Genomic DNA, 288,358 nt, shown 5'->3' on the forward strand with positions numbered 1-288,358 from the left:
TCATAGGCTTGTTGATCATTTTTCGGCGATAGACGAAATGCTTAGCCTTGCGTCTGTTCATCAAAATGGTGCAGCTCAAAACAGTGTCTGTTCTCCATGTTACTTAGCGGATGGGTAACGTTTTGGTAAGAAAAAACGATACTGTCGCAGCTGTAGCAGCCATTAATAACGCAGCGGAAGGTGCTATTGGGTTCATTGAGAGAAATCGACGTAACGGCTGGTTCGACGGAGAGTGTCAAACAATTTTAGACTAGTAGAATGCAGCGCAGGTACTGATGCTACAACAAAGGACTCGTCGAAACGTGATGCAATGATTCGCGTACAGAAACGATAACAGTAGACCCATGTTTTCTGGGACAAAAAGCGACGCCGGAAAGAGCTGGAGTGTGAGAAAATCTGGGGGGTTGTGTTGAGCAAAAATTTCATACCTAGCATCAAAATCATCATGGCGTCAGAGTAGCATTTGTTTTGATTGTATCGGCACGGTCGTAGTAGTCGTGTAATTTGTGTAGGATTCTAAGTATTTGTGTTTTGGATTCTAAGTTAGGGTTGATAACCAAGATCAGTTGAACAAGCGAAATAAGCACACTGTTTTAAACTAAGTTGATAGCCCCCAAAGAATGTTGCACATAATACCATTGTGCCAAACCGATTTGAATACAGCCGACGCCAGGTTTTCCTCTTACAGGTAGGGTCGAGAATGGATTTTTGGATTTGTGTCTCCAATATGTGAAACTTCCTGGTTTACTTCAGATTTTCTAACGACAAAACTGGATTACGAAAATGGTTGCTCTCGGTACTCCCGATACGACGAACCACCGACGTTTCTACACAATTTATTTCAATTAAAAGTAAAAAAATAACTATAATTTTGCAAAAAAAAAATTTGGTCACTCTAATTTGGAGAAAATAGTAACCCTAAAAGCCAAAAATTCGGTGCATATCGGTAACGCGGCAAGTATATGGGTTTTGACAAGCTCACCACCTCCCTGGAGAAAATGGAGCACCTATATCATTCTCGATAAACCCGTAAGATCAACAAGAAACCCAACGCATCCCGCCTAGGTTTTGTATTGCGACTTTGTCAGTACAGTAAATTAGGGAGACATTCCGGTTCCCACGATAGGTGAAGTTAAGGATGCCATCAAGCAGCTCGAGCGCAACAAATCAGCTGGAAAGGCATCGTTGCGGAGCTTATCAAGCTCGGCCCGGATAGGTTGGCTAACCGAGTGTAGTGGCTGATAGTCTGATACAGTTACCGGTGGAGTGGAAGGAGGGAGTAATATGCCCAATATACAAGAAGGGTGGCAAGTTGAAAGTGAGAACTACCGAGTGATCAGGATTTTACAAAGTGCTCTTTCAGATTCCAGATCCAGATTCTCAACGCTGCCTACTGCTCTTTCAGATCATGTTTCGGCGTCTCTCGTCGCTAGCATGAAGGTCTGTGGGAAGTTATGAAGCCGGTCTTGTGAATGGGCGATTGACAATGGACAAAATCAAAACCTGTTCATATATTTCATGAACGAAAATGGTTTCCCCTGCAAAACTGACGACTGCTCAAGGCCAGTGTTATGTGAAAATTTTTGGAAGCCCGTTTGAAACACGCAAGGTACTACTACGGGGCGACAGTCTTTCCTACCTCCTATTCAACATTACTTCTGCAGGTGTTCAATATCTTCTATGAATCTAGCCAATTCATCTGCTACGCCGACGACGCACAGTGCAACGTTCCATAGACAAAAATCAAAAAAGTGGATTTCTTACTGAACCAATTCTCTATGCTGGTATGTTTTATACATGTTTGAGACATACTGTGATGATATTATTAATCTCCCAAGTTCACTCATACGATTATGGCACGCATCTACTGCGCACTGGTTTCAACTATTCAAGTGACACGTTATTTTCAAAAAAAAATCTTAGTTTTCAAATTTATTTTTTAATATACTCTATATCTTTCCATGTTACAACCAAAACGGCAACGGTAGAGGCATGTAACTACTCTATTTTTCATGTTACTATTGAGACATAACATAGCGCAGTTGGAAGTTAAAGGCTTCTTAGTCATGCTTATTTATGCTTAGAGAAAAAAGACACTTTCGAATTAAAATCGATTGTCAAATAAAGTACCCCAAAGTACCTCTCTGTATTTCACTTTTTCCTCTTATTTGGAATGTCCTTCAAACTTTGGAAGTGATTGCCATTGCGTTTGCTCTTTCAACCGAAATTCGCATTTTCGAATGATGCCTCTGGAATCAAGAGTGAGCGATTTGTCGTACATCTGTCCCCTATTTTTATGTATAACACGTAATTTATGTGCAAAACACATGAAAGATTCCTGGATTAACAATGTCTAGATGTTTTGCAACAGTAAACCGTAAATTTACACAACTAACAGAAAATTAACTAGAAATAATCATAAAAACTGAATGGTATGGCGTTTAGGTCACTTTTTCATCGCCTAGGAATTATTTTAATATTCTTTTCAAGCCTCTTATCTCGAAATGGATAATATTTTTGGAAAATTATCATTTTATGCTTCTGTACAAAAAATTGCCTTTGAGACATTTTTGCGATGACGTATTTGACATTCGTCAATTGTGCAAATAGTAGCTCTCATTGGTACTAAACATTTTTCGTGTCACACCAATTGAAAAAAAAAAAAATACTAGAATGGCTGTTTTGATTTTTGTCCCGCGTTCCCATACATTCAACGCACTGTGCGACGTGGACCTTGTCGGAAGAACGTTCCAGGCGGTCGCTGAACAGTATCATCAAGCTGAAACCTGAAGTAGAAAAAGTTGGATTGAAAGTGAATACATTGGAGAGTAAGTGTGTGCTAGCAGGTGGAAATGAACGCGATAGGGCTCGTATCGGCAAATGCGTAGCAATCGACGGAGATAAGTTCGAGGTAGGAGAGGGCGAAACGGCTCTTTTGCAAGAGCGACTCTGAACCGCTCACTCACCGTTTTGAACCGACTCATATGAACGGCTCATGGTTCACAATGATTTACGAGCGTTGACAGTTCGTGTTGTCTCGGTTAACTTGGGGTTCGAGCAAACCATTAGTTCTGGTGCGCTAAAAGAACTGGTTTCGTGAGCCGTTCGCACATCCCTAGTTCGAGGTGGTGGATACATTTGTACTTCGGATCATTGGTATCGTAGCTGGAAGTCGTGCCTACTACGGATTCCACAAGACCTGAGGGATGTTTAATCAGAAAAGTGAGTAAGTATATTCTTCAATGTCAGTATAATCAACGTGTACAACCCTCACGTAAGAAGTGAGGATGACGAAAAGGACGCATTTGATGTCCAACTGGAATGTAAATATGTGGATCAAAAGAGGAGATAATATATTTAATATACTGAAAGGGTGATAAGTCGGAATGTGGAACTACCGAATTTTCAACGCAGTCTACAAAGTGCTGTTTTAGATCAGTTTATGTTGTTTATCACGACTGGTTTTATGGACACTTTCCAAGCCCGTTTCGAGAAAGGAAACAATCGAGCGACTTTGGTGATGAAACCAAGTTGTTCCGAGGCTTTGGACATGACAGCAGTAGAATGTTGATTGAGAGCGAGCTTGTGATTTAACATAACTCCAAAATTGTGATCTGATCCACGCGTTTGAAGGACACATCCATTTATCTGGTAATTAAATATGATGGTTACATAACAACGAGGGAATGTTATGACCACACATTTAGCAATGCTTATTGTGAGCTTGTTTCTGTTACACCAGTCAGCAAACGTGTCCAACAGTGCTTGCAGGCGGTGGCAGTCCAGGACAGAATTCACAACAAGGTAAATCTTCAGATCGTCGGTATAAACAAATACGCACCCGGCGCCTAGCTGAATGGCAACGTCTCTGAAGTACAAAGCAAACAGCAGTGAACCCAGATTACTGCCCTGAGGGACTCCAGAAGTCTTTCTAAATGTTCGTGAAACTGTGGAATCCAGCTGAATACGCTAAGTGCGGCTTAAAATATAGCTAAAATATAGCTCAGCCATGAAATCAGTCGCTGAGGTATACCGAGTTTAGAAGGCTTATGTAAAAGTATTCGATCAACTGATATTTAGCTTCTGGTGCTGTTTAGAATCGCACTGTGAACGATGGGTTCGAAGAGCTTAGATCCGGCAAAAAGATTAGTTATTCATCTAAAGTTCCTTATGTAACGTTTTTCTCTGATAGATTTCGACATGTTCAATATTAACGCTACGATGATTGAAGCTGCGATCAGAAACTAAGGCAGCCCTATAAGCCAGGTCCCGATTAATAGATCGCTTCAACATCAATTCAACATATTTCCCTCGGAATGGAAAATTTCCCATATGCTGTCGGTGCACAAGAAAGAGTATAAGTTCGACATCTCCAATTATCGTGGCATAACTTCTTTATCAGCTGGATCAAAATGCTTCGAGATCTTCATGAAGGATATGCTGTTCAGCTCTTGTAGGAGTTATATTAGCATCGCCGAACATGGATTCTATCCCAAACGCTCGGTGGACACTAACCTGTGCGAGTTCACATCGTTTTATATCAGGAAACTTGACCCTCTTCTTGGGCGTGCCTCAAGGAAGCAATCTAGGTCCAGTACTGTTTGTGATATTTTTTAATGTCGAGACGATACTTCTTGCGAGTGGTGAAGTAATAATCTACGTTGACGATTTGAAAATCTACCTGATAATACTAAATGAAGCTGATTGTAATAAACTCCAGAAACTACTGGATGAATTTCTCATTGGTGCAAGTCAAACTTCCTGAGTGTGTCAAAGTGTTACGTGATCTCATATCGACGTCTCAGAACTTGAACGGGTTGACGAAGTCAAGGATCTTGGAGTATTTCTTTACTACTACTCACACCCAAGCTGCATCATAGCGCTCTATTCAACAAAGCCAATCGTCAACTAGGTTTTGTTCTGAAAATTGCAAACGACTTTATTGAACCCATCTGCTCACGTGCTCTCTATTGTTCCCTAGTTCGTTCGATACTCGAGTTCGCGTCGGTCGTTTGGTCACCATAGGAAGCATATGAGTGTGTTCAATCATTCCAAACACTGGGTCGTAATAATCAAGTAGACTTATATTGGGTCGAAAGAGCCGATGAACTGGCAAGACTTGTATCGTCTCATCAGTTCATAGGACCAGAACCCTTCTGTGGTATATCCTCTTGTTCCCTTAGAATGGAACTAAAAGCATGTGAAACTCTGAAAGTGGAATCCAACTGGACAAACACCCTCATCGGTAGGCAGTCGAAGCGTTTCATCACACCGAACATTTCTATGACTCGTAAAATACTAGATCTTTCAAAAGAAGATCTAAGTACGTATACTGTTTTAATACCAGGGCATTGTCCGAGCCGTTATCATTGGAAGGTTATGAAAAAACTTCAAGATGATACATGTCGAGTATGTGGCATAGAAAAAGAAGACTCGGAACATCTGTTATGCCGATGTCCGGCAATTTTTATCAAATGATATTAGTTCTTATTGGTCGCAGTGACGAAAATACCCAACACGGAAAAAAATATGAAGCTCTGTGAAAATCCAGAGTCAAATCTGTTCAGCAGAAATTTGTCCGTCGTGCGCTAAGAAGACTTCCATGGCCTCCTAACGACCTGCCCCCTTACGAACATCGACGTGCCCTATTGGGTATAGAGCCGCTGGAGTCCCGTCGAGATATAAACCAAGCTGTGTTTGGCGCTAAAATACTACGCGGAGAAATCGATAGTTCCAGCTTGCTGGAGTGCACGAGAATGTCCCAGAACGAGTACTGCGTCCAAGGCAACTTATTCTGCCAGAACCAAGGAAAACCGTTTACGGTAGTAACGATCCAGTTAACACCATACGCAGACGTTTCAAAGAAAGCTATCACGTCTTCGACTTTAATGTTTCTTGTGTCAGTTTCAGACAACGCTTGCGACCTGTCTTTTTATCTTTAGAAAAGCTTTCAAATCATATCATTAAGACCATGGTGTGAGAGGAAATTTAAATAAATAAATTAATAAATAAATAAATACATAAAACTTTACTTACACACGATTCTTTTTTAAACGACTTTTCAGCGCTAAAACGATTTTTTTCAGTATAAAAGTCTAATGCGTGACTTAACTGTTCGGTTTTGAAGTAGAATACTTCTCTCAGGAAGTTCGGCTACATAGGGATGTGAAATGAAAATCTAAAACCGAAAAAAGTGAAAAATATGTCCAATTTCAAATGCTAATAAATCGGTTAGTATTCGATGGATTTCCTTTGTTCTTGCAGCAATAGATTGGGAAATCTTCTAAGATTCTTCCCAAAATAAGATAATTGTAATTTTATTATTCACACTATTGTACTATTGAAAATAGTCAAGCCTTGTCAAAACGAAAAATTCGACCTCTGATTGGTCGTTATATGCTTGCTTCCCAAGCACGGTCGACAGAATCATATACCTTGCAATTGAAAACATGCTATTTGGCCTATATAAGAGCCTGTTTCAGCCGGAGCCGCTCATAATAGTTCTAGACAGCGACAACAGCAGTCGTCCTTCCTTAGCAGCAGCACTAGCCCTGTGGTTGGTCACCACGTCTCAGGAGCAGCGCGGTTTTTCTCAGCGTGTGTCGCCAGACAGCCATTATTCCCCCCGTGTTGGGGCAGCATGAAGACTGCCATCAGGAAATCCAATTTCGGAAATCAAAATGCCTTTTTTAAGGCAAATAAACCAGTCATTGAAAGTTAATAATTTTTGTCAACGCAAGCAAGTATTCTGTGTTGCATCCTAGCAATTTAAATTTGTCGCACCCGTCTTATTTACTGAATGTGAAATAGCTTCCACAGTGCATGTTGTCCGTGTATCTTAATTCCCCCAATGTTAGGGCAGCTCAAAGGTTGTAATTAGCAACCGATTTTGAACAGCAAAATGCTTTTTTGAAGGCAAATAAAAAAAATAATTGAAGGTTAATAATTTTCTGGCATCAACACAAGCAGACATTCTGTGCGGGATGCAATCAAATTCTGTTGTAGTTGTCTAATTTTTACTTTATTTAGTAAACTCCCCATTGTAGGGGCAGCGCAAAGGCTGCGATCAGCATAACCGACATTGAATAATAAACTGCCCTGTTAGAACGCATTCACAAAAGCAGTTAGTTCGACTATGCAGAGCTAATATGAAGTCGATTCAATCAATCAGCGTAAACAGAATTTCGTCGTCTCCCAGCTGCCAAGTTGCAACATGATGCAACACGCAACAGCGAGCAAACGAAATCGCTTGATGTTACAAACCGCAATAAGATACGGGTTAAAACCGTTGCGTGTGTGAGAGCACCATCGGTGTTTATTCGCTGGATACACTATCTACTGTCTACTGAACGCAATAGTCTGCTTACATGCGACATGGGGACAGGAACATTTTCTTCAACCAAGCTGCACAACACGACACAAAACATGTTATTTTGTTGCTTCAATGAGAGTGCTATCGGTCCGGCTCGACAAGAAATCATTTTTGTGCATCCGTGCTACGAGACTGAGGAAAAACTTTAGAAACTGAAAAAAGAGCTGGAGCTTATCAAATGATCGCTCTGAACCAGAATGAAGTCACACATATTTTTCAAGTTATATCATTCCACCACGTACGTAAAATAATTCATTCCTATTTTCATCCCTATATAGGAGCCTGTTTTAGTCGAAGCCGCTCATAGTAGTTCTGAACAGCGACGACAGCAGTCCTCCCTTAGCAGCAGCGGGAGTGAGCAGTGGGTACCATCGATAGCGGATAGCGCCCACAACTGTGGCATGGCTGCGAATAAGCGTAGCAGTTTCAGCGGATCTCACCATCGATAGCAGCAGGGCCAGCAGATGCAGGTACAGCGGATACCAATGGCGGCCACAACTGTGGCATGGCTACGGATAGCGTTGCAGTTGCTCAACAGTTGGGCCAGCGTAAAGCGGCCACAACTGTGGCATGGCTATGCATAGCGTAGCTGTTGCAGCGGGTATATCAGCAACGATAGTAGCAGGGTCAGCTGATGCAACGACACTCCCTTCACTAAAATGCTGTTTCAGCGTGGTAGCGGGAAGCATCAGCAGCAGGCTTGCATGAAGTGAATACATCAGCCAGCAACTTTCTCTAAGGCCTCTGCCATAGTAGACGCGAAAAGCGGCGCGAACCGTTTCGCTCGGCCGTAGGTTAATGCACAGCTCTACTGATGGCTGTACATTAACCTACAGTCGAGCGAAACGGTTCGCGTCGCTTTTCGCGTCTATTATGGCAGAGGCCTAATGGGAAAGTTGTATCATTTTTTTCAGAAGAATATTATTGTCGGTAATATTACAGAGATGCGATTGCGTAAATCCGATTTTGAATTGAACAATTGTTCTTTTGAGAACAAATAACACACTTATTTGAAGAGTTAATAGCTTTTGGTACCAATAGCAGTATAGTGACAGCCTCAGCGGTAGATGCAGATGCAGCCGGTACTTCCCTGAGGCCGATGTAAAGGGAAATGGGAGCAGCAAGGCGAAACAGTTCGGGTTATGCTTAGACGCGCGTCATTTTTCGTTGTTGACATTCCCCACATGAAACGACGCGCTTTCGTATAATAGCGGTGGTATTAGCGGTAGATGCATTTGCCAACACTTCCTCCAGTAAAGCCGTGTCTAGTTTTCAATGTGAAAACACCTTTCTCATTGTGTTGACCGTGCGCCTTAGTCCTCACTATCAAGGTAACACAGAGATGTAAGATAAACACTACATCCTATGATAATTTGAACAATTGTTCTTATAAGGACAACAAATGAATTATTGAAGATTTAATTTTGAATGAGAATACTTCTCTCAGGAAGTTCGGCTACATAGGGATGTAAAATGAAAATCTAAAACTGAAAAAAGTGAGAAAAATTTCAAATGCTAATAAATCCGTTAGTTTTCGATGGATTTCCTTCGTTTTTGCAGCAATCGATTAGAAAATCTTCTAAGATTCCTACCAGATGCATGAAATTGCAATTTTATCATTCGAACTATTGTACTATTGAAAACTTTTAAGCCTTGTCAAAACACAAAATTCGACCTCTGATTGGTCGTTATACCGAGCTTTCCCAAGCACGGTCGGCAGAGTTATGGACCTAGTAAATTGGGAATGCATCATTTGGCCTATATAAGAGCTTTATCAGATAATAAACAAACATTTCATCGGATATTAAATTGAACAACTGAATTTGAAGAACACAAATGATTATTTGAAGGGTTAATATTTTCTCGTTTTGCGCTATAATCCAAAGTTAATTATCTTCATCTACATGCATACTCTGACTATTATTACGTGTTTGCGTCGCTTAGTGTTTGGCTACGGTCATGCAGAACGCAAATAACGGCGCGATGCGATTCGGCAAGACGAAATCTGTTGAAATGTATAGCTCTACTTCGCCTTAAAAAGAGCTGTACATTTCACCACGGTAAGGCGAATCGCATCGCGCCGGCGTTCTGCATAACCGTAGCTTTTGTTCCGTTCCCGTTTAATGATGTCGTATTAAATGTGCATATTACATTTCGGCAGCACTTCAACTTCTCATTTGCACAAAATTTAAAAATATCCAATGAACTGCATTCAAAATATCAGACAAAAAGAAATTACAATACTGCCAATGAACGGTCAACGTTTATTTACTAGAAAAAATGACTGACACGCAAGCAGCCAGGTTATCTTTCTTGTAAAAGTATTCTACTTCAACCTTGCGGTCGTGGCTTTGCATACAACCTTCTTGTGATTTTTTAATCTGATCGACTACTTTTTTCATTGAGATATCGGTGTTCCGTTCATCTACGTTGATTTTTTTTTGTTCTGATTGCTGAAAAATATATTTCAGGGAAAATCGGGGAAATTATTTGTTGAAACTGTCGGCTATTCTATTGCTCACCCCTATCAAATACGCACACTACTAAGCAGGTGTAATTTTTGTGACTGAAAGGAAAATCTCACAGGAAGCCCCGTCAGAATGTGTTATATTTTTCCAAGTCTGTATCATATTTTCAGTTTGCTTTTTTTTCACCTCTCCAGCTGTACACATTGTCTGCCCGTAATGAACTGGATTTTTTATTTGTTGGAAATTTTCTTCACTACGACAATTTTTTTGATATTCTGTGACATATTCCATGCCTTAATCTTGCTGAGTCAAGACCTAGATTATAAAGAAGCCATATCGAAAAGTGTTGGTAAACTCGAGAAACCTGTGCTAAGTGGAAATTTTGCTTATTTTGGGTCAAAAACAACGACGTGACGATGTTTCCAGGGAACTTCACAGCAACGGAACCGACTTTTTGTGCCAATTCATGATTATGGATAAAACTTAAATCAGGCTGACCAGACGTACCGTTTTGAACGGGACAATACCGTTTTTTCGACTGTTTTTAACCGTCCCGTCTTTTTGCTTTTTTGTACCGTTTTCGGATACTCCTTGAAAAACTCTTACATAAAGCTTTGCATTGAAACTCTTCCTAAATGGAAAATAAGTTTTCAAGCACTTAGTACGTTTTGTGCCTTTCTGACAGCACCGCACCACTGGAAGGACATCCCCTATCGTGAGCTGACGAAAAAATCGCGATTGAAAGTTGAGACCATGATAATTGTTAGTCAAAATCTCGATCATCATGTGACAAATTTCAGGAACTCATTGCAAAAAATCACACAAATTCAGAATTGGGTAAGTGCATCAAAGCAATGTTTAATTGTTTGCATGCTTTGGTTGGCAAGAATTTTCAAAAATCAATTTTATCATGTGTCCCGTTTTTGAACCCATTTGTCCCGTTTTTATCCCGAGAAAATCTGGTCAGCCTAACTTAAATGCACGCGAAATTAAAGAAACAATGAACGGACATAGCCTCTGTATTCTGCCCAGTGATAAAACGGCGGAAAATACATTTTCAATTTTTTATTTTTTATTGACTTTTTAAATTCATTTTTAATTATTTAATCATACATCGTAATAATAGGTTATACTTTTGTTGTTCAATTAAATTGATTTGTTTTATATGGAATTTTCAGTTTTGTTTCTTTCTTTCTGTAGAATAATATTACGTGCTTTTATTTCTGTTTCTGATTTTTTTCTTTGCATCTGAGTTTGAAACATGGATGATCATACACACATGCTAGACATACATTGCAGAACGGTACGTGGTATTGACTTTATGTTTTTTTTCAACCTGATCGTTCCGGTGATGCTCTGTGGCCATGGAATTGTTTGCTGTCTTTCTTTTACTATTCTTGAGAAATATTGTTTCCGTGTGGTGCAGATATAAATGAATTTAGGTGTAACTTTTGCATTGGTTTGCTGTGTACGGTGAGTGTATCTGTGTGTGAGTGTGTGTGACTGGTGCAGTTTACGAGTTTTCAAGCGGTCGGTTTTGTCATCATCATCAGTACCGCTTGGAAATAAGTTAATTTCTTATTCATTTTCGCAGCCTTGCTGCACTAGTGTAGCAGAATATTCAATACCAACAAAGGGAATTTGCGCGGGGAATGCATTACATATTAGTTTATCAACTAGATGCCGGATTCATTTTTGGGGGATTTCTGAACAGACGAAACATTCAATCAACTGACTAGATGAAGCTAAAATAGTTATCATTTGTTTTTTTTTGTTCATTACTGCCATAATAATTATACAGTTTACATTTTTAGTAGGTTTCATTTCGATTTTTTTTGTAGTAGATGCAATTTATCTTTCTATGTGTATCTCCTGGAAAAAGTTGTATTTAACTTCGTTTATTCTAATATCATTTTTGTTTTAGTCTTTCTTGCTTGAACCTTTTCACGAACCAAAGCGTAAGTGAACTTATTGCAGTTACGTTGCATGCAAACTTAGTCAAACTGCTTTCTTTAACGTGCTACTATCTATGCTGCGTATTGGAAAAACGATTAATAAATAAGTATAAAACGACATTCAATAAGTCTTCCATATGCGTCGATTCCTAAGCCATTAGTATTACATTGTATAATTTGCGTTTCTTCTTCCTAATCATCACACGTGTCTTCCTGTTTTTTTTTATTTTGTTTCGGTTATCGTGACACATTTTGCCTTAGGTTTAGTCAATTGTTTCCTCCTAGGAAAGGCATTTCCGGCATTTTGCTAGCGTTTTGTTGTCCCCTATTGCTGGCGTCCTTCCACCGAGTCCACCGAGGTGGACTTTGGCTTATATTTTTTTTCGTTGATTTTAACAAGTCCTCTGCTCTCTTCGTGCTGCACGAGTAGCGGCCATTTTAATGCTGGCACAATAATAATCGATCTAAACAACAAAACACAACGGCGTCAAACGCTCCCCAGCCTGTGATGAGCTGGACTGATCATTCAACAGCAATCGGCATTGTGCTTTCGCCAAGCAAAAACAAATAACTGAAGGTCGTGGAAATAAAATTCTAGTTTTACGCGAAGTTTTGCAGAAAAGAAAATTTAGTTTACGTGCGCTATCTTTCGGTTTAAAGGGCACGGTTTCTGTTTCTTTTTTTTTTTCTGAATGAAGCTACGATTGACACTGCTTGGTTTGTTTTTGTTTTGTAGTTTTTGTTTTTCTTTTGTTCTTACTGTCGCTCAATAGTGGTTTTCACTACTATAAAAGCTTAAAATCGCATATAAAAAATCGTTAAATTTCTTGCAACAATCGCTTGTCCGTTCCAGCTCTCCGCTGATGTTTTGGTTGTTTTTAATATGTTACTTTGCTCTCTCATTTGCTGTTGAATTTGTCTTAATAATTAACATTTTTTGTTTAGTAATAGCTGGCGTAAACATCACTAAGTTGTTTAGTTTTCTTTTTTTTCTAAGATTCTTATTTTCTTTTAGTATCAATCAACTGCGTGTTTTGTTTGTAATATTTGATCGAGAATAATTTGATTTTTTAATTCTAAGAAACTTCTTATTTAAGGTTATTAGCAAGTCGAACTAATGCTAACATGAGAAGGGGATACATAAAGCGGCATAAACTAAGCATGATCGCTGGCCGGTCTGCTTCTAACTGATACGTGCGGGGTATGGTTTTTCATGATGCGGTAGAATTTTCCTGTACAAATAATTTGCTTGCTATTTTTTCTGTGCCGTTTTATTTATTTTTTTTTTTCATCAATTCGAATTGTGATGAACGAAAATGTTCGCGTGAATGGTGGTGTGAATTATTTCGACTGCAAGGAAGTTGCTTAATACACTTTGTTTGTGATTTTATTTTATTTTTAGTTTGTTAATTTCAAGCAATTAGTAAAGAAAAGTCCTTGCAATATGCTTCGGTTCAACTTTCAAGGTTTCATTCTTATCGGCACTGTACGCCTGCCTAGCAATGATGCTTCGGCAGGGCACTCGTATCTGGATCACTTCCAATGTAAGAATATTATCCTGTGTATATAAAAATATACGAGTTCGCATTTTCTATCGCGCGTTATGTCATACTTCGGGGCCAACGAGTCAATAGGTTCAACAATCGTAAATATTTGTGTATATATTTTTGTTTTGTTTACTTATTTTGTCGTGTAATAGTGTAAAGTATTTATTTCTTTTCATATTCCACTGATTCAAAATTTTCAACCAATCTGCAGTGGACCGACTCTCGCCGAGGAGCAGCAAAATCTGTGATTTTCATATCTTGAATAAGCATTTTATTACCATTTTTTTACTTTAGTTTTCTTCGCTAATAATCGCTATATTCTTATTTGTTGTAAAAATTCATCCAAAATGGCGTCGGTTTCGGTGTTCATACATGTCAAAATGTTAAAGTGCTTTCTAAAATATGGCGTCGGTTTCTGTATGTGTGTGTGTTTGTTTGTATGTCTGGTTGTGTGTATTTGAAAAATACTTTAGACGGAAGTTGCCTGAAATTCCGCTGCCCCTGGACGCCGGCGAGAATCGTTCCCGCAAAAGTGGGGGGGGGGGGGGGGGGGGGTGCTCCATTGTGCTGGTGATCCCCACCACCAGATGTCACATGTCGGTAAACACTTCATCGCTTGTCAAGACAACAGCTACGGCCGCGCGTGGATCAAAGAAGTTTGTCAGAGTGTTTGTTTTTCGCGTAAAGTTGAGTGAAGTGATTTGTGTTTACCGGCGCTGGATATTTTGTTTTCGTTTTTTCTGTTTTCGAATATTCTAATTATTTGTACGAAAGATTTTCGGAAATGTGTCAATTTGTGGTGCCGTAGCTTGCTTGAATGTTTCTCCTAACACAATATATCACAACGCTAACTACCTTTGCTCTAGCATCTGGCGTGAGAATTAAATTAATCAATTTGATCACTAAAACTCTGACATCGCATCTGTAGGTACTGGTATCAATTAGTTCCTAAAAGGTCTTCTCCTAGTAAAAGTAATAGTAGTAGTTGCAGTAGTATCAGTATTTTACTTCGGTCGACTATTTGGATGTTTTATTTTTGGCTTGGCTGTGTTTGCTCTCCTAGACTTGGGTTGGATTTTGCTTCCCCTTGAGGGTGATTTTTGGTTATGGTTTTTTGTCCTTTTTCAAAGGTTACCATTCTATCTGATCCCTATCGTGATCATTAAGCTCTTTTATCATTGTCTTCTCCTAAATGGGCTTTTGTTTAGGCTAGTTTTGAATTCTAAACTAACTATCAGTTATTAGAATACAGTGTACTAGTGGTAAACTAAGTTAGAAAACGAAAAACCTGATGAATATTCAAGTATCATTAATAGTAATAAAAAAACATTTCTCTCCTTCTAGCTACCAGAAGGATATATTCAGTCACTATCATTCAGAGATCCTAAGGATTCCTATCGAGTCAGAACGTAACGGCTATGATAAATACTAACTGTAGTTTCCAGTGTCCTGAATCGGAGCATTCTTAAAGCTGCGGGGAAAAACGGGGTTTAGAATTTAGGATTTTACAGTTTCGTCCGTCGCGGCGGTAGCAGCAGCAGCCGCAACAACATCAACGGGAGCCTCCGCGGAGGTTGCAACCGGCTCGTAGGCCACCGAAGAGCCGCACAGGGACGAAGCCGAATGGGACTGGGTATGAATCGTATGGATGTCACTCGAGAACGCTACAAAGATCCCCTGCGCCTAGAATTCGAGCCGGTAGGCGGAACAGGACGTTTCGTGATCTTGCAGGTTGATCGTACAGCGGGCGGCCGATGGTGACAGATCGATGTGGTACTTCGCCAGCAGGTCCTCGTTCTCCGAGACCCAGTAGCCGAGCACGTCGGTGTCGTAGGTTGGAATGATAGTCACCTCTGTGGATGGAAGGCAGTGGATAAGAAAATCGTAAGTAAGCAAAAATTTAAAAATACTTAAGATAACTTTCCGAGTTGAATTTTGTTTTGATAAATCTCACTGAGAACTTATGCCATAGCATTTTTCGAAAATTTTATTTCTTCTATTCTTTCTCTTCTACTCCTAATCCTCTACTGCCCACGGCAGATTAATTTCTAAATTCTACTCAAAGCAGACATTATTGAAAAAAGTAGTAATAGAGGTGATTTTTATTATCAAACTAACTATTACAGGGTGCGGCAAGAAAAATTGTGAAAATTTATGGTACCTATTCAATTTACTCGATGTGTCCTCAATTTTGATCAATGACCCGATATTGACAACAACATACGCTCAAATTAAAATGGGGTAAGGTCGGGTCTGTTAGGGAGCCACAAATGTGTCGCCCAAAACTTCATGTTTTCCCTCGGTCATCGTTAGGTCCGATTTGACGCGTGATATAGCACTCCATCTTTCCGTAGGACAACGTGGTAATCCTAGATGAAGTTGATTTTCAGGGCTTTGAAATAGCGATAAACATTCCGGTATTGAATTTAACACCAGCATCAATGAAAACATTTTTAAACCGTTGGACACCATGAAGTCAAACCTCATGGAACCAGCCGGATGCTTAATTTGTAACTTAAATATCACCTTCCCCGGAATATCCGCAAATTTCTACAGTGAAATGAACCGATCTGTGTGGCTTAAGACACAGCATCGATGATGAACAGCTTTGCGTCGGATAACAGAATCACCACTTGTACTTTCTTCAACAAAAAAAATGAAGTGGCGTTTCACTCTAGCTCTGGATGATGCGTGCAAGTCTTCTATGAAAAATCTTCGCATCAATGTTTCAGAAATGTTGGCTGACGGTTTTGTGCAAACCGATTTTATCATTTTTGGCGTACATGTAAACCGCGGACCTCCACTTCATGAGTTCCGCAGCTTAAAAATATCCTGCTTAGAGACTTTTTGATGCAACAAATTGTAACCAAATGACATCCTGCTACTCTGGAAATACCTTCTTAGGTGTGCATTTTCACAAAATTACAGTTAAATATTTCCATCGTTTTGATGCAGCACTTAAAGCTTAACGTATTTGGCAGTTTCATCGGAAAAAGTCATATAACCCAATAATAAAGTTCAAAAATTTTCGCTTTTCTCTGTGTACTTCGATTCTTGAAATTTTACAATTTTCAACTAGATACATTTATGGACTAATAAATGAAAATTTTAAAGTGAGTGAAAATTTTAAAGTGAAAGCACAATTACTTGGCGTGAGGATGAGAATCCTTTCAGGGTATTGAGGGAAAAAGGAAAAGTAAAAAACCACTTTAATCGTGCGGAAAAAACCCTTCCAAACTGATTCTAAATTGAAAAACCGTAGATATAGGAAAGTAGCGTTTGAACCCGTCGATCATAGTATCCTGCTCGCTTAGATAGAAAAAACTGGGAGCAGCTTCAGCTATATTCAGCTGTTTGATTGATCGAACGCTATACACTAGGATTAAATCACAGCAACCTGCATTTTTTTAATTGATTGGGCGTTCCGCAAGGCCATAATTAAGGCCCCCTGCTCCCTTCCGCCTACATCCAACCAAATGACAAGAACACTTTAAGACCCCGGATCCAGTAGCGGAACATATTACATATGCTGCTTACCTACGGCAATGGAAAACCATCAAACAACAAACCAGTGCTTTTAATGCAAAACATTCTAGCTTTATGTTAGATTTAGTTTCAGCTCGTGGTTGGCAGCGAGGATAAAAAATTTGCTTTTAGTTATTAAGATACTTTAGAAAGTAAGCTAGCAGATATAATTGGCGTCGTTCAACATTAAATTGTATTTGTGCCGTGTCAAATAAATTATAGATGAAGAAAAAAAGGCCCCCTGCTTTTTGCGTTGTATACAGGGTGTTAGGTAGCTCACTTAAAATCTTTTAAGGGGTGAGAGTGGACGTTATTTGATGAAAAAAATCCTTCTATGCATGTGGTCAAATTTCAACTACAGCAGAGTTACTCACTTTTTCCAGTTTATGGTTGCCTTCAACGAGATGTAGCACAAGACTTATGAAAATTTCGTAATCAATAGTGTCTTAAAAACGTCAAACTACAGAAAACAACAAGCACTTAGAAAGGAACAAATGTGAAATCGAATGTTTTTCGAGAACTGAAATGCAATTTTCTCTCAGAATTGTGTGATAAACATGGATTTTGTTGTTAACCAATTTAAACACTGAAGTCTACTCTACAAGTTGTTCTTTGACACCAAGCACCTAACTCTTTTAGTTTAGCTGCTATATTCATTAAACGACGCGTCTACGTAAACTCAGTGAAGCTGAAAATTGTGATCCTTACAACACTGAATGAAGGAGCGACTTATTGCTTTTAAAGTGAAATAGCAGCTAAACTAATAGTGCTAGATGCTTGATGTCAAAGAACAACTTGTGGAGTGGATTTCAACGTTCAATTTAGCTTACAACAAAATACATGTTTATCACACATTTCAGAGAGAAAATTGCAGTTTATTTCTCAAAAACCATTTGATATCTCGTTTGTTCCTCCCTAAGTGCTTCTTATTATCTCTAGTTGGACGTTTTTAAGATACTATTGATTACGAAATTTTCTCAGCTTTCCAACGAAATCAACAGAAATGAGCTAGCTATCACACTCCTTGTGATAGACCCCGTTAAAGGCAAACATACTCGAAAAATGAAAAAGTGAATAACTCTGCAGTAGTTGAATTTTGACCATATGCGTAGAAGGATTTTTTTCATCAAATAAGGTCCTCTATTACACCTTAAAGGATTTTAAGTGAGGTACCTAACACCCTGTATAAACGAAGCATCGTTAGTACTATGAGAAAATTAATGTATGTTTTTTTCTGCGGACGATGTTAAGCTTATAAGGAATACCGCAAACTGTGTTGAACTTCAGGGACTAGTCGACATATTCCACGAGTGGTGTTCTGACAACTTCCTAACAGTTAGTGTCCAGAAATGTGATTTCATTCAATGGTAAAAATGACCTGTTACCATTTGGTCCAACTTTGACTTAAAATTCTTTTAAAAGCGAAACGACAATTTCGATTTATCTTCAAAATAGCATCATAATTTCGTAACCCACTGTGTCTTCGTTCGCTGTACTACTTTCTGGTGCGATCCGTTCTCGAAACGAATTCTGTGGTGTGGTATCCTTACAACGCAAACTGGATTACAATAATAGCCCTACGTTTTCTTTCGTAGCGAGATCCGCAACAGCTACCGGCGTATTCTGATCGCTGCCAACTTCTAGGTATAGATTTTTATTTCAAAATTTTAACTGGCGAAAATGATGCTCCAAGAATTTTGCAGCAGTTAAATGTGTATGCTCCGGAAAAACAATTAAGACGAAGAAACTTTCTTTTTCTGCTACTTCGCAGTGCGTTATATGGGCAACATGACCTCATACGCTCTATGTCAGACAGGTTCAATGATGTAGCAGCGCGTTTTGCCTCTAACATGTCGATAATAATGTTCAAGCAACTTGTCCGTAGTAGTCTAGTTCAGGTTTCAGATACGCGTACCCCAAGTTGAGAACCGCTGCCGTAGATGACAATCTTAATTGTTTTGTAAAGACGATTTTAACAATACACAACACCAACAACCAGGCTCGGATTTGAGGGGGGGGCAAAGGGGACAAATACCCCGGGCCTTCCGATTCCCCCTAATCCTGGAGCGACCTTTTTTTGCTCGTCACCTTCCAGAACGTTACCTCTTCTGAATGTTTTTAAGAATTTGAGAAAAAAGGGCCTCACAAATAAATTTGCCCCGGGCCCCCCAGTGTTTAAATCCGGCCCTGCCAACAACAACACAAGCTCTAACAAATACCGTAAACAAAATTTTTCAAACTTTTTTAAAAGTCAAAAAAAAAATAGCGAGTTTTTTATACTCTGAAAGTAGTTAGGGAAAATCAATCTTTTTCGCCACGCCATGCAAGGTTATTTTTAGAAAAAAAAATCGAACGAATTTGCGATGAAAACAGGGCTGATTTGCGATTTTAATCAGTTATTTTTCTAATCTTTACGAATGCATATAATAAATAATTTTAATTTCAATTTTATAAGAGATAGAATAAATGCAATCTCTACGTCACACGCTAAATTTCCATGTGAGAGAATCGGAGAAAACAGAATAATTAGTGATGCATGCTTGTGAAAGAACAGGCGCTAGATTTTTCAATCGTTTAGAAATACCAACACTAACCGTTATGTACTCGGCAGGGTACCCGGGTACCTTTTCAGACTTTATTGCTTTAAAAAACAAGGATGACCTCAACTCAGCCAGCTGAAACTTATGGGGTACTCCCAGCTAGTAGAAATAAACCATTTTCCATCTTCAGACTGTTTATAGCAGCAGGAGGGGTCTGAGGGGATTGGCTTCAAATTTTTTTACCCCATAAGTACTCGGCAGGGTACCCACAAAATTAAATGCTTCTTGCTGTCAAAAGATTAGAAAATCTGCATATGTACTTTTAGAATCCGAGACCGACATGAACCGGTGACCACATCTGGTTCCTGTAAATCCTGATCTTCGGAAGCATGTTTCGATGAAACAAGTTAGTACAATAGTAGTACAACCACTCCAGGAGTTGATTTTCATTCATTTTGAGTTCATCTGATAAGTCGAAAATCAGTCAAGAATTGAAAAAGTAAGAAGGTTTTTATTTTGGTGGGTACTCGGGTACCCTGCCGAGTATTTACGTGTGTTAAAATTGCCGAGTACATAACGGTTAAAAGAGTATTGTCTATAGTGAGCGTTTACAGTGCATTTGAGCGACTATGCTAAAGAATTATTGTTTTTTATTTGAAAAAATTAGTTCCAATAAATTGGTTGATCATCGCGAGCTAGTAGGCATGCAAGATTTGAAACTTGGAAATGCAAAAACTGTGTGCGAGATGGCTGCTATGAGGATGATTTCATTCGCTTGAAAGGTTATGGCATCAGTTTTTTGGGATGCGCGTGCGATTACAAACCCAAAAACCCCGTGGTCAAACTCTCGTTTACGACAGCTTAAGCGACAACGATCCTTGGCTCTGCACAAATATTGCAGAATGCGTAACCCTCTAACGAAACGCTAGCAACTCCTACCGAATTTTAAATCGCTACCTGTACAAACGATATAAACTGCGGATACAGAGCTGTCTAAGACGGAACCCTAAGCTTTTTTGGACATTTGTCAACAGCAAGAGAAAAGGAGTGGGCCTGCCAAAAAATATGTATTTGGGTGATACACATGGTAACACGGTCCTAGAGAAGTGCGCACTATTCGCCCAACACTTCCAGCAGATTTTCCGTAGCTCTACTGCTACAACCGCAGAGATAAGCTCAGCTCTCGATTGTATTCCCAGAGACGTAATTGACTTTAGCTCATTCCTGATAACCAACCGTGAAGTAGAAGCTGCAATACAAAACATGAAGTCCTCATTCGTTCCTGGCCCTGATGCCATACCTTCCTGCGTTTTGAAAAAATGTACAGCTGTTTTTCTTCGTCCGCCTAATCTACTATTCAACTTGTCGCTTCAGCGATGTGCTTTTCCTACCAGTTGGAAATTGTCGGTTATGTTCCCTGTTCACAGAAAAGGTGACAAACGCGATATACAGAATTACAGAGGCATTACTTCTCTTTGCGCTTGTTCAAAAGTATTCGAAATTATAATTTACAACGCACTCTTTGCTAGTTGCAAGCATTACATCTCGATAAACCAACACGGCTTCTATCCAAATCGTTCTACCACTACCAATCTCGTACAATTTACTACTACATGCATACAGAACATGACTGAAGGTGCCCAAATCGACGTAGTTTATACTGATTTAAAAACTGCGTTTGATCGCGTTGACCTGGTATCCTGCTCGCCAAGGTGGAGAAATTAGGAGTTGCTCTGCTCTCGTGCAATGGCTGAGGTCATACTTGGTAAATCGAACGCTGTACGTGAAAATCGGATCAGAACATTCTACACACTTTTCGAATCTATCGGGCGTTCCACAGAGCAGTAATTTAGGACCATTGCTCTTTGCACTGTTTATAAATGACGCATCCTTATTACTGCCGTGGTCCCCGTGGTCCCCGTGGTTCTGTGGTTAGCGATGTCGGTCGGCTAGCTCTCCCACACGGTTGTGATATCGGGTTCGATTCCCGATCAGGACGAGGAACTTTTCAAGCTGGAAATTTTCTCGACTCAGCACTGGGGCACGGTGTATCGTTGTACTTATCCTACAACATGCAAAATGTGCCGAAAACAATATCGATAACGAATTCTCTTAACTAATCTAGTTGATCGAGACCGCATTAGCCCCCAGGCTAGCGTGCGATATTGTTTTATCCTTATTACTGCCAGAACCAAGCCGTATGTTTTTTGCGGACGATGTCAAGTTAATGCGGATTATACGAAGTATCGCAGACTGTCACGAACTCCAGCGGCTCATCGACACTTTTTATAAGTGCTGTACCAACAACCTGCTAACAATTAGTATCCTGAAATGTTGCGTAATCACTTTCCATAAAAAAAAAGATCCTATAACGTTCAGCTACACCATGTTTGACCAAACATTAACGAGAGTTAACCAGGTTCGAGACTTGGGTGATACTTTAGACGCATCGCTATCATTCCGGGCGCACTGCAACGAGATTATCGCAAAGGCGAATCGACAACTTGGATTTATTTTCAAGATAGCATCGGAATTCCGCGATTCACTGTGCCTTCGTTCACTGTTCATCTCCCTGGTCCGTTCTGTTCTTGAAACGAATTCCGCTGTGTGGTGTCCATTCAAAGCAAATTGGATAACAAAAATTGGAAGTTCGTACGTTACGCCCTACGTTTTCTGCCATGGCAAAATCCGCAGCAGCTACCGGAGTATTCGGATCGTTGCCGACTTTTAGGTATGGAAACACTGCATAAAAGACGTTTTGATGCAAAGGCTACCTTTGTATTCAAAATTCTGACCGGTGAGATTGACGCCCCAAGAATTTTAGAGCGATTAGATTTATATGCTCCGGAAAGATCACTAAGACGAAGGAATTTTCTTTTTCTGCCCCAGCGTAATGCATCTTATGGACAACATGATCCCATTCGCTTTATGTCAGCAAGCTTCAACACCGCTGCAGCCTCATTTGACTTTAACATGTCGGTCAATATGTTCAAGCAACTTCTCCGTTGTCGACAAGCATAAACTTTCTACAAAAGTGATTTTTTTTATGTGTACTGTACATACTAGATTTAGTTTATCATTAAGACCACCTATGTGTCAGATGATGTGATATCAAACAAATAAACAAATTACCACCACTGTTGTGCCAATCACTGACGTCCGAGGAGGTGACTTCATCCAGGACCCTAACTATCGACCCGTTGATTGACGAACCGGCAACAGCGATTTTACTTCCTCTTGCGTTGAAAGGCGTTATCTCAGAGTTTATTAGCTAAAATTGAATTGAGGCCAGTTGGGTTTGTTGTGTTTACTGAAGTTGATTCAATAGAACGTACTACTTCAGTCTTTTTGCTCTTGGTATTCTGCTCAATGTGTGAATATCCGCCGTCCACTTCTTGCCCAGCATGAACAATCTTTTGCACCTCGCTTTTGCTTCTGCTTTGCGTTGTATCTGCTGCTCGCAGAAAAATTCATACATCTCCTGCTTACACCACAGCTGAGCGTAACAAGAGTGATGAATCACTTCAGTGAGAATACAAAGGCAAGGCACACAGTGAAAGCACTGCAGTGAGCTCTTCTGTGTAGTTATTGAGCGTAATGTCCTTTCGTGTGGGAAAGCTTACACGACAACACCGATATTTAGCCGCTCTATCTACCGACACATAGCTCATATAGTGGGCCGACGCCAGATCCGGCCAGGACACCGCATCTTCGCCCTCATGGTACTAAGATGAATCTCTTCGTTCACGGTCAGTCTGGAGCAAAAGAAGGGCGGCTTTGACATCCCCTACTCCCTGACTGTCAGTTACAGCAGCAACTTCTTGGGGAACTAGGTGTGATATAGGAACTTCACCTCGGAGCTCACTTCTTTCGTAGGGGAAGTATTATAAGAAGTGCCCTGCCAGTCGTTACCATCAGCACCGCCATGCGCCGTTCGCCGGGAAAATCTGACTTTCTTACTCAGCCACTGCCTCTGCGTCATTGCCTGCAGCTTCGAGGCAAGCGGATGGGACTGCCGCTTACTGACATGTATGTCCATGTTTGCCAGGTACATTTTCACTGTTTGGCAGGTTCCACCGACTTTTCCCTCGGTCTTCCTCTTCAGCATTATTAAGAACTTTTTCCCGCTCAGAGTTGTCGGCCGTCCGGTATCGAGCTTCCTTTCGATGCTCCGATATTTGTCCAATAGTGCTAAGATCGTCTGAATGGAGTTGCTTCAGCTTTGCACAAATTAGAAAACACCGTCTTAGATCTCAAATTGCATCGGACACCGATTTTTTTTTCTGAGCATAGTGCCAGTTCTAGAAATATCAATACTGAAGAGTATTTGAACTTTTAGATTTACACAACTTAGCAGAAACCAGAAGTCACGAATTAGATTTCCATATGGTGTCAGACATCAGTTTGCTGTTGCTTGATGTCATCTAGGTTCCGAAAATATCATTTTTGGGAATATTTGAGCATTTTTCTTAATTCTACCCACTTTTCAAGAAAACGTGAGTCGCCATTCCGAATTCAAAAATTGTATTAGACATCGTTATTTTGACATATACTATCATACTGAGAAATATACGATCCACTTTTACGGATTTCCTAAAATCAAAAGTAGCCACATTGAATTTTAAAATGTCGTTTTACATCGATGTCTGGTTTCTAGATATCAACCTGTTCCCGGATCTACCAATATTAAAAAGTTTTTGAACAGTTTCCTCGATTTGACCTAGTGATCTCAGAACCGGAAGTCACCATCACCATCTTGGATCTTGGGCACGACCGCAGGAACCACACGCAACACGTGGTTCGACACGGAGTGTCGAGTGGTGACGGACGAGAAAAAACCGGCCCGTGCTCACAAGATGGTGGCAGCAAATAGAACAACTCGCCGAAAAAAGACTCCATCAACAATCCCTGCCATGTGCAACGGCAAGAAATGGAACTTGATAACTGATGAGACACTGATGGCCATACGATGGAAACAACATTGCTGAAGGACGGAGAGGATAGAGCCGTCTACAGAAACAGGAGAGAAACATAGGAGGATCGACAAGCTGTGCAAGGCCATTGCAAGATGGCTTTGTCGGGGAGTACCAGTGTGGTTCCCGGTAAGGGCGATCTTCAACGTACCAAATGTTCACCTTACGTCAAATCCTTGGAAAGTTCATTAAAGTAAACTTGTAAAAAGACTTGAACAGTTTCTCAACAAATTTTTTCGGTTTTTTATCATGCGTCAGAATAGCGGACGTAATTTCGTACCCGTCCGTGACGTTAGACGGTTTAAAACAGGGTGACGGGCTCTCGAACTTGTTGTTCAACATTGTCTTGGAAGGTGCATTACGGAGAGCTGGCGTGCAAAGAAGCGATACTAATATCTCAAAGTCTCATATGCTTTGGCTTTGCGGATGATATTGATATCGTCGGTATTAACTGCAGATCAGTGGAAGAGGAATTCATGCCTTTCAAGATGGAAGCAACATTATCATTGGCTGCCGCCTGCGGGTGCAGTTTGAAATAAAACCAAATTTAATGTTCGTAAACCTGGTAATAGTCTGGCCCTAGTCCACATAAGCACTGATGATGACTGTAAATCATTATATATATATCATAATATTTTCAATATATTCTTCTCAAATTTTTAGTAGAGTTTAATGGAAACTCATAATTATTTTTTCTGATTTCTCCAGCCAAAGTTTGAAATTCTTCCAGAAGCCACATTCTAATTTAATCCTAGATTCATAAATTGTTGAACAACTTTTTATTCTAGAACTTACCTAATTCTTTATCCTCCCAGGTTTGCTTGGCCTCCAGCAGGGCATTGTACACCTCTCGGCTCGGTTCCGTTCCGGAGAACACGTAGTAGCGGGCTCGTACCCGCTTGAAGAACTCCACATTGGCGTAGTACGAGTTACCGTGATGTGGTACGTAGGACAGGTCAACGTAAACCGGGGCTGGTTTTTTCGCCGGTTTGATCGGCGATTCCGACCGCTTGCGGAGATTTTTTTCGTTGTTCAGCCGGGTCTTGCTGATGATCATTCGCCGTTCCTTTTTGGGGGTTGTTTTCATGTCGGCATCATTCAGCGGAGCTGGTGACGGGAGTCCAAGTGGTTTTCCCCACGACGCCAGGATGTCTTTGTTTTTGTCCGGTTGCGATTGGTCAGTGGATGATGTAGTGGTAGTAGTGCTTGGCTGTGCTGTGGTTGTAACAGTAGTTTGTGCTTGTGTGGTTCCGGTCGAAGGTAATCCACTAGCAGTGAAGTCTAGCTCTTTCTTGCTGCTATCGGCAATGGTTGTTGGGGCGGATGGAGCAACGACGTTGGTAGCAGCCAAAAATTCGGTCTCACTGGAGAAGTGCATTGAAGTGGTCATCAAGTCTACCTGGTCTGATTTGGTGAAGGTTTTCTCGAAATCCAGATCGGCATCATCCAGGTATTTACTGTCTCTCATGGGTTTCTGGAGACTGGAGTCCACACTGCTGCTATCACCGCTAGAGGCGTACTCCATGTAGGCTTTCGTGCCTGCTTTCCCGGCGGTGATTGGAATCGGGACCGATTTGGTCGTAGCGGAAGTAGTTGTTGCGGTTGTATCGGAAACATCGGGAAGTTGGCCGTAGAAAGAGGTACTCATGGGATCCGGTTTGTAAGCGGAGGCGATAGTGATAGCAGACTTCACCTCTTCACTGTCGTACTGGGGAGGAATTTCATCCTGACTGTCGTCGATTTCGATGTCCGACTTTTTGCTTACTCCCGAGCTTGAATGCTGGAAGTCGTAGTCGTAGGTGTACTTCGTGCTCGGCGAGAGAGGAGCCTGCGATGTGACGCTCATCGGCGAACCGGGAACCTCCTCATCGTGCCAGCCGGCAACAATACGCGATGCCTGACCTGATGATATGTCCGATCGAGGTGACAGAGCATCTTTATCGTCGAACTCGTCCGTCAAGCTGCGACCCTCGGTTGATGTGAGTGTGAGTGCGCCTGGAGTTTTCACCGGTTCCTTCACTATCTTGGTTGCAGTAGTTGTGGTTACACTAGACGTTGACAAAGATTCACCAGCGCTGCTGGTGTCATCTTTCTTCGCATCACTGAATGTTTCCGTCTTCACTGAGCTTCCAACTTCGATTTTTTCTCCATCCTCTACGATGTACCGCGTAGTTTTGGTGGTGGTAGTTGTGACGGTTGATTTATCATCGGGGATTCGTTCGATTTGTGAATCTACCATATCCGGTGTGGATGTACGGGTCATATCCGGAGTGCTCATGCCGGAGCTAGTTTTGATGTCATCTGTCTTCAGCGTGTCGACCACTTTCGGGAAGGGTGACGTTGGTTTCGGAGATGAATCTGATGTTTCAATACCTGAACTGTGACCGAGGTTGATTGACTTGGACGCACTATCTGTACTACCTGTGTGAACGGACATTAAACCAGGGCTGCTCTTTCCAGATGGTACAGACTCTTTAGGTGTTGAAACACCAGACGCATCTTCTTTGTGCGACTTGGTCACCTGACCGGAAGCAGTGGTGGTGGTGGTGGTGGTTGGGGTACTGCTAGTGACAGTGCTTTCAATTTGCTGCCCCAAGCCGAAGTCTTCCTTAACCACACTGGGACTGATAGGTGCTGTTGGTGGAGTCTTGGATCCACCCAGCAATTCGGAACTCTCTACTTTACCACCGGCGCTTGTTGTGGCCTTCAGTGCTGATTCGTCGATAGTACTTGTTTTGATCGTAACCTGCTTAGTGGTGCTTTCTGAGAGACTATCCTTCTCGATGAAGGTGTTTAGAGAAACTGAGCTTTCCTCGAGGGAGTCCTTCTCATGGGGACTTGCCGACTTGATGCTGGATGCTTGTGATTTGTCCTTATCCACTGACACTGGGGTGGATTTTCCACTGTCGAGAATGGGGAAAGAAATGGCCAATCCCTTGTCGTCGGCTTTACTCGTTTCTTCCTTCTTCTCCGAGGTTTTGATCATGGAGATAACCGAGGTCGACATATTATCGATCTCTTTCATTGAGGAGCACGTATCTTTCAGCAGTTGATCGAGCCCTGGAGCGATACGAGCACTGTGATCGGGGCTTTCCTTTTCGGTTCCAGTGGTGGGGAAACCCTGTGCTACGGTCTTTTCCTCCACTGGAAAATGTTCGGCTCCGAAGAGCGGTTTATCCAACTTAGATTCACTCTTCGGTTGTTTTAGCTCCACGATTTTGGTGATGCTGTCGCGAGGAGTTTTCAGAACATGTAAATCATCTCGTGAAGTGGCTTCTTCCAGCACTCCGAGTGCTCCGCCATCGAAACCGCTTCTCTGAGGCGTTGACGACATCACGGCCGATAGCGATTTTGAGCGCGATTCCTTCAGAACTATTTTATCCTCCGCTTCGTCAGCGTGATCACTCAGAGCCGACGTTGGTCGGTCTGCTGATGCGCGTCGAGACTGGGAGTCTTTTGCTTCAGCAGGTTGTGATTTGTCGGAAACGTGACTAGCAGCTGATCCCGGACGTGAGTCTTGCTTGGGTTTATCGTCTCCAGCAGGTGACTTGGAGGCGTCGGTTTCGGTCGTGATGGGTGATTTGTCCTTTTCACTTTGATGACTGGCAGCCGATTCTGGCCGAGAAGCTTCCTTTCCGGTGGATTTATCGGAGGCGGCTTTCTCACTAACCACAGACTCAGGCCGGGATGTTGGTTTGGCGTCATCTTCGGCACAACTTGCTGGCGATTCGGGACGTGAGAATGTTTTCTCACCAGGGATTGCCTCACCGTGGTAGCTAGCGCTGGAGTCTTGTCTAGCGAGGTTTTTCTCCGGAACGGTTGACTCAGGGGCTGATGGCGTGGGTTGTTCCGATCCATCACCACAACTGGCGGGAGACTCCGGGCGAGAGAAGTCTTCGCCTTCTTGTTTGGGCTTCTCTTCCTGGACTTGAGCAGTGTCTTTCTCTGTGGTTGGTTTCACCGGTTCCTTGTTTTCTTTTTGATCTTCGCCGCAACTGGCTGGTGAATCCGGACGGGAGAAAGACTTTTCGTCTGGGATGGGTTCCCCGTGATAGCTAGCCGTAGAGTCTTGCCGGGCAAGATCTTTTTCAGCGATTTTAGACTCTGGTTCTTTCGACGGAATTACTTTATCGCTAGAGCAGCTGGCCGGTGACTCCGGCCGTGAGTAGTCACCATTGACTATCGCTTGAGCTGGTTCCGCTTCTGCTGAGGGGATTTTTTCGCTCGCGTGACTAGCAACGGAAACAGGTCGGGAAGCTTCCTCTTCGTCTTTGCCGCTAACGTGACTTGCTACCGATTCCGGTCTGGATGGCGCTTTGTCTGGGGCGGGTGCCACAGGACTCTTTTCGCTTTCAACACTAGCAGCGGATAATGGACGCGAGGCGTCTTTGGGTGCCTCGAGCTTCTCACTGACGTGACTGGCAGCGGATGTCGGTCGCGAAGCATCCTTCTCGCTTGCAGCTGTCGATGCTGGTCGATCTTTGTCCGCGTCTGATTTTTTCTCCTCAGCTTGCTTGCCTTTGGAAGATTTGTCACTGACGTGACTTGCAGCAGATTCCGGTCTGGAGGAAGCTTTTTCGTCTTTTTTACCAGAATCGCTTACATGACTAGCGGCTGATTCGGGTCTGGAAGTTTTGGCTTCAGCAGCTGGAGTGGAAGAATCCTTGGGTTGTTCTTTATCACTTACGTGACTGGCTGTAGATTCGGGACGAGATGTTTCTTTCACGTCTTGTTTGGAAAGTTCCTTGTCATCCGGCTTCTCGCTAATATGACTAGCCGCAGACTCCGGGCGAGATCCAAGCTTATCATCTGCATGAGCTGCAGGAGACTTACTGTCACTGAGCTGGCTAGCAACCGATTCCGGGCGATCAGTTTCCTTCTTCTCATCTTTAGGTGATGTTTGCTTTCCGTCCAAATCCATAGATTTTTCACTGGCTGCAGATGTCGGCCGGGAAGCATCTTTCGCAGGTTCGGATAGTTTTTCGTCGGCATCCGGTTTGGAAGAAGATTGGCTAGCCAGAGATTCACGTTTCTCACCGAGCGAAGTGGCCGACTCTGGTCGCGAAGTCTCCTGCTTATCATCAGACTTTTCCGTAGCAGCTTTTTCGCTCACCTGGGATGCAGCGGATTCTGGTCGAGAAACCCCTTTGACAACGGTTTTATCATCCGGTTTCTCAGAGGCGGCTGATTCCGGGTGGGAAGCTTCCTTGAGTGGAGATTTATCTTCCGACTTCTCTGAAGGAGCCTTCTCACTCACATGTGATGCTGCGGAAGCTGGGCGAGACGATTCCTTTGAAACAGTTGCAGTATTCGGTTTTTCCTTCGAATCCAACTTTGGTTCCGATTTTTCACTCACATGAGACGCAGCAGATGCTGGCGGGCGGGAAGCTGCCTTATCTTCAGCCGGAACTGATTCACTAACATGGGAAGCAGCCGATTCTGCTAAGGAAGCCGGCTTCTCGGCCTCTTTATCACTAACGTGTGAGGCGACAGATTCTGGTCGAGATGCCTCCTTGTCTTCCGCCTTAACATCAGCTTTCTCGGATGGAGACTTCTCGCTAACGTGCGATGCCACTGACTCCGGTCTAGAGGCCTCCTTTGCCTCTGGCTTCTCCGACGGTGCTTTCTCACTACTGACATGCGACGCAACGGATTCCGGTCGAGAACTATCTTTCGCCTCCGGCTTCTCGGAAGGCGCCTTCTCACTACTGACATGTGATGCAACGGACTCCGGTCGAGAAGTTTCTTTCTCATCTGATTTCACTGATGGTGCTTTCTCACTGACATGCGACACCACGGACTCCGGTCGGGAAGCTTCCTTTGCCTCTGGCTTATCCGAAGGTGGCTTTTCGCTAACATGCGATGCAGCAGACTCCGGACGAGAAGCTTCCTTGGTTTCCGCTGATGCTTTCTCACTGACATGCGACGCCGCGGACTCCGGTCTGGAAGCATCTTTAGTTTTCTCCTCTGGTTTGTCACTACCAGCTTGTGACACTGCTGATTCTGGTCGCGAAATTTCCTTCGACTCCTGTTTGCCATCCGATGGAGCCTTATCGCTTGCATGACTAGCGGCCGATTCTGGCCTTGATGGCTCCGCGGCTGACAGTTTGTCAGAAGGTGCTTTCTCGCTGGTGTGACTAGCTACCGATTCTGGTCTGGACGCTTCTGCTGGCTTGTCCGAGGCAGGCTTCTCACTGGAAGCGGATTCCGGTCTGGATGGTTTTTTGGTTTCGGTTTTCTCTTCCTTCACTGGCGGCTCAGCTTTTATCTCCTTTTCTGGAACCGATTTCTCCGACACTGTCTTCTGGCTTGTTATCGATTCTGGACTAGAAAGCTCATCAACTTTCTTGGAGTCCACTTTAGCCTTTTCGGGTTGAGCGACAGTGTCCGCTTTAGTGTCGGCTGCCTTAGTCTCTGTTTCATCTTCGTTCAGTTCGCTGATGTGGCTTGAAATCGAGTGAGCCCGCGAGGAATCTCTTTCGTCCACGAAGGAACTCTCGTCTTTGGTGTAATCACGCTCACTAAACGTACTGATTGCTGATTCACGTCTCGAGTCGTCAATTCGATCAAACTGTTCCGTAAGCGACTCTTTCCGTTCATCTGCGACTTTTTCAGGTGTCTTCTTCACATCTGCAACCACTTTTTCTGGCAGCTCATGCTTCTCCTTCTCCTCAATCGACGTTGGTGAAGTTTTTAGATCGGGAGATGACTTTCCAGAGGATGTTGGACTAGTCTTCTCGGCTGCTTTCACCTCCGGTAGCTGAGGTTCATCTACTTTCTCTTCAGTTTTCTTCTCCGCCTCACCTACTTCTTCGTCAACCCGAATTTCAGGTGTAGTTTTTCCGGAAATCACCGGCTCGGGTGTTGCCGACTTCGAGAAAGTTATAGTACCGGCTGGACAAATATCGATTTCTTCTCCGCCATCCTCACTGCTAGTCGTCACCAGCATCCGCTGAACAGTGCTAACATCTTCTTCGCGAGCGGCTCCTTGGCTAAGCTTACGCTCCAACTCCTGCGGATCGAATCCTGGAATGATCTCTTCTAAATCTTTATCGGACTTGAGCACCTCTGCGACATTGGCTACTATCTTTGCAACATCCTCAGGCGTCCGCGATCGTGGTGGTTGCTTCAACGGCTCCAGTCTAGGTGAGACAGGTTTCTTATCATCCTTTTGTGGGGGCGAAACACGATCCTCCTCCTCCTCTTCCTTAATGTCACGCAAATTGGCGTCTTCGAAGTTGGAATATTTCACCTCTTCAATCACGAAAGATCCGGCTGCCGCTTGCTTAGCATCCTCGATTTCCTCCAGTTCTTTGTCTTCGTCGATATGTTGTGGTATTTTAATCGCCGCCTTCATTTCCAGCGTTTTATCTGCATCTCCGATCGGAGAGTCCAGTGTTGTGATATGGGTCTCTCGAAGCTCTTGAGTAAAGCTTCTTCCGAAGGAAGCATCGAAAGCTGCACCGGCTTCCGGTACCTTAGCGTCTTCTTTCTTTTGACAAACTTTCTCCACAGCTTCCTTACCCTTCAATTCATCAATTTTATCACTTACTGCTTGCAACTTATCCTCAACTTGTTCGGTTTTTTCCTTAATCTCTGTTTCGACTTTATCGGCCATTTTTTCAATTCCAGACTTGATTCCGTCGGTGATTCCACCGGAAAATGAGCTGATTCCTGTTTTCGCTTGCTCCTGTAATTGTTCCACTGTTTTATTTACCTCAATATCAATTTGTTTCTTCGTTTCCTCCAGTTTTCCGGCCACCTCTTCCTTTATTTCCTTAGCCAGCTGCTCGAGTTCCTTTTTTTCGGCAGCAATCGTCTCCAAAATTTCCTCCGCCTTGGCGGCCGTTTGCTCCACTCCTGCTGCGAGTTTCTCATCTGCCTGCTGAGCCTTGGATTGCAATTCCTCACCGATGGTCTTCACTACCTCATCAGCTTCCTTACCCAGTTCGGCAACCGAGTCTTTGATATCTGCTGTCACGGTTTCCACAATCTGTTCTTTACGGTCCACCAACTCCTGAAACATTTCATCTTTCATGGCCCCCAGATCGGATGTGGTTTCTTTCGCTTTATCCTCAATTATGTTCTTCAATTCTTCCAACTTCTGCTCAGCTTTGGCTGATGATTGCCAGATCTCATCGAGCACCGACGACTCAGCAGAAACGGGTACTTTCGGCTCGACCTTAGTCGGAACGATAACATCCTCGTGAACGGATTTCTTATCCTCCTCGTCATCCGCTTCAGCTTCAACCGGTTCTGGTGTTTTTCCCACATCTTTAGCAACCGATGGTTCCACTTTTTCCTTCACTTCTACATCCTTCGAAATTATTTGCGACTCTATATCCTGGAGCACGGCTGCCTCATCCACCTTGTCCTTCGCTGGAGACGATTGCGTTTCCAGCTTGGGCGGTCTGTCTAGCTTGGTGTCAACCCTCATCTTTTCGACCACTTCCAGAACTTCCTCTTGCACATCCTTAACCGTATCACATTGTTTATCACTTTCTGCCGACTTATCTGCTACTACTTTGTCAGTCTTTTCTGGTTGCTTCGCTTCAGTCTGCTTCTTTTGTGGCGCTTCCGTAGCTGGTGCCTTGTCTTTGGTGTGGCGTTCCTTTTCCGCTTCCTTATCCTTATCCTCGCTGTATTCCTCAAAGTCCGCCTCTTCGTGTACTGGAAGATCTGCGACCTCATCGGGTGTTTTCACCACGTCACGTATATGGGCCTGCTGGGCACTGAAATGCATCTTAGCAGGCGTTGGTCTTTCGAGAGGCTCGTAAACAGTCGGCAGTGGAGGAGCAACTTCGACTTCTTTGGTTTCCTCCTTGACGTGCTTTTCCTCAATGACCAAGTCTTCTTTTATTTCATCCAACGGAATCCGTTCGTCTTCCGGCAGTGTCGGGGCTGTTGTGGTGGCGCCGGATTCTCCCGTCGCCGAAACCCGTTCCTCGTGATGGCTCTCTTGGGGTGCTCCGATTTGCTCCTTCGGAGCTGGCTCCGGTTCATTCTCGTCGCGAGTGTCACTGGTCTTTTTAGTGCTGCTGATTTTTTCATCCGGACTAAAGGAAGAAATTTCCTCCGTCTTCAATCCGTCCATGGATGTTTCCATTTTGGATTTGGCGATTTCCTTCGCGGAGGCAATAATATCCTGTACCTCTTCCTCCAGATCTTGCTTGTGCTTGGGAGACAACTTTTCCTCCTCTTCTGTTTCCTCCTTCACCTTTTCCATGGCCTCTTTCTCGATAATGGCTTCCTTCTCTTCAGGTTTCGGCTCTTCTTCCTCTTCCTCTGCCGCTTCTTCCTTGTCTCCTTCGACGATTTCGATAACTGTTGCTGTTTCTCCTTCCGCTTTCGTTAGATCCGTTTTTTCTTCATGCAAGCTGTCACGTTTTCGTTTTTCCGATTCTTCCGAATCGCGTTGGTGCTTCTGTATTTCTTCTTCTTTGGTAGCACTGCTTTCCGGCTCGTTGATTGAATCTTCCGTGTACTGTTCCTCTTTCTCAATGATGAGATACTCCTCCTCTTCTTCGGGTTCGGTTGCACTGTCCTGTATTTCACGATGCTCTGAAAGTAGTTCATGACGTTTTGCCTTTTCCGAATCTCGCTTAAACACTGCTTCGATTTCACGAACGGCGTCTTGTTCTTCCTTCAGCTCCGCCAAATGCTGAGGGTCCACGGTAGTACCTTCCACAGAACCGTTTGTTGAAGCCACCGGATCAACAATGCGTTTCTGAACTGCCACGCCAGCCTCGTCGGCACTGGGGGTGGACACCAGGCTGGAATCCGTAGTGCCATTCTTGTCCAGCTTAGCCTTACGGATGACTGCGTCTTTTTCAGATTTCAACACTTTCTTGGCTTTCACCGGGCTTCCACCAACAGCGTGACCAGGGGCAGCGGCTTTCGGCCGGCGAGATATGGGCTTACGTTCAATTTTAGGGGGAGAGTCCTTCTTTTCTGGAGCCGCTACCGGTTCCTTCTTGACCGGGGGCTTCGTAATTGGCCGTTGTCGGGCTTCGAGTACTTTACGATTGTTGGCGTCTTTAGCGCTCTTAGCCGGAGTGCTTCTCGGGCTGGTTTTCCCCGGTCTAGTAGCAACGGGTTTCGTTGTCTTGGGAGGCCCAATCGCTTTCTTCGATTCGGCGTCTTCCTTCTTCTCCGCTACCCCGTTGGTCAGCTTCGGTTCGACTGCTTTTTTCGGTGTTGTCGGAGAAGATTTGTTGGTTTCGTCCTTCTTTTTGATGGTTTTTGTCACTTTTGTGGGTGGTTTTGTGTCAATGCGCGAGCGGGCTGTGGCCGGTCGACTCACACGTTCACCGACTTTCTTGACGGTCTTGCTTTCGTCCTTCGCAGATGGTGATTCTTCTTTCTTCGCATCAACCGTTTCGTCTTCCTTCTTTTCCCTCTCTTCTTCAGGCTTCTTCTCTGTATCGTCCTTATCCGAGCCGCCATCGGATGTTGAATCTTTCTTCTCATCGAAATCGATCTTTTTGCTTGACTCGATCAGTTTGTTGTCTTGTTTTTTGGCTGACTCTGTTGATTTTACTTTGGCAGATTTAAGCTTGCCGGCATCTACTTTCGCTGCGGCGAAAGTAGCCATTGATGACTTGGTCACGTGTTTTTCCAGTTTGGCTTCATCGCCGGAACTGTCCATGATTTCCGAGGAACTTTTAGCGGCATCGGCCAACTTGTTGTCGATCATTTTCATCTTGTTGTCCATAAGCTTGTTATCCTTTTCCGACGGTTTCAGTACCTTGGACGGAAGGATTGGCTCGGGTATTATCTTGTCGATCGATGACGACTTGAGGGATTTTTTGGAGATCGTTTGCGTTGAGAGACTCGGTGCAATCGATTTGACGGTGCACAATGGATGGCGCATGAATTCTACGTTCTTCATTTTCTCCAACCCTTCCAGAATTTTATACTCCGGTGCGGAACCGGGGAACAGTATTCTGGTGATGTTGTCCTCGGGATTTGCGGGTGTCCAAACCAGAAGCGCACAGATGGAAATGATATTTTGGATGGGGAATGTAAATTCTTTGGAATCCTTTGGTGTGAAAAGTTTCGGATCAGCAGCGTGCCATTTGGCGAGGAATTCTTTAACTTCTTTGGAGTCCTTAGCCGGACTGATCACGTACATATCCAGTGTGCCGTGGCCAACCTTATGATACAGATTGATCGGTTCGGCATCTCGGTAGCAATTTTGTGCTTTTAGATTCAACGATTTTAGATTGGTCACAATCTTGTGACCCTCTTCGATCAGATCTACCAACAGCGGGTCACGATCCTTGTCTCCATCCGGACTTAGCAAACTTTTGCGCTCGGGAATATTGCAGAAGAAGTGCCCAATCTGAGGATAAACATGGGCTTCATTTTTGCGCTCGACAACCGCCGAAATACCCTTGATGTTGGTATTATTGATACGGGTCATCAGAACGGCATCCAGGCGATCCAAATGTCGTACAAAATCCCAAAAGCAGGACTTTCTACTGAAACCGCCATCAACTGCAAAGTGAAGAGGATTAATTTCAGTCTTAAGCGCTGATTAAATTCGTACACTTACCCAACATGTTGAATCCATTAATTCCAAACAGTGCCGCGTCTCCCTGCCCTCCCGGGAAGACATACAGTGTCGGATGGCTGAAGCGGATATTGCCGACCACGTCGGAGCTCTCCAGCAGTTCGGAGATTTCCGTAGGTACGATCATCGCCGCCAGATAGTCCACGAATGCGCTCAGTTTGTCACTGCCCGAGCTCAGCACATCGACCGGGTTTAGCCGGATGCGACAGAGCCGGGCAAAGCTCTTGTCCTGGATTGTGGTCCAGGTGCCGACCGGGGCGCAGTGGACATCCATCGTGATGGTGTCCGGGTAGGCGCGCAAAACCCGCTGCACTTCGTGCTCCTGGAAGGCTTCCATGAAGTCGACCACCGAAAAGGTGCCATCCTGGAGGTAAAAAAAGGTTGTTTGATTAGAGCGATTCGCTTTTCAGAGAATATTTATTGGCTTTAGTTGAAAATTGTTCGTAATATCAAGTATGGTTTTCGTCGCTTTTAAAGTAATAAGGGGATGGTGGAATAAACCATAAAAACTAGAGTAAAAATTCTAAACTTATTCAGGAATATAGAAAACTTAACGAGTGGTCCACCCTGTTAAGGAAAAGTGTTATCTGAAAAACTTCGATGATTTTTATCTTGAATAATTTCAGATGGGGAAATGATATAATATTTAGCAAAAAACTGTTTTCTAAATTTTATTCTTATTCTGTTAAGTGTGACTTCTAGAATGTCATATGTAGAAATGAGAATTTTTTTTTTGAAACTTTATGCTTTGACGAGAGAAAAATATTTGCTATTCACTAAAGTTGCTTTTATGTGTTTCAATTGCGGCTTTTTATGCCTGTTTTAGGAATAAAGTAGTACTTTTTCTCACAAAAAATGCGGAATTTACATGGCTGTTTATTTTCTGCGGATCTCAGACTTTACAAGGTTGTTACGGGGACATCTCAACCCTTGTTTACATGTTGCCAACTTTTAAGACAACTGAGATAATATTTACTTTTTCTAAATATTGAATGATTTTTTTTTATTAGGGGCCGTCCACATACCACGTGGACAGATTTTTAACGGCTTTAACCCCCCCCCCCCTCGTGGACGACAAATGCCAACACAAATTCTTTTTTTTTTGTAAGGACCGTGGACAATACACAACCCCCACCCCCCAAGCTGTCCACGTGGTATCAGGATGGCCCCTTATATAAATTTTTTATTATAACGAGGTAAAACGAGCATAATTATTTCAACTTTTGTCAGGTGAGGAAATCGAAAAAAAATTTGTTTTAAGTTTTTTGTCTATTTTTTCATTTTAAAATGTTTTTAAGGCGTCGTACACAAATTACGTGACGCTAAAAATCTTGATTTCAGACCGCCCCCCCCCCCCCCCCTATGTAACAATAAGTAACATTCGATATGACTCCCCCCCCTAAAAGTACGTAACGATGAACAACCTGACCCCCCTCCCTATGTAACAATAAGTAACGCTGACTTAACCCCCCCCCTCTTCATGCGTTACGTTACGACTTACATCGAGAAGACTAAAAATTAGAAAACGATACAAGAACGGGATAGTAAAACGGGATGGACAGAAACAAAACTTTCCACTGTTTCATTTTTTGAGGCATGATTATGTAATCCGCGTTATTATTATATTTTTTCTGATGGTCATATATTGGTAGTACAAAACATTAAATGTGAAGTATAATATATAAGAAAATAATAATATTAAAACCTAAATTAATCCACCTAGCGGTCAGACCCAGCCTTTCTCATTCAAACTTTTATTTGTAAAAATAGATTTACATGAACGCTTCAATCCAATAAATGTATGTCACTCTTTGAGTTCTAAAATATTGATGTTGTAATCTATACATATAAAAATGTAGTCCGGTCTGTCTGTCTGTTTGATCCATATAGGCTCGAAAACTACCGAACCGATCGGCGTGAAAATTTGTATGTAGGGGTTTTTGATCCTGATAAAGGTTCCTATGATAGTCTGAGACCCCTCCCTCTTCTGGAAAGAAGGGGTCCAATACAAATGAAACATACATTTCTGCACAACTCAAGAACAAACCAAGCAAATGAAACCGAATTTGGCATGTGGATGTTTTAAAGGGTAATAAATATGTCCATAACGGTTCGACGCCCCTCCCTCTTATGAAAGCACATGTTTCTGCACAAATTTCTGCACATCTCGCGAACTAATCAACTAAATGGAACCATATTTGGCAGGTGAATGTTTTTAGTGGTAACAAATATGTTCCATAATCGATCTCAGGCAACATTTTGGATATTGTTTTTGGCACATTTTGCATGTGTAGGATAAGTACAACGATACACCGTGCCCCAGTGCTGAGTCGAGAAAATTTCCAGCTCAAAAAGATCCTCGACATCGCTAACCACAGAGCCACGGTGACCACAAGAAAGATACACAGGAGCTGAATTCGACCACAGATACCATTTTGAATTCTAATATGGCGACTTCCGGCTACGGAAAACCAGCGGCAAACGACCAAATACTACCCAATATGGGTATTTTCGGAATCGTAATGATGCAGTGGAGCCACAAATCGACTTCAGACACCATTATGAATTGTAGGATGGCAACTTGTGGTTTCTGGAAAACAGCCAAAAATGGCCGATTTCCGTCTAACATGAGTATCTCCGGATCTAGAATGATACACAGCAGCTGAAATCGAAAATGATCAAATTACACCCAATATGGGTGTTTTTTTCAACCAGAATGACGCTCAGAGGCCAGAAATTATATTAAATACCATTTTGAAATCCAAGATGGCGACTTCCGGTTTGTGAAAAACAGCCTAAAAAAAACAAATACCATCCAATATGAGTATCTGTGGAACCAGAATGATGCAATGAGCTAACAATTGACCTCAGGCACCATTTTGAATCGCTAAATGGCAACTTATAGGAAACAGTCGAAAATGACCAAATAATACTCAACATGGATATTTCCGTAATCGAGATGATACATAGAAACCAAACATTGACCCTTGACACCATTTTGAATTTAAAGACGACCACTGTTAGTTTCTGGAAAACAACCAAAATAACTAAATACCTCCCAATATGGGTATTTCCGGTGCTAGATTGATGCCAGAAAATTTGCTGAAAATGACCGAATACCACCCAATATGAATATATTCAGAATTAGGGCGATGTACAGAAGCCAAAAGTCGAGGATGTTGTCATTTCGATAAAACCAATAAAACCGATAAACTAAACGATTTGTGACAAAACCACATTTAAATTATGTTGAGGCAACATAAATATGTCAATCAAAGCAGGTATAGTTTTGAATAGTCTTTGAATTTCTTTTCTTTCCATAACTTTTGAGCCACATATCAAATTGTTATGAAGTTTGTTATTTGTAAGTTTGAGAGATGACTCGTTAGTATGACACTAGTTATGTTCAAATAAGTCATGTGAAATAATAGACTTTCATTGTTTTATTAACATTTTGATACATAACGGTGGCTTAAGTTCAATTATAATCAAATGAAATGGGAACGTATAGGGCAGTCAAACTTTGAAACCACGTGTTCACCGCTCATCTGATAATAATATTGATCAAATCGGTTGTGTAGTTTCTGAGATAATGAAGTTTCGTGATTTTCACATTTTGGTACTTTACAGACGAAGTTACAGTCCGATTACAGTAAAATTCAATAGGGTGTTACGAGGCAGCTAAACTTATTAATTGACACTAATTTTGTGGAAATCGGGTCAGCCATCTCAGAGAAAAGTGAGTGAGTTCAAGTAGTTTTTGGAATATGTTCCTTTTCACAGCTGGATTTCACATTTTTAAACATAACAGGCAAAGTAATAGTCCGATTGCAAAACAAATCAATAAGGTCTTATGGGGCAATTAGACCTTCCATTTGACACTGATTTGATGAAAATCGGTACAGCCATCTCTGAGAAACATGAGTGAGATTAAGTAGTCTTCAAAACACGTTTCTTGTCATAACTTTTGAACCACATGTTCAATCTTTATGAAATTCAAAATTTAAGGGTTTTTCAGGTAGTCCGTTCATTTGAAATCAATTTTGTTCAAATCGGTTGAGTAGTTTTCGAGATAATGATGTTTCATGATTTTTACATTTTGAAACATAACCTCTAAACTAAAAATCCGATTACAATGAAATTGAATAGGGTCTTATGGGACAAAGAGACCTTTCATTTGCAGTTAATTTCATGACAATCGGTCCAGCCATCTCAGAGAAGTGGGTGAGAATAAAAATCTGCACATACACACACACACATACACACACACATACAGAAAATGCTCAGCTCGTCGAGCTGAGTCGAGTGATATATGTCATTCGGCCCTGTGGAGCACTTTTATACTTTCGGTTTTGCAAGTGATTGCTATACCTTTCTAGGAGAAAGGCAAAAAACAGAAAACACATAAAATGAAGAAAAAAAAAGAGCGTCCGAAAAAACTCAATCACAAAATGTAAACCATTTGTGAAGAAAAACGAAAATAACATTAATAATGAAGGATTACACTGACCCGACGCGACAGAAAAAAAAACCCTAGAGCTCAAACAGAAAAAAAGAAAGGTTATATCTTTTCAACCATTTCTGTGAATTTTGGAGCCCCTAGCAGTCTGGTAAGTGCGTCTAGACTTAAAACACCTCGATGGATTCGTAATCAAACGAAAAAACGACGAACCCGGCTTCAAATTACTCTGTGGTCTTTTGGCGCACTTTCGAAATGATTAGGGATACGAAAATTCATAAAAACTGGAAAATAGCTATAATTTTCATTTTTTTTTTTCAATTTGAGCTTTATGGCAATTTCTGTGTTGAAACAGAACAAAGTTCAAAGAAAAAAAAATGAAGAGAAAAAAGTAGAAAGGTTGTTAAAAAACAAACAAAAAAAAAAAATGAAGAGGAAAAAGTAGAAAGGTTGTTAAAAAACAAACAAAAAAAATGGAGGAAGTAAACATAAATCATCCAGAGTTGAAAATGAATTTCTGTCTGTCTGTCTGATCCATATAGACTTGGAAACTACCGATTGACAGGAAAATTCGTATGTAGTAGTTTCTGGGGCCGGGGAAGGTTCTTATGCTAGTTTGAGACCTAGTCTTAGTAAGAGGTTCTCTGGAGGGGAGAGCCCTCATACAATTGAAACACATTTTTTGACGTAGGACTACGTCTTGGTTTTCTATACTAGATTACACTTTGTGAAAATGAAAATGAAACTGGCAAATGTTGCGTCAGATTTCAAACGGTTATAGCAAGCGAACGGCTTAATGCATCATAGTCATTTAAATGTCGGTGGATAGATAAAATGTGTAACAATTTTTTGATATCATGTTCAACATTGTTGCTTTACTGCTTAATGGTGGAAAAAGGTGAAAAGTTCCAAGGTCAAGCTTTCTCATACATTTCCCTCGTTATTGCCTTGCTTCCCAAGCACAGATAACAATAACATGGACGAAATAAATTCCACTGCCCACATATTTTGACTCAACAAAGTGTTTTGGTTTTTTTTTTTGTCTAAGCTGCGTAGCCACGCCTTAATGGTAAAAATCTACGCTGAACTCGATACAAAAGACTGCGTGTGGAAAATTCAGCTTTAGTTTAGTTTGTTCCGCAATAGCGAGTGCGGTGCAGCTGTTAAAGGTTCGCGACATTGAGAAACGAGAGCTGCATACGAGTCAACTTCCAGGCACCGCGGAGCATGTTACCTTTTACCGGAGCATGCACACTGCAGCAACAATAACCATTGTACGCTGCAGGATATTTTGCTGGCACAGCTACTGGAGGGCACAGCGGAGAGCAAATTTTATACGCGGCCAACAAAATAATCGATGCTACCGGTGATGGTGTGATCATCAGCATTCTGTAGCTACATTTCGAGCTGAAGATTATGAAATCGGTTCTTTTCAGAACTATAAGATGATTCAGTAGTACGGTTCAATTTTTGGAACGCTCGGTTAGTTAAAAATCGTATTTCGTTTTGTGCGACAGTTCGTCGTTTTCATCGCTGTGTGAGATGTCAAAGAAGAAAAGAAAAGCAGGCTCCAGCCCTGCGAAGCAAAATCCCGCTGCTGAAGGAGGCAGTAAAAAAAAAACAAGGCGGAAGCAGTTGCACTTCGAAAAGTGTGGCTGATTGCGATACGGTGACAAACGTCAGCGACGTTAGAGATTTTGGCGGGCCGACTGATGTTCCGGATTCTGCCAGCCCCAATACGGTGAAAGTGAAGCTTTCCCCGCTGGTAGTGAAAAACGTCCCACTCAAGCTGATTAGCGACTTTGCATCGCTGGGCGTTACAGCCGAGTATAAACTGTGCGGTATTGGCACGAAGGTCATGCTCCACACGAAGGTGGACTTTGCGAAGGTCATGACGTTCATGAAAAAATCCAAAACTGAGTTCTTCACCCACGACATTCCCGGGGAAAAGCCATTCAAGGTGGCCATCAGAGGCTTGCCAGGTTTCGACCCCAAGCTGATAGGTGCCGAAATCAAGGATCGGTACAAATTGGCCCCAATTGCTGTCTATCCGATCAAACGCAGGAATGAAAATGAAAGGAACTACCCAGACTGCCTCTTCCTGGTTCATTTTCCGAAAGGGACAGTAACACTGAGCGCTTTGCGAGCCATCCGCTCTTTATTCTCCATCATAATTCGTTGGGAGCCCTATCGTGGTGGCCGTCGAGACGTTACGCAGTGTCAGAGGTGCCTCAACTTCGGTCACGGTACCCGGAACTGCAACATCAAACCGCGTTGCAACATTTGCGCCAAGGACCACTCTACATCGGATTGCCCTGTGGACGGTGCCAGTGCGGTACAGTTTAGGTGTGCTAACTGTGGCGGTGATCACGAGAGCTCTGATCGACAGTGCCCGAAAAGGGAAAGCTTCGAGCATATCCGCAAGCAGGCGTCGTCAAACAACCAGCCGGGCAGGAAGGAAGGCAAACCATCGGTCTTCAGGGCGGAAGATTTTCCTCCTCTGCGTTCCTCCCAGCAAGCAGGGCAACCAAGTACGCGTGCGCAACTTGACCTTCCACACTCATCATCTGGCGGGTTAGCCGGTCAACGGTCGCCTCCCCCCCTGGCTACTGGCGTCCACCCACAACAACACCACCGAGCGCCGAGTCTGAGAAGTACTCTGCGGTTGAGCTACTAGAAATTTTTAGCAGCATGACCAATGCCCTTCGTGCGTGTCGCAACAAGCCCGAGCAAATCCATGTGCTCGGTAAATTTATCATCCAGTATGGATCCTAAACCCATCTCCATCGTCACTAGGAACGCTTGCTCTGTTAGAGCAAAAAACATCGAGCTTGCTGACTTTCTCCGCAAGTACAACATCGACGTGGGTCTACTCACAGAGACTCACCTGAAATCCGGCGACAGTGTTTGGCTGCCGGATCACAACATCATCCGTCTCGATCGCACCAACTCCAGGGGGTGGAATCAGAAAGGGACTCAAGTATAACATCTTGCCGCACATCCGCCCCGCCATCATCGAAGCCCTTAGTGTGGAGGTCAAATCAGCTACCGGGTTCATCCGGTTCATCGTCGTCTACGTCCTCGTCCTCGCCAGTGTAGTATCAGCAACGGTACAGCAATGCAGTTCAAGAACGACCTGGCAACCATCACCAGGACCAGCTCCCGCTTCGTCGTTGGGGGGGGAAATAAATGCTCGGCACGAGGCCTGGCGAAATTATCGGCAGAATCAGAACGGTCGTCAACTCTTCGAACACTCGCAGCATGGCTTTTACACGGTGCAGTTTCCGGATGAGCCGACTTACATCTCCCCAGCGGGGAACCCTTCAACTCTGGACTTCTTCCTGGCCAACATCGAGCTCTCCAAACCAGTGGCCCACAACGATCTTAGCTCAGACCACCAACCTGTCGTTGCTGTGGTGGGGATCGGTGTTGCTCCTGCCAGCTGTCTGCGGAAAGACTACCACCATGTCGACTGGAAGCGCTTTGTTCGAATGGTGGACAACAACATCGACGAGGCGCCGCAGCTTGACAGCGTGGAACACATCGACCAGGCGTTGGAGGGTCTCCAACGAGCCATAAACGTAGCCGACGACGTGTGTGTGCGACGTGTTCCTGTGAGGGGTAAGTTCCTTGCTATTGATTCCCATACTCGGCTGCTTATTAGATTGCGGAATGTGCGTAGACGCCAGTTCCAGAGGACCAGGGATCTGGGCATTAAGCTCGAGGTGACCGATCTGAATAGGCGACCGCTCCAGACCATTCTGGAAAGTAGCCAAAGTGCTGAAATCGCACCCCAAACCGGTTCCTCCCCTCAGGGTCGGAGAGAGGCTTCTAGTTGCGCCGGTCGAGAGAGCAAATGCGGTAGGCGATCACATTGCCTCATCGCATTTGCTTGGCTCGACCATGGCTAGTCCAATGGAAAACCAGGTCGAGCAGTGCGTCCGCAACCTCAATAACTCCCCTTGTACCGTTCCTCAAGAACATAAAATCACAACAGAACAGGTTTGCTTAGCGCTGATGAGTACTAAGAACATGAAGGCTCCTGGGTTTGATGGGGTCTTCAATATGGTCTTAAAAAAGCTCAGCAACAGGGTTCACCTGTTGTTGAGCTCTATCTTCAACAGATGCTCGGAATTGCACTACTATCCAAGCATTTGGAAGATAGCCAAGATCATACCGATCCGCAAACCCGGGAAAGATCCGACGTTAGCATCAAGCTACCGTCCGATCAGCCTACTCTCATCGCTGGGTAAACTGTTTGAAAAGCTGATCCTCAACCGCATGATGAAGGTGGCTGAGGAAAACAACATCTTTCTCCCGGAACAGTTTGGTTTTAGGAAGGGTCACTCCACCACGCACCAGCTGGTGCGGGTAATGAACAACATCAGAAGGGACAGGGCTGTATCCAAGTCCACAGCCATGGCATTGTTGGACGTCGGAAAGGCGTTTGACAATGTCTGGCATGACGGACTGGTATACAAGCTCTGTGCCTTCAACTTTCCACCATATTTGACGAAAATCATCTGTAGCTACCTTCGGCAGAGGTCGTTCAGGGTATCGCTGAATGGTTGTTTGTCAAATACTTTTTCCATCCCAGCAGGGGTCCCGCAGGGCAGTCTGTTGGGCCCTTTGCTGTACAGCATTTACACCTCCGACATTTATTCCCTGGGAGTGGCTGCGTGCTCTTTCTGTTCGCAGATGACACTGCAATTGCCGTCAAGGGAAGAATGCCTCGTGAGATCACCAACAAACTTCAGCGATGCCTAGACGCCTTTGTCGAGTATGCTAACACCTGGAAAATTAAGATCAACGCTTCCAAAACCCAAACAATAATGTTCCTTCATCGACAATCCCCTAAACTGAAGCCCCCTTCATCATGCGTTGTGGTCATGAACGGTACCGGGGTTGAGTGGTCTTCCGAAGTTATCTATCTTGGACTGCTATTCGACGAGAAACTTCTTTTCCGATCGCATGTGGAGAGGACACTGGTTATGTGCTCAGCTTTGGTTCGGTAACTATACCCGCTTATTTGTCGCAGAACTCGCCTCTCAAGAACAAACAAACTGGCAGTCTACAAACAAATAATTGCCCCTGCAGTCTTTTACGCGGCTCCGGTGTGGGAGTCATGTGCTCAAACTCACAGGCACAAAATCCAGGTGGCACAAAACAGAATCTTGCGGATGATTCTCGATTGTCCCTATGACACCAGGCTCACAGATCTCCACCAAGAAGCAGTTACTCCAAAAGTAGATGCCAGAATAACAGATACCAAAACTAAATTTGTACATAAATGTCAGCATTCAGAATACGCTTTAATAAGCGGTTTGTACATAGTAGGTTAAGTTAGTTCTAAGTTGTAAATAGTAATTTTAAGCTGTAAATAGTAGTTTTAAGTAGTTTCCTTTCTTTTCTTTCAAAAAAGCGCCACCAAAGTGGACAGTCCAAAATTCAAAATACAATTAGAAAGCTTAGTAAAACAAAAATCAAAACTCGCACATCAAAGATGAAAACAGTAATGTAAATCACTTAAACTTGTAAAAACATGTATTATACCCTACAAAAGCATAAAAATACAGATAAACTTAAACAACAATTCAGCTACAGTTTAGTTTGTTCCACAATAGCGAGTGCGGTGCAGCTGTTAAAGCTTCGCGACATTGAGAACCGAGAGCTGCATACGAGTCAACTTCCAGGCACTGCGGAACATGTTACACCTTTATTTTGCATACGGCAGCAACAGTTACCATCGTTCGCTGCAGGATATTTTGCTGGCACAGCTACTGGAGGGCACAGCGGAGTAGGGGTGGGCGAAACGGCTCTTTTGCAAGAGCGGCTCTGAACCGCTCACTCACGGTTCTGAACCGACTCATATGAACGGCTCATGGTTCACAATGATTCACGAGCGTTAGCAGTTCGTGTTGTCTCGGTAAACTTCGGGTTCGCGTGAACCTAACAGTTTTGGTGCGTTCAAAGAACCGTGGTTCTTTTTCGTGAGCCGTTCGTTCTTTAGCTCTTTTTTAAGAACCGGTTCATATGAACGGCTCGTGAGCCGTTCGCCCATCCCTACAGCGGAGAGCAAATTTTATGCGCGGCCAACAAAATATTCATGGTGTGTTTATCAGCGTTCTGTAGCACGAATTTCTAACTCTATCAAAAATAAACGGTAGTGTTACCTATGAACAGTTTAGCGCAGCATATAATAATATTTAGTTTAGCATATATTATATATTTAGTCCTACGTCACCATTTCATACAACCCCTAGGGCTGTATACCTTGTAGTATTTGCATTCCTCGAGAAGTAATCAAGCAAATGAAACCAAACTTGGCACGTTAATGTATTAAGAAGCAACAATATTTCTATGGTAGTTTGACTACTCTCCCTACTCTGGAAGGGAAGGCTCTTATATAAACATAACACAAATATCTGTGTAACTTGAAATTTAATGAGGCAAATGGAACCAAATTTGACGTGTCGTTCACGAGAGCAAGAAATATTTTTGTGGTAGATTAACACTCGTCTCTATTCTGAAAGTGGTGGCCTCCCATACAAATGAAACACAAATTTCTGCGTAACTCATACACTAATCGAGTAAATGGAACCAAATTTGGCATGTTAAGATTTTTGAGAAGAAGTGTGGTTTGACACCCCTCCCTCTAGGAGGGCTTATATACCGATGGAACCAAGTTTGGCATGTAGAAATTTTTGGTGGCAAAAAATATTTTCAGGGTAGTTCGACACTCCTCTTTCATCTGGGAGTGAGGGGTCCAATACAAATAATACAAAAATCTCTGCACAACTGAATAACTAATCGAGCAAATGTAACAAAATTTGGCATGTGAAAGTTTTTGGGGGAGAAAAATATTTCTACGATGGTTTTACACCGCTCTCTATTTTGGTTGGAGGGGAGGCTGGAAACAGCCGAAAGTGATGATGCACAGAAGCCAAAAATCAACCTCAAATAATATTTTGAATCTTAAGATGGCTACTTCTGATTTCCAAAAAACAGCCAAAAATGGCCGAATATCACCCAATATGGGTATATCTGGAACCAGAATGACACTAAAAAACCAGAAATCAACTTTACATGTCATTCTCAAATTCAACAAGGCGACTTTCGGTGTCTGGAAAACAGCCGAAAGTAACTATTTTGAATTCTAGAATGGGAATTCTGGTTTCTGGAAAACAGCCAAAAATGAGTGTATACCACCCATATGGGTATTTCTGGTATCAGGCGCCATTTTGAAACTCAAGTTGACGACTTCCTTTTCTGGAAATCAGCTGAGAATGTCCGAATGTCATCTAATATGGGTATTTTAGAATTGGTGATGTACAAAAGCTGATAGGAAAGAATACTTTCATTTCGATAAAACCAATCATTTCAAACCATTTTTCTTTTGAGTTTGATGGTCAAATGTCCGGTTCGTTATGCATTTGCAGACTATAAACGAATCGGAAGGTAAATTTTTGGATGTAGGTAAATTTAATTTATAGCGTTTGGAATCATTTAGCTAAAGAAAAAAAAATGGGCGAAACGAAGTTTGCTGGGACTACTAGTTTCATTGATAAAAAAAATTAAAATCTAGAGTTAGTAAAAAGAATTTGAAAAACTTGACCAGATAGCGAGTGTAAGTGAAGCAAAGCCTTGGTGCATTCGGATTCGGAACTCGACCTTTTGTCTATTTAATAACAGACTTCACAGCCAACTGTTTAGTGTACAGGACAATTTCGGGGCTAGCGCTACGATCCTTCTGACACTAACAGTCTCTCCCGAGTCGAGACTCGAACCTACGACAACTGGCTGGTTAGGCCAGCATCGTACCTCGAGACCATCTGGGAGAGCGAGTATAAGTAGAATAAGAATAAAAAAAAACAAACTTAAGCAGCAAACAAGCTGAAAGAATATTGGGTGAAAGTGAATTGACAACTTTGAAATTCGACAAATGCTATCCAATTCGATATACGACATGAAAAAATGCTTCGAAACAGAAATAAACGATAATAAAACGGCTAAAAGCAGGGACAGCGAGAAAAAGAGTGAACGGAAGAAGTGGGGAACAGTAGGATGTAAAGGACAGCATTGAAAAGTTAGTAAGCAAATAAGGAAAAAACAAAACATAACCAGTAATTCAGTGAACATTCGAATACAGAAATCAATAATAAATTATAATTAAAATAGTTCTTACAGCTGAACGCTACAGACAACCCAAGTAACAATTTAAGTCGTATTGCATTCTTTTAGCGGTTTTCATGACCAATTTCGCAAGACTGCTGTTAAAACTAGAAATACTATCAGAACCTTCTGATAACCGTTATAAGTTTGCTTTACAGCCAGGTGGTCACCCTTGCCAAGCTTATTGAAGCAATTATAAGAATGGCAATAATACTGCTTTAAAACCACATGGAAAGAGTACCGCATACTATAAGCAGCTGGCATTACCTCTTTAAGAGCGCAATAAGTTCACAACAAGTCCAAATCAACTTTTCATTGCTTGACAGCAACCGTGTTAAGTTGATTTGTTGTGCTGTTCCTGCACACACACCAGAACATCACGCCACTTTTTTTAATAAGGAAATTACCTGTGCTTGGTGTTTACCTGTGTTGGTTATCATCGTGCAATCGATTTTATTTGATGGTGATATTGTAGAAAGATAAGGAATAAAGAGGGGTTTTTGGTAGGTTTTGTAGCTCTCAAGCATATGCGCATGAATTTTTGTCGTGCATTTTGAGAACATAGGCGCTTAATTTATGCGCCATCAAAATAGTACGGGCTTACAAAAATGATTTCATTGTTAGCAAAAATGAATTGGATTGTTTTAGCTCAGTTTTTCAGAAAAAAAAATCTAGCCGTGTTCTTTTTTACAGAGATGGATCAAAATCAACTTTGGATGTTCAATTTATTTGTTAGTTAGATAACGATTCGATTTTCGTTTCAAGATCATAAAAAGTTTCAAAAATATCAATATGGCGCGGTTGGTAATTAGTTGGTATCAATCGTAGCCGCAATAAGCCTAGTTCATTGATAAATATGTTGTAAGGTGCGGCAAAGGTTGGATGCCTTTATTATTAGAGAAAAATATGGTAAATCCCTGGGGCCTAGACCACTTTATTTTTATGAAAAATCTGACATCACACCGACAATAATGAGGAATCAACGAGCTTTGATATAAATAGAGAGGTGCACGAAAAATGCAACGATACATACTTAGTTTAATTGAATATTGAATATATTTCGAAATATATCAATAGTGTCTTGCCCCCACCTTATTTTTAAGGACGCATAATTTAACGACATAGGAAATTATTTTCAACCAAAACAAGACCAACTGGCGATAATATTTAATGAAAAAACTACCGAACAGTACTAAGTTTGCCGTGTTACTTTATTAAATTTTTGGAGTTCTACGTCATCAATGTTCACAAATGCGCTGCAAGATGCTCTAAAGCATTTTACACACATCTTACGGAGACTGCGACAGAATTCTGCATCACACTAAACCAACTAAGCCGCTTTTGTCTCACCTGTATGTATATCATTGCCTGCATATATTTGTTTACAAGTTTGACAGGTTAAAACTGGGCACTTATTACAATTTTATGAGATATTTTTCATAACCAACTAGTAGTTTTTTAGATTTTGCATGACCGCAATAAAACTGGTTTCTATGTTATATGACAGTAAGCTGGAGTGGTTTTATGGGGTAATAGATAGTAATAATAAAACCGATACTAAAGCGAAATCGCATTGACTCTTGCCGGTTTTATTGTAAGTTTTATTAGAGTTTTATTGACAGCTATCAGTGTTCATTACGACTTGCTATTTTTGGCAACGGGTTAAACTGCCATAAAACCGTTGGTAATATTCATTGCTGTGATAAAACCTTTAGAAAACCAAGTAGCTATAGAATTGTTACTTGGGAAGTGAGTCTTCGAGAATCTTTTCACTTAAGAATAATTACAAGTCAATGCACATTTTTTTTATCCCTCCACCAAAACAGCCTTGGTGTTAGAATAAGTGGCATTGAAATTCTCGACAGCAAGTGTTAAATTGTTAACACAACACCATCAAAATCCCATGAGTACCATTTTCTACAACAACAAAGAAAAAAATCAAGTGGTCAGTTTCAACTCATTGCACTGCTCCTCGCTCGGCTGTTGATATTTGGAAAGCATTTCCTTTTCAACGGACGTGGAACGTGGAAAGAAACTACTCTAGTGTTTGTCCTCTCTTTGCTAATTCAAAACCCCATTGTTCCCTCCTGCTGTCTAGAGAGAAAGAAGGAGTCCTCCATACCGGTGTCGATTTTCCCCGGTAGAGCTATCAGCTGTCGCCCATGTTCTCAACTGAATATTAGAGAAAGTCATGTTTCTTCATTCGCAGCGAAACGGTCTATTGTATTGCTGTGGGTCATAGATAGCAGCAGGAAAGTTCCAAGTCGTGCCCAATCAACCTGTTCGTATAGGGGAACCTTAGCACGGGAAAGCACATCGAAAAAAGGATTAGAGAACACTTTGTGATGGGTGCAATCGTGTTCGCCCTCTCATCATTGTCGTCCCCAACGTGGTCCTTTTGAATGTCACCGTCTAAGTGGCGTAATGCCCAGAAGCTGGCAGTGATCTTGTACCAGCGTTTCAGGGTGCCAGCTGGAGTGAGCTCTTCTCACCTTCCTGGCAGTGATTTACGATGTTTCGCTTGACACAACAGCCTTTCAGTGTAGTTCCATTCATTTTGCTCTGACATAATGGAAATAGAACTGTACTGTTTAAGAAACGGTAACGTGACCGTTTGAGATGAGTCAGTCACGTGCGAATATCTTGCGATCGATAGCGACATTAAAAGGGGTCACGTTGTTAGTTTCAATTTTCCACCTTTCTACATCAAGTTTAATTTCCTGTCAATAATCACATCATATCTTTTTTCTTCTTCCTCCCTACATGCAGCTAAACGGAAGCGACTTCCGTCGTTCAACGAGGGCAATTACTTATCGGTTCCACCCTCCGCAATATGTGGTCGTACGTGGCTTTGCTTGGTTGCCCGCATGCTTACCTGCAGTACCCAGGAACCGTTGGCGGCAAAGGTGTACCCGGTGTGAATGATGTGCCGATGCCGGGTGAAGCTGCTCAGCAGATTCCGTATGCACTGAATGAAGGTGTTAATCTGCGGATGGATGAGAATCTCCGTGACGAGATTTTCACTCGCGTACTGGATCAACCGTTCACCTGGGAGAAGAGAAGAGAAGAGAAGAGGGAGAACGTTAACCTTTTTTTTCGGTAAGATTTATTTTATATCATTTTTTTAATGTAATAAAATTTCGGAGCGTCAATTTGCGAACCGCCTAATGGTTTTAAACGTGCTGTTAGGAACTAAATAATGGTCGCAGGGGTTTTCCACAGATTTATTTTAACTTTGACATTTTTGACCTATGAATACTGTTTTGAACAAATAATAAGCCTAAACAATATCAGCCAAAAAAATATTCTTGCAAAAGTTGGCAGTGATCCACTATTCTCTCCTTCAATAGTTGTCGGCAATTCCGTGGAAAACGTGCTGCCAGTTGTACTATCCTCAGTGACAGTTGTCGATTGCGAAGAAGCTGCCGTCGTCATGGACTGGGTAGTCACCGTACTGCTGGGTGATGTAGAACTTCCATGCGGTTGCCATTCATTACACTCCTCGCTCGCATCACCAGTAGAACAAATCGCACACTCCAATGGCTTAGCGCCGTTTTGTGTCCAGCCTTCGCAAAAATTGAACTGCCTGTAGGTGCAGCCTTGAATGTAGACGAAATTCAATGCAACGTATAGCTCTAACTGCAAACGAAAGCACTGAAAATCCTTTTGGGCAGGATCGGTGGCCAAATTTGGGTTGTACTGCGTCAGCACTTTGTGTGTTGCATTCACAAGTGCATCGGAACAATCGGCCTGAACTGCTGCTTTTTCACAGTTATCCCAAGTTAAGCGATCACTACAGAAACTGCAGTGCAAGGCTTCCAGCGAACCAATTTTCACTGAAATTATTACAGCTGTTACTGTGAGAAATGTTATTCCGTAGAGGCAGGCCATTGTTGCTTAGAAATAGAAGATACCAAACTAATCGATGCGGTCTCTGTACAGTAGATATTTAAAGATGATAAAATCGTTGAATACAGAAGCTATCGCTGTGATTCATTGCTAATATTTGAGCAACGACTGATTAGGTATGATGTGCTGAAAAACATTCTTAGAATAGTATTTCAGTGACCGTCAGCGCAGACACGCGAAACAAAAGTGATTCAAACTATGATTCATCAGTCGAAACTAGTGTCGATTACATTAATTCTTTTGATTACACAAACTAGTCAATGTAAGTTTTGTTACTTTTTACGTCAACTTTCTCACACTAAAAATTTAAGATTTATCTTTGAGCTGCGACTTCTGTGACTCCCAAGTGAGCTGGCAGGACTGCGATAGCAGAGCCGAAGCGGCGGAATGCACCTCCGAGTTGGTATTGATTGAGCACAGCTTTCTGCAGCCATTTAATCCCAGCCTAGTGCAGCAAGTTCCTGTCGGTACGGTACAGTACAAATGCTACCGGGTGGGGTTACAGCTGGGGAACAGTAGCAGAAGCGGTTATGCGAAAGGATGCACCTTCCGTGGGGTGGAATTTTGCAGTGGTTGGATCGATCCGGTGCGAGTAATAGACTGCGAATCGGGTGCAGCGGGCGTCGCCGATCGGAAGGCGGCAGTCATCGTCTCTGTGCTGCTAGCTGCTGCAATTGTGATAGGTCAAAGGCTTAATAAATTTAACCTATTTTTGCCGGAATAATTTTTAGAGGTGGTCAACTCACATTCTTGAGCAGTAATGTTTTGCTTTGAATTATCATGATATTGAAGATAATTCAACTTCGTCGTCCAGTCACATTCATTGAAAATATAGAAACAAAATGGTGGTTGAATATTGTTCCCCTACGGGTATTTTTTTGGATTAAAAGTTCTTTTTTTAATGTTAGGTTTCCATTAATTGAATTTTGATGGATTTTTTATCGTTGGACCAACGTCTGTCAGGCAGTTAGGCGTCTGAATTCGAAAATCGAATAATTCAACCATGGAAAAAGTGGTCAGAGCTTGAGCGATCAGAAATTCTTTTATGGTTGAGTTTTTGTAACAAAAACAGCATATTAAGATATACTTTTGAAAAAATGGTAAATAACATGGATTGTCTAAATCATACCGAACAGCAAATCGCTAACTGTCTTTCCCAGCACGACCGACACTGAATTATACAACCGATTTGACTTTGTAAACGATTTCACCTGGAATTTGCCTCTCAGTAGTCACGTAAAAAAGCTCTTGCTTGCGGAAATTTAGTCTCTCTCTTTAGTCTGATTTTAGCGCAGCGTGGCGATTTGTTCGATCGGAATGTTCCATAGCAGACGGACCAACCGGCAAACTGCACAGCATTACTGAACATGTTTGGGCATGTTAGCAGTATTGTCTGGATCGGTCGCGTCGTTTTTACTTTCAGCTATTTGTCCACCGCATGCTATCAAAATTGTTGTAATTTGTAATTCAATTCCATGTCAAATAATTTCCATTGCGAGAATTTTCGCTTGAATCATTCTGGTATTCAATTTCAAATAGTTTCGATCAGTTAGCTAAATTAGCTAAATCAATTGTTTGTCTTGGCAATAAAGCTACGAACAAAAGTTTTTCTGATTCGAATTGGTATAAAGTCGAGGCATTAATATAAGAGGATTTCATCCGTTCATTTAGCATAAATCATTGTTCATATCGCTAAGACCAGTGGTCCAATCTTTTCGGCTCCGCGGCCCTTTTGCCATGTCCCCAAAAAGAATAATTGGTTCCACGTGTTAGTTCTAATACGCAAAAGAGTTGAAAATCCGCTTCCGCTGGCTTAGACGTCTCAGCACTGCTAGAGTTAAAATTCATGGTTTTTCTGGTCTAGGTGGTTTTTGGCTGAATTTGAAATTAATTTTCTGCTGTCGTTTCAAGTATTTTGTGAATTTGTAGTTAAATTTCTCTCTCTTCAGCTTTTGAGAATTATTGTTTACATTTTCTTTTTTGGTCTTTATTGGCTTTCGGTACGATTTTAACAGTTCATCATTCATCATTCTGAATGTCTGGATGTCCTGTTTTCTGGCCTTAGAAGAAAACATCCATTGCCTCAAATAAAATAAAATATTTTTTTTTTAAATTCTTACCTTTTTTGTTTCTCATTTTACCATCACCGAAATTTGACAAATTGTAGCGAACATTATCTTAAATGTGTGAAAAAGGCACTTTTTGAGATATTTAAAATTTTGTGACAATTTGGAAAATTTGGCGGAGAAAAAAATTTCTACGGAGTATATATTTTTTCTACAGCCACAATTTTATTATCTACAACTTTGCTGAAGATACAATTTCAATCAAACAAGCTGTTTTTCTGACATAAAATATTTGATCCAATAGTCACTGTTTTAGATATACCCTTTCGAAACAGCAGTCGAGAGTCGACATGAAGAACTGATCCTATAGAATGATCTCTTTATCTGAAACGGAACAACTGTGCACAGTTTCAGCGAAATCGGATAGGATCGATTTGTGAAGTAGCGTGAACTTGCTTTTCTAGTGCAGTGGTACCCAAGCGGGGTGAATTTGACAGTAATTATTTCTTTCTAGATATATCTGTGGAAGCGGAGACACGTGAAACCAACGTCTAAAATTTTGAAAATATCGTGTGACTGTCTCAGTAGAATGAAATCAAATATCGAAAGAATGAAAAATTTCCTATAATAAATACTAAATTTTCTTTCTACTGTGATAGTAGAATTTAATAGAAATTTTTCATTCTTTCAATATTCAACTTGCAAGACGATATGAGAATGAAAACGCAGCCTCATATTGCAAAACTTGTATCTAAAATTCTTTTAGGAGGCCGTAGAGCTCTTTGTGTTTGGCAAAAGGGGCCGCGGAGTGAAAAAGGTTGAGAACCACTGTTCTAGTTTCTTAAGTTAAGTATTGAACAAGCCTGTGTCTATTTGAAGTTGATAAAATTATGAGCAATTTGGAACATTTCGATCACTTTACATGCGATGTAAATTTTTTTTCCATTTTTTTTAATTTTTGTTATAATTCAAATTTTTGGGCAACTACATTTGCAATAAATTTCTTTGTTGACATCTGACAGCATTCTTCCTTCTTTCAACTAAAATTGGTACATATAGAGCAATTTCGAATTAATATGAGGTAAATTTCATTGTTTGGTGTTTTGTAACCTTCAAACTTTTTCTATATTCTCGAAGCTTTGAGCTACATTAGTTTTTGACGTAGAACAACGTCTTTCTTCGCTACACTAGGGTGCATTGTGTGAATATTGAAATATACATGTAATTTTTCTGGTTGGCGGAATGGAAGTTAAGGAAAAGTTTCAATGTCAAAAATCCATACATATATATATATATATATATATATATATATATATATATATATATATATATATATGATTATATATATATATATATATATATATAATCATATATATATATATATATATATATATATATATATATATATATATATATATATATATATATATATATATACATATATATATATATATATATATATATATATATATATATATATATATATATATATATATATATATATATATATGTATATCGTATGTATATGGGTCATTCCATACGAAGTGTACATGCCACTTGGACACGACCATCACAGATTTTGCTCAAAGCTGGGGGAATTATTCATCTACTGTCTCTTTGGAAAAATCCCAATTTTGGTGTCAATTGGAATACCCGCCATTCTGTAGGACCCCCCTTTTTATTGCAAAGTCACGGAATTTTTGTTCAAAATCTCTTTATTCTTTTTCTCACAATTCATATACGTAAGATGTCGGAAAAATACTGCTAGACAATTTTTGAAGAAAATCAACCAAAAAATCCAGTTTGACCACAAGTGTTGCCAGATAAATTATTTTTGTATTTGAAAAGTAAATTTACCTTTTTCGGCAAATGCAGCCATTTCTATTTTAAATTCGATAATTTCATCGTGTTCCTGGGAAAATTTCACATAAGAAACAACTATCATCCCGAGGTGATATGAGCCAATATCGAGATATAACATTTTGCCGAAAAATTTAAATTTAGTTCTCAAATACAAAAATAATTTACAGTCATCCCAGTATTATGGGCCAACCAGTTATATGGGCCAGTCTACACTTTGTATTGGTTTCTAACATATTTCAATAACTTTTAACAGTCAAATTTAATTTGTTCGTTGTCAAATTTAAGTTGAGTGATCGTGAACAACGTTCACCAAACTTAAATTTGACTATTACATGTTATTGACATACGTTAGAAACCAATACAAAGTCCATTGGCCCATAATACTGGGATGACTGTATTTGGCAACACTTCCGGTAAAAAGTTATATATTTTTGGATTCATGGTTTATTTTCTTCAAAAATCTTTTATCAGATTATCATTTATTTTCGGACATCTTACGTCTATGAATTGTAAGAAAAAGAAAAAAAAATTCAGCAAAAAATGAGTGACTTTGCAATAAAGAGGGACCCCCCCCCCCCAGAGTGGAGGGTATTCCAATCGACACCAAAATCAGGATTTTTTCCCAACTGACAGAAGATGAATAATTTTTTCAACTTTAAGCTGTGATGGTCGTGTCCAAGTTTTTGCTGTTTCGTGGTCACTTTGTATGGAATGACCCATATATGTACAAATACGATAGACTTATTCCCCTAACACAGACATCAAAAAGATAGGCGAAATGATTTCTCGTGTTCAGTCTAGCAATGCCAGCCAAATGTGGGTGTGTGGGGATAACTCGTGTGTGGGGATAACTTGTGTGTGTGATGTGTGTGTGTGATGTGTGTGTGTGATGTGCGTGTGTGATGTGTGTGTGTGATGTGTGTGTGATGTGTGTGTGTGTGTGTGTGATGTGAGTGTGTGTGTGATGGGTGTGTGTGTGTGATGTGTAAGTGTGTGTGATGTGTAAGTGTGTGTGATGTGTAAGTGTGTGTGTGATGTGTGTGTGTGATGTGTGTGTGTGATGTGTGTGTGTATGTGGTGTGTGTGATGTATGTGTAAGTGTGTGATGTGTGTGTGTGTGATGTATGTGTAAGTGTGTGTGTGATGTGTGTGTGATGTGTGTGTGTGATGTGTGTGTGTGTGATGTGTGTGTGATGGGTGTGTGTGTGATGGGTGTGTGTGTGATGTGTAAGTGTGTTTGATGTGTGAGTGTGTGTGATGTGTAAGTGTGTGTGATGTGTGTATGTGATGTGTGTGTGTGATGTGTGTATGTGATGTGTGTGTGATGTGTGTGTGTGATGTGTGTGTGTGATGTGCGTGTGTGATGTGTGTGTGATGTGTGTGTGATGTGTGTGTGTGTGATGTGAGTGTGTGTGTGTGATGTGTGCGCGCGATGTGGTGTGTGATGTGTGTGTGTGTGTGATGTGTAAGTGTGTGTGATGTGTAAGTGTGTGTGATGTGTGTGTGTGATGTGTGTGTGTGTATGTGGTGTGTGTGATGTATGTGTAAGTGTGTGTGATGTGTGTGTGTGATGTATGTGTAAGTGTGTGTGATGTGTGTGTGTGATGTGTGTGTATGATGTGTGTGTGATGTGTGTGTGATGTGTGTGTGATGTGTGTGTGTGATGTGTGTGTGTGATGTGTGTGTGTGTGTGAAGTGTGTGTGATGGGTGTGTGTGTGATGTGTAAGTGTGTGTGATGTGTGTATGTGATGTGTGTGTGTGATGTGTGTGTGTGTGATGTGTGTGTGTGTGATGTGTGTGTGTGATGTGTGTGTGTGATGTGTGCGCGCGATGTGGTGTGTGATGTGTGTGTGTGTGATGTGTGTGTGTGCGTGATGTGTGTGTGATGTGTGTGTGTGTGTAATGTGTGTGTGCGTGTGCGTGTGTGTGCGTGTGTGTGAGTGTATGTGTGCGTGTGTGTGCGTGTGTGTGTGCTTGTGTGTCCGTGTGTGTGTGTCTCAGTGTGTGTGGGTGCATGTGTGTCTGTGCGCATGTGTGTGTGCATGGGTGTGTGTGTATCTTTGTGTGTGTGTGGGGGGGGGGGGATAACGTGTGTGTATAGTGTATGTGGTGTGGGTATGGCAAAATCACGATAGTCCTTCTTGGAGCCTACATCTGTGCACTTAGTCATATACCTGTTCTAATTTTTATGTCTTCTGTCTAAAAGCATTACTATTTTTTACTTGCATTCAGACTAAATTTTCATTCGCCAGCTATGTTCTTGGAAGTAATTTTCAGTCAATTTAAGTTAACTTTGAAACCCCATTCAATTATTCGTTGCTTTTTGAAGCGTTTTTTTTTTTAATCTAAAAACTAATTTGAAATTATTTTCCTTCGGATTTCCTTAACCATTTGGGAGCATTTTGGGTTTTTGATGAATGTCTTATTTTGGTTTTGGATTTTGGTCTTTACTTCACTAATCTCCAGAACTCTACTTCATTTGTTTCTTTGTTCTTGGTTGTTATCGATTTAATAAATCGATTATCAACCTGAGAAGGAAGAAAAACTGTGTTTGTTTGCCTATTTTTTGAACAGTTCACATTCGAACACAAGATACGTGACGGTGTTTGTCATTTGCAAAATCAGCTTCGGCAGTCCGTGTTTTTCACATTGTGTCTATATCCGCTGAGGAACAAATTTAAATTCTTTACCTGCTTATTTTCATCATAAACCTTCATAAAAGTAGAAGGTTCTGACACACAATCGCATTATTGAAGTAGAACAACGAGGAGCAATCTTTCATCAACACTCAACACAGTGCTCAAGAGAATAGATAACTAAAATTATCACGTCCTTAGTTGATAGTTCATTAAGCAGACAGTATGTGAAGTAGGGAGAGCGAAAAATAAGCGAACTGGAAATATGATACAGATTTGAAAGAATATACCGCATCCCGACGGGACCCGTATAAAATCTAAAATCGGTTTTGCCATTTATTCAAGCCTTGATTTCGAAACAAATTACCCCGAAATCACCACTTCCAGACCATTTTTCGTCAGTTTTCCCCTTTGCAATGTCAAATAACGCATATGACGGCTATCTTATCTGTGAATAATGCACAGATGCGTGGCAGCCCGACAGGTGAGAGCAGATAAAAAATCGATACGCGGACGTAGAAATTTACCGTAAGGATTTGCTCTGTGATAACATTTCCTACGGTCAATATGTGTATAAATTGAGTGCAGCCTGCATGCGAAAACAAGTGGCTTGATAGGAGAAACGCAATGAGTAGTGTGCACCAGAAGCAGAACACATGCGTTGGCTCGTGGCTCGTCATTGCCCTGCTCGTATCACTCGGCGAAAGTGGTTAGTAATTATTGTACGGAAAACGAAAATCCGCACATGTCATGAAACATTTTTACTGATAACATCCTCGCAGCTAGTGGATTGCTCTGCCGTCAGTGCTTCAGCCTGTATGGATGGGACGAGTGCGAGGAAACGGCCAGGGACATTCGCTGTACGACGCAGGGTGTCACTTCGTCACACCTTAACCTGCTGCATCAGAATCCCTCGCTGGCGGTTGGCAACCATAGCGAGTTTAGCTGCTTCAAGTATCAGGCACGGATCAACCGGTACAACGATCGGGGACTGGTCACTGGGTATGGGCGTGGGTGCACTTTTGCCGTTACAGATTTTTGCACCGGTTGGAAGCAAGCGGTAGCAATTAAGCAGTGTGACGTTTGCAGTGACCGGGATCTGTGCAATAGTGGACGCCTCTCGGTGGGGTCAGTTTACCTGTTGGTGATAATAAGTCTGATGATTGTTGGGAAACATCACTCTATATTAGATTTGAATCGAAAATAAAATTGCTCCTAACAATTTATATCCTCTAGATTGAATAGCAAATCAAGAACGGCGGCAGCGCAATCGGCACCAGCCTGGATAGACTCACTGCTGGGTAGGTCTTCCAGTATAGACCGTTTACAAATTTCGAAATCAGACTTGGGGACAGAATCCCTTCTCGTTTGGATCTTCAACATCAAACAATCGCGAATTTTGTGGTCCGTGCTGTTGCACAGGAAACATCGTTTCTCCGGCTCTTCTCTGGTAGCAGTCAAAAGTCGCCAGTCCGCCGCCATTCGTTGCTCCTGTCTGGCGTTGTACTCCGCTAGCAATCTGGCTCTAACCGAACATAACGAGAACAGCTCCGGAGAGCGCTGAATTTCTCCTACGGTTGATGCATACGAGGGTGGTAGACTGGTCAGCAGAAAGATGGCCTTCATGGAATCGTTCATCGTTAAATTAGCATTCTCCATTTGTTCGCAGAGTTTGTCAAACTCCAGCAGATGATGCCACATGTCGCCACTTTCAGAGAGATGGACTTGGGTAATTTTTTTCACCAGCAGTATTTTAGCGGCGACTGAGTTGCTGTCGGTAGAAAATGGATTTCGGAAGCTCATTTTCTGTTTAATCTCGACTTGGTCTTATTGATAACTAGTAACAACCGGGGAGAAGCGATTGGTAGTAACTGTTGCGACTAGACTATATAATTCGAATGATAGATAACTTACGTTATTGATTCAACCAGGCACTTCAAAGTTGAACGCAATAACTCTCCAACTTTTTCAGCGAAGCCTGCACACAGATAAGCGTAAATTTGTAATCGATACCGGAACGAAAAGTTGAGTTGATCCCGATCCGCTGTCTCTCGAAATCCATCAGAACAAATTTTAATATTTTTTTTTAACTTATTGAAATTTTATTAAAAAATACAATAAATTTTTTCTGGTTAACAAGATAATCTCATAATAAAGACACGAAAAAAGAATATAGAAATGATTGTCGTCGACCATTTTTGACTTTCCAGAATAAGAAGTTTTTTTTTTAAATTATTCAGGAATTCAGTCCTAGATTATGCTTCTCATCGCCTATTAAAACGCTTATAAAGGCAAGAGAAGACGCAAAAAAATTCGATCCCAAACAGAGAACGCTGACCGTTTGATTAAAAAAGTTAGAAGGATTTATTCCTAATTCGGGTCAGAATCGCGTCAACACGCTCTGAAGGTCAGCAAAGACGAAAAAAGAATTAAGTCCCAAACTAAGCTCGACATCGCCAGATTCTAAAGGTTAGAGAAGCCGAAAACAGAATTTTATCCCAAATTTAGTTAAGCTGAAAAACGCTTCAAAAAGTTAGGAGAAACAGCAAAAAATTTCGATCTCAAATTAAGCTCAGAATCACTGAAAAACGCTTTCAATGGCCGGTGTGGCGAGAAAATAATCCTAACTTAATCTCAGAATCACTAAAAACAACACTTCAGAGCCTAGAAATGCAAAACAAAGTTTCGATCTCACTTTAAGCTCAAAATCACTAGAAACGCTCTTGCAATGAGAGGGTGTGTCTCTCACACTTACTCACAAGTATAGCGACTTACTATATCTACGGCCTGTGGACAGGCGAGACGCTCAGTTGGTGGCGTACTTCAACCGAACGCGTTTGACGGAAGAGCTCCGTTATGCTGAAATTAAGTTACGAACTAATTTTTTTGTCTTATGCAAAATTTTGAGTTAAGTAAAGCATGCAATATATGTAGTTTTACAAGGTATTTGATTCGAGTTAGGCTCAAAGTCACTGAAAAACTCTCATAAAGGTCAGAAAAGACGAAATGACCCCAAGTCAGGCTCAAAATTACAGGAAAAAGCTCTTGTAAATATTAGAAAATACACAAAAAGAATTTGATCCCAAATTTAACAAAGAATCACACTTCCAAAGACCAGGGAAAAGTCGAAAATTGTCGTTCGAAAATACTTGTCCCAAATTGGGTCCAGCGAAAAAAGAGTTTGATTTACCTGAAAATGAAAATTTGAAAATTAACCTGAAAAAAAGAATCTCATCCCAAAATGCTTCTCAAAATAAAAAAAAAATTGAAAAACTCGTTCCTTAGACACGACCGCAAGGTTTTGACAGCCCTTCGTATGTCAATGCATTTCCTACAATTCGGGAATACACTCGATTGGGGTTAATCAAATTTCAGTAATAATCTTCTTTCAAATTCTTTTTTATCAAATGATTGGTGACCTTGAAGAACAGCATTATTTAGTTGACTTGAAGTCGTTGGTAAATAATGTTGAAGGTTGAATGAAGGTTTGTTTCACTTTCAACAAAACCGGATTAAAATTCTGCTCTATTCCTCTTCATTGTGGATTGACAACGTTCCCTGCCAGTTCCAACATTTTTGCAAAAAGGTACGCCATTACAGCCACCAGATACTCCAGTACCAACATGCATAGTTTTCATTGGACAGCAGACGATGAATTCGACCTACTTGAGAGTATACCATTTCTTTGATTTTGCCTCCTTTGCCCCAATCAAACGTTTTAACTTGCAAATCCGATTGAGTGAAATAAAGTGTCAAACTTCGCTTATTTATCGCATATAATTCAAACTCGGAGGGTAGTTTGATTCATTAATAAACTTTAGTTTGCATGGTTCCATTTTATTATTTTTCCTCCATTTCCTTGGTCTTTCTGAGTTTCTGATTTATCATAGCCCACTACGTTTCGATAGGCCAAAGTTTCGGGCAGTTTGGTAGATTTATGTCTTCAGGAACAAACTTGACCGAGTTCGGCTTATACCATTCTAACACAGTTTTCGAATGCAAACGAGAGGCTAGGTCTTACCTAAATGATGGGCTTTTATATGCTGTCTCACAAGCAGTGATGGAAACGAAACGAATATGATGCAATCATCGTTTAATCTCCACTTGTACACATCATGAAGTGTTACAGACCGCGACTAAACTTGAATCCTCTCAACACATAATGAAATGATGATATGGTGCGTAGGTTTCTGGGAGAAAATAAACACATGACTAGACTACATCTGCTCTGCGAAGCGATTCGCTCCTTGCGTTTGTCTCTCCATATGCCGGTCGTTAGGGGAACAAAGAATAGCAGCAGAAGAATATCATGTCGCCTGAGCAGCAGCAGAGGTGTGGTACGGTGAGACGGAAAGTGTGGGGGAAGGGACTACTTCGGCCAGCGTTGCCAGGTATCCAGATTTAGCTGGATTATCCAGATTTTTGAACATGTATCCAGGTAGACAGCTTTGATGTCCAGTTATCCAAATTTTTCATGGATGATCCAGATTTTATCCAGATTTTATTTTCTCTGTTCCGCAAAAAGGTCATCACTTCAATTTTGGCGCGAAATTTTGCAGTTTTGTCACCTCAAATTTTGCGTACCCCAAGACTTTTATCCGAAAAATTAATCTTTCACCCCACGAAATGACTGCCAGATTTTTTCCAGATTTTTATTTCACCTTTTCCAGATTTTTAAAAAAATGACCTGGCAACGCTGACTTCGGCAGCGGTTGACTTGAGCGAGAGTAGGAGAGCATACATTGTCATTTTCTTTCGTTTTCTGACAAAAAATCTTATTCATGGGTAATAACATAACAAGATCTGATCGCTCTGTGTAACAGAGACGAATAACTTCATATACCGAGTTGTGCACATTGAGAACAGGGTTGCCACATTAAAATCTGTGTTTTCCCTTGAAAAAATCTGAGCATCTGTATCTGGAACAAAAATATCTGTAAAAACAATCTGTGTTGTTTAAACACAAAGAACTCTGTATTTTTTGAGTTTTTATGGTACATAAACCAAATTTTTAGCTTAAAACGTGTGAGGAGTAGAAAATATGTTCAATTTGCTCAATATTTAATGAAATAAAATTTGGATTGTTTTTAAAAATTAATGTCAATTTCGAAAAATCTGTAAATCTGTCTATCTGTATATACAGATTCTGTACCGTTTCTTCGACCAAAAATCTGTAAAATACAGATTAATCTGTACATGTGGCATCCCTGATTGAGAACCATATGTTGTAGTGTACGCTAACGACAAGCAATATATCGTAAAAAGGAAAGCAAAGAGAGTGAACTAACACCGATGTGGTCCACATAAGCACTGAGGAAGACTGTACGTCACAGTCGAAATATATATTCGCGGACTGAATTTCAATATTTATTTCCAAAAAAAATTAGTAGAGTATAACGGAAACCGATAACTATTTCTTTGATTGATCCCAATCACTCTGCTAAGACGCTCGTTATAGATTTTCTAGATTTGACCGATTTTTTGTTATTCGCATACTGACGACGATGTCAACACATCTTAGGCTTCCTTTATATGTATTCAAAATCGCTAGAGGTGATTTTTTTCCATCGCTGCTCACAAGTGGCAGAAGACGTTTCTTGAGGCATTCAGTTTTGTTAATTTCACTGTTGATTGTTCCTTTTGTGACGAAAAGTTGACTTCGCTTGTCAAAGGTGCAGATAGCCTTCCAAATCAGGTACTTTTCAGCGAATTTGGGCACTTTCTCTTTCTCGAAACGATCATCCACATTAATCTTATCCTTCCTAGTGAAAAAATCCTGTCCTGGTAGTTGTTTGAAGTCAGCTTTGATGTACGTTCCATCGGCCATGTCACAGTAACTACTTTTCGTCTACAGGTTTGTGCGGAGCTGTGTGGTGCGGACTTTGGCAGATGTCTGATGACATTCATCAAGAATTAAAAACTTTTGAACTTTATACGTGTGTAATCTACTTCTTACCCTGATCTTCTGGACGTGTGCGATTTCGAAACTCCCACATCATGTAATGAAGTGTTCGGGTGACAGGTAAAATTTTTCTTGACCTTTCATTCCATTTTTCTGCCTGTTGATCCCGGTTTTCTTCCAACTCCACTCATGTGATCCAACGTCAACTTGCCCTTGAACCTTCTAAGAACTTTTGAGACTCTACTAGGAATGTTACGGATGTGATTGTTGGATATCTGCAGATGCGGATACGGATTTCAATTTTCATGCGGATGTTCGGCATTAACGGATGCGGATATCCGTAACATCCCTAATACCTATGAAGAGGATTAATGCAGATATCCGTTGGGGCGACGTAGGAGATGGAATGAAGGAATGTGAAAAAAGGGACTGTTTGTAGTTATCAACTGTATAATCGTCAACAAGCAAGCAGGAAGACAAGCGGCAGAGCAGCCAAGTTCAGACTTCTGTAGGTTTGCTGTTGCCCGGAGGGTTAGCAATGCAAGCTGGGTTCGAAGCCAATGCTAAACTAAAGCTGTTACGAAGTGCATTAGCATGAAGTAATTTTTTTATGTCTCCTGTCAAGTACATATTACAATTATCAGGGTCTCAAACCGGGTGTGATCGCACTCTCGCGATTGAACAAAAGTGGCGCACAACATCCTTCATATAGAATTCTTCCCAACACAATCCGATCGATTTTGATTATCGAACTAATTTGAATTATGTGAATAAGAAATCTGTGACAGGGCCAATTAGATATATGTTAGTTAACACAGATTAAGAGCACGAGAACTATCCCGCGTCATATGCAAATGGCCATTCGGTATGACCAGGATGCAGTGAATTTTCGGATGCCAACATTGTTACAACACTAATGGCACTTCTTAGCACCCCGAAATTATTTATTTGAAGTTGTATAACAACGTGGGTTTAGCTGAATTTTTCTTCGAAAATGGATTTTTTTCAAATTGATACTTTTCATCATCATTGGCAACGTTTTGCGAGTGGCAGAAAAATGATACCTACTACAATTGAAGGCGCTAAAGAGTGCCATGTGGTACAAAAAGGCAAAAAGTAATTTACCTACTTAGGTATAAAAATTTAGGGGCTTCGCTATTTTCTCCACAGTCCAAATAAGCACAGACGAAGGCGCTAAGTGAAAAGTGATAGAATTAAAAAGTGAAAGTGGATAAAAAGTGTAATGTGTAGTGTAAATATTCTATCAAGACGCTCGACCAGAAGGTAATTTTCAAAAAGTAGAACCTAATTCCATAGCGCCTTTAACTTTGACCTAGCTTAATGATGTCTTCGGAACAAATGTTTGTATAAATGACCCGCATAATCTAGAATTGTCAAGAGTTATGAAAAGTGTATTGAATGGAAGTTAATCAAAATTTGGTTTTCTGTACTTTACTTTTGTTAGTTACATTTTACAAGAAAATGATGTTCGGATGTTCGTTTGGGATACACTAAACACATATTTTTGCCAAAGATCACACATCTCTAGGACTTTTCCTTACGAAGTTATAGCATAGGTTAGATTTTTTTATAACTTTAAGAATGTAAATGCTAAAAAGGGGCTTGATGGATTGGGACAACTGGAACCTGCAACATTTTATAGTTCTTGAGCTAAGCTTCAAGAAAAAGTACTAAAATCTACTATAGTATTGGTCACAATAGTGTCACCGGCATGTTTGTTTATTTTATCGTCAATCCGGATTTGCATTCGCCAATGATGATCTATCACTGTAGCGCATACTCTGAGTGACACTGGGCCTACTTCTAAACACACTGGCTGCTGAGCTACCCTCACGGCCACAGCAGTAATTGGCCATTTGTGGTTATTTTCCAGGAACCGAAAATCAGCATCTTGATTTTTGAATGGCCATAAATCGACCTCGGATGCCATTTTGGATCGTCTCAGTGCTGCCATATTATTTCCAGAGTTATCTTCGAATATTTTCAATGCCAGCATTTCAGAACGTTTCCTGAGAGACGTAGTTCTACGTAAAAAAATTTTGATCTTGTTATTCGGCAAAAACGTGTTGAAAAAAGCGTCAATCTGAGAAAAAAATCCCAAAACTTTGTAGTGGGGAGAAATTTTAAAAAATTGTCGGAAGACTTCCGCCAGAATGTCGAAGGTTTTCGAACAATGTATTATTTGTGTGTGTGAATTATTCATTACAAAAAATATTTGAGGTTTGTTTTTGTTCTCATAAAAATCTAACATCTAAATAAAAATCCTCAATTTTTTTTGTCCACTTAAATACCCAAACACCTGAATACCAGAAGAAATCCTGCAGTGTAGCCAATTTTGAATAACTGGTGAAGGCTCAAAATCATACGAAAAATAAAAAAAAACAATCTTTTGACGTAGAATTATGTCTTACTTTAGTAGGATGGCATACTTTTAAAAGCATAACGAAACAGTTCATTAAATGTTTGTTTCCATGCCAAATGCATAAAAATTCGAGAAAATCAAATCGAATCGAATGATACTTTGCACATGTATTTGGCTCAGCAAACTGCGTATTTTTCACAGGTGGAAGGATTTTTTAAGATTAGTCTTGACTAATCTCCTAAGAGGACGAAAACGTTTCAGCATGAGTTATCATATCACATCGAAGCATTTAAAGCATTCTGAATAGCTCAGGAAACTTTGATTGTATAGAAAAATTGTCTAAGGGAAAAATGTAGGGGATAAAGGTAACCTTGTTGAAGAAGAATACATGGCGTATTTTTTTACAGTGCAAAAATCTTTAAATAAACACTAAATTTTGATTTACCAAAAAAAAAGGATTTTGTTGGTGTTTTTTTAACGAAACCTGAAGTTATAACAGAGTGAAAAATGAACGGGAATAGAAGGTGTGACTTTTTTTTAGGCTTAGAAAAAATTTTCCCTCGTCCAGACGGCCAAAACACCTTGCCGGAGACAACGGAGATTGCGGGTTCGTGTCCCTTTTTTTTCGTTTTTTTCTAAAAAAAAGTCACACCTTCTATTCCCGTTAATTTTCGCATCCTCGCAAACTGCATACATTGCCCGCTTTACTAAACTTAATACGTTCATTCTTGATAATGCGTTTCATTCATGATTATTAGTGTGATGAATATGGGGGCGTCGTGAGATGAATAATTGAGCAGTGATTCAAGTTTTGAGGTGGATATGGAAGCGTTGTGAAAAATGGTTAAGTTTTACAAAAGTCAGGAAAAATCTAGCTAATTTTACTAAATATACAATGCTATACGATTCCATCGGAGTACGTAAGCATATTTAGTTTATTTGTTGAATGATTTCTTGAAAATTTGGTGTTTAATCCGTGTATTCTTCGTGAATATCGGCTTAATGAGATGAATAATGGAGCAGTTCCCCTATTTGATCTGAAGTAATAACTCCCATGAAGTGGTTTTACTGCGCGTAATTACTAATATTAAATCGCAAAGGAAGTTCGTCCTGTTTAGGGTCTTTTACAGTCACAGTATTATTATTTCGCTTGCCATATTCAAGCAATTTTCTGAAAGTCAACTATAGTCCTTAGGCATAGGAAAATTGAAACAATTTAACTCAAAAATTTTGAAAGGTTTGTGAGAGATAGTTGCCTATAACAGTGCAAGTAGACGAAAGTTGAGGTCCTAAGGACTCGACCTTCATAAACCTTTTTTTTTATAAAGGATAAAACGTATTAAAAATTTGTCCTATCAGTAAACAAAATTAAACCCATTGTATTAAACTGACAAAAATCGACAGCTTCAAAACAAATAAATTCCCAAATGATAAACTCTTTAGAATAACACAAACGATTTTATCATCCCTCATTCCCCGGTGGCGGTGGAGTATCATTTGTCATCGGATCTCCAAAACAGTCAAAATTGATTGCCAGCCTTTTCAGGCTTTTACATCAGCATCGGAAAAACAGGCTCACATCGTGTGCATCATACGGATCCATTTGGCTCAGCTCCTGTGTATCGGCAAAAAGCTTTCCCGCAGCCGCTCTCTGACCTTTGTGCCATTACTCAAACCGGGCCCATTCATGCCCCCACGAGTAAGCGCAGAGTTTCTTCTGACAACATAATTCCACCTGCGAAAGGCTCTGAACGGCTTTCCCTAACGACGCGATGAGCTGACACGAAGCACACGGGGTACTCTGGTTAAGAGCAGTGCCGAAAGAGTGGGTAACCAAATTGAATTTGTGGCTTCATTAGGGGTTGTGAGCGTTCGCGGAGATGAAGAATGTTTCCCGTGTATAGGCGAAATTTCGTATTAGAAAGAAGGTTTTTATTTTCTATGCCTTTCAGAATGACTTTGTGATATATGGTTTCCTAAGGGAACATGTTCCTTAACTACCATGCAAGAGCTTGGAATGAATGAAAATTTTCGCCGAACATGCAAGCATCTCAGCGCACTGGCTGAAGATGCAGTTAATAAAGCCCTTCGAGCCCGTTCGGTTGTTCGATTGCCTTTTGGAATCGTTCTCAGGTTCATTGCTGCTATCGTTGTATCAAGTACCAGCTTGAGAACTTTTGAGAGTTTTAGAGGAGTGCGAGGTGTCTCAGAATGTAAGTGAATTGATTAAGTTGAACTCATCGAATTTGAGCAAGCAAATAACACACGAGTGTGTGGTTTCCTTCATGTCTGTGGAAAATGGAAAGCAGTGAAAAATGTATAAAATAATTTCCAGCTACATAAACCCCAGGTGCCTGCTGACCTTTTCAAGTGGTGCTGGTGCGAACGAATTAAAAACCCACCTGAAATATGGAAATAATTGTTTGAATTGCGGATCGGTGAACAATTCGCCTCGGCTATTATGTGAATGTATAATCGTTGAAAAAATGCAGGGCGGGGCCGATAATGGGTTTTGAGAACATGTTTTTCTTTTTTCCAAACAGAAGCAATGCTTTTTTTACTGATTTCACACTCGGTTATAACATCTTTGAAGTTTTTTTGTGGAGCATTGTAACTATTCGAAAATTCGTTTATTCTATCTTGTTAAATTATACAACGCGAGTTTCTGTCAATCATCACCATTAATTCAAACGTAGCACTATAGTCACCAGAACGAACATTAAAGTACTGACAAAAGTCCACTTGCTAAAGGATAAACTACAACCAGTACCGCCTGGGGTCGTTGAGGTCGAAGGTACGGTACTGGTTTTTGTGGAGGCAGCACTCGACGACGAAGTCACGCCTGCAGTAGAGCTAGTAGCGGGTGTTCCGGTCACTTGAATCGCATTGCAGTTTTCTCCGGAACACTCTGTGCAATCGAGAGACTCCGCGTTGATCCAATTTTCACGTTTGCAAAAATTCGCCTGCCTAATGGCACAGTCTCGTTCGACTTGCCTTACTAAACTTCCCGTGAGGGGACTTCTATATCCCAAATCCATGCTGAAGCAGACGAATTCGGGATTCGGCGGTAAAGCTCCGGCTAACGATGGATTGACATAGTTGTACAGATCGTGTAAATTGGAAACCCTTGCGAGCGTGCAGTCGACTGTTCGACCTCCAGCATCACAATCGGTTCTACCATCGCAAGCGTTACAGGTGAAGGCATCTCCTAGGGTTTTATTTTTATTCCACGGAATTATTCGGAGTGCTAAGAATATTCGCAAATATCACTTACCTCCTCGCACCAGAATGTTTTTTTTTTTTTTTATTCTCACTTATTTTCCGTCGGTCTAGTTCCGCCACTGTTGTGGCCAATCACCGACGCCCAGGGAGGCGACTCCACACCCAGGACCCTAACTCACGACCCGTTTATTAACAGACCGGCGCCAACGGCTTTACTTCCTCATGCGATGGAAGGCGTGATCCCAGAGATTTTTCGCCTCAGAAAATCTCCCGGTGTCGGCTAGGATTGATTCTAGACCAGTTGGGTTGGTTGTGAGTGGATCACGCCACCTCACAACCATCGACACCTATGTCGGCGGTGGGATTCGAACCCAGGCGTCGAGCGTGGTTGGCGGAGACGTTACCAACCACACTAGGCCCCCGCTTCTACACCAGAATGTTGACAATCAGCAGAAAGAAAAGCTTGAACTGCATCCTGTGACTGTTGATGATCGATTGGTTCACTCAATGAAGCGAGACAGATATTTGAACAGTGCTTAACTTTCACTATCGCTATCGGAGCCGAGCACACGTGCAATACGCTAAGCGGAGATTACAGTTTTCAGTCCTTCGATTACTTTGTTGGTAGTTATCGTTCAAGTGGACTGTGCGGTGGTTGATTATTTTTTTTACATAGTTGGAAAAAAACACTTCCGCGGCAAGAGCTGTGTCGATTGGAAAACTGCTTATATTGGGCTCAACAATGCAAACAAGCAGCAGGAAGAGGGATTAAGCGATTTCTTTTCTGATCTTAGTTTCAGTAAACTATTATATGATGATGTGTAAAAAAATATGATGTAATAATATAAAAAAAATAAAGTGAAAAAAATCCTTGCTCCAGAATTACATTCAGCAATGAAAAATGCGAAATTAAATTCCACCTACATAAACTCCAGGCGCCTGCTGACTTCTTCAAGTGGTGCTGGTGTATGAATTGAAAACACACCTTGAATATGGAAATAATTGTTCGAACTAACTGTATAAAGCTTTTTGCATTTTTTATTAATTTAATACTATGTGTAAAAACACCTTCGAAGTTTTATTTTTGTTATTTTCCCGTATAAAAACAAAAATGGAGCATAGTGTAACTGTTCGAAAATTTTGTTTATTTTATCGTCTTATTTATACGTTCAATCGTCACCATTAATTTGAACGTAACACTATTGTCACCAGGACGATCAATAAAGTGCTGACAAAAGTCCACTTGCTAAAGGATAAACTAGAACCAGTACCTCCCGGGGTCGTTGAAGTCGAAGGTACGGTACTAGAAAAGCTACCAGGGGCACCGCTTGACAATGAAGTTGTACTAGTGGTTGTCCTACCGGTGGAGCTCGCAACGGTAGAGCTTTGTCCTGGACTAACACTTGACGAAGCGGCTGTAGTGCTGGTAGTACTTGACCCTGGCTGGACGCTTGTGGAAGCAACCGTAGTGGGAGAGGCCGGCACGGTTACGGTTGTGGATGCGGCGGAACTTGATCCTGGCTGTACACTGGTGGACGCAGCTGTTGAAGGAGCAGGCGAAGGCGAAGTCGCACTTGTAGTAGAGCTAACAGCGGGTGTTCCGGTCACTTGAATCGCATTGCAGTTCTCCCCGAGGCACTCTGTGCAATCTAGAGACTCCGCGTTGATCCAATTTTCATGTTTGCAAAATTCCATTTGTCTGATGGCACAGTCTCGTACGATTTTTCTTACCATACTTCCCGTGAGGGGACTTCTATAATACAAATCCATGTCGAAACAAACGAATTCGGGATTCGGCGGCAAAGCTCCGGTTAGCGATGGATTGACATAGCTGTAAAGATTCTGTAAATTGGAAACTCTTGCGACCGTGCACTCGACTGTTTGACCTCCGGCATCGCAATCGCTTCTACCATCGCAAGCGTTACAGGTGAAGGCATCTCCTACGGTTTTATTTTTATTCCACGGAGTTATTCGGAATGCTGAGAATATTCGCAAATATCACTTACCTCCTCGCACCAGAATGTTGAGCATAAGCAGAAAGAAAAGCTTGAACTGCATCCTGTGACTGCTGATGATCGATTGGTTCACTTAATGTTGCGAGACAGACATTTGAACGGTGCCTAACTTTCACTACCGCTATCGGAGCCGAGCACACGTGCAATACGCTAATCGGAGATTACAATTTTCAGTCCTTCGATGATTTTGTTGGCAGTTATCGTTGAAGGGACTTGTGGGGAGGGTTGCCAATGTTCCAGTTTAAACTGGATTTCGACAGTTTTTTTTTTCAAGTGATCCAGTCAAACAGTTTATTCCCAAAATCAGTTTTATCCAGTTTTTTATTCACTCAAGCTACGATTGGTTTTCGGAAAGATTTTTAAAACGTAAATTTTGTAGATTGATAAATTATTATGACAATTCTTAACAGCATTTTCAGTATACTATCTTCTCGCACGAAACACGGTCAAATAAAAGACTGCATGACATGGTTGAGATAAAACCAAACAAAAATAGATTTTAATAGACCATAAAAAATCTATTTATTTTCTGTTGCGTAGCAGTTAAAAAAATGTTGGAAAAATTAGATACCAAAAGATAGCGAAGTCAGAAATAATTGAAATTTGAACCTCACTGATGTAACGGAAGAAAATGTTGAAATGTTAATACTTTTTTTTTTTTTTTCTTCACATAAAATGTTAATACTTTTGTTAAAGATAAAAGTAAATGGAAAAGCTCTATTTTCTTAATTTTGAGATAGATTGATTGCGTAATTTTAAATTTTGCTGCTGTTAGAGGAACTTTTTCAGTTCATAATTTTAACAAAATGTAGGCCCAAAACAAAACAGTTCTGATTAAAATGAGTATTTTTTGCGAACAATTGATTCAATCCCCATAACAGAAAAGCTCTCTCACAATCATTTTTTTGCTTTTTTAAAATTTATTCGGGATCCAGTTTTTCCCAGTTTATTGGCAACTCTGCTTGTGGGGTGGTTGTTTTTTTACATTGTTGAAAAAAAAAACACTTCCACGGCAAGAGCAATGCAAACAAGCAGCAGGAAGAGCGATTAAGCAGTTTCTTTTCTAATTACAGTTTTAATAAAATGAAAATATAGTTAGAATATAACGTAAAAAAAAAGAAGTGCAAAAAAATGCTTGCTTTAAGCTTTAGCTTACCTTCCAATTCAATAATTTTGGATTGTGAGATTTGCTTTTTTTTACTCATTTTTACTCAGATAATTATTAAGATTAGAACACAATCACTCCCAAAGCTACTTTTTCCTAATTTGTCAGGAAAAAGTTCTAAAAGTGACCGTAACCCAGGGCTAAGCAATGTCCACTTGCAGTAGACGAAATTAGTCTCTATTCCTTCAGGAGTATTCAAGGCCGTGATTAAGCTGTTGGTATCAATCGGACTGCCTGTAGGCTTGCTAGTTGTCCTAGAACTACTTCCCCCGGGCTCCGTATTCGTGACTTGAATCGCATTGCAATTCTCCCCAGTGCACTCCGTGCAATCGATTTATTCTGCGTTAAACCGATTCTCACGTTTGCGAAAATTCGTCTGCCTAATAGCACAGTTTTGCACAATTTTGCTGAGACGGGACTTTGCGGTAAACCTCCGATTAGTGATGGATTGATAACCCCCTAGCGAGCGTGCAGTCGTCCGTTCGACCTCCGGAACTCATTTGGCTCGCTCGTAGCTTGCAACTCGAGAATCGACGCAACACGCCTCGCTTCGTCATGTGTTTGCTATCGGAATTCCTATTAGTATCGATATATCCAATTGCGAGAGGTTGTTCTAGCATGGAGGGTGATGTTTTGCAACAATGTTGCTTATCATCACGCGTGTGCTCTAAAGTAAATATTACCGCAGGTGTATAATAGTCATCAGAAATGTAGCAGACAAGTACCCATTTGAAAGGCTGAGGGTAAGTCTCTTGAATCGATTGTGATTCAGCCTTCGTTTGATTCATTTTTAAGCCTTTCTGAATTGAAAGCAGGATGAAGTTTTTTTTTCCGTTACAAAAACTCAATCTTTCTAAGTACGTTATTAGCTCACCCTTAATCATAAATAAAATTGCAGTGATGTTATTTTTATTCTTAGAGAATATTTCTATAATAGTGCTGACATTGACGGAGCATATGATTTGTGCAGTTTATTTTCAATGCCCGGAACTAAACAATTCCTAAGGCTAAGGTGAAATATGACACACCATTGATTGACAATGAGCTTCAACTTTTTATACGTTTTAAGAACATCCGGAGACGTCAATATCGAAGATTCCGTGATCCAGCTTTAAAAGTTATTTTTACTCTTGCGAAATGAAAATTTCATGAGTGAAGTTGAACAACTAAAACCATATTCCAAACCATCCTGGAAGCTTTCGAAGGTTCTTAAGAAACCTTCAAAGCCCATTCCAGTCCTCAAAGATGGTGACCGAATATTTCTTACGAATGAACAAATAGCTCAAAAACTTGCTCAGCAGTTCGAGAGTGTCTTTAATTTCAATTTGAACGTAATGAGTCCTATTGAAAATGAAGTATTACAAAAGTATGATCAGATCACCAGTCAAGAATTTCTTCCTGAAGACGTACTGGAAACAAACTTGAATGAAATACGAACTTTAATCAAGAACTTCAGAAACATGAATGCACCAGGAGATGGGATGGGATTTTTTATAACTCAAAATGAGAAAATGCCAAAGTCATTCCAATTTTAAAACCTGGAAAAATCCAGCTGAAGCATCAAGTTATCATCCAATTAGTGTACTCTCTTGTATAAGCAAACTTTTTGAAAGAATGATTCTTAACAGAATGATGACACATATCAATGAAAATTCAATTTTTGCAAATGAGCAGTTTGGATTTCGCCATGGGCATTCGACTACTCATCAGTTACTTAGAGTAACTAATATGATTCATACTAATAAATCTGAAGGTTATTCCACTGGCGCTGCTCTTCAAGACATAGAAGAAGCATTCGACAGTGTTTGGCATAAAGGTTTGATAGCTAAAATGTCCAATTTCCGTTTTCCTCTTTACATCATAAAAATAATACAAAGTTACTCGACTGACCCCACTCTTCAGGCTAACTATATGAATAGTAAATCTGATAAATTGCCTGTTAGAGCTGGTGTACCTCGAGGAAGTATCTTGGGCGCAGTCTTACAGGATATTTTTACTTCTGATCTTCCTGATTTACCACCAGGATGTGAGAAATATCTGTTTTGTGACGATACAAGCATTTTGTAAAAGGAAAAAAAACCCTCGTGTCATATGCAGTAGGCTGCAAAAAAGATCAGAAATATTTTCTTCATGTTTGCAGATTTCTTCTAATGCATCAAAAACACAATTAATTGCTTTTCCTTATAAACCAAGAGTTTCTTTTCTCAAACCCACCAATAACCATGTTGTTAAGATGAACGGTGCAACCTTGATTCGGTCTGACCAAGTTAAATATACAAACTACATAACATTTGAACTACACAGGCATACTAATGTGGAAACATTAGAAAATATGTCAAACCAAATTATCAATAAGTTTCGACAAAAATCATTGCAATCCTCAATTACAACGATTAGCTCACTTTATAGTCGATAAGATAAAAGTAACCTAATCTGGTTAAGGTTTAATTTTAAACTCATTTATTTTTTTCTCTTGACAAGTAGGTTTACAATTTTCCTATAATTATACTCACTCAACTGCGGAAACAATTACTATTACTATTAATGGGATTATATAATAATAATAATGGAATAATAATTATCCTGATCAAACATCGAAAACTATTCGTGAGATATTATTCTAAAACCAACCTCGTGTTTTATAATTTATATTGTTTATGCAATGATAATTTTATGGGTTTTCAGATGGTCTCGAAGTTCCGTTGAAGCCTTCGAATGCTGGAATCTCGGATGAAGCAATCATAAGGATAGAAACACTAACCAATGGCTATGAATACTTTAGATATTTTGCTACATTTTTGCAGCTACAAAAATATTTCTCGATTTTACGCTCTTTCATAACTTTGTACAAACGTTCTGGTAACAACAACATCTAGTTATGATACGATGATACTTTTATTGTTTGCGACTGCAACAGTTTTGATTTTGCCGCTTCAAATCATTTTAATTTTTTCTCCTGACTAACCTTTGTTTTGCTAATTCATGCCCATGCCAAGAAGTCTTACTATAAGACCAACTTTCTGCAACATTTCCTGGGTAATTAAGCCGTCCTGCAAAAATACTCACTGGTATTAGGGCGTCTCGGAGAAAAAAGCCATACATTTTTTAGATGATTGGCTTTCCTTCCAACGATGTGAAAATACTTGCAAGTTAATTAAGGTCAACTCGATTGCGTATGTTGTGTAACTATTTTCATTTTGAGGATAACTTCACAATCAAACAAAAGGAGCGCCTATGGGGAGTACACTTTAACATTTTCTTTTGAGACTGGGAGACTTGGCAAAAATTATTGAACATTTCAAATGTTATTCATGAAAATATTCGCTTTACTTTTGAACTTTACTCCCTTCCGTGGATGATGTCGTTATCAAGAAGTCCGACCAGTTTGAATTCGTAATCTTTATTAAATCCAATACTTACTTCTAACCACATTAGTCTAGCTCGATCCGTAACATCCATTTGGAAATAAGATGTCACGATGGGGTAGAGAAAACATTTGTATGCTCCTGAGACGCGTCGCTCTCGTACCGTTAGGATCGGGTACATACACATTCGTAGTTACTTCTCCGCGAGGGATCTGAGCTAGTGAATTTACACTACGAACCAACGTAAGATGGCTAGTTTGAGACACCAACTGCCTGCTGTGATATACTGTATAAGAGTGGCAAAAACATTTGACAGAATCACCCCGTCCCATGAGACTAGCCTATTTTGATGTCTTGGAGGTGAAGCTTTTTCGGAAAGTTCATAACAACCTCTTCTTTCAGACAGTTTAACGATCTGCTGGTCACTCGTCGTCTATCAGTGCAGAAGAACTACTGAGAACTGTACGTGTCGGTAGAGGCAGATAACAGGGTATACAAATTTGGTGCATTGTACAGATAAAATGCGTTGTTTATTTTTGAACTCTACACTCTGTTTTTCTCAGATTTATTGAAATAACTAAATATAGGGACTCTAAAAGACAAAAGAAAACCAAAATGCTCCGTAAGGATCTTTGAATAGGTAGTTAAACGAGCTGTACTGATGATTATATATTGATAGCTAAATGAATTCAATATGACAACCCTAGTTCCCTCCCGCGGTGGTGGTATAGAGGAAAATCAAATTGGAGTTCCGACATTATTGTATTTGTATTTTTCAATTAATTTTTTTGCCTTATCTACATTATCTACAATTAGCTCCCAGTGGGTCTCGAGGTACGATGCTGGTCTAACAAGCCAGTCGTCGTTGGTTCGAGTCCCGGCTCAGGAGAGACTGTTAGTGTCAGTAGGATCGTAGCGGTAGCCCCGCAATTGTCCTGTATACTAAACAGTCAGCTGCGAAGTTTGTGTATAAATGAACAGAAGGTCGAGTTCCGAATCGGAATGTAGCACCAAGGCTTCGCTTTTTTACAATAACTACAAGAAAATATTACTTTCCATAACCTTACTTGTAATTGAACAACACTATGCAAACATCAATTACTTAAATTCCCAACATTAATTATTTAATTTCACACGTTTGAATCCAAGTTTTCCTTTTGGATTTTCTTATTTCATTATTGAACCCAGTAAGTAGATCACTCACTCACTTTGATGAACCAGCTCTTTACATCAGTTCGTAAGCGGATTGCCCACCTCTACATGGAAGTTGACACCCTGTTGGAGGAACTAAAGGCAAAAGGACTCAAACCAATCCAGATCCACTGTGGGCCTGCCCACAAAGTAACCAGCAGAACGTGCCCGAAACGCGCAGAGTTCATCGAGATTCGTAAGCGGGCCACGAAAGAGTTCCCTGCCATTGGCTCCCGGCACCCCATACCTTTGCTCGCCCCGCTACCACTGAATTCAACCACCAAACCAGTCACATCTGCCTCAACGTATCTGAAGCAACGAGATCCGATAGCCGTTAACCCCCGCCAGGTCTCCAAGGGAACTCGTCCGCAATGACGTTCTCCCAAGCTGCAACTGGCCCAACTGACAACAACCCATGCTCACCATGGAGCAATACGTTTCACTGGTTGTGGAATGCATCAACACTTTCCGCACTTGCAAAAGTAGAGCTGAACAACTGCAATCTGCGGTGATGATCGTTTCCAAGTATGGACCGTGAAATCATCAAGATTGCTAACTGGAACGCTTGCTCCATCAGGAACAAGAATTACGAGCTTGTTGAATTCCTCAACGTACACAAAATAGACATTGCTGTCATCACGGAGACGCATTTCAAACTTGAGGTGCACATCTTCCTTCCTGATTTCCGATTTGTACGGCTGGATCGAGCATATTCTTCTGGAATTTGTCGAATAGATTCATTCCAGGTCATACTGGGGTTCCACAGGGTAGTCTTCTTGGTCCCATCCTGTTCAACATATTTACCTCAGATGCTCCTCTCCTTCCGGCTGGTGGCATCCTGTCTATGTTTGCAGACGATCTACAAAGGTCGAGTGATTAGAGCATTGACGCATAGACTACAAGAGGGTCTGGATGTTTTGTCCGACTATTTCAAGAGCTGGAAGATCTGCATCAATGCAGCTAAGACCCAGGCTATTATATTCCCGCATTCAAAATCAACTCGACTTGTTCCACCTGCCACCAGCAAACCTCAAAGCAAAGATGCAGAGTAGGCTGTCCCAAAAAAATTCGATGCTGAAAAAGTCAAGGTGCTCAGCCCTTAATTGAAAGATAATGTTATTTATAGCATTTTTGTAGAACATTTCGACTTTCTAAAAAATTGTTTTCAGGTTGCCCAAATGTGATTTATGAAAAAATTACTTTTTCAAGCTACAAAACCACTCTTTTGCACTTTTTTCAAATTTGTTCGATTCCTAAGTTTTTCCATACATTTTTTTTATTTTTGTGAGGTTGTTTTTGAATATTTTGCATGGTTTGGTTCAGCATCGCATTCAATTATTTGACTCACAGAGCCCACTGAACATCACAAAAAAGTGAATTTTCCTTCTAATTTTCATATAAAACCCTTAAAAACACATATAAGAATTTTTTTGATCAAGAATTGAAATTTTTACTGCCAAGACAAAAACTTACATGAAAAAAAGATTCTTTATATCTTATCGAGGGGCTGAGATATCGGCGTTCTTACATGTGATGGAAAACTATGCATTTTGTCAAAAATGCCACTAAAGCTCAATATCTCCATTGCACAGAGTTTTATTTTACCGTTTGTGCGTATAATTTTCTAAATTATGATTCAAATGTTGATTATAGCCATGAGGTATGTTTGGAGAAGTTTCAGGATATTCAAAATTTTTTTAATGTTTTTAATGTAGAAAGAAGGGTGATCAATCCACCAATAAGTGAGTTAAAAAATTTACTTTTTAATCAAAATAAGATAGACGCAAGGTGTCTTCGACAAAGTTTTAGGTTATCTTAAAACAAGAAACTTTACCGAAGACATCATGTTTCTATCTCTTACATTACACGAGCAACATTGAGTTTTCTATTAGAAGGCACGAAAAATCATGATTTTCGTTCTAACTTTTTTCGCAGATTTTTCCAAATTTTAAAACCTTCTACTAAGTTATCAGCCATCCAAAAATGCACTTGTTTTCTTAACAATGTTATTTTTTATCTCCCAAAATAAAACAGTTATTTAACATAATTGTTAAAATGCATAGTTTTCCATCACATAGAAAAATGCCAATATCTCAGCTCCCCGATAAGATACCAAGTATCTTTTTTCATGTTAATTTTCGTGGTAAACCCCGCTTTGCAATAAAAATTTCAGTTCATGCTCAAAAAATTTTTTTATTTGTGTTTTGAAGGGTTTTATCTAAAAATGATTAGAAAAATTGATTTTTTTGTGATGTTTAATGGGCTCTGGTAGTCAAAAAACTTAATACAATTCTGAACCAAACCAGGCAAAATATTCAAAAACAACCCCACAAAAATAAAAAAATGTACGAAAAAATGTAGGAATCGAACAGATTCGAAAAAAGTGCAAAAAAGTGGGTTTGTAACTTAAAAAAGTCATTTTTTCTCAAATCACATTTGGGCAACCTGAAAACAATTTTTTAGAAAGTCGAAATGTTCTACAAAAATGCTCGAAATAATATTATCTTTCAATTAAGGGCTGAGCACCTTGACTTTAACAACATTGATTTTTTTTGGGACACCCTAATGCAGAGCCTTAAAAGGCTAAACAATTATTATGTAAACCATATGTAACCATGTTAAAATATAAATAAACATACTTCGAGGTAAAAAAAAGTGGGCGAAGGCGTCGTGGAGCAACATTCCCCCCTTGAAACCTATTTTTGTCTCTAACAGCGTAAAAGTATTGTAAAAATTTAACATCGTTTTTCTCGTTTGCATGATTTGGAACATGGGACAAATATGCGTTGAACGGCAGTACAACGTGTGTAAATATCTATAGCAAGTGTCACTAGCGTGCGTGGCTAGCTTTATAGCGCGTGAATGTGTCTAGCGTCCTGGGCAGGAGAGCATAACAAAATCATAACTCATCAATAACATATTTGGTTATGAAAAAATATCATAAAATTTTGATATCATATCTCGCTCTGCCTTCAATAAGATATTTAAGTTGATTTTGAAATATCTCATTGAAAGTTAGTATTTAAATAAAAAATTTTAGCTATTGATTGTTTAGATTATATCAGTTATGCATCAGTGTTAAATAAGTTGAAAATATCTAAATTGGTCATTTTAGTGATTTTTAATGCAAATTATTGGTTTGTTATTGAAATATCAAACTTTGTTATTCATATAGTCTTGAAGGAACAATATTTTGGTATTATTTTTTATTATTTTACCAACTATGTAAACCTTATTAAGATCAAAATGAGGTGTATTTCCAATATCTGGTTGTGATATTATAATGATATTTTCTCCTGCTCGGGGTGTGTGGTTTGCTATCTCTGCTATCTTGCTATCTGTTCTTGGACCTATTTTGTTCTCAATGTACATCCATGATCTACCATCTGTCCTGCGGTATTGTCATATACATATGTTTGCTGATGTTGTTCTGATCTATGTTAATTCATCTTTCAAACAACGATCTAGTTAGAGATTTCAACTGGTCTTAGCATAATCTACTTCGTATAAATATCGATAAAATTAAAGTGATGTGCATTTCAAGATCGCGAATAGTTGAAGATAAACCCACAGTCTACTTCAACTAAGAAGAACGTCTTCCATGTTAAGACAAGATGTTATACTTAAACTGTTTAAGTCATTGATACTGCTGTATTTTACCTGTGAAACCGAGTTTCTCAAGGGTTTCCCATCTTCAAAAAAATTTGCCCGGTGCTACTTTTTATGATTTTCTGAACCTGCACGTTAATGTCTGCTTTCGTCTTCTATGTACCTAGCTTAGCTTAGCTTGACTGACTGCACATATCAATGGTTGCACTCCGTGATTGATCCGAATCAGTAAAATTGTACAGTGGATCAACTGAATGGGGTTGGGAGTGACCGACCATTCTCATTGTAAAAGTTTTAGTGACTCAATACTTTGAAGGATCAATAACGACGCCGGCCACGTCCTTGCAATCAGGTGGGAAGAGGGGAGGGATGTTAGTGTGACCCTTGCTATTTGAAGACCTTGTTTACCTCTGCATCTCCACAAAGCTCACAGGAAGGAGGTTTTTGTTAGTAGGGGAGGGCTCGTTGGATCAGGATTCACTTTGATAAGTGATGCGATCATACATATAACTCCTATCCGTCTGTTTTCAGCTATATTTGGTTTATTCGATAGCCAGCCGGCTGACTATAGAAACACAATTAGCTTATTTATATTTGGTACCGGTTTAGACCAAGAGACATTACCAATGCCTTTGGGGCTGCGCACAGATGTGCATGGTTTATTCCGATGGAGCACAAAATTATTTAAATTAACTGATTTGAGACCGATTTTCACAATATAATGTTATTGAAGCCACGCATATTAGACTATACGATGTGGATCTGATTCAAACCAATAAACTTTAAGAAGGCCAATCCCGAGTACCAGAAACGCACTTCGATAAATGTGATTCTTTCAAAGGTATACCTTGCGTAGCCATTAGATTATTCAAGAACGAAACCTACTCCGATTTACGACACGCTTACATCAAAGCAACGCACGAGCAATCTTCGGCTAAACGGTACAACCGACCCGCATCTCCGCGTTTTTTTTTTCACCTTTTTCGTCAAACAACACGAACAAGTATTTAAGCATTTGCCTCTTGCCAATCCCGAATATTTACTTTCGTCTTCTATGTACCTATTCGAAAAACTGCATCCATCTCGTAACTCGAGAAATAGAAATTATGACGTACCGCAATATTACACAGCTCATTATGGAAATACTTTTTTTGTAAGGGGCATTGCCACCTAAAATTTGCTTCCATTAGAAAAAAAAAAACAATAGACCTATATGTGAACTTCGGCGTGATTGTGTTCCCTCTTTCATAGGGGGGATCACCAGAACTAACTGAAAAGTAGTAGTAGTTAATAAGTTAGTTCAAAACAACCTGGATTCAGCCAAATTGTAGTAATTCAAAAGAAAAATGTCTTGTGCTACAAATTTGACAATGAATAAAAACACTCCCCAATTTTAGAGGGAAATTTGAGCCTAGAGCTCTACAGCAATGTTTAAGAGAAAAACTTTCTTCTGCAAAGTTGTTACATATGATAAAGCGCTTTTTGAAGTTATCAAAAATTAGGGTGACCAAATTTTCGATGCAAACAAGTGTTTAACTTTTTTATCTTTGTTGATAGAAGAAAAACGTGTTCTAAAATGTTATAGCTCCAATAATTTCAAGTAACCTTGTAAAAAAAATTGTGAAAAAATCTTTGAAAACAACCGATTTATATTACAAAAAAATACATTTCGCGCTCTAACTCTCTTCTTCATTTCAAGTTTCACCTTGAAACTGTGTTTAATTAACTGTGTTTTGGAGCTTTTTAAGAGAAACAATTTGCTATGCTTATATTGTGAATATATCCATTCTACTCAAAGTTATTAATATTGTTTATCAAAAAACATGCGTTTTTCATTTGTTTGTCATTCTTTTTGGGGCAAACATAGAAAATATCTCTTAGTCTCATTTTGAAGGGCATACTTGACTCTATAAATGAGGGAATTTTTAAAAATATGTTATTTTTTTAATTTGAGTTAATTTAATTTGAAAACATGACCAAAATTTCAATAATGTTATATATTACGCATATAAAAGCACGCAGATTTATTCTTCCAGTATTTTTTCTTATAACTAGAAATAATTACCTCCAATTTATTCCAAAAGGATCAAATTGATCAACTGGTTCAAAAGTTATGATTGATTCAGGTTGTTCCGAAAGTGGCCAATGCAGCCTATATTCAGAAAAATGTCTTTTGGAAGATGCCCGATAAAAAATCCTGAAGATAGAGGTGTCACATGCTATTTTTGATGTAAAAATGTAAATGTCCCCTACTAATGGTTCCCCTGAGGACTTCCGAATGAAAAATAGCAATTTCTCGATGAGTTCTTGGTCGATTCCGGATCTTGATGAACCATTCGCTTCAGAAATGATTTTGTCATCTATGCCAATGATGCAAATAAGCATTTTTATCAGGTAACCCATTACCAAATCCATCCAAAAATTAGCAGATTTGACATGCTTACCGGAACTCAGGAATATTTCCTTCATCCGGTAACCTAGGCCAAATCTGAGGTCAGAAAATGAAACTTCAAAAGTTCTCCAGTTCAATGGTGTTCGAATTATTAAAATCGAATAACATTTTGCAAAGCTACAGCATTTCAAATTTCATCAAAATTTTGCCTATCCTACTTATTTTGACTATCCCCTGTATTTTAACAATCGCTTATGTGAGTTCGCGTAAGTGCGAACAGCCCTTAAAATCTTTTTTAACTTCGTAGTCGCGACGCCAAGAGTTTTGTTTGTAAACACGCAAAAAAAGAAGTTTATTTTTCGTTCGTGCGCGCCTTTTTTATAATTTTGAATGAAATATTAACGTCGCAGCACTAAATCGAAATCGCGACTTCAAATATCCTTACGTGGGAAGTAATGCGCTGTATAGCACATCAGATGCGCTAGACAGCGCACTATTTGCGACGTAAGGTATAATGTGCGGCATGCGAGTAAAATCAATTGTCGCCAGTCGACAACTACAATTTTCAACTAAATGGATAATATAAAACAAGTGAGAACAAAAGTTTCGAAATCTCTTGTGTTTTCTTCACCGCTGGCATCACCAATTTTCCCATTTTTGGACAAAGTTGAACTATAATCGAACAATAATCGGGGTCAACTATTCGATTATTCAATAATCGAAAAGTCGGTTAATCGATTAAAAATTAATCGAATATTTTTGTAAATAATCGATTAACTCGATTAATTGAGAAGTAATCGGACATCACTAGCACTGTAGCCGTTTGATTTATTCTCGCTTCAAACCGAGAACCGAACAATAAAAACCGTAAAGTTTTTCAACCGACGGCTTTATGGCGAATTGCGAATAGTCAATTTTATAAGTATTTTCGCGCCTCATCGCGAGACACTGTAGCACGCGACGCGGCACGGGATATATCGAGAATAAGAATTTTCAACGGTAAATGCTTCACTTGTGATAGGCGCAATCTAAAACACGTCTGCACGTCTCAAAAGTTAAGCGAGTTATGTCATTCACCCACTCCCTCTATATGACCTCATCGATAATAGTTTCGCCCATAACTCCGTACTCATACTTTTAGTATGCTAATTCGAGCTCTGTATCGAGGGTTGCCTGACCACAGGCGACCTACTTTCTACTACTATGTTCGTCATGAAACGCTCTGAAAATCGTTTCAATTTGTATGGGACCCCTCCCTTCCAGAAGAGGGAGGGGTCTCAAACTATCATAGAAATCTTTATCGGCACCAAAAACCCCTACATACAAATTTTCACGTCGATCGGTTCGGTAGTTTTGAGCCTATATAGATAAAACAGACAGACAGACCGGACTACATTTTTATATGTATAGATTACAACATCAATATTTTAGAACCTAAAGAGTGAATATACATTTATTGGATTGAAGCGTTCATGTAAATCTATTTTTCCAAATAATAAGTTTGAATGAGAAAGGCTGGGTCTGACCGCTAGGGGGATTAATTTAGGTTTTTCTCGATTGGTATAGCTTTCCTTAATGTGCAGTTTCCTGTAAAGTGTATTGGAAAATTTTCATTCAGATTTCGTCTAAGGTGTTATCCAAAACACCAAAAAATCTCTATCGGTTCCTTCAAGACAATTTATTCAAATACTGTTTAATTGTCTCCAGTTTGCTTGGATAAAATTACATTTACGCTTCAACAGTGTGTTAACACTTCACATTTTTGAGCGTTATTTTTGTGAGCCACGAACTAAAGGGTGTCCACGATGAAATTGCCACACACAAAATTGATTCGCAAAATTCGAGTTTTCATCCGATTGCCATTAAATTTTCAGGGATTGAAACATAACTATTAGACTTTTTAGTTTAGTTTTAAAATAGTTTATTTGACACACCACGATACAATTTATGTTTAACTGAGCCAAGAACATTTTTTTAAATTCTAAATTAGCAGGGAAAAGAGGGAGGCACATTTTTTATATCTCGCGGCCGACTACGAGCTAGTGGGGATTTAAGGTAAGAGGGGGGAGTTACAATTTTGATTTTAACTATATTGAGTTATACGATTTATTTATTTGTACATGGCTAAGCAGTGTTGTTCTATTTGAGCAGTTTGGACTGAGGTGTCTGCGTGAACATAAAGATGCCGAGTCTTTGTTTGAGTGTCTCCAACTTAGTGTATCATCTTCTTTCAGCGTGTAGCGGGAATGGTAATCTAACAAATAGATAGAAGAGTTTCATATTTTAATACCAGCGTGTTTTATGAACACGTAAAGCTGTGTCATGTACTGGGGATCACCGCTTCCCAGAATGTCTCTAACGGGTACGTTCGGTTGTTTTCCTCGGGCCCGAAGGGAATCAATGAGCTCGGACCTAACACCACAGTATTCGGTACACGACCAAACAACATGCTCGATATCATGGTAGCCATCGCCACAAACACAGTGATTACTGTCTACAAGCCCTATACGAAAGAGATGTGTGTTTAACGTGTAGTGATTGGACATAAGTCTGGACATCACGCGAATGAAGTCCCGACCTACATCTAACCCCTTGAACCATGCTTTCGTCGATACCTTAGGAAAAATGGAATGTAGCCACCGTCCCAGTTCATCTGAGTTCCATGATGATTGTCAACTGTTGAGTGTTCTCTGACGCAAAATGCTATAAAATTCATCATAAGCAATTGGTCTTACATAAATATCGCCATCAATAGCACCCACCTTAGCTAAAGCGTCAGCCTTTTCATTGCCCGGAATGCAACAATGAGAAGGGACCCACGCTAAGGTAACCCGGTAATTTTTATTCGTTAAAGCACTTAAAAACCGCCGTATTTTCCCCAGGAAATACGGGGTGTGCTTCACAGTCTTCATCGATCGCAGAGCCTCAATGGCACTGAGACTGTCTGTGAAGATGAAGTAGTGGTCTATGGGCAGGGTTTCGATGATCCTAAGAGAGTACTGAATCGCAGCAAGTTCTGCGACGTACCCGGAAGCAGGAGCATCGAGTTTGTAGGAGGCGGTAAAATTTTCGTGAAAAACACCGAAGCCAGTGGACTCATCTAGATTAGATCCGTCAGTGTAAAACATTTTATCACAACTAACATGTTTGAACTTATTGGAAAAAATCTTAGGGATTTCTTGCGGTCGCAATTGATCCGGGATACCAATAATATCTTCTATCATGGTCGTGTCGAAGAATATAGCATTATTAGAAGTATCTAAAAGTACGACATTGAAGGAATCGTATGAAGAAGGGTTAATATCTTGAGTCATATAGTCAAAATATTAGGTCATAAATCTGGATTGATATTGAAGGTCGACCAACCTCCCGAAATTTTCAATTACTATCGGGTTCATAACTGTGCATTGAATTAGCAACCGGTAAGAGAGATTCCAAAAACGATGTTTCAACGGAAGAGTACCCGCTAGTACTTCAAGACTCATCGTCGACTGCATGCAGCCCAAGGCAATACGCAAACAACGATATTGTACCGTACTCAAGAACTGACAGTATCGTTGTTTGGTATAACCTTAGAAGGTCTCCTGGGTGGGCACCCCACTAAGTTCCGGTAATCGTACAAAGAAAATTAATCCTCTGTTGGCATTTTTGTGTCAGATACCTGATATGACAAGCCCAGGTGCATTTAGAGTCGAACCAGACCCCGAGATATTTAGCGACTAAAACCAGAGTTATCGTTTTACCCGTTAGTAGAAGCTGCAGCTGAGCTGGGTTATGCTTCCTAGATAAAACGACCAGCTCAGTTTTCTCCGGAGAGAATTCGATACCCAGCTTAAGAGCCCATTCAGACAAATTGTCTAAGATATCTTGCAATGGTCCTTGCAGATCATTAGCCTCGCTTCCAGAAATGGATACAACGCTATCGTCTGCAAGTTGCCGTATCGTGCATGAATTTGCAAGACATTCATCGATGTCATTGACGTAAAAATTATATAAGAGAGGGCTTAAACATGAGCCCTGGGGGAGACCCATGTAACTAATTCGGGAAGTTGTCGAATCACCATGTGAGAAATACATATGGTTTTCTGACAACAAATTGAGCAAAAAATTATTCAAATTTGGTGAAAGTCCCTGCAAATGAAGTTTCTCGGTTGAAACTTCTACAGAGACACAGTCAAAAGCCCCCTCAATGTCCAAGAATGCAGAAGCAAAGGCGAGTTGAATTTCGGTAGAAAGCAACGCTAGGCAATCGTTCGTTCCTTTGCCCCGGCGAAAGCCAAATTGAGTATCTGAAAATAACCCGTTTGTTTCGACCCATTTGTCTAACCGTAAGAGGATCATTTTCTCCATTAATTTCCGGAGGCAAGAGAGCATAGCAATCGGCCTATAAGAATTGTGATCAGAGGCAGGTTTTCCGGGTTTTCGAATAGCAATGACTTTTACCTCCCTCCAGTCGTGCGGAACAATGTTTAGCTCAAGAAACTTGTTGAACAAGTCCAACAAGCGTCTTTTAGCAGAGTCGGGTAGATTCTTCAACAAGTTGAATTTAATTCTATCCAACCCAGGAGCTCTATTGTTGCACGAGAGGAGAGCCATTGAAAATTCCAACATCGAAAATGGAGGCTCTTCCGTAGCTACTGAAAACGCGTCGCGAAAGGTCTTCTGTTCGGGGACAGAGTCCGGACAGACCTTTTTGGCGAAATCGAGTATCCAGCGATCTGAATACTCCTCGGACTCATTCGAAACGTTACGATTCCGCATGCGTCTGGCGGTATCCCAAAGAGTGCTCATCGCTGTTTCCCTCGACAACGCGTTCACAAACCGCCGCCAGTATCCGCGTTTTTTTGCTTTTATCAAGCTCTTCATTTGTCTATCCAGTACATCGTACTTTCGGAGCAAATCGATAGTGCCTTGTTCTCGGAAGGCCAAATACACCGAGGACCTCCGCGCGTACAGGTCTGAGCACTCTTTGTCCCACCACTTGGAGGGAGGGCGCCGTCTAATCGTTACCCCGGGTATCGGTTTCGTCTGAGCTTGAGTCGTGGCGTCGATGATCAAGCCAGAAAGGAACGCGTATTCTTCCTCCGGAGGAAGTTCTACGTGGGACTCGATTCTTTGCGATATTATGGTCTCATTAGACTTCCAATCAATGTTACGTTTGAGGTCGCAATATTGATTGGATCCGTTGGAGTTGACCCATTAGCAATTGAGATAACGATTGGTAGGTGATCACTACCGTGGGGATCGTTGATTGCTTTCCACTGGCAATCTAACGCAAGTGATGTCGAGCAGAGGGATAGGTCAAGCACGCTTTCACGTGCTGGAGGATGAGGTACACGTGTCGCTTCCCCAGTATTCAAATTTGTCATATTGAAGTCGTCGATTAAGTTACAGATTAAAGAAGATCGGTTGTCGTCGTACAGCGACCCCCATAGCGAACAGTGAGAATTAAAATCTCCCAATATCAAAAAAGGCGCGGGAAGCAACTCTGCTATATCAGTGAGATGCCTCTGTTCAATCCGCTCGGATGGAGGGATATATAACGAAACCAGGCATAGGTCTTTTCCATTCATATCCGTTTGAATGGCAACGACTTCAATATTCGAGATCGAGGGGAGGTTGGTTCTGAAGAAGGAATAGCACTTTTTAATCCCTAAAAGTACCCCTCCACCATGTGAGTCTCGATCTCGACGAATAATGTTAAAATCGTGGAAATTGAGTTGATCGTTTGAATTGGGGAAGGTTTCACAGAGCGCAAATACGTCACAATTGTATGTATTTATCAAATGAGAAAATAGATCGAATTTGGGGGGTGATACTTCTGCAATTTCACTGTAATACAGTGATAAAATTCTTAACCTCTTTCGCCGTATTAGTCATCGAAAGATATGATAGCTGAAATGAGGGGCCAAGTTGCTGCTAGTTGCTTCAAAAAGATTTTCACTGTGGGAAGAAGGGCAAGAAGAATATTTTGTAGGGGATCTGGTATGTTGAATGTTTTGAATATCCAGTCCACAATATCAGAAAATTTTATGAACCCTGTTTCTTTTTTATCTTCTGATCGAGAAATGGATGCACGAGGGGTTTTTGGTGCCCCAGGAAGCGGTGGGTACTCCTGGTTTGATTTGAAATTAAAACCGGGAGGTACTTGCTTCGGTTTTTCTTCACCGCTTCCTTTTTGTGTTGGCTTATTGGTCATTCCGCTAGGGGTTATCTTACGACCTTTGCGAGAAAGATTAGGAGAGTTGATCATTCTCCTCTTCGTAGATCCTTATGGCATGGCATAAGAACACCCTTCGACGGGATCGTCAGATGTACCCTTATCGGTTGACAAAAAGGAAAAGATGTTTCCTGTCGAGGGTGGCTCAGCCCTCTTAAGCATTTCTGCAAAAGAGCGTTTTGATCGTTCCTTGAGGGAACGCTCAATTTTTTCCTCGCGCTGTTTGTACGCGGGACACACCGAAAGGTCATGCCGAGTTCCCTCGCAGTAAAGACACTTTTCAGTATCCTCACTTCAAGCGGTCTCAGCATGATTGCCTCCGCACTTGCTGCAGCGTGCCTTGTTGCAGCAGTAGGTGGCTGTGTGACCTAACTGCTTGCAGTTTTGGCAATGCATGACCCGCGGTACGAACAGGCGTACAGGCAGACGAACCCTGTCCAAAGAGATGTAGTTCGGCAGTGCGGATCCGGCGAATGTTACACGGAAGGAGTCCGAAGGGAGGATTTCTTCTTCCCTTCTTCGATGGATACTGAATGCAATTGCTTGACATCCAGTATCTTTACATCTTGAATCAGGGGGTTCTTGAAGTAGCCAACCCCGTGACGCAAAATGTCATCGACCGTGAGGCTTCCCTCGGTAATCACACCGTCGATCTCCACGTCCTTGGCAGGGATGTACACGCGGTACTCTCTCGTGAAGAGCTCGTAGCTAGCAATTGCGTTTGCTTGCTTCAAGCTACTCACGACAACTCGCAGTTTGTTCGGTCTAACCTTTGTAATTTCGGTTACGTCCGAAAACTGTTTTGCCAGGTCCTTGCCTATTTGTATAATATTAAGAGGCATCTTTATGGGCCTAAAAAAACTATGAACGGACCTTTCGAAGCATCTGGGTAAGCTTTCACCCGTGTTGCCGGTACCCTTGGTACGGGGCTAGGTAGAGGGGAAGGTAGAGGGGAATTGATGGGGGAGATCTCGATCTCTTCCCCATTTGTTTCCACATCCAGGAATAGTTGCACCTGTATGTCGTCCATTTTGCGGGAGCGTTACGCTCTACCGCACACAAACGATAAATATTCGAAGGTGGGGGGGGGGATCAAGTAGTTGATATTAAATTTTAAAAACAATTTTCCAAACAACAATGGATCAAAATAAAAAAAGACAGTAATACTAATACTAATAACAATAGTAATAATAGTAATAATAATAATAATAATAATAATAATATTAATAATAATAATTATAATAATAATAACAATAATAGTAATAATAATAATAATAATATTAGTGGTAATAATATTAATAATAATGATAAAAATTCTAAAGGTAATACTTCACCGAACGTCTAAGTCACGACCTCACGGCTGATAGTAGGATTAATCGAGCGTCTCCGCAGAACAAACAATAACGATCCAGCTTCGTGTTGTGACACAGTGGCCGTATCCTACACGCGACCTTGTAGATGCCACTTGTAGTTGACTTCCACTCGCTCGATCGTATGATGGTCCGTGCTGCTAGCGGGGTAACAGCGGTGCGGGAGAATTATTCTTGCTGATGTATCAGCTGCGTATCGAATCACTGACGGGGTAGCCTGCCCCTACCAGTGTGCAGAAGATGTTTCTGCCGATAAACTGCAGGCTATTGTTATCGCACACAAGAACTAATCGACAAAAAAATACACCCGTACGATAACTCGTGTATTGTTATTTTGCGAATCAAACGGAGATAAACAATTTGCGTCTAATCGAGACGAAGGCAAAACAACGAATGAACTATTAAACTTCATTTTACCATTTTACTCGTATTTTATTTACAGTCCATACGCAAATGCCCGCACCTTGGCCTTAACCCCGGCCATAACATTGTGCACAACCTGTGAATCAAACGTTTTTTGCATGTAAACCCATACTTTCTCCAGTTTCTCGACTGTCTTCACTACCTTAGGTTGTTTAAGAAGGTGCTGCTTCATATTCGCCCAGTACTTTTCGATGGGGCGGAGCTCCGGAGTGTTGGGAGGGTTGAACATTTTCGGCACGAAATTGACCTTATTGTCCGAACACCACTTCAGCAAGTCCTTGGAGTAGTGGCATGAGGCCAAATCCGGCCAGAAGATTGTTGGGACGTTGTGGGCCTTCAGGAGAGGAAGCAGTCGCTTCAGGAGGCACTCTTTCATGTACACCTGTCCGTTCATCGTGTCCTGGGTCACGAAAGGTGTACTCCGCCTCCCACACGTGCAGATGGCTTGCCAAACCAGGATTTTTTTTTGCAAATTTGGACATCTTCTGAGTGCGGACATGCTTCGGAACGCTGAACTTATCCTTGGCCGTGAAAAACAGGTTGCCGGGGATCTGTTTGAAGTCGGCCTTCACATATGTTTCGTCGTCCATGATGCAGCATTCAATTTTCGTCAGCATGTTGAGGTACAACTTCCTGGCACGGGTTTTGGCGGACTTGTTCTGCTTCTCGTCGCGATTAGGGGCCTTTTGTACCTTGAACGTTCGAAGCCCAGCCTTAGTTCTGGCCTTTTGGACAAAACTTCGGCTTAGGTGCAGCTTCTCGGCCACATCCCGAACGGAGGCGTTCGGGTTTCGGTTGAAGGCCCCAACTACGCGGTTGTGATTTTTGGTGTTGTACGAAATACTTTTTCCTTCACTTCTAGGCTTCCGATCGGTGGTCAGTCGTTCCTCGAACCGCTTAATCACTCGCGACACCGTGGAATTCGCGATTCCCAACGTTTTAGCGATGGAACGATGCGAGAGATCCTTGTTCTCGTGATGAATGCGCAAGATTTTATCACGCACGAGCTGTTCTTTCGACTCCATTTCCGCGAGTTTTGATCACAGGACTTCAAAACTTGCAGGATGTAAATAATGCACTATGAACTAAATCCACCCAAATTTTCATGAAATTCAACCCAACGGTTAAAAAGTTAGAGCAATTTCATGATGTGGCAATTTCATCGTGGACACCCTTTACCCGACATGACTGACATGCGGTGGGACTGACATTTTTATAAATATTTTTTTTGCATCTCGCGCTGCTGATTGATCGGGGAAGAGTTATCTCCGTGATAGTGAACGTAACGATAACTTCTGAGTTCATCCAATTATGTTGCTGTCTAAGAGTGAGTTACGCATTTTGCGAGTTGTCAACAGTGTTTTAATAACATTCATTAAAGTTTTATAGCTAGTGAATTTAATTTCTAACAGCCTCTACCATCATAAAACAACATGGTTAAATGGTGATGGTCAAAACCGGTAAATAAGTGACTCAAATGGGACAAAATAACAATTATTTTCCTTTTTGGTTGTAAGAATCAGTGGGATTGTCACACCACAAGCAAAAATACTAATCCGCAGTAATTAGTTTCTTATCGTGAGGATAGCAGACTCGCACCTCATCGTATTTGCTTACCGTTGAGACATGGTATGCTACTTAATTGTGGATCTAAATCCACACCATTCGAGGAAACTGTACCATTACTTTTCCAGCGGTGATTAGTGAACAAACAACCTACCCAATCATGATTTACTCGCGCGGATTTATTACAATCTTCCTGGCGACGTCACTATTGGCAATCGGCAGCGGTAAGCAAACAACTTTACTGTGAAATTTTCAATCAATTTCCATGTACCCTCGAACAGCATCTAGGCGACTGACTTGCGATCACTGTTCCGTTACCACCAATTGGAACGACTGTGAACGTCTAGCGAAACCGGCGGAATGTGGTGTTCTGCTGACAAATGATTTGCACTTTCATCTGGGCACGCTGAATCCGAGCCTGCCACTTTCACGGCCCGCGGATCGTCGATACAAGTGCTACAGTATTGAACTGAACCTAAACTTTGTGCTAGGCCCCAGCCGAATGGTTTATCAGAAGGGTTGCACCTACGAAGAGGCTCACTTTTGCGATGGTTGGAACACTGTTCCGGTAAATTCGGTGATCTGTAGTACCAACAGCACGGGAGTGGCACCAATTGATGACTGAGGATTTGCCTCTGAGCGGCGAGGCATTCATTTTGATTTCACCTGAGCTTCGGTTTCAATTTAAATTTAGTCAGAGCGTTTTCTCTAACGAGTAATAAATATTTGTTTTTGCCAGCTCAATCCACCCTGAGGTGTTAGTTAAGTTTGTTAAAACAAACGAAACAATATCCGAATGAAACATGAAAGACAACTTGTTGTCTTTTCCACCTGAAAACTCGGCAGCTTTTCCATTTTCGATCGCTCGCACACACTGGTTGTTGATGATGACGATTAAATCAAATTACCAATCAGTAGAGCGAGCGTGCGATTGGAATTTGGCAGGCAAAACCGGGCTATCCATGTCAGACAGGTGGAAAAGGCGCTACCAGTACTGTAATCATATCAGGATTGTATTGTAACCGTTATATACCGACGTTATTGTCGGGAGCGAACGTATCCGTTTGCTGGGCTCACGATTGGAATATTCAATGAAATTTGCGACTAGTAATTTCGATTGGATGATATGAGTAGCTAAGTTGGATAGTAGGTTGATTCCACGGTGTGGCTTTTGAGCAGTTGCGTTCACACAAATGTTTCAATTCGTCTGCAGTTATATCGAAATGTTCGTGGGCTTTGTTCTTGGTTCTTGAACGGCTCCCACAACTTGGGAATTTTCATTTCTAGATCGTTACTCGTACTGAAATGGGCAGCTTATGACTGTCTCCTTTTACACAGCTCGTATTCCGATTATTATAGTATCTGCGGAAAACTTGTAATTAACTCTAAAAAGAAAACAATAGGATACTGAACAAATTGTTTTATTTAATCATACACAAGAGAATATAATTGATAAATTAATCACAACATGAAAGTTGAAACGATTAATTTAAAACAACTTTTTGCACCAACAAATACACTCCGATTAACATGATCCAAACTGACGGCTGCACCGATCGTCCGCTGTTGCACTGATCGGTGTCACACGTAGCGCAGCTTTCCACTACCACGGGATCAAGCCAGCCTTCGCAAACCTTGGTATGCCGGAAAGTACAGCCACGGAAAATTCCCGTCGTGCTGCTTGGGGTTTCACTTACACCGGGGGATAGAGTTTTCAACACGAAGTGAATGGACATACACTGGAATTCGACGCTGGCGGTGGGATCGACCGTTGCAAAATTTGGATTAAGTTCCTGCACCTCGAGATGCAAAGCGTTCACATCTTGCACGTTGCACGTCTGATTTGTAGTGACTTTAACACAATCCTCCCAGTTGATGTTGCTTGTGCAGAAGTTGCAGTTGAGCCCTTGCGCTACAAATCATGTCTAGTTGATAAAACTTATAGCTTAGGTCAAGATTTCTCCTAGACTTACCATATTGCAGCGATAGTAAGAGCGCTGATAGTTGAATGATTCGAATGGAAACCATTTTCACCTCCGCTGATCAATAAGTGCCAACGATGATTGACTAAACCAGGTTCAGTTTGAATTATAGGCGCTATAAAGTTAGCGTTATCAATTGTTCACTTGTGTCTTATCATGATGTCATCACAGTTCTCTAGGGCAAAAGTTTGCGAAACGAAAAAACATTAGTGCAAGGTGAATCACATGCTTTAAAAATTGTCACTTTTAAAAAATGTCAGATCAGCAAATCCTATCGAAATTGTGCTCGAATCTGAAACGAATATTTTTGATTCTAATGAAATTGTCTTGTTTCCGTTTAAGGGGCACAGGAATTTTGCTTAGGTTTTTGTACCATTCTGACTAAGGGTTTATTTTCAAAAAAGACTGTTTTTTTAAATTTTTACCATGTAAAATTGATATAATTTGAAAACTTTTAAAACTTGATTCAAGATGGAGCAAACATTATTGCTTGCTTTTTTGGCTACATTAGAGCCTGTCTCTGCTCAAACCAATTCTAGAGAAACATTCCAAAAGGTCCTATCTGATTTTATCGATTTATTGTTCGTTCACTTTCATTCATACACCACAACTTATTAAGAGATGCGATTAGCCCCGAATCATGCCCGAATGTCATCCGACAACAAATTGTCCTTTTGAGAACAAATGAAAGCTTTCTCGTTCATTTAATACTCTTACTTACTCTTTCATTCTCATTTCATTTAATATGTTGGAACGCCTTCACGAAGACAGTTGTTCAGCACGAATTGAATTTTAATTTTTTTTCAGCAATCTGCAACATCACTCAACAGCAGCGTAATAAAATACTGCGTAACTGACTGCGGTATTTTCTGTTATCTGCTTCCATACGACACTGAAACGCATAATCAAGCCTTCACTGTGCAAACACTGTAATATTAAAAATGTTCTGGTTGGTCGTTTAGTGCTCGCTTTCCCTAACACAGAGTTATATACCTAGTTGTGCGGAAATTGCACTTTTTGGACAATAGAGGAGCTTGCTTTCGCTTAAACCAATAGTTTTACCAGTGGATGGCCACTAGGACAATACTAACTAAGTAATAGCGGGACATTTCCTCTAGTAAAAATCTGTCTGTGCGGTTGTAGCGGCAGTATCAGCGCTAGGTGCATTGGTCGGCACTTCTGCCTTATTTTGGCAACACACAAATTCACCATAATTCCTGCTGTTGGGGTAGCACAGAGGTACAACCGGCATTATATCCGATTTTAAATTGGACAACAAACTGTTCTTTCTAGAGCAACGAAACAAATCGATAGACGATTAATTTTTTTTTTTCATTTTGCGCTAGAGTTAAAAGGTTATTTGACTCCACGCACTCCGATGTTTGAAACTTGACTGCGCCGCACAGTGTTTGTTTCATTTCTGTTCAGTGATGTCGTAATGCAAATTGAAGATTGAGTAGCTCTTCCACTCCCCTTTAGCAATTAATCTTGAAAATTTTCGATGCAAATAAAGTCACAAACAACCCTACGTATTTCTACGTTAACTTTGTGGCCGTGTCTTTGCATAAAACCTATTTATTTTTTTTTTAAATATTTTGCTTATACAGGGCGGACTCGATTATATATAGTCTCCGATTTTTTTTTTCACTATGTATAATCTAATTTTATATATAATCGAATCAGAAAAAAAAGTTTTATATATATTTTTCATAAATGATTTGTTGTTTTTGAATAAATAAGAAGAATTTTATTTCTGATTCATCCCCCTTAAAGTCAGAAAACACATTCCTTACAAAAAAAAAATACATATCTTGTAGTTCTTCCTGATGTAATTGCAGTCAAATGTAAAGAAAAAATATATAAACAAATTATAAAAGTATATGTAGATTTGTCAACTTGTTTGTATTTAAATTCTAAAATTTGTAAAAATAAAATTTTCCATTTTTTTTTATTTTTGAAATTATTTTAATTTAGGTATTTTTGTATAAGTATTTTGAGTTGTTTTATTTTTCAAATTTTTTAAACAATTTTCAAAATTTATTTGTTTTTAAATTTTTTTTCCTTTTTATAGGGCGTTACGTATTTTGTAAATGTTCTCTCACGATATATTAGCTCTAGATAAGTCATATTTGAAATTCAAGAAATTTTTTTTTGGTTCTATATATAATCGAGTCCAAAATTATCGGGTCAATATATAATGGAGTCTCTATATAATCGAGTCCGACCTGTAACGATTTTTGATGTAATTAAAGTCAGATATGATTAGTGAACACATTCTTAGTGTAGTCGCTTTCGAGAAATAAATGTCATAAATGTCATAAATGTCATAAATGTCATTAATGTCATAAATGTCATAAATGTCATAAATGTCATAAATGTCATAAATGTCATAAATGTCATAAATGTCATAAATGTCATAAATGTCATAAATGTCATAAATGTCATAAATGTCGTAAATGTGAATGTCATAAATGTCATAAATGTCGTAAATGTGAATGTCATAAATGTCATAAATGTTATAAATGTCATTAATGTCATAAATGTCATAAATGTCACAAATGTCATAAATGTCCCAAATGTCCTAAATGTCCTAAATGTCATAAATGTCATAAATGTCATGAATGTCATAAATGTCATAAATTTCATAAATGTCATAAATTTCATAAATGTCATAAATGTCATAAATGTCATAAATGTCATAATTGTCATTCATAAATGTCGTAAATGTCGTAAATGTCGTAAATTTCGTAAATGTCGTAAATGTCGTAAATGTCGTAAATGTCATAAATGTCATAAATGTCATAACTGTAATAAATGTCATAAATGTCATAAATGTCCTTAATGTCATAAATGTCATAAATTTCATAAATGTCATAAATGTCGTAAATGTCGTAAATGTCATAAATGTCATAAATGTCATGTCATAAATGTCATAAATGTCATAAATGTCATGTCATAAATGTCATAAATGTCATAAATGTCATAAATGTCATAAAAGTCATAAATGTCATAAATGTCATAAATGTCATTAATGTCACTAATGTCATTTATGTCATTAATGTCATAAATGTCATAAATGACATAAATGTCATAAATGTCGTTAATGTCATTAATGTCATAAATGTCATAAATGTCATAAATGTCATAAATGTCATAAATGTCATGAAGGTCATGAATGTCATAAGTGTCATAAATGTCATAAATGTCATAAATGTCATAAATGTCATAAATGTCCTTAATGTCATAAATGTCATAAATGTCATAAATGTCATAAATGTCTTAAATGTCATAAATGTCATAAAGGTCATGAATGTCATAAGTGTCATAAATGTCATAAATGTCATAAATGTCATAAATGTCCTTAATGTCATAAATGTCATAAATGTCTTAAATGTCATAAATGTCTTAAATGTCATAAATGTCATAAATGTCATAAATGTCATAAATGTCATAAATGTCATAAATGTCATAAATGTCATAAATGTCATAAATGTCATAAATGTCATAAATGTGATAAATGTCATAAATGTCATAAATGTCATAAATGTCATAAATGTCATAAATGTCATAAATGTCATAAATGTCATGTCATAAATGTCATAAATGTCATAAATGTCATAAATGTCATAAATGTCGTAAATGTGAATGTCATAAATGTCGTAAATGTGAATGTCATAAATGTCATAAATGTCATTAATGTCATAAATGTCATGAATGTCACAAATGTCATAAATGTCCCAAATGTCCTAAATGTCATAAATGTCCTAAATGTCATAAATGTCATAAATGTCATAAATGTCATAAATTTCATAAATGTCATAAATTTCATAAATGTCATAAATGTCATAAATGTCATAATTGTCATTCATAAATGTCGTAAATGTCGTAAATGTCGTCAATGTCGTAAATGTCGTAAATGTCGTAAATGTCGTAAATGTCATAAATGTCATAAATGTCATAACTGTAATAAATGTCATAAATGTCATAAATGTCATAAATGTCCTTAATGTCATAAATGTCATAAATGTCATAAATGTCATAAATGTCGTAAATGTCGTAAATGTCATAAATGTCATAAATGTCATGTCATAAATGTCATAAATGTCATAAATGTCATAAATGTCATAAATGTCATGTCATAAATGTCATAAATGTCATAAATGTCATAAATGTCATAAAAGTCATAAATGTCATAAATGTCATAAATGTCTTTAATGTCACTAATGTCATTTATGTCATTAATGTCATAAATGTCATAAATGACATAAATGTCATAAATGTCGTTAATGTCATTAATGTCATAAATGTCATAAATGTCATAAATGTCATAAATGTCATAAATGTCATAAATATCATAAATGTCATGAAGGTCATGAATGTCATAAGTGTCATAAATGTCATAAATGTCATAAATGTCATAAATGTCATAAATGTCATAAATGTCCTTAATGTCATCAATGTCATAAATGTCATAAATGTCATAAATGTCTTAAATGTCTTAAATGTCATAAATGTCATAAAGGTCATGAATGTCATAAGTGTCATAAATGTCATAAATGTCATAAATGTCATAAATGTCATAAATGTCATAAATGTCCTTAATGTCATAAATGTCATAAATGTCTTAAATGTCATAAATGTCTTAAATGTCATAAATGTCATAAATGTCTTAAATGTCATAAATGTCATAAATGTCATAAATGTCATAAATGTCATAAATGTCATAAATGTCATAAATGTCATAAATGTGATAAATGTCATAAATGTCATAAATGTCATAAATGTCCTTAATGTCATAAATGTCATAAATGTCATAAATGTCATAAATGTCATAAATGTCATAAATGTCATAAATGTCATAAATGTCATAAATGTCAGTAATGTCACAAATGTCACAAATGTCACAAATGTCACAAATGTCACAAATGTCATAAATTTCATAAATATCGTGAATGTCATAAATGTCATGAATGTCATAAATGTCATAAATGTCATAAATGTCATGAATGTCATAAATGTCATAAATGTCATAAATGTCATAAATGTCATAAATGTCATGAATGTCATAAATGTCATAAATGTCATAAATGTCATAAATGTCATAAATGTCATAAATGACATAAATGTCATAAATGTCGTTAATGTCATAAATGTCATAAATGTCATAAATGTCATAAATGTCATAAATGTCATAAATGTCATTAATGTCATAAATGTCATAAATGTCATAAATGTCATAAATGTCATAAATGTCATAAATGTCATAAATGTCATAAATGTCATAAATGTCATAAATGTCATAAATGTCATAAATGTCATAAATGTCATAAATGTCGTAAATGTGAATGTCATAAATGTCATAAATGTCGTAAATGTGAATGTCATAAATGTCATAAATGTCATAAATGTCATTAATGTCATAAATGTCATAAATGTCACAAATGTCATAAATGTCCCAAATGTCCTAAATGTCCTAAATGTCATAAATGTCATAAATGTCATGAATGTCATAAATGTCATAAATTTCATAAATGTCATAAATTTCATAAATGTCATAAATGTCATAAATGTCATAAATGTCATAATTGTCATTCATAAATGTCGTAAATGTCGTAAATGTCGTAAATTTCGTAAATGTCGTAAATGTCGTAAATGTCGTAAATGTCGTAAATGTCATAAATGTCATAAATGTCATAACTGTAATAAATGTCATAAATGTCATAAATGTCCTTAATGTCATAAATGTCATAAATTTCATAAATGTCATAAATGTCGTAAATGTCGTAAATGTCATAAATGTCATAAATGTCATGTCATAAATGTCATAAATGTCATAAATGTCATGTCATAAATGTCATAAATGTCATAAATGTCATAAATGTCATAAAAGTCATAAATGTCATAAATGTCATAAATGTCATTAATGTCACTAATGTCATTTATGTCATTAATGTCATAAATGTCATAAATGACATAAATGTCATAAATGTCGTTAATGTCATTAATGTCATAAATGTCATAAATGTCATAAATGTCATAAATGTCATAAATGTCATGAAGGTCATGAATGTCATAAGTGTCATAAATGTCATAAATGTCATAAATGTCATAAATGTCATAAATGTCCTTAATGTCATAAATGTCATAAATGTCATAAATGTCATAAATGTCTTAAATGTCATAAATGTCATAAAGGTCATGAATGTCATAAGTGTCATAAATGTCATAAATGTCATAAATGTCATAAATGTCCTTAATGTCATAAATGTCATAAATGTCTTAAATGTCATAAATGTCTTAAATGTCATAAATGTCATAAATGTCATAAATGTCATAAATGTCATAAATGTCATAAATGTCATAAATGTCATAAATGTCATAAATGTCATAAATGTCATAAATGTGATAAATGTCATAAATGTCATAAATGTCATAAATGTCATAAATGTCATAAATGTCATAAATGTCATAAATGTCATAAATGTCATAAATGTCATAAATGTCATAAATGTCATAAATGTCATAAATGTCGTAAATGTGAATGTCATAAATGTCATAAATGTCGTAAATGTGAATGTCATAAATGTCATAAATGTCATTAATGTCATAAATGTCATGAATGTCACAAATGTCATAAATGTCCCAAATGTCCTAAATGTCCTAAATGTCCTAAATGTCATAAATGTCATAAATGTCATAAATGTCATAAATGTCATAAATTTCATAAATGTCATAAATTTCATAAATGTCATAAATGTCATAAATGTCATAATTGTCATTCATAAATGTCGTAAATGTCGTAAATGTCGTCAATGTCGTAAATGTCGTAAATGTCGTAAATGTCGTAAATGTCATAAATGTCATAAATGTCATAACTGTAATAAATGTCATAAATGTCATAAATGTCATAAATGTCCTTAATGTCATAAATGTCATAAATGTCATAAATGTCATAAATGTCGTAAATGTCGTAAATGTCATAAATGTCATAAATGTCATGTCATAAATGTCATAAATGTCATAAATGTCATAAATGTCATAAATGTCATGTCATAAATGTCATAAATGTCATAAATGTCATAAATGTCATAAAAGTCATAAATGTCATAAATGTCATAAATGTCTTTAATGTCACTAATGTCATTTATGTCATTAATGTCATAAATGTCATAAATGACATAAATGTCATAAATGTCGTTAATGTCATTAATGTCATAAATGTCATAAATGTCATAAATGTCATAAATGTCATAAATGTCATAAATATCATAAATGTCATGAAGGTCATGAATGTCATAAGTGTCATAAATGTCATAAATGTCATAAATGTCATAAATGTCATAAATGTCATAAATGTCCTTAATGTCATCAATGTCATAAATGTCATAAATGTCATAAATGTCTTAAATGTCTTAAATGTCATAAATGTCATAAAGGTCATGAATGTCATAAGTGTCATAAATGTCATAAATGTCATAAATGTCATAAATGTCATAAATGTCATAAATGTCCTTAATGTCATAAATGTCATAAATGTCTTAAATGTCATAAATGTCTTAAATGTCATAAATGTCATAAATGTCTTAAATGTCATAAATGTCATAAATGTCATAAATGTCATAAATGTCATAAATGTCATAAATGTCATAAATGTCATAAATGTGATAAATGTCATAAATGTCATAAATGTCATAAATGTCCTTAATGTCATAAATGTCATAAATGTCATAAATGTCATAAATGTCATAAATGTCATAAATGTCATAAATGTCATAAATGTCATAAATGTCAGTAATGTCACAAATGTCACAAATGTCACAAATGTCACAAATGTCACAAATGTCATAAATTTCATAAATATCGTGAATGTCATAAATGTCATGAATGTCATAAATGTCATAAATGTCATAAATGTCATGAATGTCATAAATGTCATAAATGTCATAAATGTCATAAATGTCATAAATGTCATGAATGTCATAAATGTCATAAATGTCATAAATGTCATAAATGTCATAAATGTCATAAATGACATAAATGTCATAAATGTCGTTAATGTCATAAATGTCATAAATGTCATAAATGTCATAAATGTCATAAATGTCATAAATGTCATAAATGTCATAAATGTCATAAATGTCATAAATGTCCTTAATGTCATAAATGTCATAAATGTCATAAATGTCATAAATGTCCTTAATGTCATAAATGTCATAAATGTCATAAATCTCATAAATGTCATAAATGTCATAAATGTCATAAATGTCATAAATGTCATAAATGTCATAAATGTCATAAATGTCATAAATGTCATAAATGTCCTTAATGTCATAAATGTCATAAATGTCATAAATCTCATAAATGTCATAAATGTCATAAATGTCATAAATGTCATAAATGTCATAAATCTCATAAATGTCATAAATGTCATAAATGTCATAAATGTCATAAATGTCATAAATGTCATAAATGTCATAAATGTCATAAAGGTCATGAATGTCATAAATGTCATAAATGTCATAAATGTCATAAATGTCATAAATGTCATAAATGTCATAAATGTCATACATGTCATATATGTCATAAATGTCCTTAATGTCATAAATGTCATAAATGTCATAAATCTCATAAATGTCATTAATGTCATAAATGTCATAAATGTCATAAATGTCATAAATGTCATAAATTTCATAAATGTCATAAATGTCATAAATGTCATAAATGTAATAAATGTCATAAATGTCATAAATGTCATAAATGTCATAAATGTCATAAATGTCATAAATGTCATAAATGTCATAAATGTCATAAATGTCATAAATGTCATAAATGTCATAAATGTCATAAATGTCATAAATGTCATAAATGTCATTAATGTCATTTATGTCATTTATGTCACTAATGTCATTTATGTCATTAATGTCATAAATGTCATAAATGACATAAATGTCTTAAATGTCGTTAATGTCATTAATGTCATAAATGTCATAAATGTCATAAATGTCATAAATGTCATAAATGTCATAAATGTCATAAAGGTCATGAATGTCATAAATGTCATAAATGTCATAAATGTCATAAATGTCAGAAATGTCATAAATGTCATAAATGTCATATATGTCATAAATGTCCTTAATGTCATAAATGTCATAAATGTCATAAATCTCATAAATGTCATAAATGTCATAAATGTCATAAATGTCATAAATGTCATAAATGTCATAAATCTCATAAATGTCATAAATGTCATAAATGTCATAAATGTCATAAATGTCATAAATGTCATAAATGTCATAAATGTCATAAATGTCATAAATGTCATAAATGTCATAAATGTCATAAATGTCATAAATGTCATAAATGTCATAAATGTCATAAATGTCATAAATGTCATAAATGTCATAAATGTCATAAATGTCATAAATGTCATAAATGTCATTAATGTCATTTATGTCACTAATGTCATTTATGTCATTAATGTCATTAATGTCATAAATGTCATTAATGTCATTAATGTCATTAATGTCATTAATGTCATGAATTTCATAAATGTCATAATTATCATAAATGTCATAAATGTCAAAAAATTAATGCTATAAATGTCAAATTTGTGAAAAATTCCAAAAATGGCAAAAGTATCCAAAAACTGAAATTAGCTTAAAATGTCAGGGTTATGAAAAACAGACAAGAATAATAATGGCTTGTAAATCCCAGAAATGACACATAACAGAAAAACACAGTAAAAATTGCGAAAATGATATGAACGACACATATGAAATAAGGGGCAAAATGACATATACAATGTATATGAAAAATTGTTAAAAGTTTGAAAACTGACAGAATTGACAAAAAAACCAAAACTATCGTATAAAGAGGCATTAAACGAAAAATTGGGCAACCATTTTTATTGACTATTTTTGATCAGTTTGAAACTTTTGGAAAGGGTTCATGTAAAAATGGTATCAATGATTTTAAGTTTTTAAAACCAGAACGATTTGATTGATCGGTGTGACGTTTTTTACAATTTTATGTTTTCGAAAAAAATATACACGATTTTCTCGAAATTACGTGATTTTATTTACGCGATTTTCTTGAAATTACGCGATGTTTGACATGGGAAATATTGTTTATGAGCCAAGATGTAACACACACACAAACATACACAAACATACACACACATACACATACATAGACATACATACACACATACACACACACTTACCTCATAGCGGAAGGTTTTGTAACGACGCGATCTTTTTTTTCCGCGATTTGCTGCAAATTACGCGATTTTTTTTTACGCGATTTGTTCGAAATTACACGATTTTTTTACGCGATTCTTTTTTTGCGCGCACGTATCAATCGCGTAAAAAGAGAATCCAGTGTATCTCAAAAAGTTTCCTTTTCCTATAGTGGATCACCCGCCAGATAAACACATTTTTTCTTAACATAAATTGGAATTTATGGTTGTTTCCCGATGAATATTTTCTGAAAATCTCTCAAGTTTTCGTATGGATTGAGTTGATCTGACCTATAGTCTACCATATGAAAGAGGTCCATTACAGGTCAGTTTACCTTGTCCCAATGGAAGTCTTCTAGAAATCCCTCGAGTTTTCGTATTAACTAAGGGTAAAACTATTCAGGCAACGTCCTTTAGTGGACCACCGGTTGGATTAACTTTATTTACGTAACAACATTAACATAAATCGGAATTTAATGAATGTTTTTCGTGATTCTGATGCAGATTAGCTGGATAAGATTTCCTATATCAAAAAAAGAAAGAGTTTTCGTCAGGGTGAAGGAAGTGGTACATTCAAAGTAGTTTTACCCTATATGTATGTAGAACCGCAACACTTGCAGTACTATTATTTCAGCGCTGTGCTTAGGTAAAATTATCTTAGATGGAAAACTTTTTTTGGTAGACCACAGGTCTGTTTTTATTATTTCAATATCATAAAGGGAAATGTTTATTTTAATTCATTTTTTTGGTGTTTTTGTTCAAGTATTTAGCAAAAAACTCAATTTCGTACCAAGTTGTTCTTGATTTACTTTCTACTTTTGTCTCATTTTATATCACTTTCATGATAATTCTCAATATGTACTAGATTTTCATTTCAGTTTTTTCATTTATTTTTTTATGAAAAAAAAAGTTTGATTTCATTCTCAGTATTTCTAGTAGCTATACTTTAGTTTGTTTTTTCTTGTTTAAATTTTCAACTTTTTTTTACTATACCATGACTGTGGATAGTTCCGCGCAGCACATTTATCCGCGCACTCTCTCAAAAAACTGTTTTTCAACAGTAAATTTTACTAAAACATACCGAACAAACCTAATTTCTGTATTATCATAGCAGGGTATGATATGCACATGGTAAAGTACACAAATTAGTTATGTTTCAGTGATATTTACTGTTGTAAAATATTTTTTTTTCAAGACGAATGCGCAGAAAAATGTGCTGTGCGGAATTACCCGCAGTCACGGTACTGTTTTTTTACGTCGGAATTTGCGGATATCTCGCCACCAGAACAGCAAAGCCCAGCCCTACAGCAAACATTATCGCCCCCGATGAGGTAGCTCCACTCGATAAGCACTCCTGATCGGTGTCACACGTCCTGCACCCAACAACAGTGACGTAGCTCTGCCAACCGGTGCAGATGTCCACATGGCGAAAGGTACAACCGCGTTCGAATTCGACATCTCCGCCATGCTCCAAATGCAGTAAGAAGCACCTGAAGGAGACATTATCAGCCTGCGGCGCTTCCGGTTGCAGGCTCGGATTCAAATGGCTCATTTCATCGTAGACATGATTTACTTGCTCGATTGTGCACGCCATGCTGTAATTGCTCTCCAGGTAATCTTTATCGCTTATCCGACTAAAGCAACTGGTGCAGTCCAGAGCGCTTACTGTTTCGAAAAAATAAGCTGATAATTTTCACGAGTTACCTTTTATTTAATTCGAAAAAAAAGTAACTTGCCGTAATGCAACGCTAGGGCGCCATAGAAAAATAAATGTATGACTTTGCTGGACTTTGTCATCGTCTGATTGGTGACACTGAACACTGGATTATGGCTGACTGTTGCACTTGAACTCAAAGCCATGAGGAACTACTAGCGAATGTCGGTTATCAGGTGATGAAAGACGGACTAGATTTTGAACAACTGTTCGATTGGTTTCTTTTTCTCAATCAACTGACCTTCGGAAGGACATCCGCGCTTTAGACAACGCCTTTATCAGTTTGTTTGCTAGACATTATTTAGCGCCCGGAATAAATTGTGCCCAGGGATAGGCGAGCCAACAATAACCCAAATACCACGGCACTAGCAGATGAGAGTGCTGTTTCCGATGGAAACATAGTCCGTCATCATCCATCACGATTCGAGACATTTCCTTTTCTCCAGTTCATCACGTAAATGACACAACAGTAACGTGCCCGACCGAGCGGGAAAATCAATATCAGCAGTGCTAAAATTAGTCTGGTAGTTTCGTTGTTTTTTTCTTCCTTTCTTCCAGCAGTATTTTCCATTTCCAATAGCCATGTCGTAACCATGGATGGATTACCGCCATCGTTCGGCTGGATATATCCTGCCCTTTTGAATGCCGATGACAGCAAAGATGACAATGATTACGTTGTACCCCGAGAGCAGGGAAAAAAATCTACACGCTCCAATTGCTCCCACCCCACTACTAGACAGTCAACATTGATTTTTTTCCTCACTTATCCTACTAGGAGTGTGTCAATATGTATTCACGTGTGGTGCACCCAAAAGCTGCACTAGAGGGATCCAGTGTGCAATTTTTGTTTGTTCAGATATTTTTTTCAAAGTTAGACATGAATTCTGGTTTCGCAAAAGTTTCGAAGAGTTGTCGAGGCAACGAGTCGAGCAATGATGGAATGTAAAGTTCATGCCTTATTCCATCTGTATGTTATACCCATTTTCAGTATTCACCACTTGATGCTGATGCTGATCTGGAGAATGCAACCTGTGCGCTAGACTACTGTTGGCAGCCCCAGAGCAAATGCAATTTTCGCCAATTCTACAACGAGAGAGAAAGGGAAAAAACAAGAAATGCCAACTTTTATCAGCAGCGTTGGTTGGTTTCCTAGACTGGAAGAATAAATCAAACTCTCGTACAGTATCCTTCCGCTTTCTCTTTAATTACTGCTGGATTCCAGCTCCGCATACCAGTCGACCGGTTGATTGCGGCTCGAGATGGGTTGGAAAACCGCATCAATCCCCCCTGTTGCAATCAGGTTTGCCTTCTAGCAGACTAATGGCGTCTGCTAGAAGGCAAACCTGATTGCAACAGGGGGGATGATAAACGGGAAAGTTTAATGCAAGTTCACAGTTGTAAGGTGACTACTGCCTGCTAGAGTGTCCCGTTTTTGATTGAAGCAGGTTTTTCGCATGCTTATTCTCAACAAATATTAAAACGCATTCACAATTTTATTGAGAATCAATTAACTCAGAGGATCGTCAATCATCTTCAGGTTTCATGTTGCCCTTGCTAAATGATCCCGTGTAGATTGCTTAACACGACAAGAAATTGTAGTTCCCCTCCAGGGGTAAGCAGCACTTAGTATTTTTAATCAATTTATGCACCACCAGCAAACGACGTTTCATTACTCCCTTGATAAACCTTCGCATTGCATCCGCTCGGTTCCTTGGAGATTTTTTCATAACAACGGTTTTCTCGGGGTAGCAGCTTAACAGTGCCTTCCATTTTTTTAATGCATAATTCAAATTTTAAAGACCGTGTGCGGTGTGCGAAACTAAGTACAATAAGGTGTCATCCACCAATTACGTAATAACTTTTTCGTAACCATCAAATAACGTCATTGGAGTTGTCATGTTTTCAATACCTGGGTCATTTCTTCTTTACATTAATGGCTTTTGTCATTTTCGATATTTGCGTCGTTTTGTCATTTTGTATATTACAAATTTTTACATAACTCAGGGGAGAGCGAAACTGGCAACAAGGCCGATTGTTTGTGCGCGTTTTTATCTCCACGTAATTTCTTCATTACAAGTGTGTTTTGCGCGAAAATAAATGGTGAAATAAACTAAAATTACTAGTGTTGGTGTTTCAAATAACAGAACTATCGGAATATGCAGCCTTAGGAGGATTGCGTGCGAGATAAGTGATATGATTTATTTAGATTTTTTTTCTTGTTCGAATTGTTTGCGTTGGTATACTTTATGCTCAACTGCAATTGTTTTTTGACATGTAGGCGGCGTTGTATTTTTTTGCTTTGATTATCTAGTGTAGAGGTAGATTCATACAAAGCTGTTTCGTATGTATTTTTGGTTGAGATATGAGGAAAAATAAACTAATTATTCACTAAAATGTTCGTAAATAAACAGAGGATGTCTTGCTCATACGAATGCGTCACTTAGCACATATTTCTAGATTTTCGGGTTTATGTTTTGGAGAACATTGGACTTTGTTCGCGTAGGTCTTATTTGACAATGTTCAACTAAAGGGTGAAGCTCCTTTAGGCTGGCTGACTAAAGATTGATTTGCTACTAATGAAAGTTACGTCAAACCGGTGAATAAAAATAAGCGTTTAACTAAATTATTAAGAATGTAAACTCTACTTATTCATTCACCTACAACTACAAAACATAAAACAGTAAAATTGCTATATAAATTCTAAAAATTCAACTGATAAAATGCAAATTAAACTAAAAAGTCGGTAAATCACAATAGCTTCAACTCTTCGTAGCTCTCAAAATTCATACCTATGATATAATCAATTATTTATTAATTTCCCACTGAAATTTCCCATCTCACGTAACATTTATGAGGGCACGTAGAGTTCTCTGCGGTTCTCTCAAGTAAATGTTGGACTAACATTCCTTTTCCGTTCCCCAACAGTTGCAAGGACCTGACCTTTGTTTAGTAACATTTGATTAGATCCCAAATTTCATGTTGCTGCTCACAAACGAGGATAATTTGTTCTCGTAAACAAAGTATTGTTGCTGACTAGAGGTGGGAAAAATGGTTCACTATAGTGAGCGGATCAGAGCGGTTTCGCTCACTAAGATGAACTAGTTCTTTTTAACAGCTCACTCGCTTTTTTCGTTCCTACATAATTTTTGGTTTTTCATCAGTGTAGCTAACTTTCAGACCCCGCAAGCGAGAGCCAGGTGAAAGCTTTACACCCGATTTGCCAAGCACAAGGTCGCGCGCAAAATTACAATAGAACTCCCAGAAACAAGCTGCCACCAAACGTCTGCCCTGATATGCATGACTTGCATTTCTCATTACCCAGCCACCAGCCAGCCGCAAGAGCATGCAAAAAAACAACTTGCATTGCAACAGCCATACACATGTACACGGGTTGGCTAACGCCGAGTACGCACACGAATGGATGTGGAACGAAAAGAACTGATTCACTGATCTGGCAATCCGCTTGCAGGCTGATCAAAAGATTCAGTTCTTTGAATGAGCGAAATCTTTCGCTCTCAGGAGAACTGGTTCTTCCGATGGCTCTTTTGTTCAGCTCGCAGGCAATCCGCTCACAATCAGAAGATTTCGATCTTTTAAAGAACTGATTTTCTGATCAGCTCGCGAGCGGATTTTATGCATAGATTCAAAAGATCAGTGAACCAGTTCTTTCGCTCTTTTCGTTCCGCTTTTCGTGTGCGTCCCGGCGTTAGCGAGCCCGTGTGCTGTGTGTGAACTGTGGCAAGTAGATATAATTTTTTATTCCCGCGACTGGCGGATGGTTATGCATAGGAGAGCAGGCAGCCGGCGGCAGCTATTTTCTGGGAGTTCTATTGCAGTGTCGCACGCCGCTTTGCGCTTGGGGTGTAAAACATTCATATGGCTCTCGCTTGCGGTGTCTGATCAACAAAATCAGCATCAGCTTTTTGCTTGAAGTAAGGGGTGAGTTACCGCTCTTTAAAAAAGAGCGATAGATCACTCACTCACTTTGAAAAACCAGCTCTTTAGATCAGTTCGTGAGCGGATTGCCCACCTCTATTGCTGACACCACCTACGAAGTTGTGCAGCTGTTTATGCTAAGCTATGCTACAAATTTCTGCATAACTCAGGAACTAATCGAGTAAATAGAACCAAATTTGGAATGTGAGAATTTTAGACTACAAGAAATGATTTGACACTCCTCCCTCTCTGAAAGCGAGGGGTCTTATAAAAATGAAATACAAGTTTCTGCATAACTCGAGAGGAACCAAATTTTACATGTGGAGGTTTTTGGAAGCAAGAAATAGTTATGTGGCAGTTCGGGACCCATCCCTCTTCTGGAAGGGAGGGTTCCTAAATTTCTACTTACCTTTAGAATCAAGTAGTCAAATGGAACTAAATTTGGAATGTGAGGATTTTAGAGTACAAAAAATGTTTTTATGATGACCTCACTATTTTGGAACGAAGGGGGACCTACACGAATGGAACACAGAGAGGAACTGCTCCATTTTTCATCTCATTAAGCCGATATTCACGAAGAATGCACGGATTAAACACCAAATTTTCACGAAATGATTGAACAAATAAACAAAATACGCTTACGTGCTCTCATGGAATTGTTCAGCATTGTGTATTTAGTAAGCTTAGTTAGCTTTATTCTGAATTTTGTAAAACAAACCATTTCACAACGCTTCCATATCCATCTCAAAACTTGAATCACTGCTCAATTATTCATCTCACGACGCCCTCTGTAGTTGTTTACGTGCAAAATTGGTAACCTAGGTAACACCTGCAGTGCTGTCGATTTATGTCAATTAGGTCGGAATAATTTAACATTTTTAGTACGACTTTTTCGTATTAACAGAAACTGATTTGGTAACTTTTGATTTTCTTCATCGCAGTGAAAACAGATGAAAATACATACAGTTGAAATTTAGGAATTATAGAAATTCATCTCATATATTTCTGCCAATTCAAGCTTGTTTTTGTAAATTTGAGGTGAACATTTCAAAGATTAAAGTATTCTTATGGTTGTGAGTGATTTTGTTCAGTGATTAAAATACAAAGTGGTCCGCTAGTGATGGAAAAAACTTTGGTTGGCTGCTGAACGAGTCCCGTTGTAGTCGTATAGAACGTTGCCCGGATTTCATTTTCTGAAGTAGGTGATTGAATTAAATAAGTTTTCGAGTGCAGATGCCCGACTATAATATCAAATATAGAGCTTTTAAGTGAGTTTTTGAGGATTCTACTTTATAAGAAATCTACAGTTAACTAAGAAGAATCCATTACATGGATTAGTAGATTGGTTTAGTTAGAAAATATGCGTTTTTGCCCGTTTTCAATTGTGTTTTCATGTTGTATGAGATAAATATATGGTCTGAGATGAACAATGGAGCAGTTTCCCTATTTCATGTTTTTTTCGAAAAAAAGTTCAAAATGATCGAAGCGAAGCACAGAAGCCAAAGCGCAAACGACAAAAGATAATACTAGACGGGGATAAGATAGGTTACTTGAAGATCTTGAATCTCCTACCTGCTGAACCAGCAACGAACATGAACAGTGATTGGATAGAACCTAGATCCAACTACGACATCCCATACTCAGTGTATGAACACTCTAGCTCAGTATGGGATGCTGGAGGACCTAGCGTTCGAAATGGATCGATCAAGTTCTATACTGACGGTTAAAAAATGGGGATCGTAACAGGGACGGGAGTGTACGGTCCTAGAACAAAAATATCAGTAGCTATGGGAAACTGGCCAACAGTCTTCCAGGTTGAAATAGCCGCCATTATAGAATGTGCAAATATCTGCCTGAGGAGGCCCTGAAAGCCTACAAGTGCATGTTTAGAATTGTCTGGGACGGCATTTGCCTTCTACAACAGATGAGACAGTTGAATTCTGTACTTCAGTACTTCAATAAGGGTTCCCTAAAACCCAAGGAAATCTGGTCTGCGCCGCCAGTCAGGGTAACTAGTTTCATAGAACAAGTTATTTATTATGTTTGGCACCTATCTCGCTATAGCTCGCCGTTTATCACTTCCTCAATAAGTGGTAGACAAGCTTGAAGCGCAGTACAGGAAACCGGGGCATATCAGAATAGTTCAAATAAATAAACGCAGTGGTCCAAAAAACCCCAACAGGAAAAAAGTCGAGCTTTCCCAAGCATAATGATAATATGGATGACAATAATATGGACGGAATCAATTCATTGTCTTCATATTTTGACTCAGAAAAGTTTTTTTTTCGTTTTTCATTCTCGAGTCTGCGTCGCTCGCCTATTTTGCAAAAATCTATTCTCAACTAGATACAAATGACTGCGTGTAGAAAGTTCTACTTCATTCTTGTTCGTCACACGGTAGCGAGTGGAACCTACAGTATAGCTGTTGGAGGTATGCGACATCAGGAAAAGAGAGCGGATTAGGAGTCAACACTGTCAGGCACTGTGGAACACCTTTCCTTTATTCTGCATACGGCAGCAACAGGTACCATCGTATGCGGAGGGCAGAGCGGAGAGCAAATTTATTATGTGCGGCAAAGGAAAATATTCAATGCTGCCGATTTACATAGCGGTATTTGATGGCAAAAGTTGGAATAAATTGCAAAAACCAAAATTATTATCAAACCCTCATAACAGACACCACTAGATTCATAGATAGTGGGCGTATCTCATGGCAACTGTTTTTTTTTCTGAATTTGTTTTGTTTTTGACTCACAACAACTATCAAACTACTAGCCAAAACTAAAATAGATTTTCGATGCGTAATTTATTGATTTTTCGAATGACATTTTTAAATATCGGTGGTTGTAGTCTACTTGTTACAGATATGGATAGGCAAATGAAAGGTATGCAGTAAGTTTTGAACATTTCAGTAAAATGGTTTGGCGTGTTATGGGCTATACATTTTGTTTTAAATATTTTTGAAACTTTGCCTTCCGAATTAAGCTTTTCTCAATGTTCTGAATGTTTCTAAGTACAAACTAACTCATTTTCAAGTAGATGTGAGTTTCCTGAAACACGTCTAGGTTTTGGTTTTAGTCCTGTCATTCCATACGAAGTGACTAAGAAAGTCACCGTCACCGATTTTGTTCGAAGTTGTGAAAATTATTCATCTGGGGTCATTTTGAGTGAGTCCTAATTTTGATGTCGATTGAAATACTCCCCACTCTGTGGGACCCCAGTCTGTTGCAACATAACACGCTTTGCTTCAATATTGGCCATGCGTTCAACTGCTCGAAGCTCGATTTCGGAAAGTTATCTGAAAAGCAAGGTAAACTCGACGCTCAACTATGTTTTTGAATGCATCTTAAAGCATTTTTCTCTGGTGGTATCAAATTTGGTATCAGTTGTTGCGCACTTGCTCAAAACATGTTTTTCTGATAAAATTCAAAATAGCGGTTTAGGTCTGATAAAAAGTGTGAGTTAGGTTGATAAAGAAAAGCCTCAACCTATGACTATTATGTAGCAAAACGGGATAAGAAAAATATTGGTTTGGCGTGCCCAACTCACTCATTCTCAACAAGGGTTGTCTTGTAGTAAAGATATGAGTGCGGGAGAACGTAAACGAATGAGTGTTTCCTGCTATTTTTAGTGATAACGCTTACCGTGCAACGCACACGCTGTTTGAGTAAACCGTTGCGTAGTTTAGTATTTTTCCAGAAGCAGTCAAAAAATTTCATTCTCTCTAACAAACAGATATTTGATGTAACTTTCCGTTACATAGTCTGAACTGAAGTGATATATCTTCCTTCGTCGGAATACTGATGCTGATACAAGGCACTTTGTGTTCCGTAGGAGAAACAACGACAGCCGCACGGCAATGAAATTAGTGGGTAACAAAATAAGAGTAGTGATAAAGTTTTTATTTCCTGGTAACTTTAGGTGACAGGAACAAAGCTAAAAATTAATGTTAGAAAAAGAAAGAGCATTGTTTTTTTCCTGGTTTCAATAAGATAAGTTTAAATTTGGTAAACAAAATCAATCTAGCAACACACTTGATTCTGGGCAGTACAAGTCACTGACAAAGGTTTAAAAAATTGTTTTAGCTTGTTCCACCGGTCATCGGAAGTTCTACGATGAAAAAAGTGGAACTACGACCGCTTTGAGGCTCCGCATTTCGAAGTTCGATTGAGCTGAAATTTTGCATGGGGAATTTTGACGTAGAATTACGTCTCTAAGAAAGTTCGGTTGCTTACAGGTACAGAACAGATATGCAACTTAAGAACCAAAAAACGAGACGAGACTAATTTTTTTTTTATTTTAAGTATCTACATCTAGCGGTGAAGGGGGCACATTTTGCACACAAAATTCTATTACACTTATACCATTCATATCTGCTCGTGGTGAAGAATTAGTTCGGTCTCTCTTGTCCTCATACAAAACAAAAAAGCAAAAAGACTGCTACCTCTCGCCGGTCTTTCGTCGAGAGAACTCTTTGTTCTTTCCATTTAATGATTCGTACAGTACCACCCGCATACGTGCAACGTTTTTTACCTATGTATATTTTTTTAAAATAAATTTCCTTGTTGCCTTAGTTGAAAACCAAATATTATGACTAACGACAATCGTTTTTTTACATAGTACCTAATGACCCTCCAAGCTGGTCTCAAGATACGATGTTGGCCTAACAAGCCAGTTGTCGTAGGTTCGAGTCTCGGCTCGGGAGAGACTGTTTGTGTCAGTAGGGTTGTAGCGCTAGCCCCGCAATTGTCCTGTACACTTAACAGCTGGCTGCGAAGTCTGTGTATAATAAACAGAAAATTGAGTTCCGAATCGGAATGTAGCACCAAGGCTTTGCTTTGCTTACCTTATGACGCAAGCAGTGCTGTGTATAGCGCGTCTGATATGCATTGCTCTCGTTGGTCGAGAAATTCGGCTTCCAACTCCAATGAAAATATTTAAGTAATTCTAAATGGGTATTTTACCCACTTTCAACAGTCGCGGGGTGTACGATCCAAGAAAATTGGTTGAGTAATGTTTGAATGGTCGAAAGACTTTTAGTTTATTTTTTTCTATTCATGTTGATTGTGAATTGTTACTGAATTTTCGTTTAAAAAATCTCTTGAATGCGGTCCTGTCTTGACTTGATTCTGATAGATTTAGTATCACCTTTTTTTGCACAGTGGTTCAATTAGGCAAATAGTGGAACTTAATTCCATAGCGCCTTTCACCTTCATTCTAGCTTAATAGTGTCTTCGGAACAATTGCTTGTATGAATGTATGAATGACTCGCATAATTGCAAATTGTCAAAAAATATCAAAAACTTAAGTATACCAAGAATAAAATAAACTAACTTTTTTGTGTTAAAAGATAGAGGAATGGTTTATTCAAGAAAGTTGAATAGAATTCAAAAATATTAACTTTTCTGAGAAAATTAAAATCCTATCTCCATTAGGTACAAAGTTATAGAGTATGTTATATAGAACTTACTTAAAACTTAGTTTTTTGTACTTAACTTTTGTTAGTTGCATTTTACAAGAAAACGTTGTTCTGAAGAAGCATCAAAGCGTACAAAACACACGCTTTTGTTGAAATCCACACATCTCCGGGACTTTTTCTTACAAAGTTAAAGCATATTTTAGCTTGTCTTTTTTTTTTCAAAATGCTTCTTTAGAATAACATTCTCAATGTAAAACGTAACTAACAAAAGTTAAGTACAAAAAACAATTTTTTAATATCTTTTATATAAAATACTCTGCAGCTCTGAATTCAATGAAGATAGGAGTTTTGTTTGTTCAGCAAAGTTTCATTTTTTTGTACGTTCTAAAACTTTGCCAAAAAAACTATTCCTCTATCTCTTAACACAAAAAAGTTATTACTTCTTATATATCAAAACTTACTGTAAGAGCAATTCTCGCTGAAACCGTCCTACTGGTGACATGAGGTCTTTCAAAAAAAATATTTTTCTGTCTAAATGATTGAAAGTAGCGAAAAAATGAGAAAACCACTTTGGTTAGTTCATATTGATGGACCCCTCGGGCACAAATCGGTTAAACGGTTTTTACAAAAATTGATTTTTGAGCAATTCTTGACCTTTTTATTGATTTATTTCTCTTGAATTTGTTATTGAACCCCCTACAACCAACACATCGTTTTCAAGAGGAATGATAGAGCTTTCATTTGAAGTAGAAAAAAATTGGCCGCCATCTTGGATCTCGCCGCCATGTTGGATTTCATCAGAAAAATGTGTTTTTGAGCAAGTGCGCAACCACCGATTTTGAATTTGACATCACCATTGGTAAGCTGAGAAAAAATGCTTTAAGATACATTCAAAATATAAGGTGAGCATTGAGTTTACCTTGTCATTCTGGTCACTTTTCAGAATCGACCTTCGAACAGTTCAAAGCATGACGCGCGGCCAATATCAAATTAACGCAATATGCTGAGCCTGTGGTGTGTGTCTGTGTGAAGTGAATATTAGGGGTCTTCCATATTCCACGTGGACAGATTTTTAAGGATTTTGTTACCGTCCACCCCCTTCCCCTTCCCCACAACTTCTCATATAAATTCTCAAAATTTTGTATGGACCGTGGACATCACACAGACCCCCCTCCCCAAAGTTGTCCACGTGGAATGTGGATGACCCAATGCCTGAGTGACTTTGGGTCTGTTCACAAATTACGTAAAGCATACAATCGTATCATTGTTTATTTCTTTACTCCCTCGCTCCTCCTTGAGTGTAACGTAATTTGTGATTAAGCTTCTCTACGATTTTTTTGCTAGAACAAAGATTTGTTCCTTGTACGAAGGACAGTTTTCGCGTGTTTAGTAATTAAACAAATTAATGTTAGATGTTGTTTTGAAGTAGAATACTTCTCTCAGGAAGTTCGGCTACATAGGGATGTAAAATGAAAATCTAAAATCGAAAAAAGTGAAAAATATTTCAAATTTCAAATGCTAATAAATCGGTTAGTATTCGATGGATTTCCTTCGTTCTTGCAGCAATAGATTGGAAAATTTTCTAAGATTCTTCCCAAAAGAAGATAATTGTAATTTTATTATTCACACTATTGTACTATTGGAAATAGTCAAGCCTTGTCAAAACGAAAAATTCGACCACTGATTGGTCGTTATATGATTGCTTCCCAAGCACGGTCGACAGAATCATATACCTCGCAATTGAAAACATGCTATTTGGCCTATATAGCAGCCTGTTTCAGCCGAAGCCGCTCATAATAGTTCTAGACAGCGACAACAGCAGTCGTCCTCCCTTAGCAGCAGCACTAGCAGTGCAGTGGATACCAGCGATGGCGGAAAGCGGCCACAGCTGTGGCGTAGCAATGGATAGCGCACTGGTTGCAGTGGATTCCAGCAACGATAGCAGCTGGTCAGCTGATGCAGGGACAGTGGATACCAATAGCAGCGTATAGCGGCCACAACTGTGGCATGGCTATGGATAGCGTAACAGTTGCAGCGGATCTCAGCATCGATAGAGGCTGATGCAGTGAGGCACTTTAGTGAAATGCAGTCTCTGTACGATAGTGGGCACTAGTAAATGCATTCAATGAAAAGTTGACTCATTTTGACTACACGTGAGCCGTCTAGTTTTGAGTGTTATATCAGCATTTAACTGTTAACTTTATCACAACGAATACTTTGTTCGCACTGTCAGCGATAACACAAAGATGTGATCGGCATCTTATCCGATACTAAATTGAACAACAAATTGTCCTTTTCAGGATGAAATAAAAACTTGATTGAAGAGTTAACATTTTCTAATGAGGTAATTCACATTTTTAAATTTGTAAAAGTTATAAATTTTACTTAATTTCCGTGTCTCAGAACGTACTTAATTATCTTTTCCTTTAGTCATGAGCACGACATCCGAAAAAATTTCATCTCAAAATTTAAAAATTGTCAAGCCCCGACCATGACAAGCAACTTAGGCGTCGTACACAAATTACGTAACGCATGAAGGGGAAGGGGGTCGAGTCTGCGTTACTTATTGTTACATATGGGGGAGGTGGGGGTAGTTGAGACGTTACGTAACTGTGATGTTTGCTCAAAATTGCACATTTGGGGGGGGCAGGTTGTCTAGCGTTACGTAATTTTTGAGGGGAATCATTTCGGACGTTACTTATTGTTACATAAGGGGGGAGGGGGCCGAAAATCTAGGTTTTTAGCGTTACGTAATTTGTGTACGACGCTTTACTATATTATTGAAAATGGTCAACCCTTGTTGAAGCGCAAAATTTGATTGATCTGATTAGTTAACGTTTATTTACTAGAAAAAATGACTGACATGCAAGCAGCCGGGTTATCTTTCTTGTAAAAGTATTCTACTTCAACCTTGCGGTCGTGGCTTTGCTACTGGTCCTGTTATTTGCTACTGTTATATACTGCTGTTTTCATGCATAAAACTACTATCAACAAACTTAGGTATGGTATACCAAGGTATAGTAAGAATCAAGTATATCCCGAGTAATTTGGAGAAGATTTGCGTATGTCAGCGTAAATAAAGTGAGAGTAGAATCATCACTTTTTCGTTCCTTAGCAAGTTCTTATCGACGAAAAGGGTACGTTTGTTATCTAACGAAATTCAGCCAACTGATCAAAAGTTATTCAAAAATTACGGTGCGTGGGTGCACTTACTATCTGTGAACTAGGGACACTGACTGTTCACATCATACGCACACCACAGGCTCAGTATATTGCGTTGATTTGATATTGGACGCGAATAATGCGTTGAACTGTTTGAAGCCGATTTTGAAAAGTGACCAGAATGACAAGATAACCTCATTTTTTCTCAGCTTTCCAATGGTGATATCAAATTCAAAATCGGTGGTTGCGAACTTGCTCAAAAACACATTTTTCTGATGAAATCCAACATGGCGGCGTGATCCAAGATGGTGGCCAATTTTTTTCTACTTCAAATGAAAGCTCTATCAATCCTCTTGAAAACGATGTGTTGGTTGTAGGGGGTGCAATAACAAATTCAAGAGTAATAAATCAATAAAAAGGTCAAGAATTGCTCAAAAATCAATTTTTGTAAAAACCATTTAACCGATTTGTGCCCGAGGGGTCCATCAATATGAACTAACCAAAGTGGTTTTCTCATTTTTTCGCTACTTTCAATCATTTAGACATAAAAATAACCTTTTTGAAAGACCTCATGTCACCAGTGGGACGGTTTCAGCGAGAATTGCTCTAAGATATGCTCGCCGTACTCTAAGATGGGTGGATTTTGACAAATAGAACCTACACGATTTTATAGTACTTCAGCCCCTTTTTAACCTATACGTTCTTGAAGTAATCGAAAAAAATAAGCTAAAATATGATGTAACATCGTAAGGAAAAGTCCTGGAGATGTATAGTCTCTGGCAAAAATGTGTGTTTTGTATGCTCTAATAATTTCTCAGAAAACCGGAAATGAACTCTTTGGGCTATATAAAAGTCTGCTTCTGCTCAAACCGATCATTTGACTAGTTAATGGCCACTAGGCGGTTCTAACCAAGCGGCAATCATAATCTGCCGTTTTTGTTTGGTTTTCAGTGTGGAAACAGACTCAAAGCTTAGGATCCACTTTGTAATCAGAGTGCCTCATTGAGAATGGTAACATTATTTGAATTGCAAACAATTGGCAAGATTTTAAAATACTTCGCTTTTTCTCATCCTATTATACGGATGATTCGATGGCTTCGTCAAACGCAATTCGACTATAATTCTCGCTGTTGGGGTCAATCGGTGCAATCAGTATCATATCCGATTGTCAATTGAGCAAAAAACTGTCCTATTTTGGGACGACCAAATAATGGATGAAACTGAATTAAATGAATTGAAGATTTAACATTATTATTTTGACGTGTATGCACTCTGACTGTTGAAACTTGTTTCCGACGCATTGTGTTTGGTCACAAACGATTGGTTTTATAATAATCCTGAAAAATAAAAAAAATTAAACCAAACAAAGCTAAACTGAATTGTAATCGTCCATTCGAAAAACTCTATCGAGAAAATAAAATAGAGATTTTTACCACGAAAAGCGCAGTCTGAATATTGTTGGAAACTATTCAGTTTGTTAACCTTTTTCTTACTTTTACATACTTTACCATGTTGAAAATAAATCTACAGAATTTGTTTTAGAACCAAAATCAAAGAAAAAAGAAGAGTTGTAAGTCCAACTAAAATCTACAGTTTTGATATGTTATCAAAAGTTTGGATGTTTTGATTGATTGAAAAAAGTGGACTCTGTAATTCTGCTTGCCAAATTTTTCGCCATGAAGACCCTTTTTCATAAAGTTAACCTGGTAGAAGATAAATGCTTTGCCTGAATTAGTAGTAATTAGCTAAAAGGGTACATGTTGAGTTTAAATTGAAAAGGAAATAATTACATTTGGGAAACACTTTATACTCAGCTTTGAATCATCAGTGTTAATTCTCCAGCTAATCTACCATCTTTTAAATGATCGCTCAAAAGAATTCGGAGAAATGGAAAACATAAAAAAAAATAATATTGAAGCAATTTTATTCCAAGCACAAACGATTTTATTCTGAAGATCGCATCGAAATTAACAACCCCATTCGTAGAGACTTATCTCATAATTAGAGGCGACAGCAGAGTTGCCATGAATTTTCGTTTCCTTCGCGCCACGGATAATTAATTTGATTGTGCTCCCGGAGTAGACAACCGACAGGTTGTACAGCAGCTTTGCTTGCAGAAGTATTATTTTCCTCTGGAGGTGGATACATTTCTCATTACTACTGGTATCGCCTTTAAGAGTGTCGGCCGTTTCTGCCAAGATTTGTGAGACAGTCAGAGGAAAAGCAATTTATTTCCACTTGCTCTGACTAACAACGCCACCTCGAAAAAAACACGGGTGGCTGAGCGGTTGAGTTACTGTTTGTTTGTGCTAGAAGCAGTAGGTTAATTGCAATTAGATTATTGCTTACAGTTCACGTGAGCTCCATAGAACGATTCATTGAGTTTGAAATAAATATGTTTCTAGCGATCATTACTTATCAAGAAGCCAAAGTTTGAACCCAGAACCAACGAAGGCGAAGTTTTTTTGCAATATGCTAAATTAATCAGAGTTCTGTTTCTTCGATTTATTTTATTGGAATAATGTTAACGTAAATCATAAAAAACAGCCGGAACGTTGTTAGTAATTGGTTTGTTTGTGTGTCGAAACAATAGTTCCCTAGAGGCAATTAATCAAAATGACACTTTCTGTAACACCATTAAGTGGGCGTTTTGCAAGGAATTTTGTGCGAAATTCGTGTGGGTTGCAGTGAGACAACCTTGAGCACACGAATTTATTATCATCTTGACCCCACCGCTAGGCACTGGAAGTATGAAACCAGCGCACCGAAAGAAAATACAAACTCGATTTTCCGAGCTTTCATTAATCTCAGCTATAGGATGACAAAGAGAGCGAGAGAGTGAGACTCGTTATAATTATATTGCCACAGTGCAACCGTATTTCATGACACAACAGGACAGTTTGCCGCTACCCGGGGCAAATATAAACTTCAATTTAGTTCGAAACAATTTTAATCTTTTTAGATTATTTTTGTCAAGGTTGATGAATATTTAAAACGGTCACAAGCAATATACTATCGAATTATGTACCAATACGGCCTAAAGTAAAAGTTTCGTAACAGTACACCAATTGCCCCAGAGTGACCAGAATCTGGACCTAATACCCGAACATTAGGTGACATGAACTGGAATGAAATCTGATTCCATTATTCCATATCACAGATTAGCTTGCAGATTAGATCCAACTCGAACCCTTTTTTTATTGGGCGCTGCGGCAAATGAAAATGATTTCCTAGAAACGTGAAACTTTTCGGCACTTGGGAACGGTTTGCATCTAACGCTTCAAGTAACAATCAACTTAGCTTATTTTTTCAGTTTCACCTGACTAAACTCTGACGGTAGAGAGAGAGAGAGAGAGAACAAAACTTTGACTTACCGTGCTTGCCTTCCTCTCCTTCCAGGGCCTGCAACGTGATGGTGTTCAGCTCCTCCTCCAGGTCGACGTGACAGTCGGACACGTCCCATGATAGGAAACCTGCGTGGGAAGGGCGGGATAGAACAAAACGACAGCGTCAATATTAGTTTGGCTGAGTTTGCAGGTAGGTGTGATAATACGGTCGAAGATTTTGAACAACAGTAAAAAAAAAGCAAAGAGCAGCCAGACTTTTCCGATTATCGCAAACTACCAACTACGTTTAACGAAGAGCACGTCCGGACTGCGTTGTGGTAGTAAAGCAGTTAAACGGAAATTGCATTTTCAGTTGCACTGCACAGTGTTCAGTTTTTCCGCATTGTATGCAAATTGGTACACTCAGTAATTGTGACCTAATTATTTGTTCGGCTTGTTTTGTGGTCGAATGCAAAAAAAAAACATTTTATAAGGATTTTGCCATAACGATTGAGATTCTTTCAGAACGAGTTTTTTTAATGCACAATAGAAAACGATTCAGCTCAAGTTTAATATTTATATTTTAATTTCGTTGGTTGTTATTGGTAATTATGTTTCAAATCCGTTCCGATAGATTTACTCAGAAGTCACATATTCGTTGTCTCATCCATATTTCTCCAATTACTTAAAAAATGATAAATAATCGAATAGAGCCAATTCGACAGCAGAAAATCACCAAAACTATTGGCGAGAAACGTACACTTGCCAGCCGTGAGGTTTATTGCTGTCGGGATGGTAAATTGCATTGTAATAAAGAAATAATTGGCAGGTTGCAAGATTGAAGGTACACGTTATCACTCTAGTAAACCCGTCGTCGGGGCCGATCGTCGGTAGCGGAACGATGATACACCGACATTTATAATCGACATTTATAATCGACGTTTGCTTCGACTCTTCTCTGCGCGATGGCCTGATTGTTGCTGACGGCAAACATGCGGAACCCCGGAACCAAGCTCAGGTCTTAAACGTGTCTCAAAATTGCTTGGATGACTGATAGATGGCTTAAATCAAATTTCCAATTAATTACTACCGCATTGTGAAAGTTTTGTGGCTGCTCAGGAGAAAATACCGAAATTTCCAGTGCTAAATTGTATTGTTTTCGTGAAACCGATTTTCGGTGCAACTCATATGACCTACATGAGCGCAGCGATTTCGAGTAAAACAATGCACACTCATTAAAAAGTATCAAACCGCACCCTCCGGGGTGCACAACGAAAAAATATACGTACGGTAAAACAATACCCCCCTGCTGACAGGTTCAGTATTTTACCCCTTTTTGTGAAACGGGCATTTTATCCGCCGTCCGCGCGGGTGGCGCTGTACTTGGGCACATGTGTGCCACTTCCGGTTCTGAAATTTTATACTCTCAATATTGGGGTTGTTTCATTTATATATGAGTCAGCGTCGTGTCTTGTTTGTCCTTCCGTCAGCGTTTGGATATTTGCTTCGCTGTGCTGCAAGGAGAAGTCGGTAATTACTCATGCCGTTCAGATAACTAAGGGAAGTCAGCCGGTATGAAGGATGGAATCGTGAGGGTGGCAGAGGGTGTTCAAACAGCGTGAGATTAAAATCTCTTATTTTGAAAACTGCTTTTGGTGGGTCATAACAGGTTGATGTTTGCAATCGAGTCAGGAACTCTTGTTTGAGATAAATTAACTAAGAGTTTTAAGTCTTTTAAGGCGAAAAAAGTAATAGAAAATTTTTAATCACGCTTACAGGTAAAAATTCAGTCAACACGATGTCAGCTCTGGCAAAAATTTACACAGGTTATCAATACCAATCAGGTGCAACCGAGGTGTATTAGGAAGCTGAAAAGTTTCAGTTTAATTTAATAGATTTACTAAACTTTACTCAAAAGTTGTCCATGGACAATTAGTTGAGAATTGATTTCTAGAAACTACACTGGTCAAAACAGGTTCATTCCAAAAGCTTAAACCGGAAAAAAATGAAAGATTAGAGCTATTCAACCAACCTGTGAACTTTATTGTCCCTAACCATTACTTACGCACCACATCTCCCCTTTTCAAGGAAGAATGATGAGCGTAGGAAAATGATTTTTAAGCAATACTAACTTGAGGTGGTTTTCTCTGTCAATAATGTCAATGTAATAATGCTCAGTGTTAGTATGAGTATTATGGCAAAAGGTATAGAATTGAGGCCTGGAATCTCGATCATCCTGTTGCTCGCTAATGAACTGAAAAAAAAACATTTAGCTATCGATGATTCCGTTCTAGGTCATTTAGTGTTGACGCGTGGTAAGCTGTTGATTAATTGATTGCCGTTCCCGTTTTCCATTTTCGTCATAGGACCCGTTGTATTACTAGATACAAGAATGAAAGCTTTACTGAAAGTGGTATGGATGGTGTGTTAATTTGGTTGGTTACGAGCCTTGTGAGCATGTACCAGGAACAACACTGTAGCAACGCATGAAGACTCCAGGAGCAACATGGACCCAGGTGACGAATACAGACCAACGGCTGGAAACTCGGAACATGGAACTGCCGATATGTCAATTTCATTTGAAGCACAGCAATTCTATGGTACGTACGTTTTGCGATGGTCATACAACAGACAAACAGACTTGCCACTAGATAACGATTTCTTCGTCGAGTGCCTGCATCGACTGACTGTCAAGATTTTGAATACCGAATAACTGTCGGAAGAATATCAAAACATCCACCTTTCAACGTCTGTCGCTACTAGTGATTGGATTCGTGAGAAGTTATTCATGACTACGAAGCTTAAAGAGATTTTAAAGGCTGTTCGCACCTACACCTACTCCAAATGTGCGTAATGACAAAAGCAAAAATATATCCTTCCTTTTTTCTCCTGAATGGATGGAGTCCAGTGCTATGTGAGTATTTGGCTTGGATTATCAAGCCCATTTGGATCCCGCAGGGTACTTCGGAATGGTGATGGTTTCTCTTGCCTGCTGTTCAACATTGCACTAGAAGGTTTTACGCGACGAGCAACAACCTTCAACCGGGTGAGCCAATTCATCTGCTTTGTAGGAAGAACGTAGTAGGCGGTAAAACAGCAGTACACCAGACTAAAACCGCCGTGAGATCCAGCGGCGTATTTTCAACGGAACTCGTGCCTATTATGACCGGTTATCCTCTATGGGCACGAGGCGTGGACTCTGCTCGAGGAGGCGGTGGTGTGCAGGAGGACGGTGTGTGGCAGTGAGGGACGAATTTCAAACAAAAACTGATGTGAAAAACTATCACTGATCCCTGATTAGCCACTCATCGAGACTAACACATAAGCTCCACAAAAAGTCCCAGTTTTAAATTTATTTCATTGTCATTTTTGATATGGCTGTTCCTATGGTCAAAAGATGCCATTTTGTGCTATTGGTTTAAGTTTTTGGAACACGACTCATTCTGGGAAAATATTTAAAAATGTTATTTTGTGGAGGTATTGATGATTACAAATAATTTTTGGGTTTGTTCGAACGGTGTGACGTCTTCGGCAAAGTTGTAGATAACAATTTTGTTTTTCCGGAACAAAGATACTCTCTAAAAAAGAAGATTGTTTTTTTTTTTTGAAAAAAAGTTAAAGGAAAAATAAAATTTAATGACCTATCGGGAAAAGCTCATTTTTATAAAAATCTAATTTTTTTTTTCGAAAAACTTCAAGAGATAACCTAAACAATAAAACCGGCACAATCATGGACAAATAAAAAAAAAATGTTACAAAATTTTGAAAAAAAAACTTAATTGTTTTTACACAGGGTACATTTTTTATGGAAGAACAAAATTTTCAGATTTTTTTTTTAATTCCCCATCGAGTGCACCCTTGAAAATTAAACATATTTCTACAGCCGAAACGGTCTGTTTGATCGGCGTGGTGTCTTCGGCAAAGTTGTAGATAACAATTTTGCACTTCCAAAAAAATATATTGACCTCAAAAACTATATAAAAAAATTCTCAAAAAATCATAGCCTTTTTTCTCCATGATCGGAACGGTTTCATTGTTAAGGTAATCTTTTGTAGTTTAAAAAAGGATGTTTATTTAATGCGCTCTTTTGGATATGTAATTTTTTATTTTTTTCTTGACTTTTTTTCAAAAAAAAATTGTTTTTCGAATGTATATAGTTTTGGAAAGACAAAATTGTTATTGTAAATATTTGTAATCATCAATACCTTTCCAAAATATCATTTTTTGATAGTTTCTCAAAAATGAGTCGTGTTCCATAAACTTAAACCAATACACAGTGGTCCAGCGGTAGCCAAAACCTCAAAAGTCAAAGTGAACCAATCCGTCAAATTATATTTTCCTAGGCTTCCTTAATCTTTTCGGGACAAAAATTCAAAATTTGAGTGTAATCCATTGAGTTTCCATTTTTTTACAGAATTTCGAATGGACAAACCATCGTTGTTTTTGTGGATAATTAATGTATGCATTACATAACTTGAGAACATCCAGTAGCTTGAAACGTACATACATGAGTGACGTCTTCAGAGAAACTGTTCACATTTGTCCATGGCATATTTCTTTTGATTTCAGAAACTTCCAAACAACTAATGGTTTATGTATTATGTTAAATTGTTGTCTTATAAACATATTTCGTGTTAAGTATGCCTTAAAACTATAGTTGCCCATGAGAGCCCGCCATCCAATAGGTTTCATTTGAAAGGTGAACTCATAAGCTTCAAAATGGTGAAGGTTCGAGTTGGCGAAAACTAGCGATAGAAAGCTATTCATCCAATTTAAGAGAACAAGAGCATATTTTTACACAATTTATTCTGATTGCGTATCAGGTTCATATGATTCATTCTAATAATTTCTCTATAAAAACCGAAAACATTACATACATGAAGTCTGCTTTAATACGGAATGAATTTAAGGGTGTAAGAACACCGTAATTCATCAATACCAATCGTTCAAAAACCAATTTGAGGTTTTGACCATGATTCGTTCTAGAGTGGACCACTGTGCAATAGCACAAAATGGCATCCTTTACCTATAGAAACATCTATGTTTCAGCTAAATCAGAAATGGTCGATTTACTTGGTTGCCCGTTTTTTTGGGGGATTGCTCATAATTAATCATTTATGAATATTTTTTCGCACGACAAATATTCGAAATCTTTCTAGTTGAACATTTAGTAAGAAACGATAGTGTCACAGGAAAATATATCTATGAAAGCGAATGAAGGAGATTTTTTCAACGCCGGATGGGCCCGTTTCGACACCTACAACAGCTTGTATTGGACAACAATCAGAGCATCGAAAGCCCGGTTCCGGACGGCCGGAGACCCTGACCGACAAGAAGCCTCAAAAGATGCTGAAGAGGAAGACCGAGGGAAAAACTGGCTACATCGCTGCGTACGCACGGACGGGAGGTCAGTGCAACCGGCCAAACAGTGAAAAAGTACATGGCGAATGTGGACATACATGTCAGAAAACGGCAGTCCCATTCACTGGTCTCAGAGCTGCAGGAAATGGCGCAGTGGCAGCGGCTTAACCCTTGCCAACCGGGCTCATATAATTACGTAGGTAGAAGGTGACTAGAACAAAATCTTCTCTCTCACTTTTTGTCTACATCGCAGCTGCTACGAAAAATAAAAAACCGTAGCAAGCAAGTGATATTATATAGGAATTGCTTCGATTTAGGTTTTGTTATCCGCCATGTTTTACCTACACAATTGTGAGGGCTCGGTCGGAAAGGGTTAAAAAGATCTGTCAACTCGATTTTCCCGGCGAATCGCGACGTAGCGGTGATGATAGACGACGATGCTCTATCTCACTCTGGATGGCAACGACTGGCAGAGCATTTCGTATTTTACTTACACCACGTGGGAAGTGAGCTCCGAGATTAAGTTCTTTCTACACACCAAGCCGCTCTTCTTTAGCTCTGGAATGACCGTCAAACAGTGGAACACTTAGAACATCAAACCTGATCATAATTATTTTCAAAAAAATTTTGCACTAAAAAAATAAAAACTAATGATTGGATTTGGATAATTTTTTGCATGAAGTAACCCACCTTAAAGTGATGCATGATATTCCTTATAATGAAATTTAAATTCAGTCATATTCGGGTCAAAATTCATCTAAATATTTGAATTTATCATGAAATGACTTTTCAGTACACATTTCAGTCGTTAGACAAAGTTTCATTTGGGTAACCTAGGCTACAACTATCCAAGAAGTGAGAAAATAAGAATTTCTTGATTTTTTTCTCATAGCGATAAAACACGAAACCGGAAGCATCCGGAAGGTTTATATTCACCATTATAACCAAAAATATTAGCACTTTCACGTAATATAAGCCGTTCAACCGGATTTCGCCGGAAACATAACTTATCCCATTTTGAGTTAACTTATAAAAACAAATATTTTATTATATTGATTTTGACAAACACCTGGGTATTTGGAGAGACTAGCATACATGCTAAGTACACATTTCTGTTCGATTAACCTTCTGGGATGGAGATTGTCATCGTTGTTTAAATTAAAAATCACTTGTTTATCTTCAGAACGTTATATTTTAGCTCACGGTATCAAAGCGTCATTATCATGCACAAAAAACTGTTGAATTGCGGTCGGTTCAAACCTCTCGTTAAGACCGTAAACATAACTTTTGGATGTTGATGAGCTGTCAAGTGATCAAGCATACATCACATTTCAAAATAAAACACTACAATACAAAGTTGATTCACTTTGAATTTTTCACTTTTGATCAGGTTTTAAACGTAGTTACTCCTATGTGCGTCAATGGGGAAATTTATAGTACCAAGTTCCTGCTGGAAGTTGCGATTGAACAATGGTCCGCAATTGCAGAGTATATGTTCAGCAGTTTCAGTCTTAAATTGGCAAAAACGACATTCTGTTGAGTGAGATCTTACAATTTTATTCAGGTGACACCAACTTAAGTGGTGACAGGTCAACAGATTTTTTTTATTGAGATTAAATAAGATCCAAGGCTTTCCTGCTCCCGGTTTGATAAATCTTTTGGTTCCAGACCGTTATTATAAAAAAAATGCACCAAAGAATCTGAGTACACCATTCGATTCGTTATGACATCCAAAATCTCTGGTCAAAATTTCAAAATCATCCTACGGTACATTTTTGGGTAATGCCCTTTTGAAGGTCGTAAAGTACAAAAAAGTGATATAAAACGACGAAATACTTATTGTAAAGCACGTGTTTCAATCACCATTTTATGAAATAACTTCCAAAATAGTTTCTACACATTCCAAGGGTTATATTTCAAGACATTAACAATTGGTGGAAAGATTTATTTGAAAATCCCACAGTGCACAGTATTCAGCAATTGTTTTTCTTTTAAAGTTTTCCACAACTCCACAACAACTGTCCTTGAGGACATCCCTTTATTGATCTGATATTTAGTTGCACACCTCCAAGATCAGCAGTCATTATCCATTTAATAACACGGTTATCCGGGCCCCTTTCTTTCATTGCGGAACGCATTGAGCTATAGGATACATCATCGAATGCTCCTTCAATATCAAGAAAAGCAACGTAAGGTCTTTCTTCGGCTTGAAGCGATTTCTTGATTCTAGTAACTAGTGATTGTAGCGCCCTTAGTTTTTACTCAATGGAAACTTCACCAAGCTCGTTGGCTTGTAAAAGTCGTCCAAAGTTTTTTCAATAGTGTTTGAAAGACCTATAGGTGTAATGGTTTTGGGATTCGTTTTGTCTCTTTTCATGTATTTCGGGATAGGACAACTCGGACCTGTATTAAGGTTTTCGGTATGTAACTTGTGATAACACTGGCTCGGAAGAGCTTAGTCAACTGCGGAATAGGAGCTTCTTTTCCTTGTTAGAGTAGGGTAAACAGGTATAATACGCAGATTTGTAAGGTTGAAAAGAGGCCATTCAATCCTAGCAGGCGTGAAGAATTCGCAGGCTCTAAGATCATAAATGACCTGCCTCATCTGAGTCCTGTAGTACTTCAGCAGGTATAGGTATTGACCCTGGAAAATGAGTTCTCATAATTACTTCCAGAGTTTCAGAGGAATCAACAGTAAAACAGCCACCCTTTTTTTCAAGATAAAAAAAAAGATATTTTGAACAAAAAAAAAATAAAATGTTTTTTATTTCTTTTTCGAAGGGCATATTATTTTCGGAAGGAATTCATTATCTACAACTTTGCCAAAGACACTATGTCAGTCAAATAAATCGTATTGGCTGTAGAAATGTTTTTAAACTCTGTTTAGGTAATTTTTTGTAGTTTAAAAATAAATTGATCTTTAAGTAATGAGCTTCTTTAGACAGTTAATTTTTAATTTATTCGAATTATTAATTAAAATATTTTAGAGTGTATATTTTTTTCGGACAGATTATCAGTTTTATTATCTACAACTCGTCCACCTATCACACAAACCGTTTTGGCTTTGAAAATATTTGTAATCATCAAAAATAACATTTAATAATAGCTTCTCAAAAATGAGTTGTTCTGAAAAAATAAACCAGTAGCATAAAATGGCATCTAATGCTCATACAAACGTCTACGCAAAGTTTCAGCCAAATCAAAAATGACAATTAAGAAAAATATTAAAACTGGGGCATTTTTTGTGGAACTGTTTTAGTTGAAGTGACTGAAGTGAATTGAAGTGAATTTTTTCCTCAATTCTGTCAGTTTCTTGTTCCACCAAAAACATTTCTGTTGAACTGTTATGGTCAAATCGAAACAGTTGCATGTAATTGATTTGAACATATTGATACATAATCATAGTTTTTGTAATTTGTCTGAAATTGGAGCCCTGAGTAGCGAATATAAGACCAGTATGGCCAAAACAGGAGGTCGCGAGCGTTTTTGATTTTTCTAAAACTCATAAAAAATAATATGATTTTCTTAGTTGAATTTTTTTGTGAAAAATTAGGAGTAAAATTATTTGTTGCACTTGTTTGGAAATATGCATTTATAAGGTTAAAAATTCTAAATCTTGATTGAGTAACAAACTGTGCTAAACCCGGTGCCTTTATCTTAATAAGTCTTTTTCAGGTTTCTTTTTTTGCCTTTCTCCTAGAAAGGGTTTAGCAATCACTGAAAAAACCAAAGGTATAAAAGTGCTCCAAAGGGTCGAATCTCGTATATCAGTCGACTTAGCTCGACGAGCTGAGCATTTTCTGTATGTTTGTGTGTGTGTGTATGTATGTATGTAACGGTCTCCCAATCTCACTCGATTTTCTCAGATATGGCTGGACCAATTTTCATGAAACTAATTGCAAATGAAAGGTCTAGATGCCTCATAAGACCCTATTGAATTTTATTGTAATCGGATTTTTAGTTTCGAGGTTATGTATCAAAATGTGAAAATCACAAAACTTCATTATCACAGAAATTTCATAACCGATTTGAACAAAATTGGTATCAAAATAACGGGCTTGTTTTTTTGAACCTTTTGAGAAATAATTTTATAATGATTGGACAAGTAGTTCAAAAGTTACGCAAAGAAACGTGTTTCGAAGACTGTTTAAACTCACTCACTTTTCTCAGAGATGGCAAGACCGATTTTTACAAAATTAGTGTCATATGGAAGGCCTTGTTGTCCCATAGGATCCTATTGAATTTTATTGATATTGGACTTCAACTTCGTCCGTTATGTATAATAATGTGAAATGAAATGTTATGTATAATAATGTGGCTATGAAAAAAATATGTTTCTTAGACTGCTTGATCTCACCCACTTTTCTCAGAGATGGATGGACCGATTTTCACGAAATACGTTGCAATAGAAAGGTCTAGTTGCCTGATAAGACCCTATGAAATTTTATTATAATTGGACTGTAACTTTGTCTGTTTTGTATCAAAATGTAAAAGTTATGAAACTCCATTATCTCAGAAACTTCACGAACGATTTGAACAAAATAGGTATCAAATCAACGAAATGTCTTCAAAACCCCTAACTCACGAATGTTATGATGATTGAACATGTAGTTCAAAGGTTATGAAAAGAAACGTGTTCAGAAACTTTTTTTTTTTTTCAATTTACTCCTTTTGGACTGATTTCAACAATCTTAGTTTTAAATTGAAGGTTTATTTGCTTTATTGGTAACCGTTTTGCCTTTCTCCTAGAAAGGTATAGCAATCACTGGCAACACCGAAAGTATAAAAGTGCTCCAAAGGGCCGAATGGCATATATCACTCGACTCAGCTCGACGAGCTGAGCATGTTCTGTATGTGTATGTGTGTGTATATGTGGAACTTTTCATTCTCACTCACTTTTCTCATAGATAGCTGGACCGATTTTCATGGAATTAATTGCAAATGAAAGGTCTTGTTGTCCCATAAGACCCTATTCAATTTCATTGTAATCGGATTTATAGTTTAGAGGTTATGTATCAAAAAGTAAAAATTATGAAACATCATTATTTAAAAAACTACACAACCGTTTTGAACAAAATTGGTTTCAAATGAACGGGCTACCTGAAATACCCTTAACTTTTGAATTTTATAAAGATTGAACTTGTGGTTACCAAGTTATGAAAAGAAATGTGTGTTCTGAAAACTGTTCAATCTCACTCATGTTTCTCAGAGATGGCTAAACCGATTTTCATAAAATCAGTGTCAAATTGAAGGTCTAGTTGCCCCATAAGACCCTATTGTTTTATTTCGCAATCGGACTATTCCTTTGCCAGTTATGTTTGAAAATGTAAAATCCAGCTATGAAAAGGAACATATTCCGAAGACTACTTGAACTCACTTACTTTTCTCAGAGATGGCTTACTCGATTTTCTCAAAATAAGTGTCCAATGAAAATTCTAGTAACCTCATAACACCCTATTGAATTTTTCTGTAATCGGACTGTAACTTCGTCTGTAATGTACCGAAATGTGAAAATCACGAAACTTCGTTATCTCAGAAATTACACAACCGATTTGAACAACATTGATATCAGATGGCTATTTAAGGGTTAACTGATGAATTTTAATTGACCACGTGGTTTCAAAATTAGACTGCTTTATACGGTCCCATTCCATTTGATCTTCGAACTTAAGCACCCGTTTTGTATTTAATTGTTAAAACCACGAAAGTCTATTATCTCAAAGATTATACGACTTATTTGAACATAACTAGTGTCATACGAATGAGTTATCTCTAAAACTTACAAATTACAAACTTAATAACAATTTGACATGTGGCTCAAAAGTTATGGAAAAAAAAGAAATTCAAAAATTAATAAAAAATTATACCTGCTTTGATCAATATATGTGGCCTCAACATAATTATATATGGTATCGTACTATTTGAACGTTCCCGGTATAGCTCGTGATTAAATTGTTCGAAATTAAGAGTCATTTCTTTTATTTCGCTATTCTTAAGCACTAACATTACGTCAAATTTCACATTTCATACTTCAATTACAACAGCAATATTTTAGAACACAAAGAGTTCATTCATTGGATTGAAGCGTTCATGTAAATCTATTTTAACAAAAAATAAGTTTGAATGAGTAAGGCTTGGTCTGACCGCTAGGTGGATTAATTTAGTTTTTTTTTTTGTTTAATGATGGGTAACCCTAAAAAAACACGTTGTGATAAGTAAACTTATCCTCATTAATAAGTCTTTAAATGATTGACGCTAAGATTACGATAGACTATTTTGTATTGAAAAGACTAACAAAATAACTATCTTGAAATAGTAGGCTTGCCATCAAAAGATTCAAAATTGCATCTAAGGTAGATTTTTCTCTGTGTATCATCTTGATTACGATAATATCCATATTAGGTGGTGTTTGTTCATTCAAGGCTGTTTTCCAGGCACTGATATCACCATCTTGAGCTGATAAATTGCGTCTGAAGTTAATTTTCGGTTTCTGAGTATCTTCTCGATGCCGGATTCCTATCGGTTCCAAGAATACTCATATTGGATTGTATTTGGCCTTGTTTTCAGCTCTGAGTGGTCCAAATTTGCGTTCAAAATCAGGTTCTACAATGTTAGCATTATAATATCACAATTTTAGGTATTTTGGAGAACGCTTTACTAATTTTTCAATCCATCACTGCAAAAATGAAGTAATTCATTGAAAACTAAGTAAGTTATAAGCATTAGAAACTGGACAACTTTTATGGACTGCACCCATATCCCAGAATGTTTCCGTAAAGCGTAATTCTTCGTCAAAACGTTAAAAACAATTATCTGCAAATCGTTCCTCATACAACATTCTCAAAGAAATACGCTGTTTTCGAAAAAAAAAATTTTGAATCAGAATGAAATAAATAACTGTCGCAAAGCCATGTGTCCTCTAGTCGAAAACATATACAAAGTTTCATTGGAACCGAAAATGCTTGTTTCAGATCTCAGCAATTTTTGGATGACTTCACTTGGACATGCTATTATTTACTCACTTCATGGGCATTTTTCTCTTGTTCAAAAGCAGAAATTCTACTTTTATGGCTACAAACCGCAGTCGTTTGAATCTTGGCACAGTCATCGCGTAATTCGATATAAGAAACAGTTTTTTTTTTCGTTGAGCCATCCAACGAGGGACGCTAATTTTGCCCCTTTTAGGCGTTAGTTTAGTCACATATTCCTAGAAATGTAACGTCTGTTATGTGCGAGTAAATCACCCTCATTATTGTGCATTATAGGAACGTCTAACATTAACATGTTCCATCCAACAACAAAAACAACACCGCTGAGGAAAACGGATTGAATTATCGATTTTGTTCATTACTCGTATTCGGAGCATTCATGCGTGAAGCGGCGGCTGGTGAAGTGCACAAAGTAAGTGAGGCTCAAAAGGGATTTTTTTTGCGTTTGGCAGACAGACCCACAACAAGAAGGACCACGAAGCGTGAAATAGGATAAACCTTCCTACCACTTAACGTTGCACCTTGTGCAGTTATCAAACGCAGAGTCATACGCGGTATGCAAGAAAAAAGTTCTAAGTCAATTAGTCGTGTCGATTTTTAATTGGACTTGATAATTTGCGTGTACGTGTGTAACTGATACGACCAGAGAAATTGATTGAAAATTTTTGAACAACCTCTAGAAGGTTGTTTGTTCTTTTCCCCTTTTTTGCACAACAGAACGAGCGAACGTTAGCATGAAAGCTGCTTGAAACCGCAGAAGGACTGCCCCTGAGCACGCATATTGAGTATATGAGTATGTATACTTTTTGATGGAAATTTGAGATTGCACGTAACCTGCCTGCCCGGGCTGCGGAGTGCGACACTCGGCACTCGACGGTCTGCTTATTATTATTCGCTTTTCCCCCGACGTTAATTAAATTAAACGTAAAACCAAGACACGGCGGGCTTTTGCCGGTGGAAATATTACGAGGATCTTTAAACCGATCGTTGTTGCTGACGCTCGGCTTGACGTCTTCTATGCGCGGGCTTGCGTAAGGATTAGTGCGCTGCTACTGATATAAGAATAATGGTTTGTTTCTTTGATGTACCGCTCTAATCCAACAAACCGTGTCAAGATTATTTGAGCAGCCTTTTCGAGCGAGTTGTTTGATAATATAATGACAGTGAATATTTCCTAGCTAAAAGGATTATACCGCTCGGCAGGGGGCGCGCTGGAAAATGGCGCTGCAGACGGTTATGATTAATGGTTTCGAAGAACTGGGCCGGGCAAGCCAAAGCTGTGCCAAATAATACTTCTTGCTTATCGTTGTTAAGCTAGAACTTTTGACAAACATAAACGGTGATATTGAGGGATTGCTGGTGCTGTTACCGTCAGGAGGCGCATTGCAGTAGCCCGAAGCAAACACCTTTGTATATCTTGTTCTCTACTTCTACTGCTGCTGATGCTGTCCGGCAGCGAATCTGGAACATGTCCAGTGCACACACCCTGTTATTCTAATTTGCGTTTAGCACCGTCAGCAGGAAGCTCAGTATGTGGAGCGTCCAAGCCTTTTCAACCCACGCTCCGAATGGATACTTTATCAGAGTCTTTCCACTGTTCCGGCTGTATTGTAGCGATTGAATAACAGCTTTTGGAACAGCAAGATAGTGTACATAAATTACCAGGATTGCTGGATTCTCATATCCGCTGCCCGAGTGAGCGCAAACAATTTGTGTAACTTATGAAAAAAAATATCCTAAGCAATCTTCTTAATTCCAGTGAATTTGTATATTGTTTCATTCAAGAGTTTTGTCCTTCTTCAATTATATTTTATAAATGACTCTAGAATAAATAAAACACGACAAACAACCTGCCATGCAACTTTGAACATCGTCATTTCATTCGTTCAAATATCAAACTTCACTGATTGGATCATCCACAAAATAAAATTGACAAAAACTCACTCCCTCCCCATCGTAAGCTTAAACGACTAAAAAGCCAAAGCATGTTTTAATGTGACTTGCCATCAATAGGCAGAGATAAACATAAAAGCCAATGTAACGAATAGTTTATTGCCCCCGGATGTCCTGTATACGTTAAGTTTATCTTTCCAGTTGGGAAGGCACGCCCAACCGATCTGATTCTACAATCACTCGAACTTCCTCGGTATGAGTTTTCCACGTGTCTGCGGTGAGCTCTTTCGACGATTGAACAAAATGGTGGAGAATAAAAAAAAGATACAAACTGAAAACATCTCACGTAACTCAAACAAACCCGTCTTCTCGGCCGACGAGGAACAACGACAACAACTACCCTCTCGGGTAGTCTCGGGTAGAGGAACAATAATGTCCCCAGCGTGATACAACGACGCGACTAATGGCCCGGTAAATACTGTGGCACTGACAGTTTCCGACGAAGAAGTAAAAGAATCCTGCCACTAGCCCAAAAAAATGTCTTGCTGCTCCTCTTGCTGACAGGGGAAAAAATGAGGGCGCAGCTGAACCGGCGCCACAACCGGCGCACGTCGCCACTCTACTTCCGGTGTCATCGACCGACTGTCAAACACGCATATTTTCCGATAAGCAGGACGGAAAGCAGGCCAACAGCGCCCTCATTCTGTCTCTCCTTCATATTTGTCGATTCCCCGGAGCCCACTGTGTTGGAATTGCGTAATCGAATGATACCCGATGCCGACAGAGCGTTCCAGTTTGATCCGGATACAGTTTCGGAAGGTGCCCGAACCCTCTGGACGAAATTCGAGCGAGGCTGACAAATTTGTTTTTCTTGTTTCTTTGGGATGACACAACAATACGGGCTCCGAATTTTTGCATCTCCCACACGATAGCACATAAAGCCATAGAAATTTTTTGACGTAGGACTACGTCTAACCGCACTATATCGAGATACATTCTGAGGAAACTAAAAACCAAGATGTAACGTCGGAATGAAAGATTTCAAACGGTAATACTGATGTAACCACATGATGGATCACAATAATCAATGTGTCGTTGGATTGATAAAATGATGGACAATTTTGTGATTCTTCATATATCATTGTTACTTAATTGTTAAACAGTGAAAATTGATGAAAAGTTTCAAGGTCGTATTTTTACGAACAATGTACCAATCACATGCGAGCACTCCTGGCACAGACTTCATGAGTGGACACCAACTGCCTGCTATGACAACCTCTATTCAGAGGCAAAAAAAAATTTGACAGAACCTCCCCGTCCCAATAGGTCAACTAATATTAGCTTCCATGAACCTAGACTATTTTGATGTCTTGATAGTAAAGCTTTTTCGGAAAGTTCGTAACAACCTCCTTTATCAGACAATTAAACGATCTGTTGTGAGAATGTTATTAAAACTGATGTCTTGAAGGAAAACATGCTGACACAGGCAACAGTACTGCACCGAGCCATGTATGAGAAGACGGTCGCTCGTCGTCAGTGCAGTAGCACTCGATTGCCATTTGTGTGCAGTCAAGCCAAGTGGAAACAATGTAGCTGCTGTCAACGTACAGTGGTGCTTGTTCGCACACTACGCTGTGCGACCGGCGATAAAATAATTCTGTACGCAACAGTATATCACGATGTTGGATGTTGCATCCAATATGTGATTACAACTGAACGGATTTTGACCACCAATGCTTTGATCGAACGACGACGGTTGCCAAAGCATGTGATACAATAATTGTACATTTTACATTGTACGATGAACGATGTACGATGAACAGTAAATTAGTAAAAAGTTCAGTTGAATTCCACTTCTTCTAGTTCAGTTTCGCAGCTTTCAACCAATCACGAGCTCGCTTTATATAGTTGCAAGAGATGTTTTCTCATCGTTTTAAAGTGCTTATTGTATTACTACCCCTGAACAGATTTCAAACACCGATGTCTTAATCGACAGGTAGAATATTGCGAAAGATTGTTATATAATAATTAAAATATCTCTTCAACAAAAGTTGTGTTAACATTCTACTAATCAGAAGCTTGCTACCCCGTTGCTCGTTTCCTTTTAGCTGTCGTGACGAGTAGATGGCATTTGAACTGCAACCGTAGTGATTTTCATATCCATGTTTAATGATAAAAACTTTTTTCAAATTCCTAAAATTTGGGGTTGCTGCCTTTTTGAATTCTACACTTTGTTTTTCTCAGATTTATTCAAATGACAATAGAAAACCAATATGCTTCGTAAAGATGTTTAAACAGCCACCAATGAACTAGTTTTAGGATTGTAAGTTGTTAGAGGTGTCGTTTGATGGATTTAGGCTCAATAATCTGAAAGTATCCGGAACGCAACGTCCGCATGAAGCCTTCAACGACCTAGACACTTGATATGACCCTTCCGAGTAATTAGAGGTATAGCACGGTATTAAGTACTGCTTTGATCATGTCTATTTTGGTTTCGGTTTTGGCAACATAATGGACAAAATGCCTTTCTCTTGGTGGTTGTTGAGTTTGAATTGTTTAAAAGCAAAACAAGAAAACTGTAAATTATGATTAAACATAACCGCTCGTTTTTGGCTTATGAGTGCCAAAGTCAAACCGTGTCGAAAGTGAAACGTGGTCAAATCGAACAAAGTCTGAATTCTCTAAATGAATTATAAAACTATCGTAGTCCTACGTCAAACATGCGGTCGTGTCTTGGATACCACCCTCGTACTATTTCACCATCAATACACACACGTGTCTACGACGGTTGAATACGGAACATTCCCGAACGCTCTGCGGTCGAATATGCTCGTCATTCCAAGGGAGAGGGTTATGCCATTTCCGGTGGTAGCCGGATGCGGAGAGATCATACTTGTGTCACAAAACCGGCGTTCTGGTTGGAAAGTTAAATAGGAATACGGGCGAGATAGAAACGAACGGCACAAATATGCCCCATGAATGGTATGAATGAGTTGAATAGATAGAGACCGGATCGTTCGAAATACTTGGAGTTATGAGGCTGAAGCTCGAGTGTAGACAGAATGTGCACATCAGTAATCCACATTTATTCGCGACTGATGGCCTTATTAGTGTATTGAATTCAGGCTCCAGTCTTAATTTTTTTGCTTTCAAATTCTAAAACATTAAGGAATGGTTTAACTAATTGTTACACTTTTCTGAAGAAGTATTTAGAAAACATTACTAATTTATTTCAAAATTCAAGAGGAAGTTTTTAAGAGCTGGAAAATATTTCTCCGTCAATTTAGTTGAGTAGACATTTAATGTGTTATGTCATTTCTATTGTGAAATCAAGGATTTTTCTTCTTTTTCATTCAAGTTGATTATAACATGACGTTTTATGATATAAGTTTTTTTTTACAAAATCACTTTTGATTTCCCGAAAGGTATTTCCAAAGATGCCACTAATACAAAACATTAAAAACTTATTTTCAAAGAGCACATTGAGAGTATACAAGCAAATTGCATCAAATATACGAGATGTTTATATCCAGTCGTTAATCGAAATTTCAAACTTTGTTTAAAGAATAAACTTTTGATTTACAAACAAATTTTTAGACCAGCAACACCTCATGCTGTACCGATCTGTTGTTTTACAAGAGAGAAAACGCTTCAAAGGATTCAAAATAAAATTCTGAAAATGAATTTGAAACGTCCTCCTTGGTTTGGTACACTCGAATTACATAGACTTACTGGTGTTGAAACATTAGAAGCTATGTCAAATGAAATTATCAACAAAAATCGTTGCAATCTTCAATTGCTACGATAAACTCTCTTTGTAGCCAATAAATTAGTAATTAAGTTAGTTGTAAGTTTACTTCCCTTTTTTGACAAGTAGGTTTAAATCCCTACGAATGATAAGTCTTAACTGCGAAAGCAAACAAATCTTAACAATTAAAATTAATATTTTTCTAACAGTGTTGAGAAGTCACCATTTGTGATTGAACACACATACTCATTATTTACTAATACTTATCATAAATTTTGAGCTCGAATTTTAGCTTAATAATATCGAAGAATCATTTGAAATCAAATGTCAGCTGTTCTGTATATTCGGGAGAAAATATTGTTCTAATAATATTACAAAATGTTAGGAATAGCAAAAAAAAAAGATTTTCTTCCACTTTTGTTATGACTCACCAACGTTGTCCGTGTCATATGTTGACGAAATAATTTACCTGCAAAAAAAAACGGAAATAAAGTAATTAGTATGATAGTTATGCAGAGAATTGGTTATAAGTTTTATAAATTCATAATTACTGAGCTTCAAAAAATAAAATAATTAACAAGCATAACATCCACATTCCGCCAGTTTGATGATAGTCGTATCGTATCCAACGAGAGATTGATCGATCGTTGAATTAGGAAAAGTTTTAACCTGAGCAATTATTGCGTTAATCTAATACGCACATCTGTTTTGATCAGAAAATTTTGTTATTTTGATAATTTCTATCGAATAAAATACGAGAGAAGCATCATTCAATGTTTTTAATTTGTTGGTTACCGTTTCAAGTTAGACGTTTTTCAAATGTTTAATGGTGTAATTTTATCCTAATTTATGTCTAATTGTAACATGAAATTTCAATATATTGTAGGCCCTGATGATGGTTCCAGAAAAGGACCGAAACGTCGGTGATGAGCGAATAGCCATCAATGCATACAATGGAAATGCAATTAATAGTAAAACCCCTTGTAATAAATATCAATTTTAGTCAACAATAACTTCATTATAATTATATGCTTATACACCCTGTCCAGTGGATTTATAATTTCAAATTTCAAGTTTTTCACGGTTTTCTCGGTTTTCAATTGAACTTTTTCCCCGTGTTTAAAACTGCAAAAATAAGTAAATATAACAACGTTTATTTTTTGATGAAATACGTTTTTGTAAGATTTTTAATATTATAGTTATTATTTAATGTTTAAACTGAAAAAGAGCCAACATCTATTTACTTCCGATGATTTTTCGACTTCTTCTCAAACGAGGTATTACACCAGACAAAAACGGCACACTTGGGGCATTTCGGAACCACTGAAGGCCACGAAAAGTGTTCCATGTATTTTTACAAATTTTTCACTTATTTAACTCAATGAAGTTCACTCTGTTTCCAAAATATTTTTATATCAATTTTTACTTTATTTTCAGTTCTTCGGAAGAAACATTTTTGGCAAAAAATAATTACTATTCCAACTGAACTGTTGACATGAAACGATTTGATACTTGTGCATTTCTGCTTTCTCTGTGGAATCAGTTTCGGTTTCTTCAAGCCTTCAAAATATTTTTTCATTGATGTTAAATTTAATTAAGAATTAGTTTGGCTGCTTCTGAGTTTCAAAACGACAATTTTTTGAAATCATTTTCTATGATTTCAAACATTAGGAAATTTTATTAATTTTATTTAAGCTTCATGACGGATTTAACTCGCAATTAAAGGGATTATTTAGAAATAATCTGAATATATATAGTTTGCTTGTCTTTAAGTCATGCGCACGACAAACGAAAGTTACTCAAATTGCCTTTTTCCCAAACTCTGAAGCTGAGGTACACTAAAGATTGTTAGTTTTTAGTGGGTAGCAACGCAAACACTCCTGTTCTGACTACAAGTTACCTTTGCTTTTAGTCCTCCACTCACCTCCTCTCGCCGGTATGAAGACAGTCTTAATGAAATCGAAGCTAACTGCGTCTTAACTAATATTCGGCGCACGTGTCAAATTAGCACATGGCTATAGGTTCTGATGCAGGTGCATCGACAAAAACCGCCAAAAACGTAATAAAGGGCGGAAGGCAATTTTAAGATGCGAAAAAGACATAGTATCAAAGATATCAAGCATGTAAATGAAATCCAAAGTTAGCCAAACCACTGTCGGTTGATTATGAACATTATTTTATAGTTACATGTCCAATAAGTTCTGTAATGTCATGGCATTACCCTCAAAATTAGGTTGTCAAGTGATGGAATAAGGCAGTACCTGTTGTAGTTCATTGAGAATAGACTATGAAAAAGTCAAAAAATAATGGGGATTATAAACCTTTTTGCTCGAGAAAATAAGCAGTTTGGTTTTCACTTAAAATCTATCCAACCTTCTCCCTATTACACAAAGCTCTAACAAAATTTACAAAAATGTTCTCGAGAAGTTGTACTCGAAGATAAAGCAATATAATTTTTTTTCGATATTTTTAAAAATAGAAAAGACATTTAACCTACACAAGACATGCTGCACATTTGTACCCTAAATTAATTCTTTAAGTATACTACGACGTTCAAGATGTACGGAGAAGGGGATAATTATTTTGCTGATACGTGAAAATTTCAGCTGTTTCAAAAAAACTTAGAGTATAAAATAAATCCATTCCCGACGAGTGACATTCAAACTTTGATTCAAGTTCAACAATTATACTTGAAAATTTTCACGATGAAATTATTCTGTAAGGTACAGATTGATCTTTAATTTGCAATACAGTTTGTGTTAATAAGGTTAATAGTTGATAAGTAATAAGAGATTGAAGCTCAGTTTTTGATGTAAAAACTGATTTCTCTCCGCCGGGATCGGGTAAAGCTATTGAACATTATTTTTGAACATTATGTAAAATCTGATGAACAGTTTTGATTTGAGATATTTTGAAGTATCGACATAAAATTTTCGAAGTTTTAAAAATTAAACATAGGTTTATTTACTATCCTGCAAATGCGCTACAGTAAGCCAACTTCTTTTATTTTTTATCAAATAGTATTCGTTTGCTTATGTAGAAGAAGACGAGAACAAAGAAGTAGACAAAGGTGGTGGTGATGGGATGAGGATTCTTATGTTGTTACGCGGTTTTTGTGATGAAACGCAGATGACAGATGTTTCATGCGCGTCATTTATCATGTGTTAAGTTATATCGGAGTATTAGAGAGCGATTTGAACTACCCATCAATGATTAAAAGTGGACAGTACTCCGTTGTTCCAAGCTTTGCTATTGTTAATAACAAATTTCAGAGACAAACTTTTGCATGTGTGAATAGTTTTTTGAGCAATCCAGTATTTTTTCATGAGCAATGGTTTTTGTAGATTGTTTTTTTTTTAATCTTATTCATTTTTATTTATTTTGTAAGTTTAGTTTGAATATAACCTATGTTACATCAAACAATTGAGAAAATGAACAAATCAAATCAAATGATATTATTCAAGTTATAAAATTTTTAAAAAAATAAGTCGTTGGAAAACAGTTTTTCGAAAATAATCAAATAATGGAGAAGAAGTCTTTAGATATTGGAGAAAACAGCTGTACAGTGGATCCGTATAAGAAGCGAGATGCAGATTCGTTTTCGAGTAAGCAATCAATCCACGATCTACTGAACGAAGGATTTTTCGCAGTTTAGATAATTAAGTTTTAAACCAGCGCTGGCCATCTGCATCGAATTGTCGATGGTGTCATAGTTACATCTTGAACTTCATTTTCAACATTTTCATTAATAGTTCAAAATGCATTTGAAAGTGGCTAGCCACTACGGGCCAACTAGTCTTTTATATAAAAGACAAGTTTTGTATGTATGTACGTTTGTATGTTCCAGCAAAACTTTCGAATGCCTGAACCGATTTCAGCCAAACTTGGCATACGTGTTCTGTGTACAAAGGAAGTGGTCATAGAAATCTTGGGAAGTGAGAGGGGCAACAACTGAAGGAAGAGGGGTTCCTAATTGATAAAAAAAATCAAGTTTTTTCATGCATTATGAGAGCGTTTTGAAAGAAAACGATACTCTTGAGGCCTTTGGTCATGTATGGAGGCCAGAAATTGATTTCCAGCGATCGGAACATGATGTCGAAAATGGGGAGGGATAACTATCAAAGAGGGGGTTCTCAATTGATAAGAAAGTCAGGTCTTTCAGTGCGTTGAATTTGTACGATAACTTCCATGCCCTCGGTCGGCCATGGCCAGAAATTGATGTCCCGGGAGCAGGGTATGTTGTCAGATGTTTTTCTAAGATAGAGATGTTCCGGTTTCTGGAAGGCTGGTCAAACTGTGGAAAACGTTTACAAACCTCCCAACATTGATTTTTTCGAAACCAGGATGACCCTTAGAAACCAGAAATAAAAATCCAACGACATTTTTAAATTAAAGATGGTGACTTCCGGTTTCAGAATTTTGCAAAAAACCGAAAATATGCTCTGCAATATGTATGTTTTCGGTATCGAGATGACGTCCAGAATTCAAATATTCATGCCAGGCACCGATTTTGAAATCCCACATGGCGACTTACATTTTCTGGAAAGCTTGCTAAAATAGAGAAGAAGCCTTGGACGTTACTTTGAAACGTAATTTTTGAATCCATTTCATGATTTCTGCTTTCTGCCAAGCTGTGTGAAACTGAGTAAATTGTTCAAATAATGTAAGTATATCTAGAAAGAAAACTTCAACGGGTGTCCAACGCTATTTTCAAATTCAAGATGGTGACCTCTGGTATCTGAAACGCTACCTGATATTAGGTTAATAGATCAGAGTTGACTTCCCAAAACCGAACATTGGAAGAGATTCAAAACTTGAGTAAAATCTGAAGATAGTTCCATCCAAAAAAAGATATTGATATATTTTGCACAGAAAAAGGTTAGTTTGGGCTATTGATTATGTAATTTTAGTGTAATTGGAGTTAATTTTAAGTAAATAATTTCTGTGTTACCCGTAACCTAACACTAGAGAATATTTTAAAATAAGGTAACAAAAAAATACTTTTAAGTTTTTAGTCAACATTATGGCTCCAAATCCAGGTTGTTAATCGATAACTTATCGTAAACGCCGATAACGATACTGTCTGCTATCGTTATCGACGATGACGCTACTGGCTACTGGACGGTATCGAATCAATAAAGCCTGAAAAACGAATTCGCATTTTTTTTTCACTTTGGTTGCTGTCTTGGATAGCAACACAAACAAAGCTGCATTTGGTCCAATAGCAACGGATCGGCTCGTTGCTATTGCACTGCCAAACTTATGGATTCGTTGTTACTCGAGAATTTTTCCTTCCTTGAGTTGTTATTTTCCAAAAGTAAATAGCAACGCTCGGTGCGGTTATTTTGTTGGTTATCTAGCCAGCTTTAGCAACCGAAATATAGGCACTAGTGCATTTGCTCTGATAGACGTTAGTGAGCGGATAACGTCAGGTAAATATCGTTATTGTCGATTACGTTAATAGTTGAAGACGCAATCGTCATCGTCGATAACGATAGCAGACGTTAATCGACGATAATCTATCGTATTAACAAGCCTGCTCCAAATAAATGTAAGCGCATTGGTCGAACGCAAAAAAAAGCAAAAAAATGAAACAGGAGCGTGAGGGCGAGACTTCCCTGGCAAGGATGGCGTTGCGTAAAAGAGCTGATGCGTCTAGAGCATCTAAATCTGTATCCTACAGCGTAGTGAAACCAGGGTTGATATTTGTTGACACTCTTGAGTGGAAATGAAAAAAGCATCCATAAACGTTATTTTTTTACAATCCTTTCAGAGTTCTCCTTTCTCGCTTTTTGCATGGAAGTGAACTGTCAAAACACTTCATTATATTTCATGCGATGCAAGCAAGACAACAAAATCAGTTTATCAGTTAACGAAGATTGTCAAAGCATCAGTCAGTGTCAGTGAAAAAGTGTTTCGGTGAGGTTTATTTTGGTTGAGTGGTTTGTTTGTTTTTTTTTTTTCGCTTTGAAGTGAAGATCATTTGGTTGGGTTTGTCGTCAAATTTCATTCCGTAACCGTGAACGATGCGCGCGATCTATTTCATCTGAGTATAACAGCACGTTAGTAGGACGAAAATATAGTGTATCTGAAAGAGTCCAGCGATCATTGGAAGTGAAAATTGAAAATGATTGGCTGTAATTTTCGAAGAATTTTGCTGGGGAAAATGACTTTTATCAGCACTGAGTGAAACCCAGCTGGAATGCCTGCGCATCGATTGTTAATCAAAGAAGAATCTTCAATCATCGAGTAGAGATATTTTTTCGCCTTTCCTGGATCTGACAATTTGAACCGTTTCTGACAATTTGAAATTCATTTAGGAATAATTTTTTTACATCATAGCCTATTTCATCATTACCTATTTTCTGGTATTCAAACGCATATTGTGATAATTTCGAAAATAATTGAAAATCGCTTTTATTTTCTCTAATCTCAGCTTTTAGAATTTATTTTATACTGGAATAGTTGATTTTCTGCAGGCTTCATTACAAAATTGTACACCGGATTCTTTTTTGCACGGTTACAATTTTTCAATTTTCTCGGTCTGTAGTAAACGTAAAAATTTTCTACCAATGTCAAATTAATGTTCCCGTCGATTTTTATCCTTTAAAATTAGTTTCGTTCAGGTTGAACTTAATTAGAGAATAGGAGAAAACATAATGCGAACGTGCAAAAAAAAATCCGGTGTACTTTCAAACAATTTTTGCCTCTCCGATCTCAATAAGGAAATCGTTCAGTGTTTTTGAACTCCGCATCCAGGACTTCAAAATTTTTGTTTACAATAATTTGAATTTATTATTTCATTAGTAATTTTTATTTGGAAGTTTTCTAGCCTTAAAAAATTTTTGCTGCAAGAACCATAGTCGCTATTTCTGACCTCAGATTAAAATCTGATTTCCGTCAGTTTTTCTTTCAAAATTATAAACACCTGTGCGCCTTTCTGCCATTCAAAGTTTTTCTTGTATCGGTTTCTATTCTATTCAATTTTATTAAGAGTTTTGAGAGAATTTTATTGTATTATACATTCTTTTCCAAAGTTTTGTCTAAAATTCTTTGGCCTCAACATTTTTTAAGAATCTTTCTATGCTCAGTATGAGATTGGTTTGGTAATATTAGGAGAACCAATTTGATACCTTTTTTCCTTGAATCTTAGGTTCCTGGAACTTTTTAATTTTTGTGAGATGGCAGAAAATGTATAGCGCTTTTTTGTTCACACATCGTTTATTTGACACGGCACAATACAAATTAATGTTTTACGGGGCCAATTGAGTTTAATGCCTTATGGTCTAAAATATCTTATAAGCTAAAGGCAAGTTTTTTATCCTCGCTGCCGACTACGAGCTGATGTATAGCGCTTTGAACTAATACAACAGATCCCAAACATTTAGTAAATGAAAAATAGTGTTGAAATCCATCTTATTAAATTTCCCGGTTTTCCCGGCTCGCCGGTCACCCTGTTATACAGATGATGCAGCAAAACTGAGAATCATTCATTATCTAATCAGAAGCTGCACTGATTCCGTACAATATTGATGTGGTTTTGCATCATGAAACTTTTGCGTGTACCATAGATCATGTACAATAGAATAAAAAATTAGACACAGTGAGAGGAAATGTGAAGGAAAAAACGAAGAAAGTTTATAAAATTTATTCCGAATACAAAAAAGATAATAACAAACACGAAAGATATCAAATAGTAATGATAAGTATCGATAAGCAAACATAGAATGTACACAAATGACTACCTATAAAAACACGGAAATCAAATTAAAGCAGTTAAAGTAAAAATAATTGGAAAAAAATGAAAAATGTCTTGTGGAAAGTGCTGCATTTTGAAATCACAAACTAGGACGGAAGCAGCTGTAACTAAAACGATAGAAACAACAAGATCAAAAGGAAGCTACTGAAAACATAACAGAAGGAACGAAAGTAAAAAGGGATACGGATAAAATTACGTAACCAAAAACAGCCCGACCCCCCTCCAAAATTTTCAATTTCAAGCAAACATCACAGTTACGTAACTGTCTCTACTATCCCCCCCCCCTCCCCTCTACGTATCGATAAGTAACGCAGACACAACCTCCCTCCCCCCCCCTTCATGCGTTACGTAATTTGTGTACGACGCCTAACGGCGCCGGTTACTTCCTTATGGTCGCTTAGGAAAGGGAACAAGGAAGTGCTAACTGATTATTTTGTCACCGTTGCAAATGACAGATTTTTATTCTTTTACCATTCTTTCTACATGCCTATAAATAGATTCAACTTCTACTCTTAACCGAGCTGTGATTTTTTCCGAAATTTAGCTTGACAAAAGGGTCAAAGTAGGGAGAGGAGAATAAACTTCTGCGTAAAAGTTACACTGACATCAAACGGTCTGCTTCTACTAAGATTCGAACTCATGACCATTCATTTGTCAAAGCGGACTCTGTAACCTCGAGGCTCCATAGTAAAACGAAAGGGGAAAAATGCAAAGCAAAAAATGAAAAGCGATATAGAAATTTGACTCCAATTAAATTGGAAAGCAAAAGGCACTACTTCATCAAAACTCCGAAATCTGAACTCAATAACCTGAAAAGCAACATTCAAAGTAAGTTCTACAATTAGAGATCAGGAACTTTCGATGTCGAAGATCGATAAACCAATTACTTCGAATACTTTCTATACGCAATTTTCACGGTTTTTTTGACGTAGACTACGTCTTACTTTAATAGTGTGCCATTCCTAAATATCGAAAATAGAGTGAAACGGTAGAATGAAAGATTTCAAATGCTTGCAACTGTTACCACTGAACGGATTTGAGTCATTGATATCTCGATGGATAGAGAACAAATTTTTCTAGTTTATAAACATAATTTTCGAAACATTTTTTCAAAATAATAAGGTTAAAATTCATAACCAATTTGATTATGGGTCAATTAATCGTCTGCCCGCAATGATGTAATCTAAGCACTTCCCCAGCACAACCGACACTAAAGTATATAAACGATTTGTTGTTACTGTTGTTGTTGTCGTTTTGTTCACTCGAGTGCACAACAACATGCCCACCGGAAGTATAACACTTAGTAGTCACGTATAAAAGCTAGCATCCAGAAATTTGGTCTTTATTGTATCACCAATAGGGTGTGCCAAAATAAATCGATGTTGAAAAAGTCAAAGTGCTCAGCCCTAAATTGAAAGATAATGTTATTTATAGCATTTTTGTAGAACATTTCGACTTTCTAAAAAATTGTTTTCAGGTTGCCCAAACGTGATTTATAAAAAAACGCCCATATCTCAGCCCCCCCAATAAGATATCAAAGATCTTTCTTCATGTAAATTTTCGTCTTGAATCCCGTTTTGCAGTACAAATTTCAGTTCTTTATCCAAATTTTTTTAACCCCTCAAGGGTTTTATCAGACAATTATGAGAAAAATTCACTTTTTTGTGAAGTTCAATGGGCTCTGTAAGTCAAATAATTAAATGCGATGCTGAACCAAACCATGCAAAATATTAAAAAACAATCCCACAAAAATGAAAAAATACATGGAAAAATTTAGGAATTGAGCAGATTTGAAAAAAGTGCAGAAGAGTGGTTTTGTAGCTTAAAAAGTCATTTTTTCATAAATCACGTTTGGGCAACCTGAAGACGATTTTTTAGAAAGTCGAAATGTTCTACAAAAATGCTATGAATAACATTATCTTTCAATTTAGGGCTGAGCACCTTGACTTTTTCAACATCGTTTTTTTGGGACAGCCTAATCACCAATCACTGCAGTAAGGGAATTTACGAGGAACTCGAACTACCGATAGTTTTAAAAATCTCAAAACCCCAGTACATGGAACGGTTTCTTGATAGCCGAGTTTCACCCAAAGTTTCATGAAAGCGACTTAAAGGAATGGGCGCAGGACTAGATTGTGGTTCGAGCCGGACGCAGTTAATCAAGTGTTTCTATAATATAAACAAAACGTCTTAAACTTTTTTTACTTCCCTTCCATTTTTCTACATTTTTGAAGGAGGAGTGACATAAAATGAAAATGGAATTTATAACGGCTTTAGAAGAGCAACACAGGTTGTCTTTTGTGATAAAGAACAATTTGAGGTCGGTCATCACACTTCTGGCGTACCACAAGGATCAGTGATTGGACCATTGTTGTTTTGCTGTCACGTGAACGATTAACCTGCTGTTCTTTATCATTGTTCTATTCAGATGTGTGCAGATGAGTCAGAACTATTTATAAACCGTTTGAGTGCATGTTCGCGTGGCTTAGTTGCAATGGTAAACACAGATTTGGAAAAGATTGCGGAGTGCTTGCGGCACAATCAACTGTTCGTCAACCGAACGAAGAGCAAAGCACTGTTTATACAAGGACGACACAGAAAAATACAACTCGATCCACTTCCAAATACTATTCTTGATGAACAAATTATCTACTGGGTGGATTCTGCAAAAAACAACCTTGGATTTCGGACTTCCAATGGGATAGCCTTATAAACCAACAATGCGGCAATTTTCTTGCATGCTTTCGTTCGCTTCCTGCTTGTGCAACCGTCGCCCCAGTTGATACGCGACTTAAACTTTTTAAATCCCTAGTTCAACCCCACTTCCTGTTTGACTTGTCGCACTCAATAGCTGTGTACGACTCGTTTATGGACATGTCAGCCAGCTACAAAAAAATCTGATTGGCTGTTCTCTTGAGCACTTGTATGCTTATCGTTCCTGCTTGTTCCTATGAAAGTTCATACCAACGCGGTCGTCTCCGCCAGTGCTTTTTCAGAAGCTATCGCCGTCTCAAGGGTGCCGTCTTAAAAATATGATAATCCCACGCAACAACACGAGCAACTACTCGAGGTGTGGTAAATCAAAGCTCCTTACCAACTGTTATCAAACAATCGACATCGGAAGCAGTTTTCGAAAGAGGCTGTCTAAAATTTTGGAACCGTCCTTGAATATAACAATAATTGAATGTAAAACAAGATAAGATAAAGATAAGTAGTATTAAATAAATACTATACCAATAGTGACTTTCGAAGGTAGCCATCTAAAATGATTTACCTTACGCTACCATTATAATAAACAAACAAACAAGGTAATCGGTGAACCGATCGCTTTTCACAGTGCTTGTTTTTGGATCTCCCGTCTGTGTGGTAAGCACCAAGGCCAGGTTGCATATTCAATTTTAGGGTGCTTTTTCGCTGCGTGCCCTTAGCTTCCTTCTCAATTTTGAGAAACGATGTATGACAAACATGTAGTACCTACCTAAGTAGTAGTACAAATTTATTGAAAAGCGTAATGCTCTTGTGCCTAAAGTGTGAGAGCCCATATTCAGTGCGGTATTCAGCCAATATTCGCGACAAATATTCTGATAACTCATAATTCGATAAATACGTGCGTTAAAATTTAGAACATTTTCATTGAACCTATTTGGGTCTATTCAGTATTAAGATTTTTGAAGACACATAAATGAATCATGCAATAGGTAGAATAAAATCAAACTTTAATTCATGCGAAGAAATAATTTTCGTTTATGGTAAGAAAGCAAAGCCTTGGTGCTACATTCTGATTCGGAACTTGACCTTCTGTTTGTTATACACAGACTTCGCAGCCAACTTTTTAGTGTACAGGACAATTGCGGAACTAGCGCTACGATCCTACTGACACTAACAGTCTCTCCCGAACCTAGAGTCGAACCTACGACGACTGGCTCACTGTGGATAAAGTTGAGTTTTATGACTATTCGAAATGTTTTGGCGAGTGCCAGAAAATATTTCCTATTACACAATCAAATGACTTTGGGACGCTTAGAACTAATTTTTCTTCAAAATTTGCATGACGTGTAGAATGATTCTCATTATGTTATTTTCTCGGCAGCATTTCCTACTATTTTCAGAACTTTATTTAGCTGCTAACTATTTCATAATAGCTAGCAGGTAGACGTGTGCTGCAGCATCAGAGCAATATTTTTCACAATGCAGACGATGATTTCAAGCCGACATGGACTGGTCTTATTTGCCGCGATCAGACCTTAGAATAGAAATGGAGTTAAAATTTCTGTTCGCCACTTTTTGTAGCAGAGTTTGGAGAAAAACACTCAGAGAAGGCTTCGTATACTACAAAATGAAAAATATAGAATGAAACATTTGCCCACCGTTTTCAATAGCTGTACTGGCCATAATCAAAAAATTAGCACAGGACAGGCTGTCGTAATTTAACGTTAAGCATGCGGTCGTGTCTTATAAACAACCTCTTCAACTATGTTACATGATTTGTTCTAAATTACACAACTTTTTTTATCCGAGTTTCACGTGATTGATGCAATCCAGTGTATTGAAAATTAATATTATAACAAAAATCGAAATCGAATTTGAGTTCTGGAATTCAAATTTATAATTGAACTGGAAAGAGACAACTGTTTACAGAACCGTAAATTCTTTATGAGCAGAACCGCATTTGGCGCGGTTGGAAATAGTCCTGTGCGCCGCCACGCCGCGCCACCGCCGCCTACACTTTTACGCACGCCGCCGCCGCCGATGATTTGGACTCGGCGCGCCGCCGAGGAAATTTTTACCGCGCCGATAGTGATTGTGTATGCTGGATTTTATTCTTGATTATAGAAATACCGCAAATCACAGCCGATAAGGGAACACTCGTATATTAAGTAACGCGGAATTTGGCAAATCTTAATAACCCTTCACTCCGACGTAACGCAATTTTGCATGGTGGCCTCACGCAGTGTAACACTTCGCTAAGTACCTCCCTTGTATTTGCGTATTTACGAAGGGTACGGGACACGAGACATATTGACGCTAGGCATATGGACGTTAGGCATACAGACGCGAGGCTTAATGGATGTGAGGCATAATGGATACGAGGCATACTGCCATAAGGCATAACGGACGCGAGGCCGAATGGACGCGAGTCTGAATACGATATTGTATGATCGCATGAGATCCACTCATCATGACTATGTGTTCCGGATTTGCAACATACATTCCGCAGCAGTCTATTGAAAAATATGTTGCACCCTTGATGATTGACAAAAAGCGTCATTCAATGAATTCTATATTTAACTCAGATATTTTTATTATTTTTTCAAATCATGCGGCGCAGACGCATAATCGAGGGCAAGGAAACGTGGCGGCACTAAGCTGCCGTGGTTTCCACAGTCCGTGCCGGCCGCCGACCCGCCGTCGGAAGCGGCTGCTTCTTGCACACAGACGACTGATCTACAGATTTGCTAGGTCTACTCAAACAGAGTTTCTTTCTCTTAGTCAAGTCCGAACGAGCGGTAGCGAGTAAGGACATCATTTGCTCGAACAGCGAGTAGGCCGAAGGCCGCGAGTGTAATGCTTTCTAAATGACACCCTGAAGCGAAATACATGTTATTAGAAGAGGGCTGTGATGATGACGATAATACCGTATTCCGGCTTTGTGTCTATTCGGCCTTGCGTCCATTCGGCCTCGCGTCCCTTCGGCTTCGCGTCCTTTGGGCCTCGCGTCCATTCGGCCTCGCGTTCATATGCCTCGTGCCTGTATGCCTGCCATCCATTATGCCTAGCGTTCTATGCCTTGCGTCCGTATGCTTTCCGTCTGTATGCTTAACGGGTTGTTATCTTTTACGAATGTTCCCTAAGTGTAAATTATTTTAATTTGTGGTAATTTGATACAATATATGACATTAAATATTAAGACTTTAGTCTTTTTTATCGAAAGATATGAAAAGTTTCGAAGTAATTATCAATAATTTGCACGGGGCCAGTTTGCTTCGAGAATATTGTTTCAGTCATTATAACATAAGTTTATATGTTTATTTTTATTTTTAATTTTTATGTACACAATCCGGGAATGTTAAAAAAATAAGAAAAAATGATTAGTGGTTTTTCATCTATTTTTTGGTAAAGATTTTAGTTTTCTCTAGAATACTAAGTTTTTTTAAAATCAATATGCGAGGATTCCTTGAAAATCGACTATGTTTTTGCTGAATCCTCCTTACTTTGTTGCTTGAACGTTAAGGCATCGAAAAAAAAACACTTTCAGCTATTTTCCATTACCATGGTGATATTTGCGGATTTTTCGGTCAGAATGGATCGCCGCCTATTTCGAGCAAACAAAAATTTTCCAGATGGTAATGAAGAATCTGTGGAGTTTAACGAAGATTGCTATTTGAATGAAAAGAGTATCCCATTTTTTCAGTTTTTCCATGGGTAACCTAACAAAATATATGAACGTTGAAAACGACCCTCTAACGTAAGATCTATCGAATTTTCCCAAGTCGGTCTACGGTTAATCAAAATGAACTCATCGACAAACTATCTATCTTTTTTTTTCAAAACTGAACGTCTTTGGAAATAGTGTTCCTTGCAATTTTTTTGGGATTTACACTTGTTTTACTTTCTCTGCTTGGTTTATTATTTTCTGGTTGCTCAATTGTTTATTTACTTGATTTCTTACCATTCTTATTTATAGTTTTGACATCATGTCAACCCTGACGCAATATTTTTTTTATTATCGTTGAGAGAGTTTTAAAGCACACATTATGCGCAATTATAAGTGGTAATTAGTGTCACGCTGATACACGCCGCCGCCGATATAAGCCAACGGTGTCACGCCGGCGCGCCGGTCGCCGCCGAGGTAAAATGTTTTCTACGCCGCCGCCGCCGATGATATGGTCGGCGCACAGGTCTAGTTGGAAATACGCTAAAATTTAATCGACCATTTTTGATTTGAAAGTAATTTTGCACGCGCATTTGGCAAACTGAGCATTTTTCGTAGATGGAGAAATTTATTAGACCCATGAGTTATTCTCAGAAAAGCCATGTTGGCATAAGTTTTATTCAAAAGCTCAGAAACCGTTGGTTGTATAAAAAACTGAGAATGAGTTGTACGGAATTAATATTGCCTCATAAAAAATATACAGTCGGGTTTTTTTACGCGGGTTTTTTAATTAACGCGGTTTTTTTTACGCGATACCGCGCTAATTCAAAAAAAATTTCACGAATTTCCAAATTAACGTGGGTTTGGAACCAGAAACGTTTAAGTGTTTATCTAGTAAAAGACTTAGTCCAAAAAATACTCTCCGCCCACCGAAAGATCCGGAATCACCGTCAAAGAGGACAATTAAATACTGTATTCAATACTGGTTCTAGGGTTTCTCGGGTTTTTTTCTAAAGCCCTTCTTGCTGGACTACTTTACGCGGTTTTTAAAAAAAACGTGTTTTTTTACGCGGATTTTTGAATAAACGCGGTTTTTTTTTACGAGGTACGTATCCCCCGCGTAAAAAAAACCTGACTGTACTTCTAAAAACATGTTTTGACTTAAAAAATTGAAAATAAACACTAAAATTCAATTTAAAAAACGTACCTTACTCCTGCTTAAATTTTTTCATTCCAGAAAGTGGGAGTATTCCTGTTTCTCATCATTTTATGCTGGTTTATTTCAATGTCTCTGATAAAACAAAGCCAACGATAATGCTTGTGCACGAACTGCGTTCGTTATAAAAAGTACTAAAGCGGTGTCGAAGATTCGAACCGAATCTAACAGAGCTGCGCAAATTACAATGGGCTTGGTAGAGGTATGAATAAAAAAAGGTTTCCTGATGCAACCCGACTTGCACATTGTTCAATATTACTTAGCAGTAGCAGATAGCACAACCGTTTGTATTGAGCTACCAAGTTCACGCTACTGCAAAGACTCGATGCCGCAGACTGCATGAGCTGCGATATGCATATAAACGAATTCAATGTCTGCAAATAGTCTGTCAAAGTCTGTTCAAAAAAATATTCCAAAAGCATTGCAATGTTATTAAGAGGCTCGAACAAAATGAAATGCTAAGGATAGGAAAAACTAAAGTAATTTACGTCACTGTGAATGAGCGCTTCATCGGATCGTTATTTTGGTTAGTAATATTTCCCCCTTATTCTAACCCCTCGTTACTCACTAGGAAATGCACACGTGCCGTAGTTTTTTTCTATTTCAGATATTTTACAAACATCACGCAACATTAAAAAAAAAGAACTTGGACACACTATTACATATCGATCCCTCAGCGATCGTTAGTCGTACAGGCAGTCACCTGCAGCCAAGCATGATTTCGATTTCTACAACAAGCTAGCACTTACGTACGAAATGGCGTGCAGCGCATTTACCAACGTTGGATCGAATTGCACATATGACGGCATTATACTGTGGAAGGATGGCTGCGAACGGATTTACATACTATTGCTATTGTTATAACGCGCTAGCGTAAAATGCAGATACATAAATCCTGCCCCTAGTCCTGCCACCTCCTGCAAGTCGTCAAAGGTGCTTAAAATAAATAGGCAAAAAAGGCCCGTTCTTGCACCTGTTTTATGACAAGAACATGAACCTGGGTTTTATTATTTTATTGTTGCTGTTTGCTTCTTGAACAACACCGAAAAATACATCACAGTGAATCGAAACTCTCACTCGAGTTCTGCACCCGTTCAAAGTCAAGTTTTATCAATACCGTTAGCCGGCGATTGTTTCTTCAATTTTCGTCCGCCAGCCCGTAGGTCGACACTAGACCGAAAACTAAACGGGCACAAGACAAAGTGACGTCGAAAGGAAAATAAAAAATAATTTATAGGAGTCGGTACTGTCGAAAAACGTGGGGAACTCAATTTGGGTTGGTTCAACAAATGAAACAACCGAAAGGCGACACGTAATGGATTTCGACTGGGCCCCTGCTCCTTCTTCTGATCGACGAACGGTCCGATTTGTGGACTCCGATAAAAAACAAACCGGCGGGGGTTGATTTGCATACGGTGACGTCATCGTCGAGTAATGTTTTGTGATGCAAATTGTGTTAGCCAAAACCCGGCATCGCCCGGCAAAAGATAAATTACCACTGCCGGTTTAGACGGAAGAAGTTATGCGAAAAAAATTGGACTTTATGCAAATGGGAACTAGAACAGTTGCAGCAATGGGAGTATATTTCATGGTTTTACTTTTACTGCTGGTAGCAAGTATCGTTTTAACCGTTTTTTTTTTTGATTGTATTGTATAGGGTTATTATAGAGTAATCTGATCAAACTGGTTGGCTGATCAGAAAGATCATCCAATCAGGAATGGATTAACGTTGGTGAAATTTGAAACTCGGAACTAAACTATACCTAACTAACGATACCGAACTTCGATCTAAATTTAAGGTTTTTGAATTTGGCTAGTCCAAACTCAGGTTTTTGGGAGTTTTTCTTTCTGATTTGTAAATTCTGCATTCCGACTTCTTATTTTTGATTTTCCTATTTGAATAAAGAAATATTTCTACTTTAACATTTTTGTTTTCGGAAATAAGATTTCGGAAATTTTTATTTCAATTTTAATCCATGTGATTGGTTGAAGTCGTGTGACTGTTTGTATTCAATATTAGCGTTTCATTTGGTCTCATTTTATTCAATCCCATCCGATAAAGTGCGTCAAAGTGATTACTAGTCTGTCAGTGATCCCACACAATCAATAATGTATAAGTGGTTTTAAATAAATTGGTTTTCAATTTCACCCCTAGCATGATGCTCCTATTCACGAGCTTGTGCGTTTCTTTCTCCTTTTTTTAGAGAAAAAAATCTATTATTGCATTGAATACTTTCTAAATTTTATTGACTATCCTTTATAATTTATTAACGCACTGTTGACCGACCGACAATCGGTGGGCGGATGTCTGTGCGGAAGCAAAAGCGATAAATTATTCCTATCGACCTAATTTATCCCCGACAGAGGCACAGTTCGCTTCCCCGGTAAAATATCGCCCTAAATGGTCCGAATTGAAGTGACACCGAGCCGCACTTTCGCTCTCCACTAGAATGCTCACTATCTTTCACTCCAGCAGTTTTAGCCAAACCGAAACTGAAACGCAAGCCGATAGCTGGAAGCCATTCTTTCTGCCAGACACGCGCGCAAGTCCGACCACCTTCGATGACGATAATGACACCAGCACACACAGTTCCTGACGTGCGAAACGACAGATTCCAACCCCCAAAGCGGGCTGTCATGTGTTGTGTTGCGTGGTTTGAATCGTCGCCGTGGGGCGTTTTTTTTTTCTACTCTCTATCTTTTTTACCCTTAGCCGTGTCCGTCACAGCCATTAACCGACAATGGGGTAGCAGCCCTGAACTGGTTCAAGTGTAGGCAGCGCAGTCGTGCGTGGTGTGCTGTTTTGTTCAAAACTAAATTTCCGCTGTACTTAACTAACAAGCATATGAACAGCCACGTTTCGCCTGAAAGTGCCAAGCCCCATTTCTGCAGGAAACTGGTGCGTGATTTTAATTAAAATATTGTCTAATGAAGTTCATTTTTCTTTCGGACCATGTGATGAAAAGTGTGAAATGCGATTGGTTCGGGTCGCTTTGTCAAGGACTGCTGCAGAGGATGGTAAAAAGCCACTTCAAGTCGCCTCAAACGAAGGTTGAGTTGAATGATATAATATGGACTGACACGCTTCGCAGCGGCTTGTTGTTTTTTTGTTATGATGACACTAATAGAATAGCATTGTTTGTGCCTGGTTTCAGTTACTTTACAGTTTTCCACTCTAGCTACCAAGTGTGTGTTGTTTCTACCCCTCTAGAACTTGAACACCATGCGTCTCCATCAAGCAATGAAACGATGGAGACGCACTATTCTATTTATGATATAATCGGGGTCGTAACAATGTTTAAATATGGCAGCATTACCAGACGCAAATATAAATATCGAACTAATTGAATTATGCACAGTTCTATGCTTTCGGAAATCCAGCAGGACGAGCTTTTCATTTGAATGATATCTATCCGAGTGAGACCGATTCAGTTGGACAGCGTGTGTCATTCCAGCTCGGTTATTGATGAATTAATTTATAATATTCAAAGCATGTGACCGAGCAAAAACCACCAATTTTGAACATGTTGTTTTTGTGCTGTTTTCGAGCCTGTTTGTTATTTGACGGACCGATCAAATAGTGCGAAACCGGACTCACAGGCCGAGCACCAGCTGAGCTATTTTCATTTGCGCCCTCTATTGTTATGATTTATTATTCCGATATGTGACGATAATCGGCCGGCCCTGTGCTGCCATGACTAGTGGTTTCGAATTAGGAGCAGTTGTGCAGAAACGCTGGACATCAGCATGATTTATGGGCGCCGGTGTTATTATTGAATTGCGTGCTGACCTTGCTTAATAAAGCCCTCGGGGTGGTCGTTCTTATCACGGGGAGATGAAGTTTAGTGAAATGATGTATTTACTTTCGACGAGTTTGCGTAAGTCAAAATAAATCCCTAAGATAATATTCAGTGATTTAGGTATTAGAATATTAAGTATTGTTCTACGCAAACAAGTATTGTTCTACACAAACAAATGGAAACACACAAACAAGTTTCACGTTTGACACGATGATTGCCAAAAAAAAGTAATTAGATGTTGAACGTTATAAGCCTACAGCCAATCAAATCAAATGTCAAGTAATAAAATTAAGAAGCAATAAATCTTCGATAAGACCCATAAATAGTAATTTATTTTTAATCATTTTTAAAATTTCAATCATTTAATCATCAAAAAAAATTAAGAAACAAAAAGTTAGAAAAAAGAAGTCAAAAATCTGCAAACAATGATTTGAAATCAGAGCTCAGTAACAAAGGACTGAAACAAAATAAAACAACACGAAACAAAGTTCTGAAATCAGCGAAAAATTAGAAGCTGAGTTTTAAAATCGACAAAAAAATAGAAAACAAAGTTAGAAATCAGAAGATACAAACTAGAAAACCAACAAAAAATTATTGAAATCTGATATTGGTAATTGGAAACATTAGAAACAAAAAACAGAAAACTGTAAAAAGAAAATAGAAAATAGAAAATAGAAAATAGAAAATAGAAAATAGAAAATAGCAAATAGAAAATAGAAAATAGAAAATAGAAAATAGAAAATAGAAAATAGAAAATAGAAAATAGAAAATAGAAAATAGAAAATAGAAAATAGAAAATAGAAAATAGAAAATAGAAAATAGAAAATAGAAAATAGAAAATAGAAAATAGAAAATAGAAAATAGAAAATAGAAAACAAAAAATAGAAAATAGAAAATAGAAAATAGAAAATAGAAAATAGAAAATAGAAAATAGAAAATTGAAAATTGAAAATAGAAAATTAAAAATGGAAAATGGAAAATTGAAAATAGAAAATAGAAAATAGAAAATAGAAAACAGAAAATAGGAAATAGAAAATAGAAAATAGAAAATAGAAAATAGAAAATAGAAAATAGAAAATAGAAAATAGAAAATAGAAAATAGAAAATAGAAAATAGAAAATAGAAAATAGAAAATAGAAAATAGAAAATAGAAAATAGAAAATAGAAAATATTTATAAAATAGAAAATAGAAAATAGAAAATAGAAAATAGAAAATAGAAAATAGAAAATAGAAAATAGAAAATAGAAAATAGAAAATAGAAAATAGAAAATAGAAAATAGAAAATAGAAAATAGAAAATAGAAAATAGAAAATAGAAAATAGAAAATAGAAAATAGAAAATAGAAAATAGAAAATAGAAAATAGAAAATAGAAAATAGAAAATAGAAAATAGAAAATAGAAAATAGAAAACAAAAAATAGAAAATAGAAAATAGAAAATAGAAAATAGAAAATAGAAAATAGAAAATAGAAAATTGAAAATTGAAAATAGAAAATTAAAAATGGAAAATGGAAAATTGAAAATAGAAAATAGAAAATAGAAAACAGAAAATAGAAAATAGAAAATAGAAAATAGAAAATAGAAAATAGAAAATAGAAAATAGAAAATAGAAAATAGAAAATAGAAAATAGAAAATAGAAAATAGAAAATAGAAAATAGAAAATAGAAAATAGAAAATAGAAAATAGAAAATAGAAAATAGAAAATAGAAAATAGAAAATAGAAAATAGAAAATAGAAAATAGAAAATAGAAAATAGAAAATAGAAAATAGAAAATAGAAAATAGAAAATAGTAAATAGAAAATAGAAAATAGAAAATAGAAAATAGAAAATAGAAAATAGAAAACAGAAAATAGAAAATAGAAAATAGAAAATAGAAAATAGAAAATAGAAAATAGAAAATAGAAAATAGAAAATAGAAAATAGAAAATAGAAAATAGAAAATAGAAAATAGAAAATAGAAAATAGAAAATAGAAAATAGAAAATAGAAAATAGAAAATAGAAAATAGAAAATAGAAAATAGAAAATAGAAAATAGAAAATAGAAAATAGAAAACAAACAAAAGGAAAACAGAAAACAGAAAACAGAAAACAGAAAACAGAAAACAGAAAACAGAAAACAGAAAACAGAAAACAGAAAACAGAAAACAGAAAACAGAAAACAGAAAACAGAAAACAGAAAACAGAAAACAGAAAACAGAAAACAGAAAACAGAAAACAGAAAACAGAAAACAGAAAACAGAAAACAGAAAACAGAGAACAGAAAACAGAAAACAGAAAACAGAAAACAGAACACAGAAAACAGAAAACAGAAAACAGAAAACAGAAAACAGAAAACAGAAAACAGAAAACAGAAAACAGAAAACAGAAAACAGAAAACAGAAAACAGAAAACAGAAAACAGAAAACAGAAAACAGAAAACAGAAAACAGAAAACAGAAAACAGGAAACAGAAAACAGAAAACAGAAAACAGAAAACAGAAAACAGAAAACAGAAAACAGAAAACAGAAAACAGAAAACAGAAAACAGAAAACAGAAAACAGAAAACAGAAAACAGAAAACAGAAAACAGAAAACAGAAAACAGAAAACAGAAAACAGAAAACAGAAAACAGAAAACAGAAAACAGAAAACAGAAAACAGAAAACAGAAAACAGAAAACAGAAAACAGAAAACAGAAAACAGAAAACAGAAAACAGAAAGCAGAAAACAGAAAACAGAAAACAGAAAACAGAAAACAGAAAACAGAAAACAGAAAACAGAAAACAGAAAACAGAAAACAGAAAACGGAAAACAGAAAACAGAAAACAGATAACAAAAAACAGAAAACAACGAAAAACGAAAGAGAACAATACTGAACTAAAACTGAAAACGAAAAAAAAAACCTAAAACAAAAAACGAAAAACGATAAACGAAAAATTAAAACTGAAAAATGGAATGAAAACTGAAATAAACCGATTTGCTAAAAATGATAACCGAAAACATAAAAAGGCCAAAAAGCTAAACGAAAAAGTGAAAAAAGAAACCAAATGAAACACGAAAGACAAAAAATGACAAACAAAAAAGAAAAAGATCAAAACCGAAATCGGAAACAGGAAAAAAAACTAAAAAAGATAAACGAGAAACGGATCAAAAAAAAACAAAAACGGAACAACGAGAAAGGAAAAACAAAAACTCAAAATTATAGAATCGAAAAATGAAAAGAAATAAAAGCGAAACAAGAATCAAAAATTGAAAAATGATGGAAACGCAAAACAAAAAACGGAAAAAAGAAAAACAAAAATCGAATGAAGGAGATAAAAATTTAAATGAAAAACGAATAACGAAAAAATGAATGAATAGCGTAATGAAAAACGAACAGCGAAAAACGATAAAAAGCCGACAAAAAGAAGAGAAAACAAACCCGAAATAAAACAAAAACAAGGAGAATAGGAACCAAAAAAAAAGAAACAGAAAACGAAAACGAAAACGGTAAATGAGAAACGGAAAACGAAAAACGTATACTGAGAAACGAAATATGATTTATGATAAACGAAAATCAGAAAAAAAAACGACAAACGAAAAAAATGACAAAAATCGAAAGAATGGAAGAAAAAACGAAAAAGAGAAACGAAAATCGAAAAGCGAGAATAAAAAAATGGAAAACGAAAATAAAGAAAATAAAAGAATATGATAAACGAAATACGGAACACGAGAAACATATAACAAAAATCGAAAGAATAGAAGAAAAAAACGAAAAAGAAAAACGAAAATCGAAAAACCAGAATCAAAAAATGAAAAACGAAAAACAAAAATCAACAAATGAAAATAAAGAAAGAAAAACGAAATAAAAATGAAATACGACAAACGAAAAAAGAGAGAAGAAAAACGAAATATCAAAATGAAGAAATACCGAAATAAAAAAATATAAATGATAAACGATAAACGATAAACGATAAACAATAAACGATAAACGATGAACGATAGACGAAATACGTAGAACTAAATACAAAAAACGATAAACGAATAAATAGACAAGAGAGAAAAAAACGAAAAAAGCAAAATGATTACGAAAACTGAAGGAAGATAAACGAAAAACCAAAAGAGGACGATAGACAAAAAAACGAAATGAAAAACGAAAAAAAAAGTAAAAATGATCGACGGAAAACGAAAAACGAAAACGAGAAACGAGGAACGAAACTTGAAAACGAGAAGCGTAAAATGGATAACAAAAAGCTAAACACCTAAAAAGAAAAACGAATAATGAAAAAAGAGAGGGAAAAAATGGATTTAAACACGATATACGAAGAACAAACAACGAAAAATGAGTAATGTAAAACGATACGCGACAAAAAAATTGAGAAACGATGATCAAAAAACGGAAAAGGAGAAACGAATAGCCATAAAAGAAAATTAAGCACAAATCACATGAAAAATTATTGACGGAAAACGAAAATGAGATACGAGACACGAAACCGAAAAACGAGAGGCGAAAAATAGATGACACAAAAACGAAAAACTTGAAATAAAAACGACAAACAAAAAAGCGAAGTCAGACTCGTAATTGAAAACGAAATATAAAAACAGATTACGAAAATAGAGAAAAGAAAAACGACAAACGACGAACGATAAACGATACACGAAAAACAAAAAACGAAATACGAAAAACATAAAACAAAAAACGTGAAATAAAAAACGGAAAACGAAAAATAAAACAAGAAAAACGTAAAATGCAATCCGCAAAACAAAAAAAAACGATTTACAATAAACCATAACCGATGAACGATAAACAAAAACAGAAAACGAATGAAAGAAAACCAAAACACGACAAACGAATAACGAAAAAAAAACAAAAAAAAAGAGATAAGAGAAAAAAACGAAATGAAAAACGAAAAAATAAAAATAAAACGAAAAACGAGGAACAAAGAACGAAAAGAGATAAAATAATAATGACAAACAAAAAAAGAGCAAATAAAAACAAAATGAAAAACGACAAACGGCAAATAAATAACGAAAATCGAGAACCAAAAAACAAGAGACGAAAATATTTAAAACCAAAAACAAGAAACGAAAAATGTTAAATGATTAAAGAAATTTATTAAACGAAAAAACGAACAAAAAAACAAAAAACCGAAAAATAAAAAATCGGAAAACAAAACCCAGAACACGAAAAAAGAGAGAGTAAAAACGAAATGCAAAGCGAAAAACAAGAAATGAAAAAAATAAACAATGAAAGAAAAAGAAATAAAAGAATATTAAGAAAGAAGAATTATTAAGCAACGATAAACAATGAAAAACGATCATCTCGTCAAATCGAAAAACGATAAACGATAAACGATAAACGATAAACGACAAACGAATAACGAAAAAAACCGACAAACAAGAAAAGAGAAAAAATAAGATAAGAAAATAGAAAGAGAAACAACCGGAAACGAAATATAAAATACGAAAAACGAAAAATAAAAAACAGTGCGTCTTGAACTGTCCTACAGATCAGACGTTTTTTCGGTTGCTTGTGGACTGGTCTTTGACTGCCTATAGCTTCAAAGTTTGTGTTTTGTCAGTGTGTCTTTTAAAGATTACCTGAAAGTTATTTCCCATCAGTCTTTCTCAAGACTACCTACTTTTGAATTTAACATTTGTTTTAACTTTTTTCGTATCACCTGAAATGGCTGGACGGAAAAAGAAACCTCGCATCGCTGCGGGGAGGAAAAGAGAGGCATCTCTTTCTGACACATCGAGTGTCTGTAGTGACAATCCTTTTGATATTTTGCCTGAGCAAGAAGCTGGTGAAATGGAAGTTATTAATAATGAAACTATACAAAATATAAAATCTTTAAAAAAGAAGAAAGTTCCACCTATTGTGGTAACTATTTCTTCTGAATTTAATATATTCAAAAAAGAACTTTCAACGTTTGTTTCTGACGTTAAAGTAACCTATCAAATTGGCCGTAGAGGTGAATGCCGCTTATTAGCCGACTCAGTAAAGGGTCGTGATCGTCTTGTTCAGTATTTAACTGACAAGATGTACAAACTTTTTACATATGACACCAAGAACACCAAGCCGTTCAAGGTTGTCTTGAAAGGTCTCACCAACGATCAAACCGTTGATGAGATCAAACTTACTTTAACAGAATTACTTGGCATAGCCCCTACCCAAGTAATTCTAATGAAACAAAAATCCCGAGGCGAAAACAGTCAGAGAACTGGAATTTCCCTTGTTAATTATTTAATTCATTTCAACCGCAATGAGGTTAACAACTTAAATTTTTTTGAAAAAGCACATGCTTTGTATAATGTGCGTGTAAAGTGGAAAATTTATAGGAAGTATGGCGGAGGTGAAAAGCATATCACCCAATGCCGTACTTGCCAACGTTATGGCCATGGTTCCAAATTCTGTAACATGGACCAAAAATGTCTTAATTGTGGAGACTCTTCTCACAAAAAGGACACATGTCCTGTGAAAGAGAGTAAAAATTTTCGCTGTGCGAATTGTAACGGCAACCATATGTCAAATTTTTATCAATGCCCAGTCCGTTTAGCAATTGTTAAGGCAAGGCAAGGTAAACAAAATTCAATTTCTCAATTAAAACCAACTTCAAAACAAAATTCTCCAAGCGTACCAGTGACGCATAGTTTACCTACTCCTTTGCATACCCGTTTAACTTATGCACAGGTTACAAGTAGTTCGAACATTATACCGCCTAGTGTTGGTAGTTCGAAAATGACCGTTAATATGGGTAAGCAAAACACGCTAGAAAATAATTGTACACCTATTACTCCAGCTAATATTGCTGCCGAAAATATTTTTTCTAATGTCAACTGCCTGGGGCCTATTACGGCAGGTAAACTTTCTTTTTTGCAACAGGAAATGTTCGATCTTATGAACGCCATGTTGCAGGCAAAATCAATGTTTGAAGCCATTCAAATAGGCACAAATTTTACTATTAAAATTGTTTCTAATTTAAAATTTAGCAATGATTTTAAATAAAACAATTAAAATATTAAATTGGAATGCTCGCTCATTGAAGGCCAATGAGAATGAGCTTTTTAACTTTTTAACAGTAAATAATGTGCATATTGCAATTATTACTGAAACATTTTTGAAACCTAACATAAAATTAAAATATGATCCCAATTACGTGGTTCATAGATATGATAGGATTCAGGGTTCCGGCGGTGGAGTTGCAATTGTTATTCATCGCCGAATCAAACATCGTGCTCTTCCCCATCTTGAGAGGAAAGTTACTGAAACTTTGGGAATTGAAGTTCAAACTGAACTTGGGATTTTATTTATTGCCGCAGCATATTTACCATTTCAATGCACATGCTAGCACAAAAATTATTTTAAAGGTGATTCACAAAAACTCACCAGAAATCGTTCGAAATTTTTCATAATCGGCGACTTTACCGCTAAACATCGTTCATGGAATAATTCTCAAAGTAATTCCAATGGCAAAATTTTATTCAATGATTGTTCTTCAGGATACTATTCTATTTTGTCTCCGAATAGTCCTACATGCTTTTCTTCTGTAAGTAACCTTTCAACAATTGATTTGGTGCTTACAGATAAAAGTCATGTATGTAGTGATTTGATCACACATGCTGACTTTGATTCTGACCATCTTCCAATAACTTTTACTTTATCACATGAATCAGTTTTAAACCCTATGAGCTCTGTTTTTAATTATAACAAGGCTAATTGGGAAAGATACAAAAATTATATTGAGAGAAATTTCAATAATGAGCTTGATTTGCAAAACGAAGTGAATATTGATTCCGCTTTGGAAGCATTAAAATGTGCAATTGTTGATGCCAGGAATTATTCTGTTCCAAAGGCTCAAGTGAAATTTGATTCACCAATAATTGACGAAAATCTTCAACTTCTAATTCGTTTGAAAAATGTCCGCAGACGTCAATTTCAATGTTCTCGTGACCCTGTTTTTGAAACTATTTATAAAGATTTACAGAAAGAGATTAAACATAGATTTACTCTTCTGAGAAATCAAAATTTTGAGACTAAAGTTGAAAAATTGAAACCATATTCAAAACCTTTTTGGAAGCTGTCGAAGATTCTTAAGAAACCTTAAAAGCCTATTCCAGTTCTAAAAGATGGTGAACGTTTTCTTGTATCCAATGAACAAAAGGCTCAAAGACTTGCTCAGCAGTTCGAGAGTGTTCATAACTCAAATTTGAATTTTGTGAGTCCAATTGAAAATGAAGTCACACGTCAATTTGATTTAATTTCTTCCCAGAATTTTTTACCTGCAGAAAAAATTGAAACCAACTTGAATGAGATTAAATCAATTATTAAAAATTTCAAAAATATGAAAGCACCTGGTGACGATGGAATCTTTAATATACTAATCAAAAATCTTCCTGAGAGCACAATGGAATTTTTAGTAAAAATTTTCAATTGCTGCTTCAAAATTGCATATTTTCCCAAATTATGGAAAAATGCAAAAATTACTCCCATTTTAAAACCGGATAAGAACCCAGCTGAAGTTTCAAGTTATCGACCAATCAGTTTGCTTTCTTCAATAAGTAAACTGTTTGAGAGAATTATTCTTAACAGAATGATGTCACACATCAGCGAAAATTCAATTTTTGCAAATGAACAGTTTGGATTTCGCCATGGGCATTCCACAACTCATCAATTGCTCAGAGTTACTAATATGATACGAGCTAACAAATCTGAAGGTTATTCCACTGGAGCTGCTCTTTTAGACATAGAAAAAGCATTCGACAGTGTTTGGCATAAAGGTTTGATTGCGAAATTGCAAACTTTTAATTTTCCAATTTTCCTAATCAAAATTTTAAAAAATTATCTTACTGATCTAACTCTGCAGGTTGTCTATCAGAATTCAAAATCTGATAGATTTCCTGTCAGAGCAGGTGTGCCTCAAGGATCAGTCTTGGGTCCAGTCCTGTACAACATATTCACTTCAGATCTTCCTGATTTGCCTCCAGGATGCACAAAGTCATTGTTCTGCGATGACACAAGCATTTCCGTAAAAGGAAAAAGTCTTCGTGTCATATGCAGTCGATTGCAGAAAAGTTTAGATATTTTTTCTTCCTACTTGCAAAAGTGGAAAATCTCTCCCAATGCTTCTAAAACTCAAATGATAATTTTTCCGCATAAGCCTAGGGCTTCTTTCCTCAAGCCAAACAATAATCACGTTGTCAAGATGAATGGGGTTATTTTAAGTTGGTCCGACAAGGTTAAGTACTTGGGACTAATTTATGATAAAAAACTTATTTTCAAAGAGCTCATTGAGAGTATACAAGCCAAGTGCATCAAATATACGAGATGTTTATATCCTCTCATTAACAGGAATTCTAAACTTTGTTTAAAGAACAAACTTTTGATTTACAAACAAATTTTTAGACCAGCAATGCTTTATGCTGTACCGATCTGGTCAAGTTGCTGTTCAACAAGGAAGAAAACGCTCCAAAGGATTCAGAATAAAATTCTGAAAATGATTTTGAAGCGTCCTCCTTGGTTTGGTACACTCGAATTACATAGACTTACTGGTGTTGAACCATTAGAAGCTATGTCAAATAAAATTATTAACAATTTTCGACAAAAATCGTTGCAATCCTCAATTGCTACGATAAGCTCTCTTTATAGCCAATAAGTTAGCAATTAAGTTAGTTGTAAGTTTACTTCCCCTTTTCTGACAAGTAGGTTTAAATCCCTACGAATGATAAGTCCTAATTGCGAAAGCAAACAAATCCTAACAATTAAAATTACAAATTTCTAACAGTGTTGAGAAGTCACCATTTGTGATTGGACACACATACTCATTATTTACTAATATTTATCATAAATACTTAAGCTACTAACAAATCCCCCCTTAAAAAAAAAAAAAGAAAAATAAAAAACGAGAAACTGAAAACGAAAAACTTGAAACAGTAAACAAAAACAGAAAATAGTTAGAAAAACATCATCAGAAAAGCGAAACAAGCTTATAGCGTATTCACAAAACTAAAGAAATCAAAAGGGCAACTAAACGCTAACTAATCTGAGCCTCCACAGTAAAAACCGTAAACTCAAACTAAAAAAATATACGATGAACATGAAATGAAAAATAATACAGAGGAAGTAGAAACTAAAGCAGAATAATAACACCAAAAAACGAAAACTAAAAAAAAATACAGTAAACATAAATAGAATTCTCAAATCAAAAGTCAAGAATCTGAAGTCATCAGAAAACATGTAATATTTTTAGTTAAAAAAGTTTTTTTTATGAAGACAGAAACAAATCTAACAAATGTAATAGACTAAAAGCAAAAAGTAAGAGCAAAGCCGAAAGCAGAAAAACCTAAAATTTACTGCATAAGGAGAATTTTACAGTCGAAAATGAGAAAACCAAAACAGAAAAAATTAATCAATCAGAAAAATAGTAAAAAAAATCAGAAAACCAGAAAAAAACCAAAACAGAAAAATGGGAACATGTATAAATCAAAAAAGATTTCATCATATAGAAAAAATTAAAACAAGAAGAATCACTAGCTCAAGCACATAAATATGCTAAAATAAGACAAACTTAACTGCAAGTTAAAAATATTTTGAGATCGAAAGAACAGTGCCAAACCAGTGAAAAGCATATTTGATCTGTTTGTTCACAGTCAAGAACACAAACCCGAATTAAAAAACAGTCAGTGTAAGAATGGACAAATAATGTAAGGAAAAACAAAGCAGTGTCAGTAGAGGAAATCTAATAATAAACAATAGGAAAAATGGAAAAAGGAATAGAATACAGTTGAATCTCTCTATAGCGAGTTTTTATAATGATAAATCTCTCTATTGCGGCATTCCCAATTGTCCCTTCTGTTTTGCATACATAAAAACTCTTCGTTTTATTGCGACATTTCTCTATTACCACGGTTTCTTGACTATCATAGAAAAATAAATAAATAAAAAACGGAAAAGGTAAACGTAATTTGAATATAAAAACAAAAAAAGAACCTAACATTAAGATTTCTGCTTTCGCTCTTGGTCAAAGAAAATCTTAAATTCAAATGAGGGAATATATCCATATAAGTCCACATCAGTCATCTCAAGTCATCCGGATTTTTTTTTCAATGCTTATCTGCAGAATTGTTAGCGACAGTTTCTTCCACTTGTTTCTTACTTTTTAATATTTTTTTAGTCGATTCGATTTCATAATACGTTTTTTTTTATTTTGAAGTGGCAGTAGTACATTAATGATTTAAATAATCCACAAATATTTTAGAAAGTCACATTTTCAGTATACTTTATTGATTGTAGATTGTTCTTCCTTAACCTTAAAGATGATTTCTATGTTTTCTATATGTCGTTTTCATGTAATTTAATACAAAATGAACTGCAGAAAATTTTTAAAATAAAACATATTTCTGCTTAACAGTACTTCCGCTAGATTAACTTACTTGGAAGTCATAAACAGAATACTTAATATTACACAAAGTTAGGTTTTTATAGCGACGTTCATAAAAATACGTACTCGAAAACACGTCGAATGAAGGCTTCCCTAATCCCGTGGCTCAGAAAAACCGGATCAATTTCGGTCATTTAGGTTTTCATAATTGTTTCGATAGTAGTAGAGCTCGAATTCAGAGCGCAGCTGCTGCCGTAAAAAAACAACCAATTTCTGTGGCATGTTGGTTCACACACTTCACCGGCTATTATTAGAGCTGAACCTTGAAACTCAAACGAGAAAAAAATACACGAAAAAAATACACCCTCGGCTATTTGGGTTAACTAGCTGCTTCCTCTTCATCCAAACACACCGAAAAGTGGTTCGATATCAACACACTGTGCCGCAACACACTAATGGCCACACAGAGTGGAAAGCTTTTGTTGCACTCTGATAACCCCTTAAGGATAGCGCAAAAATTTGTTAGACATTTTTTGGGCTGTCTCGTAGAAAAACGTCTGGTTTGATTTTTGTTTGTCCCAGCTTTTCACCACTGCTGCAGTAGTGGCAAATTAAACCCAGGTACCGACCAGCCCCATTTCAGAACATTCCCGAAAGTGGACGTTCGTGAGTGTGTTTTTTTTTCGGGAAGTTATTTTTAAAAAGAAACACCAGGACCTAGGCAATTTAATTCTCCCGGATTGGCTCCAGTGCGCGAGGTGAAATATGTTGGGCCTGCATTGCATGTCTGGCCCCCGGCGATAAACTGTTTATGATTACTTTCGGCTTGTGGCTTGTTTTCAGATTTCACCCCGAGTGGATGGGTTTTTTTACAGACTTGTTAAGTCATTAATCTCAAATTAAAACCGCTCCCGGGTGAAGTTTTCCACCCGAGCGAATGAAGCGAGAAATGTTGCGCCACATGGTAAAATTTTGCTCTCTCTCGTGATATTAAACTAGCTTAGCATAATTACGTGTATTTACGAACTATTTTCAGGCTGGAAATGATTGCATCAGCACGTTCAGAGAATTCAAAATTTATTGAGGGGGAACAATCCAGTCGTCCTCAACTGAACGACGTGCTTATCTTAGAGCTACAAAACCCGATTTTTTTCAACTCACTTCCATCACAGCATTTCGCATGTTTCCATCTCATTTTCATTAGCACCGAACTATTTCGGTATCATTTCATATTTCATCCTCCCGGACGGAGAGGGTAAGTGAGAAAGCTTGCTGCGGCAGTCGACAAGCAAATAAAAAAAAAATCTAATGCCCTTAAGCCCAACAGCCCAAAAGCTCAATTTTTTTCTTCAAAAACCTCGTCTGCTCAGGGAATGCCGAAATGTGTGATGGTGTGTTTGAGTTGTTCCCTTGCCATCGCGTTAGCCTTCGAGAGGATAAAAAAAGGTAAACCGTCTTGTACGGCAACAGCAGCAGCGGGCTTGCGCACTGAATCGTGCCCGCATAGCGCGAGGGCTTCTTCCACCGGCGACGGCGGAACCACCGAAACCAGCTGATGATGATGTTGATGGCAAGACATGGCACAGACCAGCCGGCTGCTGGTGTTGGATGCAAGCGGAGACGTCAAGTTTGCCGAAGAAATTGCGACTCAGAAACTTCTTGCTGCTCGAACGACCCCAGAAAGGGCGAAGGCAATCTTTTCGGGCTAACGGTGCACTTTTGCGAGGAATTGTATGTGTGTGTGTGTTTGTACGTGTGAATGTACTGTCATTTACCGAGTGGTGAAACGGTTTTAGCACGGCACCGACCGGAAAGATGAGGGCGCTATAAATAGGCAACAAAAGTGGGACGTGATTGTCCGGAATGACGCTGGAAAATGTTGAGTAATGGAGTTCTGGCGCATCTAATTTATATCACTGCAGTTGGAGCAGTTGCCAGTCAGGCTCTGAGTTTGGTAGAGGCAAAACTAGACATTAACTAATGAGTGCAGAGGCAAAGCGTCACTCAATTTTCGTGCTAAGTAATCTTCTGCGAATGGTTTGCGATTCTCGAGAATAGGTGCCATTACATACACGTACACGGATACGGCACACGTATAACGAAAATGTCGTTCTTTATTGTTGATACTATCGGTATCAAGGGTTTAATGTCGTGAAGTGAAATTTACCCCGGGCGTGTGCTGAATATAGAACGCCACAGAGTGGATAACTTAGTCGGATGAACAAACTTTTGCTTACCTTCTACCCTTAGATATCATTTGTTTCCGGTTCCGTAGATTAAGACGATTATTTATTCAAATGATTGTGATTCAATGAACAACCTCGACAATTCGAGAAACCGATAAAACATTTCAAATTTTGTTCAATTGGACAGGAAATAAAAACAAAAGAAATACAGTCAAAAGCCAATTGATTGCAATTATCGGAAAAAACGAGGGCACGAAATGTTGCAAGAATTGTTTGCGGATGACTGCACTGACAAAATCCAGCGAAGCAAAACAAAAGAGCTTAAGAAAGGCTTATTTTTGCCTCCTGGAAGACGATTCCGGGGACAAAGAAAAAGCACTGATTGAAAAGTTATTTTTAGCAATTTATCAAGTTTATTGGCATTTGTTTTCAGCTGGGGGAATCGTTTTACTCGGGTAATCAAATTTATTCGTGCTGCAACTTCATCCTGGTCCTAACAAAACTTTGTTGCATTTTTGTCTTTTGATAATCGTTTCTGATTTGTTGCAAAGTTACTTTCTTCATAAAATGAATTGGCATAAGTTTGTGGTCAACTGTGAATTGCTAACAAACAAATTCCCCTGTTGCGAGAGGTGTGAAATTCCACTGTGTCTTGTTTGTTATTTATTGCCAAACTTTTTGCAATAAAATGAACCATGTTTTGATTGCCCAGGAAATCTAACACACATTTTTAATCTAATTAGTTTTTTCCAACAATTTTTAAATTCCACGTGCACCACCTTACCTTGCATCAGGCACTGCTACACCAAACAAAGAATTAAGAAGAAGGATATAGGGTTCGTAGGCTCCCATCTTAGTTGAATCTAACTCATTCGATGTCAACGGACTCAACCAAGTTTTTTTTCAGGCTCCCTAGCAACCCTTTCCTTTTCGCTGATTTCCTCTTGTCAAAAATAAGTCTCTCTTAGAATAAAACTTACCAGAGAGACATTCAGCTGGAACCTCTCCAATGTCGAAGAACCTCTCCGATGCCGGAGACATCCTCTACCAGCGTAAATGTAAAAATCGTTGAAGTTATCGACGCACGACCATGCCTTTGCACCAAACAAGTGTGTCCTTGTTCAAAAGTCTGAACCGTCTCGTATCGAGGAAAACCTAGAAGATTTCTCCAAGGAAAGTGACGCAGGACTAGCTGGATAAAGTAACGCTGAACGTGTTCAATCCTATCGATTCAGCACGAATTTACAGGATTCCAAATAATACAAGTGGTATCAAGCGTTAGTTTCAACACCACACAATACCAGGCTTTCAAGCAGTATAGATCAGTGAAGTCTTTCGCAATTTTTGAAATAAATAAATCTCAAACCTAGTCTTGAAGCAACGTCGTTGAAAACAGTGTGAATAACAATGGGCTCACGTTGTTCCCTTGGAGCGCTCCGAATAAATTTAAGAAAACACAGGAGTCGATTCTAACACAAACACGACACGATCAGTCGGGTAGGACCTGATCCACGGTTTCCGTTACGAAGAAGATCCAAGGCAAGACAGTTTGGCGAATAGTACATCGTGGTCGTTCGTGTCAAAAGCCGTCTACAAATTTGTACACGCAGAAGTTTTCCGTGTTACTTTAAAAGCCATAACGGAAAATTCTCTCTGTTGTAACAAATTTGTTACTTAAAAAGCAATAACATTTTTCTCCAGTCAAGTAAAGAAACACACTGTCATATATTTTACTCATGTTACGAAATCACGACTATTTGATAATAGACGACACTGGGCCAGAAATGGAATCTAGCGGAACGAAACTAATAGCGCTCTTAGGGTTTGACCAATCGGTTTCCGATCTACAAAGTTTCTTGGCATAGTTAGGGCTTTATTCTGGATGTTTGAATTAGTTCGAAATTTAGCCGCGAGAATGGCGTTGCGATGCCAACTTCTTTCCCTTACACGCTAGAGCTTTGCGGTTTTCGACAAAGTTGTAGATATCTGAATTCTATGAAACTTTAAAGAACATACAAAATTTCTATTTCTTCGTTTTCTTCCGAGTACAGAAGTCGTTTTTCTTTCGAGTACAGAAGCTTTTGAAGAACTTAAGTGTAAATATTACACAGAATTTGATAAAAAATGAACAGTTTTGTGAATTAGATATCTCATAGGTAAGCAAGTATGAGCAAACCATGTTTTTTTCCAAAAATTGTCAATCGAAAAATCTTAATTTTCTGAAACTTTGAAAGATGTGTTTTTTTGTGTTTTTGTGATATTTCAGTTTGAATATAATCATAGGTTTCATGTAAAAATACAAATGCTATGTACTTATTGCATGGAATACACGGTCCAGTTCTCTGATAGTCGATCGTACCTATTTGCAGTCTACAGCAAAGTTTCTCAGTGTAATAAGAACTTCAACTTGACGCGTAGTTTAGTTCACGATTTGTTAAAATTTTATTTAACTTCGTAGAAGAATTTGAGTTTCACGTTTTTTGGAACAGTTTTGTGTTTTGAAACATTAAAATCACCAAAGAATTTCAATGCAGCACCGAAAAATTTTCCCTTTTGTAACAAATTTGTTACTTAAAACATAATAACATTTATCACTAGTCAAGAACCAACAAATACTGTCGCATAATTTGTACAGGTTACTTAGTTTCTTCCATGTACCATTTTCGGATGAATTTTACGTCATGCGGAGTACAGAAAAAAGACAAGAGCTTCCAGGTATATTTTTTTTCTACGTCATACACTATGCAAATTTTGATTTCAAAGATGCTTCTTAAAATCACATAACGATCTCAAAATTGTGGTAGAGGAAAACACAAAGAGTTGCACTCTTGCCAGCGGATGTGGGTCATGTTGAGAACACTTACTTACTTTAATTTTACTTTTATGGCGACAGATCATCAAGATCCTATGCCGAATGCAGAATACGTCTCCACAAAACTCGGTCTTGGGCTGCTACTCTCAAGTCTCCCCTTACACCCGCTGCTCTGGCATCCTCGTCGACAGCACACATCCAGCACGTGCGCGGTCTGCCTCGAAGTCGTCGGCCTCTATCCGGTTCTCTACTAAATATTATCTTTGCCGGTCGCTCATCCGCCATCCGTGCTACATGGCCAGCCCACTGTAACCTGCCGTGTTTCATCAGCTTGACAATATCTGCGTGTTTGTACACTTAGTACAGCTCGTGATTCATGACGAGAAATGTTGAGAACACAATCTCATCGTTACATGGTAACTCATTCGGATCTGTTTGATGATACAAAACTCGTGCCAATCTAGAAAATCCATATTCGCATCTCTGGAAACACTGGTCATAAGGAATAACGCGTTTTTATTTCCATGTAAACAATAAAAAGTGAGTTAGAGAACAAAACAGTGGTATTGCCAATTAGACATTTTGAGGCTGGGACGCTACGGGAGAGATTTTGCATATAAATTTTATTTAATTATAATTTTATTTATACTCCAGAATGCTGCGCACAAGAGCACGGTACAGTGAGTTTCAAACAATATCTGTCGTTGAATTGTTGCGTGCGTGTTTCTCTTGATGAACCCAAATACAGCATAGGTCTTTGCGGTTGTAGCTGAAATATGCTGAGCAAATTTTTTTTTCTCTTGAATAGCTAGAATAAGATTGCACTTCCAGTGAGTATCTGCTCTTTTGATATTGTTAAATACATGTTGAAGCTGGTGATGATACTCGTCAACAATTGTGGGGTGAACTTCACTTGGCATCAAGAAGAATGCCTGAATCCTTCACAGTATTGACTCGGTTGATACTGGCTTTAGGCATGCTGTAGTCGAACATCGTGACATGCCTTTTGCTGCAAAACGAAACCACGTTACGCTTTCGCACGTTTACTTCCATTCCATTAAGAGTGCACCAGTTTAATAAGGTGTCAATATCAGCTTGGATAGAACAGCAGTCAAGAGCAGATGTAACTATTAGAATAAATTTGAGATCGTCGGCAAACATGTATTTGGGAGATTGTATCGTTGAACATAAGTCGTTGACAAAAAGAAATCGAGGTCCAAGATGGCTCCCCTGAGGCACACCCGAATGTAACGTCAACGGCAAAGAACACGTTCCGCCGATACGTTCATACGCGCTGCGCTCGTTGTGCAGCGAGCAGAAGGAGAGACACTGTATCGAACGCTTTGGCAAAGTCAACGTAAATAGCATCGTCTTGTTGGTGCTTATCCAATGCGCTGATAAGCAAAGAAACATTAACCATCAGGTTAGTAGTCGTCGAACGTTTTTAAGTGACACGTTCAGGAAAGAAAGCTGTTTACGGTTTTTCACAAAAGTTCAAAACGATTTTGGATCTGGCTTGAAGTTGTCCTCGATGCGATGAATGTAGCACCTAAAGCAATGTGCATGCAGTGAGTTATATTCGCTCTCAATGACATGCAGATTAGTTTTGTGTTGCTCATTTCTCTGCCTTAAAAATATTTTTTTGCTTTGCGAAGACGGCTGCGTAGCCGTTGCAGCTCCACTCCACCAAGGTTGCGTTTAGCCCGTAAACCACTAACCCGCCTAAGAGGAACGACTTCACGCAGTATAGTCAACAACTGCTCGTTTAAATGTTGCACTACCTCATCTGAACTGCATCCAACCAGAATTTCCTCCCAGCCAACATCGGCAAAACATTTGTTTAGTGATTCAAAATCACAGCGGGAAAATCGAAATCAAAGGAGTCAACATTAGAAGTTGTCTTCTCTTCCGTAATATCGAATATTATTACAAAAGGATAGTGGTGTATGTGACTGAATGAGGTAAAAATAAACCTGCAGAAACACGTACAAGCGCGTAGCCGTCATTTATTTTATTACTTTTTTTGTCTAATACGCGGTCATAAGACACAAAAAGTAGTAGAACGATGCTCAAAAGTAACAAAACCTTTATCGTTTGTTTTGAGTGAATGGATGATATCAACTTGCGACCTGTTCCCCATTACGGTATTGCAAGAGGTGAAGTCTAACAAATTCAAGGTGACAGACCTTCCAGGCATGAACTCGTGCTGATCATTAGAGATGTAGCTACAAATCACATCGCATTCGACAGCAGCCTAAGGGTGTTATTTAAAATAACATCAACTTTATTTCACGTTGGCAATCGTGGGATGCAGACAGTCAAAGATGCTGCTTCGGATCCTACTTTTTAAGTTCGTGTGGTGACAGCGGCGGGATTCGAAAAATATTGTCAGTTGTAGAGCAGCGCCCCAAATCATCTGTGTGTGATGTGTTCAAACGTTTCCGAGAACGGATTAGTTTGACCCGGAAGGATAAGAATAAAAGTCGTAGTTTAACATACGATCGACAACTGAGCTGGTATTGATGGCAATCAAGATGAACCGTTCTTTCCGTGCCTGCAGCTAAACCAAGTGGTTAAAACACGCGCTCGAAAATTGTTTCAGAAGGTTTTGACGAAGTACAAAGGATGTTCGCCTATGGGCGACGAAATATACGTAAAGATTGATTCTGGACAGCTTCCTAGAACAAAATTTACTCTCCATAGCCCGGGGTAATGTCCCCTCCAAATCAAGTATGTTTCGCTGATGAATTTGCACGGAAACTAAATCATTAGTAGAATATAACGAATAAGAGCTAAACGGAATATAAGTAAGAATGCCCTGAAGAGCGAGTTTTACCGTATTAAGGCACACAAACGTTTTTTCAAGTTTTGGCCGGATTTTGCCAGCTGCAGCAACAGCCGGAAGATGCCGCACAGATGGCGAGAAATTGGAACAAATCAGTCGCTGATTTGGACCAGACGTGTTTGCTGAAAATGATAGTAAAAATTCCAAACTAAGTTCCAAATTCCTTTGAGAGTGCAATAAAATACCTTGAGGAAGAGAAAGCTCTAATTTTATATTCCGGATTCCTAATGAAGCAAGCCTTACAACGTTTTTTCTCATTTGAATTTCGCAAATAATGTTTCAATTTTCGTTCATGTTAACATTTAAAACGGTCCTTTTCAGCGCTACCACAATTATCACTGGAGAGTTGAATGATCCTCCGTTGAAAATGCAGTCGTGTTTCAGTTATAATAGTTTTTTTAAGGAAAAAAATTATACCTTAAGATTTAGTAAAAAAAAATGTATTGTAGGCTGATTTGAATTTATTTTGATATCATAAACATAATAAAATGACCAAATATTTAACGATTCTAATAACTAACGAAATTATCGAAAAATTCAGCACCAAAGATACACAAGGACTTTTAGTTATTTCTTGATGCAACTTAACCATTTTATTCGGCCATTTTTGATTTGGATGAAAATAGATGTTTCTATGGGCAAAAGATGTGCTATTGGTTATTTCCTTTGAGCCACGACTCATTTTTGAGAAGCCATCTAAAAATGCTATGTAAAAAATTTATTGATGATTACAAATATTTTTAGAGTCAAAATGATTTGTTTGATCGGTGTGATGGTTTCGGCAAGTTGTACAAATTATTTTGTCTTTCTGAAGAAAAAAATACGCTCTGAATTTAATTTTTTTCAAGAACAAACCCAATAAAAATAATATAAATATCTACGAACAAAAACTAAGAAATATTAGCTAAACATTAATGGCTAATCATGGGGAAATGAGAAATAAAAAAGAAAAAATGCTCCGGAAAAACGAAAAAAAAAATTAAAACCATGTTTGGTTTGATTGGTATAACGTCTTGAGCAAAATTGTAGACAGTAATGTTGGTCTTCCAGAAGAGATATATACCGTGAGACAAAAAGAACTTTTTTATCTGGCTCCTTTAAACATTTTATGTATTGTGCCGTGTCAAATAAACGTTATGTAACAAATGAAAAAAATAAAATAAAAATACAACCATATATTAATCAACTGCAAAGACAATTTTTTTATGAACCTGATTTTTTTTTTCATGCAAAAAAATTCATATTGCAAGCTAACCAATATTAATTTACTGATGTAAACAATACGAAGATGAAATTAAAAAAAAAACATGTTTTTTAAATTTATCACAATTTTTTTTTTTGAAGGATAATATTATATCTACAGCTTTGCCGAAGACACTACATCCATAAAACAAATCGTTTATAGGGTAAATCGTGTATTTTGGACAGGCTAAGGAGTAATTTAGATGAAATAGTAAATATCTCAAACAATACCACAAGTATCATTAATCAAATGAGCATGACACTCCACAATATTATCAGGAGATGTTTCCAATAAAACATAATTTTCGAAAGGGATTTAAAATATATTTTGGACAGGCAAAATATATTGTGGACATTGTCCAAAATATATTTTGGACATTCTTGCATATATTTTGGACATCCGATATTTTTTCTATATTTTAACGCATTCAATGAAACGTTTCTTACCCTTGAAAGAAGGGAACCATTGATATACAACGTGGACAAAATTTGAATCATTCAAGACCAATACCAACCACACCCGCCTCCTTAACTGTAATCTACCGCGCACGAGTGCATCCTTATATATATATAAACTCTGTAAATGTCCTTTGAATTATTATTTTTTAATTTACCAAACGCTTTTTTGTATACTGACCACCAATTGATGTAGTGTCTACGTGGTACCTATTGAACGATTCATTTTCAATTTAAAAAAAAACATGCAGCGGCGTAGCGAGGGGAGTGATATAAGGGTTCAAAATACTCACAGAGCTTCAAAATCTGAGTAGTTTTTCTTTGCGTAATCCTTTATGAGATTATATAACACCAAGGTAACTTCAATCTGATAAAGACGGTAAACAATGAGCTGTCAAAATGAACAAAACGCTTGCCTGGCAATGTGAAATTTGCCGCTCTTTTTTTTTCTTGTTTCACAGATAAAAATGATGTCCAAAATTTGAGAGTTTTGAATGATTTTCTAAGAGTAGTAAGTAAACAAACATGTGTGTTAACCTGATAGAAGTGCGGTAAGTCAACTAGTTTGACGGTGTTTCTGTTTTATTCAGATTTATAGCTGCTTGAAGTACAGTCGGTTTTTCTCTGTTCCTCTCGATTTTGACTGAAAATGGAAGTCTTGAGTTAACAAATTTTAAAGTATGATTTTTTTCTGTAATTTTGAAATATTTTGTCTAGATTACCATACAGCCATGAAAACAACAGTTCAGATATTGGTTTAGAATACTGGTATGGAGATTATATGCTTTGATTACGCAATGAAAGCTGATAGGATACCCAGCCTGTCCAAAATATATGCATGTCCAAAATATATTATCTACCCTATGCTGGATATATATTTTTGGTGATTATTGAACACGAAGCTACTAAAATGAGACGTAGTTCTATGTCAAAAAAAGCCTTGCTTCGAACCTACTTTTTCGACGTAGGACTACGTCTTACTTTTTGTTTTTCTTCTGTGTGGACTCATCACTGCGACCAGAGACATTTGATCTATTGTGATATTGCACAGGTGTTTTCTGTACTTCGCACTTCATATTGTTGGCAGTATCACTATTGAATTGAATGATTCGCTTTTCATTTATATCCGTGCTTGTGTGTGAAAGTTCACCCTTCCGTTTCAAGCTTACTGCTCTACTATACCGAGCCTCTTTCTATCCTACCAATATTGCCAAAATACAATTCCCTGGAGTGAGACTACACCTAACGTTCTTCCCTGGCCAGGTGATTTTTAAGAGGAACTTATTATGTCAAGAGGATAATTTCTCTTACCAACACCGCGTCACAATCGCAATTCTCTGAAGAGGCACTCAATGCTTCACCCCTGGTCAGTTTTATTATAAGTAGGACTTATATTTTGTCAAGAGAAAGAAGTCTTATCGAGATCTTGTTCCTCCAGCCAAGACCGCGCCATAATTACATTTCCCTGAAGAGAACTATTTATTATACGTTACTCAGAACAGTTTTATTGTAAGAGTGACCTTTTTGTTAGGATGAAAGTCAGCAAGGGTACTATAGAATTCAGCTTGAAGGAAGGGTATGTAGTGGAGAGCCTGCGAATAAGCCATGTTAAAAGTCCTTTGACAACCAAATGGCCTAATTCTACTAAGATTCGAACCCACGACCACTCGCTTATCAAAGCGGACTCTGTAATCTTTCAGCTACGAAGCTCCCCCACGTCTTACTTTAGTAGAGTGGCATGCTGTGCTCCTTTTAAAATGCATATTACGTTACTAACACTAAACAGATTTTAAACGTCATTGTCTTGATCGAAAGCTGAAAGTTATCCCAAACTTGTGGTACCATTGTGCAGGGCTTGTTTTGATATGCGGGGCTACTGTGAACGAGAATAGGTTATAGTTACTGAAACTTTTGTTCCAAAATCGTTGTTGCTGGGCATTAATTTTGGTGAGTCGATAGCTTTAACCTACCAAAAGTCTAATAATTTCCGAAAATGTTCAGGCTTACTTTCATTCTTTTGAAAAGAAATTAAACTTCATGAACTAATTACATTTTTTTGTCCTACGACTTACATTTTAAATCATAAAGTAGGCAATGTGTGTGATTTTTTGAGGATACTAATAATGAACATGAACTAAGGATGTGATACAGACTTAGAAAAAATTTAAATCTCGCAATCTCTTTAACTTAACCAGCTTTATATTGTAAGAGGCTCCGCCTTTTTTTTCAAGTTATGCCATTTTCCCACTTGTGCAAGACGCGAAAACATTTTATTCCGTATTTTGTATCGTATTGCGGCTCGGGAGGAAGACAATCAAATTCTTCTCGTGGCAGATATCAAGAGTGCAACACTTTAAGCCATGCAACAGAACATACGCTGTTGCGTGTTGCTCTCTGTGGACAAAATTCTGTTATGAGGTCGAACTCTAACCATCTTTCCTGGAATATATCAATATTTTGTATGAGGTGTAATTGACACACACAGATGTCTTGGATACCACTTTCTTTTTTCTCTAAGTAATAGATAAAATAGATTATATAATGCATGTTGAAACCATAATGGTTCCGTTTGAATTGTTCTCGATTTTTCCATCTTTTGACGTAGGATTACGTCTAACTGTAAGGCGATTTAAGATTTTTCTCGCACCTCACGAAACAAGGTTTAAATTGTTCATTGCTAAGCCAGATCACAATTTCGTGGTTTATGCACCCATGGATTCGTGTTCGTCATAAGTTATAATGGATATTATATAAACAAATAATGGAGGGCAACACTTCAACTTAGTTTTGTGCTAAAATTCAGTATAAGTAATGATTTTTCAGCAGAGTTGCATGGAATCATATTGCAACTCTGAAAAGCATCACAAATAAATCAGTTTAGGTGATTTCTGTACTGCCCAATTGAAAAAGGAATTGGATAATATTTGTGAGCTACGAACGACCTATTTTCTCATAGTATTTTTTCGTCAGGAGTAAAAATTTTCAATTTTAATAACACTCATAAAATGACATAAAAAGATATTGTAGAAAATTGATGGAAGTTGATGCTTCTATTTTCAACACTGCAATTGAAGTAATACATAACAGTTTCGTGAGGTATCAACTCACAACCACTAAAAATTGCTCAGTTAAAATATCCACGAAAGCTAAGACCTGCTACTTAATGAGAACAAAATAAAAAATCCTCCGATACCCAGTAACTACCATACCATTGCCCAGCTGGTCCGGTTTCCAGTTTGCATTTTACAGTTCTCTTTCTCGCCCATGCAATATGCTTTAATCTCGAGAAGCATAATGAAAATGCACTTCATTACGGCGTCAAAACCGTTGGGCGACGTGTCATTGCCGCAGGCAGTGGAACCATCTCCCCATACGCTTATTTCTACATTTGTCGTCGCAGTTGCACTCGGAGGAGGACCTTCTCTCTTCGCTTCTCTTTTCTGCGGACGCGGTGGAAGGGTGCGTGCTGGTTTAAATCCCGTGGAACTCATTAAAACACGACATCTTTTCAGTGATCTAAATATGAATGTCTACTTCTTTGCCTCCGAAAATAGTCATATATGCGGTTTAATCTTGTTTTATGCAGGACAAAAAAAACCTGGTAGGATTTGTAGGGCACTGAGAAACCCTAGCGTCCATTACAGTCGAGAGCATCGCGTCCTTAGCTCGAGAGTGATTTTGTAGCACCCATTATGCAATTATCCATAGCACTAAGTGCCAAGTGCTGAACACTCTCCCCTATTGCACCTGTTTTCTTTTTCCTCCGTTGCTATTGTGAAGGCGATGGGTGGGAAAATAAATGATTATTATCTCGCTCGGATTCATCGTTTCCTCTAACCGGGCTTCTGTGGTTCCATTCTGGGGTGTGCACATCTGTAACCCACCTGGGGAGAATCCTCGTGCTTGTTCGCATTAATACTCGGGAGAAAGACCGGGCACTGGGACAGAACAGACTCCCGCAGCGGTGGATATGCTTCGTTGCCTCTGTGTGCGGTTTCGTAATATTTTAAGAGGGATTTTGGAAGCTTTTGACAGAAAGAATATTGGCACCGGCTCCAGCATCGGTTTGGCATCCATACTAAACGAAATGCAGCCGTTGTTATCGGATTACGGCAAGAATTATTACGAACCTTCAAAACTTTTATGCATAAAAAGTTTCTTCTGCGAGCAACGAGAAATTTTAATTTCTAGTTCCACTCAACAAACGACTGTACCGTACGCAGTGTTCCCGTTCTGTCGCATCTAGAAATGAATTATGCATTATGCTGCGTTGGTTTGCACAACTCTGCGAATAATAATAATAAAATGTAAATACGACACCCAGTTGGAACACGGATCTCAGCCAGAGTTACGTAATCGTGCTACGGGAATTGCGCGAAAGTGTAAAACCAACGCTGACAATATCGTCACGATACTGGGCGACAATTTATTGCCGCCAATCTGCATAACCCACCAGAAGACCCCATGCAGTGCAGATTGCAACTACGGGTACGCGGTAAGAAGGGCCAAAGAAATTATATTTAGTCTCGCTTGTAGCTTCCAGGCCATCAAACACATCCCCGGTTCCCCGGTGTGGTATGGATCTGCGGCAGTGTCAAACGCAAGTGTCGGTAACAAAGTTACATATTGGCACTGCCCCCGGTTGGGGAGCAAGCTTGGGGATTACTGGCGGCCATAACCCTTTGCTAGGTAATCACCTAGCCAAGGACACTGCACAATAGTTGTGCAGTTGATGCGGTAACGAGCGGCCTAATTGTCAGCTTAAGGCGCTGACGATTTATCATTTCCTATAGAGGATAAACCCCGAGGACGCAGTGCCAAGTTTGTTGTGGGGGGTTTGTTGAATTGGATCGTTAAAGATTGGCAAAGGAACAGCCGGGTTGGGTTTGATGTTTTCATTGCAGATACTTTAGACTGACGATTCTACAATGAATTCAAATTTGATGCAACACATGTTTGAGAATGCCGGGGGAATAAAAACAAAGTAGTTTAACTACCATTCGCTGTTTATTGCTTCGATGTAGAGACAAACATCAATAAACAAAGTAGAAAAAAAACATAAACTCATTTCTGGATTGATTGTGACATTCGAAAAGCATTTCAATCGCGTCTAAAACTAAATACAAAACATCGTTGAAAGTCAAAATTGGGAGAAAATGATTGTTTTAAATTTAATTTTCATTTTGACACTTTCTACGTTTTGATTTTTTTATAATATCTATAAAAGAGAAAATACATTGTTTTAACAATCCCCATAACGGATGTAATGAAAAATTGCTGCCAACGTTGTTCATTTCCTCTATCGATTTTCGAAGTGTTTGACTGCAAGTTAGTTGCTTTTGCGGCGCAAAAGACATTGTTAACACAATTGATGTGATGTGATGATTCAACCGAAAACCCACTGCCCATAAAGTTTGAAACAAAAGAGCCGAAAATCATTACATCCATCGTTCCGTCGTCTGTTTCTTTCACCCGCTGATTGTCGATCGGTTTTTGGTTTATTCATATCTTCCGACTCGTGGCAGAAATCATTATACGTTCCACTCATGTCGTCGCCGCCAAGACCATTCCCGGCCGGCCGGCACGGTGCGGTGCTGCGGCAAGACGCAAGCAAAAGCAACATAACTCAATTCGTATCGTACAGCTTTTGCTAAAAGTGAATCCATGAAATCATGCCCCATGCTATGAGCGCATGCACTGCCAAACTCGCCGAATCGATGATGTCAAAAGCGGCCTGGAAGCAAGTAACGAACGGAAAAAAAGTGTGTTGTATATATATAAAAAAATATGAATCATTCATTGCTTCTAACGGCGCAGTAGTGTAATGCTCCGAGCTGCCGGCAGTCGCGTCGCTGCCCTCGTATTCCGCCGCCGGCAATTTCCCCAACCCCAAGTATGTACTTGATCGCCGCCGTTGTTGTTGTGATCGAAACCGGCTCCACCCGAAGAAAGGCACACACAAAGGAGGCATTAGTGTGACCGTCAATCGACGACGGATCCAGACATGGTATGGCCACTCTCATCGTGACGGGAACGCAATTGGCCTGTGAAGGCGGCCTAGTTCCCTAGTTCTCCCTAGTTACGGTCCACAACCCAAAGTAGGGAATGGGAGTGTAATTAATTAAACTTTGTTTGACGCGATTGATAAGGCCGAAATCGAACTTTTGGGCTGTGTGTTACGATAATTAGCTAGTCAGAATGTTTGCTCTTTGATTGGTGCCCTTTGAATCAGAGCCGGGTGCGTTGGAGGCAATCAAAGCATAGTCGGGTGTAGGATTTTTATTTTGGCGGAGGTTTTCCCCAAACAATCTCAACTGCTGACGCTCTATTTTTATCTGTTGGTTTATTTGTATATTTCTGCTTTTCCAATTGATGGATCGTTTGTTCAAACGTATTCCAAACTTGTGACTTGATATTTAGCATATCTTTTCAATAGCGAACAGGACTAAATTGAAACTAAACAAATTGAGCAAAATTTAACCAATTACGAACTCGCCTTCTCTCTAACTTACTTTCGGCAATCTGTTGATTCACTACGTAATAAGAGTGTGCAAAATCAAATCTCTCATTCCGTGTTGGCAGTCATGAATTACAGACAGTCGATGCTTTGGAGTTTTTTTCAATATAATTAGCATAAAACCAAAAAATTAATTTGACGCAATTTTCGCTTTGATTTAGAGTTTAATTAATTTCATTGTTAACTTGAACGAACAAATAAGTATGTTATTACAAAACAACACAACAGTCAAATATTTTGCGTCTAGTTCTTGTTTCAGTTTAGAATTGATTGATTTCTATTTCGATCTACTTTACTAAATGAAGTAAACTTCGAAAAAGTTCTCTTTATAAATGTCGTTGAAACTATACCAGATGGAAAAATATCAAAAATAGATTTACTGGAAAAAGTTAAATATGAGTCGACCCATACCAAGTGTCCATGCCACATGGACACGCCCATCACGGACTGGGCTTAAAGTTGGGGAAATTATTCATCTAGGTTTATTTTGAAATACTACAAGGTATACAGCCCTAGGGGTTGTATGAAATGGTGACGAAGGATAAATATAAATATTGATTTTAACTTTTGTTTAACATATTTCACTACGCCTGTTATACACCGTGTATCTAACACAGGTATAATGGCTCCACTTGCTATCGTGTTAAGAATAAGAATGAAGTAGAATTTTCTACACGCAGTCTTTCGTATCGAGTTGAGCGTAGATTTTTGCAATGAAGGCGGAGTCACGCAGATTCGAGAAGAGAAACGAAACAAAACACCTTCAATAGTACTGAGTTGTTTTCATGAACACTAAAAGAAAATTTGTGCTTTTCTGATGCGAAAATGAACCTGGTTCTAGATAAACTAATCTGCGTTATCGATATTGGACCGATAACGGTGTTCGATTCAGTTCAAAGGAATAATTAAAACGAAAAATCACCCAATTTAGCAGTGAAATTTCTCAAAATGCGGGGTAATATCTTGCTGCGATAAACTGTTCATAGGCAACACTACCGTTTTTTTTTTGTCGTTATTGTAAAAATGATTTTTGAGAAATATATGAAACTTTCACACTAGTAGTAGTTGCGAAAATTCTCATAACATTTATCTTCGAGCATTCATAGTTCTGAACAGAACTGATTCCATAATTTTCAAAAAGAAATGTGTGCTACAGAACGCTGATGATCGCACCACCGGTAGCATCGAATATTTTGCTTGGCCGCACATAATAAATTTGCTCTCCGCTTTGCCCTCCGGTAGCTGTACCAGTGAAATATCCTGCAACATACAATGGTACCAGTTGCTGTCGTATGCAATATAAAGGTAAGGTGTTCCGCAGTGCCTAAGAGTTAACTAATATGCAATTTTCGTTTCCTGATGTCGCGTACCTATAACAGCGCTACCGTGTGACGAACACAAATGAAGATCAAGCAGTCTTTTGTATCGAGTTGAGCGTAGATTTTTGCATTGAAGACGTGGCCATGCAGATTCGAGAAAGAGAAACGAAACAAAACCCTTTGTTGAGTCTGAATATGTAGCCAGTGGAATTTCTTGCGTCCATGTTATTGTTATCCTTGCTCGGGAATCAAGGAAACAGCGAGGAAAAATGGGAAAGCATGGCCTTGGAACTTTTCACCTTTTTTCACCATCACCATCACCAGTGAAGCAACAATGTTAAAAATTATATCAAACAATTGTCACACATTTTATCTATCCATCGACATATAAATGACAAAGATGCATTAAGTCGTTCGCTTGCTATAATCGTTTGAAATCTGACGCAACATTTGTTAGTTTCATTTTCAATTTCACAAAAGTGTAATCTAGTATGGAAAACAAAGACGTAGTCCTACGTCAAAAAAAAGTTTGGTGTCGGTTGGAATACCTCCCGCTCTTTGTTGCAAAAAAAAGCGTTTTTTGTTCAAAATTGTTTGATTCTTTTCTTGCAATTCATAGACGTAAGATGTCCGAAAACTTCTGATATATGATTTTTAAAGGAAATAATCCAAGGAATCTAAAAAATATATTTTTTTACCGGAAGTGTTGCCGGATAGATTATTCTTGTATTTTAAAACGAAAACCCATTTTTCGGCAAATACAGCCACATTTATATTGAATTGATAATTTCATCGTGTTCCTTCAAAAATATTCACTTAATGAATAACTATCATCCCGAGGTAATATTAGTCAATCTCGATATTTATAATATTTCTGAAACCAGTTTTGATTTTATCCATATCATATTAATTCATATTCATTGGAAAGTTCTGAACAACAAAACCAACTGATTTTCAAGCCTTTTTTAGTTTTTACGGAAACCAAAAAAAATCTGTTAGTTCGTTGCAGTGATGCAAGATTTTTTCAACCGTTCAATTACTTCATTCAATGATTTTTCAGCCTTACGAATATATTGAAAACATGCAAATCTGAATAAAAAAAAGAGACAAACTGTTGTTACGTGTGTTCTTTTTTATTTCATTTTTACAAATGTTTATTCGATAATGACGAGAAAATTGAAATAAAATAATTTTTATTCGATATAAAACAACATAGCGACGAAAATGCGATGAACAGAGAAAAAGAAAAAAGAAAGAAAGATAAACCCAGAACATTTAATTGAAAAATTGAAAAAATAAGAATCTGGCGATTCTGCTGCAAAAAAATATATATATTTGGATTCCTTGTTAGGCAGGAAAATCCTAAAAATCATTTATTGGGTTGTTCTTCGGGTTAGAATGTTAACAGAAATTTTCCAATAAACATGACTGTTTGATATAAAATATAGAAAGTCAAACCTGGTTTCGTACAAATGGTATAGAGCAAAATCATTTCAAATCGCCTGGAAATACGCGAAAATTCAATCGACCATTTTTGATTTGAATGAAACTTTGCACACGTATTTGGCTTAGCAAACTGAGCATTTTTCACAGGTGGAGAGATTTTTAACACCCATGAGTTACATTCTAAAAGGGCGTATGCCTTTTGGCACTGGTTTTATTCGAAGCATTGTAGCCCAGAAACCGTTGGTTGTATAGAAAAACTGTCTGAGAATGAGTTGTAGGGAATTAAAAATGCACCTACTTATGATGTATATAAAATGTAAGGTGAAACTAGTTCTGTAAAGTATCTTTGTCATAAAAAAATATGTTTCTGAGATAATAAAACTCGAAAACAAATATTTGATTCTTATATATATTGATATCACTTAGAACATTTAACTCTTTTCTTGAGAACCGTTCGCCCAATCGTTTTGTTGTCAAAGAATGAATTGTTTATTTTTGATGAGGCATTCAAATGGTTTTTTCTATGGTTTTTGCTGGAGAACCAAGGACAAATTAAAAAAAACGTGTATTTTCCGAAATATTAATAATTTATTTAGCTTAAATTTAAAATAACTCAGAAAACCGATGCCTTAAGAATGTTTACTACCAAGAGCTTTGTAATTCAAAATGACTCTCTGCATCTTTTAAGGTCATCAGAATACAAATATTTTGAAAAATGTTTAAATAAGAATTTTTATAAAAAAATTAATCTAACATAAAAAAATTACTTTTCATTTCTCCATCCTGGACTTTTTTTAAAAAGTTGCGTATTAACGTCAAGTTTCTTTAAAAAAAAATAAAAAAATTCAACTCGTTTTTTTTTAAATTGAAATTTAATGTTTATTTTTAATTTTTTTTGGTCAAAAAAATTTTTTTTTGTACAGTGTATATTTTTTATGGTGCTTTCTTATTTCCCTACAACTCATTCTCAGAAAGTTTTCTATACAACCAACGGTTTCTGGGCTACAATGCTTCGAATAAAACCTATGCCAAAAGGCATACGCTCTTTTATAATGTAACTCATGGGTGTGAAAAATCGCTTCATCTGTGGAAAATGCTTAGTTTGCTAAACCAAATACGTGTGCAAAGTTTCATTCAAATCAAAAATGGTCGATATTCGACCATCGGTGATTTGGTGCGATCTTGCTCTATATCTCGAGATTTACTCATATTACCTCGGCGAATTATCAAACTTAAATCAAAGTGGCTGCATTTGCCAAAAACAAAAAAATTTTAAATGCAAAAATAATCTATCTGAAAACACTGTCGGTCAAAAATGATGTTTTTTCGGGATCCCTTGGTTTATTTTCTTTAAAAACCATCTATCAGAATTTTTCGGACATCTGCCTGTGGATAGTGTAAAAAAAGAATGAAGAGATCTTGAAAAATAATGCGGAGGGGTTTTCCAATCGACATTAAAACAGGTATTTCTTCAAAATGATGCTTAATGAATAATTTCCCAAACTTCGAGACAAATCCGCGATGAGCGATGCCGAGTTTGTGCTTTTTAGTTGCCACTTCATATGGAATGACTCATATGCATTTTAGGTGGGCTCATTTTCATCATACTTCCCGCAGCTTACTAAAGTAAGACGTATTCCTACGTCAAAAAACAATTTGTACTCGAAACTGAAAAACATTAATCCAGGCGCCACGGTTGTATTATCTCAGCAGTGCATATTGCGGTGCACTTCTGTGTATTCTCATTAGAGTGATTCACCATTGTTCTTTCACTCGACTGTGGTGTAAGCAGCAAGTGAATTATTTTTTTTCTGCGAGCGGCAGAAGCACGGCACAGAGTAGACGAAAGAAATGCGGTGAAACAATTAACTACATGTAGCGCTCATGCCGGAGAAGTAGTGTGCGGTGAATTTTACCTCCGCTATTTTCATATACTGAAGAAAAATTTTCAGATAAAACCCTTCAAAACACATATAAAAATTTTTTTGATCAAAAATTGAAATTTTTACTGCAATGCAGGATTCGAGACGAAAATTTACATGAAAAAAGATCCTTGATATCTTATCGGGGGGCTGAGATATTGGCGTTTTTACATGTTATAGAAAACTATGCATTTTGTCAAAAATGCCACTAAAGCTCAATATCTCCATTGCACGGTGTATTATTTTGCCGTTTGTGCGTATAATTTCCTAAATAGTGATTCAAATGATGATTATAGCCATGAGGTATGTTTGGAGGAGTTTGAGGATATTAAAAAATGCATCTTTTAATGTAGAAAGATGGGTGATCAATCCACCTATGAGTGAGATAAAAAAATTACTTTTTAATCAGAACAAGATAGACGCATAAGATTTGTCGAGGACACCACAAAGTTTTAGGTTATATTAAAACAAGAAACTTTACCGAAGACATCATGTTTTTTTTCTCTTATATATTACGAGCAACACTGAGTTTTCAAACAGAAGGCACTAAAATCACAATTTCCGTTCTAACTTTTTTCGCAAATTTCTCCGAATTTTTAAACCTTCTACTAAGTTATCAGACATCTAAAAATGCATTTGTTTTCTGAACATTGTTATTTTTCATCTCCCAAAATAAAACAGTTATTTTAAATATTTGTTAAAATGCATAGTTTTCCATCACATATAAAAATGCCAATATCTCACCCTCCCGATAAGATATCAAGTATCTTTTTGCATGTAAACTTTCGTGGTGAATCCCGCTTTGCAATGAAGTTCTTGACCAAATTTTTTTTATTTGTGTTTTGTAGGGTTTTATCTAAAAATTATTAGAAAAATTATTTTTTTTGTGATGTTCAATGGGCTCTGGGAGTCGACAAACTGAATGCAATGCTGAACTGAACCATGCAAAATATTCAAAAACAACCCCACAAAAATAAAAAAATATATGAAAAAATTTAGGAATCGAAAAGAATTGAAAAAAGTGCAAAAGAGTGGATTTGTAGCTGAAAAAAGTCATTTTTTCATAAATCACGTTTGGGCAACCTGAAAAAAATTTTTTAGAAAGTCGAAATGTTCTACAAAAATGCTATAAATAATATTATCTTTCAATTTAGGGCTGAGCACCTTGACTTTTTCAACATCGATTTTTTTTTTGAGACACCCTACCGAATAGGTCTAGTGTGTAAAAAAAGCTGTCATTGCGTTTTTAAGGCCAAATCCCGACCCAAATACAAGCACTCAAATTGAAGCTCAAACTATACCAAGAAAATTTGCAGACATCGATTGGATAAACCCTGAGAGCGCCAATATTTTTTCCTTGCTTTATTTTATTCTTGGTCCAATATGCACTGAACAGATTTCGAACAGCAACAGTCTTGATCGATAGCTAAAATGCTTTCCAATTCTGAAGATTGATTGAAGTAAACTAGCGAAAACTTGAAATAGTACAATTCAACAAGTTAAGCCAAATTTTCAGCTCGTGAGGTGTAGAAGCAAGCAGAGTGCTTGACCGTACATTTTCTGAATAAAGTAAAATGATTTTTCAATATAATTTCTTCGTTCCGAATGTAAGCAATCTCGATTTTCATCCAAATAAATCATAAAAACGGTTCTTCACCAAAGGTATAAGGGTGCTCCAAAAGGCCGAATATCGTATACCACTTGACTTAGTTCGACGATCTGAGCATGTCCTGCATGTATGTATGTGAAATCATTGGTATCGACTTTAGGGACGTGGAGGAGGCTTTCAGGTCTATTGAGAGGAAAACGGCGAGGTTGGGACGCAGCAACTCTGGTTGATGAATTCGTTCATCTTTGTACGCTTATGATATATGAAAAAGATATAAGCCGTGTAGGAAAATGACGAGTTGCAGTTGCAAACAGGGCCTTCTACGGACTAGGTAACCAGTTACTATGGGATCTTAGTTTACAAAATCGCACAAAATTAACGCTGTATAGGACGCTGATTCTCCCGGTGGACTTCCACGGACATGAAGTATGAATGCTGAAGGAAGCTGATCGACGCCTGCTCGAAGTTTTAAGGGGAAAAGTTGTGCGATCGAAAAAGCTAGTCATCTCTAATGCGTTCGACTCTAAACCGGTAAACGATCCGTCAGCCAACAAGATTTAAGCAAATAATATACATATGATGAAAAAAAAAACGATCGAATCATGATCATTTTGCTATTGATCATAATTTCTCAAAAGTAAGAATGCGTATTCTCCTACTCTCACCCAATTCTACCGCTGTCGTAGTACCATATCCGACTGCAGTATCATATCCGACAACTATTTACAGCGCTATTTTCCGGTTTTGTTTCGTTTCTCCTCCCACAACGCGCCACGTACGGAGAGAAAATTACAACAAATTACAGTTTTTTGGTATTGATAGTGTTTCAGATTGTTATACGCAACGTTATAGAGTTGATTTAATTATAAAAACGGCGGCTGAAGCACACCAAAAGTTAAAAAAAAAAGTCCACAAAAATGCTGTTCTGAGTGAAACAACGTGCCGCGACTGGTGTCGTCTCGGTAAAAATGGTAATTTCGATGTTGATGACTTCACGCGTGAAGGGATGTCAAAAACCTTAGAAGACGCTGAATTGGACGGACTGCTCGATGAGAATCCATGCCAAGCGCAGGAACAGCTTGCTTCAATGAAAGTTGGTAGGTAAGCCATTTTCAAGCGATTCTATGCTTTGAGAATGATTCAAAAAGAAGTTACTTCGTTTTTTTAGGATTGGTAGCTAAGGGACGTTAAGCGTCACTTGTTCACCTGTGAACAACTGCAGTAAAAAAGGAAGAGTTTTCTTCATCGCACCGTGAATGAATTCAATACACTCGACTTTATGTTTCTACATCGTCGGGTTAGTCGAATATACACGCCGCAAAGGTTTTTCTGTGTATTTGGTAGGACCAGCTCGATGTTATTTATTATAGCCTGTTGAAACTTAACGAAACTTTCACAAGTTGACGGTATCGACTTTAATTGATGCGAATAAGCCAAGCACTACGAGAAAAACGGCCACACTATAAGCAGGGGCACGAAGAAATGATTCTACTGCATGATAACGCTAGGCTGTTAAAACTTCCAAACGCTCAAATAGGAAGTCCTATCTCACTTGTACTCTAAAGTAGAGAAGCTTATGCAGGTTTTTTGTTCTTTTAGGATATGATCGATTATGTGATAGAGAGCAGGAGAAAACCACCTACAGAAACACACCAACGACTCACAATTACATTAGGTGGCTCGTATTGGGCTCAATTATGATATCGCGCGAAGTTCCCTATAAACGATTGAATATAAATACAACCTAGAATGCTCTTGATCGAGTCTGCTGATATTTTTAATAAGCCAACTCACCATTTAAATATCAAAAGTACCAAAGTCTCATGTTTTTGTTTAGCCTAAAAACTTCAAAAGAGCTAACTAATATGTGTATAAAACAACGACCAATTCTAAGTTTATTTATAAAAAACACAATAACCTTCATTAGAATATTGTCGTAATGGACCCGTGTCACATGGACTTACAAGATTTTAACATAAATAAATAAAGTGTTTCTAAACAGTAACGAAAATTATAACATAGAAGCCCAAACAGAACAAAATGTTCTTAGCTTTTATTAGATATATCAAAGGAAAAGTTTTCAATCTAGATAGCGGCATATGCAATCAACAGATTTCGGCTATATTTTTCTTCTTATTTTGAAGCGATATGATTATATTTGCAAAGTATGCTACAGAATTGAAATTAAAGATATCTTCAAACAGCAGATCATTGCAAGACAAATTTAAAAATCTAGCCATAACATCGCATAATAAATAAATCCGAGACGAAACTGTTCGAGCTGATATCTTGAATAATCATACTTAGCACAACCATAATAGCGCGCGATACCGTCACCCAGGGCTGTAATTCACCTCAGTGCGGACAGAACCACACAAATTTGTACACAACACAATTGCCATCAAACCGCGTGCCACTCCCGATATTTCGTTTGTGTTCTCTTCTCCCTATTCGCTCTTTTGTATTTCTTTCGCACCGAAAAAATACGACTGAGTACGCTTTGTGCATTTGCCAAAATGTGCGACACCACACATTGTGTCTTACTTTGTGTGTTGCTTGGGGAAATGATTATCGGATTTGACAAACGAACGATTATAGTGTTAAATTTTTTTTGCACTTCATTTGACTCTTACTAAAATAATTTAGGAGCTAATTTTCAGTGCTGCTCAATGGGTTTTGTTTCAAAACTAAAAATAGTTTCTTCCCGGAGATAGACGCAATATGTCTTATACATGAACAGTAAGGTGGCAATAGGAATCGACTTTTAGAACTTCGTTTAGAAGTAGGGCTCAATAGCTTCGTCTTCGAAAAAAGTTCCCATACAAAACTTCAGCTTGATCTTCGGGAACACGAAAGCATTATTTTGTGACCAATGAAAAATATGCACAGGTAGTTTATAAATTTCTGAATACAGTCAGGTTTTTTTACGCGGGGGATACGTACCTCGTAAAAAAACCGCGTTAATTCGAAAATCTGCGTAAAAAAACTGCGCTAATTCAAAAATCCGCGTTAATTCAAAAACGAAGAAGGGCTTCAGAAAAAAAACCCAGACGCTCTAGAACCCGTATTTGAAATTGTCCTCTTTGACGGTCATTCTGGATCGGTGGGCGGAGGGTATTTTTTGGTCTAAGTATTTACTAGATAAACACTTGAACGTTTCTGATTCCAAACCTACGTTTAATCGGAAATGCGCGAATTTTTTTTTTTGAAAAATCCGCGTAGAAAAAAACCTTGTAGAAAATCCGCGTATAAAAAACCGCGTAAAAATACCGGACTGTATAGAAAAATTCTGATACCAAATGTCTTAAAAGGTATGAAACATCGAGATCTGGTGTTATACAAAAACAAAAAATGAAAAAATCGATCAGTTAAAGTTTCACTTCTCGACTGAACGAACTTCTATATGCGACGAAGGACAATTTTTTCCCATACAAGTCATTATCACCCTAATAAACGGTATCAGTAGTGAATGCATGTAGCGATTGCATATGAATACCGGAACAGAAACATGTCTGGACGTGCGTTATATGTCATAAGAAACACGTCGTTTCTTGGTTCCTTTTCTCTACTATTTTTTCTACCACGCAAACGCAAACTGCTCAAACTGAAGCTCTTTGTTCTTACGCAATGTGTCACAAAAAGCAGCCCAAAGTGTTGTTCCGTTCTTCCTCTCTTGAAATATTTCCCACTTGGTGATATCTTTCATAGTCATTTCGTTTTCGCTCTTTCTCTTTGTGCCTGTTGGTTGTCAAAATGTGTAGGTACCGTTCTCGTGTGCCTCGACGTAAAATTCACACACTGAGCGCAATGAGTGTGCGAATGACAGCCCTGCCGTCACCAAACTGGTCACTGGTCAAAATATTGTATAAACAAATTTTAATTGATACGTTTATGTTTATTTCAAATAGTTTTCAACTGTCGCCCCTCTCTGTTATTCATGATTTTGGAATTTTTTATTGACATTTGTCTGATATTTGCAATCTGCTCACGGCTACGTGCCCGGTTATCTTCTGTTCAAAATTATCGTCGACGAATAATTGGAAGAAGTTTGCTTGGTTATTATCGTGATTGTTTGCGTATTTTATTTTCGATCTGTTAAGAAAGGGTTACAGTTTCGAAATGTCGCAACTTTTGACAGTGTATTTAACAACGTTCAGCGACAAAAAAGGAAGTTGGTCGGCGGCGTCTCGATTCGACCGCAGAAAACTTTCGGTCATTCTTCCCGCCTCAGTTCGCCAGATAAAAACAACGAACGACTCCTACTAGAACAGGATTCTTTACTTCGAGCTGGTTAAAAATTGCTCCATCGTCCGTGTCCGTTCGCATAGAGTAAATTTCGCTGGCCGGAACGCTGAAAAGCAGTTGTTTTGTTGTTTTATTTTTGTGAGGGGCAAAGTTTTCCTCTATTCAACGCAACTCAGACTTTCACAAAAACTCGCTAATATAATATATAATTTATGAGATTTGATTACAGTTGAATATCTTCGTAAAAGAAGATAGATTGTAATCAAATTATAAGATCGGTAACCATTTTTCAGGATAACATACTATTCCCGCCGGATGATAAATATGTTCCCCGAAACTAGCCAACGGCGATTGCATTGGTTACGTATACGCCACATGCGATTGCTTTATTTCCGCTCTATCTCTAAAAGCTTAATGAATTGCCATTTGGCTACGAATTGCCACTGGCAGGCCAAAGTTTTCCAGACAAACCGGTGCCGCCCCAAACCAGTCTCGCGAGCCTGGCGACGGTCGTACAGTGGCGACAATATCGATTGCAATCTGGAAAGCATTTCCACCCTAATTGCTCAAGAGGGTCGATAAAAATTGTTCACCGTTTTACCAAATTTATCCACCGGCCTCCCTGTTGTTCACCGGTTTTATATTTTAACTTTCGAAAGGAGCGAAATTATAATATCTCTATAGCCCCATTACCGAGCAAAAGTATTTGCACAGAAGAAAAAAAAATCCAAACCGGCATCCTTTCACGTAAAGCACCACTTCCAGCAGAAAGGCTCGCGCTACGGTCTCCTTCACAAAAACGGATTAAAAAAAAAAAAACAGGAGGGTTGTGTGCAAAGCCACGACCGCAAGGTTGAAGTAGAATACTTTTACAAGAAAGAAAACCCGGCTGCTTGCGTGTCAGTCATTTTTCTAGTAAATAAACGTTGACTAATCAGATCATTCAAATTCAATAATATAGTAAGTTGCTTGTCATGGTTGGGGCTTGACAATTTTTAAATTTTGAGATGAAATTTTTTCGGATGTCGTGCTCATGACTGAAGGAAAAGATAATTCAGTACGTTCTGAGATACGGAAATAAAGTAAAATTTATAACTTTTACAAATTTAAAAATGTATATTAACTCAAGAGAAAACATTTACGTTTTAATCATCAGGTTTTTATTTCATCCTGAAAAGAACAATTTGTTGTTCAATTTAGTATCGGATAAGATGCCGATTACATCTTTGCGTTATCACTGACAGTGCGAACAAAGTATTCGTTGTGATAAAGTAAACAGTGAAATGCTAATATAACACTCAAAACTAGACGGCTCACGTGTTGTCAAAAAGAGTCAACTTTTCATTGAATGCATTTACTAGTGCCCACTATCGCTCAGAGACTGCATTTCGCAAAAGTGCCAGACTGCATCAGCCGCTATCAATGCTGAGATCCGCTGCAACTAGTTCGCTATCCATAGCCATGCCACAGTGATGGCCGCTATACGCTGCCATTGGTTTCCACTGTCCCTGCATCAGCTGGCCCAGCTGCTATCGTTGCTGGAATCCGCTGCAAATAGTGCGCTATCCAATGGTACGCCACAGCTGTGGCCGCTTTCCGCCATCGCTGGTATCCACTGCACTGCTAGTGCTGCTGCTAAGGACGACTGCTGTTGTCGCTGTCTAGAACTATTATGAGCGGCTTCGGCTGTAACAGGCTGCTTTATAGGCCAAATAGCATGTTTTCAATTGCAAGGTATATGATTCTGTCGACCGTGCTTGGGAAGCTATCATATAACGACCAATCAGAGGTCGAATTTTTCGTTTTGACAAGGCTTGACTATTTTCAATAGTACAATAGTGTGAATAATAAAATTACAATTATCTTCTTTTGGGAAGAATCTTAGAAGATTTTCCAATCTATTACTGCAAAAACGAAGGAAATCCATCGGATACTAACCGATTTATTAGCATTTGAAATTGGACATATTTTTCACTTTTTTCGGTTTTAGATTTTCATTTCACATCCCTATGTAGACGAACTTCCTGAGAAAAGTATTCTACTTCAAAATCGGATAAATAACTTTTAGAATAAAGCTCCGTCGGGGCATTAATTTCCACCGTCGTCGCCCTCCTAGGTGTTATACACAGTTTCCTTGCCCTTGGCTACCTGGTCGCGGCAGCGGTACGCGCCAAATGAAACAATTCCGTTGGATTTATGTACTTCCCCACTCAACGGACGGGATCATCCGCCGCCGGCCGGCAGCACTTTCAGAATGAAGAGTGAAGAACCACTCGGGCACAACTAGCAGTCTCTACTGTTGCAATGCCGGTCGTCTATCCCGGGGCCTGGAGTTGAAAGTTACTCAACTGATGAACTATCACGGCTAACGATTACGTCCTGGAATTATATTAGCTGCAGCTTCCTGTTCCCTGGAACGATCGGAATGGAACGTTTTTTTTTTTCACTTTTCCTCCGTCCGCCGCCCGTAAAGTTGTCCGTGTAGGATTCAGCACCAGCCAGACATCAATTACGGTAAATGAAAAAGTATGTTTATTGGATTGGGAGAAGAAAAAAACTTTCGCATTTTTGTGCTGAGGTTATTCGAGCGTGGGTTTGTGACAACTCGGGGCTCGTAATGCTCTGTTTGGTATATGTCCGATTTGTCCTATTCATGCCACATGGGATTAACAATTACCGGTGTTTTACCTGGAAGGATTTCTGACCTGGACTGAGTGTAAGTAAAATATTTGGACAAGGTCAATCAAAGTGAATCTCACCAGATCAAACCCATACGCTAAACACATTGGGGAAACATATATTTCAGAATAATTTACCTGTGAAGCAGGTATTGCATATAATGTATCCGTATGCTTCTAGTAACCTAGACATTATCTATTTGTTTGGAAAATAATTGTTAATCACGAGCAAACTGCTGTAACTCTGTGCTGTAACTCTAGACTATCAAAATACAAAGCACCATTGTCAATTTATTGGGTTTGTAAAAATAATCTGTAAGTAACACTTCTCTCTCGGTTTATATTTCACAACTGGATTAGGTATTTGAACTTGAATAAAGTCAAGTAGGGCCATAAAAGGCTTATTTTTCTGATTCATGCTTCTATATGAAAGAGTTACTTCTCAGTCTACAGTCTCCAGAGAACTTAGACCTCACTTCACAAACTATCATTGTTTGTCTAACAACTACCTTTTAGGTATGAAATTTTACGAGAAAGCGAAATAAGGCTTATCCTCATCCAGGTGGGACTCGAAACCGCATTCCCCGATGGCTCTGGCTTGGTGTTTCATCCAATTAACCTACTGATAAGGTTCTTTTCTCTAAGACCAATATCGTATAATCCTGTACTGTTGCGTACCGAACGCGTTTGTTGAAAGATTTACGTAATGCTGGCATTACTTCACGAACTAACGGTGGGAGAAGGACAACTGAAAGTTTCAATCACACACAGGCCTCAGATATATCAGTATATCGCTAATATTCACTGCGTGTGAGGAGACACTCTCTAGGGATACAATAGTACGATATTGGTCTTAGAGAAAAGTACCTTTCCTGTAGTTAAAATGCATAAAACGCACGCCATGTTGGAGACATCGGAGACACACCTTTAATTTATTCCATTTGATAAAATTAGAATATATCTCGATCGATATTTTTAATGCCTAACATTGTTTAATAGATGAATTTGGAAAAACTCGCCCTCACCTTTGTAAGTTTCTCTTTTAGTAGTTTTCCAGCGTTGTGGTGTCATTGTATTTTTATTTATTTAACTAGCTGACCCGGCAAACTTCGTCTCGCCTATTTTATTGTTTGATAATTATAAACATTTCAAATTCATTGATTCCTTGCGATTTGTTTATATCATTTGAAATGATTGGTTTTATCGGAATGACAACATCCTCGACTTTTGGATTTTGTACATCACCTCTATTCCGGAAATATATTGAATGCATTTCAGTTATTTTCGTTGTTTTTTAGAAACTGAAAGTGGTCATCTTCGAATTCAAAATGGTGTCCAGGGTCAATGCTTGGCTTCTATGCATCATTTCGGCTGTTTCCCAGAAGTTGCCATTTTACAATTCAAACTGATGTCTGAGGTCAATTTTAAGCTCCTTGCATCATTCTGGATCCGGTGATACACATATTGGGTGGTATTTGGTCACTTCAGGTTTTTTTTTCAGAAACCGGAAGTCGCCATCTTAGATTTCAAAATGGCATGTGGAGACAATTTCTGGCCTCTGAGCGTCATTCTGGTTAAAAAAACATCCATATTGGGTGGTATTTGGTCATTTGCCACTGTTTTTCAGAAACCGGAAGTCGCCATCTTAGATTTCGAAATGGTATTTGGAGATATGCCAAAAGAAGGAAGGATATCGAAACATTATGGACATGTTTGTTACACCAAAAAACATTCACTTGCCAAATTTGGTTATATTTGCTTGATTGGTTCTCGAGCTGTGCGAAATTTGCGTTTCATTCGTATGGGACCCCTTCCTTATAGAAGAGGGAGGGGTGTCAAACCCTTATGGATATATTTGTTACTCCTGAAAATATTCACCTGCCAAATTCGGTTCCATTTAGTTGGTTAGTTCTCAAGATAGGCAGAAATTTTTGTTTCATTTGTATGGAACCCCTCCCTCACAGAAGAGAGATGGGAGTCAAACCATTATGGACATATTTGTTACCTCTGAAAACATTCACATACCAAATTTGGTTGTATTTGGTTGATTGGTTCTTGAGCTGTGCGAAATTCGTGTTTCATTTGTATGAGACCCCTCCCTTGTAGAAGGGGGAGGGGTGTCAAACCATTATGGATATATTTGTTACCCCTAAAAACATCCACCTACCAAATTTGGTTCTATTTGCTTGGTTAGTTCTCGAGATGTAGAGAAATTTGTGTTTCATTTGTATGGAACACCTTACAGAAGAGGGAGGGGTGTCGAACCAATATGCAAAACATCCACATGCCAAATTTGGTTCCATTTTCTTGGTTAGTTTTTGAGATGTGCAGAAATTTGTACTTCGTTTGTATGGGACCCCTCCCTTCCAGAAGAGGGAGGGGTCTCGAACCATCATAGCAACCTTTCTCGGCCCCTAAAACCTCTGCAAACAAATTTTCACGTCGATCGGTACGGTAGTTTCCGAGCCTATATGGATCAGACAGACAGACAGACCGGACTGCATTTTTATAGGTATAGATTTTTATTTATTTTATCTGGTGTGAGTTTTTCTGTCGTTTCGAAAAATATTTTGTGGTATTTTTCATCCCAAGTTATTTTTGATCTACTTTTTCGCTATGAGGAGTTTTTCAAATTTTTGGCAGTGGAAGCTCTACTAACTCCAGTATTACAGTATTTAATTCTAAATGCTTTAACAAAATTTTAAAAAGCTTGTACTGTAAAACCGTGAGGCGCTCTAATTCTGCGCGGCTCTTAATTCTGCACACTTAGTATCAAAATGTTGATGCTGTTTAGTAAAAAAGGAAACATAAGCAGAAAGTTAACAGTATATATATGGGAAATCACTTCCAAACATCAGTTTGAAAATCAGCTTTTAATTGATATTTTTTATCATTTTAATATGAAATGCGCAGAATTAGGAACCGCGCAGAAATAGGGCGCTTTACGGTAGTTTTATTTTCAATTTCGCAAGTAAAAATATATAAGGTTTTTTTTTCTGGAAGTGGTTTTTGATCTTCAAGCGTCCTCCGTGTACACAATATAGATAAAAATAACTTGCCAATTTTTATTTTCGATCACAGAGAATCCCGAGTGAGAATTTACAGAATAACTCGGTGACAGAATCGCAATACAGACATAATCTGCATGGATCGCACATGGAAAACTGTGTGCTAGTTAGGATTTTTTTTTTTCCTGTGTGGACTCATCACTGCGACCAGAGACATTTTTGATCTATTGTGATATTGCCCAGGTGTTTTTTGTACTCCGCACTTCATATTATTGGCAGTATCACTATTGAAGTGAATGATACGCTTTTCATTCATATCCGTGCTTGTGTGTGAGAGTTTACCCTTTCATTTCCAGCTTACTGCTCTATTATACCGAGCCTCTTTTCTGTCCTACCAATATCGCCAAATTACAATTGACTGAACTGAGGCTACACCTAACGTTCCTCTCTGGCCAGGTTTATTCTAAGAGGGACTTTTTATGTCAAGAGGAAGGAGTCTTATCGAAACCTCGTTCCTCGTGCCAATATCGCCAATTACAATTCCCTGTAGAGGGTAAATATTTCTGAAATCAGTTTTATTATAAGAAGGACATATTTTGTCAAGAGGAAGGAGTCTTATCGAACCTCGTTCCTCCTACCAACACCGCGTCACAATCACAATTCCCTGAAGAGGCACTCATGCTTCACCTCTGGTCAGGACTTATATATTTGTCAAGGTAGGACTTATATATTTGTCAAGAGGAAGGAGTCGTATCGAAACCTCGTTCCTCCAGCCTAGACCGCGTCATAATTACAATTCCCTGAAGAGAACAGTTTTATTATAAGAGGGACTTTTTTGTTAGGATGAAAGTCAGCAAGGGTACTATAGAATTCAGCTTGAAGGAAGGGTATGTAGTAGAGAGCCTGAGAATGAACCCATGTTAAAGTCCTTTGACAACCAAATGGCCTGATTCTACTAAGATTCGAACCCACGACCACTCGCTTATCAAAGCGGACTCTGTAACCTTGCGGCTACGAAGCTCTATGTGTTAGTTAGGATAATGTCCTACAAAAGCTCCGCGAACCAGTGTCTGATCGTTGATGCTTGAATAATGCCCGTGTTGTGCTTATTTTTATATCAGCAGTTCCTAAATGCATGAAAAATTATCAATCGTTCTGTCAGTAATGAGTAAACTTTTGAAACAGATGATTGCTCCCAGGAAATCAATGTTATTGTTCTCCAAAAACCTCATCTATGAATGACAATACGGATGTAGGGTTACATTCTGTGGTTACATGCAGCATTCTCACTGTCACATGTGAGCTGGTGGCTGAAATACCGGAAACGATTGATAATCGCAAATATACGGAAGCGTTATTTCTCGACCTTAACAAGGCCTTTGATATCATTAGTCATGAGCATTCTACTTCTCGAACTCAAGAGCTACGGTATAAGAGGGAACGCATGGTTGCTTGTTGAAAAAAATCACAGGAGGGTTGTGTGCAAAGCCACGACCAAAAGACCACGAAAGACCACGGGGGGGTACGGGGGGTATAAAAAGTGATCAAAATATGACCACGTGGTTTAGGAACGGTCCCTAATAGATTGGCAGGTTAGGAGAAAGAAGGAATTTGATTGTCTTGGTAACAAAAACATAGTAAACAAACCTGATGCTAAAAGCTTCTACGTCACAACGTCGAAGGTTTCATCACAACTATTAATATTGGAGCTGTAGCGCTAACAAGTACAAGAGCTCCGAATCATAGAAATGACTGGTTTGACGGCGAATGCAAGCGGTTAGTCGAGGAGAAGAACGCAGCACGGGTGAGAATGCTGCAACACCGTACGAGAGCGAACGTAGAACGATACCGACACTCGGAAGTTCTACGAGAAGCTGAAAAGCTTCCATAAAGGTTCCGTGCCGCAAGCCGAGATGTGCAGGAGCTTTGACGGCAACCTCCTTACAGACGAGTGCGAGGTGATCGAAAGGTGGAAGCAGCACTTCGACGAGCATCTAAACGGCGATTTTGTTCACAAAACAAATTATGTTCAACTATGTTTCTGGGGAGCTCGTGTCTGAAAAATTCAGAGATCCTAGAAAAACTAATTGGGATAGCTACTATTCCACACTCTCAAACAAGATTTCGCTCTCAGTGGACATCTCTTCCACTGAGCAACTCGAATCTGTTTCCTCATCTTTTCTAACTAATATAATAGATTCCTTCGAAGAAAGTTGCCCGGTGAAACGGAAAACTTCTAGTAAGAACGTATCTTGGTGGAACAATAAACTTGAAAAGCTGAGAAAATCGTCAAGGAGGCTTTTCAACAAAGCTAAAACTACCGGAAATTGGACAGAATATAAAAGCTGTCTAACAGAATACAATCGAGAGATTCGAAAATCAAAGAGAAAGGACTGGAAGTGTACATGTGAGCAAGTTGAAAACTTGCCTGTTGTAGCTAGACTTCATAAGGCCCTCTCTACAGATCACACAAATGGGCTTGGCCGCTTAAGGAACGAAAACGGTCAGTTCACAACAGACTCTCAGGAAACACTTAGTGTCATGATGGATACACACTTCCCAGGCTCGACTCAATTGACTTCCGAAAATGCACAGGACTTCTATATGGCTCAACCTAGCTCAATTCACGACAAGGTTAAAGCTCAAGAATTAGCCAGTGTAATATTCACGACGTCAAGAGTTGAATGGGCAGTGGATTCCTTAAAGCCCTTCAAATCGCCGGGGCCAGATGGGATTTATCCAGTGTTTTTACAAAAAAGCAAGGATATTATAGTCCCCTGTCTGGTGGAGATGCTCAGGGCTAGCATGACACTAAGCTACATTCCGAGTAAATGGCGAGAAGTCCGCGTCATATTTATTCCTAAGGCTGGAAAACGTGTTAGGACGAGTTCCAAAGCATATAGACCAATCAGTCTAACCTCTGTCATTTTGAAAATGATGGAAAAAATCATTGATCTACACATCAAATTATCTTACTTAAAAAGTAGACCATTAAACAAATTTCAGTTTGCCTATCAAACTGGTAAATCAACTGAAACAGCACTCCACACGCTGGTTTCAAAACTAGAGAAGTCTTTTGAGGCTAAAGAAATCTCACTGACAGCCTTTCTTGATATTGAGGGAGCATTTAACAATGCTTCTCACGAATCTATAAAAAATGCTATGAAAAAACGCGGTTTTGACATGTGCATCTTGAATTGGACTATCGCTATGTTATCAAACCGGTTGATAACATCCAATTTAGGAAGATCAACTTTAACGACAAAACCAACAAGGGGTTGCCCACAAGGAGGGGTTTTATCTCCCTTATTGTGGTCTCTTGTTGTCGATGATCTTCTTAACAACTTAACGAACCTAGGATACGAAATCATCGGTTTCGCTGATGACGTTACTATTTTAGTTAGGGGTAAATGCGGATCTACTATTTCCAATAGAATGCAATACGCCTTAGACTACACACTTAAATGGTGTAACCTGGAAGGAATAAGCGTCAATCCTTCTAAAACAGTCATTATCCCATTTACAAGAAATAGAAAGTATAATATTGCAACTCTTAAGTTGGGAGACACACAGTTGGTGCTATCCAAGCGAACCAAGTACCTAGGTGTTATGCTTGACCACAAGCTCAACTGGAACGACCATCTAGAGTATGCGATCTCAAAAGCAAACAACGCTCTTTGGGCTTGCAGCAATACATTTGGAAAAAATGGGGACTCAAGCCGAGGATGATTCACTGGATATACTCGGCAATAGTGAGACCCAGAGTAACTTATGCCTCGCTAGTGTGGTGGCCTAAAACTTCACAATTATCAGCTCAGAAAAAGTTAGATAAACTACAACGTCTGGCATGCTTATCAACAACAGGAGCAATGGCCAGTGCACCATCCAAAGCCTTAGGAGCTCTTTTATATCTTCTACCCTTACATCAGTATGTACAACTTGAAGCCGAAAAAGGTGCTCTTAGGCTAAAACGTGTTAAATTCTTTCAGGAAGGAGATCTACAGGGACATTTACAAATCCTCAAAAATTTCCAACTGAACACCTTAGTAACCATGAATGAAGATCGAATGGACTCTAAGACTAACTTCAGTGTTCCCTTCAAAGTGATTGAATCCAATCGCACCGAATGGGATGAAGGAGGTCCTAAGGTTCGTCCAGAATCAGTCATTTTTTATACAGATGGCTCTAAAATGGGCGAGTCTACGGGCGCTGGGGTCACTGGACCAGGAATCAATATATCAATTCCAATGGGGCAGTGGCCCACAGTTTTTCAAGCGGAAATAAATGCTATTCTAACATGCACAAGTATTTGCTTGGCTAGGAAATATAGGTATGCCAATATCTGCATTTTCTCAGATAGTCAAGCAGCTCTCAATGCTTTACAAGCATACACATGTCAGTCGAAGTTGGTATGGGATTGTATCCAATCCCTACGACAACTAACTGTAACAAACGTCTATACTGGGTGCCTGGTCACTGTGGTATAGAAGGAAATGAAAAAGCCGATCTCTTAGCGAGAATTGGTTCTTCAACTGCTTTCGTCGGGCCTGAGCCATTCTGTGGGGTATCTTCATCCTGTTTGAAATCTGAGCTAAGAGGCTGAGAATCAATGATGATTGATGCCAACTGGAAGGCTTATTCCAAAGCAAGACAGTCTAAACTATTCATTACACCATGTAAAAAATTCACACGGAACCTACTCAGTATGAATAAAGCTGATCTGAGTACGTTAACTGGCCTACTTACTGGGCACTGTCCGAGTAAGTATCACCTCAAAAAAATAGGTAAACTGACAGATGACTTATGTTGTTTCTGTAATTCTGAAGTAGAAACCTCGGAACACTTACTGTGCCAATGCAGCGCATTAATTCAGCAAAGACTGCGTATTCTTGGAAAAGGTATCCTCACGCCTAACGAGATATGGTCTGCTGAAAAAATGAAGGTAAGGAACTTCATCAAAGAAGTCATACCTTCTTGGGGTGAAATGCAAAGTCTGGGTGCGACTATCACTGATACCCATAGTGATGGAACGAACTGACAGTGCATAAAAATTAACGCGGAGTATACCACAATATATCTAACTAATGGTAGCAGTGGTCATAGGCTCCTACAGGAAAAAAAAATCTAAAAGGCGATGCAGTAGAGCACGAGGACGGTATGGCAACTGACGTTGGTGCAAGAGCAGAAGACATCAGGATTCCAGCCCCCGATCTCCTGGAGGTGGAGGAGAAGATTTCTTCCCAGCGAGCTATTGAAATACGGTAGGAGTGCTGCAATTACCGGGCAATCACTCTGCTGAACGCCGCCTACAAGGTACTATCCCACATACTTTGCCGTCGACTATCACCATTTGCAAAGCGGTTCGTGGGGCACTACCAGGCGGGATTCATGGATGCCCGCGCCACCACGGATTAGATATTCGCGGTTCGGCAGGTTATGCAGAAATGTCCACACATCATTTGTTTATCGATTTTAAATCGACGTACGACACAATCGATCGAGATCAGCTATGGCAAATTATGCACGACTACGGATTTCCGGACAAACTAACGCGGTTGGTCAAAGCGACGATGGATCGAGTGATGTGTGTAGTTCGAGTATCGGGGGCACTCTCGAGTCCTTTCGAAACCCGAAGAGGTTTAAGGCAAGGTGATGGTCTCTCGTGCCAACTGTTTAACATTGCCCTGGAAGTTGTTATTAGAAGAGCGGGGGTTAACACGAGTGGCACGATATTCCAAAGGTCGGTTCAACTGTTTGGTTTCGCCGACGATATCGACATTGTGGCTCGGAACTTTGTGAAGATGGCGGATATCAGACTAAAGCCCGAAGCCAGGTCATCAATGCATCGAAGACGAAGTACATGAAAGGAAGGCGTTCACGAAAAGACAGTGCTAACCTCCCACCTCAAGTTCAAGTTGGTAGTGATGAGATCGAGGTGGTCGATGAGTTCGTGTATCTATGCGCACTGGTAATGATACCAGCAGAAAAAATCAACGGCGCATTATGGCAGGAAATCGCGCATACGTTGGTCTCCGGAGGACGCTCCGATCGAGTAGAATTCGTCATCGCACCAAGTTAGCCATCTACAAAACGCTGATCAGACCGGCAGTCCTCTACGGGCATGAGACATAGACTATGCTTGTGGAGGACCAACGCGCCCTTGCGGTCTTCGAGTGGACTGCAGATGGAGAACGGAATGTGGAGAAGACGAATGAACCACGAACTGCAGGAGCTGCTTGGGGAGCCATCTATCGTCCACAACGCTAAGATTGGCAGGTAACGGTGAGTTGGGTATGTCGTAAGGATGCCGGAAGATAGCCCGGTAAAGATGGTTCTTAAAAGCAAGAATCAGGTTAAGAGATTACTTAAGTTTAAAATGAATTAAAAACGCAAATTTGATATTCGGAGTATAAGAACGTGATTAAATACAATGTAAAAATATGTTAAAAATATAAAATACAACATATTCTTTCCTGAATCAATTTTCATTGATACAGTGTTTTTTGACAACCTTCACGACATATTAACTGGGAGTCTTTGTGATGTATGACGAGCTTGAAACATTTTCCGAAAAAATCGCTCGCAGCACGCATCTTCTCCATTAGCAGCTCGTCCCAAATCTTGGAAATAGGCTTCTCAAATTAGTCCATAGTGCTCACTGTATGTTTGTTCTGCTTTACCAGCAGGGATGGCGAAAAACTTTATTGAGGAAATCAGTCAAATTCTCCCGTCGTGACGCGTCACCACGCTTGGACGATATTCGCCGTGTGAACCAGTGCATTGTCCTTTTGGAGGACGTAATGATCCTTCCCGTAGAAGTCCCGAAGTACCAGGGCCACGACCTTCTCCAGAACCTCGGTGTTATAGTACGTGGCATTGATTTTCACGTTTTTCTCGATAAACACCAGTGGTATAGCTTGATTTGATCTATTGTGACATGTCCCGGGTGTCTGGTCAGTGAGTGACATGTTTATTATTTATCCGTGTTTGTGTGTATATGCTTTCGCCTTTTCCTACTGATCCCTACTATATCGAGATTCTCTTGCCAAAATAAGAACCAATTATAATTTCCTGAAGAGGTTTCAACTGTGTGAGTAGTGAGGTATTCTCAGGTTCCTTGCTAAAAAGTCTTTTGATATCGAATGGATGAAAAAATAAAATAATTTTATCTTCAACTAAGTAGGATCGTAGAATAAAACAATAACGTTTGCGGTAAAAAAGGACAAAAATTGCTGATTTTTCATGGGTTTACCTTCAATCGAAACTACTCATGCATCATCAATCATAGTAACCCATGAGCCCAGAAGTGTGCGCGTTCAAAGAACGGTACTCCGCCGTTCTAAAAAACGGACATCGTGCGGCACTTCGTGGACGCCGGGTATGCCCGTTCTGGCATCTACAACATCTTGACACTATTGGACAACGATCAGAGCATCAAAAGAAGGCCCGGTTCCGGACGGCCAACGACCCTGAGCGACAAGAAGCTTCAATGGATGCTGAAGAGGAAGACCGAGGGAAAAATGGCTAAATCGCTGCGTGCGATTGGCGCATGCGGTAAAACAGTGAAAAGTATCTGGAGAACATGGACATACATGTCAGGAAGCGGCAGTCCCGTCCACTGGTCTCGGAGCTGCAGGCAATGATGCAGTGACAGCGGTTGAATAAGATGGTCAAGTCGATTTTCCCGCCGAATCGCGACGTGGTGATGGACGACGAAACCTATCTCACCCTGGATGGCAACGACTGGCAGGGTACTTCGTATTTCACTTCTCCCACGAAGGAAGTGAGCTCCGAGGTGAAATTTATTTCACACACCGAGTTCCCCAAGAAGGTGCTGCTGTGGCTGACAATCAGCGAGAAGGGAATGTCAAAGTTGCTCTTCTTTCGCTCCAGGCTGGCCGTGGACGGGAAAATTTATAGTACGAAGTGCCTGTCAGAAGTTGCGTCGTTCATCAAAAAATACCAAAAGGGCAAAGACACGGTGTTCTGGCCAGATTCGGCGTCGGCCCACTACTCGAAGCGATCGTTGGAGGAGATGAAGCGGCTGAATATCGATGTGGTACCGAAACTTGAAGCGCAAGATCTATTCCAGCGAGTTTGTCGCGAAAACGGAGCAGGAATTAATAAAAAAAAACGAATTAAGAGCTCAAAAACATGCCTACACGCATGTTTTCGTCCGCTATGGCGAATTAAAATTAATAAATAGCGACGAATGTTTAATAACTTAAATAAAATTAAAAACCCTACAACTTTAAATATAAAAATTTATTTTCTGGAAATTTTCGTAAAGAAAAAACATTTCGTAAAGAAAAAACATTGATAAAATTTTCCAATTTCAAATGCTAATAACTCAGTCAGTTTTCAACAAATTTCCTTTATTTTTGCAGCAATCGATTGGAAAATTAGCTAAGAGTGATCAAATAGCGAGAAATTGTGATTTTATGGTGATAAAATTTGTACTATTGAAAAATATAGAACCTCGTTTTGACGCAAATTCCTACCAATCAGAACTGAAAACAACGCTAAATAACATACAATTTGGAGCCGGATCATTTCTAGAGAAATCCATAGTTGAAACTTTTGGTAAATAAAGTTATCAAATATCATCTAGAATGACCTTTTTCAGAATCAAATACAGGTCGGACTCGATTATCCGGAGACTCGATTATCCGGGGCCCGATTATCCGGGGCTCGATTATCCGGAGTATTTTTTTTTCTTCTGTATTTCTATAATGTACTTTCGTCTTCCGGGTCATTTGGAGTTTCGGGGTTGTTCAAAATCGTAACAACAACGCCCCGTTCTGTTTAGGTAGTTCGTTTTTAGCAGTTTGCTCGTCGTTTTTCCAACCAATTCTTACTCAACAACCTCCAAAAGCAAGGTATTATGGTTTTTAGTTGCCGATGAGGACAACTACTATCGGTCAACCGGTTTCGAATTTATGGCCGGAACATATTTTCGTAATATTATGGCCATGATGAATGCAGTACTTAGAACCACAAGCCTGTTCGGTGGTGTTCCGGATACTCCTGGATTATTAAACCAAAACTCATCAAGCGAAATCAATAACGATTTGAAATCATAGATCATAGAAAATAGAAAAAAAAAATCATGACTGTTGTCAAAATCGTACAGGGTCTAGATATGTAACACCTCAATTCTTCTTCATATTTAAGATAATAAAACAGGTAAATACCTAAATCAAATCAAATTCTATTATATTTTCTGGAAAATATTTCCTTTAATCCCTCGAAGCAAAAGCTGTCTTTCTAATGATAGTTCTGAATTATTTCATTTGGTTTTTACATCTTTGAGATAATCAATATTACATAATTTATTATTACGTATATATGTATAACAAACGTCGACAAACAGTCTAAAGACAAATTTTAAATTATTTCGTTCGTACATGTATTGTGTACAACATACTATAATAGTAAACTCACTGCTCTAAATGAAAGATATTGAAAATTAAAAAATTAAAAATGGCTCGATCATCCGGAGGATTCGATTATCCGGAGCGAAATGTTTTTCAAAACTCCGGATAATCGAGTCCGACCTGTAGATGGAAAATGTCCGAAAACTTACTCCAGACGCCATTTACAGTGGAAGATGATGATATCTGGTTACTGTTAAATGGCTTAAAATGGCCAAATACTACCCAATATGAAAATTTTCGGATTCGAGATGAAGCCCAAAAAACCGAAAGTCAACTCCGGACGCAATTTTGAAGTGCAAGATTGTCAATTCCTGTTTCTGGTGAACAGCCAAAGGCTACCCAATATTATCTAATATGAGTACTTCCGAAATCGGGATGACTCCCAAAAACCTGAATTCGACCTAGGCATAATTTCGAATTCCATGGTGCAACTTCCGGCTTCTGGAGAACAGCATAAAATGATTAATTACCACCCAATATGGGTATTTTCAATATCGAGGTGATGCGCAGAGGTCAGAAATCGACCTCATGTGTCGTTTTGAATTCCAAGATTGTGACATTCGATTACCGGAAAACAGCTCAAAATGTTCGAATATCACCAAATGTGAGTATTTTCAGAACCGGTATGATATCTATAGGCAAAATATTGACCCAGATGTCATTTTGAACTCCCGTAGGACCACCACATAATTTGCAAAGAGTTATTTTATTGTGGCTCCAATAGAGAATATTGCCTAATCTATTGCAAGAAACACAAGCTGTCGTAATTCTACGTTTACTTGCGGTCGTGTCTCACAAACAACGTCTTCAATTTTTTAGATTTCTCAATAACCAAAAAAATCCAGAAAATCATTTCTTGGGTTGTTCTTTGGGTTAGAAAATTAACAGTCATTCTTAAATAATAATGATTGTTTGATGAAAATTGTTTTCGTAAAAACTTTATACCTCGAGATTGACTCATATAACCCTTAGGTGATAGGTGTTTCTTCCGTGATAATTTTCAGAGCAACACGATGAAATTATCAAGCTTTTACTTTTTTAATTTCCGGATTCGAGATGAGGGCCAAAAAACCGAAAGTCAACTCCGGACGCAATTGTGAAGTGCAAGATTGTTAATTCCGGTTTCTGGTGAACAGCCAAAGGCTACCCAATTCTATCTAATATGAGTACTTCCGGAATCGGGATGATTCTCAAAAACCTGAATTCGACCTAGGCATAATTTTGAATTCCATGGTGCAACAACAAAATGATTAATTACCACCCAATATTGGTATTTTCAATATCGAGGTGATGCGCAGAGGTCAGAAATCGACCTCAGGTGTCGTTTTGAATTCCAAGATTGTGACATTCGATTACCGGAAAACAGCCCATTTGGTCGAATATCACCAAATGTGGGTATTTTTGGAACCGGTATGATATCTATTGGCATTTGCCGAAAAATTTAGTTTTGAAATACAGAAAAATATCAGAGCACTGGACTGTGTATTCCATGCAATAAGTACATAGCAATTGTATTTTTACATGAAATTTATGGTTGTACTCAAATTCAAATATCACAAAAACACAAAAAAACACATCTCTCAAAAATTCAGAAAATAAAGATGTTTTAAAGGACAATTTTTAGAAAAAATCATGGTTTGCTAAAACTTGCTAACCGATGAGATATCTAATTGACAAAACTGTTCATTTTTTTATCAAATTCTGTGTCATATTTTCACTTAAGTACTTCAAAAACTTCTGTACTCGTAAGAAAATGACATAATTATTCCATTTCTTTCGAGAAAAAATTGTAAGAAATCAATTCGAGCGAACTTATAAAATTATCACAATAAAACGTGAAATTCAGATAAATTTTCTAAAAACTCGTCGATCTCTGAAACTTGAACAGTTAGCAATTTCGTATGTTCGGTAAGGGTTCATAAAATTCAGAGATCTACAACTTTGTCGAAACCTTCAAAGCTCTAGCGTGTAAGGGATAGAAGTTGGCATCACAGCGTCACTTTCGCGGCTAGATTCCGAACTAATGCAAACATCCAAATGGAGAGGCCCTAACTATACCAAGAAACTTTGTAGAAGATCGCAAACCGATTGGTCAAACCCTGAGAGCGCTAATAATTTCGTTCTGCTAGATTTCAATTTTGGTCCAGTGTGCATTGTTGTTTTACTTAGACATTTATTTCCTTCGCTTGTTGATTTTTCCGTAAAATTCTAATAAATCTCCTTTGAACCCAGTATGATAATTATATAATTGAAGGAAATAAGTTTTCAAACAAAATAATCCTGAAATTAGTTGCAAATACCTGCTAAATCACAAATTAATCCTTGTGATAAATGTCCCAGAAAATAAAAGAAGCAGAGGGAAGTCCTCTAAACTTGAAGATAGCGACATACTTTCTTTAATAAATGTGTCAATCAACATTAGCTTAAATTTGGTAAGATTCAAACAACGAATAAATCACGATAACGGAGTTGTCACGTACATTTTTAAAGTAGGGTTGATGAATAAATTTTTTTGGTCTTCTGCAAACTTTCTCAAAATGGTTTGTTCTACAATTTTTATGGAGAAAGTTATCAATGTTATCAAGTAACAAAAAAGTTATTCATTTCATTTCAGTGTAAACTGCCCCTAGGCCAAAAATTTTACCACCCGAATAAAGTACTTACAAAACTGAGAAACTCTCTCGAAGACATATCGTCACTTTGTGCAGCGCTTTAAAAAGCCAAAAGCTAAAAGTTCTGTGATGTTCCCAATATATCCCAAATACTTGTGAGGTTTTTTGAGGATCATTTAAGAGGAATAAAATATCTACGTAAATAAAAATAAATTGATGTTCGAACATCATGATTTAACTCAGTAACGGATACCGACGGCTTTAAATGACGCCGTTTCTGTAAGTTTTATACTCTGTTCTGCGTCAGGTTTATATGCCATAAAACTAATGGAAATCAAGTGGAAAAGTTCGAAAGGCGTAATGAGGCAATTTTCAAGGCCATTCGTTGTAAGAACAACTTCATCAAATTACTATAATATTGGAATACGTTGTCATGGCGGTTGCCAGGTAAACAAAAAAGTGTTGATGAGGGAAGTTCTTGAAATGTTGAGTGAAAAAGCTTTTTACGCTAGTTAGGGGTGAATTCCTGCTGTTTGTGATTGGAGTGCTTATAGGTAAATGAAGTTGCCTACATTAGTAAGGGAACTGGGGGAAAAATCTGACATTGGATCGTCAATGCAGAATGCAATTGGAGAAGCGTTCTTTTGTATCAGTCGCAGTTTCAACGAACGAACTCAATCTTCCATGCAAAATTTATATAGAAAGCCCGTGTTGCTAATGTGAAACAAATGCGACAATTACTGTTAAGAAGTATGTTTTGTGTTGACTGAACCTTTTACCCTCAGCGTATTAGACTCTCGACTCTTAATACTTAAAGTATATTTATTTAAATATTTCGAAGTAATGTTTGTGTTGGTTTTTAATTAGTTTCTGCAACATTCTACATTAGATTCATTTGGTTTAGGTAAACTTCTGCTGCAGTCTGATTACTCAAACCATTTATATTTTTCAAATAAAAATTTCACTAGGACAAATCTTTGAGTTCTGCCACGAGCCAAAACGATTGATGGTATTAATTATCCCACTGAGTTTAGAAAAATTACCCTAAAACTCATCATACGACACTTCAAAATTGCTCGGGATTCAAAAAAAATCAACAAAAGTCAAATCAACTGGCTGAGAGATTGCACAGAGATGTTCTGGAGGCCCACCTGAATTGAATGGAAAACTGCTATTGTCATATTTTACCATCGGTGAAATAAGTTTAGTTTTATATTTTTAAGTAGGTAATGTTAGATTATTAGACGCCGCACATTGATTGTCATTTCATTGGAACAACAGTTCGAAGTTTACCGGTTTAGTTTATAATAAATCTCCATTTTTTGGCTCAAGAATTATGTGTGTCATGTCAGTTAATCAAGAATAAAAATGTCATCTGTTTCTTTAGGATTACTGAATGTAATTGAGTAATGCAAAACGGAATTATGAAAGCGACCCGTTTCAGGATTACGGCCGTAGTGCCCTTATAACAAGCCATGAATCTAACAGGTTCAGATAAGTTGATTCTTAGCTCAAAGTTTTTACGTCATCCAATACCCAAAAAATGGATAAATTGCTGTGTATAAAAATAATGGAAGCTATAAAGTATTAAATGAGACAAATTCCAACGATGACTAGAACTTTTCCCTTCCAGCATAAGCCAATGCGTTTATCCTCGTCATCAAACACCCCAGAAGTGACGTAATTGGATAGCACTAGCAGCCATTACGTTCTCCCTCCTACAAACCACAAAAAAGAACACACTTACCTTTAATCAACCGCTGCAGAATGATATCCTTGTGGTCCTGAGAGTGTGGCTCACCGATGACAATCAGCAGATAGCACCCGGTTAGCGGACTCGGCGGTCCGACGCCGACGATGCTGGGCGGCCCTCCATCCGAGCAGCCAGCGTCTCCAGCGCCCAGACCGCCGGTACCGCCTGCCTCACTGCCTCCTCCACCCCCGGGACTAGCGGTGCCACCGTTCATGGTACCATCCGCAAGGGCACCATTGCTGCCACCGTCACCGCCGGGGGTCACACCGCCGCCGGTGCCGTTCAACTCCAAGGGACCACTTTGATCCCCCGACATTTCGCTAGCAGACAGATTGGACAGTTTGACAAGGGAGGCTTTGCTGGTTTTCTTCCCGAACGATTCGAACTTTCAGCGGTTGACTAGTGGGTTTTTCTTTTTGACAAGAAGGACAATCTCACGACAAATCACCTCAGACGAAACTGTCTGGTTTGAAACTCCACACCAAATTGTCACAGGTCTGATCCGTTCGCTGACTGGTTGCTGGCTGGTGTGCGTGCGTGTCAGTATGGCCGCACCCGTATTACGAAAAGTTTCTTCAGGATCTGTCAGACGCGATGGAGTTCACTAACACACTAGCCTCGTGCCTTCAATTTCCAGCTTCACTTTTCGGATCTCTTTCTCTCTCGCTCACGTCCGTCCAGCTGCTCTCCGGCAGTAGTGCGTGGAAAAGCAGCGAGGAAAGTTGAAATCTGTAATAACCTTTTCCGCGTATTGTTCGTTTTTGTCCTTACCGTAAGTTAGCCACTCTTTCTCTCGCTAGGAAAACTCACTCTGGCGCAAATTCAATCTTTCCTCTCACTTCGGAAAATACTTCGATTTTCCACACACACCGTACTACTAAGACCAAGAAGGAAATTTTTTTTTGTTACACTACTGCTACTTCTTCTTTCTTCCGATCAGGGATATTCGGCCGTATACCCTTTTTTTTTTTTCTACGGACACACAGACAGATCAATGAAAATTTTCCTTGCGGTCACGAAATTTTATTTAATTTTTGCTGTTACAGCTAGATCACTTTGTTGCTGTCGAACGCGGAAGAAAACCCGAAGAAAAGGCTACAGAATACCACTGGGTGGAAATGGAAAACTCAGAAATAACACTTTTTCATCTATGGCTGGGATTGAGGAAAAAAATTAATCGGAACAGCCAATTTGTCCCTATGGAAAACTCCCGCAAAACTTGAACGATGAAATTGTCGCGAAGACAATTTTGCTCTTTTCTTTTTCTAACAGATTTTTAACTCTTTCTTATAACAAACAAATATCAAAATCGCATGGTTTATTCTGCTTGCGTTTTTTCTTCCTTTATCCTGCTGCTTCAACTGTTAGTAGATATAGATATAGCCTTTGATTCTTTTGGGTAATATATTTATCGGATGTTCAGCACTGGAGAAGACACTGCGACCGGCGTTTACAGAGTCTAGGAGCCAAGTCACCACTTTCTGCGAAAACGATTTCGGTATGACATCGGAGAGCACGGTCAGCCTAACCATTTGCCAGCCAGAAGCAGCGGATTCAAGCAACCGTCAAAAAAACTCCAAATCCCCAAGGCAGCGAGAAGCTTAATTTCTTTTGCTCTCTCTCTCTCTCTCTCTCTCTTTCTCTTTCTCTACTTCTCTCTCATTCTCACTCGCTCTTTGATTCCATCGAAAAAAGGAGATCCAGTATGCGCATGGCTTCTGCATTCCCAACAAATCAGGCAAAGCGGAGTAGTGCTAGCGGTCCGCTAGCACCAGTCACCAGCACCGGAGCACGTGGGCTCTGAGTCTCAGGCTCCCGGTGTGGTTCTCCACTCCATCATGCGCTCTGTCGCGACGTTTTTTTTTTCGATCAAGTGAAGGGGTTTTAAAACCAGTTTTTAACCTCAAAACGGGCAAAATTCGCAAGCATGCAATTTTTCGGGGCTTCTCTGCCTTTCATCGAATGCGCGCCGCAGTTTCGCTCTCCAAAATTTTCAATTTTCTTCCTTTCCCGTATCCAACATTAATGCATTCTCTCCGGTTTATCGCTTTCTTCTCCTCGCTCGGCCTCCCAGAGTCGAACCATATGATTTGATTACTCATTGCACATGGATGAATCCAGTCCATGAGGTAGGCACACGAACGCGAAGGAGTGCCGGAAGAGCCTCTCGATTAGCGAAAACGAAAACGAAGATTTTGATTGCTTGCTTCTGCAGTGCACCTGGCGGCAGCGGTCCTCCGTCCACGTCCACTGCAGTGCACTGCACTGGGCGCCACCACACAGGCCTGCCGCGATCACGATCACACGATCGCGCGCTTTTGACGAGAACTTTCACAGATTTGTTACGTAGATGCGCTTGAATGGCCTCGGAAAAGCCGAACCGCACTGATGCAAGGCTGTGCGAGATTTGGAATAATTTCAAATAATTTTGGGAAATTCGAAAATTTGTGAAATTTTACTTTCATATATTTATTAGTAGTTATGAAATTTTATCTCGAGTCGCCGACGTAAACCATTTCGTTGTTTTTACGACTTCAGTTAAGTTTTTATGAGATTATTATAAATTCAATGTACTCTTGGCGATAAACTATCAAATTACGGAAGTGGTCAAATGTAGACCATACATTTCAGAAGTTAGTGAGTAAATCTACATACATTTTCCTAGCAACAGTTTTTGAAATTGCTATTTATAATGTTATCAAAGGTACGATTTATCAATGGAAAATTAAGTTGGAAAATATTTTGTGCTATCTTTTTAAGACATAACCTAAAACATAATATAACCAAGGAGTATTCTTTATTTACGTTAAGATTATTAGCATGAATATCGTCAAAGTCATGTTCAGCTTCGTGCTGGTTCCATTTCAGAATATTCTAAGCGATTCGAAAAAAAATATTCTGGACAACAATCGTAACAAAACTTTCACGGTAAGTAAAGTTTTCCTCGAATAATAGCCTGGAAATCAAAAAAGGTCGAATTGGACTGGAAAAATGAATGATTTTAGCCTTTCAACCGTTCCTGTGAATTTCAGTGCTCCTAGCCAAGTCGGAAATGTGTAGTCTTCAAAGACTTAAGGGGCCATCCACATACCACGTGGACAGATTTTTAACGATTTTGACCCCCCCCCTCCCTCTCCATAGACAAGTGCCCATATGAATTCTAAAAATTTTGTATGGACCGTGGACGTTCAACATACCCCCCGCTCTCCAAAGCTGTCCACGTGGTATATGGATGGCCCCTAAATAAAGTTTTCCTCTAAACAAAAGCAACAGCGACGAACCCGGCGAACAATTATCCTGCAATTTTTCGACACACTTCTATATTTGCTAGGAGCACCAAAATCCACAGGAATAGTTAAAAAGCAATGAACTTTCATTTTTCTCAGTTTGAGCCCTCTATGTTCACTATCATTGTCGAAATGTATAAATTGAGTAGTCCAAAAATAATAAATTACAGAATATGATTAGCTTATCTATCTGTATTTTTCTTTACATCTTCGAAAACGACTATTTTGGTTGTTATCCTGCGAAGATGCGTGATTAAAAAGGACGAAGAGTCAAAAGTGTTGCAAATTGTTGATAAAATATGAAAATATATAACCAAAATGAACTGAAAATTAAACGAGAAAATTCCGACGAAAAGTTTGAACACTGTATTTCCAAGTGTTGAAAATGCCTTTTAAGCAGAATGTCTGCAACCAAAAAAAATCATAGCTCATAAAATATTTCTAGCAGGTTCAGGTGTTGCTTTCTTCAAACACACACATTTTGGAAAAAAATGTACCAGGGAAAAATAAAATCAATTATATATGGTTGGCAGAAAAAGTGAAAATTTGGAAATTTACTTTGCGGAAGAAAAATCATCAAAAATTTAACGCGTACAAATCGATTTTTCTTAGAAATACGTGAAAAAATCATGTAAACTTCAAAATCCGCGTATAAACGCATTAGTTCCGAACTCTTCGTGAAAAAGTATACACTCAGAAATACGCGAACAAAGGATGTTTAAAGTTTTTAAAAAAATCAGTTGATTGTTGTAGATTTCAGACTATGCATTTGATACTCAAGATTGCACACACTCGCGGAAACGCACTAATTATAAAACTTTGACTTTTATAGCAGCTGGCACCCTTGAAAGAATGAAAAAGCTGGAGTGATAAAACGGCTTAATCTTCAGTTATCATGCATAGTAACTAGCATATGTGCCGATTTAAAGATTGCTCGATAGCATTTCTGGTCATGCTAGTTGTTTATGTTTTGATTCTGATTAATTGGTGTTTTGGAGTATTACATCTTCCCCCTTTGAGAGATTATTGTAATGAAAAGACTGAATAACTCAGAAGTATTGTTTTCCTTCCTCCTCAGGTGTTCAATTTATCGAGCAGTACTGTGTTTAGATTTTTTTTTTTTCGAATAGCTGAGATGAGATAAACATATTCCATTTTCAGCACATGATGGCTAAAAATGGTGGGGGAGATTTCCATCCCATAAGGAAGGGAATCCCATCATTAGACTGATCGATGGTGCAGACTAGAGTAGTTCAGTAGAGCCTAGCTCTAAAATCATAACCTTTCATCACTTCTTTGATACATTTGATACAAACTGTATAATCATCAGAATGGGTTTTTAGTGAGACTCTTGAAAGAATGAAACGACTGAAATGGCCTATCGTTCATATGTGGTTATCGTACATATCGATTATTTGATTAATTGCTCGGCTTTTGCCACTCGACACTTTTGACACGTATGGGGAGGTAACAATAGGAAAGAAAATGCGCTGCCTTTCGAGTGACGTTTTAAGGATTGTCTAATTGCATTTCTGATCGCTCAGTATCTCTGCTCGCTGTTTACGTTTTGATTTTGGCTGTTTGATGCTTTGGGTTACTACATTTGCCCCCTTTGGGAGCATGATGTTGAAGAATGGATTTTTTTAGAAACATTCTCTTCCTCCAGATGTTCCTTAAAATTGTTTTACAATTGATTTGAATAGGTTTTTATTGCTTGTTCTAGCCGAATTTTGCACTCCTTAGTAAAAGCTGGAAGCTTTCAACTACCGTTCTGTTTACAGTTTTTAGGTTTTATTATTAACTAGTTGAACGTTCCCGGCGATGCTCGGGATCAAAAGTTTCAAAATTAGGAATCATTTTTTATAATTCATTGCATTATTAGCACAACACACTTCAAAAATATTTCACATCTCATACGTCCATCATCACTTTATGTACTTTAACATTCTGAGAACGCACAGAACGGAAAAACCCATATTAGATTGCATTTTGTGATTTGGGGATGTTTTACAGAAACTGGAAATCGCCATTTCGGATTTCAAAATGACGTATGGAGTTTGGAAGTTTTGGAAGTATTGAAATGGCTGGCCAAATACCACTTCGGATTATTTTCCTGAAACCAGAAGTCGTTATTTTGGAAAATGTTATGTTGGGTCATCCCAGTTCCGAATATATCACACTCGGGTGATAACCGGATATTCATCAATGGTTCACAGTAAAACCTCTTTTTATGTAACTTTTAGAAGAAAGAAATCAAAGTAAGAAGAATTTCGCGTGACCATTCATACTTAGTTCTCCTCTATAATCATATCTAAAGAGATAACATGTGAATTTTATATAACGAAAATGTTTGTTGCTGTCCAAGGAACACGTCTGAGAAGAAGTTAGCGTTTTAATTCACGTAACTACGTAGAAATTAAAAAAAAAACAATGAAATGCGGCCTTTCCTGCAGCCAAATGTCTCAAGATCTAGTTTTGGTGAAAGAAAAAGAGTATTTCGAATCCCGTAATGTGTTACTATTCACAAAACTACGAAAACATCAGAAATGTAATTTTTTTCTGATCGACTCACACCAAATTAAAACATAAATTCTTCTGCAAGAAATAATTTGCAGATGTTGAAGAAACAACGAACATTTTATTGAAACAAAAATTTAATTTACAGGTGAATTGAGCTCATGCTCAAAAAGTCAAAAATTTGCATGCATTATATGTATAATATATATGAATTACAAAAAGAATATTTAAATGTGTTTTTCTGTATGCAGAAAATCATCTTCAAACATACGTAGTTTTTTAAGTAATATCTCAACTTTTAGCTATAAGATACCTATTATTTTTCCTCAAATGTCTTTTCCGAACATTAACAAACATTTCAATGAAGAACAATTACATATCATAGCCTTGAATTTCGATTTAGAGGCAAATTGAGTTCAAATATTCATGATTTTGCTTGTTCAACGTAGTGTTGTGAATAATATCTCAATTTTCAGTAATCAAAAATCTCTTATTTCTACTCAAAAGTCTTTCCTGAACATAAACAAACATTTTAATGGAAAAAAATCATATATCATAGCTTTGAATTAAGATTTAGAGCAAATTGAGCCAAAACATTCATGATATTGCATGTTTTACTTAGTTTTGTGAACAATATCTCTATTTTCAGTTATCAGATAACTATTATTTCTTCTCGAATGTCATTCCTGAATATCAACGAACATTTTATTGAAAAAATCACGTGTCATCGCTTCGCAGAACTTTAGAGACAAATTGAGCCTAAAAAGTTATGGTTTTGCATTTTCATGTGGTTTTGTGGAAAATATTGAAATTTCGAACAATCAGATACCTATTGTTTTTCCCTCAAATATCTTTCCTAAACACAACGAACATTTTATTATAGTAAAAATCCCAGATCACTGCTTCGAGTTTTGATTTAGAGGCAAATTCAGCAAAAAAGTCATGATTTTACATGTTTCACATAGTTTTGTGAATAATATCTCGAGTTTTAGTAATCAGATACCTGTTATTTTTTCACAAATATCTTTCTTTAACATAAACGTACATTTTAATGAAAAAAAATTCGCCTGTCATCGGTTTGAATTTTGATTTAGAAACGAATTAAGTATAAAAAGTCATAATTTTGTATGTTTTACGTAGTTTTGTGAATAATATCTCAAGTTTTAGTGATCAGATACTAATTATTTTTCCTCAAATGTCTTGCCCAAACATTAACCAGCATTTTATTGAAAAAAGAATCATATGTCATCGCTTTAAATTTTGATTTAGAGGCAAACAGAAAGTCATAATTTTGCATGTTTTACGCAGCTTTGTGAATAATATCTTAAGTTTTAGTAATTAGATACCTATCATTTTTCCTCAAATGTCTTTCTTAAACATCAACGAAAATTTTAATGAAAAAAGAATCACATGTCATCGCTTTGAATTTTGATTCGAAGACGAATTAAGTATAAACAGTCATAATTTTGTATGTTTTACGTAGTTTTGTGAATAATATCTCAAGTTTTAGTAATTAGATACCTATTATTTTTTCTCGAATGTCTTTCCTGAACATCAGCGAACATTTTCATGTTAAAAAACCTACATGTCACCGCTAATTATTTTTGACTCGGAACGATTCAAAATGATGATGATTACTGTACACCTCAGAGACTGAGTGAATAATATCAATAAGATCAAGCGTTACGGAATTCCATTTTTATATAGTAGATCACATAGATGCCAGGATAAACATGAATAAAAAATCTTCAAATCACTATCCAAATGTTTGCTCGTTGTTTTTGTTTTGATTTTGATCAATTGATGTTTCGGAGTACTACATCTTCCCCCTTTGAGAGAATGATGTAATTCAACCAAATTTTTCAGAAATATTTTCTTCCTCTGGTTGTTTCTAGAAATTTGATTTTTTTTTTTGGTTTTTTCCTTTTTTATTTTTGAATAGTTGTTTATTGTTGGCTCTAACCGAATTTTACACTCATCCACAAAATCTGCAAAATATTTTTGATCAGAAAACAAAGTATTGAAAACGGAATTGGAGGACTTGAAAAAAATTGAAAAAATAATGGCCAAGAAGAAACATTTGCGACTTGGATTTTTTCCAGTTTAAGCTCTAGTGTAAAACCTGTGTTGACCAGTGTTTTTCACTCATTTTCCCTCAGCTTCTTATTTTTTCTGAGTATTTTGAAAATATTACATTCTTTTTATATATTAAGTTTCTTATATGCAGGTGAAATCGGAATTTGGCTTTTAATGTGGATTTAGGAATTTATGCATTTTTACGAGGTAAGTTCTCTCTTGTAAAAAACCGTTTGATTGCATCTGCAATTTTGCTATTTTTATTTCTTCGTTTTTTAATTTCGAATTTGTTTGAATTTTTACAACACCTTTACTTTCCTTTTTTTCTGCTGCTGATTCTTTTTGATTTTTGAAATCAGATTCAGATTCTGGGGTTTCTGCATTCGATATTTTTCCAAACAAACACTCTAATTTGAACATTATTTTTCATCATTGCATTTATTTAACACGGGTGAGCCGACATCTGATTCCTATTTGCTGAGTTTTGAAATATTTGCTTGCTTTTAATAGCCCCGATGTCGTATGCCTCATTTAAAAATACATTATTTTATTGATGATTATTTTCCGTTTAATGCGGCTGCTACGCGTCATCTTTACGCATGTTTCGCAAATCAGGAATTACGTGCAGATGAGAACTAACGCGTTTCGTATTTTACGCGCACGTATTTCTCGGAAAAGTCATTCTAAAAACCGTTTATTCCAAGTATTTCAGAGTAAGTTTCCTGACTATTATGTTTTATTCTTTCACTAGCTGACCCGGCAAACTTCGTCTCGCCTATTTTATATATTGGGTGTTATTTGATCATTTTCGGCTGTTTTCCAGACATCGGAAGTTGCCATTTTACAATTCAAAATGTTGTCTAAGGTCGATTTGTGGCTTCAGTGCATCATAACAATTCCGAAAATGCCCATGTTGGGTGGTATTTGGTCATTCGTCGCTGTTTTTCAGAAACCGCAAGTCGCCATCTTGGATTTCAAAATGGCATTAGGGGACAGTTTTTGGCCTCTGAGCGTCGTTCTGGTTAAAGAAACACTCATATTGGGTGGTATTTGGTCATTCTCGGTTGTTTTCCAGACACCGGAAGTCGCCATCTTACAATTCAAAATGTTGTCTGAGGTCGATTTGTGGCTTCAGTGCGTCAACAAATCCGTAAAGGCGCATATTGGGTGGAATTTGGTCATATGCCGCTGTTTTTCGGAAACCGGAAGTCGCCATCTTGGATTTCAAAATGGCATTTGGAGACAATTTCTGGCCTCTGTGCGTCATTCTGGTTGAAGAAACACCCATATTAGGTGTTATTTGGTCATTTTCGGCTGTTTTCCAAACACCGGAAGTCGCCATCTTACAATTCAAAATGTTGTCCGAGGTCGATTTGTGGCTTCAGTGCGTCATAACAATTCCGGAAATACCCATATTGGGTGGTATCTGGACTTTTGCCGCTGTTTTTCGAAAACCGGAAGTCGCCATCTTAGATTTCGAAATGGTATTTGGAGATATGCCAGAAGCAGGAAGGGTGTCGAAACATTATGGACATGTTTGTTACACGTAAAAACATTCACTTGCCAAATTTGCTTATATTTGCTTGATTGGTTCTCGAGCTGTGCGAAATTTTAGTTTCATTTGTATAGGACCCCTCCCTTAAGGAAGAGGGAGGGGTGTCAAACCATTATGTATATATTTGTTACCCCTAAAAACATTCACCTGCCAAATTTGGTTGTATTTGGTTGATTGGTTCTCGAGCTGTGCGAAATTCGTGTTTTATTTGTATGGGACCCCTCCCTTGTAGAAGAGGGAGGGGTGTCAAACCATTATGGATATATTTGTTACCCCTACAAACAACCACCTACCAAATTGGGTTCTATTTTCTTGGTTAGTTCTCGAGATGTGAAGGAATTTGAGTTTCATTTGTATGGAACCCCTCCCTTCCAGAAGAGGGAAGGATGTCAAACCAATATGAACATATTTGTTACTCCAAAAAACATCCACATGCCAAATTTGGTTCCATTTGCTTGGTTAGTTTTTGAGATGTGCAGAAATTTGTATTTCGTTTGTATGAGACCCCTCCCTTCCAGAAGAGGGAGGGGTCTCAAACTATCATAGGAACCTTTCTCGGCCTCTGAAACCCCTACATACAAATTTTCACGTCGATCGGTTCAGTAGTTTCTGAGCCTATATGGATCAGACAGACAGACAGACAGACCGGACTGCATGTTTATAGGTATAGATTTTCATTGAATTAGCTTTGCTAATATATTTCAAGCTTTGCATAGTAATTGCTCGCCAGGTTCGTCACTTCAACGTTATTTTTATGAGAAAACTTATTTGAGTCTCTGAAAAAATGTTGGTGGCGGGGGCACCAAAATTCACAGGAATGGCCAAATACCTATAATCTTTCATTTGTTTTCTAATGTGAACTTTAGGAACACACCTATGTTGACCAGTGTTATCAAGTCATATAAAGGCATGCATGTCATTCTTCTCAGTACGTGGAAAGAGCGGAGTAAAAATTCACCGTGTAGCAAATGCTTTTCCACTCCAAAGTGTCTCAACCAACTTACAGAGAGGCAAACACACTTCCAGCTCACCCCACATCTGATAGAAACAAGAGGGGTGAATCACTCTACAGAGAAAACGCAGAAGTACACCTCAGTGTCCAATGGCGAGTAGTCCCGAAAGTGAAAAAAAACCTGCCGGGCAAAAGTGTAGTCCTCGTGTAGCTACATCGCGAAAACGAATTTTACCAGAGTAAACTCGACCAGTACGAGCAATGCAGTCTATTTTTTTTTTCTCCCAATCTCCCAATCGCTCAAGAAACAAACTGTAAAACGCACCGCAGATAGCTCTGCTGTGTAATTAGTGTGCGTGATGTCCATACGTGTGAGAAAGTACACCATAGTACATTGTCTCGAAAGAGAGAGATTACAGATTTCACCGCGGTGCTTTCAGGAAGCTCACCAGATAAAAATCGTTCGTCGTTTTCTTCTAGCATGTGCGTTGATTAGCTCTTTAGTGTGACAGCAGTTGTTTCCGCAGTGCAATACGTTCTCCTGCAATCTAGAGGTTTTCAGAGGAGAAAAGACAAGCATGTTATTGAGAATATATCACCAAAACTATTTTCATGTGAAGTTTTCCACGTGGTTCTTCCAGTTTTACCCGTTTTTTGGCGAATATTTAAATTTACGTATCTTGTACATGAACAGATCATTTTTATTTCTAATAACGAATTAACGCGCTTTTTGTTCGGGATTTCGAAACCTGAGCAATTTGTTTGCGATTTATTTTGAGTGTAACAAGTGATTCTGGTAAATTGTGATTTTTGGTTTTTGTATTTCTTCGTTTCGCAAGATTTTATTATTCCAAACATTGGTCTTTTGTGAAGGTGTCTGCTGTATTCCACACTTCTTTTATTAGCGCTTGCGTCTAGGCTCTTTCATTTTATTTTCTTTTTCCGGTTACTGCTCCGAGCCTTGTTGGCGCCTGCCAATATTATCACCAATTTTAATTTCTTGGAGAGGTTTCAACCGAATGTCCCTCTGACCGTTCTCATCGTAAACGAGACGGTATTAATCGAGGAATTGTAGAATTAAATATTTGAAAGCTAGGGTAAGTTGGGAGCCAGAGAATAGACCCATACTCAAGTCCGTTGACATCGACAGGCCAGAATTCTGCTGAAATTCTAGTCCACAACAACCCTCTTTTTACAGCGAACTCTGTACCCTTGCGGATACGAAGCTTTAATTTTGGAGCGCTTATATTTCTGTCATTTCTATTGATACATTTCTGGCAGATATCGATCGAAAAGTCTTTTGCGGTTAAGTTCTTGTAACAAAAACAGTCGATTGATTGAGACCCACTGTTGAAAACCTAATAAATAACATAGATTGCCAAATCATACCAATCCCCTTTCTTACCCAGAACAGCCGACACTAAAATTTACAAACGATTTGACTTTGTAAACGTTGTTGTTATGGTTTTGCTTGTTCGAGTGCACAACGAACCTTTACCTTCCAGACTGAAAGCCTCAGTAGTCGCGTATAAAAGCTAACATGCAGAAATGTAGCCATAATTGCCTATCCGATCACTGTAATAAGAGGAGAACTGGTAAGGGGTCATCCACATACCACGTGGACAGATTTTTAACGATTTTGACCCCCCCTCCCCCTCCGTGGACAACGGCCCATATAAATTCTAAAAAAAATTGTATGGCCTGTGGACATTAGCCAACACCCCCCCCCCCCCCCAAAGCTGTCCACGTGGTATGTGGATGGCCCCTAACTGGATCGACCAGCGGCAAGTAGACCTGCGACAAGTCGTAGCGCAGCAGGCGGCGATTTCAAATATAAATGTTTGTATGATTTTTGCTTCGACTCTCGGCCATTAGATCACCTTCCATATCGGATGTATCAACAGAGGAAACTAGCGGTACCGGACATTCAATTGATTCGTTTCGTTTAGACACTGCTAATAGTTAGTTGTGCTGGTAGCGTTGTAATATGTGTTGTTTCCCTGCTTGCAGTGTATGTGAAGAAATAACAAGAAAACTAGAACCATCTCGCGTCAAAGGCAAATGAGCGGAGAAAAAATTCACAATCAGAAATGACGATAAATTAAATCAACTTGCCGGAGACACTGTTATTGTTGTTTATTGTTGTTTATTTGTATAAAATCATCTGACTACACATGGTCTTAATGATCTAATGTAAAACACATAAAATATCACATTCTGCCACGAATACGCCGATGGAAGGGTTTTGTTGACACGTTGAAATCAAACAAGTGGTAAACATCTTGGAATCGTCGGCTTATACTAATCATAGGGTCGTTGTAGCCATATACAGTGTTCCTAGATGGTTGTCGCAGCCATTGCCTGGACCTTAGAATGCGTTGAGGTGCGTAGATTTGAAGTTGACTAAGCAATACGGGACTATCGATCTCAGATTATAAAATTTTAGCTCCAAAAACTGCTTGGTTGGCATTCCGACGATTGGCTAATGTTTCGATGCCAATTAATGCACATCGATCTTCATAGGAAGGCAAGTCGTGAGGGCGCCTCTATGGAAGATTTCGTAACGCGTATCGGACAAACTTATGCTGCACTGACTCAATTCTGGCAATCCACTCCTAGAAGCGAATTCAAGAATGGACCATACACTAGAAGCGAATTCAAGAATGGACCGAACCAAAGAGCAGTACAATGCGCGTAGGCATAGTGGATCGGTGAAGTCAGCAGCAACTTTGGAAATGAAGCCGAGTTGGCGTTTGGCTTTCTCTACTATTGAGGAATAGTGCATTTTGAAGGTAAGTTGATAATCCAACAGAACACCTAAGTTCATGATTTGCTCGACTCGATTCAAAATAATTCCGTCGATGGAGTAATTGAACAGAACAGGATTTTTTAAACGCCGATATGATATTACACAGCATTTCATTATGCTAATCACAAGATGGTTTAGTTGGCACCATTTGGTAAAGCTGTTGAGCATGTCTTGTAGATAGTAACAGTCGTCCAACTTGCGAACGACGAGGTAAATTTTCAAATCATCCGCATAGATCAGCACACATCCGCTCGGTAAAGCCAGAGAGACATCGTTGAAAAAAAAAGCGAATAATACTGGTCCCAGATTACTACCTTGAGGAACACCACACTGCGGACTGAACGTTGCTGATTCAGCCGATCCTATCTGTACGTATAGTTTCCGGTTTGTCAAGTAGGATTTTAACCAGTCACATAGTCTACCCGAGAAGCCGAGACGTCGAAATTTAGCATCCAATATTTCATGGTCTACCGTGTCAAAAGCAGCTTCAATGTCCGTATATATCGTGTCAATTTGCACACCACTGTCCATATTGCTTATGCAGAAGGATTTGATTCAACAGAACGCTTGGGGAAGAATCCATGTTGAGATGGCGTGATATAGCATTTACATGCTTCAAGAATCGCCTTGTTAAGAATGACCTCAAAGCATTTCGATCCAGCATACAGTGAAGTTATCCCACGATAATTGGTAATATCCGTTTTGTCTCCTTTTTGTATACTGGCGTCATGCATGAGCTTTTCCAGATTGTAGGGAACGTTCGACTTTGCAAGGAAAGATTGAAAATTGCTCGCAGAGGTTCAACTAGAACACCAGCGCACTTTCTCAGCACGCATGATGAAATGCCGTCTGGCCCAGCAATGGATACAGACTTTAACTTCGCTGAAGCCGTAACAACCATAGCAGCATTGATAGTGAAAACATCGAAGTCAACAGCATCTACAGGAACATACGAAGTGGCGTTACTAGTATCAGGATCAAGGCGTGTTGTTTACGTGTTGTATAGATGGACTCTAATTACGTAGAGTAGTGTAGTGTAGTGCCATCACTTAACACTTAAATCAACAGAATACGTAACGTACTACATCTTTTTTGTGAGTGTCCACCTTTACCATCGTAGTGTCCATCTTACCTACCCCAGGTGTCCGTCTTCCCAGAACCATGTCAAAAAACAGCAATTTGTATTCATATTTTTGAAGACCCACGCATAAAACTTGGAAGAAGTTCACTAATACCAAAAATATTTATGACAACAAATGATTTTAAGTTTCAATTTGTGTGACTACTGCGATCTGAATAGCAACACCTGAGTAATTATTTAGGTTGAACCTTAGGGTGTCCGTCTTTACCTACTTCCCCTAGTCCTGCGACAAGTCGTAGCGCAGCAGGCTGCGATTTCAAATATAAATGTTTTTATGACTTTTGCTTCAACTCTCGACCATTAGATCACCTTATTAGATTCTTATTAGATTGAAGTACCATCCACCACAACATTGCTAGTAGTAGTATAAACTACCCAATAAGCGTATAATTGAATTCTCACTTTCCTACATTGTGTTTATTTTTGGACCGCAGCCGGTACAGTCAACGAAAATGTTTTATTTCCCTGCCATTTCCTAGTCTTTCATATTTCTTCTTCACTCAAAGTTATCCTGATATAGAAACCCTGATATAAAAGGTAGAATCTGATCGTGGCATAGAAGGATAGGCCTGTTCATCTCGTGCGGGTTTCAATTTCAGGTTGGGCGCGTTAATGCTGAAAAGGTGCTGAAAATGATAAAAAGTTCTATATGTTGGTTGTACATTCGGACGAGTAGTCACAAAAGAAAGTAGAACGACTTTTTTTAAAAAGTCGAACAGTCTAAAATAAGTCGTTCTACTTACTTTTGTGACTGCTCAGCCGAATGTACAACCAACATACATTACATTTAAACAGTCGAAAACTAACCAACTGAAAAAAGTTCTGCCAGAAGTAACAAGAAAACTAAAATCATCCAGTATCATCGGCAAATGGCAATCCAAAACGACGATAAATTTAACAAACTTACCGGTGTCACTGTTGTGGAAACCCAATGGTACTTTTTAGCGCCCCAAAATGATATGATGGGAATAGTTGACATTTTCCTACCTTTTGCCATTCTACCACTTGCTGATAGTAATAAAACTATAGTTGTCCTACGTCAATCATGCGGTCGTGTCTTGGATACCACTTTCCTATTATTTAATTTGAACTGAACGAAAAATCGCTTCTGACTTTTTGCTTTTCAGACATTTTTTATTTAAACAAAATTAAAAAAAAAAACGTATAAATAAATATGTTAGAAAATTAATAATTGAATAAAGACAAATATAACATATATATATAAGAAAATCAAAAATTGCTAGAAACATTGAAAAAAAACTGTTACATTTTTTCCATAATTTAATTCATAATGATAAAATGGTTAAAAGATGAACATTTCAAACCGCACAGCCCTTGCACCGTAAAGCCGAAAGAAGGCACCGCGGCAAACAAAAACGTCATATTTCAGCTTACTCTTACTTTGTTGCGGGCCCTTCATTAGCGCTGGCTGCAGAGCGTGATGGCACGCGACTCACGAAAAAAAGCCCCAACAGAATATCAGTAGTGCCCCTTCTTCGCTTGCAGTAAAATTAATTTCGGATCAATTTTTTTGGGGAGGTGCATTTTTTTCTTTCTTTCTAGAGCACGATCCGTTCGTTATAATGAATAATTTATTTGGCGCTTCGATGAACAGTCAACAGCCTTTCTAATCACGCTTCTATCACGCTCGGGTCCCACGGGACTACCGGAACTAGGTATGATAGATGCGCCCCCTTCGCACCGCAAACAGCAGCAAACATCAGTTTATTGTGGTCAACCAGGCGGAAATATTGATGCGAATTGACCGATATAAAGAAAGTCTCCCATTTCGAGGTCAGTCATTGCATCGCACGAGTTGTGTAAATTATTACCTGTGGAACCCCAAATTGCTTCCCTCCCCTCCTCGCCACCTGGTTGCGGTAACGTTAGATAGTGAGAAAACCTACCGAGAAAGTACATCGAACACATCGGCGAAATTGAGCGTATGAGATGATATCCAAAAAAATTGCAGATGGTCGGAAATTCAATTAAAAAAAATTAAAATTTGCATTCCTCTTCGGCCGTGTTTCGCTTCGGCTTCTAAAACAATCAATTTATTTAAATTGCCGACTTCATCCAATTAATTACTTTAAACTAGCTTCACTGCTTCGCGTACGTGCGGCCGGCGTCGTTCCACTTTCACAGCCAAAAAGTTAGTCTTTCTATTGAATTTCAGATGGCAAACGAACAAAAAAAAAATGACTTAACTCAATTAACTGTGCAGTACGATGGGATCTTTCTCGTGAAACGGTCAACATCTATTAAAAAATGCACTTCTTCTTTCATTTGATTTCCAAGATTCCCCATTCGCTTTTGGTTTTTAATCATTCCATTATTACTTTTGCCAACCAGATTCACAAATCATTGCAATGGTTATAGTTCGCATTTTAAGACTGAATCTGCGGCCACTCTTATCTTAAGTTACGAAAATTTATCGCTCGGTTTTCGGTAACGTTCGACGGTCCGAAAACGCCGAGTGAAACGTGGGCGTTGAGTTATAAATTAATGCTTTTCAATTATTGTTGTGATGCGGCTTCTGCGAGAGCGTTGAACGTTGCGACGGGGAGGAAGAAAGGCGCCAGCAGGTATAACAATATATGATGTTTTCGCTAGAACAAGCCGCCTTATGGTGGCCGACCGCGATCCATTTGTTATCGGAGCAGTAAGTTTTACCTATTAACTTCAGCTGCTGTGCTTTTTTTTTTCAAAGGGCCAGCGAACCGTTTTGCCATACGCCGATTGAAACACGTATTTGATTCGGTTTCGATTGATTGATGCAATTGTTTGTCGTCACTACCAGTCAGTACGGGGTGACTACGAAGTTGAACATAGGAAAAAGTCGGCAATGTGGGAGTGAAAATATTTAATTGGCGAATAACTTGGATGGTGTACAGAATAAATAAATAAAAAATGTGACTTAAAATAAAGCGAAAGTTGCATATAATATTTTTTAGGGATACGAAAGATGACAAGTCAAAATATGAAAAAAAAGGAAATTATGATTGATAGCAAAAAATCACAAGAAGAAAACAATAGCTTTTAAATTTTTTAAAGAAAAAACGAAAAGAAAACTGAATTTGCCTTATGACTGAAAAACCGAAAATAAAAAACTAAGATAAATTTAAAAGTTTTATTCGAAGAGATGGAAATGTAAGAAAAGTTTAAAGACATAAATAATTAGAATATCCAGAACATCGAAATATGAAAAAAAGAATCGACTAAATGAAATTATCAAAATAGAAAAGAAAAAGTATGAAAATCACCTCCAGTTTTAGAAACGACATCAAATGAGAAAAATAAATCAGTTTTGCAAAGCAAGTAGGAAGTAATTTCTTTGTATTATAAACTCATTTCTGTTGGCAGCTTCTGATTATAGCTTTCCTTTGCCAAAACTTTCGCCAATCAGAAACATTATTAGGTAATGCTAGAAATAAACGGCCAACAATTTTCGTTAGAAACATTGAATGAAGCGAAAACCTCGAAGGCCGATTATAGCAAAAGTTTAATTTGGCATATTTTCCATTAATCCCCGGCAAATCTCTGCTCTGCGCCAAACCGAAACACTGTTTTTCCACCTTTCTACAGTTTGCAACATAACCTCAGCAGCTGCTAAATAAAAACCCCTTAAACGAACGGTCCCCTACCTCAGTCTCTAACTGCCGGCTCCGGCTTCGACGACTTTCATTCCTGCTTTTCGAATGAAACCGACCGAATCGTGCAAATTGAAACTGTCTCTCTGGCGATTTGTCACCTTGTCATGATTTTGCGTAATTTTCGTTCAACCATTGCGAACTCATTGCACTCTCGTACCTCCCCAACACCCCCCCTTGGGGGGGAAAGAAGAGAAAAGCTGTGATGGAAAATTTCTCTCTCCATAAAGAGCTGGCGGATTCCTTGACAACTTCATCAACCCGAGTTTTGTTCAGCTGAGCAGCGAAACAGCGGCCTTTTGACGTTTCGTTTTCCTTTTCCATTGCGGTTCGACTCAGTACAAACGGACAACGATGATAATGCACTAAATTGAGAGAGCCTCCGGTGTGTGTGAGAGTACGAAACTCTGGTCCTAGTGAGGCTTTTGAAGAGTGAGCCAGTTTTCCGGCGAGAACTCGGTACGTGGGACCATACACCGGTAGGATATGCGCAGGAGCGCTCCAGAGAAAAGACTAACAGGATGTACTCTTACAACAGTAGAGCATTTTGAACTCGTAGGATTCTCTTGGTTTGCTGACCAACTGTTTCGGTTTTGTGCTAGGTCTTCGGATATGTGTCAGGAATGTACGCGTTGACCGCAGCCGAATGCTGCAACTCCGGTGCCACAGCAGAACGGATACGCTGAAGGGCATAACCGGGCTTTGACACCAATTGAACTGTTGCGTTCAACTGCTGTTGAACGTAACTTCTTTTCCGTTTCGTAAGATCAAATTTGATTCGATTTTTCCTAATTTCTAATTCAAACTAGTGCTCAGGTCAATCAACTGCCAATCTCTCTGTCATTCCACCAGTCCTCGTGCTCAAAAGATCGTATATCACCGCTAATTGCTTGAGGACGTAAGCTCAAAATGAAACCATAACCTTCATTGCGCCAAACCCACAATAAATGGCTAGTAAATAAACCACTCCAATATAGTGAATGTGTGTGTGTGTTTGCTACGTGAGGTATACACTTCACCCCAATTTGCAAATTTGGCAGCAATGACGATGATGATAGGTTTATTGGCGCAGAAAACAAATAAATCGTTGCTTTCAGCAATTGGTAGAAGACATTATATTACCGGTTTTCGATGTTTGACTTTCTGACCTGGTAACTTGTGTTCTACGGTAGTTAACTTTTCATTCTCTGATCTCTACGCATTTGACAGAACATTTTTTTGTTTGTTTGTAGAGGTCTCTACAGTTTGGATTTGGTTCAACTTCGAATATTGGTATTCGAATTTCGGAAAAAAATCACAGGAGGGTTGTGTGCAGAGCCACGACCGCAAGGATGAAGTAGAATACTTTTACAAGGAAACCCGGCTGCTTGCGTGTCAGTCATTTTTTAATTTGTTATTCAATTCAATATCGGATAAGATACCGATCACATCTTGGCGTTCTCACTGACAGTGCGAATATAGTATTCCTTGTGATAAAATTAACAGTGAAAAGCTGATTTAACACTCATAACTAGACGGCTCATGTGTTGTCAAAATGAGTCAATTTTTCATTAAATGCATTTACCAGTGCCCGCTATCGCACAGAGACTGCATTTCACTAAAGTGCCTTACTGCATCAGCTGCTATCGATGCTAAACCCGCTGCAACTGCTACGCTATCCGTAGCCATGCTAATGTTTAGGCCGCTATACGCTGCTATTGGTATCCGCTGTCCCAGCTGCTATCGATGCTGAGATCCGCTGCAACTAGTGCACTATCCATTGCTATGCCACAGCTGTGGCCGCTATTCGCCTGGTATCCACTGCACTGCTACTGCTGCTGCTAAGGGAAGACTGCTGTTGTCACTGTCTAGAACTATTATGAGCGGCTTCGACTGAAACAGGCTCTCATATAGGGATGAAAAACCTATCGATAGTAGTAGGAAATCATCGATAACTATCGATAGCCATTTCAGTCGATAATTCCCTTCCTTACTCTTATTCAGACAAATAGCAAATTCAAAATGGCAAGGTCTATGATTCTGTCGACCGTACTTGGGAAGCAATCATGTTAACGACTAATCAGATCAGTCAAATTTCGCGCTTCAACAAGGATTGACCATTCTCAATAATATAGTTGCTTGTCATGATTTGGATAATTTTTGAATTTTGATTATGCGAAAAATTGATTTTTATGCTGATAATGAAAGCTTTTCGGTGCTCATGACTGAAGGAAAAGATAATTTAGTACGTTCTGAGATACGGAGATGAAGCCAAATATATATCTGTTCCAAATTTCTTTGAAAGTGTAAATTGATTTAAGAGAAAATATTAACATTTCAATTAGGTTTTTATTTCATCCTGAAAAGGACAATTTGTTGTTGAATTCAATGTTTGATAAGATGTCGATCACATCTTTGCGTTATCACTGGCAGTGCGAATAAAGTATTCCTTGGGGAAATAAACACTGAAAAGTTTTCCAGAACGTTCTTTTCATTGGATGCATTTGCTAGTGTGCCTGCTATCGCTCAGAGACAGCATTTTACTAAAATGCCACACTGCATCAGCTGGCCCTGCTTATATAGATGCTGAGACCAACGTCAACCGCTGCGCTATCCCCGTTGCCACAGTAGTGGACGCTTCCGTTGCCATTGGTATCCGCTGCCCTGCATCACCTGGTCCTGTTTTCGATGCTGAGACGCGCTCCGCTATCCGTTGCCATACCACAGCTGTGGCTGTTGTCCGCTGCACTGCTACTGCTGCTGTATCCACTGCTGCTGCTAAGGGAGGACTGCTGTTGTTGCAGTCTAGAATTATAATGAGCAGGGATGCCACATGTACAGATTAATCTGTATTTTACAGATTTTTGGCCGAAGTAACGGTACAGAATCTGTATATACAGATATACAGATTTTCGTCGAAAAGTACAGATTTACAGATTTTTCGAAATTGACATTAATTTTTAAAACCACTCCAAATTTTATTTCAAAAAATATTAAGCAAATTGAATATATTTTCAACTCCTCACACGTTTTAAGCTAAAAATTTTGTTTATGTACCATAAAAACTTAAAAAATACAAAGTTCTTTATGTTTAAACAATACAGATTTTTTTTACAGATATTTTTGTTCCAGATACAGATGCTCAGATTTTTTCAAGGGAAAACACAGATTTAAATGTGGCAACCCTGATAATGAGCGGCTTCGGGTGAAACAGGCTTTTATATAGGCCTAATAGCCCAAGTAACAAAACTGGTTTTATCAAAGTTTTATAGCGCTGTTTTGGCTGTATTAGGCGCTATAAAACTTTGATAAAACCAGTATTGTTACTAGGGAGCACATTTCAAATGGCAAGGTTTATGATTCTGTCGACTGTGCTTGGGAAGCAAACATATAACGACCAATCAGAGGCCGAAGTTTTCGTTTTGACAAGGCTTGACTATTTTCAATAGTACAATAGTGTGAATAATAAAATTACAATTATCTGCATTTGGGAAGAATCTTAGAAGATTTTCCAATCTATTGCTGCAAGAACGAAGGAAATCCATCGAATAATAACCGATTTATTAGCATTTGAAATTGGACATATTTTTCACTTTTTTCGGTTTTAGATTTTCATTTCACATCCCTATGTAGCCGAACTTCCTGAGAGAAGTATTCTTCTTCAAAACTTACGATCACGGACTTAGATTTTGTATTATCAATTTTGGAATTGAATCTGATTGGTTGTGATTTCAAATATGTAAATTTGGAGATACGATTTTGTAATACACGAATTTTTCTACGATATCCCTCAGGCAAGATTAAAGTTTTGGAATTCAGATACTTAATAATATTTTTTTCTGTAATAATAATGGATTCCGGATTCATGACTTAAATTCTTTCATAATATTTATTTTGACATATGAGGCTGAAATTTCGTACATAAGATTATCGTTTAGGGCTATGAATTCGGATTTTCGGATGGTATCAGTGTTGAACTTTATGATAAAGATTTCGTGTTTTTTTCATATTAAATAATTAAATTTGGAGTTTCGATTAATTCGTGAGTTTGTCCGCGAATTTTGTATCTTTGGCATGATTGTAATTTCGGAATTTATTCATTTTTATTATTTGTATTTTAAAATGCGAAGTGTTAAAAATTAAGCGACTTTTTGATAGTGGGACTCTCGATTAGGTTTAAAAATGGGTTTTAAAATTTCATATTTTTTAGTTCATCACTAATTTCAAGTGCCGGATATCGTTAGATTCGAAATTTTAGGCTTTCAAATCGAGATATGGGTCATTCCATACGAAGTGACCACGAAAAAGCACAAACTTGGACACGACCATCACAGATTTTGCTCAAAGTTGGGAGAATTATTCATCTACTGTCACTTTGAAAAATCCCAAATTTGCTGTCGATTGGAATACCCCCCGCTCTGTGGGACCCCCCTGTTTATTGCAAAGTCACGCATTTTTTGTTGAAAATCTCTTGTTTTTTTTTTTTTCTTACAATTCATAGACGTGAGATGTCCGAAAAATACTGATAGATGATTTTTGAAGAGAATAAACCAAGGAAATATTGTTTTTGTCCGGAAGTGTTGCCAGATAAATTATTTTTGTATTTGAAAATTAAATTAACATTTCTCGGCAAATGCAGCCATTTTGATTTTAAATTTGATAATTTCAGCCAATCTTGAGATATAACATTTTTACAAAAAATTAATCACGAAATTCAGAACTATTTTCGTAAAAATGCTATATCTCGAGATTGGCTCATATTACCACGGGGTGACACGTGTTTCTTACGTAAAATTTTCCAGGAAATACGACGAAACCATCAAATTTAAAATAAAATTAGCTGCATTTGCCGAAAAAAGCCAATTTTGTTTTAAAATACACAAATAATCTATCTGGCAACACTTCCGGTCAAAAATAATATTTTTTCTGGATTCCTTGATTTGTTTTCTTCGAAATTCAACTATCATTATTTTTCGGGTGTCTTACGTCTATAACTTGTAAAAAAAAAAAAAGTTATATCTCGAGATTGGCTCATATTACCTCGGGATGATAGTTGTTTCTTATGTGAAATTTTCCAAGGAACACGATCAAATTATCAAATTTAAAATAAAACTGGCTGCATTTTCTGATAAATGTAAATTTAGTTTTCAAACACAAAAATAATTTACCTGGCAACACTTCCGGTCAAAACCTATATTTTTTTCTGCATTTCTTGGTTCATTTTCTTCAAAAGTCATCTATCAGTATTTTTCGGACATCTTACGTCTATCAATTGTAAGTAAAAGAAAAAAAGATTTTTGACAAAAATTGCGTGACTTTGCAATAAAAAGGGGGGGTCCTGGAGAGCGGGGGGTATTCCAAACGACAACAAAATTTGAATTTTTCCAAAAATACAGTAGACGAATAATTCCCCCAACTTTGAACAAAATCTGTGATGGTCGTGTCCAAGTGGCATGTACACTTCGTATGGAATGACCCATATAGAATTTTAAGGTTGTTTTCGGATTTGTTGTTTTTCTTTTCCTAGGGTAGGTGCATTTCTGACATGTGTGTGTGTACGTGCAACTTTTTGATGCCATTTAGTTTTCTCAGCGATGCCTGAACCGATCTTCACAATTTTAGTTTTCAATAAAAGGTCTACTGCTCATAAAAGCATAAGAGTCCCATATGGAAATGCTCACAATTGAGAAAGTTTCAAATGAAGTTCTAATCTTGAATTGAAGGTAAATAGCTATTGATTTTACTAAAATTATGTTTTATTCAACTCTGTGCCAGTGAGGTGGAACATAATATATTTCCATGAGTTCTAAGAACTTTTGCGTGAGTTCCTGGCTTGGAAATAAATGATGGGACTTGTTTGCATTTATTTTTTCTCTATACACAAAAAATTAAAGCATATCAGTCTCCACGCATTCTAAGATGGCCAAAGCATTTATTATCATTGCTTATTGTGTCTGGCGTGTGAACAGTTTATTTCAATCCAATATTTTTGGATCATACAAATTGCAAATAAATGTAATCAGTTGACACTAAATCCCTATTGATAATTAAAGCTGATAGACGAAAGCTCGTTCGACATAGAGCCTACAATAAAATTGCTGAAGAGCCCACGAGGAATCGATGCAAACCGTAAGGCCTCACTCCTGAGCACTTTAATTCTACTCATCCCAGATGCTAAGAAGAATTTCTGAAAACAGTTGCTAGAAAAAACTTCAGTTTAACTTTCGCTTTTCTTCGAGAATACAGATTAGTTTCATTCAGTTTTCATGTCTCTAACTTATTTTAATTGAATTTCGCAAACATTAACTGTGTTTAAATTTGTTTAAGCCAATGGTATTTTTATGTGAACACTTTTCTTTTTATTGATAGCAGATGAGAAATGTTGTTTTTATAAAACAATTGAATATATACTCAGGATGGGACTCGTATGGCTTTGTTTTCAATATGAGACAGGCAATGTTTGGTATTTTTGCAGTGTTTTTCAAAACAAACTTTCAAATTTTATCAAGGCATACTAAATTTTAACAAAATTAGATACATCAACAATATAAATTAAAATTTGCCTAAAAGTCATACGGAACTCTTATGCTTTTATGGGCAATCTAGTTGCCCCATAAGTTGCTACTGTATCAAAACTAGTGCTGCGCGCCGACAAAATCATCGGCGGCGTGTATCGGCGTGCTATTAATCACCAGTTCTAGATTTTTTTAATTCAACTGTCGCAATTGAAAAACTGCGATCAGAGTTGACAGGATGTCAAAAGGAGATGGTTAGAAATAAAGCAAACAAACAATTGGTTTTCAAATCATCAGCGCACCGACAACAAGGAAATAATTAGACATGGCAAATTCAAAGATAATACATAAAAAAAATCAATGTATACTTAACAGAATGCTAGCAAAAATCATCTATGAACCAGCAATAAAACACTAGTGAAAATACTGATCCGCGAAAAAAATACTACAAGGTTTACAGCCCTAGGGTTGTATGAAACGGTGACGTGGGACTGAACACTGTAATTACTGTAATTACAGACACAATAAATTCGTTCGTTCAATGATTTGCGTATTTTAATTGTCAGCCTTCCCTTCATTTTTTTTCAGAAATATATTTAATGACACTCGAAAAAACTTTATTCACACTTGGTGATGTTGTGCCTGTAGTGTTTTTTCTTGTGAAAACCATATTTAACAATTACAACGAGGTTAACGTATAAAAAGATTCATTTTTGTTTTTTGCTTCATAACTTTGTTTTATTTGCCAACAATTACATTCACTGTATTACGAAGACAACTAATATAAGTATAATATTTCAATTAATATTTTATTTGTTAAGTTAAATATATTAAAAATATCTAAGGCGGGGGCCTAGCGTGATTGGTAACATCTCCGCCAACCACGCTCGACGCCTGGGCTCGAATCCCACCGCCGACATAGGTGTCGATGGTTGTGAGGTGGCGTGATCCACTCACAACCAACCAAACTGGTCTAGATTCAATCCTAGCCGATACTGGGAGATTTTCTGAGGCGAAACATCTCTGGGATCACGCCTTCCATCGCATGAGGAAGTAAAGCCGTTGGCGCCGGTCCGTTAATCAACGGGTCGTGAGTTAGGGTCCTGGGTAGAGTCGCCTCCCGGGCGTCGGTGATTGGCACAACAACAGTGGCGGAACTAGACCGTCGGAAAATAAGCGAGGTTGAAAAAAAAAATCTAACTTTGTTGCAATGTGAAAAAAAGATTCTGAATAGATCTTAGTAAATGGACGAAAATAAACAAGCACTCGCCGGCTCTTACTCTTCTATAAATTAGTTTTTTTGGAACTTACTCACTCGATATCATGTCGATCACGATTATTTAGTGAATATCGAAGATAAAAAAATATCTTAGGCGGCATCCATAAATTACGTAACGCTCATAGGGAGGAGGGGGGTATCCTTAAGCGTTACGATTTGTTACACAGGGGAGAAGGTAGGTGAGTTCAGCATTACGTAATGAAAAATCTCTGGAGAAACTCTCCAAAAACGAACATTCTTATCAAGAAAATCCCTCTGCAGCGTTACGTAATTTTTATGAGGGGTAGGTGTTGGCGTTACGTTTTGTTACATATGGGGGGTGGAGGTTCAAAAATTGAGTTTTTTGCGTTACGTAATTTATGGATGTCGCCTTATAACCGTTACAAAATTGTTCAATCCTTGTTGAGTAATTTATGGTTTTGGTAGTAATCATAGTCATGAGATAAACCACCATCAGTAGCAGCATTTTAGTTTTGATTGCACGCGAATAGTAGTCGTGCCCGCTGCAATGATAGACGAAGAGAAAATAGTGGCGTTCTGCTCCACGTATACTTTACGGTACTGTTGCTTTTACCAGCATGTTTTCTTTCAAGACATCAGTTTCTGTTACGCTCTAACAGCAGGTTTAGAAATTGTTTATGAAAAGGGGTTGTATCAAACTTTTCGAAAAACCTTTACCTTCGAGACATCAAATTAGTCTAGGCTCATGGAAGCAAACATAAATTGACCTATTGGGACGGAGAGACTCTGTCAATTTTTTTTTTGGATATTGATACAGATAATATCACAGGGAATAATTGGTGTCTATTCATGTCGTCTGTGCTAGGAATGCTCGCATGTGATTGGGTCATTGTTCGCGTTAATTTGTCCTTGACACTTTTTTTCGGGAGTCACTTCACGGTGAAATATATTTCATTTTCACGCTCTCTTCACTTTTTGAGACCTATTCCCGATTCCTCCTAAAGTGAGGTAATAAAAATAAGCTCCGTGAAGTGAGATTGACAGTGAAGTGAAAATGAGAATAGGAAAATGGGCCATCCACATACCACGTGGACAGATTTTTACGATTTTGGCAGAAGGTTGCTTCTCCAGGCACGATGCGAGAAGCCTCTACAAGAAGATTAATGTAATCAGGAACCAAAACATGTCAGCCCTGTCATGTGCAACGATAAGGAGGGGAACTGGATTACCGATAGAACGGAGGTGGCCAGGCGTTGGAAGGAACACTTTAGTGTAAGGGGAGCTTCGTAGCCGCAAGGTTACAGAGTCCGCTTTGATAAGCGGGTGGTCGTGGGTTCGAATCTTAGTAGAATTAGGCCATTTGGTTGTCAAAGGACTTTTTTTTTTGTTCATATATAATTTATTTGACACGGCACAAATACAATTTAATGTTTAACGGCGCCAATTATATCTGGTAGCTTACTTTCTAAAGTATCTTAATAACTAAAAGCAAATTTTTTATCCTCGCTGCCGACTACGAGCTGAAACTAAATCTAACTTAAAGCTATAATATTTTGCATTAAAAGCACTGGTTTACTGTATGATGGTTTTTATTGCCATGGGTAAGCAGCATATTAAATTTGTTCCGCTGCTGGGCCAAGATATTACGGACTGGCATATTGGGTTGTTTCCATCGGGCCTTGAGAGTATCGTGCGGGTCTGATTGCTGTTTCCGGATCCGGGGTCTTAACGTGTTCTTGTCGTTTGGTTGGATGTAGGCGGAAGGAGATAGGACTAAACTGGGGCGTGGATGGATTTCAGGAAAACGTATATAAGGGACATGTAGGATAGGTCACGGCTCGCCAAGACATCACGAACAGGAACAGCCGGCTGCCTACCTTCGGCCTGCAGGGAAGCTATTAATCTAGACCTGGCGTCACGGTGTACAGGGCATGACCAAACAACGTGCTCTATGTCGTGATAACCTTCACCACAGGCACAGATACCACTTTCCCCGAGTCCAACACGACGGAGATGCGCGTCAAATCTATAGTGATTGGACATAAGCCGGGACATCACGCAAATGAAATCCAACCCCTTCAACCACGGATTCGTCGACACCTTGGGGATTATGGAATGTAACCACCTTCCCAGTTCCCCCTTGGTCCAAGAATTTTGCCAACTGATGATCGTATTCTGACGTACAAATGAGAAAAATTCATTAAAGGCAATTGGTCTTTCATAAATTCCACCGTTTGTTGCGCCCACCTTAGCCAAAGAGTCCGCTTTCTCATTACCCGGTATCGAGCAGTGAGAAGGGACCCACGCTAAGGTAATCTGAAACGATTTTTCGGATAAAGCACTCAGCTGTTTCCGTATTTTCCCCAGGAAATACGGAGAGTGCTTAACATCTTTCATCGATCGAAGAGCCTCAATAGAACTGAGACTGTCCGTAAAGATGAAATAATGGTCCGTGGGCATTTTTTCGATAATCCCTAGGGTGTACTGAATTGCAGCCAATTCTGCGACGTTTTCCATCCTTACGTGACAACCCCAGGTGCCTTTAGAGTCGAACCAGACACCAAGATATTTGTGTACCAAAACCTGAGAAATCGTTTTACCCATTAATTGTGTTTGAAGCTGAGCAGGTTCATGCTTCCTAGAAAAAACTACTATCTCAGTCTTCTCCGGAGAGAATTCGATATCTAGCTGTAAAGCCCAAGCAGACAAATTGTCCAAGATAGCAATGGTCCTTGCAAATCGGCAGCTTTGGCTCCTGTAACAGAGACCACGCTGTCGTCTGCAAGTTGTCTTATCGTGCATGAGTTTGCTAGACATTCGTCGATGTCATTTACATAAAAATTGTAAAGAAGAGGGCTTAAACATGAGCCCTGGGGAAGACCCATGTAGCTAATTCGAAAAGTTGCCAAATCGCCGTGCGTAAAATGCATGTGCTTTTCGGACAACAAATTGTGCAAAAAATTGCTCAAAATTGGAGAAAATCCTTGTCGCTGAAGTTTTTCCGAAAGAATATCAATAGAAACGGAATCAAAAGCCCCCTTAATGTCCAAGAACGCAGACGCCATTTGTTCTTTGCGAGCATACGCCAGCTGAAAATCTGTTGAAAGCAACGCAAGACAGTCATTCGTCCCTTTGGCGCGGCGGAAGCCAAATTGAGTATCTGATAGTAGACCATTTGATTCGACCCAATGGTCTAAACGACGGAGTAACATTTTTTCCATCAATTTCCGGATACAGGATAGCATTGCAATCGGCCTATAAGAGTTGTGATCAGAAGCTGGTTTCCCTGGTTTTTGGATGGCGATCACCTTCACTTGCCTCCAATCCTGCGGTACAATGTTTGGTCCAGGAACTTATTGAACAAGTTCAACAAGCGCCTCTTGGCATTGCTGGGTAGATTCTTCAACAAGTTGAATTTGATTCTATCTAACCCAGGCGCGTTATCGTTACAGGACAGGAGGGCAACTGAAAATTCTGCCATCGTAAAAGGTGATTCTAACGCGTCGTGACCCGGAGACGTATCGCGAACAAAGTTTTGCGCAGGAACAGAGTCCGGACATACTTTCCTGGCAAAATCAAATATCCACCGACTTGAAGACTCCTCGCTATCGTACGAACCGACGCCAATATCCGCATTTCTTTGCTTTAGCCAGGCTTTTAAGCTTGGTATTAAGCTCTGAATACCGTATATAGTCGTCGGGTATACCTTCCTTCTGGAAGGCCAAAAACGCGTCGGATCTTTGCGTGTAGACATCGGAGCACTCTTTGTCCCACCACGGCGTTGGAGGCCGCTCTTCGATCGTTACGCCGGGATATTTCTTCGTTTGGGCTTGCAACGCGGCGTCGAGGATTAGGCCGCGAGGAGGTTGTATTCTTCAAGTGGTGGGTGATGTTGAATCGACTCGACCGCTTCTGAAATCATTTCCTCGTATAACTTCCAATCGACATTCCGTGTGAGGTCATACGGAATATCAATTGGTCGCATGCGGGTTGACCCGTTAGTAATTGAAATAAGAATAGGCAGATGGTCGCTACCGTGAGGATCGAGGATTACCTTCCATGTGCAATCCAACCGTAGCGACGTCGAACATAAGGATAGATCCAAAGCGCTTGGGCGCGCTGGAGGTTTCGGGATACGTGTCATTTCACCGTTGTTCAAAATAGTCATGTCGAAGTCATCGCAAAGGTTATAGATTAAAGAGGAGCGGTTATCATTGTAAGGGGAACCTCAAGCCACACCATGAGAGTTAAAGTGTCCCAAAATCAAACGTGGCGAGGGAAGAAGTTCTATTAAATCAAAGAGCAGCCGTTGCCCAACCTGTGCTCTGGGAGGAATATATATTGAGGCAATACAAAGCTCTTTACCTTGTATTGTCATTTGACATGCGACAACTTCGATGCCTGGAATCGAGGGGAGGTTAATACGATAGAAAGAATAGAACTTTTTAATCCCTAGAAGTACTCCTCCATATGGGGTGTCTCGATCAAGGCGAATAATATTAAAATCTTGGAAGTTGAGATCAATATTTGAAGTAAGCCAAGTTTCACAAAGGGAAAATGCATCGCATTTGTTTCTATTTATTAAAACTTTAAACGAATCAATTTTTGGTAAAATACTTCTACAATTCCACTGTAAGACAGAGATAGAATCCTTCATATACGCAGTTGAATTAGGCATCGAAGGATACAATCGCTGCAAGGAGGGGCCATTGGGCAGTCAACTGCTTTAAAAATGATCTAACTGTTGGGAGGAATGCTGTAAGAAAAACTTTAATTGGATCGGGTACATTGAAATTTTCAAAGATCCAGTCCACAATGTCAGAAAATTTCACAAATCCAGAGTTTGTTTCATCACCTGGGTGTGCAAAAGGAACAACTGGGGTTTTTGATGTTCCTGGCAGTGCTGGGAACTCCTTCTGGGACTTTAAATTTGCAAGCCCAGGAGGAGTTTGCTTCGGTTTTTCCGCAGCACTGTTTGGTTTGTTTGTAACTTTCATTTCACTCTGGGAAATCTTAGGACCTTTTCGGGGAAGTTTAGGAGAGGAAATATTTTTCCTCTTTCTAGACGCCCCAGGATTGGCATAAGATGTTCTTGCTGATGAATCGTCAGAATCGGTTTCATCAGAGGACAACAGATCAAAGGTGTTCGATGTTATGGTAGAAGTGGTCACGGTCTTCTTCAGCATCTCAGCATAAGAACGCTTTGAACGCTCCTTAAGTTACCGCTTGATTTTATCTCTGCGCTGCATGTACACCGGGCATGTGGAGAATTCATGCTAATTTTCCCCGCAGTGAATACATTTTTCAGCATTTACACTGCAAGAATCTTCCGCATGAGTCTCCCCACCCTTGCTACATCGTGCCTTATTGCAGCAGTAGGCGGCTGTGTGTCCTAGCTGCTTGCAATTGGTGCAATTCATAACACGGGGTACATACAATCGCACAGGCAGACGAACCCGATCGATCGAGACGTGGCTAGGGAGAGCAGATCCGGCAAACGTAACACGAAACGAGTCTGACGGAGTGTACACTTTTGTGCCGTTGACAAGAGACACAGACCGCAATTGCTTGCAATCTATGATCTTTACTTTTACGTCGTGACACAAAGCATTTTTGAAGCAGCCAAAACCGCTTGCCAAGATACACTCGACCGACAGACTCGAATCGGTTATGACACCGTCGATCTCCACGTCTCGTGCGGGTATATGAACGCGATACTCGCGTGTGAAAAGCTCGGAGCGAGCAATAGCGTTGGCCTGTTCCAGGTCGCTGACCACGACACGGAGCTTGTTGGATCTGACCTTGGAGATTTCGGTCACGGCCTTGTACCCCTCCGTCAGGTCTTTTTAAATCTGCAGGATGCTTAACGGTTTCGATTTCGGTCCTGCTTTTGTCCGAAAGAAAACAGTAAAAGTTGCACTGAGATCCTTCCGGGTGAAGCCTAGGGCGAGGGGGGACTGGAGAATTAACAGAGGAAGGGTTGGCAGGAGGGACAGGGTCGGGGGGGGGTTCGGGGATGGTGGCACGGGAGGCGAGGGATCTACATCCATCGCGCTAAATCTAGCGCACTAGCGCCGACAGAACACGTACCTCTTTACTTCTCCTTTCAGCAGGGTTGGTCGTCCGAACGGTCGAAGCTGCAGCCGTTACAGCCAGCAGCACCAATACAGCAGCTCCAAACAGCCACCAGCAGTGAGCCGGGTGTGCGATCACTCAGCACAGCGACACAACTCGCTGTCAACTGTTGGCTTCTTCTTTTTCCTCCTTTGTGTTGAGATTCTCGTCCACTGCTGTAGCAGCCAAATCGGCTTACGCACCAGCAAACAGCCACGATGCGAAACAGTTGCACAAAGGCGGTCGACCTTGAACCTTCACTCGACCAGGCAAACAATGCCAACACTTGCTCACGCGTCTTTTGTTTAATATTCTATCGTAGCGATCACCAAACACGTCCGATACTGATGCGTGTTCGGCACAGAATGTCAAAGGACTTTTAACATGGGTTTATTCTCAGGCTCTCCACTGCATACCCTTCTTTCAAGCTGAATTTTATAGTACCCTTGCTGACTTCCATCCTAACAAAAAAGTCCCTCTTATAATAAAACTGTTCTGAGTAACGTACAATAGTTCTCTTCAGGGACTTGTAACTATGGCGCGGTCTTGGCTGCAGGAACGAGGTTTCGATAAGACTCCTTCCTCTTGACAAAAATATAAGCCCTACTTATGATAAAACTGACCAGATGTGTGAATCATTGAGTGCCTCTTCAGGGAATTGTGATTGTGACGCGGTGTTGGTAGGAGGAACGAGGTTTCGATAAGACTTCTTCTTTTGACATAATAAGTCCCTCTAAGAATAAACCTGACCAGAGAGGAACGTTAGGTGTAGCCTCAGTTCAGGGAATTGAAATTTGGCGATATTGGTAGGATAGAAAGAGGCTCGGTAGAGCAGTATGGCGAATTATGTTCGAACATGGTGTCCCTACTAAACTAATTAGGCCGATACGTGCCACCCTAGGAGGCTCTACATCATGCGTCAGAATAGCCGGTGAGATATCGGACTGCTTCGTGACGATTTAAAGCAGGAAAACGGACTGTCAAATTTATTGTTCAACATCGTATTGGAGGGTACTATACGGAGGGCCGGCGTGCAAAGAAGCGGCACCATCATTACGAAGTCTCACATGTTTCTAGGTTTTGCGGACGATATCGACATCGGTATCAACCGTAGAGCTGTGGAAGAGGCCTTTGGACCTCTCAGGAGTCAGAAGGGAAGCTGCGAGAATAGGGCTCATCATTGGCTCTGCCAAAATGAAATACATTGTGGCTGGTAGAGAGCGTGGTAGTCCGACAAATGTTGGTGCTGAGGTAGATGGGGAAACTTTGAAGTAGTCGACGAATTTATTTGCCTGGGTACACTAGTGACATGTGACAACGGTTAGCCGTGAGATATAAAGGCGGATAGCAGTTGCAAACAGGGCCTTCTACGGGATACGCTGTGATCCCGTAGTCTGCAAAACCGTACTAAACTTGCACTTTACAAAACACTAATTCTTTCCGTGGTCCTCTACGGCCATGAAACATGGACGTTGAAAGAGGCCGATCGGCGAGCTCTTGATGTTTTTGAGCGTAGGATTTTGCGTTTAATCCTGGGCGGTAAGTGGATAAAAAAAAATCACGTGAAAATCACGAAACTTCAATATGTCAGAGATTATCTAACCGATTTTAACAGACTTAATATCAAAAGAACGGGCTGTTTCTTGAACCTTGAAATAACCCAATTTATCAGAATTGGACGTTCTTATCGACAGACAGGCAGGTTATTGAGGCATGCTTTTCTGCACGAGGAAAGACTCCGCTGGAGAGAGAGCTGTTTAGAACTTTTGTGAGTAGCACAGCTAGTGTTGCAGAGCATTGTTTCAAAAATAATGGAGGTAAATCGTCAGGTCCAGGTCCTCTAGAGGTATCAATCGCCGCAAGAGCTGATTCTACATCACCCACAGAACTGAAGTAAAGTTACAAAAGGAAAGAACAGATCAAATGTTTGTACATTTTTGATAGTTTCGTAGTTATTCTTCGGGGGATCTTCACTATATACATTTTTGAAGAAGTTTGCAAAATAAGTTAGCGGAATTGTCTGCATTATTCGCGAACGTATCACAGTAAAAAACGGCGTTAGGAATTCCTTGAGATTTCCTGCGACTTCTGACGAAATTCCAGAAAGATGACGGGTCACTTTTTAGTTGACTTCCCATTCTTCGTGTGTACTCTCGGTAATATATCTTCTTTTCATAGGAACATGTTCATCAATAACATAAGAAATTGTGTCATAAAAACGTTGAACAGAATAGTCACAAGCGTTACGAAACTTCAACAACTCGACCAGCGTAACGCATATTAACAACTCACTTATCAAGATATACGTCACATCTCAAATTTTATACATAATTCAGCTATCAATTTAAACAATCAGTTCTTACAATGCATCAAACAAAGCACAGAGTAGCCCACATTGGGTAGAATTTGACCTTGAATCGGAAGTCGCCATTTTGAAACCCAAGATGACGACAGAAGTTGATTTCCAATCTGTGGGAGTCATCGCAGTTCCAAAAATACCCCTATTTTATAATCTTTGGCCATGTTAGGCTGAATCCGGGAAACCGTAGGACGTCATTCATGATTGCAATAAAGCATCTGTGAACGGGTTTTGACATCTGGGCATCATCCCAGTTCAGAAAATATTCATATTGGTATGTTGTTTAGCCGCTCTCCAGCAAATATTTCTTAAGACACGAAGGGAACAATAGCAATAAATCAACTGCGTTACGGAAAAAAACATTTCTATTTAAGATATTTAATACTAACTACGCAAAGTTACCAGCAAATTATTATTTTCGGCAAATTAAAACAATATTCCAGGAAGAAAACAAATTGCTTTTTGACGTTAAACTATATAATATATATATATATATATATATATATATATATATATATATATATATATATATATATATATATATATATATATATATATATATATATATATATATATATATATATATATATATATATATATATATATATATATATATATATATATATATATATATATTATATAGTTTAACGTCAAAAAGCAATTTGTTTTCTTCCTGGAATATTGTTTTAATTTGCCGAAAATAATAATTTGCTGGTAACTTTGCGTAGTTAGTATTAAATATCTTAAATAGAAATGTTTTTTTCCGTAACGCAGTTGATTTATTGCTATTGTTCCCTTCGTGTCTTAAGAAATATTTGCTGGAGAGCGGCTAAACAACATACCAATATGAATATTTTCTGAACTGGGATGATGCCCAGATGTCAAAACCCGTTCACAGATGCTTTATTGCAATCATGAATGACGTCCTACGGTTTCCCGGATTCAGCCTAACATGGCCAAAGATTATAAAATAGGGGTATTTTTGGAACTGCGATGACTCCCACAGATTGGAAATCAACTTCTGTCGTCATCTTGGGTTTCAAAATGGCGACTTCCGATTCAAGGTCAAATTCTACCCAATGTGGGCTACTCTGTGCTTTGTTTGATGCATTGTAAGAACTGATTGTTTAAATTGATAGCTGAATTATGTATAAAATTTGAGATGTGACGTATATCTTGATAAGTGAGTTGTTAATATGCGTTACGCTGGTCGAGTTGTTGAAGTTTCGTAACGCTTGTGACTATTCTGTTCAACGTTTTTATGACACAATTTCTTATGTTATTGATGAACATGTTCCTATGAAAAGAAGATATATTACCGAGAGTACACACGAAGAATGGGAAGTCAAGTAAAACGTGACCCGTCATCTTTCTGGAATTTCGTCAGAAGTCGCAGGAAATCTCAAGGAATTCCTAACGCCGTTTTTTACTGTGATACGTTCGCGAATAATGCAGACAATTCCGCTTACTTATTTGCAAACTTTTCAAAAATGTATATAGTGAAGATCCCCCGAAGAATAACTTCGAAACTATCAAAAATGTACAAACATTTGATCTGTTCTTTCCTTTTGTAACTTTACTTCAGTTCTGTGGGTGATGTAGAATCAGCTCTTGCGGCGATTGATACCTCTAGAGGACCTGGACCTGACGATTTACCTCCATTATTTTTGAAACAATGCTCTGCAACACTAGCTGTGCTACTCACAAAAGTTCTAAACAGCTCTCTCTCCAGCGGAGTCTTTCCTCGTGCAGAAAAGCATGCCTCAATAACCTGCCTGTCTGTCGATAAGAACGTCCAATTCTGATAAATTGGGTTATTTCAAGGTTCAAGAAACAGCCCGTTCTTTTGATATTAAGTCTGTTAAAATCGGTTAGATAATCTCTGACATATTGAAGTTTCGTGATTTTCACGTGATTTTTTTTTATCCACTTACCGCCCAGGATTAAACGCAAAATCCTACGCTCAAAAACATCAAGAGCTCGCCGATCGGCCTCTTTCAACGTCCATGTTTCATGGCCGTAGAGGACCACGGAAAGAATTAGTGTTTTGTAAAGTGCAAGTTTAGTACGGTTTTGCAGACTACGGGATCACAGCGTATCCCGTAGAAGGCCCTGTTTGCAACTGCTATCCGCCTTTATATCTCACGGCTAACCGTTGTCACATGTCACTAGTGTACCCAGGCAAATAAATTCGTCGACTACTTCAAAGTTTCCCCATCTACCTCAGCACCAACATTTGTCGGACTACCACGCTCTCTACCAGCCACAATGTATTTCATTTTGGCAGAGCCAATGATGAGCCCTATTCTCGCAGCTTCCCTTCTGACTCCTGAGAGGTCCAAAGGCCTCTTCCACAGCTCTACGGTTGATACCGATGTCGATATCGTCCGCAAAACCTAGAAACATGTGAGACTTCGTAATGATGGTGCCGCTTCTTTGCACGCCGGCCCTCCGTATAGTACCCTCCAATACGATGTTGAACAATAAATTTGACAGTCCGTTTTCCTGCTTTAAATCGTCACGAAGCAGTCCGATATCTCACCGGCTATTCTGACGCATGATGTAGAGCCTCCTAGGGTGGCACGTATCGGCCTAATTAGTTTAGTAGGGACACCATGTTCGAACATAATTCGCCATACTGCTCTACCGAGCCTCTTTCTATCCTACCAATATCGCCAAATTTCAATTCCCTGAACTGAGGCTACACCTAACGTTCCTCTCTGGTCAGGTTTATTCTTAGAGGGACTTATTATGTCAAAAGAAGAAGTCTTATCGAAACCTCGTTCCTCCTACCAACACCGCGTCACAATCACAATTCCCTGAAGAGGCACTCAATGATTCACACATCTGGTCAGTTTTATCATAAGTAGGGCTTATATTTTTGTCAAGAGGAAGGAGTCTTATCGAAACCTCGTTCCTGCAGCCAAGACCGCGCCATAGTTACAAGTCCCTGAAGAGAACTATTGTACGTTACTCAGAACAGTTTTATTATAAGAGGGACTTTTTTGTTAGGATGGAAGTCAGCAAGGGTACTATAAAATTCAGCTTGAAAGAAGGGTATGCAGTGGAGAGCCTGAGAATAAACCCATGTTAAAAGTCCTTTGACATTCTGTGCCGAACACGCATCAGTATCGGACGTGTTTGGTGATCGCTACGATAGAATATTAAACAAAAGACGCGTGAGCAAGTGTTGGCATTGTTTGCCTGGTCGAGTGAAGGTTCAAGGTCGACCGCCTTTGTGCAACTGTTTCGCATCGTGGCTGTTTGCTGGTGCGTAAGCCGATTTGGCTGCTACAGCAGTGGACGAGAATCTCAACACAAAGGAGGAAAAAGAAGAAGCCAACAGTTGACAGCGAGTTGTGTCGCTGTGCTGAGTGATCGCACACCCGGCTCACTGCTGGTGGCTGTTTGGAGCTGCTGTATTGGTGCTGCTGGCTGTAACGGCTGCAGCTTCGACCGTTCGGACGACCAACCCTGCTGAAAGGAGAAGTAAAGAGGTACGTGTTCTGTCGGCGCTAGTGCGCTAGATTTAGCGCGATGGATGTAGATCCCTCGCCTCCCGTGCCACCATCCCCGAACCCCCCCGACCCTGTCCCTCCTGCCAACCCTTCCTCTGTTAATTCTCCAGTCCCCCCTCGCCCTAGGCTTCACCCGGAAGGATCTCAGTGCAACTTTTACTGTTTTCTTTCGGACAAAAGCAGGACCGAAATCGAAACCGTTAAACATCCTGCAGATTTAAAAAGACCTGACGGAGGGGTACAAGGCCGTGACCGAAATCTCCAAGGTCAGATCCAACAAGCTCCGTGTCGTGGTCAGCGACCTGGAACAGGCCAACGCTATTGCTCGCTCCGAGCTTTTCACACGCGAGTATCGCGTTCATATACCCGCACGAGACGTGGAGATCGACGGTGTCATAACCGATTCGAGTCTGTCGGTCGAGTGTATCTTGGCAAGCGGTTTTGGCTGCTTCAAAAATGCTTTGTGTCACGACGTAAAAGTATATATATATATATATATATATATATATATATATATATATATATATATATATATATATATATATATATATATATATATATATATATATATATATATATATATATATATATATATATATATATATATATATATATATATATATATATATATATATGTACAAATTGAAAAATCCGAAAACATGCATGTGCTATTGAAAATTGTCAAGCCTTGTTGAAACGTCGATTTCAAATGATTTGATAGGTCGCTTAATGCTTGCTATCACTAAGACGGTTGACAGAATATTATACCCAGTTAACCAAGAATGCCCAAATTAAGAGTCTTATTTAGCTCAAACTAATCAATTCACTAGAATGGCTACTAGGACGGTCCTAACTAAGTAGCAGCGAAGGCAGCAATAGCGACAGCGGCAGCGGATAGCAGAAGTGCTATATCCAATAACTGTTGCAAGAGGTTGATTTGCAACCAGAGCTGCAGCAGGCGGTGATTTCAAATATTTCACTGCCCTTATAGCGGACGGACCAACAGAGTAAACAGCACCATCTACAGCACTAGATTTTGGATCTCCATTTTGTGTGGGAAGCACCGTCGCCATACAGGCATGCATCCAGTTTTGTGAGGCCACATATTTTTAATTAAAGAAGTGAAAATGAGTTTCCCTCATCTGAGTACTACAGTAATCGTGAGTTTAGTTTTAAAAAAATGGGGTTACTATTAGAAAATGAATAACGATCAAATAGTCACAAAATTGGCATATTGTCATTTTCGCCCAAAACTTGCACAACTCAAAATTCATAGCTTTGAGAAAAACGGGTTTGAAAGTATAAAACTTCCCATTCTCATTGAACCTATTTTGCAGATTGTTTTTCGCGTGACGTATGGGATGATGACTCTCGTTCTGTTGCTACTTTGGTAGCATTTTATACAATCGTCAGAACTTTATCAGCTACCAAGTTTTCCATTTAGTTTTTTAAAATCATTATCTACAATTGAGGACGTGGAATAAGAGTTTAAAATTTCTGGAATTAAGAACTTTAATTTTTGTTTATAACTTTTGAATAAGATTTCTGGTGGGAAATTTGAGACTTAAAATTTAATTTTATTCTCACATATTAACACTTCGATTCTGGATTTCTTGGAGTTTTGTGGCAAGAATAGAGTTTTGCAATTCAAATACTATAGCATTAAGTTCAATTCGCTATTAAAAAATGAATCAAAGATTTTCAAAACTCGGTTTCGTATTCTTTATATGAAATATGATTTTGCTGACTTCAGTTTCTGGATTTCCATTTGGTGGACTTAAAACTTTGGATTTAGATATTCAAAAAAATCCAAACCTTGAATAACTAAATCCAAACCATTCAGTCCACCAGTCTGGGAATTCCAAGAAGCTTAAATTTTATATCTACAATAGAACATCCACAAAAGTTTAAATGAAAATTTTGACAATTTGCTATCCGGAGTGAAATAGATAAATCTAGATTTGAAAAACAAAGCAGTAAAAATTCTGCATTTCAAAATCTGACTAGATTTCGAAGCAGAAGCTTTATTTTGTTACGAGGTACGACGCAAGCCTAACAAGCCAGTCTACAACGGCTCGAGACTGTTAGTGCCGACAGAATCGTAGCACTAGGTCTGCAATTGTCATGTACATCAAACAGTTGGCCGCGAAGTCTGTGTTTAATAAACAGAATGTCAAGTTCCAAATCAGAAGGCAGCACCAAGACATTGATTTTTGATTAATAATGTAGTTTCCGAAATAATATTCATTGCACTCAATTAAAAGTTTAGATTTTGCGATTTAGAAATATAGAATATCGGATCTCTGTTTTTAAATTTTGGATGTCAAAAATTTTGGAATATTTCGACTCCCGATTTGGATGTAGGTTGAGATATTAAAAACCTCAATATATGATTAAAGATAGCATAGCATAGCATATTTGATCGCCCGTGTGTTGCCCGCGATTGACCAGAATCAGCTGAAATTGCACAAAGAACCGTCAAAATGGTGCCTAGGAGTAGCAAGCCATTTTCAGTGTACAATTCCTGGTGATTTTTCTTTTCACTGGTCAATAACGTAGCTGGCCACGCCCAATGCAGATCAATAGAGGAAGGGATATCGGGAGTGTTAGTTTAATACTTGTTGCTACTAGAGACCGAGGAATCCTCTGCATCATCCACAAGTATCAAAGGAAGGAATCAGTGTTAGTGGAAAGGAATTGATCTGGATCCATCGAGGTTGATGGTGCGATCTTTTCTACACAAATTCGCGCCCGATATGGATATTTCTCGGTCTCTGCGCAACCGGCCATCAGAAGACGATATGAATAGAACCGCATCACGATCGCTGTATCGGCATATAGGAGAATCGAAGTTTCTACCAATCGTTATTATCAGCAACCAATCGTTAACAGTCTGTATCACACCAAACTTCGCGTTTCATCCTGTGAACTATTAAAATTTACCTCGAAACGAATGAATTTCGTAAAACGCACCGCACGCCGAATGCAAACTACTGGTACCAGCTCAAAGAACCGATAGAGCGAGTAAAACACCCACAAGGCACACCCGAGCATTATACGATGTAATGGTCATTGAACTCCGAAACCGCTGTATTAAGATAGTTACACTGAGCGCTGTCAAAATAACGTGCGCGAAACTGAGCTGGCCTTCCCGAAGTAAATAATAGCGTGCCCACTACACTCCGGAAACCCTTAGATAAACAAAACTCACCCGGGCCGATGATGCGTTTCACCGATGATGCACGACCGCTCCATTTTCTCCTACTGACGCATACGCGACACGACCTTTCGCACCAAAGACACCTACTGAGTATAAAAACTGACAAAGTTCCATGCATTCATAGCCCAAAAACTTAAAAAAATGCAAAAAAGCATATTAAACAAAACAGAGTTCCAAATTTATTATTAAAATGCCAAAATAAATGCAATCAAAGTTCAGTTGTCGTGAACTATTTTCACGCCCAAAACGATTTCAACATAATTAAATAAAAGTTACTTATGTATATCAACATTTGTCCAAAAGCTAGGAAAATCATAAAACAAGAACATGGACCTGAATAAAATGTCACCGCCCTGCCAGGACTCACAATTGTAGACGATGCATCAATCGCATGCCGCATTGTCATGCTCGAATGATAAATTTTGAAACTATATTGTAAAACTGCCAATTTTGACCTGTGAGAGTGCATCGCACAATCTGGTTTGTAAATATAAAAAAAAAACTCTACCCGCAACTGAAAAGCTACCACACTTTGTGCACCCGACAGATGACACATATACACTTCTGACAAAGTCCAAAACCCGCTGAAAACCACTACACACAGAGCCTATGCATTCTTAAAATGTTTGATACAAAAACTTATACTCATCTGTTTTATTTTGGTTATGCCTAGCGAACCTATACATCAGAGAAATGACAAGACACTCACCGTTAAGGCAACTGTCAACATCAAAACGGGCGAGTTGTATCATTTTGCATTGCCGTTATCCGTTTTGATGTTGACAGCTGCCCCAACGGTGAGTGCCCCGTCACCTCTCCAATGTATAGGTTCGCTAGTTATGCCTATGCCAGCGAAACAAACGCCGACAAGCACAGCGCAACACCACTCTCTTCGCTCTCTCTCCAGATATTATCGTTCTCTTCCCTCACACTGCCATGCATTCCATTTTCGCATGTTAATAACGAACCGCTAGTTAGCGCGACGCACAAAGTAGGCACTCGCACTCACGCAACTTAGCTGGCCTTACAATTTTCAATTGCAATTCGAGGAAAAATTATTACTTTCACGCAAGGAACAGTGTGTTTTTCACAAAACCTTCACTTTTCTCACTTAGACAAAGCATCACAGATCACAACTTGACACTTTTTAACAAGTTTGGCCACTTAATTCACCTATAAATTAATAACTTAAACGGATAGCTTTCGGGGCACGTATTATTAGTTAGCCGTGATGGCAGCCTATCACTATATATGATTAAAGATTTGGAAGTAGAAAATCAGGACTGAGATATGTAATGTTCTGGATAAGAGCTTCCTGATTGCGGACTTGAAATTTGCAATCCAGGAATAAATTCGATCTATAAAATTTGAGGTTCAGATATCTGGATGTCATAATGTAAAACTTAGTGTTTCATATGCAGATTTCGAATATCCGAGCAAGAAAATTTGCCAGATGACAAATTGAGATTTAAAATTTTAGAAACTATTTCTATTTTTATAACGACTTTTTACCCATCAAGGTAAAAGGACTTTATCGAACCTGTGGCTTCGGAATCTGCATATCAGATACTGAAATTTAGGATTTTAGTTTTAGTTAGAACTTGGACTTACATTATCTAATTCAAGATCGAAGGCTTTCAATTTTTAATTTCTGATTCAATTCGAATACCGGTTTTAGTGTTGGTATTTGGTAGTAATAATTGCTGGAATACAGATTAATAAACAAGGAATTTTGATTAAGTTTTCAAGATTTATGACTCCCGATTGTGATTTTCAAATAGATGGGTTGCCAGTTTTGGAGATATCGAGATAATTGAGATATTGAGTTCAGGATTGAGATTTCTGGATGCTGTATGACAGATTTAAATTTATTTAATTATTGAAAAGTGAGATTGTGGAATTCCAGATTCTAGATTCCTGTTTTAAATTCGGATGTCTTACAAATTATTTTTTTACGATTTCTTACCATAGGTTTTAATTCCGGTTTCAACGTGGTAAATGAGCTTTGAATTCATTATTTGTATTCTTGCATTAAGAACTAAAATCCTAACCTCAAATTATAGATATTTTGTTTTTGATTTTTAATATCAAAATTTGGAGTATCGGGTGACGGATGTCAGCTTTGGTGAATGGCGATTATTTCTACGAATTTCGTATCTCTGAGCATTGGAGTTTAAAAAAAATCCAGAAACTAAATATTCAAATATTGATTCAAGAAAAAGCAAACTGAAATATAATCGTGTATGCAAAAAAAAACTGCGAAACCACTTACAGAAAAACCATCTTCACTCCAGAACGATGACAAATCCTGGGCGCTGGTAAATGATGCGAGCAGTTATTCAAATTATCGACTGAGTGGCATGCTTCTTGCCGGTTCACTGAACAGCACCCAATACGGTCATGGTTGTGCCCAATTTCGCTGCATTCAGCGGCGCGGGGCGACATGTCTCTTTCACCACGTTGCTGTAGGCTTATTGACTTTCTGTGCCAATGAACACTAATGTCTATCGTCGTCGTGGCCGTGGGCATTGAATATTTGCCAGGTATTGCAAATTGAGTTGAAGAGATTTATATGTCAAATATGAAGTGATTTGTACGCTTGCCATTTATTGCGGTTTTGGACACTTTGAAGGTTATGATTTCGTTTGATCTCGCGTTCAGAAGTGAAAGACGTGAAAGAAAAGCAAGAAGCAAAAAGTCGTGCTGTTTTATTTCACAGAACCTTCTGTCATGCTTTGGGCGGTCAATAAAATTCCAATCTTCAAAAATAAAATCTTATCTTTTTTGCCATACGGAGAGAAACCCATCCAACAGCGGAAACGGAAGAATAAGGTGACGTAAGAATATCACACGAAGACGACGGATAAAGGCGCAAGAGTAAATGGTCCTAAGAAAGGCCAGGGCTATAAACCCTGTTCAAAAATCACCCGGTCCAAATTACGATTCTACCACTGTAGAATCCACCGAACGATGAAGGAAGATTCCATTTAGTGTTTCCATCGTCTCTATACATATAGCGTCATGCAGGCAATCGGCACGCCATTATAAGCACTTGAATTCCACTTGGCTGGATTGAATGAAGACCGCCGGGAGTTGAAAGGAGAAAATTCCCGTCTCGAGCACGGCTAGCACAGGAAGCCGAACGGATAGCGTGATCCCGTTCGCCCGTCTGCCTGCCTGCCGGAAACGGGAAAACACACACGAACATATTCAACTGGACAAAAAGATGAATGTTATATGGGCAATTCTTACTGCTGTTTTATTGATTTATTGAGCATCTTGCGGGAAATTAGGATGGACCATAAAGTGTAGCAAAAATGCGGCGAAAAAAATCAATTTCGTTTTCTGACGTGTGGTGAAAACTTGGGGAAAAAATGTTTTATTATTGATACTACGTTGGATTTAAGTCAATGGTGTATTTAAAAATAAGTTCCTGCTGGAAATAAATTCTTCCCTATTTGACACTTCCATTCAAAACTGAGGCTTGTGGAGTAAGCAACCATTATTCCATTTTTTTCCTTTTCATTCTTTTTATTCTAACAAAAATCTTTTTTTGCTACACCTTTTTACTCTACAAAAATCTACTATTTTTGAATGAAAGAAATTTTCAGGTGGACAAATGAAAGAATTTTCTTAGGAACACAGAATAATCACAATTTAAGTTACAAATATGTAGATGAAAAAGGTTTATAACGGCTGGAAAAACTAATAAAAGATTAAAAAGATACAATAATTTTGTAGTTTGAGCCCAAAACTGCAGAAAAATAGTTTTTAAAAGCTAAAGAGAACCAAAAATGAAATAACCCTGAATTAGGTGCAGAGTTTGAAAAATGCAAAAAAAAAATAATGACCGAAAAAAAACAAAACAATAATTCAAAACTTGTTGGTGTTTAATCAATGAAAAAACTTGCTGAGAATCATAAAATACCAAAATTCTAAATTTGGGCCTGAACTTATTATTTTTATAGCTATCAGTCGCCTTCGTTGGATGAATGGACGCGCTGCCAAACCTTCTGTTCAACATTACTAGGAAAAGTGCAGTACGAAAAGGAAAAGTGGAAGAAACTTCACCATCATTACAAAATCTCGCATGTTTCTTGCCTTTACGGATGACTTCAGGCCCTTTAGGAGAGAAGCGGCGAGGTCATTATCAAATCAACCAAAAAAATATTGAGTTCAAAAGAAAAAGTGTTTCGAAGAAGGTAAATATTTGCGTTACGCATTTGATAGACGTTCTCCAATCGGTTTTGCATGGCAAAAAATTCACCCAGAACTTCTGGAAAATGCTTAAAAGTTATTACTTGAAATTTGTGTGTGGCCGACTCATTCTTTTTGCCCATGCTAACGCAGACCTACTTTGAAAACAAACCCTCTACCTTACAACAGTAGTCGTTTTATATATAGGGTGTGGGACCACTTCGGCAGGGGTTTTCTTCGTCATATATATCTCATTAGAATGAAGCAAAAATTAACGCGAAGAAAACCCCTGACGAACTAGTCCCACACCCTAAGTGCTAGTAAATTACTCCAACTAATCGAAATTCTTACGTACTTCCTAAAAATGTCCTCCCTATGCATATTTTAGGTCATTTCAGACAAGTCTAACTCTCTCCGTGGACAAACGTTCATATAATTTCCCGAAAAATTATAGCTGTATGTAATGTACAAATTTGCTGCCATAGTAAAGGTGATGAAAATGCGGCAGGTTGTATTGGGCTGGGCGTGTAGTCAGCATGCCTAACGCAAAAGTTACCAAAACCAACGTTACATAACGAGCGAGAAGCAAAACCTTTCTCCTCCTTTCTGCTTGAGGACGAGACATCTGCTACGCTTTTCAAGTCTTTTGCACACACGCTTTCGAGATACTATTTCTTCTTCATGCATTCCTCTTAGTAGCAGCAAGCACGCACCGACACGCAAAAACCCTTTTGTATTGCTACTCAGCGACTGAAAAAGAGCGCTAGCGAGTAGGAGTACTCTACTAAAATTGATCGAAAAAAAAATGCTTTCTTCATTTACCCGGTTTTGCTTCGTGCACCGAGAGCCGAAGTGACTAACAACTCTGACCAAAACTATACTCAGTAGAGAACCAGGAAAAGGCCGTAGACTCAAATGTAGGCAAGCGGTTAAGAATATTTGCTATTTGTTCGGACATCACCTGCGTAAATAGATATAACTCGTAAACCGCACATTGTAGCATAAAGAAACTAAACATTTTTAGCATCTAAACGGTTTGGTGTAGTGTCTTTGGCAAAGTTGTTGACAATACTTTCGTCCTTCTAAAAAAAAATTGCACTAACAAGCAGACATTGATGATAATGTGTTGTTTTCGTAAGATAATCAGACCTTTATTAAGTGGACTTTTCGAGATATTCAATTTATAATTATTTTTTTACTTTTTTCCACGAAGAATTTTTTTCCTATAGTGCATATTTTTTCTGGTGGGACAAAGTTATTACTTACAACTTTGATGATGACATTACATAAATCAAACAAACTATGTTAGCTCAGATAAAAAAAGTTAACTTTTCTAGTTCTCATTCTAGCAGCACAAATTTTAAAAGGTAGTACTAAACATTGTTATTTTCAATACGTTAAAAATAGATTTCCTAAGAATGTACTTGTGTGTATGCAGTACACCCCTGATTCACTGAGATGTGAGACGTACCTATCCATAGGCTAATAGCACAACCCTGTTATACATGACACGCACACAAGCACACATCAGACTACGAGCACGAGCCTGGGTACGCTTGGGTCTGACTCGGCCTCTTTCGTGCTTTGACCGTCGGACTGTGTGGACGCATTCACAAGGTGAGTAGCGGCGTGGACCTGCCGCTGGAGGCTTTCGGCGAGGCTACACATTTGGCGATCCTGCCAGGTTGACTGCTGGATATCTGAGCGGTTTCCTTTGAACCTTTTGGTGGCCACGAGGATGATTTACAGTTTGAATTGGCTTTGAGCGATATATCACAAATTATCTGTCGAAAAAAAGAGGTTTTTTTTTCGCTTTTGTTAGTGACGCGCTCTTTTGCAAATGGCTACCTTTTTTTTCTCATTAAAGAAAACAAGAGGAGGGCATTCATAAGACAGTACAGTGTTCGGTAATTTGCCTGTTTGACTAAAACACAATAGATATTGTTATTTATGGCGATGACGAGAGTCCGCATAGTTATAATTGGCGATGACGGGAGTCCGCCTAGGTAATTTAGCATTGCCCGCTGTACCGTCACAAGCGCCGACAGAAGTCAGCAAAGTTGTTGTAAGCATTGACGGGAGTCCATGCGTTAAATTTTCAGCGTTGACGGGAGTCCGCGAGTTTTGTTATTTGTTGGAAAGGTAAACGAATAAGATTTCTCTTTATTGATAACTTTTAGGAAAACAATATGTCATCGAGCGGAACATATGTACGGGCGCCACCCGTGTACGAAATTGAGGAAGGAGAGGAGTATACGGATGATCTGAGCTCGACTCAGCTTGGAGCTAACGAAGTGATTGAAACGGCTGATTTCGTCGATGAGTTTGCGGAAGAAGAAATTCGCGAGGACGAGGGAGATGTAGGTTCGGTTGAGAAACACTCAAACATAACGGACGTGGAAGAAAGGAATAACGCAGGGTCTGAGAACGTTAGTGACAGACTCGATTGGTTGGAAAGAGTAATGCTGGAGCTAGCCGATTCACTTAAAGGTAATTCGCGACAAGAGTCGACCAGACAGCATGGGCTAGACCATGACGAATCAGGATGGGGATTCCCTGATGGAACAGCACCCCGTGTGGCTGGTTATTCGAGTATCCGTGTAGATGCAATACCACCTTTTCCGAAAGATGTTCCGGCGAATAAGCTGTGGGAAGCCTGGCAGCGATTTTTGGAAACCTTTGAGATTTACGTATCGCTGTCACAGCCACTTGATCCCGCAAGTAGAGCAAAGTATCTGTTCGTGACCATGGGGTCAGACCTCCGGCGGATTGTACGTGCTGCGAAGCTTCGTCCGAATCTTAATGATCCGGCCTGCTACTCGACATTCGTTAAGAACATCGATACGCATCTCAAGGCAATGATTGACACGTCGGCCGAACACGAAATGTTCACCTCTATGAAACAGGAAAAAGGAGAGTCGGCCGTTGCATTTCATGCGAGACTAACAGAGAAGGTTCAGCTTTGTGAGTATGCGCCTTCAGATCAAGAGCGATTTGTACGAGTCCAGTTTTTGAAAGGCATGGCCAACAAGGAGCTGGCAAAAACGTGCCGGACCCTTGGCTATGACACTAATTCCGTTGTACTAGCAGCAACTCGAGACGAGGCAATCGATGTGCAATCCAAGCAAGAACCACCGGACGTCTTTGCAGTTGCCTACAAACGGTCAAGATCGGGACCAACACCAGGACCGGCTCGCAAGTACCCCCGTTCACAGGAATTCGGGACAAGCCACGGATCAACTCGTTCTAACTTTAAACCAGGACAAGGACGACGTTTTCGTTGTCACAGATGTAACCGGACAACTCACGCTAGTGTTACATGTCCAGCCTTGGGTCGAAAATGTCTCTCCTGTGGAATGGAGGGGCATTTTGCCGCAGCTTGCCGTTCCAAGAGAAAGATCTACGCCGCACACGAGAATGGAGAAAAGCGATTCAATGATAACGAAAAGGAGATAAACGCAATTTCGTTTGACGATGTTTTGGTCCACTGCCGGGTGGGGAATTCGACACCTATCAACTTCTTGATTGACTCGGGGGCTGACCGTAATATAATTGGCGGTTCGGATTGGAATCTTTTAAACGAACAGTACTACCAAGGATTGGTCGACTTGGAGTTCACGGACACTGCCCAAAACCAAGAATTGCGAGCATACGCTTCCTCAAGTACCATGAAAATAAATAATGCCTTTAGTGCGAAAGTTGAAGTGGTTGGATCATCTAAACCGGTAGTACAAGCAAACTTCTTGGTCGTTAGTGAAGATCGAAAGTCTTTACTAGGACGGTCAACAGCCGGAGAAATGCGGCTCTTGGAGGTCGGTTTATCCGTAAACAATTGTGATTCTGGTAATCGGAAAGTGTTTCCTAAGATGCCCGGCGTGATCGTCAAGTTCAGTGTCGACAAAACAATACCACCAGAGAAAAACGCCTACTACAACGTGCCGGCTGCTTATCGAGACGGTGCAAGGCGTCGTTTGAAAGAGATGGAGGCACAAGGTATTATTGAGCGCGTTGTTGGTGCTCCTGGATGGATAAGCGGTATGTATGCGGTCCCTAAGGGAAAAAAACGACTTCAGATTAGTCATTAATATGCGGTCGGCAAACAGGGCCATTAAAAGGGAATACTATCGGCTACCGCTGATAGACGAACTGAAAATCAAGTTGCATGGGGCCAAATTCTTTACGAAACTCGACCTTAGCAACGCTTACTATCATCTGGAGTTGTGTATGGAATCTCGAGATTTGACAACATTCTTGAGCGAAGACGGAATGTATCGATTCACCCGTTTAATGTTCGGTGTGAATTGTGCTCCGGAGATCTTCCAGAGAGAAATGTGCCGCATTCTGGAAGGAGAACAGAACATTATCATCTACATCGATGATGTGCTTATCTTTGCCGATACACCAGAACAGCTTCGAGAGATCACTTGCCGGGTACTGCAAGTTCTACGTAAAAACAACTTGACACTCAGCAGTACGAAATGTGAATACGAGAAATCTCGTATAAAATTCCTTGGACATGACCTTGACGAGAACGGGTTTCATGTGGACGAAGCGAAAATCAAAGCAATTCAAAGTTTTCGCTCACCAACAACCGGATCAGAACTGCGTAGCTTCTTGGGCCTAGCCACTTTCATCAGCCCATACATCGATAACTTCTCGGATATTACGAGTTCGCTCAGAGAGGTATCCACAAGTAAAGCCTGGAGTTGGGGCCACCAACAACAAACAGCGTTTGAGGAGCTTAAGGAAAAAATCACGCATTGCACTACAACCCTGGGATACTTCTCAGAGCTAGACAGAACAATACTTTATACGGACGCTTCACCAAACGCCCTCGATGCCGTGCTGGTGCAACAAAAGGATGGGCATCCTCCAAGATTTATCAGTTTTGCATCCAAGGCGCTGACGACGACGGAGAAGAAATACGCCCAAAACCAGCGTGAAGCACTGGGAGCAGTTTGGGCAATTGAACACTTCTCATTTTTCTCGCTCGGACGCCATTTCACGCTAAGAACGAATGCGGAAGGCATAACATTCATCTTCGATCGTAAGCGGGAAAATTCGAAACGCGCATTGACTAGGGCCGACGGATGGGCTCTCCGTCTTAGCCCGTACGACTATGAAGTAGAGTTTGTTAAAGGACGCGGAAACATAGCCGACCCATCATCCAGGCTGTACGTTGGAACTGACGATCCGTTTGACGAACAGAGAAGTCCATGGGAGATTGCCAGCATTGAATCGAACCACGCCGGTTTCTTGACAGAAGGAAAAATCAAGGAGGCAACGAAAAGCGACCAAATGCTCCAACGAGTATCTTCGGCGTTGGAAACAGGTAATTGGGCAAGCGACCTAGCTAGATTTCGAGCGGTTGCAGATGAGTTGTCTCTACAAAACGGATTACTGGTAAAAAACGGCTGCGTAGTAGTACCAGAGATTTTGAGGGAACAAACTCTTCAGTTGGCGCATGATGGCCACCCTATGGTAGCTAAATTAAAAAGCATCCTCAGAGAACGCGTATGGTGGCCAGGCATGTCAGCCGATGCTGAAAGATGGGTAGAGTCCTGCGAAACGTGTGCCAGTAATGGTAAACCCGAGAGACCAACTCCTATGAAGCGCATATTTGCGCCTCAGTCCGTATGGCAAACAATTGCCCTAGACTTTAATGGGCCATACGCTAAGCTCGGTGGCATATCTATACTGGTCATAGTCGATTACCGGTCTAGATACCTCATCGCACGCCCAGTGAAATCCACCAATTTTGAATATACTAAGCGAGTTTTGAGCGACGTATTCGATAGAGAAGGTTTCCCGGCATTCATTCATTCGGATAATGGTCCGCCGTTCAACAGCAGTGATTATAAACAGTACTGTGCTCAAAGAGGAATACAAGCTGTGTTTTCCACCCCACTGTTTCCGCAGCAGAATGGGCTAGTGGAAAACTACATGAAGTTAGTTAACCGAGCAATGGCATCAGCTACCAACAATAGCACTAAGTTTACAGATGAGCTGCAAGCCGCAGTCAATGCACACAATGCTGCAGCTCATTCAGTTACGGGAATACCACCAGAAGAGGTGATGATGGGCCGTAAGATAAGGCGCCGCCTGCCTCTCTTAAATTACCGTAGAGCCGACTACAACAACGACACATTGGACGCTAAGGACAGAAGAGCCAAATTACGCGGCAAAGAGAGAGAAGATGCACGACGAGGGGCCCGAGAATGCCGTGTAAAACCAGGCGACATCGTGATCATCGAACGCCGAAATAAGGTAAAAGGAGACTCTAGATTCGATAGTCACAGGTACACCGTCCTGGAGGAAGATAATGGCAACCTTACCTTGAGTAACAATGGAGACATACTCAAGAGGCATGTTACTCAAACGAAAAGGGTTGGAGAATGACGTAACTTGGATGATGAAGCGACAACTGATAAAATTCCTGTTGATGCATACACGAAGGGAACTAGTCGTCCACTGAGACAAAAGGTTTCACCAGCATATCTACAGGATTATGTGAGGACTGTTGGAGACATTTGATTTAAATGAAGTTATTAAGAAACGGAAGAGCAATAATGAAAAAATAATAATAAAACTCAATATGATTGAATCTATTTTAATTACGAACTACTGTTGATGGAATCTGCCCGGTAGCTTTTGGAAGAATGAAATTTTTTTTGGTTGATTAGGTGGCACATCAGGTTATGTTCATAACTGACAGCGTATTTAACAAAAATATGTTTTTTTTATATGGGAAAAGACATTCGTTGTTTTGCTTTCGTCTCGATTAGACGCAAATTGTTTATCTCCGTTTGAGTTCGCAAAGTACGGTGTTTTTTTGTCGATTGGTTCTTGTGCTGCGCGATAACAATAGCCTGTTATATATTGGCAGAAACATCTGCACACTGGTAGGGGCAGGCTACCCCGCCAGTGATTCGATACGCAGCTGATATATCAGCAAGAATAATTCTCCCGCACCGCTGTTACCCCGCTAGCAGCACGGACCATCATACGATCGAGCGAGTGGAAGTCAACTACAAGTGGCACCTACAAGGTCGCGTGTAGGACAAGGCCACTGCGTCTCAACACGAAGCTGGAGCGTCATTGTTTGTTCTGCGGAGACGCTCGATTAATTCTACTATCAGCCGTGAGGTCGTGACTTAGACGTTCGGTGACGTATTACCTTTAGAATTTTTACTATTATTATCAATATTATTACTATGTTATAATATTATTATTAATATTATTATTGATATTATTATTGTTATTATTAATATTATTACTATAATTATTATTATTATTATTATTATTATTATTATTATTATTATTATTATTATTATTATTATTATTATTACTATTGTTATTAGAATTAGTATTACTGTCTTTTTTTTTTTATTTGATCCATTGTAGATTGAAAAATTGTTTTTAAAATTTAACACCAACTACTTGAACCCCCCCCCCCATATTCGAATATTTATCGTTTGTGTGCGGTAGAGCGTAACGCTCCCGCAAAATGGACGACATGCAGGTGCAACTTTTCCTGGAGGTGGAAACAAACGGGGAAGAAATTGAAATTTCTCCCATCAGCTCACCCCTACCTTCCCCTGTGCCCTCCCCTTTGCCAAGTCCTGTAACAAGAGTACCGGAAGTACGGGTAAAAGCTTACCCAGATGCCGCTGGCGGTCCCTACGTTGTTTTTTTCCGGCCCATAAAGAAGCCATTGAATATTATTCAAATTGGCAAAGACCTGGCAAAACATTTTTCGGCCGTAACCGAGATTACGAAGGTGAGGCCGAACAAACTGCGAGTTGTCGTGAGTAGCTTGAAGCAAGCAAACGAAATTGCTGGCTACGAGCTCTTCACGAGAGAGTATCGCGTGTATATCCCTGCCAAGGATGTAGAAATCGACGGTGTGGTTACCGAGGGGAATCTCACTGTCGATGACATTTTGCGTCATGGAGTTGGCTGTTTTAAAAACCCCTTGATGCAAAGTGTAAAGATACTGGATTGCAAGCAATTGCATTCAGTATCCATCGAAGAAGGGAAGAAGAAATTCCTCCCTTCGGATTCCTTCCGAGTAACATTCGCCGGATCCGCGCTCACGAGACTCACGAGGAACTTCCTCCGGAGGAAGAATACGCGTTCTTAGCTGGCTTGATAATCGACGCCGCGACGCAAGCTCAGACGAAACCGATACCCGGGGTAACGATTAGACAACGCCCTCCCAACAAATGGTGGGACAAAGAGTGCTCTGAGCTGTACGCGCGAAGGTCCGCGGCGTATAAGGACTACCGGGAGTACGGCACTGTCAACCTACTACTAAAGTACGAGGCACTGGGCAGGCAGATGAAGAGCTTAGTAAAGGCGAAAAAACGCGGGTACTGGCGGCGGTTCGTAAACGCGTTGTCGAGGGAAACAGCGATGAGCACTCTTTGGGATACCGCCAGGCGCATGCGGAACCGTGACGTCTCGAATGAGAGTGAGGAGTATTCAGATCGCTGGATACTCGGTTTTGCCAAAAAGGTCTGTCCGGATTCTGTACCGGAACAGAAAACCTTTCGCGACGCGTTTATAGTAACTACGGAAGAGCCTCCATTTTCGATGTTGGAATTTTCAATGGCTCCCCTGTCGTTAGATAGAATAAAATTCAACCTGTTGAAGAATCTACCCGACCCTGCAAAAAGACGCTTGTTGGACTTGTTCAACAAGTTTCTTGAGCTAAATATTGTCCCGCATGACTGGAGGGAGGTAAAAGTCATTGCTATTCGGAAACCCGGGAAACCTGCCTCTGATCACAATTCATATAGGCTGATTGCGACGCTCTTTTGCCTCCGGAAATTAATGGAGAAAATGATCCTCTTACGGTTTGACAAATGGGTCGAAACAAACGGTTTACTTTCAGATACTCAATTTGGCTTTCGCCGGGGCAAAGGGACGAACGATTGCCTAGCGTTACTTTCTACTGAAATTCAACTCGCATTTGCTCGAAAAGAGCAAATGGCTTCTGCGTTCTTGGATATTAAGGGGGCTTTTGACTCTGTCTCTGTAGAAGTTTTAAGCGCGAAACTTCATTCGCAGGGACTTTCACTAAACCTGAATAACTTTTTGCTCAATTTGTTGTCAGAAAAGCATATCTATTTCTCACATGGCGATTCGACAACTTCCCGAATTAGTTACATGGGCCTTCCCCAGGGCTCATGTTTAAGTCCTCTCTTATATAATTTTTACGTCAATGACATCGATGAATGTCTTGCAAATTCATGCACGATACGGCAACTTGCAGACGATAGCGTTGTATCCATTTCTGGTAGCGAGGCTAGCGATCTGCAAGGACCATTGCAAGATACCTTAGACAATTTGTCTGAATGGGCTCTTAAGCTGGGTATCCAATTCTCTCCGGAGAAAACTGAGTTGGTCGTTTTTTCTAGGAAGCATAACCCAGCTCAGCTGCAGCTCCTACTAACGGGTAAAACGATCTCTCAGGTTTTAGTCGCTAAATATCTCGGGGTCTGGTTCGACTCTAAATGCACCTGGGCTTGTCATATTAGGTATCTGACACGAAAATGCCAACAGAGGATTAATTTTCTTCGTACGATTACCGGAACCTGGTGGGGAGCCCACCCAGGAGACCTTCTAAGGCTTTACCAAACAACGATATTGTCAGTTCTTGAGTACGGCTGTTTCTGCTTTCGCTCCGCCGCGAACTCGCACATTATAAAATTAGAGAGAATACAATATCGTTGTTTGCGTATTGCCTTGGGTTGCATGCAGTCGACCCATACGATGAGTCTTGAAGTGTTAGCGGGTATTCTTCCGTTGAGACATCGTTTTTGGATTCTCTCTTACCGGTTGCTAATTCGATGCACAGTTATGAACCCATTAGTAATTGAAAATTTCGAGAGGTTGGTCGACCTTCAATCTCAATCCAGATTTATGACTTTATATTTTAACTATATGGCTCAAGATATTAACCCTTCTTCATACGATTCCTCCAATGTCGTACTTTTAGATACTTCTAATAATGCTATATTCTTCGACACCACCATGAGAGAAGATATTATTGGTATCCCGGATCAATTGCGACCGCAAGAGGTCCCTAAGATTTTTTCCAATAAGTTCAAACATGTTAGTTGTGATAAAATGTTTTACACTGACGGATCTAATCTAGATGAGTCCACTGGCTTCGGTGTTTTTCACGAAAACTTTACCGCCTCCTACAAACTCGATGCTCCTGCTTCCGGGTACGTCGCAGAACTTGCTGCTATTCAGTACTCTCTTGGGATCATCGAAACCCTACCCATAGACCACTACTTCATCTTCACAGATAGTCTCAGTGCCATTGAGGCTCTGCGATCAATGAAGCCTGTGAAGCACACCCCGTATTTCCTGGGGAAAATACGGCGGTTTTTAAGTGCTTTAACGAATAAAAATTACCGGGTTACCTTAGCGTGGGTCCCTTCTCATTGTTGCATTCCGGGCAATGAAAAGGCTGACGCTTTAGCTAAGGTGGGTGCTATTGATGGCGATATTTATGTAAGACCAATTGCTTATGATGAATTTTATAGCATTTTGCGTCAGAGAACACTCAACAGTTGGCAATCATCATGGAACTCAGATGAACTGGGACGGTGGCTACATTCCATTTTTCCTAAGGTATCGACGAAAGCATGGTTCAAGGGGTTGGATGTAGGTCGGGACTTCATTCGCGTGATGTCCAGACTTATGTCCAATCACTATACGTTAAACACGCATCTCTTTCGTATAGGGCTTGTAGACAGTAATCACTGCGTTTGTGGCGATGGCTACCATGACATCGAGCATGTTGTTTGGTCGTGTACCGAATACTGTGGTGTTAGGTCCGAGCTTATAGATTCCCTTCGGGCCCGAGGAAAACAACCGAACGTACCCGTTAGAGATATTCTGAGAAGCGGTGATCTCCAGTACATGACACAGCTATACTGGTTTCTGAAAAACGCTGACATTAAAATTTAAAATTTTCTTTGTCTATTTGTCAGATTAAGGATACAAATATGCTATGCTGAAGACACGGAAACGAAGAGCCCGCATCTATGCTTACACAAATATTTTGAACCCACAGCAAACTAGAATACAATTGCTCTACCAGTTGAAAAACAAAGTTCCAAAATAGTTTTAAGTCAAAATTGTATCTCCCCTCCTCTCACCTTAAATCCCCACTAGCTCGTAGTCGGCCGCGAGAATAAAGAAAAGGCCTCCCTCTTTTCCCTGCTAACGTAGAATTAATACGAATTGTACTTGGCTCAGTAAAACAGAAAATGTATCGTGCCGTGTCAAACAAACTAATTTAAACCTATATGGGAAAAGAAGGGAGATGTGTGTATGCAGTACACCCCTGATTCCCTGAGATGTGAGACGTACCTATCCATAGGCTAATAGCACAACCCTGTTATACATGACACGCACACAAGCGCACATCAGACTACGAGCACGAGCCTGGGTACGCTTGGGTCTGACTCGGCCTCTTTCGTGCTGTGACCGTCGGACTGTGTGGACGCATTCACAAGGTGAGTAGCGGCGTGGACCTGCCGCTGGAGGCTTTCGGCGGGGCTACACAGTACTTTTTAGAATATTTAATCTTTTGTGACAATTTGGAGAATTCGGCACAAAATAAACTGTTCTCTACAGCGTATATTTGTAGCAAGATATAATTTTTCTATCGCTCAATATCTCTCGCGTTTCCACTGATCAGCCGAAGTACTTTAGAGACTATAGACGTATTGACTACGAAGAAATATATCGTAGTTTCGATCAAATCGACTGGTCTTTGCTTCACAATTGATTTCTTGAATACTCAACTTTTAAAACATTTTAATACGTTACTTCCAGTTCGTGCCAACCGTCCTTCAAGGATCATTTTCCATTTTACAGAAGGAACTCGTAATGGCATGATTTCGAGGAATGCTGCATATAGTCAATGGACCAGCGATAGAAGCTTCGATCATGCACAATACAGACGAACAACCACGGTAATAACTCAATAAGCTATCGCTTGATTACATTACCTCAGTTTTTCATTCTAATTATTCCAGGGAGCAACTGCGGACTAAACTTAGGCATCTAAATATAACTGAATCCGTAAATAACCAAGCACATTTATCTCATTCCAGTAATGAATTTAACAACTTTCAAAGCGAACACTTCCCTCGTGTTCATGGAATACTTTCAACTCCTCCCGAGAATCCAAATGATTTAAGATTTGTTCCGTGTAACGAGTTAGAAGTCTTTCGAAGTTCGAATCTTTCACTTCGATGGCGGCGGGTTTAGATGGAAATCCTCTAAAATTCAAAAAATTGATTTTACCCTTCATTATTATTACACTTGATTCCAACATTATAGTTTCCTTGTTCGTGGAAAGTATCAAAAGTTACTCCAATTGCAAAGAAAAAGCCTAGAAATAAACCTTTAAATTATTTACGTCCTTTCAGCATACTTTGTGTTTTATCTAAGGCTTTTGAAAAGATTGCCATAAAAAAAAACAAATGTAAAAGCTCATAAATGCTTTCAACCTGCTTACTTTGTATCAATCAGGGTCATAGGACCACCCCCCGAGTCGGCGTCAAGTAATTTTTCCGAATGGGTAGTGAGAAATGGGTGACAAAGGCGTAGCCGGACCAACTGATACCTGAAAATAATTTTTCGGAAAATCGACAGTGCATCACCAATAGGGCGCCAATAAAATGTATAAAAGAAACTATATTTTCGAATTTCGTTCAGTAGTAATGTTTGCATTAGAAAAATGAACTTTTTTCGGATGGTAATAGGAAAAAACAGAGACAGATAATTGAGTTTGATGAATGGGAACATGGAAGGTAATGGTATTTCTTGATGAAAGACGCAACTTCCGGTAGGCACTTCGTACTTAAATTTCCCCCTTCACGGCCAGTACGGAGCGAAAAATGAGCGGCTATGACATCCCCTTTTCGCTGATTGTCAGCCACAGCAGCACCTTTTTGGGGAACTTGGTGTGTGAAATGAACTTCGTAGGGGAAGTAAAATACAAAGTGCCCTGCCCGTTGTTGCCATCCACGATCAGATAGGTCTCGTCGTCCATCACCTCCGCGTCGTTCATCGCGATTCGCTGGGAAAATCAACTTGACCATCTTATTCAGCCAATGAAAAGTTTCAGCCAAATCAAAAACAACAATTTAAAAAAAATATAAAAACTGGGACATTTTTTGTGGAACTGCTCTGTACGATATGTTTTTCGAATGCTCTTCTGGCAACAGCTAATGTGAAATAACAGATACGAAGATTGCTCTAGCTCCTCCAGATCGATACTCACCAATTACACCGGAAACGGAGTCCCGGGTCTACTGTCCTGTCATTTTCCATCAAATCAACCTCAACGCTCCTTCTAGAACTCTGCGAGGAATGCCAGCTTTCCATTTGCCCTTCCGTCGAACCAATTACATCTCAAAACGTGCTATCATAGGTTTTAATTATTATATATTAGTAGCCATAAGGACAAGTTACTTGATGTCTGTTGGTAGTAGTAAATAAATGAATAAATAAATCTTACTCGCAATGTTTATATCAGACCCGTGTTGTAAGTGGCTCCACCTTTTTCTCAAATTTGTTTTCTCCTCAGTTTCACAGGACGCAAAGAGAGCCTTGCGGGCTTGGAAGTAGGACAATCAAATTTTTCTCGTGTCGGATGGAAGCAGATAGCAATAGTGCAGCACTCTCAGTCACGTAACAGTATATTATGCTGTTATGTATTGCATACTGCGGTTGCGCCTTAGGGATAATGAAATCCAATTTCAAGTTTCAAATGCTGCTATTAAGTCCCACTGTAACCGTTTTTATTAGAACGTTTATTAACCAGAATCAGCCCAGAATTCCTTTACTTTTTTCAACTTGAGATAGCTACTGCGCCCACGTACAATACTCAAATAAATTTGATGGAATTTTCTCTATCAAGTGGCATCTATTGAGATTCATAGAAGCATTGCCAAATGATGGAAATGTCATTTAATTTTATTTTAATTCGAGAAATGTTCAATTTGTCAAATGATGCGGTCAAATGGTATCCAAGCTAATGAAAAAGCTTATTTTCCACCCCGCTGGATTTTTTAGGTGTGAGGTTTGATAATTTTTATCTATTTACTTCTATTTCAATTGATGGTTTCATTCACTATTTCTTTCACATTTGATGTCCTCCCAGCTTTATTTTTTGAATTTTATTATTTTTTTCTCGACGCTTCCGATTATTAGTTTCGATATATTTTAGGAGTTTCTAAATTTTTTAAGGAGTTTCCAAATTTTGATTTTTCTAAAAGTTTGGATTATCTTGTTGCTAACTCAAGTGAACACTTCTATAATTCTTTTCATTCTAATATTATCAATGCATTTTAAAAGTAATCGTCCAAATTTTCTCGTCCCTCGAGTGTGGCTATGAAAAAATTACAGAACAGATTGATTGTCATGCTATTCCGAAACACTCTGAGTTATGATCATGAATAAAGTGTATGAAAGTTTATATCATTTCAACAGTAAATTTATAACGGAATATATACACAACGGAACATATTTTAGAGTGTGGGAAACATATTACATGATGCAACGAGCACAGCAGTGTGATTTATAACTACGTAATGATTATGATTTTGATTATCGTATCCTAGGCCTCGGCAATCGCTTTCGGGAGCACATAATAAATGGATCAATCTACGTCGTATTACGTAACTAAGGCTAATCTTTCATATAGGTACAACAACGCTGCCAAAATCCGAAACGTTTGTTCTTTCCCCTGGATATGAGCCATACATAGCTATATTAACATGCTGGAATGTGCTACTGGGCTGCTGCCGGGGATATGCAAGCCGGTATAAAGGCATAAATATTTATCGGCCATTTGTAGCCGGGCGGCTTTCGACGAGAGTGTTGAGGATGCTATGTGCTTTTAAGCCATACATCTGATTTCGGATAACGTCTCGAAGCAAACTCAATTATCGTCAGTTTTCTATGTACCGCATATAAATTTTATTTATTAACGTTTGAAGTGGCGCCTAATAATTGATCTGCATTTTTGCGGACAGTTTTTTTTTCTTTTTTCCGAACAACAATCGGTAGTTTGAGTACCGGTTACCCATCCCAGATGCGTTTTGCGTTTCGCCTTCCCATGTTTCCATTATTGATAGTTTTGATGATGATTTCAGCTCAGTCAATCAAGCAGATTTTATCGCTTTATGACAATCGCTTGTTGGATTGCACCGAATTCCCCCTTCTCTTCGGGAAAATACCGATTGTTATGTCCCGAATTTTACGCTATTAACATTCAGACCGCATCAATTTGCAATTTTGCAACGCTGATCGCGTCAATTTTTTTATTCGGCTTCGGTTATGGAGGAGAACGAACTAACGAAGACATCATCATCAGCACCGGTCGATTCACTCTTTCCGCGACGGGAAGCGAACAAAAGCGAAAGAAAAGGCAACATAATGGGGAAATGGAAGTGGCAGTGAAAGAAAGAGAAAGAGGCGCGTGCAGACACACACTCGAAAAAAAAACCGGTCATGGCTTACTACCTCCTGCCCGGTTTGCGCGCCTGGCAAAAGTAGAGCATTGTTGTGGATGTCGGATTTCACACATAGCGCCCAATGAACTGCGGCGAAATGCCTGCTGTGTTGTGAGCCGCCAGTTGCCAGACAGTCAGTCTGTCACTAGGTCAACCGAAATTTTTGATTGCGTTCGTTCGATTCGTTTCCTGTCCGGTGGCGGCGCTCTGGTATCATCTTCACCCGATGATGATCATCTGTGAGAATCGTTATTGCCAAGCTGATAAAGAAGGGATATTTTGTGGCGTATGTAATCTTCTGCTCAACTAGACAGACAGACACCCGCACCGAAAGAGCATTGACCATGGGAAGAAGACCGACGAAAAAGTTGCTCGCCTGGTTGCCGGATTGATCAGGAAACAGTTTAGAAAGTGACCATCACACCACAAGTTGCCTGCAATTTGCTTGCCATTCCACTGCAGAAAAAGGCGCGCCTATTCGACACGCTGACCGTTCAAAGCATTCGCTCCGCATCAAAACCGTCTCACAAGAGGGATGTGAGACTTGCCACTTCGAAATCAATTCGATCTCCCCTCATGCAGGAGTCAATTCATAAATAGCGTACCACCACCAAGCACGGTATCACTTGTTCCATCAGCCGTGGCTAGCCTCCTCCGTCCGTTCGTACCATCATACCAGGCGCATTAACCTTCGTTAATATGTTGTTTTGAGTATCTACCCCTTCGCAGTAGGAGAAAACGAGCCTCACCACTTGACTCGACTCGTGGGGAACACACCGGAGGAGAAAGTGAGAAGGCAGTCCACCAGCTGGCTAGAGAGAGGGACGTACCCCTCGTTCAGGGGACGACCGCCTGGAATCAAAGCACAGAACGGAACACACAGGCCCACACACAGCCAGTCGTCCTATGAGTGTTTCGCTTCTACTATCGCAGAACCCTATACCACCTACCTACTAACAGGTCCCGTAGGCAGAGTGAAACCACGAAGTGCGCATCCATCCCAGCAGTCACAAAGTACCGAACGGAGCCCCGTGATTGGTAGACGAGCGATGCGGCAAGAGTACATTTTTCTTTGACCACCACTAAACTCAATATGTGAGTAACAGGAGGCCATGGCTGTCGGGAGGTGGAGTATTACTGTTCGGGCTTAAGAGTGGTGCACGTTGAGGGTGAGTATTGGGATCAGTTTATTCATTTAGGAATTTTCAATGCTGTGTGTGAGCGGAATAAGAGACTTGAATAGTTAACTGTTCCTGGAATGCTGATATTCTTAATAAGCTATTTTTTCAAAAAACTCTTTTCAAATGCAAAGCTGTTCGAATGCAAGCTGTTTTACCGTGAATATTACTCTAAATTTGTCGAATTTTTTTTTGTTAGATATTATTGATATTCATGCTATTTTGAGTGAAGTAATGGTCTTTCAAAGTTCAATAAAAAGTTAGTTCAAGATACAAACGAATCTTCTTCTTCTACTATATAAAAATGGAATTCCGTAACGCAGGTCTAATTGATATTATTCCCACCGTCTCACCGTACAACAGCCACTATTAATTTTAATCGTTCTAAATTAAAAAAGTAAGCGATGACATGTAGGTTTTTCAATGCAAATGTTCATTGATGTTTAGGAAAGACATTTAAGTAGAAATAATGAATATCTGATTACTAAAAATTCAGATAATATTCACAAAGCTTCGTAAAATATGCAAAATAATGACTTTTTCGCTCGATTTGGCTTTAAACCGAAATTCCAAGCGATGATATGTGATTATTTATACATTGAAATGTTCGTTGATATTCAGGAAAATCATTTGAGTAAAAATAAAAACTATTTGTTCACTAGAAATCGAAATACTACGTAAAACATGCAAAATACATACGTAAAACATGCAAACTTTAAAGCGTCCCATAATTATTATCAACTTTTTATGAACACCAAACTGTCAAGCAATTTGAGCTTTCAATAGATTTCCTTTTCATTCCGCGTCGAACACCCGACAGAAACGGACGTGCAAAGTGGTCGTTCTATTACAATCCGGTCCGTGTGTACGAATAGCCAAACAAAAGAGTGTATTATTCAAGGCCATCATTTGACAGTCGAGCCGTGTCGCTGTGCTGAGTGATCTCACACCTGGCTCACTGCTGGTGGCTGTATTGGTGCTGCTGTACTGGTGCTGCTGGCTGCTTTGGGTGCAGCTTCGAACGATCGGACAACCACTGCTGGAAGGAAGAAGTAAATAGGTACGTGTTCTTGTCGGCGCTAGTGCGCTAGTGCGCTACATTTAGCGCAATGGATATAGATCCCTCGCCTCCCGTGCCACCATCCCCGAACCCCCCTGACCCTGACCCTTCTGTTACCCCCTCCCCTGTTCATTCTCCAGTCCCCCCTCGCCCCAGGCTTTACCCGGACGGATCTCAACAGGGCAGCTATACTGTTTATTTTCGTCCAAAGGCAGGAGTGAATTCAAAGCGATTAAACATACTGCAAATTTCAAAAGACCTGACGAAGGGGTATAAGGCCGTGACCGAAATTTCCAAGGTCCGACCTAACAAGCTCCGTGTCGTGGTCAGTGATCTAGCACAGGCCAATGCTATCGCTTGCTCTGAGCTCTTCACACGCGAGTATCGCGTTTACATACCCGCACGAGACGTGGAGATCGACGGTGTCATAACCGATTCGAGTCTGTCTGTCGAGTGTATCCTAAAAAGCGCAACCGGTTGCTTCAAAAATACCGAAACACAGGCGAAGATTTTGGATTGTAAGCAATTGCGGTCCATGTCTCTCGTCGGCGGTAAAAAAGTTTACACTCCGTCAGACTCGTTTCGCGTTACGTTTGCCGGATCTGCACTCCCTAGCCACGTCTCGATCGACCGGGTTTGTCTGCCTGTGCGATTGTATGTACCCCGTGTTATGAATTGCACCAATTGCAAGCAGTTAGGCCACACAGCCGCCTACTGCTGCAATAAGGCACGATGTAGCAAGTGTGGGGAGACTCATGCGGAAGATTCTTGCAGTGTTAATGCTGAAAAATGTATTCACTGTGGGGAAAACCAGCATGAGCTCTCCACATGCCCGGTGTACATGCAGCGCAGAGATAAAATCAAGCGGTCACTTAAGGAGCGTTCAAAGCGTTCTTACGCTGAGATGCTTAAGAAGACCGTGACCACTTCTACCATAACATCGAACCCCTTTGATCTGTTGCCCTCTGATGAAACCGATTCTGACGATTCATTAGCGGGAACATCTTATGCCAATCCTGGGGAGTCTAGGAAGAGGAAAAATGTTTCTTCTCCTAAACTTCCCCGTAAAGGTCCTAAGATTTCCAAAAGTGTAATGAAAAGTAGGAACAAACCAAACAGTGCTGCGGAAAAACCGAAGCAAACTCCTCCTGGGCTTGCAAATTTAAAGTCCCAGAAGGAGTTCCCAGCACTGCCAGGAACATCTAAAACCCCAGTTGTTCCTTTTGCACATCCAGTTGATGAAACAAACTCTGGATTAGTGAAATTTTCTGACATTGTGGACTGGATTTTTGAAAATTTCAATGTACCCGATCCAATTAAAATTTTTCTTACAGCATTCCTCCCAACAGTTAGATCATTTTTGAAGCAGTTGACTGCCCAATGGCCCCTCCTTGCAGCGATTGTATCCTCCGATGCCTAATTCCACTGCGTATATGAAGGATTCTATCTCTGTCTTACAGTGGAATTGTAGAAGTATTTTACCAAAAATTGATTCGTTTAAAGTTTTGATAAATAAAAACAAATGCGATGCATTTTCCCTTTGTGAAACTTGGCTTACTTCAAATGTTGATCTCAACTTCCATGATTTTAATATTATTCGCCTTGATCGAGACACCCCATATGGAGGAGTACTTTTAGGGATTAAAAAGTGCTATTCTTTCTATCGTATTAACCTCCCCTCGATTCCAGGCATCGAAGTTGTCGCATGTCAAATGACAATACAAGGTAAAGAGCTTTGTATTGCCTCAATATATATTCCTCCCAGAGCACAGGTTGGGCAACGGCTGCTCTTTGATTTAATAGAACTTCTTCCCTCGCCACGTTTGATTTTGGGAGACTTCAACTCTCATGGCGTGGCTTGGGGTTCCCCATACAATGATAACCGCTCCTCTTTAATCTATAACCTTTGCGATGACTTCGACATGACTATTTTAAACAATGGTGAAATGACACGTATCCCGAAACCTACAGCGCGCCCAAGCGCTTTGGAACTATCCTTATGTTCGACGTCGCTACGGTTGGATTGCACATGGAAGGTAATCCTCGATCCTCACGGTAGCGACCATCTGCCTATTCTTATTTCAATTACAAACGGGTCAACTCGCATGCGACCAGTTGACATTCCGTATGACCTCACACGGAATGTCGATTGGAAATTATACGAGGAAATGATTTCAAAAGCGGTCGAGTCGATTCAACATCATCCACCACTTGAAGAATACAACCTCCTCGCGGGTTTGATTCTCGACGCCGCGTTGCAAGCCCAAACGAAGAAATATCCCGGCGTAACGATCAAAGAACGGCCTCCCACTCCGTGGTGGGACCAAGAGTGCTCCGATGTCTACACGCAAAGATCCGACGCGTTTAAGGCCTACCAGAAGGGAGGTATACCCGACGACTATATACGGTATTCGGAGCTTGATACCAAGCTTAAAAGCCTGGCTAAAGCAAAGAAACGCGGATATTGGCGTCGGTTCGTGAACGAGACGTCGAGGGAGACATCGATGAGCAGTCTTTGGAACACAGCCCGAAGAATGCGGAATCGCGTAACGGTCAACGAAAGCGAGGAGTCTTCAAGTCGGTGGATATTTGATTTTGCCAGGAAAGTATGTCCGGACTCTGTTCCTGAGCAAAACATTGTTCGCGATGCGTCTCCGGGCCACGACGCGATAGAATCACCTTTTACGATGGCAGAATTTTCAGTTGCCCTCCTGTCCTGTAACAATAACGCGCCTGGGTTAGATAGAATCAAATTCAACTTGTTGAAGAATCTACCCGGCAATGCCAAGAGGCGCTTGTTGAACTTGTTCAATAAGTTCCTGGAGCAAAACATTGTACCGCAGGATTGGAGGCAAGTGAAGGTGATCGCCATCCAAAAACCAGGGAAACCAGCTTCTGATCACAACTCTTATAGGCCGATTGCAATGCTATCCTGTATCCGGAAATTGATGGAAAAAATGATACTCCGTCGTTTAGACCACTGGGTCGAATCAAATGGTCTACTATCAGATACTCAATTTGGCTTCCGCCGTGCCAAAGGGACGAATGGTTGTCTTGCGTTGCTTTCAACAGATATTCAGCTGGCGTATGCTCGCAAAGAACAAATGTCGTCTGCGTTCTTGGACATTAAGGGGGCTTTTGATTCCGTTTCTATTGACATTCTTTCGGGTAAACTTCACCGACAAGGATTTTCTCCAATTTTAAACAATTTTTTGCACAATTTGTTGTCCGAAAAGCACATGCATTTTACGCACGGCGATTTGGCAACTTTTCGCATTAGCTACATGGGTCTTCCCCAGGGCTCATGTTTAAGCCCCCTTCTTTACAACTTTTATGTAAATGACATCGACGAATGTCTGGCAAATTCATGCACGATAAGACAACTTGCAGACGACAGTGTAATCTCTGTTACAGGAGCCAAAGCTGCCGATTTGCAAGGACCATTGCAAGATACCTTGGACAATTTGTCTGCTTGGGCTTTACAGCTAGGTATCGAATTCTCTCCGGAGAAGACTGAGATAGTAGTTTTTTCTAGGAAGCATGAACCTGCTCAGCTTCAAACACAATTAATGGGTAAAACGATTTCTCAGGTTTTGGTACACAAATATCTTGGTGTCTGGTTCGACTCTAAAGGCACCTGGGGTTGTCCCGTGAGGTATCTGATGAAAAAATGTCAACAAAGAGTGAATTTTCTTCGTATAATAACCGGACAATTATGGGGAGCCCACCCAGGAGACCTTATAAGGCTTTACCAAACAGCGATACTGTCTGTTATTGAGTTCGGGTGTTTCTGCTTCCGCTCCGCATCAAACACACATTTGATCAAACTGGAGCGAATACAATATCGTTGTTTGCGTATCGCCTTGGGTTGCATGCAATCGACCCATACGATGAGTTTGGAGATCTTAGCTGGAGTACTACCATTGAAAAACCGCTTCTGGAGCCTGTCTTCTCGTATTCTAATCAAATGTGAGGTCTTGAACCGTCCCGTGATTGAAAATTTTGAAAGGTTAATCGAACTTAATTCTCAAACCCGTTTTATGACATTGTATTTCAATCACATGTCCCAAAATATTAACCCTTCTTCGAATATTCCAAATCGTGTCGACTTATCAAATACTTCTGATTCTACTGTGTTTTCGATACATCCATGATAGAAGAAACTCGTGGAATCCCGGATCATTTACGCGTGCAGCAGATCCCTAAAATTTTTTCCAATAAATATCGAAACATCAACTGCAACAATATGTTCTACACTGACGGATCACTTCTTGATGGGTCCACTGGCTTCGGTATCTTCAATAACAATTTAACCGTCTCCCATAAGCTCGATAATCCTGCTTCTGTTTACGTCGCAGAATTAGCTGCAATTCAGTACACCCTAGGGATTATCGAAAAAATGCCCACGGACCATTATTTCATCTTTACGGACAGTCTCAGTTCCATTGAGGCTCTCCGATCGATGAAAGATGTTAAGCACTCTCCGTATTTCCTGGGGAAAATACGGGAACATCTGAGTGCTTTATCCGAAAAATCTACTCAGATTACCTTAGCGTGGGTCCCTTCTCACTGCTCGATACCGGGTAACAACATAAACATGCATTTTTTGGAAGGTTTTTTTCCGCTAACAGCAGCAATTGTAAAACATGAAATTCAACTAACCGCTTCTATTATAAAACTGCGAGGCACCAAAAGGTGCCAGTTGCCGATTTCTTGTTTACTGGTTTCCGTCCAGAATTCCAGCCATTTTAGTATTTTGCAGTAGCCACCAGCATCACGGGTCAAACCGGCACGAGATGACCGGTACTATTTTGTTTTTCCTCCTTCTAGCTGCTAACACCGAGCGTCCGTATGTATCCAGTACGGTTTAATAATGAAACTGATGGGGTGAAATGTTCGAACGATACGTTTTATACCAAGGCTTCGTCAGATAATTAGAAAGAGGGAGGGGCTACATAGATGATGGAATGGTAGAGACAAATGTTTCTTGAAAGCTGCGCCGGCCGCTGTCATAATATTAACACCAACACAAACATGCATTTTTGCAAGGTTTTTTCCGCTAGCAGCAGCATTTGGTAAAACAGAAAATTCAATTTGCCGCTTCTGTAACAAAATTTCGAGGCACCAAAAGGTGCCAGTTGCCGATTATAGTTTCCTGGTTAGTCCGTCCAGAATTCCAGCCATTTAAGTGTTTTGCAGTAGCCATTTACTACTAAAGCCACCAGCATTACGGGTGAAACCGGCACGAGATGACCGGTACTATTTTGTATTTCCTCCTTTCAGCTGCTATCACCTAGCGTCCGCATGTCACTGGTGCGGTTTTGGAATCAGAATGATGGGGCGCCGGCCGCTGGCGTAAAATTAACACCAACAAAAAGATGCATATTTGCAAAGTTTTTTCCGCTAGCAGCAGCATAAACATCGGAAACAGAAAGTGACAACAACAATAACAACAAAGTCACCTTCGAAGTCTTGAATATTGAAAACATTTCTATTTTTCGTCACTGTTTTAATTTTCTTAATTTGGGGTAACTTTGATCATTTTAAAGTTTGAATAGTTTTGAAACCTTTATGAACTAAAAATGTGAGATAATGGTTTGTTAACATGTTTAGAGACTATTTCAATCAATGAAAAAGTAATATCAAATAATCAAGGTTTTTTAAAATAACTAATTAAAACATTAGAGCAAATAGTAAAAATAACGCGAAAGAAATATATCTATTAGGGTGGGAAAAAATTGATCGATTTTCCAGAACCAAGTTTTTTTGGTTCTTTTTGGGGTCCCAAACAACCCTAAACTTACCTGAGGTCGATTGGTTTTGTCTCCGCTTGGTGCATTGCATTTCAAATTTGTATGAAAATTCATATGGGAAAACCTACTTTTTTGCATTTACCTTTCTAGAGAGCTAAAAAATGCTCTAGTAATGCACAACATTATGTTAAAATATAGTATTTTAGATGCCTAACAACTTTGCAGAAAACACTGAAGAGCTATAATGTCCCTAAGAAGAGCTATAGCTGTTCAAAGTTGAGTATGTCGATTTAAATGCAGAAAATCTTGTTTTCTACCAACATTACCAATGTACCGGCGTCAGTAGGATTCCCATCAGCAGTAACCTGTTGTAACGAGTTTATACACTCAGCTAGACCAAGCAAACAAATTCAGGTCAATATTCTAGGCGTAAATAGAATCCACAACGTGTTTCAGAGTTTACTTCTGATGGAAAACTTACTAACACCGGTACACTGGAAGTGTTGGCAGAAAAAATGATTTGCAACATAAATTTCGACATACTCAACTTTGAACAGCTCTAGTATTTTTTTGGCACACCTTAGCTCTTTAGTGTCTTCGGACAAGTTGTTAGGCATCCAGAAACCTACCATTTAAAGTCTTGAAACCTATGACTTGAGCCATTTTGAGCTCTTTAGAATGGAAAATGCAAAAAAGGTTGTTTTTTTTTCATACAAATCTCCATATAAATTTAAAATGCAATGCGCCAAGCGGAGACAAAACCAATCGACTTCCAATAAATTCAGGATTGTTTGGGGCCCCAAATAGAACAAAGAAACTTGGTTCTGGTTTTCTGCTATCAAGTTTCGTTTTTTCCATATAACGATTCCTCACCCTAATATCTATGTCCACTACAATTATCTCTATAGTACAACAAAAAATTCTATCTCAAATTGTCAATAGTTCAACATTTTATTGATTCAATCAAACAGAACATTATTATATGATAACAAAACAATTTCAGATTTCAGTACAAACGACTTTAAATTCGAACTTTGTTTTTCGCTTTCAATATCTTCATATTCTTCGAGACCATTGCTCTTTCCGATTGTCCCTTCTTCTCTGCATAGTCTTCAGGTTCTTGTTTGATAGGCTGGAGCGCGATGTTCTCTTTTCCATTAAATTCTATTGCTTTGATAACTGTAACCAACTGATGCTCGGAAACACCGGCTCCTGGTTGCGCTTTCACCAGACGACGCTTTTTTGGAATGTTACGTTCAACTAACTTGCTTCCTCGAACATTGTCACTAGCTGTTCTAAAAATGAGTTATTGATATTCTGGTTTGACACATCATTTTCCCTCTGGGGATTCGCTTCAAAACCGCATATCTGTTTAGAGGATAAATACCAGCCGCTTTGAATCCTACTTTCATGTGTTTTTCGCTGGTGTCTTTAATCGACTCTAAGGTCTTGTTCAATAATC

At 38.7% G+C, this 288,358-nt stretch overlaps 7 protein-coding genes and 1 long non-coding RNA gene across 8 annotated transcripts; 4 read left to right on the plus strand and 4 right to left on the minus strand.

Annotated features, from left to right (window-relative positions):
• Nucleotides 1–10,890: 10,890 nt before the first annotated feature.
• LOC129726512 (microtubule-associated protein futsch) lies at nt 10,891–219,738 on the minus strand. Its single transcript, XM_055683324.1, has 6 exons — nt 218,220–219,738; nt 123,709–123,807; nt 51,462–51,634; nt 35,938–36,319; nt 25,176–35,879; nt 10,891–15,195 (listed from the first exon to the last, which is right to left on the minus strand). The coding sequence occupies exons 1-6, from the start codon at nt 218,539–218,541 to the stop codon at nt 15,026–15,028; spliced, it is 11,850 nt and encodes a 3,949-aa protein (XP_055539299.1). The 5' UTR covers nt 218,542–219,738; the 3' UTR covers nt 10,891–15,025.
• On the minus strand, nt 51,797–52,532 carry LOC129726516 (uncharacterized). The gene has a single exon (XM_055683328.1). The coding sequence runs from the start codon at nt 52,475–52,477 to the stop codon at nt 51,836–51,838; it is 642 nt and encodes a 213-aa protein (XP_055539303.1). The 5' UTR covers nt 52,478–52,532; the 3' UTR covers nt 51,797–51,835.
• Nucleotides 52,614–53,562, plus strand: LOC129726519 (uncharacterized). The gene is made up of 2 exons (XM_055683332.1): nt 52,614–52,757; nt 52,807–53,562. Exons 1-2 carry the CDS (start codon nt 52,694–52,696, stop codon nt 53,217–53,219), a joined length of 477 nt encoding a protein of 158 aa, XP_055539307.1. The 5' UTR covers nt 52,614–52,693; the 3' UTR covers nt 53,220–53,562.
• LOC129726517 (uncharacterized) lies at nt 59,683–61,066 on the plus strand. The gene is made up of 2 exons (XM_055683330.1): nt 59,683–59,770; nt 59,844–61,066. The coding sequence occupies exons 1-2, from the start codon at nt 59,689–59,691 to the stop codon at nt 60,266–60,268; spliced, it is 507 nt and encodes a 168-aa protein (XP_055539305.1). The 5' UTR covers nt 59,683–59,688; the 3' UTR covers nt 60,269–61,066.
• Nucleotides 71,384–73,951, minus strand: LOC129726515 (uncharacterized). The gene is made up of 3 exons (XM_055683327.1): nt 73,740–73,951; nt 72,575–72,917; nt 71,384–72,508 (listed from the first exon to the last, which is right to left on the minus strand). Exons 2-3 carry the CDS (start codon nt 72,624–72,626, stop codon nt 71,751–71,753), a joined length of 810 nt encoding a protein of 269 aa, XP_055539302.1. The 5' UTR covers nt 72,627–72,917; nt 73,740–73,951; the 3' UTR covers nt 71,384–71,750.
• LOC129726520 (uncharacterized) lies at nt 93,994–94,572 on the plus strand. Its single transcript, XM_055683333.1, has 2 exons — nt 93,994–94,108; nt 94,166–94,572. The coding sequence occupies exons 1-2, from the start codon at nt 94,045–94,047 to the stop codon at nt 94,507–94,509; spliced, it is 408 nt and encodes a 135-aa protein (XP_055539308.1). The 5' UTR covers nt 93,994–94,044; the 3' UTR covers nt 94,510–94,572.
• Nucleotides 95,290–95,996, minus strand: LOC129726518 (uncharacterized). The gene is made up of 2 exons (XM_055683331.1): nt 95,858–95,996; nt 95,290–95,796 (listed from the first exon to the last, which is right to left on the minus strand). Exons 1-2 carry the CDS (start codon nt 95,910–95,912, stop codon nt 95,369–95,371), a joined length of 483 nt encoding a protein of 160 aa, XP_055539306.1. The 5' UTR covers nt 95,913–95,996; the 3' UTR covers nt 95,290–95,368.
• A 55,118-nt stretch (nt 219,739–274,856) lies between the features above and the next one.
• On the plus strand, nt 274,857–276,035 carry LOC129726521 (uncharacterized). The gene is made up of 3 exons (XR_008728351.1): nt 274,857–274,891; nt 275,214–275,353; nt 275,417–276,035. It is a non-coding gene; the product is annotated as an uncharacterized LOC129726521 (long non-coding RNA).
• Nucleotides 276,036–288,358: the final 12,323 nt, after the last annotated feature.

The sequence above is a fragment of the Wyeomyia smithii genome, chromosome 3 (genome assembly GCF_029784165.1).
Source record: "Wyeomyia smithii strain HCP4-BCI-WySm-NY-G18 chromosome 3, ASM2978416v1, whole genome shotgun sequence".
Classification (NCBI taxonomy): domain Eukaryota; kingdom Metazoa; phylum Arthropoda; class Insecta; order Diptera; family Culicidae; genus Wyeomyia; species Wyeomyia smithii.

Bases quoted from the DNA above. Each gene is read 5' to 3' on its own strand.
- LOC129726515 (XM_055683327.1), bottom strand. From the start codon at position 72,626: ATGCAGTTCAAGCTTTTCTTTCTGCTTATGCTCAACATTCTGGTGCGA. The intron at 72,509-72,574 runs GTAAGTGATATT...ATAAAACCGTAG, and splicing joins CAACATTCTGGTGCGAGGAG to GAGATGCCTTCACCTGTAAC.
- LOC129726517 (XM_055683330.1), top strand. From the start codon at position 59,689: ATGAGTAGTGTGCACCAGAAGCAGAACACATGCGTTGGCTCGTGGCTC. The intron at 59,771-59,843 runs GTTAGTAATTAT...ACATCCTCGCAG, and splicing joins CGTATCACTCGGCGAAAGTG to CTAGTGGATTGCTCTGCCGT.
- LOC129726512 (XM_055683324.1), bottom strand. From the start codon at position 218,541: ATGTCGGGGGATCAAAGTGGTCCCTTGGAGTTGAACGGCACCGGCGGC. The intron at 51,635-123,708 runs GTAAGTCAAAGT...CTCTTCTCCCAG, and splicing joins AGGAGAGGAAGGCAAGCACG to GTGAACGGTTGATCCAGTAC. The intron at 15,196-25,175 runs GTAAGTTCTAGA...TTCCATCCACAG, and splicing joins CTGGGAGGATAAAGAATTAG to AGGTGACTATCATTCCAACC.
- LOC129726520 (XM_055683333.1), top strand. From the start codon at position 94,045: ATGATTTACTCGCGCGGATTTATTACAATCTTCCTGGCGACGTCACTA. The intron at 94,109-94,165 runs GTAAGCAAACAA...ACCCTCGAACAG, and splicing joins ACTATTGGCAATCGGCAGCG to CATCTAGGCGACTGACTTGC.
- LOC129726518 (XM_055683331.1), bottom strand. From the start codon at position 95,912: ATGGTTTCCATTCGAATCATTCAACTATCAGCGCTCTTACTATCGCTG. The intron at 95,797-95,857 runs GTAAGTCTAGGA...CATGATTTGTAG, and splicing joins CTTACTATCGCTGCAATATG to CGCAAGGGCTCAACTGCAAC.
- LOC129726516 (XM_055683328.1), bottom strand. From the start codon at position 52,477: ATGGCCTGCCTCTACGGAATAACATTTCTCACAGTAACAGCTGTAATA.
- LOC129726519 (XM_055683332.1), top strand. From the start codon at position 52,694: ATGATTCATCAGTCGAAACTAGTGTCGATTACATTAATTCTTTTGATT. The intron at 52,758-52,806 runs GTAAGTTTTGTT...TAAAAATTTAAG, and splicing joins GATTACACAAACTAGTCAAT to ATTTATCTTTGAGCTGCGAC.